The sequence below is a fragment of the Ceratotherium simum genome, chromosome 19 (assembly GCF_057802395.1).
Source record: "Ceratotherium simum simum isolate JZ-2026a chromosome 19, ASM5780239v1, whole genome shotgun sequence".
In the NCBI taxonomy this organism is placed as follows: domain Eukaryota; kingdom Metazoa; phylum Chordata; class Mammalia; order Perissodactyla; family Rhinocerotidae; genus Ceratotherium; species Ceratotherium simum.
Window position 1 is genome coordinate 56,698,396 of NC_141918.1, and position 226,590 is coordinate 56,924,985.

A 226,590-nucleotide genomic window follows, 5' to 3' on the forward strand; every position below is an offset into this window, starting at 1 on the left:
TAAGCTCGGATTTGCCAAATTCAATGGATGTCATTGGCCTCTTGGTTGCATTAGACTCTTCGATGTCTCCCTCCATGAAACTCTCTACTCTCGGCTCCTACAAAGCCCGGAGACCACCAGGAACACACCTCTAGTCAGATAAAGTCAGATTTATTAACTCGCTGTAGCGAGGGAGCCACAGGGACCATGGGGGTGTAAGGGGTGTTAGCAGGGCCTAGAGATAAGGTTTAGGCTTATGTTAGTGATTCTGGAGAGGAAGGAAGTGGGCGTTTTGTTCTGAGTTACATTATGTCAGGAAAGGCCATATCTTGTGGTCGTGTGGAGTTTTGTTTTCTCTGTGTTCAGATATGATTATCGCATGGTCTTGGTTTTGTCTTGTTCTGTCACGATTGCACGGTGGCGTTGTCCGATGTTAATTTTCTGTGAAAGCCCCTGTGCTCAGCATCGGATCCTCGTGGCCCAATGACTGGTTGCCAGGCCAACCACCAGCCTTCTGGGATTTTTTTTCTTTCTCACAGGTTCTCCTTGAATCTCTCCACCATCCCTCCCTTTCTCCTTAAGGAGCTAGTTTTCTTCTGCCCCCTCACCCAGTGTTGGAGTCTCTGGGGTTCTTTCCATGAACGATTTTTCTGTTCATTCTGTATCTTTTCTTTCTGTTACATCATCCTCTGTCATGATTTCAGCCCAGACTATACACTCGTGACTTGTGAATATATACCTCTAGCCCACACTTTTCCACTGTGCTTCAGAACGTTATCTCCAACTTCCAGCAAGTGGCAGTGGATTCTCCCTCAGACGCTTTAACCTCAACCACTACAGAACTCTGCTCCTGAATGATTGTCTTCTTCTGTGGCCTCTGTCACACCTCCACCATCTTGGTCACCAAAATTAAATCTCCAAGATCGTCCTTGACTCCTTCATATCCAGTTTAAACCCAGTAGTTGAAAGCTTTGCCACCTACTTTACCTCCCAAATATTTCAGCAACGCAGACTCTGCCCCAGCCCTGCTGCTCCTGCCTGGTTCGTGGCCTCTGCTGCCACAGCCGCCTCCTGACTGCTCTGCGGTCTCCAGTTCTGGACACTTCACCCTGCAAATCCATCCTCCAGAGATGCTGAAAGGATCCAGCCACACGGGACCTGACCCCGGCACTCCCATTCGTGCCCTTCACTGACCCTCACCACCTCTACCATCAAGGAGGAGACCCCTAAAGCAACACACAGGTCACTCTGCGCTCTGCCCATTAGCCTCTCCAGCCCCATCTGCCACCTCTGCCTGCCTCACGCTGTCCAGTCGTTTCTCACCTCTCGCGAATGCGATACTGACATTATTTCTGGATCACCTTTCCTCCCCTTCCCGCCCTAGTCACCCAGTTACTCCCTATTGATCTTTTACCATCGCTTCAGACCCCACGTCCCCCAGGAAAACACCCCTGGACCTCAGCCGGTTCCCTGCGTTCCGGCCTCTAGTCTGTGCCTCCTTCCCTGAGCGCCCAGGTCACCTGGGCATGTGCTGATCACAGTCTCATAAGGAGCTGTCCACGTCCCAGCAGACACGAGATCCTTGAGGAAGGTGACCACGTCCTACCGTCTTTGCGTCCCCAGCACCTTTCCTAGCGCAGGTGTGGAGTGCCTGTCTGTGACCGTGTGAGGGAGTGAACGGCCGTGTCCTAGCCGCCTGTGGACCCGGCCTCGCTGGGCTTCAGCGTATTCATCTGCTTGTTGAGGTGGTTGAAAAATTAACTGTAAGGAAACTTGTAGCTCTAAAATGCTCCGAAAATATAGATAAATGAAAACATTCCAAGAACCACAATTGAGAAAATATGTATTTGTTGGGAACAGTAGATGGCAGTAGAACATTGTTTTTCAGCATAGCGTTTGCACAACTTAAACTTGACCAAATACCCATAGAAAAGCTAATAGTCACAGAGCGAGATTTTTTAATGCCTCTGCACTTAAGTTACAACACTGTGTCCACTCACTCGGTACTCAGGGCTTGGGGACAACATCACTACCAATTGATGCTGCTGCCACTGCAGTGCACCCCGGGCCGCAGGAGCGGAGAGGAGGGCATGCCCCTCACCCTGGAGCCATCAGCACAGTTATTCAGTGGGAGACAGCCCGTTTGCTCTCTGGACCTAATTCTAAAATCCCAGCTCTAAGACCTCCTGGGACCAGTGTGGCAACATTCCAGAAGGGACTCTTGGAGCCTCTCAGTGGGCGGGAGTGATGAACATTTGTCTATAATTGCCGTTCCAAGAACTCAGCTAAGCTACATGACAAATCGTGTCTTTCTAAATTCTGACACCTGAGAGTTAGACACTGTTATGCCCATCTTACAGACATAAAAACCTGAAACTGAGTGATTAAGGAAATCATCTTAGTAAGTAAGGAGCTTCCAACTTCAATCTCCTTGCCGCAGTGTCCATGCTCTGTCCACTCTGTCACACTGACACCGTGACCCCTGAGTTGAGGTAAAGGTTGTTTCTTAGGCAGGCACAGCATTGGAACAAACAAGTGATGGAGTTGATGAGGGTCAGTGTAGACCTGCACTACACCTAGATCATAGCTGAATCTCCACGTCAGTTCCAAGTCACTAGGTCAACGGAGGATAAAGTCCTGAGCTCAGATAACGTCACCTGGAACGCAGAAGTGAGTTAGAAACAATAAAGGCCAGCGTTCACTGAGCATGTCAAGGTACAAGGCGCTGTTGTTAGCTCACAACATGCAGTACTGTCTTTATTCTCAGATCAACCCTCTGGGGCTGGTGCAGTTACTCTGTCTACTTGCAGATGGGGACACTGAGACACAGGCTTCAAGGTCACTCGAGGTTGGTGTTAGAGCTAGAATTAAAGCCCAGACCCAGCTTCCTGGTCTGAGGCCTCAGCGCCCGACCACTGTACAAACAATAATAACAATAGCCATTACCCTCACATAGCCCCTGCTCTGAGCCAGTCCCTGTCTGAAGCGCACATTAATTCCTGCTGTCCTCATGGTATCATGGGCAATGTGCGGCTATGGCTTCTGCTTTCAGATGAGGAAACTGAGGCACGGAGAAGCTAAATGCCTTTCCCAGACAACACAGGTAGTAAGCGGCAGAGGGGGCCTCAAACCACACATTTTGGCTGCAGGGTCTGCACATTAACTCCAAAAACTCAATGTTAGTGTGCATATCTTAAATGTATTGGAGTACATTTGAAATTTGTAGAGCATATCCAGTTGATGTATATTTTAAGACTGCTTATCTCTCCAAACCAGTTCCAGAATGTTCTCTCTCTCTCCCTCTCTAGCACAAAGATGATTATTGTGCTCCTGGGATGAGCACTGAAATGCAGGTTTTATATTCTAGGCTTATTTCAGCCTGGAAGCTTTCCAATAAATATTCAGTTAACACTTAAATGTGTAATACATACCCTTAAAATACATTTTTTAAAAATACACTCGCAAGATAGGGAAAGGGATGGGGAAGCCCAGGCCCAGGCTGAGCAGAGTTGTGTTAAGAATTACACAGGCTTGAGCCGGCCCTGATGGCCTAGTGGGTAAAGTTCGGCTCACAGCTTCGGTGGCCTCTCCTGGTCGCAGAACCACACCACCCATCTGTCAGTAGCCATGCTGAGGCAGTGGCTCACGTAGAAGAACTAGAAGGACTTACACCTAGGATATACAACCATGCACTGGGGCTTTGGGGAGGAAAAAACATTTTTTAAAAAATTACACGGACATGTTTCTTTGATGAACTGAAGGAACCATCCATGTTTGTGACTTTTTGCATGTAAAATTCACACATTTCAGTCTGTTTCTGACATAGACATTTTGTTTAACTTGGAGCTTTCTGTGAGTTCTTCTCTGTTCTCTCTGAGCCCAGCCCATAATGAGATCTCAGCCACCACTTGGCCTCGTCCCCTGCCCCACACAGTCTCCCCATTCAAACATCCCCCGGGGCATCCACGTAATCTGCCCGCCCCGTATCTCTTGATTTCAGGAAGTATAACTGCCAAACGATAAATTGGATTGCCATATGGATAGAGATGAGAAGAGTGCTCTCGAATGTGTAAATGTTTTGTAATATTTAGCGCCTCCACTGAGGGAAAAACAGTGGTTCCCAGGCTCAGGGAACCTGCACTGAGCCGGCGTCACCGTCGTGCGGAGGACAGTGTGGAGCAGCTGGGCGGAGGCTTCATCATGCTCCGTCAGAGAGCACGGAGACGACCGCCGGCTCTGAGAACGCACGCAGAATGTCCGTGCCACACGAGGACGTCTTCACATTGCCCTGACAAACTTCAGATTCCTTCTTCTGGAGGTGCGCTTGGCAGAATGGGGCATTTCTTGTCCATGAGGGTCTCCTCATCGCTGTTTCCATTCATCAGACTCAAATGAAGATTCCTTGTACCTAAGTGAAGCAAAATCTCCATGTCTTTTTCTCCTTCTAGTGTCCTGTGCACACACATATGCACACACATTATATGAAATAAGTATGCTTTGCTTTAGTAAACCAGTGATAAACTTCTGGTTTGGGAAATTTAATAAATTTGTGAATACATCATTATTAAATTTATAGAAATATTTATCTTTATGATCTTGGGATATAGCTAGAGAATACTAGTGGGCTTAAGAAAAATAAAAATCATTGAAATCTCAAATGGTAAAACACAAGTTAATTATGAGTTTTTTCTGGATTTTTTTTGGTCTTTACAAACCACTTTATGAGTTACAAAATACTTTGTAATTGATGCAGTGATTTGCAGTTTAATTATGGTTATTTTATTTCAAGAGGACCACTTTTTTACTTTTTGAAAGATGTAAAGCCGTGTTTCTTTTAAAATAGCTTGAGTTAATCTGCACTCCATCTGTTGGGTTTGTGGCTGCACGGAAGGATTAGAGCCCCCACCTCCGTCTCCTTTGCATTGACAATTTAATGTGGGGGACAGCTCACACTGAACATGCATGAAAACAAGTGGCATTAAAAGGTATTTATGACTAAGTGCTCAGTGGAAATGTCTGAGTGGATGCTCAGAGGAGAGCTGGAAGGAGAATTATGTGGCAGGCAGATGTGTTGGTTTTCTGTTGCTATATTATCACTTATCACAAACTTAGCAACTTAAAGCAGCACCTCAGTGTTAGCTTATGGACCTGTCACTCTGAGCTCCAGGCAGGCTCAGGCTCCTGTTCAGACTATTCTCTACCCAGGGTCTCCAAGTTGAAATCAGGGTGTCAGCCTGGTCAGCATGGAGCTCCGGGAAGAGTCCGCTTCCAAAATGACTCAGGTGGTCAGCGAAATCCAGTTCTTCATGACCGTACATCTGAGGTTCCCACTTCCTTGCTGGCTGTCAGCGGCCCTCGCTGCTCCCTAGCCTCTTCCGTCTTCAAAGCCAGCAGCACCTTCTCGCACTGCATCACTCTGACCTCCTCTTCTGCAGCCAGCTACAGAAAACTCTGATTTAATGGGCTGTGCGAAGAGATTGTGCCCACCCAGAGAATCTCCCCTTTGCCGTATAACAACGTAACACGGTCACAGGAGTGATAGCTCCTTATACTCCCGGGTCCCACCCACACTCAAAGGGGGATTATCCAAGGGTGAGGCTATTGGGGCCACTCATAGAATTCAGGGGCAGTTCATGAAGAAGGAGGGACCAGAGTGTATCTTAAAGGAAGGATGGGTTCTGGATAAATATATGTACTAAAAAATTTACTCCAGAGAGAGGAACAGATTTTTTTCATTCAATAGGTATTTACGTGATATATTGATATCTGATCATTGGGATTAAAGTGAGGCGCCACGGAGGTGTGCATCCTGGCCTGGTGGAGCTCACAGAAGAGAGTGCCCACAGACAGAACTGCCGGAACTGTGCTCAGGGACGGTGAGTCGTCCACAGTTCTGGGGACAGAAACGACTCCTCTAAAGAGACGAAACATGGTAGAGTGTAGAGTCACATGGTGTGTTTGTAAGACAAAGCTCAGATATGTGACACTTGACAGTTTTAGGAGGATGCAGGGATTTTGCAGCCAGTGGCCTCTGGAAGGAAGGTGTAGAGACGCCTAACCCTTCCTCTAGAGACCAGAAGTTGTTAACACCTGCCCAGGCCAGCTGGGCGCCCCGGCCTAGGGAATATCAACAAAACCCTGAATTTTAAAACACGGAAGACATAAGAGATGGCCCAGTGGGCTGGTCCCCACGGTGAATTGTGTGGTCAGAGGAGGGACAGTGGCTCTCGGCACAGGTGGTGGTGGCTCCTGGGTCACAGCCCACCCAGCCCCCTGGCTGGCACACAGGCCCGATAGGATGAGCTGGTGGGAGCTGGGCTTTTGGAGCCTGGGCTGGACTTGGTGTGGAGCATGTGGGAGTGAGCTTAGAACCGAGGGGGGACTGGTCCTCGACGAGCCTCTGTGGCGAGGATGGAGCCTGCAGAAGCGGGCACAGAGGGTCTGGGGCAGGAGCTTTCCTCCAGGCGGAGAGCGCACTGTGACCGTCAAGGTCCAGCAGCTTGTTCTGGCAGATAATGAAAACTACTGTGAGCCGCTTCATGAAAAGGACTTCACATGCGTCAAGTTTACGAATGCAGGGACAGAGCAATAGGGGCAGAACTGGGTGTGACCTCGCCAGGCAAGGCTCATTTGCTTTACAGCCATGCGTCGCTGAGGCATGGGGACACGTTCTGAGAAACGCCTGGTTAGGTGATGTCACCTTGTACGAACATCACAGAGTGCACTTACACACACCCAGATGGTACAGCTTACTGCACCCTAGGCTCTATGGTACCCAACTTATGGGACCACTGTCATGACTGACAAGTTGCTATGTAGTGTGTGACCATAATGAAATCCTAACTCCTTTCTGAGCCCTGAAAGCCCGTCATCATCCGTCCCTGGCTAATCTTGCCAACCCCATCTGGTGCCACGTGCCTCTCCCCACGGGCTCCTCCTGGCCTCCTCACTGTCCCTCCAACACCCATGCCCTTCATTGTCCCGAAGATTTTGCAGTGACTGCTCCCTCTGCCTGGAACACACCTCCCTAAGCTCTTCTCATGCCCAACTGTTATGAGAGGTTTGGGGATTCGATCGGAGATATAAAAGAAACTTTCCACTCCAAACAAATGGACTGAAGGTATATTTTATTATATGGAGGATAGTAAAGGCAATAGTCCACAAACAGGTCCGAATAGGTCAAATATTAAGAGGGAAAAACATCAGCTTGACTGGAAAGGGAAAACATCCACATCAACTGAAGGGAAATGACACAAATCAACCGGAAAGAGAAACACCAGATGGACCAAAAAGAGAACACCTCAGATTGGTTACTCACAGCATCCACGCCCCACTGCTGGGGAGAGTCCCTTCAATTGACACGGCTGGGCGGGAATCAGATCATCAGAGGTCCTGGGCCCAGCGTCCCCTCCACAGGTGAGACTCTCACCAGGCTTCGGTTTCCAGCAGTTTATATGAGCAGTTACGGTTTACAGAGCAAGCATTCAGTGTTCCCATGCATAGATGGTTATCAGTGGCATATGTGCACTGAGCCTCCTGGCTATTGTCCCAGCCCGGCAGTTGTGTACGTGCATTGTTTTCCCTGGTTATCATCCCAGCCCAGCACAGATGGTCAGTCTGTCCCAGGCCATCATGCCCAAAGGATCTTGAAATTCTTACAAATTGCAACTATCTCCGTGGAAGAAGGGCCAGTTCCCGGGGAAAAAGGCCTGTTTCCACCACACAGAAAGCAGCTTTATATTTCTTTGTGTGCTGGTGGCTGTAGGTCAATGGAGCAGCCAAACATGGCTGTACTCATGTCAAGACACCAACAGTCTTCTCCCTCTGGCTCCAATTCATTCTCCTTCTTAACGAGGCCAAGGGTGATCAGGAGGGGTCAGGGGGCATCAGGGGATCAGGATGGGTCAGGGGTCAAGGGGACCCCGGGGGGTCAGGGGTACCCCCCACTCAGTTACTCTAGCACATCGCCTGTTTATTTCACTTAACGTCATCTGTGTGTCCAGGGTCCCCAAGACCACACTCAGACTCAGTGATCCACTAGAGAGAATCACAGGGCTCAAGCAGTTATCTTCACAGTTGTGGTTTACTGCAGGGAACGGATACAGATCAACACCAGTGAAGGGGAGAGGTGTGTGGGTGACATCGAGGAGAAACCAGGGGCCCCTCCCAGGAGTCACAGGGAGACACCCTCAATACCCCAACAACCACGTGAAGATGCCAACCAGGCCTGTGCACTGAGCCTGGGGGTCCAGACGTTTTATTGCGGATCAATCCCAGGGCTTGCAGAGCCCATGTCACTGACCTGACTACTCCATTTACAGCCCCCCACTCGTGTCCCCCAGAGTTCAGACTGACCCAGCACGGCCCAGGGCCTCAGGTGTCTGAAACACCCTCATCAGGCAGGACAGTCCAAGGCTCGGAGGATGTCTCCCAGGAGTTGGTCCAGGGCCAGCCTCCTGAAGACGGGCCTTCCTCTGGAAGGCGCGGGGTCTGAACAACCTGGGCCTTTGAAGACAGCCCTCTACCACACAGTCTGAAACGTCTTGTTTGCTGTTCAATGCTTATTGACTGAGGGTCTCCCTCCTGAGAAGACGGTTCCGTGGAGGCAGAAGGACCTTGTCTGTGTCCTCCAGTGCTGCATGCCCGGAAATCAGCCCAGGTCCTGGCACAGACAGACACTCAGTAGGTTTCTGCTGAAGGAGCAAATGAACATTTGAAGAAGAATTTACAGTAAGTGCCTCTTGTCTCAGCTTCTTGCAGGAATTTTGTCACGCTTACTCACCTTAAGTGCTTGGAAGAAAGTTATAAAACACAACACTTTCACAGAGAAAACAATCTCTAAAGTTAAGTCCTTATTAGCATAAAATTCCAAGCATTCCTGCAAGCAATGTTTTCATTTCATGATTATTCGACTTAGCATGAAAATCCTATCTAAACATGTCAGAAGTTTGAAAAATAATTTTGGCTTTGTAGTGAATCTTACTTCATCACAGAGCCTGCCTTTCTCAAATTACAGTAATAATCCTGCTCTAACGTTTTCTGAAACATTTATGAATTCCTTTCACTTACGTGTCAGTAGCGTTTTAATCTTCTGAACTCCCTGATGGAAATATCTTTTTATCTAATGTCATAATTTCTTGTAATATATTCCAGTGGAGTAAAAAATCCTTCTATAATGAAATGTTTCCAATATAGACATTTCTGCTTTTGAGGGGGTGGGGTTATGATTATGTCACCCGATGCTCGGCTGTGCCATCAGCTCTGCCCACTGATCATAAATTCAGGAGGATGACTCACAAACACATAGCAGATAAAAATGACTTCAAGTCTCTGTTTCTGATTCTTTCATTAAAAACTGCTGCTAAGAAGATATGATTATTCATGATTCAGGCACAGATTATAAAGTGAACTGGTCACACATGGCTGTTTGTTTCCTGGGCTAGGGGTTTCCTAAAGCTAATATGACCAACACGACACTGGGGCAGGACTGCACTGGAAAGTTCGTAGTGTCTTCAGCAATAAGGCACAGCAAAAAGTGAGTTGTTTAAGGGATGATGGCAGGACCGATGACACAGAGACACTTAGTGTCCCCTGCATTCACTTTGTGGGAATCTGTGTTTTGAGATGAAAGGAATTGTTAGAAAAAAAGAGATTGCGAGTGAGGATGTGTACAAGCTCTGCAGATCTGCATAATCAGGATAATACTAAACCCTGCTGTGGACAATGAACTGAAGCCACAGTCTCATGATGCTCACACTGTTCTTGTTTAGGGAGGTGTGGGTCCCTTGCTTTTGGAAGCATCATTGCTCTGCCCTGAGAAGTCAAACACTGACATAGTCTGCTCAGTGCTAACCCTGGACTCTGGTCATAGTAAGAATCACCTGGGTGCTTACTAAGGTCACACCTTTCTAGGCTCCAGGCCTACAGAGGATGTTTCTGTAAGGGAGGGTATGAAGAATCCCTCTTCCAGGTGGTATTCAGGGCCAGTGGGAAAGGTCCTAGACAAACCAGGCCATACGGTCATCAACAGTGTGGCTGGGTGTACGTGTATTTACAAGAAGCCCAAGTGACTCTGTGAGGAGGGATAGGAATCCTCCTGAGGGAACTGTCCCCTCTGTTCCTCGGAGCCTACACCACTTGTAGGAATAGCCTCTGCCTGGAGGGAGCCATATGCTGCGACAAGGAAGGGCCTCAGATGTCACATTTTGCCTGGGACTGAAAGGATCCCCAGCACAGGGGACTCTCAGTGCTAAACCACGTCCTGGGCAAACGGGACGAGTTGGTCACCCTGTCGGGGGAACCAGGCACAGTTGCTTTTCCAGAGACTTAGGAATGGGAGAAGTCAATGGAGGGAAAGTCAGAAAGCGCTGAGAACTCTTGTAGGAGTGGAATATTATTTCCACCCAAAGGCACAAGCCCATGAGAACCCCTTCCCATCTAAGTGTATGCATTCTTTGCCTGGGGCTGCCATAACAACGTACCACAAACTGGGTCCTTAAAAGAACAGAAATTTATTCTCTCACAGTTCTGGAGGTTGAAAGTCTGAATCAAGGTGCTGGCAGGGCCATCTGGAGGCTCCAGGGAGGAGTTCTTTGCCTCTTCCTGGCTCCTGGTGGCTCCCAGCGATCCTTGGCCTTCCTCGGCTTGTAGCCGCATCACTCTGATCTCTGCACCCACGTCCGCTGACCTTCCCCCTGTGGGGGGGCGGGGGGTGGTGTCCAAAACCCCTCTCCTTTCTCTTGTAAAGACACCAGTCGTCGGATCTAGGGCCCATGCAAATCCAGTGTGACCTCATCTTAACTAATCATATCTGCAATGATCTTGTTTCCGAGTAACTCGCATTCTGAGGTTCCCAGGGGATGTGAATTTGGGAGGAGGGCACTATTTAAACCAGCACAGCATATAAGCTGTATTAATGGAAAAAGAACTATTTTAAAAGATGGTTTCCACATCCCCCTCTGTCTGGAGATCCCGCTACCTGGCACTCCTACTCAAAGATACTCATCTGCCCAGTCATCCATGTTTAGCATCCCCACCTCACAAGCGCAAAGCCCTGAAAAGCCCAACATCACTCCCCACACACAAGGGTGGCGCCCCTGGGTGACAGTGTCACCATCTGCCATGTGGAATCACGTTTCTCAGCAACACTGGGCCTCACAGGTCCTCAGACAAGAAGTGTGTGCTGAACAAGAAGCATCTGGGCCTTGTCACTTATGATTTTGGAGTTTGAGAGGGAAAAATAGAACAGAATAACATTTATTAAGCATTCACCTCTGCCAAGTCCTTCCCATGTGTTATTTCATTTCCTCTTCACAATAGCTGTGAGGACAGGCAGCATCAGGGCCAGCTTCCCACTGGCCTCTCCTCTCAACGGTGCTTTACCAGAAGAGGGGCCTCAGTTCCCATGAACTTGCTTGTTCCCAAGACCTCCTCAGAGCTCAGCAGGGATTGGGTACCATCTGCCGGGAGGCTTTATCTCACTTAGAAGGGCAAACTTTAGTAAAACATAAGAATTAAGGTATTTGGGCTTGTTTCCCTAAGCAGTAACAGCTGTCTTCTATTCGCTATTCACAACACTTGGCTCTTTCTGCAAGCCTCAGCGAGGGTCCATTCTTCTCTCAAGCAGGTCAGCAGGGGCTGTGAACGAGCCCCGTACCACCCTCTGACACCTGCTCTCCCTTCCTCTGCCCCCGAGGGAGTTGACTGTACCTGTGCCCTAAGACCTCGCCTATGCAGCTGGACCCCAAAGCCCTCACTGCACAATACAGAGCTGCCGAGACGGAAGCTGAGGTGTGAGGAGTCTGAGTCTGGGGAGACAGGAACCCTCTCTAACACGGGTCCCTAGGGGACAAGGTGCGCTGGAGGCACATCCAGACCACCAATGGGGACCTGGAGAGAAGGCCCAGGCACCTAGTCTGCGACTCCGCCCAGGTCCTCCAGGAGCCCCGCTCAGATGCTCTAAGAGCCCCGCTCAGATCCTCTAAGAGCCCCGCACAGGTCGCCTAAGAGCCCCGCCCAGGTTCTCCAGGAGCCCCGCCCAGGTCCCCTAAGAGCCCCGCCCAGGTCCTTTAAGAGCTCGTTGGCTCTGTCAGGCTCCAGTGACGTGGCCGGCTCTGGGACGCTCCAGATTGCAGAGTAGGGACTTCCACGCCTGCCCAGTTCCCGGTGGCCAGCACAGCAGCGGTCACCATCTGAAGTAGCCGTTAGTTATCCACAGCATTCTGTCTTTGCAGAACGTTGCACTTGGCAAAGCTTACTGAATGACGTGGCGTATGCATTCTTTTAACCTTTCAAACAGTTTGTATTTTATCCAGGATTGCAAAAGATACTTTCTTTAATGCATGGAATGAAAACGTTCATTAAATCACAGTTGATGTAACTGCTTATAAGGACATCACAGTAGCTCGTTCTGACATACTTGTATGTGGCTCACAGGAGAAATAGATCAAGTTTGAGGAAATTCTAATCGTTTTTTCTATATATAAACTGTCATGTTTTCAGAATTGAATTTATAAAAGGCTGTGTTAAGATAGTTTCAAACATACCTAAGAAATAGACATGTAATTTCAAAGGCCTTTTCTGTTTTTGATATGTGGCAATATCTTTCCTGTCCAAAATGTTTGAAGGAACGACAGCAGCACACGGGTGAATTTATATAAACTTTGGGTCCCAAGTATATTAAATATTTGAGAAACGATAACAATAGAGCTGCCCAAGGTAAGAGCATTGGGTCAAAAAGTCAGGATTCTTGGGTTCTCAAACTCTCTAGTAACCAACCATGTAGACTAACACTTCTCAACATCTTCACGCCTTAGAAGTCTTGTCTGTAAAATAAACATAGTCAACGAAGTTAGTCATTCTCAAAGTGTGCCTCCTTGCCCCCAAACCCCAGAACTTTCATTCTGACTTTTCTCACTCATTCTCACTGGAAATTGCAAGAGGCTAATAAACAACCCTACTTTCATCTCTTGCTGAGTTTGGAAATAAGTGAGTGATCAATGCTGGAAACAGAAAGATGGAGACCAAAACACAGGTTTGATTACTGACAAAAGTGTCAACAGCTCTGAGAGTGGAGGTGATGGCCTATTGGGGGATGAGAGGGAGAGATGGAAGAGAGGAGGGGCAGAAGAGAGGGAGAGAGAAGGACCCATGTGTCTTGACATGAGTACAGCCATGTTTGGCCGCTCCATTGACCTACAGCCACCAGCACAAAAAGAAATACAAAGCTGCTTTCTGTGTGGTGGGAACTGGCCTTTCTCCCACCGAGAGAGTTGCAATTTGTAACATTTCAAGGCTCTTGGAGCGTCGTAGCCCGGAATGGACTGGCCATCTGTGCCGGGCTGAGACGATAACCAAAGAGAACAATGCACGTACACAACTACTGGGCTGGGACGTTAGCCAGGGGGCTCAGTGCACGTACGCCACTGATAACCATTTGTGCATGGAAACACTAAATGCCTGCTCTGCAAACTCTGTAATTGCTTACTCTGAAAATTACTGATGGTATAAAAACTGTTGGAAACTGAGCCCCGGTGAGAGTTCCACCTGTGGAAGGGACTCCTTGCCCAGGACGTGTGATCCTTGCCCAGCTGCGTTGATTGACAGGGCTCTCCCGGCAGTGGGGCGTGGATGTTGTGAATAACTGATTTGATGTGAAGTAATTGATTTGATATGAAGTAATTGATTTGATGTGTTCTCTTTTCGGTCATCCTGGTGTTTCTCTTTCCGGTTGATTTGTGTCATTTCTCTTCAGCCGATGTGGGTGTTTTCGCTTTCCAGTCGGGCTGATGCTTTTCCCTCTTAATACTTGACCTATTTGGATCTGTTTGCAGACTGTCGCCTTTACTATCCTCTATATAATAAAATATACCTTCGGTCCATTTGTTTGGAGTGGAAAGTGTCTTTTACGTCTCCAATCGAATCCCCGAACCTCTCTTAACACCATGAGAAAAGAGAGCTGGGATTGAGTGTGAGGTCCCTCTAACGAGAACCGGTAAAAAAGACAATTAGAAAAATGGAGAGGAGACAAGGCAAATGTGGTGTCACAGACTCCAGTAAAGGAGCGTGTTTCAAGGAAAGGGTGGTCGATGATGTCAAATGTGATGATACATTTTCACGTATTGAGGAATACGAGGTGGCTATTCTGGTTTAAACCTGACTCAGCCTGAACTAAAGGAGCCTGACTTACAGTCTATCAAACATACACTGTACATCTGCTTTAACCATTAAAGTAAAGAATGCATTAAACATCATCTCAAAGCCAAAGGATCCGTCCTTCCTTTCCTACCAGCCAGCATCAGTGCTCCCAGAGATAAGTTTCCCTTTCTGGACATCAAGGTCATATTGACCTGTTGATCTGTAACTAAATATCTCTCTGCAACTCAGATGAATATGTATCCTGGGCATGTTTGATGTATGTTCTTTGTTCTAAAAATGTATAAAATGGAACTGAAAACCATGCTTCTCCCAAACACTTTCTTCCTTCATGGAGATTACCTTCCTGGGCTGCAGTCCTCAGCTTGGTTCAAGTAAAACTCATCTTATTTCTCTTATCTATAGAATGGTTATCAGTTATTTGCATCGACAAATGCTACTAAGAGATACAATAAAATGAGGGCTTGTCTAAGGTATTTAAAGAAAAGAGACCAGGCAGGAGGGGCAGGGAGAAGGCAGTAAAACAAACCACAGGGCAGGGGAGGCATTGGGAAAGTGTCAGTAAGGAGCCTGGAACCCTCACCCACCCTTCGTCCCCTGGTTCTCTTCTCCCGTCTCAGGTCAAGGCTGAGACACGCAGCTTGTGTGAAGGCTCTCAGCCCCGAGTCTTGGTTAGGCGCCCCTCTACATGCTCCTGGAAGAAGCTTACTTCCCCTCAGGGGAAGGACATGTTTCTTTCTTGATAGTAAACAGCAGCAACCAACTCTGATAAACTTCAGCAGAAAGACAACTTTTTGGAAGGGTGTCTGGTAGCTCACAGAATTAATGGAAAGGCTGAAGGACTAGGCCTAGAAAAGAGGCCAAACCCAAAGGAGACCACAGATGAGGGACACAGGTTCAGGGTCAAGTCTCTGGGGGGTGGGGGTCAACCAGCGGCCACACAGGTTCCTTCACTGCAGAGTGAATCCAGGCTGTCCCCGTGCCTTCACTTTATTCAGTTGTGGGGGAAATCCTACATATGAAACAGGGGATGTGATGTTTATGTGCAGCGTAAAGAGTATTGACGTGAACGTCTCTGCAGCAGCTGCTGGGCCTAGGTTCTGAAACCCTGAGTGCTCTGCTGATGACCCTCCCTCCCCTCATCTCGGAGGTGGCCGATGTCCTGGATTTGGTTTTATAGTTTATAGTTTTATCACCCGTTTGTGTCCCCAAACTCTATGCAGCATTGTGGGCTCTGCCTGTTTTTGTACTTTATATAAGTGAAATCACACTGATACATTCCTCTGTGACGTGGTGTGATACTGTGATTTATAGCAAGAAATATGTATTTGGTCTTCCTCCCATTCCTGGCACAGAGCTCCTAAAACCCTTGGAATTTCCTAAGTGATAGAGCCATAAAGGTGACTTTCATTATGTTAATGAAGGGACTTTTGGAAAGTGCCTAAGGATGGGGCCTGGTTGCCAGAAGAACCGACCGAGTGATTAGAGGGTTGCAACTTTCAGTCCCACCCCCGACCTCTGGGGAGACATGAGGGCCTGGAAGTTGAATCAATCACGAATGGCCAATGATTTATGCAGTCATGACTATGTAATGAAGCCTCCATTAAAGCCCAAAAGGACAGGGTTGAGAGAGTTTCCTCGTTGGTGAACTCATGGAGATGGGGGAGAGTGGCACTCTGGAGAGGGCTGGAAGCTCCGTGCCCTTTCCCCATGGCTTGCCCCATGCATCTCTTCCATCTGGCTCTTCCTGAGTTCTCTCCTTTTACAATAAACTGGTGATCTAGGAAGTAACATGTTGCTCTGAGTTCAGTGAGTTGCTCTAGCAAATTAATTGAACCTGAGGAGGGGGTGGTGGAACCAGTTGGTCAGAAGCACAGGCCACAACTCAGACTTGCGACTGGTGTCTGAAGTGGGGGGGTAGGGTGCGGTCTTGTAAGACTGAGCCCTTTACCTTCGGGGTCTGATGCCCTCTCCAGGCAGGTAGGGTCAGAATTGAGCTGAATTTTCGGACATGCTGCTGGCATGCAAGACCTGCATGTTGTAGGTGTGGGGACCCCCCTCCACCTTGAAATTGAGGCTCAGGACACTAGAAGATGTGGTTTTGCTCACTACATGTTTCTGTGATTTGTCTGTGTTGGTATGAGTACCTATAATTCATTCGCTCTCACCACTTTATTGTTTTAATATACAAGAACTAATTTATCTTTCCTTCTGTTAATGGAAGCATAGTTGCTTCCCTAGGCAACAGTGCTGCTAATTATACATCCATGCCGCCCGGCACACATATTTAAGAATTCACTCAGGGTCTGTATCAAAAGTAGAATTTCTAGGTAACAGGGAATGTGTATATTTAACTTCACTAGGTAACGGCAAACTGTTTTCCAAAATGGTTTTGACAGTTTGTATTCCCCCCAGCAGTGATGAGCTTTCGCATTGCTGCACGTCTCCATCAATGCTGAGCGTATCCAGCCTTATCATCCTTCTCAAGCTGGTAGGTCAAGAGAGTAGCTCAGTCTTACTCTGGCCTGAAACTAAGTTTCCCCAGTTACTGCTAAGTCTGGTAGCTTCTCATATGTGTATAGGCCTGCATACTTGCTCTTCTGCAAGACTTCTGTTCATGTTTTTCATCCATTTTTCGTAATCAATTCGTAGGAGTTCTTCATATATATTGAATGTGAGTCCCTTGTCAGTTTGTGGATTCCAAAAATGCTCTTTGATTTCTTAGTGGTGTTTTTTGATGAACAGAATGTCTTAATTTTAATGTAGTAAATTTCCTTTATGTTGTTTAAATTTTTGCATCTTGTTTAAGAAATCTTTCCCTCCTCTGAGATCGCAGAGATATTTTCTTCTATTTTCATTTAAAGGTTTGACGTTTCTGTCTTTTCCAAGGTCTTCATATATCTGAGTTTTGTTTTGTTGTCTTTTAAGCGTGAGGTAGGGATCCATTTTTATCTTTTCTATATGCATATCCGGTTTTCTTGGCATCATTGATTAAAAGATGAACTGTCACCTTTTCCCACTGGTCCGCAATGCCAGCTCTGTCCTATACTAAATTTCCTGTTATGTGAAGGTCTGTTTAGGGTTTGGCTTCTGTCCGCCGGTCTGTCAGCCCATCCTGTGCCAGCCCCACATGGTTTTAGTCACTGTGGATAGGAGTCATTGATGGAAGTCTTGACTTCTGGAAGGGCACGACCCTTGCTGACAGTTTCTTTCTCAAGAATGGTTTAGCTCCTCCTGACCTTTGCTTTTTCAAATGAACTTTATTTTTTATTTCATTATTTTTTATGCATAACTATTTTTTTCAAAGAAATACTTGTAAAAATGCCTGATACCTAGGAAGTGCTTGATAAATTTTTATTCTTTCTTCTCTCATCTTCCATAAAAGTCAAGTTGTGATTCTTGAACAAACAACTTAGAGCCTCGGAAAATAATATAATTTAAGTTTTGCTGTGAGGTCGGAATAATTTTCCAGTGGAAGACTTAAAGTCTCTGTCCCCCACACATTTACCAAAGCTCCCTTTAACGCCAGGAGTCTTTTCCTGCCTTCATCACAAGTAACAATGGAATTAAGGTGAGAGAATGTCACATGTTTTCACACAAATGGTAGCAACATAAAGGGAAATGAGAACTATCACAAGTTGTCGGTTTAAGACCGATTTCTTTTTGATTTTGGTTTTTATGGCAATATGCATAGCTAATTACATTTGAGAAAATATTTCCCTTCAATTTGATCACAGGATCTCACAAATTCCCTTTACTTCTTTTTTAAATTTATTTATTTTTTCGCCTATTTCTCCCACCCTCCCACCTCCTACCACCTCTCGCATCCACCAATCTGTTCTCTGAATCTATGAGCTTAGTTTTTTGTTGTTGTTTTTAAATTCCACATATAAGAGAGATCATATGGTACTTGTCTTTCTCTATCTGACTTATTTCACGTAGCATAATGCCCTCAAGGTCCATCCATGCTGTTGCAAGTGGCAAGATTTCATTCTTTTTTTTATGGCTGAGTAATCTTCCATTGTGTATATATATTATATATATATACCACATCTTCTTTATCCAGTCATCCATCAACGGACACCTAGGTTGTTTCCATGTCTTGGCTATTGAAAATAATGCTGCAATGAACATGGGGGTGCAGATATCTTTTTGAATTAGTGTTTTCATTTTCTTCAGATAAATACCCAGAAGTGGAATTGCTGGATCGTGTGGTAGTTCTATTTTTAATTTTTTTAGTAACCTCAATACTGTTTTCCATAGTGGCTGCACACATTTACAATCCCACTAACAGTGCACAAGAGTTCCCTTTTCTCTACATCCTCTTCAACACTTGTTATCTCTTGTCTTTTCGATAACAGCCATTCTAACAGATCTGAGGTGATATCTCATTGTGGTTTCGATTTGCGTTTCCCCGATGATTAATGATGTTGAGCATCTTTTATGTACTTGTTGGCCATCTGAATGTCTTCTTTGGAAAAATGTCTATTCAGATCTGCCCATTTTTTAATTGGATCGTTCGGGGGTTTTTTGCTACTGAATTGTATGAGTTCTTTATAAATTTTGGATATTAGCCCCTTATCAGATATATAATTAGCAAATATTTTCTCCCGTTCAATAGGTTGCCTTTTCATCTTGTTGATGGTTTCCTTTACTGTGCAGAAGCTTTTTAATTTGATGTAGTCCCACTTGTTTATTTTTGCTTTTGTTGCTTTTGCTTTTGGTGTCAAATTCAAAAAATCATCACCAAGACTGATGTCAAGAAGATTACCACCTATGTTTTCTTCTAGGAGTTTTATGGTTTCAGGTCTTACATTCAAGTCTTTAATCCATTTTTTTTTTGTGAGGAAGACCATCCCTGAGCTAACATCTGGTGCTAATCCTTCTCTTTTTTGCTGGAGGAAGGCTGGCCCTGGGCTAACATCCGTGCCCATCTTCCTCTACTTAATATGGGATGCCACCACAGCATGGCCTAATGAGTGGTGCTTCGGTGCACGCCCAGGATCTGAACCGGCGAACCCGGGGCCACCACAGCGGAGCGCACGCACCTAACCACTTGCGCCACCGGGCCGGCCCCCTTTTTAATCCATTTTGAGTTAATTTTTGTGTGTGGTGTAAGATAGTGGTCGAGTTTCATTCTTTTGCATGTGGCTTTCCAGTTTTCCCAACATCATTTATTGAAGAGACTGTCCTATCCCCATTGAATATTCTTAGCTGTACTACATTGGCTGTACTATAATGCTATAGCAATTAAAACAGTATGGTATCAGCATAAAAATAGACATATAGATCAATGGAACAGAATGAGAGCCCAGAAAGAAACACACGCATTATGGTCAATTAATTTACAACAAAGAAACCAAACAAATTTTAAATTCAGCCTTTTGTGCTCCATGACAAGACCTGTTGGGAATTTCATTAGAATTGCTCGTTATCCAATATTTTGTCTTCTTTACACAAGTGAGATATGTCTCTCCATTTACTTGGATCTCCTTAATATTCTTCAATAAATACTTGGAGTAGTCTGTACAAAAGACCGGTACCTGTTTTCTATATTTATTCCTAGATGTTATATATTATTTTATGCTACTAAACATTTTTTTTTTTTTTTTGCTGGTGAATAGAAATGCAATTGTCTTTTTGTGTTGATACTACATCTAGATATCTTGCTAAACTCTTATTAATTCTGAGAATTTATCTGTAGATTCTTTTGAATTTTCCAAGTAGATAATCATATCATCTATAAATAAGGACTGTTTCATGGATTCCATTTCTAATTCTTGTACTTTTTCTGTCATGTCATTGTGCTGCCCAGGATCTTCGCCAGTACACTGTTGACTATCGGTAGTGCTAGGAGCATCCTTGTCTTGGACCCATGTCCCTTCCTTCTTTTTGGTGCTGCCTTCAGAATCGGAATCTCAAATGGACACATTGATGAGGGAAAATATATGCCACACTTTAGCTTCCACAATATGATGTAGGACTCTTTCTCTAAACTTCTGAGGAATTCCTCCCAAATTGGAAGCATATTCAGATGCCGGACAATAGAAGTAACTTGTAATTGTCTGTATACTTGTCTTTATCCACAGCAAGAGTCTCCTGACCATCCTAATCACCATGTATAATAATGTGCCTATAGGAGAATTTATTCTTCATTTCAAATTGAAATTCTAAGAGCACATCTCCCTTCGATGCACACATATTATCAGAATGCAGAATTCTCCCCCTTCTAAATCACTGATGGAAGCTCCTATGGCCTGTTGCAGGGTCTTTGAGAAGCTAAGGCTTAGGGAATGGCTGAGGATGCAGAATGGAGCATTCTAAAGGACTAGAATTTCTTGATAGTGTAAGACCCCAGAGGTGACTTTTCAAGTCATACCTTCAGTAATTCCCTTCCTTTTCTCCCGAGGGTGTTTCTACTTCTGTTTCCACAGTATCAGCTAGAGCAGCACCATGTTTCCTTCAGCCTGGGTTGCTAATGAAAGAAGGTTTTGTCCTTTTACAGTTTTCTAGAGGATTACTGCTAGCAGCAATCAGAGAGAGCCTTGGTAAAGAGGATCCCGCCATTACATTCACACACACATGCGGTAACAGAATTAAAAATTTCTATGTAGTCAACCACAAACAAAGTTAAAAAACAAATTACTAACTTAAAAAAATATTTGCAATCTATGTGACATAATTACTATCCCTAATATAAAAACAGCTCTTACAAACTGATAAAAAGAGATGATAATCCTAATTTTTTAAATGCGCAAAGGAGGCAGAGATGAAACAATAAAAATAAGATGTTCAACTTCATCTTTTAGGTTTAGTTATAAACTAGAACAGAAACTAAATACAATTTTTCCACCTAATAAGCTGGTAAAGGGGAAAAGATTTCCAGTACGTTGTGACGCTGAAGAGTAGAAATAAAAGTTCTCTTGTGTGCTGTCGGTGGAGGCAAACATCCGTGTTCCTTGAGCAAGTCTGGCAACATGTTAACCCTTTAGCTGTGTATGCTTTTTGACTCAGCACCTCCACTTCCAGGAGTTTACTCAAGGGAGATATTCTAATAGCAAAGTAACATAACAACTACAGAAGTGTTCACTGAAGTCTCTATAACAGTAACAGCTGGAACCAACAATATTGATCACAGTTTGTTAGAGTCATCCACAGAGTAACAAGCAGCCATTAAAAAGGAAAACTTGACTGTGACAAGCTAGTGACGGGAAAGACGCAGAATGTATGAGAGCACGTATAATGTTTCCTACATAAAAGTATTCTGACCTGTGGGCACGCACAGGCACATCTGCACACATGGATCCCTCAAGATCCACAAGAAAGGCTGTTCATTACACTTTGTTAATGAGCAGGTGTCAAGCCTGTGGCTGTTTACTTTATCGTTTATAATGTTATGTATAATTTCACGTAGACTGGACTCTGCCTGATTCCCTTTTCCCTGGCACCTTTGTTCCTTGAGTTCTAAATGCCTTCACAACTCTGAACACTGATGTTTCTCTTCCCAGACCCTGAGCAGTCTGACACCGCTGGGCCACCATTTCGATGTGGCCTCTATGCACTAGGACGTGAGCCACCAGGGGCTCAGGGAGAAAGGAGGCAGAGACCAGCTGGCTCGCTTCCCAGCAGGCCCTTCTCTCCAGGATCTCAGCCCGTCGAGTCCTGACTGCTCCTGTTGTTGTCGATGCCTTCAAACAACTGCTTTTAATTTTTTAAATCCAGTTTTATAATTGCTTTCAACCGTCAGGTTGTTCTGTGCAAGCTGCTGTATCATAGCCAGAAGCAAAAGTCCAATGTATCACATTTAACTCCATGTTAATTATTACTAAAATAGAAAACTGTTTTGCAAATAAAGGCATCATTTTTCAATGTTAATATCTATTTTGGGGGTATTTAAATTTTTTCCTTAAATAACGGTACACGATATTTTACACAAATTACTTAAAATCTATTAAAAATAATCATTTACTTTTTTAAATGCTCAAGATCACAAACGATTTTATAAACCATCTTCAAATTAAATGCTATTTTCCTAGGCTGAATTTAGCACAAAATTGGATTTAATCCAAAAATATACTTATTGTACTTTCAGATTATACTGGTGTATATTTGGGTTAAACAATATTGCAGATAAGTTTCTTTAATATGTTGTGAATTAGGCATCAGAGTAAGTGAAAGGACCAATATTTGAATATCAGGTAAAATAAGCTTGAAAGGGAGATTTGAGCTGGAAATATGGATCTAGCATCATCAACCCAGGTGGTCAGCATCTGAAGCAACAGCAAATTCACTAGATTTTACCAGACTTGGAAATTTTGCTGGATTAGGACTGCTTCCTAAATGTCCATGAACAGGGAGCTGTGAGGGCTCTCGACCCTTCAAGGAAGTCTTCTACGCATCCCTGGTCACCTCTCTTTCCCATTCCCAGACTTCTGATGCTCTATCTATTCACTTCTCCTCAACAAATGTCTTCCTGTGTCACAAGCAAACAAAAGCCATGAGGGGTGGATCCCACAAATTCCTGTCCCCACATCAACAAACTACACACCATCAGATCCCAGTCTCCCGTCTTCCCCTCCTTGTCTGTAGGTTGGCCTTCATCCCGTAACTGGGCCAGTGACTCTGTCTGTATTCTAAACACCGTCTTTCCCATCTCCATAGGATGCTTGTTTCACCTGTTCTGCTGGCTGTCACCTACCTCTTTAACTTCTGCCTTTATGTCTCTTTTCTTTTACTATATAAACCTGCTTCCCACCAACAGACTCTTCGTCTCAAATCTCCCGCTGGTCTAGTGTTTTTCAAATTTCAGGTCTCTACCCATTAGTGGATTGTGAAAGCAGTTAGTCTATTTCACCAGAATATATTCTTTTTAAAAATGAAGTAGTGTGGAACCTTCAATATCGGAAGGCAATATATACATTCTCAGTCACACTGTTCACGTTGCAGTAAATACTGGGGACAACTGAGGTGAGTGACAGCTGGTGGAGGGGCTGTAATGACCGTATGCCTTGGCTGGGAGCAGCTGGCTATTCACTCTTCTGTCCACTGGTGTCTCATATGGTTTTCTGGATTTGATCATAAATGCATCAGGAGACTTAATATTTTATAGTTTAATTTATGTCAATGTAATTTACAGTTAATTATGAAGTAAAGTTTAGAAGAATTTATCCATTGTTGGCAAGGGCAGCAAGACTTCTCATCAAGTTTTAGTTATGAGTTAATAATTTTTGATGTGTTTTTTGGATTAGGCATAATTGTTAGGCAATTTTTGACTTTGCAATAGTTGTACATTTTAATCAAACTTGTATAAATTATTCTCAAAATAGGTTATTTTATTATTAGAAGAAATAAGAATGATGATGTGAAAAATGCAGAAGCATGTTCTGGTTGCACTGCCAGATCTGGACCTATAAATGGCGACAACATTGGGAAAAATGTTTCTTCTAATCAATAAATTTTTTAATTTGAGCTTAATCCAAAAAGAAAAAACATGCAAGCTTTTTAAATAAAGATTAAGTATAGCTTGTTAAATGCTCAGAACCATTGAAAATGTATTATTTGCAATGATTTTCTTGCAAATGAAAGCTTAAAATCTTAGGGAAAAAAACAACTTGGAAATACAGCAAGCCAAACTTGTTGATAAGACTTTCAAATATTTTCAAAGAGAGAAAAAAAGACATAAATTTTTTAACACTATTTCACGTTGGCTAATGAGAAAGTGTTACTGTCATATTTCATTGCATATATGTGGCAAAAGAGAAAAATTACATAGTTGCTGAAAAAATTATTCTCAGCATACATGGTCATGGTGAATCTAATTCTTGATGAGAAATCAGCAGAGAAATTTAAAATTATACTTCTAAGTGATAACACATTCCTTTAACAAATTTGTAGTTCTACAGCACATACAGAATAGAATTAATACTTATTAGGCAGATGTAAGCAGACACAGATTGTGTGATTCTGCTTAATGAGAAACTAATATTTCACGTTACTACACTTTCAGTTTATGCCAAATATATATCACAAGACAATTTTTATAAAGGATTTATTGTGTTTTTTAAATTTAACCTAACACATAACTGGTTTAAGTCACTTCATAGAATTGGAAAAATACGTTACTTGAAAAACATAAATTGGTAAATTGTAATAGAATTGCAAGTGATTCAGAAGCAAATATGACCAGGAAACATAGCAGAGTGATTTAAAATATTAGAAATTACCATCTACATTACTATTTGGAATCACCGTTTCATATACTGTAAGGATTTGGCATCCTAAGAATTCTACTGAATCTCTTGAAAACAGAAGTAGTGATAGTGGTTTAATTTCTTTAAGAGAATCTTTACTTTCTGATATGTTTGTTCAGAAATTGCAGCTATGGCTGAGATTGGTGGTCACCCACCAAATCCTCTTCCTGCTGCCACAGGAACAGAGCTGTGGCAGGGCCTGGGGACCCAGATTGACTATATTGACCCAGGTGTGTCTCTGCAACTCTCTTCACCAATGGAATAGAGTAGAAGGGATCTGTGTGACCACTGCATCTGAGGCCTGGGCTCATCAATCTCTCTTCCTCTCCCTATCAGCTAGAACACAACCTGCCGAGGACCCATCTCTGGTCACAGAGATGAGAACAACTCCCTCTGGGATGGTGGAGTGTAAGATGCAAGATACGAGGTCCTTGATCTCCTGGAACTGCCGTACCACCTGCACCTCTGACGCAGGACTTAATTTAAGAGAGAAATAAAGGTGGGTTCTGTAAACCACTGTATTGTTGGGTCTTCATTCAAGCAGCTTCGCCTTTCCATTAACTGATATATGTGTACGTTATATGATGCTGGAGTTATTGTTATGAGGAAAATACTAATCAAGTTATATGAACTCAAGAATGAGATTCACATTTTTCTGTTTAAAAGCAATCTCATTTGGCTAACATTTTTGGAGATGATATTTCAGCAACAAAATTGGCACAAAAACTCATATTTTTTGACATTTTTAATTAACTGAATTTGGATCTACAGGGAAAAAGTAACATTATATTTCAAGATGTTAAATATATCCAACAGTTACAAAATATATTTTAAGTAATCACCATGGTTACTATATGTCCTCAATGCTTTGCAACACAGGAAGAGAACATTATTAATGATGATACTTTGAATGGAATAGAATTAAAGATATTAATGATATTGCAAGTCTCTGTTTCAAACTTCAAACATTTCCAAAAAAGAAATTTGAAATAGCAAGGAAAAGTATATGGATAAAAGATCCATTTGTTTTTCAAAATCCTGAATCCATATTTGAGTTAAAGTTGATGCCCAAAGAAGAAAGCCAATTGCTAATGCTTTGTTATTCAAACACATTAAATCATGATTATAAGTTTGTCACCAATTCAGATTAAGATTAAAGAAGAATTTGCTGAAATTTGCAATTTCAGTTGCTAAGTAGAGTATATTGTTATTAATAGCATTCACAGCAACTTCGTTGTGTGAACTAGAATTTTTAACCAACATAACTAAGAACAGCAGGATGAAATGGACATCAAACCAAAAAGCACCTGGGGTGTGCATGCAGCCTGTCCACGTGTCTCCAGCCTGGAATGAATTTAAGAACAGGCCAGCGTGTCTGCAACAGTGAACAAAATTATATTTAATAGTAACTGTTATATTTAACAGTAAGTATTTTTTTATAAACAAAGCTTTTGTTTCAGTTTTTTAACCTATCTATACATGTATCTATGTGTATACTGGGTGGTGATGCAAAGGGTATTTCCTACTGTGAGTTAACATTAAAAAAAAAAAAAAGGGGTCTTTCAGATGTTAGCTCAGGGCTAATCTTCCTCAAGCAAAAAAACGAGGCAGATGGGCGACAGATGTTAGCTCAGAGCTAGTATTCCTCACCAAAAAAAACGGTATTTTAACTATTCTACTCACTTTCCTTCACAGCCAACATCTCAAGTGGGTTGTTTACATATGTGTTTCTACATGCTCTAACTCCACTGCAACCAGGCTCCGCCCTCATTGCTCTTCTAGGGCAGGCTTCCTAACTAAGCTCTCATATCCATCTGATCCTTTTCTGTGTTTATGTTTGTCCTCTCTGTGGCCATTGACCTTGTTGCCTGGATATAACTTTATTTCATTTTCCCATCACCTTAAAATATAACACTGTGCGATTATAAAAGTGTTTAAGGAAAAAATAAACTCACCTATAACGCCATCAGTTAATATTTTATGTTTATTTTCCAGTTATATATATGCATGTACTTTTATGTACAGCCACATCAAATATTTAAATAATAAAATTGGGATAATTTAGTGCACAGAAGTACATAGCATTTTACAATCTTCTTCTTTCGTTTAACTGTATAGTAGAAACCACTTTCCATGTCATTCAATATTCCTCTCCCACATTATTCTTAAAGGCTATATAGCATACTGCTTTATGGATACATACATCATGGATTATTTATCCATTTCTCTATTGTTGAACATTTAGATAGTTGTCAGTTTTTTAAAATAATTGAATGACACATTGAAATCTTTGTAGAAAAATCTTTATTCACTTCCATAATCACTTGCTTAGGATGAACTCCTAGAAGTGGGATTGCTGAGTCAGCCATATCTATGCTGTATGCACATCCAGAATCCCTCCGGGAATATAGTACCAAGTTACCCTTCCACCAGCACCCATGACATGAGAGGACCAATTGGCCAGCTCCTTACTAACACTAGGCAATACCATTTAAAATCTCTTAGCCAATTTGGTTGACTAAAAAATCACATTTTATTTAAAAGTTTGTGCTCTTTTGATGAGGAGCATCATTTTTCATAGGTTATAAGTTATTTGTATTTCTTCCTCTGTGAACTGAATTCATATTCATTGCCTGTTTTTTTAGAGTGTGCATCTGTTTTTAATACTTCATAAAAGCTTTTTAACAAAGCTATCCAAACTTTATATCTCTGAACTGATTTTTTTCTAGTTTGTAGTTTAAGTACATTTTTTTAAATTATAAAGATAATAAATACTCTTAAAAAGAGTAAAAAATATAAATGTACATAAAATTAAAAGATGAGTTACTCTCTTTCCTCCTTCAATCCACCCCTCAGAGGGGCATTTGTTTTTTAAATTTGAATGGAACTTTTGATGTAAAGGGGCTACATATTGAAATAGTCAAATCTATTTACCTTTCCTTTTGTTCAGTTTCTGTCTTGGTTTGTTAGAAATAATCTTAATGCATTAAGATAAGTACATTCACTTAAATTTTTTCCTAAACTTTTTATGGTTCAATTATTAAATTTTACTCTTAAACACATTTGTAATTTATTTTCCTATGTGGTATAAAGTTGTGATCTCTCTATATATTTTCCAAATAGTTAACAATGTGGTCTGACATAATTACATTGCCTACTACAATGTTTTTGAATTCTTTTTAAGCACTGGAAACCTTTCTTCAGTGATGGCTCCGTGGGTGTGTGGATGGTGAGTAGAAGGGTCCTTCGGGGCTAGGACTTTGCTCGGTACCAAGATGGTTCAAGGAGCAGTCTGGACACCCCTGTCTCTTAGAAGCCCCCCTGGCTGCCCTCCCACATTTCGGGTTTCCGACTGCTCCTCTCGCTTCCTCCGTGGGCACTGGCTCCTCTGCCCATCACTGAGGGAAAGGGGTCCCCGACTGTCCCCCCTGGCTTCCTGCTCTGCCCATTCCATCCAACCTCCGCCAAACCCTAGGCATCCGCAGTTCTCGGTATTGATGGCCTCAAATCCCGGTTTCTGTCTCAGAGCCCTGTCCTGAGCTCCCGGCCGAAAGTCAAACGCCCTCTGGGCGTCTCACCATCTCAGCCTGAGCGTGTCCACACCTGAACTCACGCTCCCCGCTGGCAAACCCTTCTCCTCCTCTCTTCTTTAACGGGGAGGACGGAGCCACCACCCTCCCATTTTCCCAAACAAGAGACCTGAAGTCACCCCATTTGCTACCACGCCAACCGGTGAGTGAATCCCACTCTTCTGCTCCCTGAATACCTCCGGCTGCGTTTCCTCTGTTCCCGTCCACCTGCCGCCGGGCGGGGCCGGGGGCGGGGCGGGGCGGTGGGCGGGGCTCATGGAGGGGGCGGGGCGGTGGCGGGGCGGGGCGGGGCCTCGGCGGGGACGCGCACGGTCGGGAGCGGGCGTGAGTCGCCGCCGGCCGGAGCGACGAGCGCAGCGTCCGCCTGGGCGCAGGCCGGGCCTCACGCGCTGCCCTCGCTGTGGACGGCCGGGCCCGCGGAGCTCAGGATGGAAGAGATCCTGCGGAGGCTGCAGAAGGAGGCGACCGGGAGCAAGTCGAAAGGCATCAGGGAGAGCTGCGCCTGGGCCCTGGGTAAGCGCGCGGGCGCCTGCGGGCCGGGCCGGGCCGGGCGGCCCTCCGGGGGCGCTGCGCAGCGGCATCGCACCCGGTGCGTTTCGCGCAGCTGCTCGGGGAACTGACTGGGGGCGTCGTGGTCCAGGCGGTGCCGTCACCGCCTCCCGGCGCCCCTTCTCCAGACCCCAGGGGGGCGGTCCCTCCTCCCTCAGGCACGACGAGCCCCCCAGACACGACCCCCCCAGACACGATCACCTCCTCAGACACGACCCCCCCTCAGACACGACCCCCCCTCAGACACGACGCCCCCAGACACCACCACTCCCCCAGGCACGACCCCCCCCAGCACGACCCCCCTCAGACACCACCACCCCAGACACCACCACTCCCCCAGGCACGACTCCCCAGGCACGACCCCCAGACACGACCCCCTCAGACACGACCACCCCTCAGACACGACGCCCCCAGACACTATCACCCCTCAGACACGACCCCCAGGCACGATCCCCTCAGACACGACCCCCTCAGACACGACGCCCCCAGACACCACCACTCCCCAGGCACGACCCCCCAGCACGACCCCCTCAGACACCACCACCCCAGACACCACCACTCCCCAGGCACGACTCCCCAGGCACGACCCCCAGACACGACCCCCTCAGACACGACCACCCCCTCAGACACGACCCCCAGGCACGATCCTCAGACACGACCCCCTCAGACACGACGCCCCCAGACACCACCACTCCCCCAGGCACGACCCCCAGCACGACCCCCTCAGACACCACCACCCCAGACACCACCACTCCCCAGGCACGACTCCCCAGGCACGACCCCCAGGCACGACCCCCAGACACGACCACCCCTCAGGCACGACCCCCAGGCACGACCCCCAGACACGACCCCCTCAGACACGACCACACCCTCAGACACGACCCCAGGCACGACCCCCAGGCACGACCACCCCACAGGCACGATCCCCTCAGACCCGACCCCCGCCCAGACACGACCACCCCTCAGACACGACCCGCCCAGACACGATCACGTCCTCAGACAGGATCACGTCCTCAGACACGACCCCCTCAGACACGATCCCCTCAGACACGATCCCCTCAGACACGATGCCCCTCAGACACGACCCCCAGACACGACCCCCAGACACGACCCCCTCAGACACGATCCCCCTCAGACACGACGCCCCCAGACACGACCCCCAGACACGACCCCCATCAGACACGACCCCCTCAGACACGATCCCCTCAGGCACGACCCCCTCAGACACGACGCCCCCAGACACGACCCCTCAGACACGACCCCCAGACACGACCCCCTCAGACACGACCCCCCCAGACACGACCCCCCCCTCAGAACAAACCCCCCAGACCCACCGGGGGCTGGCGGACACGGGTCCTGATGAGGGAAGGGGAAGCATCGACCGGATCCGGCCGGTGCGTGGGCGGGTGGCACCGGGAAGGAGCGGCTCCTTGGTGTGACGCTCCTGGTGGGGGCCCGCGTGTGAAGCGTCGGCGTTCGTGGCTGTTGCTCGGGGGGAAGAACGTAGGGTGCGACGGCGTTCCTCGGCCTCAGACGGCGGGCTCCTGGGGTGCGAGCTGTGGGAGCGCTGAAGTGAGCTCGGCCGGGCAGAGGGGTGTCAACACCCCTCTGACTCGGGGGCCGAGCTCAGCGGGGAGAAGACCGACCGCCATTCCAGCACGGCGGGAATCCGGGCCGCCAGCGGGGCGCGCCTGGGGGAGCAGGGGCGACGTGGCGCTCTGCACAGCGAGGCCCGGGAGAAGGCGGGCGCGCCCGGGCCCCGGCCGTGCCCAGGCCGCGGGTGCTTCCTCAGTTGCCGCTCCGTGAAAAGACAAAACTGAATCCCTCTCTCTCTCCGCCAAAACAGTCGGTGCTTGTCGGGACCCCGAGCTGTGGCTCAGCCTGAGGAGAGCGCAGAGCCGTTAGCGGGCTTTCCGCCAAGGGCAGAGTTCCGCTGGTGTTTTCAGGGGACTGTCCCCGTTTAGGTCTGAATTCTCGTGTGTCTGAGTGTGTGTGTACAGGCAATCACAGCAACATCCTTTTTTTAAATTTTTACCTGTGCGTATCATCACAGAGTTGTCTAGCATATTTTCTAGGAAGTTTGTCTTGTAGGCAGAAGCAGGACTTGACCATTTTAGTTTACTGTTAAAGAAAAACAGATACGTAAGTGAGCAGCTAGGCTCTTAAGGCCACAGAACTGTTTTTGCATTGCCATTGTCATCCAGCGGAGAGATTCAGAGCCGGATTCCCGAGTGCTTCTAATGAAGGGTCACAGGTGGCTGTGAGCCCGACCTCACTCCAAACGTGCTTTCCTTGGAGTCATTATTGCTGTCAGTTAAGCAGATTTAGATAATAGGGAGAAGAGTAATCTAGTATTTTTAACGTTTGAATTCTGATACTCAGCATCTTGTTAAATCAAACTGCAACGTTGCTGAGTTTCCATCCTTGAAGCTACCTGGGAGGCTCAGAGCTGAGACGGGTAGATTATCTGGTGGAGCCTGGAGTCCAGCCTGACTCTAAGAAGTAGGTGGGATTCCTTTCCCAGTGGTGGTTCTCTAGTTAGCAAGAGGAGACGTAAGTGCATGAAATAGTTAAATAACAATATGGGGCATTCATTGTGTGGTTGGAATGAGTAAACGAGGAAAACAGATCCAAGAAGAGGGGATGAATGTGGCGTCAGGGGTGTGGGGGGGAAATTGGTGTGAGCTGGTGGGGCTTTTGGAGTAGATTTGACTTGAAGAATGGGTAGGCTGTGGGTTCCTTCTTTTCTTTGCTTTTTTATTAGCATACATTTATTAAGACCTCCCCTGTGCTGAGCAGTGGAGATATAAGGATGAGTAAGATACTTCCTCCCTGTAGGATTTTGTTAGAAAGGCATGTTGGAGGGAGAATGCAGCATAAACAAAGGCATGGAGACATGGTATCCTGTTCTCTTTCCCACTTCAGTCCATTTTCCACTGTTCCGTCAATTTTTTTTACTATAAAACACTTTTCACTCCTGAACCCCTGTAAGTTCTTTACAGATTAAAGTGCGAATTCCTTAGAATGCTCTTCGGAATCAAGCCCCAGCCTTCTTTCTTATCGCCCCCCAACCAGGGGCTCGACAGTCTAGTGGCAGTCGGCCGTAGCCCTTTCCTGAGCATGTTGTGCACTGCACACTTCTCTGCCTTTGCTCATGCTAGTCCTTCTGCCAAGAATTCCCTTTCCAGACTCCTCAAGGGCCGACTCACATAGGAAGCACCCCTGAGCTCCTCAGTCAAATCATTTGCTCCTCTGGGTTCAGAGCCCTGCTCTCACAGCTCTCTCAGAGCATCTGCTGCTCTGCATGATAGATGGTTGTGTGCACAGCTACTCTTCTAGGGGCAGGATAACTGAGAAATATGTTGGCTTGACAAGACCAAAGCTAATTCAAGCTGACTTAAGCAAAACAGAATTTGTTCACTCTATTAACTAAATATCCCTTGGAAGGCTAGCTGTGGGTTGAGTTTGGTTCAGGAATTATACACTGTTTCAAGGACCTTGCTCTGCCGTTTGTGGGCTGACTGACATGCTCTGCATGTGCCTCCACAGCTTTGGCCTTGTGACTCACCACATTTAGACCATCTCCTGAGAAAGAGGCATCAGCACACTTAGACCATCTCAGGAGAGAAGGATCATCTCCTACTCGGACCACTGTAGGCGAGAGGGGTCACTGTGACATTTAGACCGTCATAGGAGAGAGGAGTCGTCTCCTTCTAAAACCGTTGTAGGGTAGAGGGGTCATCTCCACTTAGGCCATCTCCTTAGGCCATTACAGGAGACAGGGGTCTTCTCCCAGTTGGACCATCATGGGAGAGAGGAGTCACCAAGACATTAGACCATCTCAGGAGAGTGGGACTCTTCCAGTCACTCCTATATTGTCCTTGGTTTTGCTTGTTCTCGCTTGACCTGATGGGTCATGTGTGTATACTTGAACCAGTTCTCTGACCAAGGAATGGAATGGGCTAACTGGCTTAGGCCTAGGCCACAAATCCTGGGGTCAGGGAAGGATGATTTCCTCTGAACAGAATTTGGGTGCTGCTTCAGAAGGCAGGGGAATGGATGCCAGTCAACCAAAACAACAAATGCCGACAGCGTGGACTTGAGCTCCTTGGGCATGGGGGCTGCAGCTTATACTTCCTTGTGGCTTCTGTACCTACAATATGAGAGGCAGATGTTCAATAAATAAATCAACACTTGAATGACTTGTTTGGGTATTTAGTGATATTCATCTTTTTTTCTAATTATAAAGGGTATATATGCTCATTTTAGAATATTAAAAAATATTAGAATAGTATAAAGAAAAAATTAAAATCACTTGTAATCTGACCACCCGGATATAACACTGTTCAAATTTTAGAGTGTTGCCCTTCTGCAAAGGGTCATACCGTAAATGGTAGAGTGTCATTTGTTTTTTAACTTTTGCATTTTCTTCTACTTTGTCATTAATACATCTCTGAAAATCAGTTTTCTCAACGGCTGCATGATAACTGGCAAGGAATATATATGTATCTTGCCCCTATTTTGGGCCACCTAGCTTGGTGGATAGTTTTCTTATCAGTGAGGGAATGATCTGACAAGGGGGTAGAAAGAATAAGGGAGCGTCAGCTTGTGGAGAGCCGGAAAGAGTGCATTCTCCTTCAGTAACTAGCAGTCCCGGGGGCTTGTGGGCTATGAATGGCAAGATGGAGTGGAACGGCAGAACGTTACAAATGGAAGGGACCACGGCCTCATTTAGAAACTCTTAGTATTTCAGATAGATCAGGAGACTCATGTAGAATGGATTTGGAAAACAAAGGAGAGGGGAAAGAAAATTAGAGGCTGGAACGCCAGGTGGAAAAGAAGGATAGTCTGTCCGACGACTACCCTTCTTTCTATCTTCCCACCGCTTCTCCTTCCAGCTGCAATTGCTGTGACCTTCACAGCCCGACTTCCTAGAAACTTCTGAGAAAGTGTCTGTACTGATTAGGGCATTGACCCGCATCCGGAGTTGAATATAAACCCCTCTGTCTGGTGAGGAAAACTGCCATGATTTGGTTGCTTGGTGTCAGAACCTCCCCAGGAGGAGTGGCAGCAACTTGTCCTGGACACCGGCCCTGCCGTGCTGACCCGCAAGGCCTGTGAGCTGCTCCCTGCACCTGGATCTCAAGGCTTCATCTTTTTGTTATGCTGTCTCATCTTAAGGACTGGCCTCAGTCCTTCCACTTCCTCCCTTGGCCTTGTGGCCACACCACCACTGACCCTACTGATCCCATCTTTCTGTTTTGTGGGTTACCGGGCTTACACCCACTGTTCGCCCCATTGGCTACACAGGCCCGGATCCTGTCATCATGTTTTGGCCTGTTCTTCCTCCTGAATCTCAGGGACACAGCTGGTGTCTATTGTTCCCTCTGATCTCTAGGCAGGGTGGGGAGAGATTTTTCTCCTTCCCCAGTGAAAATGGTTCAGATTGACAGGGCTTGTTAGCTCTAAGCAGTGAAGAGAGGCATCAATACAGTTTGAAATGAAAAACTGGAGACAAGTTGGAGCTATTGAAATAGAACAGTTTTTTTTTTGGAAGAGAGTAGGGAGATTTTCATTATCTCTACAATTGGAGGCAGTAATAGTGTGAATAATCCGCTGCAATGGGCAAGTATTGAACATCCAGGTTGAATTAATGAGATTTAAAGGTGAGCCTCCCAATCAGTACCCTTAACTATAGTGTGATTAAAAAGAAGTTCAAGCTTCCCTCTCATAAATGTGTGCGAGAATAGTGAGATGTGGCCTAAAGTGCTTTGTGAACTTGAAAGTCTCTCACAAATGTAAGTTTTTATTTAAGGGTATTGAAACTGTATTGTCAAGGAAACAGCTTTCCTTTCTCTATTTTGTTGCAAGAATATAGAACGTTAGCCAGTTATAACTGGATTGGATGGGCATTCTGGTTCAGGTTAGGAATTTAACTATTAATTCTGTGTGTCTATAGGGAAATACATCCTAATTTTTAACCTTCCCCAGGGAAGTCTCTGGGGCTGTCAAGGGAGAAGGGTTTTTAAGTATGGATGATTTGCATGCAGAGAATTGAGAATTGATTAATGTATAATTATAGGAATTTCTGGGGAAAAAAGAAACTAACAGTGAAATTATGTACAGATCCTCATTCTTTTCGTATTTATTTTTAACTTTGTAATTTTCCTTTTGCAGAAACCCTGGGTGGTGTGGATACCGTTGTTAAGATCCCCCCACACTTGCTGAGGTAAGGAGACAAGTTGTTTAATACAGTGGAAGTGAAAATTGCCGGCTGTGTTTTCCTGAAAGCCTGGATGACCTCGTTGGTTTATAGCATTTTACTGTGAAGGACGGCTTTTTTGCATCCATGAACTGGGGTATTTCATGAGGTTAGCATGATGGGAACCTGATTTCCACCTGTTTTTGGAGAGAGTGAAGTCAGTGATCCAAAGGAAACAGCTGTAGGAGTCAGGGGTGAAAGGATAAAATTAGTCAAGTTGACAAATGACCATAACCTAAGTGAAGATGTGGCCAGTGGACAAGATCTTCCACTGCAGATTGGGAAATGGCACCCCCGCTAGGGGGATGCAGCCCTACGCCATGTGGGCTGGACGTAAGCTCTTACTGGCCCCTTGGCAGGACACCATCTCACAGCTCTGCAGCCACATGCAGCAGCCCTGAGACAGTGAACCAGTTTCCCCACCTTCCTCACCTGTCCCCATCCTTCTCTTCCCCCTCATCCTGAGAGAAATACATGCCCTTTGTGGAAAATTTGGAAGGAACAAATAAGAAAGTATTCCATAATGACACCACCTAGGGATAACCACTGAAAACAGTTTAATAGATTTTCTTAACAGATTTTTTCCACACACATATGTATTTACAAATTAATATGAAATTTTATTTACAAGTTTGTTTTCTGCTTTTGTTTTAGTCAACACCATATGAAGAACATATTCCAATGTCAATATATGTTCTTCAAATTAAAATATTGCATAGTCTTCTGTTATACAGCTGCTATAATATAATTTAGTAGTTTTCTTATTATTATCTGGATTATCTCTAGATTTTTCTTTGAGATAATTAAAAATTTTGAACTTACAGTCTTTTGTTGAATATAGTGTCTATACTGTCAGGACACTATGATTTATTAGGTATTTTTTCTCTTTTCAAGTAGATTGGACAAGAATTGTGTTTCTGTCTTTTTAAAAAATTTATTCTGGAGCCGGCCCAGTGGCCTAGAGGTTAAGTTCGTGCGCTCTGCTTCGGTGGCCCAGGGCTCGCAGGTTTGGCTCCCAGGTGCCCACCAACACACCGCTTGTCAAGCCATGCTGTGACAGCATCCCATATAAAATAGAGGAAGATGGGCACAGATGTTAGCCCAGGACCAATCTTCCTCAGCAAAAAGAGGAGGATTGGCAACGAATCTTAGCTCAGGGCTAATCTTCCTCACACACACAAAAAAGAAAAATAAAAAATTTATTCCTTTTCGTGTAGTATCTGCTACAGGCTGATATATTGAGGGGAATTCATGTATTAATCAAACCAAGTGTACTTTTGTATGTGTAATGCTCCTAAATGGACAGAATGTCTGGCAGCAGCGTTGTTGCCTAGAGGAGGGGAGTTCAGCAGGGGAGATGGGAAGACTCCAAGAGGTATGAAGGCATGGGTGGATCAAGGGAGACCATTTCCTGGTCCCTGACTTCCTGGTGCCCTTCCTAAGACTGGTTTGCTTCAAAACTAGTTTGCTATGTCTGCTTTTCCATCTCACCTTTTACAGTCAAAGGAAGAGCACGGCTGTTGCCCGTCCCATCCTGAATCTGACTGTGGTGTGTGGTCCTAGGTGCAAAAATCTCTTCCCACCAACAAAAGCCTGTGAAAATGTTAGTGTCTGGGTTGGTAAAGGGAGTGAATATAATGACCAGGGCACACATCTTTCTGCAGGTTAGTTTTTACTTCTTGGCTTTCAGCAAAATTGAAGGAGGACTTAATCTGGTTATAAGATAATAGACAAAAATGTTTTTGATAAGTCTTTATTCTTTTCTTATTTATGTAAAAGTTTCTTACTGCTTATATCTATGAAAATGAAAAAAAAAAAGGGTATGGAATTGATGTTAAACCCCACCTTGTCATAGCAATAGGGAATACTCATCCATAGGTGTATGAACTAATTGAGAAAAATAAATAAGCCCTATCCATTTCTTTAGAAATGCATTTCTAGTAAAATTATACTTTCCATGTTAACTATATTAACATTCTTATAAGTAATTATTAATGTTGTTTGGATCACTTGTGTGCATTAGTAATGATAGCTCAAACCAGAAGAAAATGGAACACATTTAAGCCTTATGGCCACAGGAAATTAAAAAAAAAAAAAACTTTATACACATTTTTGTTACAGAGAAATATACTAGGGAGATTAATAAAAGCCTCTCAAGTGTTAAAACATATTATATTGAGGGAAAATTCTCTGGGGGAAGTGGAATGGAAATATGAGTTCAAGGAGAAAAGAGAACAATGCAGCCTTTTTTACTGTTAAAGGGGAATTTGTTCATGTATTTTTTGATGGCATTTATTCATATATTTTTCAAATTGGTGTAATATTTAATTTCTTTAGATACATTTAAATGAGTGATATGTTTTAATTAAAAATTTTAATAATTCCAATATGCCAGAATTATAGCCTTGGCAATTAATTAAAATTACGGTGAAGAGATTTAAATGTCAACTTAAAATGTGTGAGACAATTTTAAAAATTTCTTAGTGGCTATATGAACAAAAATGTTTGATGACACTGCTCTAAAGGTTGTTTCTCAATCCAAAGGGTTGTTGAACCTACATTGAGACTTTTTGTGGTTTTGGGTCTGTGACAAAAGGTCTGCCTTCAGTGTTAGGGGCCAGAAGGTGACGATGATACCAGAAGAGATTCCTGGTGCACTGGTTGGGAATATTCGTCAAAAAACAGATGGCATTTTCCAACTCTTGGTGTGTGTGGCCAGAAGAGTTGGAGAAAATACAGTGTTAATGGGCCTAAGGACATAGGTTTGGTTTCTCCTTTAGCCATTTAGCTTTATTTTCTCCACGATCTGGAGATTTACCCCAGAGCCAACTAGCCATCTTGTACAAGCCATGGGAGGTAGTCACAGAATTGGTGGGAAGGATGCAAGATGAGGAGCTGTGTGTGGATATGTGTAGGTGTCTTTACATATCTTCACCATTATTAGAAATATAATTCAGAATGTTCATCCTAATGGTGAAGAGCAGAGGATGTCATCTTTGTGTACAAAGGAATATGCATTATTGTATTCCAGGGGTGCCATGAGGTCTGTCAGGCATTCTGTGCAGAGGACTCAGCCAAGTGGACGAGACATAGCAGATGGAGCTGTGCACTCAGAGGTTTTACTCTGGGGGAGAAGAATGAAGACATATATAGCTGGAAAACACTGTTATGTGGTAGCAAGTGTACATTTATTGTAGAATTTTATACATATAAGGAGGTTTCAGTTTGTGATTTGCGATAGTGGGGAGCCTTTGAAAGCCTCTTTTAGGGGATAGGAATAAGCCATAATTAGAACAAAAAAGAGTTACTGAATCAATATAGTCTGGCTTACTCTTTCCCTCTGTTGTCACGGAGGGATATAATGAGGAGACGTACCGTATGGGCTTCCCCCTTGTTGTGGATCAGCCTTCCTTTATTCCTTGATTCAGGAACCAGAGAGTACTTCCTCTGTCCAGTCCTTATGTTTAACGTGGCATCTTCCACGTTGTTTGAGCACCTGCTCAAAAGAACCTAGTCCCTGTGTTTGTCTGCTTACAAGAAAGAATTTGGGTATGTTAATTATTTTTCTTCAATTATACTTATATTTTAATTATTTTTTCTTCAATTATACTTATATTTAGTATATGGGAAAGAAACCAGGTTCATAAACTATTTCTTGCATTCTCCTGCTTTTGTATTCAGATTCAGTTCCATTTCTGTTACATAATCACCTGGAAGTGGCTATTTGCAGATTTTTTGTTATTGCAGGTTTTGGAAAGGGCTCTAGGGAAAAATTCAAATGTCAAATACTTTTGCTGTGCTATATTTCTTATTTTTTCTTTTGCCATTGATTGACTGCTTTTCATGTTAAATATATTAACATTCTGATAAATAATTACTAATATTGTTTTCATCAGTGTATACATTGGTAATGATAGCTCAAATCAGAAGAAAATTGAAACCTTGAGAGACCTATAGTTGTATTATCTTTTTTTTTTTTCTTTGCCGTTGGTTGCTCTGAGGACTTCTTGTACAAACTAAAGTCCAGATGTCACATGAGTGATTTCAGTGACTCTAGTGACTGCATTCAGTCATGCATAGGGCATTCTGGGGAGAAACCCAGGATAAAACACTTCAGATGGAATTAAGGAGTGGTCAGAGGCATTGCTTATCTCTGCCCGGGCTCTTTCATGGAGCAGATGCCCACTCTTATTGTTGATACGGTGAGCAGCTTTAGCAACAGGGACAGGAATTCATGCGGAATGCCCAGTGAGACTCTGTGTCAGGGGTGGAGGAAGGCCCACGGAGCCGTCCTGGGCAATGGTTCCTGAACTGGTTAGTAGACAGTTGGGTGAACATCTTTCCACCTGCCTGCCCTGTGTCTTGTTTTGGTCTTGGGAGTGAGTTTTAACCGTCCTTATCTTGCTCCAGGAGGAGCCTGTACCCCCACTGTCTTTGCTCCTCTTTTCCTTCTTAAACTTCAGGCCTCACACACGTCTTCACAGGGTTGAATACAACCTCTGAATTAGTGAGGCCATAACGGTGTCCCTCACTCAGGAGGCCGTCGGTAGCTCAGGCTCTGCCTTAGATGGGGGCTACCATCTCCATGTCCTCCTTGTTTTACAAGCAAAAGGCAACTCAGGATGTTCCCTAATAGTGACAGATTTGGTAAAATATCTCCACCAAGACAAGCTGCCACTCACAGTCACTGACTCCATCGTTCGCACTGGTTCTTCAACCAAGTGATAAATGAGACCTGGAAGTTACTGATAAGAACTATTAGTAGTAATAACATGAAGTGTTTTCCATTCTCTGACATCCTTCTATTTACCCTCTCACCTGTGGTTTGGGAATCAAGTGATGTAACCAAAATAACCTAGTCATTTATGGGCTTTTCGGAGCTGATGTGTGTGTTTTGTGAGGCTGTCACCAGGCTTCCCTGGCAGGGAGCCCTGGGCTGAAGCCCACCTGGAGGTACCACAGCTTCTGTAATGTTTAGCTTCTTGCCAGTTGGCACCTCAGCTGTCCTCCCCGAAGCCCCTGTCCTTGTGGTGGCGTGGTTCTGATGGTGCCCAGTTCTGTCTGATCATTTTTCTCTCTGAAATGATGAAGAGCCTGTATTTTATCCAACCCTATTTGTTAAAAGGAAGAGGGCCTGTGCCTCTTCTGTGGACCTCTCAGTACCTTCTCAGTTGTTTGCAGTCCCTGGCTCGTCCAGATCGCTCTTGACCTCCTGGCGTGTTCCCAGGGAATCTTCTGCTTCTGAGTCTCGGTTGGAGTGGTCAATCCCTCCACTGGCATCTGGGCCAGAACGCCGTGCCCATTCTCCTCTCCAGTGGATTTGGAACTCCAGATTCTGGCTGTGGGTCTGGACGCCCTCACAGCTGCACATAAATCTGCAGGGAGGGTGCTTTCCAGCCCGTGTCAAAGCCCAGAGACCCTCGGCCTCCACCTCTTTGGATGTCCTGGCCGAGCTGCCGCCTCTCTGACTCACTACTCCATCATCCCTGTCAGGTTTCCAGTGGTTCCCTCCCCCAGGACCAGAACCAGGGTGAGGCACGTGAGGCCACATCGTGCAAGGACAGGGCCAGATCCTGTCTTCGTGTGAGATTTTGATATTTTGTTCATCGTGGAATTTTTACATTAATTTCGAGTGTGGCATTAGAATATCATTTATCTCGATGGCTGAGTTTTTTAGTGCTCCGTTAAATTTTGTGCCCAAGACCAGTGCCTCCCTCCCTCACCTGAGCTCCGGCCCTGCACTCCCATCTTGGCAGAAAGTTCTCACAGCCTCCGAGGTGCCCACTCAGGGCAGGCTTCATTCCACCTCCTCCAGACCCACAGATTGCTGTGCACTAGGACCTTGGCTTCTGTCCTGCTCTGAGCAGAACCTCAGTGGCGTATGCCATCAGGGAGCAGCTCTTTCCCACAACTAGGGCCACATTTGGTAAGTCCCACTCCCAGACCCTCGCCCACAGGCACCAGGGTTCTACTGGAGGTACCACCCACCCTCCCAGCCTCCTCCTGGCCCAGCTCACAAGTCGACATAAGAGCACACTTGTTATGAGGCCTCTTCCTTCTGCATGCCGAAGCTTGGACCAGAGTTGCAGATCTGGAGGTGTTTGGTTAGCAGTCCAGTGCTCCCCATTAGGTGGGGCACTGAAATACTAGGGGGACATTTTCTGAGCTCTCTTCGTCAAGAGTTTCTGCCGTGTGTCTCACGACAGGCAGCCTTTCTCACTTGCTCATCCTGCTTATCCTTGAAGACTGAACTGAGTTTGAAGAAGTGACCTTCTCTCTTCTGTGTCCTCACTGTAGCTTTACTTAATCCTGCCAAGGCTCTTCTCCATGAGGATGGCAGTTGTTTAAGGGTTCTGTTCTTAGGCGCCATCCTCAAGGGGTTCATACATATAAATTATTTGTCTTCGCATCCCCGGGTTCAGTGCCCTGTCCATGTTTGTAGGGCAAAACTGCTTCTCCAAACTCTGCATCACACGTCCCGGGGAACCTATGCCTTCCTCTCCTAGATTCTTGGAAAATGTAGTATTTGGAAGAGTCCATGGCAAATGGAATCTCAACTTTTGCAAGAGAACTTCTAATATCTCACTGACTGAAAGGGTAGATCCCAAGAGTAGACCCAGAAGCCCTGTACCCACTCCATTGACCTCAGCTAGTATAGCCTTAAATCCCTCACCTTCTACTCAACCAGAGCCCTGACGAGCCTGATGTGTATTGGATCAGGGGTGGGAGTTGGTGGTAGTTATTGAGACCCTGATTAATGTTCTGTGTCAAAGGACATTGAATATACAGGGGTTTCAGCTTCACTAGGTTCCCATGCTGAGTCCATGGCCCACCTGGAAGACATGCCCTGCCCTGCTCGACCCCTAACGTGAACTTGCCTGGTGTATCTCTGTTCTAAAGGACGAAGAACCTCCACCCCGTGCTGCTGCAGTCCTGGATTTTCCTTCTCTTAGCCCAGGTTACTTACGACAGGACTGGTCCAGATGAGATAAAACTGTCAAGGGAATCCTCGAGATGCCTTATTAATAAGGCAGCCGTTGGCAGCAAAGCTCTGGCTGGCATTCCTCAGTGCCCCTATTGGGAAGAGCCCAGCCGTCACTCTAGCCATGGCCCAACTGCCATTTTGCTTACCTTCTCTGTGGTTCTTCAGAGCCACCTGTAGCCTCATTACCCATTGCTCTTCTGCCAGTTGTAGTTCCTGAAAGTGTCTGACAGCCCTTCTTCCCATTTGTCCTTGTATGTGTCCCTCTCCCCTCTCCTGTCCCTCCCGGCTGAGCCTCTGCCCAGCCCTCTGCTTCCTTTTGCCTGCCTGGTCCAGACACTTCTTTCAGCCCAGACGCTGACGTGTTCCCCCTTGTCTTGATTTGGAGACCTGCTGATTTCTCACCAGGGTGGGAGCACATTCATCAGCACTTATGCTTGCAGAAAACCATCCATAATAGCATCCCATTCTTTATACGGTTTTATTTTAGTTGCTTTTCTGCTGCTTTTATCTATTTTAGTGCTTTAATTCTGTGCTTTAAACCCTGGAGCAGCTTCTACAGGATGTGCAAATTTTTTGTTTGTTCTTTAGTTGACTAAACATGTCCACGTTAACTGGGAAGGACTATGTGTGACTTAAAATGGATGAGGGCAGCAGATACCTCAGTAGCGGTTTCTGGCATCAGTTTCGATCGCATTGTTATTTCTGCCTTCCCTGGAGAAGTGTCCTGGAGAAGTGCTGAGCTTCCTTTGGTGCCTCCTGCTGTCAAGAGGAGGAAATGGAGGAGGCCAGTGGAGAGCCCCCAGCTTGTGCTAACTGAGTGGAGGTGTCAGCGTATGTGTAGACGGGCACTTCTGATGAGGCTCCTGTGTTGTTCCAGGGGAGCTGCAGGCATCTCGCTTCTCCTGCACTTAAACTCATCCTGAGGTCTCATCTCGTGCTGGTTTCTGCCTTTCCTCCCTGCTATAGCCGACTTCCTTTGCAGAAGCACACAAATGTAAGTTTTGGCTCCGTTGATCTTTTGCTGGTTCTGCACCAAGAAAAAAAAAAAGAATAGGAGATGTAAGACACTTTGGTGGGCCTAAGCCTGGCTCATTTTCGGTCTTAGAGAATTCTTTATCTCAGGGAGCCGTGAAAGGAAATATGGAGGGAGACATTGTCAGCCTTGTGGGGTCAGTGGGGACCATTTAAGTGAACAAGGACTTGCCCTGGACTGTTCCAGTTTCCTGAGATCAGGCTTGCCCTAAACAGGTGAGCAGAACGATGTTTCCGTCTTGGCCACAAAAACCCGTCTTCAAGGACAAAGGGGCCTGTGGAGAAGCCTGAGCCGTGCAGATGCTGAAATCCACGTTAAGCATCAAGGTGCCCTGGAGGTCTCGGTTCTCTGTTTCCTTTCCCTGCTGCTGTGGAAGATAAAGAGTGTTCCTGTCACCTTTTAACATAGCATAAGTAACAATACCAGACCATTTCCTAACTTACAAACAGCTTCTTCTGTGTGTTATCTGCCAGCCCGTAAGCCAATCCTGATGGTTTTCATGTTCGATTCCCTTTGATGAGGAAGACCTACAATTAGCTCTCAATTATAAGGCTTCTCCTTGTTAATAGCCCCTGACCTAAAAGCATTCTAAGTGATGCAGTCAATTGGAGAAGTGCATAGCCCACCCCAGCTAGGATGTAGGGTGTTCGGCTTGAGAGATGCTTTGGGATGTGAGCAAGACATTCATGTTCAAAACCCATCCGTGGCCATTCATCCTTCCTTTGTGACAAGTAGTTGATGTCTTTATTTTATAGCACTTGGCTCTAAATGGACGTGTTAGAGGGAAACATAACCCCATTTTGAAAAGGTATAACAGTCCAGTCATGAATTTTCTTTCTTAGGCCTCTTTTTTCTTTTTGAATGGAATAAAGGTAGGGTTTTTGCTGCGTGTGTTATTCTATGCATGGCTTTCATAAATAAACTGTGCTTTACAGGCAATTTAGGTCCAAATTTCCTGTTTTAATTTCAAAGTTATTTATTATTTATATTGATGGGTTATAAAAATGGATTCCAGGAGGTGGGTAGGGACCTGAGCTCATTGATTCAGTGACGTAAACGGTCCAGGCAGGTGTTCATATCTCCTTTTTCACCCTCTAGGACTTGTCTACTGGGGAAGGCGTGGTGCAAACTCTAGAATCATATTTAATTTCTTTGGACATCTTTTTTTATTAAATATTCTATATTTTTGTTGTATTTTTACTTTACTGCACATTTACGTGCAGTTGAACTGTTTATAAATCGGTGGGGTTATGTAACTGCACAATGACCAGATGTATCTTTTTCAAGTTAAGTCCAGTAAATTTGACACAGGAGACAGCCCTTACCCTGTTTAATGTCCAGTACTCTGTTATAGTTCGATGCTTCTTAGCATGCTTAACAGCCTGATGATTCACATTTTCCCAACTAAATTTGGGACACATTATGATGTAAGTTAACATTTTTAAACATTTACCGTGTGGCAGGGACTCTCTTAGGTGCTATACATGCTGGTCCCTGCAGCCCTTCCGAGTGGCAGGGGAAACTGAGGCTTGGAGAGCCTCCTGAGGCGGCCCGAGGAGTTGGTCCTGTCGGACACAGAGTCCACCTTCTTACCCATCAGGGAGTGGTACCTTTCCCATTATTAATTTAACACAGAAGCTTATTTTTTCTTATTTGTAATTTATGTGAAAAGCTGAGATCTGTGAAGTTAATTTCATGCAGTAAGTTATTTGATGACGCGCCATTATTGAAAAGAACTCTTGGGAAATCTGCTCTGTTTGGCCCCCACTCATTCACGAGTGCAGCTTACTCATGTAGGGGCAGGATCACCTGGTATTGAAACAGCTTTAAATGCAATTTCCAAGGAGCCAGAGCTGTGAAAAGGGAGATTTCCTATATTCAGACTGAGGGGGAGCCATGAATTATTAGAGCTCTCCAGATTGGTGCCTGTACGTGACTTTCCCAGGAAGTGACCGCAATTGACTTTGCCTCTCTGTAAGGCGGAAGGAGACCTTAAGATAAGACCCTAGTCTGGAATTGACGTGAATACCCACTGGGGAAGCCTGAAGAATTATGTCATTAACTAACTAACCCTCACCTCTCCGGACTGCTGCTCACTTGGCTGAAGGAAAAGGTGGTTTCTTGAGGGGTTCAGATGAGCAAACCTGCAAGAGTTACCTAGAGAAGACTTAGTGTAGGGCTTGTTTTAGGCCTAAACTGAAGGAATGCGTCCAGAACAGATCACTTTCCGAGTGGGAGCAGACCTGGGCTAATTTTTAATTTAATGAAGTCTTGAGAGAACTGTTGTATTTCAAAGATTTTTCTTCCCCCTGAAACTGTAACTTCTCCATTGCTTGCTTTATTTTGTAAGCCCCATTTTGTTTTTCTATATTTACCAGCTGGGAGAAAAACTCTTCAAAGACAAAAGGGGTTTTGTATCTTATTTCAGAGACTGTTGGAAGCGCATCAGCCAGGAACTGTGTCCCACTGAGTGTGGGTTGTGGGGAAAGGGCAGAGGGAGGGGCTGGACACAGGCTGCCCAGGTGGAGCTGGGGAGGGCTGCTGTATTCACCTGCAGGCTTTTAGCTCCTCCTTGGGAGTAAAGCTGGATGTGGCAGACAAGGCTAGTACCATGACATTTGCTGAAAGGGGGGAGGGGAGCACTGTGTGTTTCAGAGAGAGTAAAAATATAGATGTCATTCAAAGTCAATAGGATGTTTGATTAAGAAAGAAAACTATTGTTAGTTTAAGGTGTGTGCGCCCAAGCCTGCAGTACAGTGGACGCCTTTATAAATATTTGTTCGCTGTGACTGCCTTGCAGCTCTCAGTCTTGAATGCCAACACCTCTGTCGGAGGCGTCGGGAGCTGTGATCGGTGGTCGGGAGACAGTGTTAGGTGGATCTGGGCTCTGGTGGAGGAGCCAGTGGCAGGGGGCAGGTGTCAGAGCCAAGCAGGCACTGTTCTGCATGCTGGGAACACCGTGGGGACAAGACACAAACTCTGCCCTCCAAGAGCCCAGCACTTGCTGAGGGGAAAGTACACAGATAATCGTAAGGCACTAGGTCCTGGTTGTCCCACATGTGACCATCGGGACCCTGTGAGCTTCTGTAAATGGAGATGGACACTAAAGGTCATGGGGTGCCTCAGTTTCCCCAGTGTGAGCATTGACCAACCAGTAGTAGAGGCAGGAGAGACAGATCTGGAGACCCTATTGCAGGCCCCAGAGGGCGACGTGGTCTTCCCCAAGGGCTCAGCATGCCTGCATGCTGCCCTCTGTCCAGGAGAAGAGCCTCCATTTTACCTCCTCTGTCCTTCGTGTCTCCTCAGCGTCCTAGCAGGAGAGCAGCGTCCAGCCCACAGGGCTTACCTCAAGTCCCTCCATGGTACTGACACATTTTTTTTTCAACTTTATAGAGATATAATTGACATATAACATTGTGTAGGTTTAAGATGTACAACAAGGTGATTTGATATGTGTATATGTTGTGAAAGGATTAACACAGTAAGGTTAGTTAACGTGTCCATCCCCTCAAGTAGTTATCATTTTGTGTGTGCGTGTGTGTGTGCAGTGAGAACTTTTAAGTAAGATCATACAGTATTTGTCTTTCTCTGACTTATTTCACTTAGCATAGTGCCGTCAAGGCCCATCCATGTGGTCATTAATGGCAGGATTTCCTTCTTTTTTATGGCTGAATAATATTCTGGTGTGTGTATGTGTATACCACATTTTCTTTATCTATTCTTCCATCACATTAATGCAGCAGTTCTTAGGCTTTTTGGTCTCAAGACTCTTTAGACTTTTAAAAATTATTGAAGATCCCAAAGAGCTTTTTAAAAAAATTTTGGGTTATATCTATCAATATTTACCATATTATAAATTAAAATAGGAATTTAAAAAATATTTATTAATTTGGGGCTGGCCCAATGGCGTAGTGGTTAAGTTCGCACGCTCCGCTTCAGCAGCCTGGGGTTCACAGGTTCAGATCCCGGGCACGTACCTATACACCACTCATCAGCCATGCTGTGGCAGCATCCCACATACAAAATAGAGGAAGGGCACAGATTTTTAGCTCAGGGACAATCTTCCTCAATAAAAGAATTTATATATATTTATTAATTCATTAAAAATAAACACATTACGTTATTATAAAAGACATTTTTTATGAAAAGTAACTACTTTCAAAACAAAACAGAGAAGAATTTTACATTTTTTGCAAATCTCTTTACTATCTGGCTTGATAGAAAACAGCTGAATTCTCAGCTCTGCTTCTCTATTCAGTCAGTCACAATCTGTTGCTTTGGTTGAAGTAGATAGAGAAAATCCAGCCTCTACAGATAAGTGGTTTAAAATGGGAGGGGAATTTTAATTGTGACCCTTTTCAGATAATTGTGGATGTTCTTTTTTTTTTTTTAAATAGGAGTTGACTCTTTCAATTTCTTATTTATTTATTTATTTATTTGTTTATTTATTTAGTGAGGAAGATCAGCCCTGAGCTAACATCCATTGCCAATCCTCCTCTTTTTGCTGAGGAAGACCAGCCCTGAGCTAACATCCATTGCCAATCCTCCTTTTTTTCTCTTTTTCTCCCCAAAGCCCCAGTAGATAGTTGTATGTCATAGTTGCACATCCTTCTAGTTGCTGTATGTGGGATGCCGCCTCAGCATGGCCAGACTAGCGGTGCGTCAGTGTGTGCCCGGGATCCAAACCCGGGCTGCCAGGAGCAGAGCGCACACACTTAACTGCTAAGCCATGGGGCCGGCCCCAGTGGATGTTCTTTTTTGATAAACTCCACTGTATACTCCTGAGAGATTGAGAATGAAAATGATTTTGACCTTGTGGACCCTGTGGGGGCAGAAGAAATTTCCTCTACCCTTATAGGTTCTTATGGCTTCTCTAAGAATTAAATTCACATGAGACAGATTAACAGGAGAAAATCAAATTTAATTTTGTGTGTATGGGAACCCCACATACATGAGAGTCAGAGACAGAAAGGTAAAGTGAGGTATATGTGCCATCCTGAGCCAAGGAAGGGATGGGGCCTAAGGCTTCAGAGGGGAGGGGGCAATTCACAGGATGATAAGAAGAGCAGATGTCAGTCGTTAGAGGCTTGCCCTGCCGTACAGATAGGTCATAAAAATTTACTTCTGGTAATAACTCTTATTATGGGCAAGGCCCCCAATTTAAATTCTTTTAGGGAGAGGTAAAAGTTTCTCTTGAACCTGCAGGGTTTTGGTTGCCTTTAGCTCAAAATATTCCACATGCCAGAGTGGTGCATCCTGGGGATGCCTGTTCTGAACCCCTTCCACCCTCTGAAAGGTCTCAGGCGTCTAGGCTACACTGTGAGAACCATTTCTTCCCCATTTTAGATGCCAGAGTCTTGAATCATTCATTCCTAAGAGTCACCACCTCTTCTCTTAGCTGAGAACAGGAGCTGCTCTCAGCCCTGCCTCCTCCGTGCCTTGCCCTGGGCTCCTGAAGCTTCAGGCCGCACGGTAGTTGTGTGGTTGTGCTTTGGAGGAGGGGCTCTCTGTTCTGCCTCACAGGCCTGTGCAGCTGCCACCTGGGTCACGCTGTTTACCTCTCCCATCCCCCGTTGCTGTGACGTCCCCCTGTGACAATCCTGTGAACAAGGTACTGTGTTTTTAGGAAGATTACATAAGACACCAAATGAGACAGTACCTTGCAGAACGTACAACATCGTAAGTGAAATATCACCTGATAAAACAGGCTCACAGTGTTTTGCCAATTTGCAGCGTGATTAAGGTTTTTTTCCCCTTCTGTGCTGAGTTTCAAAGTGTGATTTTAGATAGGAGAACAAGGTCTGGGAGCAGATAAGAATCTGGATCTAAGCAGTGTTATTTCCGATTCCTGAGAATACGAAGAGGCCTAATTGGTCCTTGGGAATTATAAACAAATCAGCCTGAGCAGGCAAGATCTGGGAAACTTCACTGTGGCGGTTGTAAATGTTCTTTAGAAGAGATCCTGGCATCTGAAATAAGGGAACTGGAACCTAGTGCCACTCTATCAGCATGTTCCTCTTCCATTTTTACGAGACGTTTCTTTGAGCTGGCCTCTTCCGTGGCAGCCCACGGTGCAGGTGACTGTGGATGGGGTGTCGGGGTGGGGGGAGACACTGAGTTTCCAGTGGTGCTGTGGATGGGGTGTCGGGGTGGGGGGAGACACTGAGTTTCCAGTGGTGCTGCAACACGCACCTACCTGACGGTGATGGGCTTGTGCTGTTTTTAACGAGAAGACATGCAGGGGTATCCTCAGCTTAAGAGGTAATTGTTGGCGTTTGTAAATTCTCTGGTCCTTCCGTCCTTTTTCTCTGGAACAGAAACCTTTGGTTGCCTACCCTACATCCAGCTACCCTCTACCCCCACAGGACCTGCCTGGTATCAGGAACTGCCTTCCCTATCAGCCCCATGCCTCAGAGTTGCTGTCCCATGGGAGGCTCGACTGTCTGGTCTGGCCGCAGGCTTGCCTGCATCAGATGTATCAATGGTGTGAGAGGAATCTGCCTCATCTTGTGAGGGTGAAGCTCCTTCTTCCTCTGAAACTTATCACATTCAGATGATGCTTATAGCAGCTACAGCTATTTGCAGCTGTGAGGGGAGCCAGCAGCAGATAAAGCCGACATGTCGAGGGTGGGTCATGCGTAGAAGGATGGATAGAACCTGGGTCCTGGCTCTGTCGTGGGAGCCTGAATTTCCTACACTGGGGGCCAGCGTGCCTCCTTGTTGAAGCCACTGGGGGCTGGGTTTCCTGTCACGTGCAGCTGAAAGCCCCCTCACAGACACACCCTCCCTAAAGGAATCCACGTGACTCTCAGGGACCAGGGGTAGGAGGACAGCCCTGATGAGCATGGCAGCCGCAGCACACCTGAAGACCTCTTGGTGGATCCTCGGCCTCTTGTGTGGCTGCCATTTGGCCGTTTTGATGTTCTTTTGATTTCTTCTGTAGGCTGAGGGTTGAAATCCTGGAGGAAGCATTTGGTAGCTGGTGAAGTAGCGAGAGAGGAGAGCTGAGACGTCTGGGCGTTGACAAGCTGTGGGGCTCTGAGACGGCCGTGGCGTCCTCTCCCACACCTTGGGCACACAGGTGTATATTATAGCCTTGTCCTGCTGCCAGAAGTAACTGGTTCATTTGTGACCCCCCTGCTAGACCCTAAACTCCATCGTGCTTGCACCCAGGGCCCCTGGTGTCATGTGCCTGCCCCACAGTATCGAAAGCTACCAATTATGGAGCACTGGTCTGTGCCAGGGGTTGTGCTAATGACTGTATGCATGTCTTATTAACTTTTACAATGAGTACAGTAGGTACTCTTATTATCTGTGTGTTAATAGGAAAATAGGCTGGTGTGATAAAATCATGTGCTTGAAGTCACACAGTCTGTGGTAGACAGAGGTTCAAATACAGGTCTGACCTGAAAACTGTTCTTTTTTCTAGTATGTTCTATGTCTTCAATGTGTTTGCTGAATATGTGTGATTTAGATGTGTAAGAATAGGAGTTATTGTCCCTGTTCCTGCATTCGGGAAGTGTACTGGGACAGAGGGCACATATGCGATGTTTGAGTACTGGCTCCTCTCTAGGAACAGGCTTTACCAGAGTATGTGAGTTATGAGTGCATTCAGCTGTAAGTAATGGAAAGCCTAACGAACAGGGCTTTAAATGAGATAGGGCTTGTTCTGCTCATACAGTAGGCAGTCTGGAAGTAGGCTGTCAGCACTGGTGTGTCCAGGACTCTGCTGGCCTTCCATTGTGTTTGGCTCTTCATACCATAAAATGGCTGTTGCAGCTCCAGTCATCACATCCCCATTCAAGACAGAAGACAAAAAGACGAAAGGCAGAAGGGCAGTGCCAGCTAAACAGGTCTGGTTCTTTTTATCAGGAAAGCAAAAGTTTTCCCAGAGCCACAGGGAGGCTGGAAAATAGGTAACAGGATTATCGGGAAAGGCTTAGACCAATCTTGATCTACCAGTTGGGGCTGACCCCGCTGTCAGCAAAAACAGAGTTGGAACCTAGTTGCTAAGGCGAAGGCTGCTGACACGGCAGCCACACATTTCACAGAGGCAGAGGCTGTTGGAGCTTAGAGAGGTGATTGAGACATGCCCACCTTTCGGATTAGACAGCCGAGACGTTGAAGAACACCAGCGTCTGAGCCAGGGCTGGAGAAGACGGCTTGTCTCCTTGGACCCTGCTGTCTTCTCGCTGTGCCTCCCTGACGTTTCCAGGAAGTGTCTGCTCTCAGAGCCCATCCATATCTCCTGCTCAGTTCACCCTGCCCTCCTCTTGAAGGAGGCCGGCCCCCTCCTCGTGTCTGGTGACGAGCACTGCGTTCCCGAGAGAGCTTCGTGTCTGCCGTTGAGGGGCCTTTCTCCACACTAGGTTGAAAGTGAGTGGGCCCTTTTTACCTCGTAGAAGGAGAGAGACCGTTCTTTAGCTCAGAGAGCCTGTGTGGTGGGGTTTTACCAATACACATACTAATTGTAGCAGAATAATAATTATAGCGTTTAAAATACATGCATACTTGATAAGTTTATTGACACATTTCCCTTCCTTCCATGCAAACGTCTGTATCGGCCTTCAGGGTCTTAGCTTGTTCTCGCTGATGTTGTGGGCACATGTGTGTGCACTTCTGCAGACTCACTAAGTCTCCTTGGATTTGGGGCATTTACAGCCACGCCTGTTGCAAGTGGCTGTGGTGCCTTTGCTCCTTGTGGTCTCTGTGGGTGTGAATGCCAAGAATAACTCCCGCAGACGGATGTTACCACCCGTGAGGGGTCTGGACTGCCTTCCTGGTCTAGCCAAGCTCGTTCCTTGCCCTCCCGTTTTCATGCCTGGACTGGGATTGGGCAGGCAGCTTTTACTGTCTTAGTTTTACTGTCTTTTGGTCTTTAAAAATTTCACTAAGAGAACAGTCTGATACTGTTTTTTCTCTTCAGTGCATAAAAAAATACGTGCATATTTATTTTTCTTCCAGTACATGTGCCTTTAGAAAGGTCATGCAGTTACATAATAGCTTTGATATTACCCGGAGGGGAGTAAAGCTGAGGTATTGTAAACGAAACTGCCTGCTGGGTGGTGGGTTTACAGCAGTTTAAAACAGGCTGAGGGGTAACCCTAGTGCCCAATTACAAACCCAACCTTTAAAACTGAGTGTATCCCGAGAAGCAGTCTGGTCCTCACATCAGGCTCTTGAGTGGCAGAGGCACGTCGATCTTCAGCCGACTCTGCAGGCCGGGAGGGAAGTGCAGCGTCTGTAACGTGTGTAGAGCAGGCAGCTCGTAAGGAACCAAACCAACCTTTGTGGCTTGCATTCAAAGCCTGTTTTTATTTTTTTATTTGTTTATTTTTTTTTGTGAGGAGATCAGCCCTGAGCTAACATCTGCCAATCCTCCTCTTTTTTGCTGAGGAAGACTGGCCCTGGGCTAACATCCATGCCCATCTTCCTCCACTTTATATGGGATGCCACCACAGCATGGCTGGACAAGTGGTGCGTCGGTGCGTACCCGGGATCCGAACCAGCGAACCCCGGGCCCCTGCAGCGGAGTGCACGCACTTAACCACTTGCACCACCGGGCTGGCCCTGAGTTTGACTTTTTTAGTCCACATTTAAGTGAGGTTATGCAGTATATGTCTTTCTGCCTCTGGCTTATTTCACTTAGCATAACATCCTCTAGATTTATCCATGTTTCACAAATGGCAGGGTTTCCTTTTTTATGGCTGAATAATATTCCACTGTGTATGTATGTCCCTATGTAGATATCACATCTTCTTTATCAATTCATTCATCAGTGGACACTTAGGTTGTTTCCATATCTTGGCTGTTGTGATGAATGCTGCAATGAACAAGAGACTGCAGATATTTCTTCGAGATATTGATTTCATTTCGTTTGGATATATATACCCAAAAGTGGGGTTGCTGGATCACGTGGTAGTTCTATTTTTAATATTTTTGAGGAACCTCCATACTGTTTTCCATAGTGGCTGCACCAATTTACATTCCCCCCAACAGTGCACAAGGGTTCCCTTTCCTCCACATCCTCACCAACACTTGTTATTTCTTGTCTGTCAAGTGTGTGGTGATAGCTCATTGTGGTTTTGATTTGCATTTCCATGATGATTAGTGATGTCGAGAACCTTTTCAAGAACCTGTTGGACATTCGTGTGTCTTCTTTGCTCATTTTTAATCAGATCTTCTGTATTTTTGCTATTGAGTTATATGATACCTTATATAATGTAGATACAAACCCCTTATCAGATGTAAGATTTGCAAATATTTTCTGCCATTCTGTAGATTATCTTTTCATTTTGTTGATGGTTTCCTTTGCTGCAGAAGCTTTTTAGTTTAATATGATCCCAATTGTTTATTTTTGCTTTCGTGCTTTTGGTGTCTACCCAAAAAATCATTGCCAGTCCAGGAGCTTTGCTCTGTGTTTTCTTTCAGGAGTTTTGCAGTCGCAAGTCTTACATTTAAGTTTTTATTCCATTTTGAGTTAATTTTTGTGAATGGTGTGAGATAAGGGTCCAAAAGGTAAAATTTTGGCCTATGCTATGTACACTTGTTTTAAATTATTTAGAAAGTAAGAGAATACACAAATAATACACTTGTGGAAAACAAAGTAATATTTTTAGGTTGTAAAAAGAGTGTGTTCTTCCTATAGAAAATTCAGAAGCCTAGAAAATATAATTATTGGCACACATGTCACGTTATGTGAACTATGTGGTAGGTTTCATGACATTCCTACTTTCTAGATGAAGAAACTGAGGCCCAGAGAGGGTGAGACTTGCCCAGTGCTGCCTGGGAATAACTGTGAAGTCTGAACTCTTGACAGTTGGATGCAAAAGTCAGATCACCCAGAGATGATAAATCTTGATATTTGGTTCATTTTCTTCTGAGTGCATATAGTGAAAATTAGGTCACGTGGTATATAATATTTTGTAAGTTACTACTTTCACTTAGTATTATATCAAAAAAATCTCCAACGCCATTAAGAGTTCTTTAAAAACATTTTAAGGGCCCTTAAAATTCCATCAAATTGATATACTATAGGGAAAAAAGTCATGTTGCTATTTCCCTTGTCACAGTTTTGATTCTACCTGTCGGTCAGAAATCGGCATACAGTCCTGGAGCGCTCCTCCTCTGTGGAGGTGTGGTCTTGGTTTAAAGTTAGCGTGCCGCTGTCGTACCGGGAAGGCAGCTCACCTGCTCGGCAGAGGACTTCGCGAGGACGCTTGTGACCAGTTGATCGTGAGCCAAGCAGGGTTAATACACACCCCTCCAGGTATTTCTCAACATTCCTAACCACCTGCGTCCGGCCACTGTGTCCTGTGTCGTGGGGGTGGAGGAGGCCCTGACCCTGCTGGGAGGGCTCTAGGAATGCTGGTGGGTCAAGCAGAGCCTGAAGGAGGGTGGCATTTGTGAAGATGGGTGGATGCATCAACAGAAGAGAATGAGTCTCAAGGCGCTTCGCGTGTGTGATGAACGATTGCTAGCCTCGGACGGTGCAGCCTCTTGGTGCTGAGGATGAGTTTGGAGGACTGTCCTTGGCCCTTTCCTGTATTCAGACTAGCCTGATGCCTAGCTTTTACATCTTGGCTAAATTTGACAATTTAACACTGAAAGTTTTATTGCTGTAGGCAAAAATTAATAAAAGAGTGAAGGATACAGATTTTTCTATTTTCTGGGACGTGTAGGCCTGCACATTTTATATCTGAGTGTGCAGTTCAGACAGAAACAGCTCTCGATTGTACTGAGAAAAGCTGGGACTATTGCGCTGGCTTTCGTGTGCTGGGTTGTTTTGGGGGAGAACGTAAGACAGCTGGAAGATGAACATTTTTTATGACTTTGGTTAATTTCCAGGGATGGCTGTGTGTGTTTCCCTTCCCTTCCTAGCTTCTGTTCCCTCGTGATGGGGAGGTAACATGTTGCTATGGAAAGAGTGTAGGTTTTTGTGTCATGTAGTCCTTACATTTGGGTGTGAACCCATCCATTTACCGGCTCTGTCCATGGTACACGACTCTGGGAGCCTCCTGAACGGTGCACTGGACGTGATAGTACCCACTGCCCCAGTTCTTGAGAGGAGTAAATGAGATGACGTAATGAGAAAGTTCCTAGCCCACAGCCTCCTCCGAGGGATGGGCTCGTCACTTCTCTTCCTTTCCATATCTCCTCCTCTAGAGCAGTGACCAGAGTGTTCCTAGTTTTTCCTAAGTGTTAAGAGTAGGGTTAAGCTTCTAACAGGACCTAATGCTCTATAGTAGTTAGGTGGCGTGGGACAAATTACTTATTGTCCCTGAGCCTGTTAGCTATTGATGGCATGAAAATGGTTACCTGTTACATAGTGTTAAGTTCTGAATGAGATGAGATCACGTACGGATGCCAAGTCACGGTGCCTGGCAGAGAGTGGGCACACACTGTCTGGAGGCTGTGGTGCGGAGGGGACGGATCTCTGGAGGGCAGCCTTCCTCCTGCTGTCTCCCTGAGCGTCGCTGCTCCTCCTGATTTCTCCTTTGCTGGCATCCTTTCTTCTCTCTGCTCACTGGCTGGAGGCATTTTTCTGAGCTCTGTCCATCTGTTTTGCACCTTGTACTTTTCCGTGGAAGTTTCATCCACTTCCAAGGCTTCAGCTACCACTTTTGGATGGATAATGTCTAAATTTTCCTGAGCTACAGACCAGTACATCCAGTTTTCTACCTGTTAGTACTTGGATGGCCAAAGGAACCTTGAACTCAAAAAGTACAAAAGTATAGTTATGTTCCTTCCCGCTTTGCCTTTCCAGTAGGTCCTCTCTCCTCCACTTCTGTGCTGTCTCTGGGTTCTGTCTCCTTGTCTCCATTCCCGAATACAGGCCTAACTTCATTGTCCTTTCATCACTGGGCCCTTACCGCAGAGTGTAGTCCCTTCTTCCAGGCTTTCCTGCACCAGTAAACAATGACGACAATGACAAAACTGTAATAACAAGACACTGGCGACAGTAAGAAAAAGTACAGTGACAGCAGCCATTTGTTGAGTGTGTGCAGCATGCTAGGCACTGTCTTACTAAGCCCTGGGCCCACATTGGAGAGGCCCCATTCTTGTCCCCCCCAGGGCCAAGGGGACGTTCCCACTTGCTCCCTCATGCTCTGGGTACTTGAGACCTCAGAATTCCCTACTTAGACCATGCTGGGCCTCCTTCCAGAAGCAGCATGTGGACCTTTTCCCCAGCTTGTCTTTCAGAAGGCAGATGGTGCCACGGAGGTGTGCATCTCTAGGCTGAGGGCTGGCCACAGGGCTGCTATTTGCATGGATTGTGGTCTGAGAGTGGCCTGCAGGCTGAGGTGTCCATACCTGTGCCCGTGAAACCCCTTGTGGGGCAGGACAGAGCCAAGGGTGGGAAGGGAAGGGGGTGGGGCCAGGGGCCTTCAGGAGTCTGTAAATGTTAGGATGGCCCTGGGCAACTAGGAATCTTCCTAATGGAGCCTTCTTATGTAACTGTACTATTTCTCCAGGTAGGTTATATCGGTTACATATTTTCAGATGGAGGAAGTGAGAGTTGAAGAGGTTAAATAGTGTACAGGTGGTAATGGGCAGAGCCTGAATTTGACCCAGATTAGTTTGACTGCAAAATTTTTTCTCTTGATATTCTACTTTGTATCCATTTTCTGCATTGTAGCTGGAGTTCCACTTTGTAGAAAATGTCCATCACACTCATCCCTTGATTAAAACCTTTCATTAGGTTCTCGTTTTCAGCTGGCTGAAGGCCAGTCTTTCTGGCCTTCAAACCCCTTCAAAGCCTGGCTCAAATCTGCCTTGTCACACTCGTTTGTCACCAGCCCTCCCACCGTGACTCACAGGTCACAGTGGTACTTGGTTGTTCCATGAACCCACTCTGTACTTTGCACTTGCAGCCTCAGCTGCGTGTCCTTTCCCTCTTCCTCACCTGGCTGACCAAGTCCTGTCCTGTCCCCTCCATTTCAAGGTCAAGTGATATCACCTTGTCCACGGAGACACTTGCATTTCCCCCACCCCTACTGCACTTTCATAGTTGGTCGTGGGCACCTTAACAGCCTCTGTCATAGGCTGTATGCACCTTAATAGATTTCTGTAGTCAGTCCTGTGCGCCTCAGTAGACTTCCATCATCGGGCGTGTACGCCTTAATGGGCTTCTTTCGTTGGTCGTGTGCAACTTAGCACAAGTACTTAGTGCCTTGTACTTGTGTTGCCTGTTATTCCTTGTCTGTTGCCTCCCTTAGGCTGCGTTCCGTGTCTATGGGGACCATGTGTCTCACTCACCGTTACGTGCCTACATGTTCTACAGAGCTTGGTCAGAGAGTCAGCTAGAGCAATGTTTATTAAAAAATAGATCTTTTTATTACTAAAAATCTTATGTTCTTCTCACAAATGGATTATTAGCCATTTAGGAATATTAATTTTAGTTCTGACAGTTTGTTGATCTGCTAATGGACTAGTTTTATAAGGTGTTCTGACATCATAACTGGAAATTTCTGTTTCACAGAAAAATGTTACTTTACAGTTAGTCCTACCATTTCGCTGTTGTGGCATTTAACTGGTGAGAAGTCATTATAGGAAATGTATATCTGTATTGTTTGTGAGCTTTAAAGGCCAGTGAGTTCTGAATAGAACATAAAGAAATCACAGTTTTGTTTCAAAGTAATTGGACTGTTTTGTTTTTTAAGTTACCTGTCTTTGGTTATATAGATTTTATGAAAGACATTTATGCCAGAGAGTTTCTATTTTTCAAGAGGTAGCTACACATTTGCATAAAATTATCAGCACGTAAAAAAGATTGTTATAATATTGTCCAGCTAATTTTCTGTTCTTCTCTGAGATCTGAGTATTTGACTTAGAAATATTTTTTGTTGTGGTGGTTTATTTCTACTTGTCTCTCCATGGCGGAGATTCAGGGCAGAGTCCTACCTCTAGACTGCCAGTGGGAGCATTTTCATCATGGAAAACATCATTAAGTAACAAAAAACACGTGGTTCTATGTTTATGGGGCAGGGCAGAACAATTCCCATAGGCACGTTTCATGCTGTTGGTGTATTCACACTCTCTGCCTAGAAGCTTGATTGTAGGAAAACATGTCAGAAAGAAGCAAAATTAAATTACACATACTGATTTTAGATTATTTATATGATTAAGGTAATTATATTTTAGGGTCACAGGCAAGCCTATTTTCAGTCAAAAAGGCTTTAGGGAGAAGAAAGAATTCAGTAAGTGTTTGAAAGATAGTAAGGAAATGTTTAGAGGAAAGGAAAAGGGAACCTGTTCCAGGAATACGGCCCAGTTTTCATAAAGTCGGATGGGTGGTGACTTGATAGCAGAGATGAAGTTAGTACAGAGGGAGTTTAGGAAGGATTAGATCAAAGCCGTTATCGGAAACACAGCCATTCAGGGTTCCGGGCCAAAAGCTTTGAAAGAAAGGAAGGGTGTGTTTATGCATGTGACAGACAGAGCTAACTTCACTTTTCTCTATTTCTAAAGGTAATGTATTTTATTCTTGGAAATTTTTTAAATGTAGAAACATATAAATAATAAAACCAAATTCGTCTGTGTTCCCAAAAGGCAGAGATACATTCTGGAGGTGTTTTGAGGAATTTCTTTCCAGTCTCTCTCCCTCCTCCACCCACTCTGTACATGTATGTAATTTTTTGTTCAAGAGTGGGACCATGGTCTGGTATGTATTCTACATTGCATTCTCATTGCTTAATCTTTTGGCATAATATTTCAAAGCATTTTCCGGTGTTAATGAAAACTTTCCAGAATACTTGTAATTATTGTGTATTATTCTATTCTAGAGATGTACCATGATTTATTCAACATTATTTAAATTATAAATAAAACTACCGAAAAATCTTTGCAGCTAGAACTTTGCTACATCTATGATGATTTCTTTAGAAAAAATTCATAGAATAGAAAATCCTAGGTCAAAGCATATTGATGTTTTTAAGCTCTTGATATCTATTGACAAATTGTTTTTTATGCAAGTCTTAAAGAGCAAAAACTTTCCATGGTGCCACAGGAAGCAGTTATTTGAGGAAGTGTGAAGTGTGTTGATGAAGGTGGGGCGGCCTACGGTGTTTGGCACTGGAAAAGTGTAAAAGTAACATGTAAATGCTGGACATGGGAGATACGTGAGGAAATGTAAGGATGGGTTGACAGTGGACGGAGGAAAGGAGTCTCTGTGAAGGGTCCTTCACAGGCTGGCCGGGTGTGAAATGCTTCACCCACTTCTTGGGAGGCAGTTCGAGCGTGGCAGATGTAACCATCGAGGCCCCCTGCTGCTGAGGAGCTCAGGGTCCAGGAGGGGTGAGTTCCCTCTTCCCCTCACTTCCCTCATCGGTAAGTACCCACAACGTTCTTCCTCCTCGTTGGGTCGGTGTGAGGCGTACGTGAGTGCATGTGCCTCCCCTTAGCCTGGTGCCTGGCACCCTGAAGACTTGAAGGAATGGCACTTCTCTGACTTCCAGAGACTCTTTTATCAGTTTTAGAATCCTTCGGGTGAAAGTGACAGAACACTGGATCCAATGAAAGAAGCCCATGTGTTGTGTCCACACGAAGTGAGAAGGCTGCTTGCTCTGGTCTTTTTACTGGACTTGCTCATCTTTCTAGGCTTGGCCAGCCTTCAGCTGGCCTTGATGTTAACACTTCTCAGGCATTTTCCTTTTTTTTGATTAAGAGAAGATGAAATCACACGTGTTCCTATCTTGGACAGGAATGACGTCTGTTTTCCTCTGCTCTGTACGCAGTGCCAGTGCAGTGTCCGAACATCATAGATGCCAGTAGTTGTAGAAAGAGGAATTCCAGAACAGCCTCCTTTATGATTCATATGGGCTTCATGTCTGTTTTTTCTCTAGAAATAAAAAAACTTTAGTGTTTTAGTTACATAGAATTTATATGATTACATAGAATTTATATCTTATGGCAGAAGTATTAATATTGATAATCCTAGATTATAAGTGAAAATACCAAGCCATAATCCATCTTTAATTTTTTTTCAAAGATAAATAAATTCTGGGGTTATAATGTACAGCATGGTGACTGTAGTTAGCAATACTTATTGTGCATTGAAAGTTGCTAGGAGAGTCGATCTTAAAAGTCCTCATCACAAGAAAACAAATTGTAACTGTGTGAGGTGATATTAACTGAACTTATTGTGGTGATCATTCAGCAATATATACATGTATCAAATCGTTCTGTTTTACATCCTAAACTTATACAATGTTGTATGTCAATTATATCTCAGTAAAACTAGAAAAAATTTTTTTCAAAATGAATAAAAATTTACTCTCCTCTATAAAATTGTCTTCTTGACCGATAGTGTTTTGTATTTTTTAAACATTGCAAGAAGATTAGGTGAAAACATTAAAATGAAAAAGATAAGCCTGTTGTCCTATCACGATACTGCAACAAAACGTTTTTGTATTTACATTGCTTTCTATTCTTTTGCTGCTTATTTTTTAAATTAGGCATATCAGATGGCCGAGATGAAATCTAGATGGTATTTAGAATTTCTCCAGTGGTTGAGAAGCCTACTTAATTGACTGCCATTGTCCTTTCATTGCAAAAACGAATCTGTTAGCATAGTGAGGCCCATGATGTCAATGAAGGTTTTCTATTGCACAAGAACAGCGGGCATAATTGCTAAAAAGAATACGTGGATTGTTGATGTCAGTACCAGAAAGAAATGGAAGAAAGTGAGTTCCATATTTAATATTTTGTCTGAATACAATCAAATTCACTCACTTTTTTGAGCTAAACAGGACAAGGAAACACAACGATGGTTATTTTTGTGAGGAGCTAATGGCTTTGTAGCTTTAAAAAATATTTTCTTCAGATTATGCAAGTATATTCTAGAGCTATTATATAAAAATTGATACAAATAGGAAGTATAAACAAAGAAAAGCTCCCCCATGCCACTCTCTGGACATCCCCATCGTCAGCGTTCATCTGGCTCTTTCTGAGACAGCACGCTGATTGGTTTTCATCACTGTGTATCTCTTTGTGCTGTTTGGATTTTTTAATATACATATGTGCCTTGTATAATAAAATGGCAGAGAATAAGTTTATATCTTGAGGGAAAATATTAGCATAACCATATTATTTAGGATTCTTTTTCATAGATTGAATCATATAAAATTGCTGATATGCAACGCTTTCCGACCTACAAAGATGACAGTTTCATACACTCAACTTAATAACTGCAATAGGCTGGCTAAGAAGTCTTGAAGGCTGCAGGAGAAAAGGGGTTTTGCGTTGTTCACAGCTGTATCCCTCAGGCCTAAAACAGTTCCTGAAGAATGAATCCACTCTTTGTTATGAAGTATAAAAGGATTGATACTGATAAAAATAATTTCATTGAATTAGAAATGAAAATAGAAATAAAATGGAAACATTTTAACTGCACTGCAGAGAAAATCAATTAAGGAACCAACTCAGTTCCGATGGCTCCGTGGAATTGACTCTGGCGACGCTTAGTCAATGAAAATCTGTCAGTGTTGACACAAACTGTTTAAAGCATCAGTATTGATAAACATGCATAATAACATCCTGAGTGTCACAACAAGTGGGTGACAACCTGTGTACTCGAATTAGGAAAGGTCGTGACTGCTAGGACAGGTGGTGGCTGTAGCTTGACCCCAGCAGCTGGCTTTAAAGCCACATTTTTTCCACTCGTTCGTACTGCCTATAGGTTCTCGTAACTACACACTGGCTGTGCAGATATAATGCATTGCTTCATGAACAACCACTCAAAATAAGATAATCTACATTGCTTGTTTGGTGTCTGCTCCTCTCTTTTACTTGGCAGACATTTGATTGCTGGTTTTAAGCAGTGTGCCACACACCGTAGTCGTGGAGGCTGTCTGTGGGCAGGCGTCAAGGTAGAGCCTGAGGATGCGGCCTGGAAGACGGAGGGTCTGAGTTTAATCACAGCTCCGTCAGTTACAAACAGGGCCTTGGACAGGTAATCTGATCTTTCTTAGTTGGTTTTGTTGACAATTAAATCCCTACTTTCAAAAGTTATAGTTGAATAAAATAGTAAATATAAATGTGTGTGATGTGGTGCTTTGCACATACAAGCCACTAATTTCTAGCCAGAGCCGTGGTTCTTATGTGGAGGAGTCCAGACAGATGTTGAATAAAGAGCTTGGATCGTAGACTCCTAGAGCTGCCCTGGGTAAACAGACCTTAGAAGTCTCAGGTATCTTTGTGCCCTTCCCATGTGGAGCATTGAGGAGGAATGAGCCTAACATTCAGGAATATATTTGGTTTTACCTGAGCTCGTATTGACAGGTAGTTTTTAGTAAATCCTAACTCTTCCCCTATTCACCTATTTTAATTTCCCTTTGTCCACTGTTATCTGCCAGTCCAATAAAGCTGGTCTGTGAACCGTGACAGTGCAGTTGAGGACAACAGGCGCAGTCTCCCTGATGTGAGCAGATGGACGTCTTCCTCATGCACCTTCGGCTCTGCTAATTCTTCTTCGAGAAATGATGGCATGTCGGGACGTAAAACTTGGGGCCACTGCCTTCATTTAATTAGGCAAGATTGAATTTGCACATGCCTGTGCACAACAGATAATCGCTTCATGTAATTGAATGTTGGTTCTTGGTATGCCCTTTTCCCAATGAGGCAGCGTCTTGAAAGATCAAAAGATGATTTATTCCAGTACAGTATGTGCACAGGGGACTGAGTGTGTGCCATGTTGCATCTTCATTATAAATGTCACTCTGAGACCCAATTAACAGCCTGTTATTCTCTTTTATTAAAATCACTTTTAAAAAACTTAAGGCAGCAGGGTTTTTATGATATCACAGAGCAAGCAATGAAATCGGTTGTGTCCATGAGCCTCCTTCATTTCCCACATGTTCATTTCCTGTCAAAGTCAGGATCTGAGACTTAGTGATCCCCCACCTACCCTGCCACAGGAAGCTACCTCTCTGCCTTCAGAGCCCACCCTAGTGGAACCCTAAGCCCAGCCAGGGCACATGGCCCTCTTCTCTGCCGCAGACACCGAAGTTTCCACCATGTTGGGCAGGATCCTTTCCCTTGATGGCTGGGCTCTTAACTTGGGATCCATGTGGAGTTGGGGTTTGGGGGCCTGTGATTCCTATGAAATGATTTGTACACTACCCTAGGAAGAAGATCTTTTACCAGATATTTTTGTGTTCATGATCCAAAAAAGGTTAAGAAACAGATCTATTCTAGCTTTGCTCTGATCTTTTGAGACCAAAGAGTGTTGGAAGGAATTTGATCCTGGGAGTCAGGTGGATTTGGGTTTGAATTGTCTCCAATAAATTTTAGCTGTGTGGCCTTGGGCAGGCTATGAAACCTCTCTGAACCCCCATTTTCTCAAATGTAAAACAAGGGTAAGAATGCTAATTTAAGGTTGAAGTGACAGACTAGAGAAATAATAAGTGCTAATTTTCTTTTTTTCTCTTTCATCCCATGAATAAAATGAGACAAGTGTCTGTTCTGTCTTGTTCCTTGCTAGATCTTCCTGAGCACCCATCGTGGTGCCTTGCACACCATAGGCACTCAGATGTCGGCTGAATGGGTGGTCGGGTGGAGAGAGTGCCTTGTCTGGGGCCAGATGAAAGCTCTCAGTCTACACCTCAAAGCACTTATTTTCTAAGAGAGATCTTGGTGCTACAGTTGGTTTTGCTAAGACCCTCCCAGGACAGTTAGCCCGTGTCCTGTGCACAGTCTCTCTGGATGCTGTGACAAGATTAGATCTGCTTATCCTGTGCTGAAAATCGTGATCTGTGCTGGGCCTTTGTCTGTATCGGAGCTGGGCAAACCACAGCCTGTAGGCCAATTCTGGCCTGTTGCTTGTTTTTGTAAATAAAGTTTTATTGGAACATAGCCATGCTCATTGATTTACATATTATCTATGACTGCTTTTGTGCTATGGCAGACTTTAGTAGTTAGGACGGAGACCATATGGATTGCAAAGCCTAAAATATTTATTATCTGCCTCTTTATGGAAAAAGTTTGCCAACCCTGATATATGTTGCCTGTGCTCCTTACTATAACCCTGCAGGATTGGTCTTAAGATGCCTTTTTTATGGATTGGAAAGCTAAGACTCAACAGAGCTAAGTATCTTGGTTGCGATTGTACAACTTACAAATGCTTAGGGTTTGAGTCCGGGTCTGTGTGATGCCACAGCCTGTCTTCTTTCCACCCAGCACTGATACCTTTCATCTCAGCCAAAACCTAGCTGAACCGATGACATCTTCCAGTCCTGCCTGGTGACTGTGACCAGCTTAGGGAGCTGTTCATGATGTCCCCTGGGATTGTGGTGCAACCTGGTGGTCCTGGCATTTGTCCATGACCTGGCTCAGGTCTGTAGGATAAATCTGTGGATACGTCAGTAGGGGAGAGGGTGGAATGAGGATTTCGAGGACTACCACTGTGGATGGCAGGGCATGTGGGTGTGCCGCTGTTCCTGTGCAGACGTGATGCTGCTCCCCAGCGTCAGCAGGGTCAGCGTTTCCAGGAGCGTCCTTGTTTCTGCTGAGCATGGCACCACCCTCGCTTGCTGCCCTTGGAGGTGATGGGTAATACTTGTGTCTTTTCAGCACATTAGCCCCTCAACAGAGACTTTCCCTGCTCCAGGCTGTGAGACCACGAGAGTTTTGGACCTCCACATAGGCTCACTGGTACTGTGCCCTCGTTGGCAGGTCTGACTCCAAATTCTGGAGGGAAGTTCTTTCACAGTGAATTAATGCTGATGGAGCTTTGATTGTTTCAACGGTTTACAGATGAAGTTCTGATTCTTCTGTTAATATTCCATATGCCCATTATTCCTACTTCTCACTGGACTTTCACCCTTCCAGTTAGTTTTTCCAAACTTGTGAACTGGTTATGATTAAACAAAATTGGGAAAACCAGCTATTTCTGCTTTAATTGACTGCATAGCAGTGTTTGCCTTGTTACTGTGACAAGCTGACAATAATGATACAGTGACAAAACCATAGCCAAGTAACACAGTTGGGTAATTTATCCATCTGTCAAAGGATGTCTGGCTATAGTGTTTATCAGTTGTCATATAAAAGTGGGTATTGTAACTTTAGATAGTGAGGGGAGCGGTGAGAAGGACGAGGAAGGCGGATGTTCTTTCTGGTAGAGTCCGTTTTGTTGTGTCTTTGTAGCCAGCAGTGGGGAGTGTCTGTGACTCACTTCATCTGTCGTGAAGCTGCTGGTGGAGGAGTCCATGGAGGAGCTGCAGAGCTGCAGGGTGGACAGGCAAGAATCGACCTGTAATTAACTTTGTGTTTCACTGTTTAACAGTGACCCTTATTTCTCCAAAGACGAAATCCTGTAGTCTTACCCTGTGGCTTGCATACTCTCTGAAGTCAATGACTCTTCCAGTTCATGCTGAAAATATAAAACAGGTGAAAATGGGGCCGCTCTGGTTTAAGTGAGGGTGGAGGAACCTGCTAAAATTAAGCAACATTTCATTTGTTGTGCCAGTGGAACTCCATAGCGAAATAATGGGTTGATTAAAATTCTTGGTCTGTTGTTTAATTATTTAGAGTAAATGTTTCTAACAGAAAGAGATGTTTTTCTTTGTAGCCCTTTTGGTTTATCCCTAACATGTATTAATGCTCAATAGCTCTCCATGGATTTTTTTCTCTCCCATGACACCAGGTCCTTCTCATTGGTCAAAGCTACTGAAGGTTCATTTGTATTTCTATCTTGGAAACGTGTTTATTAAGAACCCATCACAAAATCCAGATATACCTCTTACTGGACACTAAAGAACAAGTTTAAAAATTGTAGGTGATTACTGAACACTTTGAGTTGGGAAGAAATTGACAAGTTAATAGAATTTCAGTCTATGTGTTGAGGCAGCATCGTGGTGGTGACACGGTCACTTCCTAGGAGAGGGAGAGGTGTGAGCAAGGCATAGATATCCGTACACATGGTGCTTCCTGGAGTCCTTCGCCCCATGTGTCCTGGGGACCAGCAGTTCTATTAATTTGGGAAAGAGTGAGGCATATTCATGGACTGGGGAGGGTCCCACTGTGTGATAATTAGTGCGCAATTATTTGAGAGACTTGTGTTTGCTCTTCTTGTAGCCATACTAAGAAGGCAAGCGGCTGGCATGCTATCATTTCTGTACAGCGTTTTTGCTGTTTTTTTTTTTAAGTCCCTATGCATTTTCATGATTGTTTATAGCTTGCGTGTGTGTGTTTGGCAGAATTTGGGGGTGGGTGTACATAAGGCTTGTGTCACTTGACTGCTAGCTCTGCTGAGCTCACACCGTCTCCTTGTTTATGTATTTGCCAGGGAGAAGTGCCTGCTGCCTCTCCAGTTGGCTTTGGAATCCAAGAACGTGAAGCTGGCCCAACATGCCTTGGCAGGGATACAGGTATGGCTCTCACTGCGTGCCTGGGGCGGCAGAAACTGACAGGCCACAGGCATTGGACATGCTGGACAAAGGGATGATTCACATCCGGAGCGGGAGGGCGTGAGATTTCATCACACTGTTCAGAACGGTGTACGATCTAAAACTCATGAATTGTTTATTTATGGAATTTTCCATTTAATATCTTCGGACCACAGTTGACTGCAGGCAACTGAAACCTCGGAAAGTGAAACCACAGATAAGGGGGAACTACTGTACCTTTTAAGAGGTATTAAATATGAAAGAGTGAGAAAATTACAACTCTTTTTTCTCCAGTGGATTGGAATTAGATAATATGTGTGTTAATATGCAATAGCATCAGAAACTTTTAAACATTGTCAATAATATTATTAAAAACTTGGGGCCAGCCCGGTGGCGCAAGCGGTTAAGTGCACGCGCTCCGCTGCGGTGGCCCGGGGTTCGCCAGTTCGGATCCCGGGCGCGCACCGACGCACTGCTTGTCAAGCCATGCTGTGGTGGCATCCCATATAAAGTAGAGGAAGATGGGCACGGGTGTTAGCCCAGGGCCACTCTTCCTCAGCAAAAAGAGGAGGATTGGCAGATGTTAGCTCAGGGCCGATCTTCCTCACACACACACAAAAAAATTATTAAAAACTCTTTGCCTTTCTCCAAGGTAATTGGGCCAAACATAAAAATGCATGGGAGTTGGCTTTGAGCTGCCACTGTGTTCCCTGTTCTCTAGTATTGCACAGATTTTCCATTAGTTACTTTTTTAAAACCTCAAACACTCTAAGTTACAGTACCCTGTTTTCAAGGGCTTACTTGATCCTGTTAACGTCAATGACTGGTGGGCAGGGCGTCTTCCTCTTACCATCCCCCCATTGACTTCAGGCGCTCTTTTAGGGTTTCTGAGTCTTTATCACTTTCAGTACAGCAGGTTTGTGTATAAACTTTAACTCCGGGGTGCCCTGCAAGCACTATAGGATAGTGAAAAACCTCTCTGGGGAGAATATAGACGCAGCGTCAAGGAGGGTTTGAAATACTTGTTTTCCGTATCTGCAGTGGCATTCAGCTAAAGGAGGGATGAATCAGAATTCCAAAAGCTCTTCGTGTCTGCAACTCTATGCTGAATTGGACAAGGACAAATCTAACAGGGATAAATATAAAATCCTGCGCTGGGGTCTCAAAAACCAACTGTCCCAGGGCAGATGGGGAGGACAGCTTAACTGCAGCCCTTGTGAATGAGAGTTAGGGGTTTCAGGGGAAGTCAGAATACAGGGTGCTGTGACTTACAACTAAGCTCATTTGATCTGAGAATGTGGTTAAAGTTATGCATGACTGTTTTTTTGTTTTTAGGCAATAAACACATTTAGTTATCTTACATAACTGGAATTCTAGAGGTGGGCAATTCCAGGTTAACAGCAGCTCAGAGGTGCCGCCAAAGACCCCATTTCTTTCCCCTCTGCCATCTTTTTATTTTTTATTATTTTTTAAAGACTTTATCATTTTAGAGCAGCTTTAGGTTTACAATAAAATTGAGAGGAAGGTGTAGAGATTTCCCATATGTCCCCTACCCCAATACATGCAGAGCCTCCCCATCATCAACATCACTCACCAGAATGGTACTTTTTTTTTTTTTTACCAAGGATGAGCCTACATCGACACGTTATAATTGCCCACAGTCACCTCAGGGTACACTCTTGGTTGCTTGAGTCTTTGATATCAGACCACCTTGAAGTGTTACGTTCACTCTGGAGGCCACATGTTCAGCAGGAGAGCATCTGAAACCACGTCATGCCGAGAATATTTGAAGGCACCTGAGGAGGTTTAGTGTGGAGAAGGAAGGACGTAGGTGGACTTCAGATATTTTAGAAGCTTAATCCATGTGGCTCCAGGGAAGGATGAGGGAGGTGAAGTTGTAGGCAGGTGGGTTTTGGTATAGTCTAAGAAGGAATTTTATGAAAAATAAGAGTTGTCCTGAAATAGCAAAAGGCTGTGCTGGGAGGTGTAATGACCCCTGGGAACCTCAAGAAAGTGCGTGTCTTCTTATTTAGGTTTCTGTGGGATTTACTTTCTGATGACAGTACATTAAGATTTCTGGATTCATGAATAATATCTAGGTAAATGACAGCTCACAGTAGGAAGTAAAAAGGTAAATATCTGAAAAATGAACTTGTTGTCTACAAGACCTTCTCCTTTCCTGTGACAAAGCTGTGTTCAGAAAGGGTCTGTGTGAGTGTGACTGTTGGGGCCAGATCCCTGTGCCACATTCATCCTCTGTCCCCACCAACCAGATAGCCTATATGGCTGCCACATCAGAATCTCACTTGATGAAATTCAGAATGAATTGTCTAATAGCAGGAAAAAGTCTTTGCCAAAAACCATTTTCCAAAGGTTTGATGTGTTTTTCTTTTTAATGGCGCAGAGCGTGAGTTCTTTCCTAATGGCCTCAGCTACGTGTCTCCTAAGTAAGGAAAATTACCCTCAGTACATACTAAGAAACAGTGGAATAAGGCAGCCAGGGAAACCTGTCTCTGATCGCTGCCCTGTGCCTCCTACAGAAGCTCCTGTCAGAGGAGAGGTTCGTGTCCATGGAAACGGACTCCGATGAGAAGCAGCTGCTCAATCAGATCCTGAACGCTGTGAAGGTGACGCCTGCGCTCCACGAAGACCTGCAGGTGGAAGTCATGAAGGTCAGTTGACGTGGCTGCAGTTTGCGTCACTGGGACAGGAGCAGACTCTGACCCCCAGCCCTCACTGTTATCTCGAAAATGCCTCTGCATTGTGATTGTGCTAGCATACCCGTCATTTGGAATATATGGTTATTATCCTGGCATATGATCCCCCAAAATTACCTTGATTGTTGAACAGAAAAGACAACTAAGTAAAAAGGTATAATTTCAATACATCTGTAAGATTTAGGGCCTGATCCTGCATATCAAATGTTGCTAGGAAATGTTTTTATCACTTTTTGAGAGAATGTATGTGAGTAGTTCCAGCTTGGGGTAGATTTGATCATTCTGGGTATTCTGCCTGCCTGTATATGTCAAAACAAAGCAAAGACCTAATGATGTTTTGACAAATACTAAGGTTTTAGAATAGTCAGTTTAGGGAAAGGAAGACCATCCTTGGGAGCCCTATCAGAATCACATCTTTTTTTCATCTGCAAATTACGTGAACCTTATCTCCCGCATTCCAATTACCATCTCCCTTTTGGGGCGGTGTCTCTCCCTCCCCTTTCCCCTTTCCCACCTTAGAGAATCCCCATGATCAGGAACCTCTTGTGCTGACACTGGAGTGTGTTGTATCCCGTGAGTGAACAGTGAGCTGGGCAGAAAAGGATGGAAATCTTTGCCCCCAAACAGCACCTTGGTCAGAATAACACAGCTGGAACCAACAAGCTGGCTTTTAATAATGCCGCCTGTCCATTTCCTCCCTGGAGGAACATGTGTAGAGAAACGTTTAAGAATAGTTGGTGTCATATAATGGTTGATTCCTTCCTGGAAATGCACTGAAGGATTTTTGTCCTGGGTAAGAGACTTCACTTCTCTGGGTTGCATTTTCTCCATTCATGAGAGGAAAGGTCGACCTCAGTCGTGACACTTCTTCAAGCCCTGGGCCTCCCCCGTTCCCGGTTGGCGGGTGATTCAGCGTCGTGATTCAGAGCTCAGACCTGAAGCCAGCGTGTCTGGGTGTGAATACTTGCTCTCTTCCTGGTTGGATGTCCTTGGACAGATTCCTTGGCCACTCTGTGTCTTGGTCTCCTCGTCTCTAAAATGGGGGAAATAGTAGCACCTGCCCAGTAGGATTGTTGTGAGGAAGAGATAAGGTGATGTTTGTCAAGAACTTAGCACAGTGCCTGGCACAAAGCAAGTGCTATAGAAGTGTTATATGTTACTCCTCCTCCTCCTCCTGCTTCTGCCAGTACCACCTGCCGCTACTGAGCCATCATCTCAGGGGGTGGGTCTAGGAATATTCTCAGACACAGTAAACATCAAGAATCCCTGAGGTGGCTGCTCGTTAAGATCTCATTCGTCTTTAACTCTCCTTGATTCTGGATGTACGGTTTGCCTGATCCTTTGACATACATTTGGCAGCTGTGCTTTCATAGGAACCGAAGAGTAACCGTCTAGACTTGTTTACTTCCCCACCACCTCTGTGTCGCCGTTGAGGAGGAGACAAGGCCACCTGCCATGTTCATCGCTTTTCTGACTCCCAAGTCTAGTCTGTGAGTCCTTCTTCTCCTAGTAGGTCTCCACATGCTGGAGAGGGAGCTCTGGTGTCCCACTAAGAGACACACCTCACAGATTTCATATTATTGTGGAAATTCTCCCAGGAATACAGCTTTTTGTGGAATACAGGAATTTGCATTAAAAATTAAAATGAGAAAGTATCTATTCTTCTAGGAGCTATGGAAAGAAGGATGTTTAATGGTTATATCAACAATAACACCTGTTCTGAAAACTTACACTTGCTTTCTAATTCTGCGCGGCAGTGCCTTCTGCTCGCCTTGCTCAGGACAGGAGTTGGCACATGTTTGCTCTGCTGGAGATGCTGGAAGGCCTGTCTTAATGGACTTCCTGCTGACGCCACAGTGGACCATGGTCTTTGTAGTTAATGTCTGGGAGGAAATCAGACCTTGTCAGAAAGAGAAAAACAACAATCTGGGCTGCCATTCTTTACAGTTAGATTTCCAAAATGCTTAAAAAGATAAGGGCCTTTGCTACATGCTATCATTGTTAACTAAGCATTGGAATTGGGAACAAGCATTTCAATTCACAACAAACCTAGCCTAAGCTAATTTTTTTGTAGTATACTTTTAGTTTAGATGAACGTTTTTAGCCAAGCAGCTAGAAAATTAATGATGCAATCACTACTTTAGCATGATATTATTATTAGCATCAATTCAACTTCAGAGACGGTGGTCTGACTGTGATGGCACGAGTGAGGGCTCCGGGCTCATTTCCGATTTCTGAGGTTTAAGTTACTTCTTTGGTATAAAGTTAGCCAAATTATAGCATTTGTGGTTTAGAAATAATAAGTGTTACACCCTTTCTCTATGCGTGAGGAATTTCTGTACCAACTTCAGTCATCTTCAGAAGCCTGTTCAATTTTATCTGGTAATTCTGAAATACTGAAAATGACCCGGGCATAAATTCTTAGATATCTAAGTCCTTGTTTTGCTAATGTCATTACCACATTAAAATGCTTTTACCACTTGTTCTCCCAAAAATTATATGAAAAAAAAAGAGAGAGGGGGCCCACCCCAGGGGCATAGTGGTTAAGTTCTTGCTCTCTTCTTCGGCAGCCCAGAGTTCGTGGGTTCAGATCCCAGGCGCAGACCTACACACCGCTTATCAAGCCATACTGTGGCAGGTGTCCCACATATAAAATAGAGGAAGATGGGCACAGATGTTAGCTCAGGGCCAATCTTCCTCAGCAAAAAAAAGAAGAGAGAGAGAAAGAGAATTGGATGAGTCCTCAGGGGAAAGACTGGATTCCATTACATGTGAAGGTATATTAATTTATTCTTGGTGCTTCTCCATAACTCATTCTGATAATAAATTATCTAAGCCAGATATTTGCTGTAAAAATCCTCCAGTCATTTTATATAAATATTTTATTGGTACAGAAAATCTTTTAAAATGAGATATGGTAGGCATTTTCAAATACCAGTCTGAGTATACTATTCAGGAGAGATAAAGCCACACCATGCAGTTTTTATGTCTTTCCAACCGTAGCATAGTACATTTTTATAACAAATCCTAGGTGCTATTTTTAAAAAAGCTCTATCATGCATTTTACTTACATATTGCTATCTACTAGTGTTTATAAACACAAGAAATTGAACCATGTCACTCACACTCTTAAGATGTCTAGCGATTGTATTAAATTCCTGGAGAGAAAATAATATGCTTTCCTCGCTTAGAATTTCCTTAAGATTAAACAGGAGCTAACTAATAATGAAACCCAAGAGTCTAATGGTACTGTTCTCATTTAGAAAGAAGGCTCTAGACTTTCAATTGGAGGGTTAAAAAAAAAATCAGTGATACTTGCTTCTGACAGATTAGAGAGGAATGAAGTTGGATCACTTAGTTTAGAAACTGCTTTACATCTGTTTCACTATCTAACAGGAGGGGAGAAAAAGTAGGCTTGATTTATTGAAATGGCCATGGAGTCCAAATAAAAATTTTATAGCTTGAGCAAATAAAGTGTCAGATTGAAGAGAATCAGAAAGAAGGATTCTCTGAAGATACATTACCTTTGAAATGGATTAGCAGACGGCAGGGAGCTACTCAATATTTAGGTTAAATACCTGTCCGCTTGGTAACGTTGTCCCGTGCTGTGAGCCGTGCAGACTTAACAGGAGCCAGGTACATGACTAATGACATCTCTGACTAGAGCAATTAGGACTCTTTTTCCCCCTCCGTCTGGTGGATAACCTCTAGTGAAGTTATGAACCGGTATAGCTGGCTGAGTCTTCAAAGAGTGAAGGGGATTACTGGCCTTCTGCCTCTGTAAGTGTGTCAGAGATGAGAGCATTCTATCTGGGGAGGGCAGGCCGGCTTTGATGGGGAATGATATGATACCGGATGCTGAGAAAGCATCTGATGAGTATTCTCTTATCGGATGCCTTATTTTATGTGCATCTTTAGGTAGCAGATGTGAATATGAGTGGAGTACTTTACATTTTCAAGGGAGAAGTGACAAAGGCTAATTATTTAACCTGTATTATGCATCAGACACTCTGGTGAGTACTTTCCAATTGTACTCAGATCACACACCCAGTGAAGTGGCAGGCCCAGTGTTTGAACTGTGATTCAGCCTGGGGCCAAACCTGTGCTCTGAAGCAGAATGTCCTAAAAGACATGTAGGTGGTCGCCATTACTGTCCCCATTTTATAGATGGTTGAACAGAAGTCACAGGCTAGGAAGGGGCAAAGCTAGGAGGGGCTCAGAGTACGTATTCCTTCTCTGGTCCGTGAGCTAGATTCACATGTGAAGAAAGAATTCAGGTCTCTTCCCCACCAAATTACTAATGGCTCTGTGGTGTGTGTGTGTGTGTGTGTGTGTGTGTGTGTGTGTGTGTGTCAGATGGGTTGGGGGAAAGGAAAGAGAATATCATTTACTGTTGAGGTGTTTTTATGTTTTATAACAAAAGCCAAGCAAATGTTGTCAGAAAATACAAAGCTGAGTGACTCATGGAAGAAGAGTCTCCTCTCTGTGGGCTGGTGGACCTGAGCTTCGGGGAGCCCATCAGAACTCGGATCTTACGATGAGAAGGAGAGGGTGCTTTTGAATTCTGTGCCAGCGTGCAGTCAGCGCCTGGGTTGGGGAAAAAGAACAGGCCAAGTGGAAGGACTATTTTCAAATCCCCTCTCACTCATGCTTTAATGGCAGAGTCTCATTTGGGGCCATTTATCTAGATGGTTAGTTTTGATGTTCATAACTGTGCACTTGTCTTTCTGGAGTGGCTTCTGAAAGGAATGATCATTAGTGAAGTTTGAGGGGAAATGGATAAAAAGCCTTGCCTTCTCATAACAAGGTGAAATCCCTTCTTAGCCTTAAGCGCTGAGACACTTTAGACGATTTGCAGCAATCTCTAGCATTAAGGAAAAATCCAGTGTTCAATGAAAAATGTTTAATTTCTGAACCTACTTGTGGGAGGTTGATCTGATGTGCTTACAAGCATGTGATTTCTGCGATTAATGCAGGGAAGTGTCTGAAATACGTGCTTCTGCTAAGTAAACGGTTCTCAGACAGCCCTCCCTCTTCGTGCTGCTGAGATCCACTGATGATGGTCTTCTTCTACTTTGTACACACATTGATAAGGTTCTTACTGTGTTTTTCTGCCATGCTTCTACTTTGGTATGACTGTATTAGACAGACATTAAAAGTATATGAAAAAGTAAGGAGCTGACATTGAAAACTTAGAATTGTGACTTTCATTTTTAAATAGTTTATGCACTATTTTTTGAGATGAAGAGATTCTCGTATTATCTATTAATTTCTTTTTTTGAGCACCACCATTTCCAAGTGCCATGCCATTTGAATACGTTTGAGAACAACTCTGCTATGTGTTTTAAACCTTTTCCCCATTATTGTCATTAAGCAAGTACAAATGTTTTTAGAACATCCTCAGTATTTACTGTGGATGTTATAGAGTTCCTAGTAGAGTGGGGACAGCCTGCAATTTTTCAATCATTGATTCAGCAAATACTTGACTGCTTCTTGTGTGCCAGGCACTGTGCTGGGTACAGAAGATCCGTGGTGAAGAAAACGAAATCAAAACCAAACAAAAACAGAATCTTCATCTGTTTGGAGGCTAGTGATGGAGATAGAAATCAATGAAATACAAAAATACACGTAAACTGTGATAAATGCAATGAAATAAAAATCCAGGAAGCTAAAAGAATATTTATAATCAAGCATGATGGAGGGTAGACAAAGAGGAGGACAGAGGAGGCTAGTCTCAAGAAGCAACATTTAAAGTGAGTAAGATTTAAAGCATAGGAATCAGACAGGCAAGGAAGAAAAGATTGCTGTATTAGGATTCGTTTCAGCTAAAATAAGGTAGACGTTTATTTTTATTTTGCATGAACTTGAGTCAGTATTGGCTGAACCACATTCTCAGAGACCCTTGGTTCATGGATTTGTTTCTCCACCTTGTGGTCCACAATGGCGCCCCATCCCCAGCCCACACGTCTGCATTTCAGCCAACTGGCAGGAGAAGGGTAAAGGACACTTCTGCTTACATCCCGTTGGCCAGAACTCAGTCATATGGCAACACTCAGTTGTAAGGAAGGCTGGGAAGTGTAGTCTTTATTTTGGGCAACCATGTGCCCAGAGTTCTGCTCTTGAAAAGGGAAGGAATTGTGTTGAGAGATCTGGCAGTCTGCCACAGTCACTTATCACATGAGAATCACAGTCTGGCTTGTTTTCCCCCAGCCAGAGGCAGCTGGCACATCATCCCTTCTGCCACCTCCTGCTCTTTTTTTACTGCACTTTTCTCTGAGGGAAGGGATGACAATGCATAGGTGAGGTTAGCTAGGGTCCAATGGACTGCCTGCAGTGGCCTATTGTAATCTCTCCAATTGATCAATCCTAAACTCTTGACTTAGGCATGACTGGAAAATTTCACTAGTTAGTAAGTGAAAACTAATTACATATTAGTATTGTTTTTATCCCTTTGGTTGCCTGGCAGAGCATCTGGCACATGGCTTACAAATTGCTTGTTAATTTGGTTATTGACTAATGGCGAGGAGAAGGAAACACATGTGGTAGTTTTCAGTGGCCCAACAGGATAAATGACAAACAGAAGAAACGAAAGTGGTGATTATAGATAGTAATCTGTGTGAGTTCGAGATGAGAAAGATCGACACAGATTCGCACCTTGGAATTGACGTGCACTCACACATCGTCAGGTCCTTCTTTCTAAAGGTAGATTGAAGTTGGAGTGGCTCAGATGCTTAGCTGGGCTCACACAGTTGTTGGTAGCAGAACTGCTTTTTCAGCCTGTTATACTTTTCTGGAAGGGCTCTGTAGCATGGCTAGGAGTTGGTCTGGTCTTGGGTGTGTGGTTTTGGATAGGTGGAGAGGAAGACTTTCCATACCTGTGTTTGAGTTTACTGCAAGGTCAGTGTGCGTAATATGGCTTCTGAAAAATAGGAAAACGTAACGAGGGACGAGGAATCACTTACAGTAGATAGGCCTTCACTGGGCAACCTGCAGTGGCCAGTGTGTCTGTGAGAGGGGCAGAATGGCCTGATGTACCTGTCCTGTGGAACAGTCAGTGGACTCTTGTTTGTAAACTTCTCATTCCTTTTGTTCTTTCATAGTATCTGGTAGCACAGCTTCTGGTCCTAGAATGCCTGGTGATCTTGGGAAAGTTACTTCATTTATCTGTGCCTCAATTTTCTGATCTGTAAAATGTGAATAATAATGACACATAGCTCCTAGGGTTGTAGTGAGTCTTAAATGAGTTAATATAAAAGAAGTGCTTAGAATAATGCATGGCACAGGGTCAGTGTTAGCTTTCATTTTTGTTACAGGTATTAGAAAAAAAATATGTGTAGCATAGTAATAAAATGAACACCTCTGAACTCACTTAAATTATGAACCAGAACATTAGAAATACCGGGGCCAGCCCAGTGGTGCAGCAGTTAATTTCGCACGTTCTGCTTTGATGGCCCAGGGTTCTTCGGTCCGGATCCTGGGCGCGGACCTAGTCACTGCTCATCAAGCCACGCTGAGGCAGCGTCCCATATAGAAGAGCTACAACTCTACAACTATGATACACAACTATGTACTGGGGCTTTGGGGAGAAAAAAGAAAAAGAGGAAGATGGGCAAGAGATGTTAGCGCAGAGCCAATCTTCCTCAAAAAAAAAAAAACAACTACCACTGTTTTATGAGTTTCTTCTTATCTCTTTTTCTTCCTCTGTAGCCCCATCCATTCAGCCTGTAACAGGGTAATTTTCTTTTATAGTAATGGAAAAGAAGAGTGTGTGTTTCCTCATATATATTTCTGATTCCTGAAAAAGGACCTCATCAGATTTACTACTGTTGAATTGTAGCTCTCTTGCTTAAAAGAGGAATTTTGTAAATTATATCAGTTATCCACCTCGATATATTTAGGGTCCTAGCCATTAGCCATGATTCCACGGTCTGCAGAAAACACCCCACTATTTATCTGTGCCAATCAGTATCTCTTCCATCCTACTGGGCAGAGTTCATGTGATTTGGGTATTCTAGAAGAGCCTTGTAATTATTAAATGTTTAACATGGAGAATCAAGTTGGCGTTGGCCCTTTATAAGCTCTGTCCTGCGGGGCCTGATGGGTCACGTCTGTAAGCATTGGCTGTGAATTGTCAGAAGCCTCATGTGTATGTGGACAGACTGTCGAGATCAGGCACCCATTCCAGGGAGACTCTGAGAGGGGAAGAGAGAAGAGGAGTAAGGGTGTTATCTGGAACATTCTGATGAAATGTACTTCTTAAAAATCTAGCTGTGCGATTAGGTCAAAATAAATTAGTTACCGGTTAAACGAGAAAAGATAATTCATTGATTTTTAAATTTGTTTTCTTTTAGACTTTATTTCATTGGTTGTGGATATATTTTTATTACCAACAATATATAAAACATTGTGGGATTAAAAGCAAAACATTCAAAGACAGGGTTTATAATCTAATAGGAAAGAGATACAGATGGACACAGTTACCATAATTCAAGGTAGTTGCGTGTGTTGTAGCAGAAGGAAAGTTCGGTGGGAAAAGTCAGAAAGAGAAACCACGTTCAGCTGGGCAGATCAGCATTTCAAGGAGGGGATGCTGTTTGAGTGGGACTTAGAGAGGTGTTTGGAGTTCAGATCATTATATTGGGAGGGAGGGCCTTCTGGGTGGAGAAGAGAAGGCCTGGAGACGGAGAAGCACAGGTGTAAACTGGGCTTAGTGAGGGGTAGTCGACAAGCAGCCTGGAGGGGAGGCTGAAGCAGATTCTAAGGGGCCTGGTCGGAGGAAGCATTTGGGACTCAGTGGAGGTCGGGTGCCCTCAGAGGAGGCAGGAGAGTGACGTGTTCAGAGCTGGGGGTTGGGTGTTGAAGGGGGTGGGGGGCAGGGTTTTGCAGGAAGCTCTGGGAATTAGCAGAACCAAGGCAGAAGCACTGGTGAAATGGCTTATTGTGAGAGCCCAAGCAAGAGGTCCCAAGGACTTAAGCCAGGTTGGTGGCAGTAGGAGGGGTCCCCTGCAGCTGAGTGCACTGAGCTGATGCGCAGAGAGAGGACTGGGAGTAGCTGGTGACTGGTACTGGCTTAGGCGGTAAGCAGGTGAGGAGGGAAAGTCTAGGGTGATTACAGGGCTGGAGCCACAGCTTCTGGCTGAATGATGGGTTATCAGGGGCTAACTTAGGAGAGAGAGAGTTCATATTGTCAGAGATCAAAGAATTATAATCTTTTAAGAGAATAATTTAAAGAAATATAAGTTGTTTAACATTACAGACTTTCCGAAATAGAAAAAGTTAATTGTAAACCCCTTCACCATGACTGGTTTTTGTATATTCATTTCTAATCATGTCTATGTGCTTACAGTTATAGTCATCGTGCATATGGGATTTTATTTGTTGCTTTTCACTTAACTTTAGATTATAAGCATTTCCCACATGGCTGTATTTGTTCCCTTAAGGATAATTATAATGGTTGCACAACTAAGAATTTTAGAGCAGGAAGAAATTGTTAGCTGTTTACCATAGTAGAGACTTAGTGTGGTTGACATGATTTTCATGAAATTGCATATATTCATTTGTGATGTTTATAAGCTGAAAGTTGGGAGAAATGTTGACTCTAGAAATAGATTCGTGAGGCCTCTGGTTACAGGTAAGAGTTACAAGAGTTTGCTGAGGGAGAGAGTTTTGAGGGAGGAGAAAATAAGAACGATTCACTTATTTGTTCAAGGGAATTACCTCAGTACATTATAATTTAATGTTGATATGTTTTTTTCTACAGATATCACTGGTACAGTATTTACTAGAATTAGGTGCTAAGGGCACATCTGATGAATATCAGTGTATTTCACATTTATTGCTGATGGCAACAAATAAAGCCAGAAAAAAACCTGAGACATGACCTGATAAGTGATTTGAAACAGTTTCCAAACTGGGGATTCAGAGGTCTAGAAAAATCTTCTGTTGACTAAAAAAATCTCTCAGAATAGCTATTTGCCAGAATTTGGGCAGGTTGAGCCCATTTGGCACTGTCTAGGGACATTTTTGGTAGTCACAACTGGATGAGGGAGTGCCACTACCCTCTAGAGGGTAGAGGCCAGGGATGCTGCTAAACATCTATAGTGCACAGGACAGCCCCCCAAAAAGAATTATTAGGCCCAAAATGTCAATAGTGCTGAGGTTGAGAAACTTGCATCAAAATAAGAAAAAAATGCTTATCTTTGGCACCCACGTTTTAAGTTTAGATGATAAGAAGATGTCTGAAATTCTGTGTTTACTTTGTGAACCCACCCCCTCACCCTAAAGATACACCTTCTGCTGTCTTCAGAAGACCGAGCCTGCCTTGTTGTCTGCACAACAGACAGTTCAACAGAGCTAGACCAGGAGGGAAGGAGTCTGTCTGCATCTCCCGGCCGAGGTGCGCTTTCAGCGGTTCACGTTCCACCAGGCTGCACTCGCAGGCGCTGGGCAAGCCCTGCACCCGTGGAAAGGCGTTTGGTGTCTCCATATTCCCCTCCTCATCACTGAATTTTCTGTCCTCGTTTTTGCTGAATTTGAGAGAGTGAAAAAAGAACTTGGAGGCTTCTAAAGAGAGAAAGTATGCAATTACTTTTAATTTTATGAAGTTTCAAGCCAATATACATGAGAGGCCAGAAGGAAATGTGCGTTAAGTAACAAAGCTAAATTTTCAGACAGAACTAGAGCTGAGGTGTGAAATGCACCTGGCATTAAGGATTTGGGGGGAGTCTGCCCCTCTCCATGCACCAGGGGACAAGGCCTTCTGTGGCTGTTCTCACATTTTAGTTACTTTTTTGAGCTAGAATAGATTATTTCGTTTGGTTCGATTTATAAATAACATCTGGTCTTTGGAAAAATCAAACTACAATCACTTCAAGAAGCACTCGTGTAAATTAAGATAATTTTAGTAGTTTAAGAAAGAGGAGAAGAAGAATTCCCTGTTCATTCAATACGCCCCCATGTCCTTGGTGTGCCTGAGGGCAGGTTGACTCCCTAGATCAGCTCACCTCTTGATGGTACATTGTCTTCTTCCATGGGTTTAATTTATTGATTGTGTGTGTGATAACACATGAAGTTTAGAGATTCATGAAAAGATGAAGATGGCATTACAGTGGGTGTACTGTGTGTAGACACTGATATGCTTTCCCGAGCACAGTGCATTTTCCCAGTCACAGTTCTCATCACAGCTTATTGTAACCCCTTATTTTATGACTTCTTCAAAACCAGATGTCAGCTCTGCAAGATCAGAGATCAGGATGTCTTTTTGTTCAATGCTGCCCACCCAGCACCTAGCACTGTTACTGAATACATACCCAGGTTCCTTACCCGCCACACAAGAGGGGCCAAATAAAACTGGAACGCCAGGCTTATGGCAAGGAAAGAGTTTTTATTTCCGGTGACGTCAGCCGGGAGATGAGAGCTCTCAAATTCATCCCGTCTCCCCGAAAGATGGGAGGCAAGGGGTTTAAAAGGTTGAGAGGAATGTGGCTGCTGGTAGGGAGGGGGTGCTGTGGCCTTGCTTGTCTGCGCTTTCCAGTCAGCCTGTATTTGGCCTTGTGAGGCTGCTTGGAGGGAGGAGGAGGGCGAGATAAGGGAATCGCAGGTGGGTGTCCTTCAACCGTCTCCATGGTGGATGGTGGATTCTGGCGCCAGGAAGCCAAGGAGTTGAGGTCTGAGAAGCTTTAGCTTCTTGATATTTTCTGGATATCAGTTTCCCTGTAACAAACCTCAAGAACTAGTAATTAGCCAAAACTTCAGTGTCAGCCCAGCTTGAGGCTACCTGGGCTTTTAACAATTTGTAACTTCTATCTGCCTTGTGAAGTTCAGGGATACAAAGGTTTAAAAAACTGATATTTATGTATGAATGTAACTTAGAGAAGCACGGAAAGAGGATGGGTGCTTTTGGTTTTAACCACATATGTGCTGGATTTAATGTAGGGGAGCTGACGTCAGGGCCGGCATCAGCACTGCGTCTGACCCCTGGCGACACTGCAGTGAGTACTTGTTGAGTGCATGGATGAAGGCCTGAGAAATGTGACACACAGCTGAGGTGTAACATGGACATGCAGTTGCTACCCCGTAGGTTCAAGAATCACTTCCTCACTCCCACGTTCCCTGGAAGTGGTCCTGTAGAGGACTCATCTGGAGCCTTGGCGGAAACCAGCTCTTTGACTCATGAATCTTGAGCAAGGTACCATTTACTCTGTTGAGTGCAAAAGACAGGTTCTCAGCAGAGCATAGCAGGAGATGTCAGGCAGGGGAGTGTTCCTGAGTCTCATGGGAGGTGCCCTCTGGTTAGCAGAGTTGACTTTCTCCCTGTCCCAGGTGAGGTTCTGCCAGAGAGCTGGACATCCTGAATGGGGGATCACTCAATTCTGATTGCCCTAACCAGCTCTTCTAGCTCCAGTATTATTACCTATGTGGTTGCAAAAACTGCCTCCAGTCAGTCACAACACCTGGATCTGGCATTCAGATTCCCAGGACAGTTTTCATCTGTACCACCAGGCTGTCTTACCACTGTCTACACATTTTACAGTAATGACTAGGCACATAGATGCACAGTCCCACTGAAACTGTGAGGTTGGTTACTCATGTGGACAGTACCAAGAGGGACTGAGCATGGGACACAACCCACCACACCTCCTGGGGCCCAGCAAGTTGATGTAAACATGGTGGGCATCAAAAAGGCACACCTTACTACTAAGAAGCTTATAAATCTCATGGGGGGTGGAGAGGGCACACAGATTTAAGTGGTATATCTAAACTGCTCCAGGGCCGGCCCTGTGGCTTGGTGGTTAAGTGCGCGCACTCCGATGCTGGTGGCCCGGGTTCGGATCCCGGGTACACATCGAGGCACCACTTCTCCGTCCATCCTGAGGCCGAGTCCCACATACAGCAACTAGAAGGATGTGCAGCTATGACATACAACTATCTACTGGGCCTTTGGGGGGAAAAAATAAAATAAATAAAAAAAATCTTTAAACTGCTCCAAATAAACAGTATAGAATAAGCCTTTTGTATTTTCTGACCATTTTGTAATTGTCACATCTGTAGAGTAATATATTATGCATTTTGAACAAGGTATATCTTTGTTACCCAAAACATATTACTTTATTAATATCTAATACAAGCTTTGTGAATTATGTGGGAATGGGGGTATATGAGAGATTCCAGCCAGATTGACTAGAACAGCAGGGAGGAGGTGGAGGAAAAGTGGTAGGACGACACCCAGGTTTCACATATGGTGACCGACCACTGCCTTCTCTTCTGGAGATTCCCTGCCTCCCTTCACCAAATGCACCCCAGTCAGCGCATTGGCACTGGAGTGACGAGGATCTCTCTGACTTTGTCTGCATCTCATTGTCTGCTCCATCACTCTGATTTCCAATTGTCTCCGTACATCTGGTTTCAGTTGTGATGTGTTGCTCTGACCAGTCCTGAAATAACATGTGCAAGACACCTAAGACAGGGCGTTTCAGTTGACTTGCAGTAAGTCCCAGCCTACCTTTGTAGCATCTTCTCTAGCCTCTACCTTCATGCTTCCGGGCCTTTACTGGTGACGTTTCCTTGGCTTGGTACACCTTTCCCTCCCTTATCCCTCCTGGATCAGTGCTTTGCTGTCATCTCGTCTGTGAAGTCTCTGTTCTCCAGAGTGCTGCTGTCTTCCAGCCTGCAGAGCTGTGACATTCCTCACAGTTGCAACAGCACTTACTGCCGTCAGCATGAGGACAGTTGTGCAGGCAGTGGTGTCTCCAAAAGATGGTGAGGTTTCGGATGTCAAAGATTGCACTTGCTTTGTGTTTGTGACCCCAGCAAGGAGAACCTTGGTGAACAACGACTTGAACTGATTTGGCGCCTGAAGGGAGAACATGAAGGAGAGAGAGGGTGGAGCTGGGTCAGAATGGTGAGATCTTGGGGCAGTAGAAACTGGGGGCAGTGATGTAGAGTAGAATGCAGACTTCAGAGATTTATGCTTTTGAATGTGCATACTCTGAATTTTTTTTTTTGACTTAAAATGTGCCTAATTGTTTACATTGGAATGGCTGCCATGAGTTACATCAGATGGAGACTTGTTTCATCTCTATGAGAAGACAGCCTCGAGATATGCACTGTGTGCACTGTTTTTTTAAACATTTAGTTAATTTGTTCCTCTAAATATCTTTGTGAGGTGGGATGGGGATTTTAAAGATAAGGGGATAGAGGACATAGGCATAGTCACACAGCAGTTAAGCACCGAGTCACATGCACCACAATCACGTACTAAACACTTGGGTTTAGCCCTGACATCGCAGCCCCTGCTCGTCACGATTGCCATCGCAGGGCCGGGTGTTCCCGAGGGAGGAGCCCCGGGAGAGGACTAACCCAGGGTGATCCTGACCCAAGGAACACCTGTGACGTGGCCCTTGTCATCATTACCTCCACATCTGCCCCCTGTTCCTGACGTGACTGCGCTGTCCAGACTCTCATCACTTGTGCCCAAGTCCTGCAGTAAATCAGCTTCCCTTGCTGCTTTCCAGTCTAATCTTTTTTTTCCAGGGTTTCTATACACATTTTAAATTGAGGGGTTCCTCTTGTACATGGTGGCTATTCCGTTGTTGTGTTTTGATGATTAGGGTTTTTATTAGCCCTGTAATGATCTCTCCCTTCCCATGGAAGGCTTTGCACCTATCTTCCTGTTCTCTTAGCTCATCTATGGAGGCCGTGCCAGCAAGCTCAATTGCAAGATGCCTGTCACTCAGGTTCCTGCTGTTCAGTGATGATGCAGTTAGTATGCTTTAATGACCCTGTGAGGGATGTATTTTTAATGGAATTGCCTTCAGTATTTACGTCCTTCTGTTTTCCTTGAGACCAACGTGCTCAGAATGTGAATCTAAACCCTTTGCCCTCTCATTATGCAGTGGGAGTCAGACACATTAAATTAATTGACTGTGGCCCTAAGTTTCCTACACCCAGTCTGTGTTTTAATCCAGTGACTTAATGCTTGCTAGGCATTGGGCACGTGAACCGTTAATCCATTTATCATTTTTGGTAAGTTACTTCTGTCTGCTGCATCATCCTCAGTAGACACTGTGCCCTTTATATATCGTGTGAGTCATGGGGCTGTGGGCACTGTCAGCCCTGTGATTAAAACCTGCTGTGCTTCCAACACAATAAACTGCGCATGAGCTTCAGGAGCCAGTTTTCTTAATGTGCTTCACTTCCGTTGTTTTTTGTTTTTAGTTTTTGCATATAGCTCAGTGAGTCTTCGGATAGTAATGGCCAGACATTAGGTATGGAGAGCCTTGTTTCAAAGATCTTTTGAACAGGATCAGCGTTGGCTGGGCGCAGGGATCCTCAGTTTCCTTCAGACTGTTGCTGGGAGGCCTCGCTCTGCATTTGCGGGCTTCCCTGTGGCAGAAGGAGTTGAGCCTCCTCTGTTCCCCTCAGAGTCTTGGTTACCAAATATTACCAACTCGACACCCTTCATAAAGACTTCACCATAGGCACTTCTCCCACTTCCTCCAGCCACTGCTGCCAAAAAGCAGCTCTTGCTCACAGAAAACTGGGTTGGCTTTTGAAAACTTCTTTCTAAACCTACTCTTGCACACCTCGTATGAATACCCAGAACGATGGAAGGCAGAACGTTGATCGGCAGTCCTATAAGTAACGTTAATTAACCAGTTCAGACAAATATTTGTCATTGATATTTTCATATTGTAATGTGTTGCCGGTTGTTATTGTAAATACTCAAAAAACCGAGTGCCCAGATGGACTGACTCACCTCCCCACCTCCGCAGACTACCACCTCCACCAGCCGTTCTCTCGTACCCTCCCACCCGCCTGCCATGAAACATGGTGTAAAACAATAACTCAAGAAAGGGAGGCTGCACCAGGTAGCGAAAAATCAAAGACAGCGTCATCTGATAAAGCCTTGAGGGCCTTTCAGATGCCCAATGGATGTTATAGTCTAATGGGAAGATTCTAAGTAAGAAAATAAACGAACCAGTGGTTTAGGAGGCTGGTGTGTGTTCTGAAGTAAATGAAACAAGGCAATGGGATAGAGGCCGTTTTAGAGAGGGCCGTCAGAGAAGGCCACGTGCCTCTCTGAGGGGGTGACGTTGGAGTCGAGAGCTGAAAGAAGCCCACCCAAAACATGAGCAGCATGAGGAGCAAGCGCAGGAGGAGCCAAGGACAGGAGGGTGTCAGGCAGAGGCACCCCCAGGACAGAGGGACAGGAAGAGGTGGCCTCTCCCAGCCCGACTGGGTCCTAGTGACACTGCTCCCCTCGGCTTTCATCCCTTCTTGCGTGCCAAACCCTGACCCCCAAAGAGAGCCATTAAACAAAGCCTTTTCCCGTGAGGCCAGGGGCAGTTGCTCCCACAGTCCCTCTCTTCCAGCCAGCATAGCTCTGGGACGATTTTCTCTCCTGGATGTCAGGCACTTCAGGATCCAAAGACAGAGGAGCAGACCCACAATTAACTTATCTAACCTTGTGACTAACATGGGCAAAAATCCGTTTTTCCTTCTTTAATTACATACATGTTTGCTTTCCCCGAAAAACCACTGCTCCTAGGGCTGGCCTGGCTGGTAGCTAAGACTGAGAGACTGGAGGGATTCCTGCCCCACCTGACCGTTGCACTTCTTGGTGTGCTGATTAGGTGTACATCCTCTGCTGGGTAAACGTGCTAGGCTTCAGTGCTCTTTCATGAACTGAGCAGAACCAGATGAGAAATACGTCAGAAGGCTGCCACTGACAGGCCAAGTTTCAGGCAGGATGTGGCTGCTTTATGTCTCGGACTACCAGCGAGAAAAGTTGCAGCTCAGAAGCCAAACGGACAGGCGAGAGCCTAGCCTCTTATCTACAAAATTAGAAGCCATTCTTAAAATACCCCAGGCTTTTATTGATCTATTTCCTAATAGCGCTCTAAGTAGGAAGTGAAATTTTTAATGGTCCTTAAAGATCTTGCAAATGTCATCAACTCATTGTGTACAGATCTTGGAGGATAAGGGGAACCTGGGACTACTAAGTAAGGCCCGGGCAGCGTTCTGGGAGAAATTAGAGGAGAGAAGAGGAAAGAGTGCCTGTGAAAGAATTTCTAATCCCATGTGGATTTGGGAATGGGACAGACACAGGAAAATACAGTGAAGCTTGGGTCTAGCAGGAGGTAGAGATGGTACTGCCGGTGGTTCAGGGCATGGAATCAGATTACTTGAGTTCAAATCTCAGTTCCACAACTTGTTTCCTATGTGACCTTGGGAGGCTTATTTAATTGTTCTGAGCTTCAGTTTCCTTATCAGTAAAATGAGGACAATCATAATGACACTTATTAAAAATATCAGTCTAGATAATTCACATAGAGAGCCTAGCACCAAACCCGGCCATGTGGTTTTCTTTACTGTTGGACAGTCCTCCTGGAGTTGCTGTGGAATGGTTTCTGGCCAGTCTTGCAGTGGTCCTTCCCTTAGGGAGGGGTTAGCAACCTTTGCTTTTTAAATATTAGTTTCTATTTTATTGGGCAATGTGTGATCACCAATTAGCAGTGGGTGGGACAGAAAGAAGCAGATAGAGCCAAGAGCAAAGGAGTCGTAAAAACAGGACCGCACAAATGGCATGTGAAATGGAAACTCATTTCTAAATTTTTGACTGCTCTCTGTTCTTCCTTCCCTCACTTCCTGGCTGTTAAAGGTTTTACTCTGCATAACCTACACCCCGACCTTTGACCTGAATGGGAGCGCGGTGCTGAAGATTGCAGAGGTGAGTGCCCACTTCTCCCCTAGACTGCCATGCTGCTCGTGTTTGTGTCGCCTGCTCACAGCCGCTCTTCTCCATCTGGGATAAGTGTTGGGGTGGAGCGGGGCCCTAGCAGTGGGGTGAGCCTTCTCTGATCATTGCTGTGGGAAGCAGGCCGTGTGGTCCAGCATCTGTGGTCGTGATGCTCTGCATGCTGTGGTTGCTGTGAGGCTTTAACCATGGAAATAACAGTACTGGTTCTCCCTGCTCTGCTACCTCGACCTATTATTGTTCCTACTGTTGCTTTCTTGGTCTGTTTTTCCTAAGATTAATTGAAAAGCACTTGATTTTAAAAATAGTTTTTAAGAAACCAAGTATGAGATTTAGAGAGATGTTTATTGATTAACTTCCATCCCATCTCCTAAACCCTGCTGAATGCATTTTGTGACTATCATTGGAAAGCCTTCTCTTTCTGTCTGTATTACAGCCTAGGGTGGTATGTACCTTCCAGCACTCCCGAGAGTATGTCCAACAGGAAATTTGGCTTTGGGCTGCTGGCATGTGCCTTCAGCTTTTGGAAACATCGTCGTTCCAAAGCTGTACCTTAATATGCTTAGAATAATTTTCCTTCCATTTCTTGATAAGAATATCTTCAGGATTCGTATGTTATGACAAGAGTACACATTCAGACCTCAAAGAGGCAATGGTTTTCTGAATTCTGAAATTATGGGGAAAGAGAAAGCATGTTAGTGCTCATAAGAGTTTTTTTGTTTTGTTTTGTTTTATGGTAATGATTACCATTTATTGAGTATACCAGGTAGATGCTAAGCACTTTAGGCATATTTTCTTTTTTCTTCTTTTTCTCATCATTAATGAGGTATAATTGACAAATACAAGTTGAATATATTTAAGATGTACAACTCTATGTTTTCAGAAACATACATTGTGAAATAATCACCACAGTCAAGCTAACATATCTGTCCCCTCACATAGTTAACATTATCATGGGTAGTATTTTAGTACTTAGATTGGCCAATACATGTGCTTTTATGGTATTGTATGACATTAAAGAGTGCAAATTAAGAGAAAGCTATTTTTGAACACAGAAAACATTTTTATGTCTCTATCAAAAGAAAAAGCAGAAGTTAGCTGACCCGTCAGTACAATATAAATCACTTCTCAAATGCCTGTTGTGTAGGTAGAATGTTTTTCTATAACACATTTATATGTTTTACTCTATGTAACTAAAGAACTAGAATAGCTACCAGTATTTTTAAATTGAATTTTAAGGGACACCTGTGAGTGCTCTTATTGTTTGCAGGTTCACTTTTTTTTTTATTGTGGTAAGAACACTTAACCTGAGATCTACCCTCATAAATTTTTAAGTGTACAATCCAGTAATGTTAACAGTGTTGTGCAGCAGATCTCGAGGACTTATTCATCTTGCGTGGTTGAAACTTCATACCTGTGGAATAGTGACTCCCTGTCCCCCACCCCAGCCCCCGGCCACCACCATTCTAGGCTCTGTGTCTGGGAGTTTGTTTTAGAGACCTCATGCCAGTTTGCTTTTAAAATGACAAATGTAGTTTCTGATCATAGCAAGAGACAGGACTGGTGTGTAGGAGGCCTGTTGGCCCTTTGCCATGTGAAGGACAAGAAAGGAAATGCACATGTCACCGCCCAGCCACTGCCCCGCCGGTCCCCCTGCTGCTGGAGCTGGTGCAGGGGGACAGGGTGTTGCAGAACCCTCAGGAGGGGAGGGCTGCCAGGGATTCCCAGACGCCCCTTGAGAGGAGGAGTGGGTTGCCTTTATCATCCTCCCAGGAACCAGGTTTTGAATGAGAATCTGGAAGCTTCAAGATGTAATACCTGAACAGCAGACACGCACGGCCAGGGACACCAAGTCAAGGGTGTTCCCTGAGGGCGTCTGGAAGCCAGAGGAAGGACTCAGCAGGCCTGTCCAGACAGGGTGAAACGTCGAGCACGGAGGTCTCTACCAACACCAGTACAGAAAAACACACTTGTGTTCTGAGGAGGACCTCAGCCCCCGAGCCGTGTAAAGATGCAGGCCTCCGAGCGGTAGGGTGAGAGCAGGGCTCCGCAGCCACCCTGTTTGGGTGTAATTCCGGCTCTGCCACCTCCCCGTGGTGTTGCTGTGGATACCTCCCTGTCTTCCTGTTTGTTCCCTGGAAAGGTAGTGCTCATGGTACCTGTCTCGTAGTGTGGCTGTGCAATTAGACAGGAAAACAGAATCCACATGAGGAGCTTGTAGTGCAGATCCAGCTGCGTAGTGGGTGCTCGGTCCATGTTAGCTGCCTTTGTGCTGGAGCTGCAGGTTGCTGATGATGTCCAGCTCCCACTACATAGTGTCGATCTGGCCAGGACCCTGAAAGGATGGGTCATGGATCGGACAAGCTTGCTCCCGCTTCTCATCCCGCCTGCAGCCCTCTGAGGTCCCCTAGCTGGAAAAGAGCTCCCAGCAGAACATCAGTGCAAAGGTAATGAAGCAAGGCCAGCTTTGGCTTGTCCATCATGCCAAAGGCTTGGGACTGTATTCCTCTGAAGGAAGGACGTGGTGAAGATCTTGAAAACAGACTTTTCATCCTGTATTTGATAGTGGAGGTCCTCCCTTTACAGTGTGCAGGCTCCCAGAAGATGTTGTTAGTTCCTGCCTCTCCTGCAGACCCACAAGCAGATCCTTCACCTCCTGTCCAAGGCAGGACTTATGTCTTGGCTGCCAGTTCTCCCATGCCTCGCTAGATCCTCCACTCTGCTCGGGTGACTGGACACGCTGGAGGATCCACCAGCATAGCAGGGTAGGGAGGCTGCTTCGTAGCAACACCAGAGACACCATTTCAAAATGATTTTGATAAATGGCAGAGTGCAGACTAGCTCATCTGTGCCAGTGTGGTACCTGGCATAACCACCAGCTTCAGGAGAGTAAGACCCCGAATCTTCTGTCTGGCCAGTCCGTGGGTAAGGACATTTACAAGCTAATCTGCTAAGAGGGGCTGAGTGATCCGTGAGCACGACGAGCACACAGGTGCCAAGGTGGGGGGTTCACTCTGTCCCACTGCGCTGATCAAGAAGCCGCCCACAGAAACACCCTGGAGAGCTCCCCCTGCTGAGGAGAGTGGACCTTTATCCGTCAGGCATGGCTGCAGCTCAGCATGTGTCTGCTGGTTTCTCTGCGGCCGTTCCCTCTCAGACTCAGTCCTTCTGAGGAGGCATGAAGACATACAGTGTCACTCATGGCAAGACAAGTATTTAAACTCAGAGACAGTGTTATCCAGCTCTACCTAATATTTATTTAGCACTTTCTCTGTGCCAGGCACTTTTCTGAGATCTTTACCTATATTAAATCATGTAATCTGCACAACAATACTGTGAAGCAGGGAATATTATTATCCCTATTTTTCAGATAAGGAAACTGACACAGAGAGGTGTACCAACTTTCAAAAGTCACACAACTAGAAAGTAGTAGAACGGGGATGCAAGACTGGCCCATAAACTGAGCTTGTGGTCTTTACTCTGTGCAACACGTGCTGTCATCAGCTTGGTTGTGGGAGGCCCACTCCTGGGGGCCCTTTGCTTGCCCCTGTGTAAAGGGTGGTCATCCTAAAGGGGCTACCTCTCCCCTCGTCCCAAACCATGCTCAGGCACAAATACCCTGCAGACACAATGTTGACGTTAAACTAATCTTGCCTTTGTCTTTAAAATATATCTTTTTATTAAGAGAATTGTATGCATCAATTCACTGCTAACAGTGCTTAAAGATCACAACAGGAGACAGGCTTACGAAAGGTTCCCATGTAAGGTTGACTATTTTCAGTAGTTACTTGGTTGAACTTAGACTTTTCTTCTTTCCCCTCCTGAAGCTAACTCTCTCACATATGGGATACTGACAGGTGCAAAGCTTTGGAGGCCTTACTTTTAAGTTGGTGATTCTCGTTGAAGGCTGCACATGAGACTCACGTGGGAAGTGTTAGCAAAAATAAGATGCCTAGGGTTGCCCCAGAAATTCTGAGTGTTTTGGTCTTGGAAAGGCCTGGGCATACACATTTTGAAAAAGCTCCCCAGTGATTCTACTGTAGTCAAGTTGAGAATAACTGCTGTGATGGCTACCTTTCCCTCCAACCAGCCTTTGCTGTAAAACCGTGTTGAAGTGAGCTGTCATGTGGGCCTCCAACCAGGTGCTGTTGTCAGGGCCTGGGAGCTCGTTAGAAATGCAGAACCTCAGGCCCCATCCAGACCTACAAATCAGAATCTGCTCTACAACAAGATCCCCATGTGATTCATATGCATATTAAAGTTTGAGAAGCGCTGCCACAAGGGAATGTTGGTATAATCTCATTTTAGATGATGTTCTGCCAGATGTATGGACTTAAAACCCAGGTGAGAGCTGCCTTGCATCTCTGCCATGGCTGATCAACCCCCAAGAGTATGGAGCCCCACACAGCAGCAGCATCCTCTCAATGGCAACTCCTCAATAAGTACAAGCTCTTCTCCTAATCCCTGGCATCTTCTCTTTCATCATCTCCTCCTGCCAAATCACCTCCACATTTCCCCCTCCCATTTGTCAGTGCTTGATATTTCTCAACCTTATTTCTTAAATGTTTTAACAATTTAATCTGCTACAAATGTGTTTTCACCAATAATGCCCGTTGTCAGCCTTTAAAAAAGGAGGATCATGCCACCCACCCCATTCCGTGTTTATATAGTCTGGCATAAAATGAGCACAGAGTAGATCTATTTATATGAAAAGCATAACAACAACTTACATTATAAATAGAAGCATAGGGATCAGTAGTTACAAATATTAGATTATTAGATGAATAATGTATAGGTAATTTAGGGTAATAGTAGACTCATCTGAAATCATTGTTTACCTCAGATACACAAAATAGGAATAAACATTTATAGGCCTTCATTTTATCTTTCCTCAAATTTGCAAAATAGCTTAGAGCCTTTTGGTTTTCACCATAGAAATCACTTAAGAAATGCTTTTTCATCAACAAAAAGAATTAACTACATAAGAGAGTTATACTGCCACAAAAAATCATAGTATTCTTGTAGACTTACTGAAACCCAATGATTTGCACACTTTGAAGGGCTTTTCATCTGCTAATTTAGCCTTTGAAAATTTGTATCTCTGTTTTTAAAGCAGGACATTTCAGCCTAAAACTAGCGCTTAGCTCCTGGAAACTTTCTTGATTGTATGTGAACTTTTGATAAAAATAAGTCTTTTCACTTAAAGAAAAAAAGTCTTTTCTCTCATTGTCACCTTTAGCTAGGGAGACAATTTATAAAAACACCGTAAAATAAACCATTTAAAACTCCTGTGGAAATGTTGGGAAAGAATCCAGACGTGTCTCTGGTATCCATTGACTGTACTCAAGGACAGAGCTTATGCTGAAACCTGCTGATCAGGAAGTAGGGTGTGCGCTGAAGTACGGAAAGCCCCACGGCACTGCTGAAACTGTAAAAGGATCAATAAGTGCTTAAAACGCAAATAAGAGGCACTCCTTGTGTGTGTATCTATCTTTAACTTACTTCATTAAACTGCAGTAATGACGATTTTTCAGAACAGGGTCTTTTATGATGCAGGAGGAATAAGAAATATCACCAGATTTAGGAATGGACAATTATGAAATATCCAACATGTGTTTTCTGTTCAACTTCGTGAATCAAATAAAACTCCATATGGATACATAATCCTTCTCTTCATTGGTTGAAAGCTAGACCCAAGATTTCTCTTAGTATAATGCCCAAATTAGCAGATATGTTGAGTTTTCCAAGGATAGTTACCTTAATATAGGAAAAAGCTGTGGGAATAAAAATTGCCATGGTCTTGTGGTTAAAGAAGAGGTGGCATCATAGCCAGAAGCTCTGTGACGCTAATTTGAAGATGGTTAATGACCTTGTTCCATTGGAAAGGTTTGGGACATATTCTCATGTCTGCTGAAGGCTCCTCTATGGGATTTCTCAAAGTAAGAAAACCTAGTTCATAAATGTATATTTGCTGATTTGATCTTATTGACTCACTGGGAAACTTCGGTCTTTGATTCTGTCACATGCTGTCGGGTTTAGGCAGAGTCTGTCTCAAAGACCGTTGTTTTTTTCTTTAAGATTCTTACTTTCAGGGACCTCCCTCTTTCACTCCATCTACCCATCCATCCCTCAATTCCAAAACACTGATTAATAATAGTAGCTACTAGTGGTTGAGTCCCTAGGGCGTCTCAATGGTAGCATTTTACGTATGTTCTCTTTTAATCGCTACCACAACCAAGCTAGATAAAGAATCCCAGGGAAAGTGAGGTTAATTTACTTGCCCAAGTTTCCACAGCTCGACATTCAAATCTAGAAATTTTATATTTTAAATATATGGTGTTAACCATGCTGTATTGCTTCCTGGCTACCCTCAGTCTTAGAAAAGTTGGTAGAATCTTGACGTAATGATATTGACAACTGACTGAAATACTTAGGCATCTTCTCCCCTTGGACCTTTACCAAGGCATTTAGTTAGATAATGGCTGTATGGTGTTTTTACATGTGAAGCAGAAGTATTGATGCATTTCACTTTTTTTGTGACCATAGATTCGAGTGACCACTAGGCATATGCCACTTTCTTGGGTATCTTTACGTACTGATACTCAGTTTATCTTTTCTGACCATTATATTACCGTTAGAAGATCTAGAGTTTAGTTCTACTTGTTACCCTAGGGAGCTTAAAAAACACTGAGGCTCAAGACCTGCTGCCAAAGATTCCGATTTAATAATTCTAGTTGTCACTAATCGGGCTGACTTATAACTCTTGAAATGTTCAGAGATACTTTTTGTTTTTAGTCTAATGTGGTAACAGTATTTCTGAGACATACCTCCAATAAAATATTCTACAATTAAGGGGCAGATAGTGTCCAGACATAACCCAGAAGACAAGAGCACAGATGACCTGACCCATTTATCTTGGAAGCCTCTCATTTGTTATGTTCCCTCTAAGACTGGGAGGAGTAACCCCACCTCCTGGCAAGGGATCCTGGACTATTGTCTCAAACCAGTGCGTAAGGAACCGCTGGAGTAAGGAAATCCCGTTCTAAGAAGCTTCTCCACTTGTCCTTCTGGAAACTCTTTTGTTCCTTCTGGAAACCGTTTCTTTTCTACCTCGTGGGCCCGTCTCTTTACTCACTCTGGTTTGACTCCTCTGAGGTGTCTTTTCTTTGGCTACTTACTGCTGGATGGGCTTTGAGCAAATGAGTCCTTTTGCAAGGAATTTCCACGCTTCCCTTTAACCTCTGACTTGCATGGCTCTTGAAGAACTGATTTGGAGTTAGAAGATACATAGAGAAATGCAGAGATCCTCTCTACTTCATTTTGGGCTGGTGCATGGGCAGAGGCTAGAGTTCAGTAGACGCTCTGTAGACCAAGCAAAAGGCTCTGCCTGGGAAGGTGCAAGAGTTTAAGCCATTTTAATAGGCCAGCTTAAGCAAGAAGAACTTGGAGGAGGAAGAGGGAGGTCACAGTCAGATTTGTCCATGTGTGCCTGGGCACTTTAAGAATTTCCTTTTAAGTTGAGATCCAAAAGGAAAACCAGCAAATTTCCCTACCCAAACATGGTGATCAGACTTACTTATACACATATTTCTTGGAAATAATAAAACAACTTCAGTTCACTCTGTGTGTGTATGCATCAGCAGGACCCATTTGATGAGGTGCCTCCTGTCACATACCCACCTGTTACAGCTGGTCACCTGCAAATGGCCTGGCCATGGAGTTGTCGTCTTGATTCAGGGTAGACTTTAGACTTGTAGTGATAATCAAAATTTTCTTTGGTTCTAGTGTGATCAACAAGCTTTCATAGTCTTCCCTGTGTGGAAGACATTCCTTTGCTTTCTTGTAGCTTAATCTCTGATCCTCTCAATTTTTTATCACCATAAATTATTTTTGAATAATTTATTATTCAAATTATTGAATAATATTATTGAATATCCACCACATTCCACCACACTGCTTCATATTTAATAATAGTGATTTCACCCTGGGTTTAACCTAGTACTGTTATTTATCAGTTTACTTACTTGATATAAAACTTTTATTGCTTATGGCCAGCTTGCAGACTTGTGTTTTCTTGTTCTTTGTCCTTCGGCTTTTGTGGTTTATGTTGCTTCATTAACGATTTGTGTTTTTGCTCACAGTTGTGTTTAGCATGCCGTAAAGCTGGATGTCCACAAATGCATGAAATGATCAAAATGTCCATCACGAAACTCCTCACTGCCCTGTGTCTCCGTGTGTTCCCTGGCGATCAGGGGCCTGTGGCTTTTCACAAGGTACTTGACTCGGCCCATTGAGCCTCTGGCTGATGTGCAGGATTGAGGCTTTTTAAGTGTCAGTTCTGCACTACGACAGCAAAGGGCATGGGAGGTAGAAGTGATATTGGAGATATGAAAAGAAGAAATTGATGAGCCCTTTCCAGAAACTCAGCCTGCCTTTGGACTCGGTATTCTCTTGGCATCTCTGATTCAACGTGTATATTTTACCCTGCCTCAGCGTAGAGGAAGAAAAACATTCGCTAAGTGAAAACGCACTGACCTTGAATACGGTGGTCATAATGGAAACCCTAGTCCTGTGAACCTTACTGATTTACCAGTCTATTAGTAGTATAGCAAGTTTAAGAAATATTTCCTTAGAAGATGTCAGGATAGCTGATAAGGCATTTCTTTCTGGGGACCTAAGGGTAGTGATATTATCAGATACATGGTCATTTTTATATTTAAAAGGATAGCCTTTTGTCATATTAAGTATTTATACTCCCGACTTAGTAGAATGAGCTTCTTAGATCAATACTTTGTTTTTAGCAAAGTAAACATGCCTGTGTTTTCCTGTAATAAGACCCTCCTGCAGGAAGTCACCGGCAGTGTTGCACTCTGGGGTCAGCAGTGCACACGGAAGCAGTGGGGACCTTAACACTCAAAGACGTGCACTTGGGGAGTTCTTGTCTGTTTACAGCACTGTCTGTGTTACTTAAAACCCGGTTCCTGCTGTGTGCCTTCTTTCAGGACTCTGCAGTGACTGATAGAGTTTTTAAGGGAGGTTGTTTAGTGGGTATGGCTCTCAGTATTCGGGAGAATTGTGTTTATGTTGCATGTAGTTCAGTTCTCAAATTAGTTACTCTTTCATCTTGAATGCTGCTAAGGTTTAAAATTCCCCCTTAAATTTATAATGTCAGAGCTTAGAGATCTTATAAAGATCAACAGTTACAAAGACTCCTTGGGAGAATGTAAGATTTAAAGAGAACTGTTCAATTCTGAGGTACAAATGGTCCTAGTGTACCTCCTTACACTGTGGAGAATTTGGTTTCATCAAAGTGAACACCACCCTCACTTAGATGTATTTTCAAGGTTTTTAAACCGTTTCATCCCATTCAAAAGTAAAAAGCTTTTCAGGATTAAAACACATACTTTTTTCTGAGTATTTATAAATTGTACCTTCAAGTACATTATAATGCATGATCATTTGAGAAAATAAATTTAAAATTGACATGCCCTAAATAGTGTTTTGAAACATAGATATTTTGGAACTTGCTCTTTAACTTACAATGAGTTAATCTAAACCAACTTCCAAATATACTTTTGAATTTTAAATGCTCATTTAGAATATTAAACATTCTAGAAGAGATAAATTAAACTGTTAGAAAAATTTACTTTTACCTAGTTAATGTCACCAAAAAGATTATTAGCGTGAGGCCGGGCAGAAAGCTCTAGCTTAAGCAGTAGCAACAGCAAAAGTCAACATTTAGTCTCTCGCCCATCTCAGTTATCCATCATCAAATTAAATTTGCCATTTAGGTGAGAATCCTGTATTCTCATTGTGGATAATGTTGGAGTTATTCCGAGAAAAATAATTCAGGGACATTAAATCCCTTTGTTTTCTTTTTGTGGGACTAAATATGCTTGGTAAAACGGAAAGGATAACACACTTTAGAGAGAAAAACATGGGCAGGTTTAAAGCATCCATGTATTCTTATGCCCATCCCTGTAGCTTCTAGAAGAATTAGAAGTAATAAAATATGAAAAGTCATGATATTTAACATCAATATCATCAAATAAGGGATTTTTTTTTCAAACTGGGATTTCATCATGCTACAGCCATCAGGAAGTCTTCTCAGGTTCAACTAGACGTTCAGACTCGCAAGACCCAAATAGGCCACAGCCGGAGTCTTGTTTACTCAGCAGGTGTTGGACAGGGAGCCGCAGGAGGTGGGGGACCAGGAGCCACGGCAGGAGCCACAACAGGTGTGGGACGGGGAGCCGAAGCAGTTGTGGGACAGGGAGTGCAGCAGGGCAGGGCAGGCATGTATGGCTCATGGGAGTCCAGAGGCTGGTGCCGGGCTCTCAGACATCACCTGAGGAGCAGGACGCTGAGAGCCACCTCAGTGGGTGCACAGCCACCTTGGCTTAGGAGCCCGTGTTTCAACTCTGTGGGAACCAGTATTTCTGTAACAACGCCATGAGCAGAGCTTGCAGAGTTCCCTCGGAGGGCGTGACCAAGGACAAGAGTCACCCAGGGAAGCCCAAGCCTGTGAATTCCTACCAGGTTTTCATATTTCATTCACAGTTTTCCCAGTTCAGATGCAGCTTAGTTATCAGAAAGCAGTTTACTGTAAGCCATGCTGCCTGGTGACACCGCTGACGTCCACGTTTATCAGATTTCTAGGAGAACACCACAGCTAGAGGGTTAATCCAGGGTCAGATTGTTTATAGAGCAGGAAAAGGAGTTTCACTAACCCTTTCCTCACACTTCATAACTCAGCAGTTAATAAATTCTGTCCCTCTGTTGCCATGGAGGGAGTTTTTCCTGATTAATTTCCAGCCACCTGAGTTTGTTCTAGATAGGATTATTTGGCATTTCTAACAGTCACGAATTTCCATTGTCCTGTGATACTCAGAAGAATAAGCTTGTAAAAGGATAATCCTTAGGGAAATATTACTTTTCCTATATGCTTAAAAGCAAATTCCTAGGGATTTTAAATATTTATAGGACTTATTGATAACTAGTCCTAAATCAGGCTGACTTTCTGTTTAAAAGAGATTTAATATCCCCTCCAGCATGTTGGTAATTGAACTGGTACCTACCGAGCGTGTGTGTTGCTGTCTTATTTTTCTACCAGGTGTGCATTGAGACATACATGTGTAGCTGTCACCAGCGCAGTATAAACACTGCTGTGCGGGCAACTCTCAGTCAAATGCTGAGTGACTTGACTTTACAGTTACGACAGAGGCAGGAGAACACGGTGAGCCTCGCGGTGTCCGCACCTTCATCACGGTCTTGCCAGCCTTTGTGTCCAACTGCATGCTGTGTGTTCCATGTTCCACATGGCCCCCACTAGGGCTGCTTCCTGCCAAAACAGGAGAGAGGGCTGGCTTGGTTTAGAAGAACATTTATTTATATAAATTAAGTTCTTTAAATATATCTCTGCCTGTTTTACTCTAAAGCTTTGAGAGTTGTTTTTCCATACAGTTTCTATCATTTTTTAGACATTATTTTAAAATTCACTTTTCTTTTTTAATCATTTTTTTAAAACTCATATTGAAAATTTTTATAAAAACTACTGTGATATATTAACAAATAGAAGTAAATTTGAAATTAAGAAAAAAATCATTGCAGTTAATTACCTACTTTGAGGTTTGGTGTGTGTGTTTCTCTGTTAACTAAAGGTTGTGGCCGGGGTCTCCTTCACCTGCTGGTGCCATCAGCTTTAGGAAAGCTGAGTTTGCCTTCTCTCTGCATCAGAGCCCACCAGAGCTTTTTGCTCTATGCTTGAACATTGTCGAAAATGAGTGGTCCCAGAAGAAATGTAAATGTAATTGGCTTCTTGTATATATTATCTTCTGGGGATGTTAATGAGGCAATGATTCCTCTTCAAAATTGGTGTTTTTAAAAAAACTGCCTCTGTAAAAATTCAGATTAAAATTCTTTTAGAATCTGCAAGAAGTGTTCAGAAATGAACACTTTATTAGTTATTTTTTAGAATAGGAAATCTCAGTGGCTGTCTGAAACATCTCAAATTAATTTTATGAAAATTAAGATTTCATGTTTAACTTCAAAAATTTCTAATTTTTAACTTCAAATAGTTTCTAATTTTTTGAAAATCATAGAGTTGAGTGGAACCTTAGGGATGATCTAGTCAGATTCTTTTATTCCTCGCAAAGCAGATGAGGAAGACGCAGCTCAGAGAGATGAAACAGAAATCTGAAATTGGTGCTCTTATCAGTGGAAGAGCCGGAAGGAACCTGCCTCCCAACTGACTCCCAGTCCAGGTTGTTAACGTGCCAGCCTGGCCGCCAGTGTTGAGAGAAGCAGCGCTCATCTGAAAAAACAAATACTGATTTTTTTTTTTTTGTATTTGCCACATCTAAAGCCCAAGTTTCTATTAAAGAATTGTTTTCTTTAGATATTTTTATTACATTAGCTTATTCTTTGTTAAAAAGTATTTCATTCATACTAGCATTTTGAATATGGTGGTGTGGGAATATTAGTTTAAAAGAAGTTTGTCTATAAACAGAAAACATATTAAGAGAAAAAAGTATTTTTACCGGAAACAATCCATGATGTTGAGAATTCTTGTATTAATATACGATCATATTCCATCCTTGCTAAATGCCAACATGATGAAATACTATAACAGTAATGATATTTTGATGTTTTAAGATGAAACATAAATGGGACTTTGTAGTTTCAAAGTGACATCAGTTGTGTTAGTTCATTTAATCTTATCTGTTCAGTTCTAAGCAGGAGAGCGTTAGGGTTCAGGTGAGATGACCGAGCCTTTTAGCTCCTGGTGCTCTTCTGTAAGAACCATCGCAGGTGCAGCTGCAGAGGCCTGGATGAAACTGGAGAGTTGTCTGCCTCTGTGCCCTGTATTAGAAGAGCACTTATTTGTGGCTAACCAGCTGTCTGGTCCTGCTCATCACTGACCATCTGCACTCACCCCAGCCAGAGACAAGATCCCAAATTAGGTGGAAAATTAGTGCTTCCTGTTGTTTCGTTTCTATTACTCTTGTGGTCCCTGGAGATGTTTCCATGTCCCAGAAAAAGACAGTTCTCAGGATGCTAATATTTGAAGATTTGTGATGTCTACTAGAGGGAGACACGTGTTTTGCCACCTAAGAATGTTTATTTTTAAAAAGCTGTTAAGGAGAGTGGTCTGTAGGAATGGTGAGTTTCTCTCATGGACGCTGAGCATTACCTAGGGAAGGTGTGTGTAGTGTGTAGCATCACTGAAAAGCCCTCATGGGCCATCTCAGAATTAGGAAGACTTAACTGCAAGGAAATAAATCTAGAATGCCAAAGCATTAACATGAAATGTATCTTTGACCTAATGTCTATCCCCCCTGCCCCCCAGGTCAGGACAGATAACCCGATTTGATTTTGGATCCTCAGAAACCCTGAGTTATTGTCAGCCTTTATTGTTGGATTATTTAGAAGATAAAAGCCATTGTTAAATTGTAAGTTACTGATTTCAAAAAGCAAAAATGCCACATGTAAATATTTGAGGGGTAGATGGTGGTGTTTCTCCTGTCCTTAAAAATGATTCAGGTATATTACCTCCAGAAAATGTTGTTCTAGCTGTGTGCTGAGCTGTGGACACGGGCACAGCATTTCCAAAGAATGATGTGGAAGCAGCTGAGTTTGCAAATTAATGAACAGAGAATGGTAGAAATATAACGAGTTTGAAAAAAGAAAAACAGTGCCATGGGATGGTGATATGTCTAGTTCATTAGCGTGAAGAGGCCCTGTTCTCATCTCCTAGTGCTAAGAGGGAGGGAGATTGAAGAGCCTCCTTCCAGCTCTCCACTCAGTGGTCACTGAATCATCCCTTACTATTAGGAAATGTCCTTCTCTTCCTGTTCTCCCTCCCCCGGAGGTTCTGTCTCTGCCCTGATAGTTCTGGATCTACCTGTGCAGCCTGGAGTGCTTGTCTGCAGTCCCGTCAGATGGGAAGCTGGTGCTCTGACCAGCAGCCCTCTTTGGACCTGCACCCTGAGGTCCAGGAGCCTGATCCTTCTTGTGACTAAGAGTCTGTATTCGTTAGGTGCCAACTGGAGTATAGTCTGTGACCTTGGGACAAATTGTTTTCTGTGTGAAGGTAACTCACTGTTTAGGCAGGTATTGCCCCAAGTCATAGCTCAACACCCAGAATCATGAAGTGCACCATTGGGCTTAAACTTTGGGAAGTTTGTGGCCTCTGGAATGAGTTATTTTGAAACTAATAAGCTCAATTCCAGACATCATAGCCTTTTCATAAATACCACGAGTACTGAAATGCTGTCAAGACTTGGAAAGTGCACATAGGTAAGTTAGCTGAGCCCAGAGCACTCAGAATGACGCTTTGTTTCCTAGAATTTTCCATTGTCTTAAGAGTCAGGAGTTTTCTTGCCTGAATCTCCTAATTGTCCTGTGTGTGTCTCCCTTACTAGATAATTGAAAATCCGGATGTCCCACAGGAATTCAGGAGTCAAGGTATTGGATTTGATTTTTGCTGGTTCAGTTTAAAAAGCTTGTATGACAATGCCTACTGTGTGCTTGCTGTTGGGGACGTGAAGATGAGGAGGCTCTCGGATCACTCACCATTTTCCTCAGAGCTTCTGCTGAGCTCTGCCTTCCCTGGTGTTGAATCAGATGCGTCATCTTCTGTCCCACTCCTGTTCCACCTCTGTGAGGAGAGTCACCCTCACATACCTTCCTGTTGGAGCCTGGCTGTTTAGTTCCTTTGTTCTTCATGAAGTCAGGTTTATTTTTTTTTTTTTAAAGATTTTATTTATTTAATTTTTTCCCCCCAAAGCCCCAGTAGATAGTTGTATGTCATAGCTGCACATCCTTCTAGTTGCTGTATGTGGGACTCGGCCTCAGGATGGACGGAGAAGTGGTGCCTCGATGCGCACCCGGGATCCGAACCCGGGCCACCAGCATTGCAGCGCGCGCCCTTAACCACCAAGCCACAGGGCCGGCCCGAAGTCAGGTTTATTAATTGTTAAATGAGAGTTGGATAGATGGTTGTAGAAACCTGACTGACATGAAGTGCTATTGTACCCCCAGTATGTTTGTGAAATACCGATTTTTTGATATGAAGAATGAGTCATCTCACAGGGAATCTTGCAGAAGGACAGACAGCCCAGTTTAAGTAGCAGATGAAATCAAGGTGAGGAACTTTCATCTGACCCACAGGAAAAGAGAAAATAGAGATCCACATGTAACTGACAAGCAGTTTGATTTTTTTAAAAATTGTTTGGTAGAATTGCTTTCTGAAAGAGATATGAAAAATTCAAATTATTTGATTAAAAAATTGAAATATGTTTTATTTCAGATTTTATTCAGTAATGTAAAAAGTACTGGAAAAATCTGCTTTTCTTTGATATTTTTCCAGTTAGTAATAGGGAGAAGGAGTGGAGTAGAGAGAAGCTGGAAAAGGGAGGGAGTAGAGGGAGGGAGAGAAGCAGATAAACAGCACCAATTAGGAGAAAAAGACCAAAGGAAGGAAATGAGAAGGAGGAATACGTTGTTGTTTTCTAGAGTGTTGCTTGAGTACATTGTTGTAGTCGGGTCCTCTGTGCTCTCAGGCTGTGGGCCGGACGTGCTACAGCATCTTCTCACCTCTGGGAGCTGCCACCCATGTGTGCCAACATTTCCACCTGCCTTTCTCTCCTTTGTCGATCGCAGTTCCCATAAAATCTCCATGTTAGTTTGGGATGATTTTACAAACCAAAACGGAAGTTCAAGTCCTCTTAGTCAAAGACGTATCTTTAAAAAATATATTAGTAAACAATTGATGGACTCATTTGAAATTTAACTAAAGTTGAGTTTAAGGACTACTTATGAGTTTTATTTATTTTAAGCTGTGTTTTATCACTGTACCTTATCATTTCTCAATTTTTTTCCTGCATTTAAGATCGTAAATTCTGAGGATCAGCCACTTCTCTTTCCCTTGCCCTCCTCCAACTTTACTTTTATTTTCTCTCTTGCACGCTTGTCATTTTTTCTCCGTCTTCCTTGGCCTCATGGTCATTATTCATTTATACATTCATCAAATACTTAGCCACATTTGTGTAGATCTTAACTGGTTTTTATTATAAAAGAACATGTGCTTCTACTTGGTACTTCACCTGGCCCAAAAATTCTGTGAAATTGGGATTATTTATCCCATTTTGCCAAAGGGAAAACTGAAGCTGACCCAAGCTCATGCAATCAGCAAGTTGTGGGCCAGTACTTAAACATATTCCAAATTTCAGCCTTTTTCAGTAGACTCCAGTGCTCCTGTAGGAGTTTTGTTGCTAGTTTCTGGACATGAACATGTTTGCAGGGAGAATTATTTTTTCTAACATTAGCAGTTGCTCTGTTAACAACAAAGACCATGTCTGAAGATGGTGACTGAATTATTTTGCCCTCTTTCCCTTGTTTCTTAGTTTGAGTTTGAAAAGCTCATCTTTTTTCCATGCTGCCACGTTTTCTCTCTCTGGGATACAAGACCCAGAAATTCAAGAGGTCAAAATAAAGGATACATGTACAGTCATGCATTGCATTACGATGTTTCCATCAGTGATGGACTGCATATGTGGTGGTGGTCCTGTAAGATTAGTAGCATAGAGCCTAGGTGTGTAGTAGGCTGTAACATCTAGGTTTTGAGTAAGTACGCTCTGTGATGTTCACACAACGATGAAATCGCCTAATGACATTTCTCAGAACATATCCTGTTGTTAAGCGACACATAACTGTGTAGTCTACTGGCCTAAGTATTGAGAAAATTGTTGTCAATTTTGTTGTTTCCTAAATTAATGAAATCTCCTTTTGTTAAGTGTAAATGAATTTTATTTATAATAGAAACAATCTGTTTTCTTTCTAGACTATCTTTTGAGTGTTTTACTTTAGAAATGAATAATTATATTTAATTCTTTTCTGTGATCGTTTTGGTGGCCAAAGGAAGGCTCAGCATCTGAAAATCATCTTTTCAGTCCTTAAAACATCAAAAGCGGAGAATGGGAAGGACTGTTGAGGAAGCTTCTAGTGCCCCTGCCAGTGTCTAACGCCTGTCACCTCCTCTGTTTGAAGGGTCGACGGTTGAGTCCCTCTGTGACGACCTTGTCTCTGTGCTCACTGTTCTGTGTGAGAAGCTACAGGCCGCCATCAAGTAAGTGCCTTCAGTGTTGGTGCTCTCATTCACCGATGGTCTATTTCTGAAGTAACTTGTCTACAGTATCACTTAAAATTGCATGTTATAGGGACAGAGTTAGCCCCCATTGGAATTGCCCTGTCATTCCTGAGAAATGTATTCAGTGACCTTGGGCAAGCCCACGTTACCAAACACTGTCACTGAAGGAGAGAATTTTCTGATGGGAAAATGATACCACGGAAAGGAGTTAGACCCTCAAGCATGGAGCTGAGTGGAAAGAACGTTGGACAGGGGCTGGTGGGCATGAGGGCAGGGCCTAACCCGGGCACGTTCCAGCTGTGACCCTCAACAAGTCTCGGCAGACCCTGCTGCTCCATCCTCCGCTGTTGAAGGGCAAGGTTGGGCGGCATGACTCTCTGTGTTTCTTCTAACATTGCCTGAGCCTGGGAGCTCACATGCGTATCTTTAAAAAGAACACAGTACTCCGACTTTTTTTTTTTTAGTGTTGAATGATCTTCAATTCATTTTTTTCTTTTGAAATGCTTATAAGTAACTTTTTTTTCTTTTTTAAATTTCATTGTGGTCACATTGGTTTATAACATTGTATAAATTTCAGGTGTACATCATTATACTTCTATTTCTGCATAGATTACATCATGTTCACCACCCAAATACTAACTACAACCCATCACCACACACATGTGCCGAATTATCCCTTCCCCCCTCCTCCCTCCCCCCTTCCCCTCTGGTAACCACCAATCCAATCTCTGTCTCTATGTGTTTGTTTATTGTTGTCATTGTCTACTACTTAATGAAGGAAATCATACGGTATTTGACCTTCTCCCTCTGACTTATTTCACTTTGCATTATACCCTCAATGTCCATCCATGTTGTCACAAATGGCTGGATTTCATCATTTCTTATGGCTGAGTAGTATTCCATTGTGTATATATACCACATCTTCTTTCTCCATTCATCCCTTGATGGGCACTTAGGTTGCTTCCAAGTCTTGGCTATTGTGAATAACGCTGCAGTGAATACTGGGGTGCGTGTATCTTTACGCATTCATGTTTTCATGTTCTTTGGATAAATACCCAGCAGTGGAATAGCTGGATCATATAGTAGTTCTATTCTTAATTTTTTGAGGAATCTCCATACTGTTTTCCATAGTGGCTTCACCAGTTTGCACTCCCACCAGCAGTGTGTGAGAGTTCCCTTCTCTCCACATCTTCTCCAACACTTGTTGTTTCCTGTCTTGTTAGTTGTAGCCATTCTGACGGGCATGAGGTGATATCTCATTGTGGTTTTGATTTGCGTTTCCCTGATAGTTAATGATGTTGAACATCTTTTCATGTGCCTCTTGGCCATCTGTATATCTTCTTTGGAGAAATGTCTGTTCAGATCTTTTGCCCATTTTTTAATTGGGTTGTTAGTTTTTTTGTTGTTGGGATGTATGAGTTCTTTACTTTTCGTTTTTTTGCATCCAGTGTAATCAGCAGTCACACAGTGGTTGCACAGGTGGCTTCTGCTGCTTCAGCTCCCCGTGTAGTAGGTTAGTAAGATGACCTGTGCGTCCACAGTAAAGCCAAATCACAAAAGACCAGACTTTCCAGGATGAGGTGGAAAGTCCCTACCAGCTGCATACACAGTCAACTGCAGAATTCCACAGCACAGTACGGTTCTGAAGAGTCCATTGAGTTGTGAAAGACACATTAAACTGTTGTTCACTGGTAACTAGAATATTTAATAATTCAGCAAACTTTTGCTTGTCGAATTTTACTTACAGTAATGAGCTGAAAGAAGCAGTCCAGTTGCAAACATGAACGAGGTCTCACTTTGCTGGAAGAATTGCAGAAACTTGTTTGTTGTTTGTTTTGTTTTTGTTTTTTTATAAACTCAGAATTATTTTTAAGTTAAGCTTAGAATTATTTTTAAAAGTTGTTGCCAAATGGTTTCTACGTCAATGTGCCCATCGTTTATCTCTAGGTCACCTGCCTATTTTGACCAAATGAAGCTCTCTTCATATCAGGCACTTAAAAAATGAAGAGACCTATTTAATATATAGGACGTATAAACCAGAGAGAAACACCGCTTGACTTCCTCCACAGCCGCTCATCAAGTTTCTCCCACCCCCAGACCCGAGGCAGGGCATTCTTTTCCCTAAGAAGGGTTGTGTCTAAAACAGATGGGATGCAAATGGCTCCACCTGTACCCTGCTCAGGTCCCCACCTTCCTAACCATGGAGCTCGGGAGCAGATTATCATCCAAACCCGAGGGCTCCACGCCAACTGCAGTGACCCCACCTGTAGGGTCCCCTGGGACAGGCTCAGGTTTTGTCGTCACCCTCCTTCACTCTCTGGTGTCCTTGCTGGGAGAGGCTCTATATTCCCTCTACCTGGCCATGACCAGGGTTCGGATCTCTGTGGTGCTGACTCCACCCCTGCCCTGTCCTCTGGAGTAGCAGAGCCAGCTGTGATACCAGAGTGGGACATGTTTCTCATTGGCTTGTTTTCTCCTAAGATACAATTGTGTGCGGTGTTTAATCACTGTTGGCTCAACTGTTTTATCTTTGTTGGATTAGCTGGGTAAACTCCGGTTCTGCCACTTACTAGCTCTGGATTTTGGGCAAAGATCTCAACTACCCCAAGTTTATGTATCCTATAAAATAATTAATGTATTATTTTAATTATAATATAATGTATTGCTTATTATTTTAATTATAATGTTTTATGTAATATATTATAATATTATATAATAATATATATAATAATTGTGTTAGTTTTATGTAATGTAATATTATATTCTAATATATTTTATGTTATAGTAATATAAAATATATTAGAATTTTTGTAAGGACCAAATGAGAAAATTCACTTAAAAAACAGTTGATGCCCAACAGCCAGAGATCACCAGGAGGGCCTGAGGGTAACAGAATTTGGTTTGTTACTTTGTCATAGTGGGGAGCCTGCACTCTATGGGAAGCCAGGGCATCCAGTAAAAGGGTGTTGGAAGGGTTGTTATAGGACTGAAACCTGAATCAGGTGACTTGGGGTGGGTTAAAGGCATTGAAGGTCTGTTCAAGGATTGGGTGCTGTCAGGAAGTGGGGGCAATTCTAGCATTGGTCATCTTAGCTTTTATCTAGCCGATGAGAGGAACAGATGGGAGCTGGAGTTGTCAGTGGAGAAGAAGCGGGAGTCACTCACAGGGAGAACAATATTTGGTCATTTCTGTGGTTGCACAGAATGTTTTTAATCCCTGTGCAGGTGTGACTGTAGACTGGCTCTCATCTTGTTCCATCACCTTCCTGGAGCGTTCTCACCGCCGTTGGCCTTCTGTGAAATTGTTAGTGTTGACCAGAGGACACCACAGCTGGCTGGTAGCAGCAGTGCCAGCTGTCGCGGATGCTTCTCCTCCATGCCGCACTCGGGTCTTAGCAATTGTCAGGGAACAGAACAAAGACCACCAAAACTTTGAAAATATACAGGCTTTGTCCATTACTTTGTAGGCAAGGGAAAACAAATGAGCTAAATGTTTTTTGTCTGAGTGTTTGTTAAGGGAAGGCTCTAAAGTTTTTAGGTGCTAGAACAGTGAGGAGGCTCATGGTAGTTAGGCCATTAATAATAAAAATCTAGCCCTGAGGGTTAGTCAGAACGAGTCTGTAGGTCGATGACAAGTTTACTATGTACCATTGTTCCTTGGTAGGGAAAGTCTTCAGCTCAGTCCAGTAAGGGCTTCATGTTTCCGGTTCTTTAGAACCTGGATGGCTCTAACATCAGCTGCAGAGACCCCCATCTGCAGAGGGACCATGCATCCTGGTTTACCTGGGACAGTCCAAGCTTATGCCTGTTGTAATTGTTATAGACATTCAGTATTGCTGTCTTCTAGGAAGGACTGATATAAGTGGAATTTTTTAACTGCATAGTGCCTAGTATGTAATAAATATTTGATATCTATTAGCTCTAGAATGGTTTGTTTTCAGAAAGGTTGGTGCTAATTCTAGTTTATGATGCAGTTAGGAACACTGAGCATCTTACATCAGAAATTTGACTGTCAATTATTAGGAAAATACATTCCACAAACTTACATTGCAAATGCGTACACACACATTAGAAACTAAAGGTCAGAGATTTCTATCAGTCACCAAGAAAAATGAACACGTTTCTGAACCATGTGACTTGATGATAGGCATTATATGGGGAAATAGTTCACGTGATGTGTGTGTTTTTCTAGAGTTTCTCGTTGGACCTTGGATTAAAGATGGCTATAGGCATATTGTTATTAGCTTAAAGTGTTTATAGGAGTCTCATGGTCTTGCTTGGTTTTTCAGTGCAATTCCTCAGTCATAATTCTGCCTCTAGAGCCTGTTCGCTTCGTTTGATTTAGTCTCTTCCATCACGACTCCCCTACCCTAGGACGGGGGTTCGTTGCTGACGAAGCTGGGAGTGCAGCACGCTTGTGTGGCTTTGTTGGGAGACCTTTGAGTCAAGCAGGTTGGAGAGCACCCCACTGTCAGCTGCTCTTGCTCTGGTGATGCGACACCGTGTTTTGACACCGATACACCTTTTGTTTCTGTGAGCTAAACTTGGCAGCTCTCCTACCTTCTAAATATGGTCTTTCTCTGAAATCACACTGTGGTCAGTACTTCCCCTCAGCACCATTTCCAAAGTCAGTGTCCAGATCCCTCCTACGGCTTTGGCTCTGTCGGATGTGTAGTCATGATATGTCCAGTCTCTCAGGAGAATTCAGAAAATGCATTCAGCTGTGCAGAAGAACTTGCATGCCTTGGAGATGCAATATTGATAGAGTCCTGTATTAGACAAGGTGAGTTACGTGATGCTGTTTAAATCCAAGAGATTTTGGAAGGATATCTGGGCTTAGAAAGACATGTATTCATTCTCTGCCTGTGGTCTCCCTCCACCCCTCCCCTCTCCTCCTGGTACAGACTGTCAGGGAAGAATCTGCCAAAGCAGCCTTGGCATCAGTGAGGCAGGGCCATGTCCATCTGTGGCTTCCAATCCTGTTCCACTGCTTGCACAGTCACTTCACTCCCCTCTCCTTTCTCTAACTAAGTTTGAATCTGTGTCTAAAGGAGGCGAAGACAAAATGGTTCCAATAAAACAAAATCCTCAGATCTTCGAGGATCCAGCAGTGCCGCCGCGTTGCCCTTGCAGTAACCTTGCCGGGACAAGCGGCTGCTCAGCTCCACGGCCCACAGTACACTCACAAGAGTTGTTCTCCCCAAATCGTGGGCCTGGGAAGAAATCCAGAGATGAGCAGAGACAGAGACCAGCAGATACTCAACCTGCCAGCCATGAAATGCTCAAACAAAAGACTGGGCAAAGTGACTCCCAACCCTCCTAGGTGGGCAGAGTTTCCCTCATGTGATTTCAAAGAGTTGGCTGGTTTCTAGGCTCCTTGCTGCCCTATGCGTTTCACATATTTGTGTGTCTACAGAAGCGCGCAAAAACTGTGCACATGCACATGTGCGTCCAGCAAGGGGGCGTGTGGAAGGGAGGGGCTTGTATTTCACACAGCTCCTTTAACATGACTCATGCGAGGCCCTGAGCACCCATCTTTCCAGACTGCTGCGGCCCACGGAAAAGCTGCCACATCTGTCTCCAAGGAGATGCCTGGCCAGTTACCTTGGCAATGCATTCTCTATGTCATTGAGTCTCATGCCTTAGGGTTCAGGTATTGCCGTGACACACTTTGTAGGTACTCGTAGGAACCTTGACTGCTCATAGATTTTTTATGGGTTTATTTCCAGTGATTTCAGAAATTGAGAGTCTTTATTGTCTATAATTATTTTAGCTTTATGATGCTAAACTGACAGCTTGAGAGATAGACATTTTTGAATTGGAGAATTTAATAATTATTTTTTTTCTTAATAATGAGTCAAGTGATTGGTCAGAAAGATTAGCCTGAGACTATAGCAAAGGTAGTCTTTTCAGGACTGATTTTTTTTTAAATGTGGCTTTTAATTGATGTTGTAGGGCCTCCTATTTTGCCCTCTCCAGTTCATTCTACAGCATCCAGAATGATCATTCTAAAATACAAATCTGGTCCTGCCACACTTCTTCCTGCAGAATGAAATCCAGCGTCTTAGCATGGCCCACAAGACCCTTCCTGATCTGCTCACTGCCCACCTCTCCAGCCCCACCTCTTGCTGATGACATCTTCACCTCTGCTCCAGCCACACACCCTCTCCCCAGCACCTCCACACGACAGACTTCTTTCTGGGTCTGTCCAAGGAGGGTTAGATGCCACTCCTGTATGCTCTCATGGAACCTTGTGCTAAATTACTCATTTGTAGCACTTCCTACTCAGCGCTTTATCTGCTTCTTACTTGTCTCTCTCGTCCCACAGGAATGAAGGCTGTGCCATTTCTTGTCAGAAACTACGTCTTGTTCAAAGCTGTAGGGGAGCTGTGGGTGGAGGAGTGTGAGGATGTAAAGTCCTTACCTGGCCCAAGAAGGGCTAGTTATGTCTTTCCTCTCTTACTCTTCCTCCGGCCATCACCTTCCTCTTGGCAAATAGTAATTGTTTTTGTGGAGACTCAGCCTTTACCTTTACTCGTCTTCCACCCTCAGCAGGTGTGGTCAAGTGCATCCAAATTGAAATGGAATTCCCTTTTTCAGAATAATGGCGTTATTTTAATCATTATAGTTCTCTTTGGAGAAGGGAGATCGTTTTAGAGCATGGGTCGGCAGACTTTCTGTAAAGGGACACACACTGCCTCTGTTTCCTGTTCATTTTTCGTTTTTTCGTTTTACAGCCCTTTAAGAAAATGAAGACCTTTTTTGATTCACAGGCCATGGGCAAGATTTTGCCCTCAAGCTGTAGTTTTCCAATAGGTTTTAGAACATAATGTTAACTTTACAGAGACTATACTGTCAGGGTATTTAACATAGCACCTAAATGAGGGAACCCTGCCCCATCTCAAGATCCTTGTCTTGCAACTACACAACCTTCCTCAGTTTGGCAGATGTGTGGACTTACTTTCTGGCCTTTGGGGCAGTCTGGTGTCAAGTTTTCTTTCTTCCTTCCTTTCTTCTTAAACCTGTAGTCTGCCTCTCACTGCTCTTGTCTTTCTCTTTCACCCCCTTCTCCTGGGAGTTATTTGAACTTTAAGTACACTAAGCTACCTTTTGGCATTTATTTACTTTAAATTAGTAGAAAGGTGACTCAACCAAAAATTATTGTTAGGGGCTGGCCTGGTGGCATAGTGGTTAAGTTCAGCGTGCTCCTCTTCGGTGGCCCAGGGTTTGTGGGTTTGGATCCCAGGCATGGACCTACACTACTCATTGGCGGCCATGCTGTGGCGGTGACCCACATACAAAATAGAGGAAGATTGGCACAAATGTTAGCTCAGGGACAATCTTCCTCACCAAAAAAATATATATATATATATTTTTAAAAGCAAGTTTTCCCTTTTTCTGAATATGCCATTCCACACAGGATTCCTGAATGAATTCTTGTCAAAGTATTTATTATATGCTTGTAGTAAATATCTTCTTGAAAATTAAATTCTTCCTTACCCCTACTTGTGATTCTTGCCAGCCGCCTGAGTGGTAATACTTTCTGGTGGGCTTCACAGAAAACTTACCCTGGGTATGAGAATGGGCATTCCATGAAGTTGCCTATTTCCTTCCTTGTCTCTGTTTATGAATCCCGTGATAATTTTAGGGAAAAATAATTCCTTCATTGAAAAACCATGTTGCATTCAATAAATAAAGAAGAAAAGTAAATTCAAGTTAATAAAGTGTTGACCAATTAAAAGATAATGTGGTAAGTGGTCTCTTGAAAGGTTTAGACAATTAAACATATTAAGAATTAACATTTCTGGAATAAAGTGTGGAATTATGTAATAATAAAATATCAATATTTATTCGCTAATGGTAGCAAATGTACCATTCTGAGGTAAGATGTTAGTAACAGGATAAACTTGTACAGGAGTGGGTGAGATATGTTCACTCTCGGACCACGCTCAGTTTTTCTGTAAATCTAAAACTGTTCTGAAAAGTAAAGTCTGTTACTAAAAAAATCATCCTAACTGTATTAGTTTGCTAGGGCTGCCACAACAAAGTACCACAACCTGGGTGGTTTAAACAACAGAGATTTACTGTCTCAGTTCTGGAGGCCAGAGGTCCCAGATTAAAGTATGGGCAGGGTTTGTTCTTTCTGAGGGCTGAGGAAGGATCTGTTCCAGGCCTCTCTCCTTGGTTTGCAGACGGCCATCTTCTCCCTGTGTCTCTTCACATCACCTTCCCTCTATATGTATTTTCCCCATTTTATAAGGACACAGCCACGTTGGGTTAGGACCAGCTCTGATGACAGAGGGTGCTTTAACTTTATTGCCTGTGTGAAGACCCCGTCTCCAAATAAGGGCACCTTCTGAGGTGCTGCGGGTTAGGATTTTAACATATGTATTTGGGGAGGACACAATTCAACCCAGAACTCTAACACCCCCCGAGCCACCCAAAAATGAACACTTCGGTAATGCCTGACATTTTTCCAAGTGTTTCCCACACGCGACCTCTTTAATCTAGCCTTTGTTGTGTATGCGTTTGTGTTGGTTTTGCTCTTCTGCAGTGACAGTCAGCAGCTGCAGCTTCTGTACCTGGAGTGCATTCTGTCCGTGCTCAGTGGCTCCTCCTCCTCCATGCACCTGCACAGAGGCTTCACAGACCTGATCTGGTGAGCGCCCGTCCCCACACCCCCACCAAGTCTGTGGGTCTCTTCCCACAGCATCCGTGACCTACCCATCACTTCACCTGTGTGTAAATATTTTAGAGGGAAAGGAGGGAAATTGCTTCGCTTAGATGCACCAGTCCAAAGTACAGAGAGAGACTGATGATTACTGTAGCAGAGTATGCCTCCACGGCCCTCGTGCATTTGTTTACATCATAGGATCGTGAGACTCAGGAACAAGGAGATTATCTCCTAGGTTATTAGTTTGTTCTAAGAGCTTAGAAAGGCACCAGAAAGTTGCACAGGGGCACAAGAGCTAAAGACCCTTATTCTTAGCCCTGGTGCCTTCTCCATCTCAACCTCATAGTCACTCATAGTCAGAGATCCACACAGGGACCCACAGGCAGCCAGCTAGTGGCTCTGGGTTTCTGGGCTTGTTGACAGGGAAGACGTTGAATGATATGTCAGAATTTTAAATTAACTTCTTAAATGAGAAGTACAAATAATTTTGTTATTTATATTAAAATGAACCTTTATAACTAAGCCATTTAGCATTTTGTGTCTATTTCCTCACATAAGATGGTTTCTTAATACTTCTCTTGATATTTTATTTAGTTAACCCTAGGTTGAGTTATAAGGAATTCTGTTGACATACCCAGAAGTGATGGAGAGACATGGGCAACTGGGGCAGAAGGTAGCCAGAAGAAGAAGCAACAAAGAACTTGACTCTTATTAGTCATTTTTGTGGCGTCTGGTATTTACTCTCAGGACGGTATTCACATGTTATCATTTGGCTTGTAGTGAAACTAATTTTTCCTCCCGTCTCTTCCCAGGAAAAACCTTTGCCCTGCTCTCATCGTGATCCTGGGGAATCCAGTTCATGACAAGACCATCACGTCTGCTCACAGCGGCAGCACGAGTGCCAGCATCGAGTCAGACTCCGCATCTCCTGGAGTTTCCGACCATGGCCGGGGCTCGGGCTGTTCCTCCACCGCGCCAGCCCTGAGCGGGCCCGTGGCTCGGACTATCTACTACATTGCAGCTGAGCTGGTCCGGCTGGTGGGGGCGGTGGACTCCATGAAGCCTGTGCTCCAGTCCCTCTATCACCGCGTGCTACTTTATCCCCCACCCCAGCACCGGGTGGAAGCCATCAAAATCATGAAAGAGGTAGGGAGGCACTGAAGAAGGCCCCGGTTTTGTCAGGCAGGTCTGAGCACAGTGTCCTGCACACGTGAAGCACTCAGAACATGTTTGCCAACCACTTGCTGGAGCTTCTGTGAAAGAGAAACTTGCTGGGACTTTATTGCTACCACAGGGTGCCCAGTGACAGGCAGCATCTGTATGAGCTGTGTGCATGTGCTGGAGCAGGGTGAGGAGGGTGATGAGTGCTCACTGAAGCAAAGCTGTCTGATCAGTCCAGCGGCGTGCGTCTGCCTAGGCCCGGGCTGGGATTCCTTCTGCTCCCTTAGGTACTGTTTGCACAGATACAGATGCTCATTCACCTTCATGGAAATTGGATTTCAGAGTGATTTTATACTTAGGTTATGTGTTATCCAGAAAAGAGCTTCACCATCTCTGATTGCTGCAAGTAATCCTTCTTATGCCTCATCTCTCCTGGTGTCGTGACCCCAGAGAGAACATAAAGGTTGTCCAGCTTAGAATAGCCAGTCCAGTGTGCCACTTCTTGGTTTTGAGGAGGAATTAGGGTTATTTTGAAGGTACTTCAAACAAGGATTCTTCTGCTTTTTCTCAGCCGAAAAGAAAAGTGGTTCACATTTTTGTATTTGTGAATTTGTTCTTGAAGGTCAAATTGCATTTGCTTTTGTAACCGTCACCAAAAAAATCAGAGTACCAAAATGCCCTTATTGATGATTCATTTATTTTAAGCAATATTTGCTACTCGGGCCGGCCCCGTGGCTTAGCGGTTAAGTGCGCGCGCTCCGCTGCTGGCGGCCCGGGTTCGGATCCCGGGCGCGCACCAACGCACCACTTCTCCTGCCATGCTGAGGCCGCGTCCCACATACAGCAACTAGAAGGATGTGCAGCTATGACATACAACTATCTACTGGGGCTTTGGGGGGGGGGAATAAATAAATAAAATCTTTAAAAAAAAAAATATTTGCTACTCACCAATTTCTAAAAAGCTTAATTTGGATTGCTTCTTGGTGTTGTTTTCATGAGAATTGACTGTAACGAATAATGGAAAGTTCTGACCCACCGTTTCTAGAAATAAAGAAGGGATTCAGATTTAATTGCTGATTAAGAAAATCTATGAACACACAATAATAATTACCATTTTTTTTGTTACCAACTATATGCCAGGCACTTCACATATATTATCTTTAATATTCATAATAACTTTGTGAGATTGTATATCAACTTTTACCAAAGAAGAATGTTACCTCTTTTCCCCATCAGAGCTCCAGGCCATGGAGATCAAAGGGTCAGCTTTCCTAACTGATCACCCCTAGGTTGGTGAACACAGTACAGCTTTGGGGACAAGCTAGACTAGACTACTCCGGCACCACCCAGACAGCAGTGGCCCTCCTCTGGGGACCTGCCCAGCCCTGTTAAGCTTGAACCCTGGAGGGGCAGGAGTGAGCTTTTCCTGAGTAGGTGGGTCTCCAGGAAGAGGAGAGTGGAAGGGGCTGGCCGCACATGCTCAGCTCCGTCTCCTAAATTTACCAGTCAGCTTAGACCTCCCCCTCCACTGGAAAGAAGTGAGAGAAAGGGAGAGGGGCCCAGGGTGTTCCTCCCCACAGAAACATGATCCCAGGGAAAAGCAGTTTTCCTTCCCATAAAGAAACTAAGGCTTCAAGGGGTCAAATGATTTGCCCAGGGTCATGAAGAAAGAGAAAGGGTGCGCACCCCCGTCTGAGCCGAAGCCCATAGTCTTCTCCTGCACCACACTTATGTTCATATGTAACGCAGAGGATTCCAGCAGCTCCTTTCCCTTTCGGGAGCCTGAGTTTAAGAGTCAAGGTTTGAATCCTCTCTCTGCCACTCATCAGCTGGGTTATGGTAGCTAAATCATGTCACTCTGAGCTTACAATTTTCTCATCCGTACATAGTAACAAGATTCCAAAGGTTGCAAGTTCAAAATGCTATGAAGTTTGTATAAGTGCTATGTAAGCGTGAAGTGATAAATATTTGGTGCACTTATTGCTACCCTAAGGAAGAGAAAAACTAGCCAAATGAGAACAGCTGGTCCTTATTAGCTCCTGCCTGGAGAAGTGCACCATCTCCTTGTCTCCTGCCTGTGTGTTTTGTTCCTCTTGTTTTCCTGGGCTTATATTCATAAGTCACCACTGTTAACAATTTCTCCACTCTCTAATGGCTCCTTGTTGCCTCTCCCATCAAGTCTGAAGCACTCTGCCCGGTTTGCAGACCCTTCTATCCTCATTCCCATTTCCTATCATCTCCCAGGATCACCCTAATTCTCTCTGACCAACCTGCGTTGTTCAGTTCTCACCTTCCTGCCTCCATTCCGACTCTCTGTCCCTATTCTCATGGCCAGTGGGCCAGACACTGCTGACACTTCACACAGCTGTTTGCAGGCTCCCTTGGGAAGATGACAACATGCCCATTTTCCAGATGGGGAGCCGAGGCTCCATGAGGAGAAGTTCCTTGTCCAAAGTTCTTGTGAGCAGTGAGGCTAAAACGTGAGCCCAGGTGTTCTGAGTAGAGCTGCCTCTTTGCTGTCAAATCCTCCTCCACAGCTCTGCTTCCTCAGACCACGAATTTTGCTCTTCTTTAAACCCTGTCCCACCATTTAGCCGTTGATGACGTGTCCCATCACACTGACTGTTTCACAGAACAACGGGGAGCAAGCTTCTCGTCTCCCCAGGTGTAGCTGTGGGTACGTGGCTTTTGTGAGCCCCCCTCGTGTCTGCACCAGTGCTTGACTCAGAGTAAGTGTGCAGTCAGTTCTGACTGAGTGACCTGACTGCAGACAGGGGTCTGCACAGAGGCTGTTCCTCAGCAGCAGCCTTTCTCCCTCAGAGCTGACGGGCACTTGAGGTGCTGCCCGCCTAAAGCCCGGATCTCTGAGTGCTAAGGACATACTTTGTATCCGGAGTACCCCAGCCACTGCTCCACATCCCTCATTCCCACTGGAGGAAACTGAGATTAAACAGGCCTTGCCTTTCTTTAAGTATTTGTTGAGGGTTCTCCAGAAGCCTAATCACTCAGTCCCCTTTTCTCCAGATTCTGAAGCAGCTGAGACATAAACACTAAAAGATTAGTGTGGGAACTAACATGTATCATCTGATTTCTCATCTAAAGTCAGGTGAGAGAGAGTAATGGGATCCCAAGGGAGAGCGAGATTCCCCACTCCTACCCCTGAAATGCACATACCCTTCCAGTGAGAGGTGGGACGGCGGGAGGCCCAGAGGCCCCTTGGTTCCCTGGGATGTAGCCGGGCAGAGAGAGAGGGCTTTGCCTCCGTCACTCCGCTTTTGATGTGAAAGAGGTAAAATGCGGAGAGAAAAGTGGAAAATTCATTTCTGTGCCTCCAACACAGCAGAAGTTCCTAATTCTGGGGTAAGAAAGAAATATGGAAAGAGGGAGAGAAGCATGCCCTTACGACATGACTTTTTCTACTTAATATCCTGTTTTCTGTGAGTATAAATTGCTTTGAAAATAATGGACATAGCACTAGGATGTCTACACCAATACACTTAGTTAACCAGGCTGCCCTGGAGTTAATTTAGCCTTGGATTGAAAGTTTCTGTAAAGACTTCTACCATATAGAAATAAAAATTACTTAGAACTGAACAATTATGAAAATTCTATACATGAAAACTTGTGGGATGCAGCCAAAGCAAGTACACAGAAGGATATTTATAGCTTCAATTGCTTATATTGAAAAATAGAAAGCCTAAAATTAATGTTCTAATTCTCCCACTTAGGTAGTTAGAAAAAGGAGAGCAGATTAAATTCAAGTAGAAAGGAGGAAAAATAAAGATAAAAGCAGAAAGTAATGTGATAAAAAGCAAATATAATATAGTGGATCCATAAAGTGAAAAATACCAGGACTCTGAAAAGACTAAGAAAATTGGAAATCTTCTGGCAAAAACAATTGAAAAATTCCAGAAAAGGAGCAAATCAACAGAGATAAGGCTGGGAACACACGAACCAGGCTGTCACAAACAGTGAAGAGACGAGGAGGAGATTAAAGCAATGACAGGCAGTAAATCTGAAACTCAGATAAAATGGGTAAATCCCTGGGAAATCACACAACCTTTGAAAAGTTGGCTAAAGAGGAAGTTGAGGACCTAAATAGTCCTATAATCTTTTAAAAGAAATTGAATCAGTAGTTAAAATCTTTCAATTAAAAAAAAATTACTGGCCCCATGTAGCTTTAGAAACAGTTATACCAACGTTCGAGGAACAGGTAATTCTGATGACACATGAACTTTTCAGAGAATGGAAGGAGGGAGTGCTTCTCAGTCAAGTTTTTATGTTTTTTAAGTAAAGCTAACTTAAAAAACTTGATAGCAAAATAAGACACAGAGTCAGTCTCACTACAGAACATAGATGCTCCCAACTGTGTGCTGTACGGTTTTTCAGAACAGCCCTCAGAGGATTTTCTTTGTCTGAGCCAGTCCTGACCTGGGGAGCTGGGAGTCCAGTGTGCATTCTGTGTCACAAGGCAGCCACATCAGTTTTATTAAGATCTGTGGTTCTGAATAGTGGTGTTTCTCCTTAGACTATATTACTCAGTAAAGAAAGTACATGTTTATTTGATCTCACCATTTTAAAACCTTGCGATTTTTTATGATATTCACTTTTCGGCTATTTTTTTGTTTTCCTTTTTCTTAAAGCTACTTGGGAGCCCACAGCGTCTCTGTGATTTGGCAGGACCCAGCTCCACTGAACCAGAATCCAGAAAAAGATCAATTTCAAAAAGAAAGTCTCATCTGGATCTTCTCAAACTGTATGATACCTCCCCCTTTTTTATGTTGCCTGGCAAAGACAGCTTCTCTGAACACTCTAAACCTTGACTCCAAATTCCTGATTTTTTATGAACCTATGCTATATGGAATGTGACTGTTTCACAACAAACCCACAAGCCATCTGAGAAGGCTTATCTCAATTTATCATCGTCATAGAACTTTCCATGTTTTCATGTTGACTTAAACCCAATATACAAAATGAAATGTACAAAAATTATTCATTGGGGTTATTTTAGGGAACAACTTTTTGAATTACAATACTGTAGCTATAGGATTCCTGTACATGTTGCCCCCTTTTACATGTAGAAAACTGAATATCATCTGATTTGCAGTACTTGTATTCACATGCATCTGTTCCGGAATATGTTTATTTTATAGAAGAGGTCCACGTTATCATATAGCCATAACTATTTTCTTATGAAAACTGAACATAAGGGCCGGCCCCATGGCTTAGCGGTTAAGTGCACGCGCTCCGCTGCTGGCGGCCCGGGTTCGGATCCGAGGCGTGCACCGACGCACCGCTTCTGCGGCCATGCTGAGGCCGCATCCCACATACAGCAACTAGAAGGATGTGCAGCTATGACATACAACTATCTACTGGGGCTTTAGGGGGAGAATAAATAAATAAATCTTTAAAAAAAAAAAAAAACTGAACATAATACAAAAGTGAGATTATTCATTGCCTGTCCTTGTGAGGATTGTAAATTCCCGTCTAAAACTTTTGTTTGTTCCCAAGTAAACCAGCCCACCAAGAGGCAGTGTGATTCGAGGTGGGACACTTTACCTAAAGGTTTTCCTCTGCCACATTGAGCATGTTTGTTTCAGTTGTTGTTCATTTTATTTTTGGCCCAGACCATTTAATTTCGTGTGGTTTAGAGTACCCGTTTTGAGTACTGCGCTGTTCACTAGTCTAACAGTTCTTGTTCGTCGTGGAGCTTGTGTTGATGCCATTTTCTCCTTTGCACACTTCAGCATCATGGATGGCGTGACGGAAGCGTGCATCAAGGGTGGCGTGGAAGCATGCTACGCTGCTGTGTCCTGTGTCTGCACCTTGCTCGGGGCCTTGGACGAGCTCAGCCGGGGCAAGGGCTTGAGCGAAGGGCAGGTGCAGCTGCTGCTCCTGCGTCTTGAGGAGCTGAAGGATGGGTCTGAGTCCAGCCGAGACTCCGTGGAGATCAACGAGGCTGACTTCCGCTGGCAGCGGCGAGTCCTGTCCTCAGAGCACACGCCCTGGGAGGCGGGGAATGAGAGGAGCCCTGACATCAGCATTAGTGTAACCACCGACACGGGCCAGACCACTCTGGAGGGAGAGTTGGGTCAGACTACACCCGAGGACCACCCTGAACACCACAAGAACGGGCTCAAGTCGCCAGCTGTCCAGAAGAGCAAGGAGGCCCTGACTAAGGCGTCAGAACCGGAAGCAGTGGACCAGCCTGATGTGGTGCAGGGAAGCCACACAGTTGCGTACCCCGACATCACCAACTTCCTGTCGGTGGACTGCAGGATGAGGTCCTGCGGGTCTCGGTACAGCGAGAGCAACTTCAGCGTCGAGGACCAAGACCTTTCCAGGACAGAGTTTGACTCCTGTGACCAGTACTCGATGGCAGCAGAAAAGGACTCAGGGCGGTCTGACGTGTCAGACATTGGGTCAGACAACTGTTCACTGGCTGACGAAGAGCAGACCCCGAGAGACTGCCTGGGCCACAGGTCCCTGCGAACCGCTGCTCTGTCTCTCAAACTGCTGAAGAACCAGGAAGCTGACCAGCAGAGCGCTAGGCTGTTTGTGCAGTCCCTGGAGAGCCTCCTGCCTCACCTGCTGGCTCTGCCCAGTGTGCGGGAGGTGGACTCCGCCCTCCAGAACTTCGCCTCCACTTTCTGCTCAGGTTTGTAAATATTTTTTTGCTATATTGTCAACAAGAATATTCAGAGCATTTTGCCTTAATGGGCAGTTACCAGTGTGCCTGTGGTTTCAAGTGCTCACAGCATCTTAAGGAATCTTTGGGTGTCTTCTGTGTAAGAAGAACAGAGGAGTGTAAGACTTACTGTTAGCCGTCTGTTGAATGGTGCAGCCGTGGACGGCTGGAGTGTACTGTGAGGTTGATAAAGGCACGTGGTGCAGAGTAAAGTGTAAGAGGTAGCTACCTTCTAGAAAGCTGCTGCTCACAGAAACGAGACACCCTGTGCTTCTCAAAACACTGAATTCTTGCTGCGCTTCTGTGCCTTGGTGTCTAAAAATCGTAGAGCAATGCACTTCTAGTATACACTACGCAAACTGTTTTGAATGAGGTTTTGGATCGATTCAGGCTGTCCTCCTGATATATTCTGAATTCCTCTGAACTTCCAGTGTGTGAGATTCTGCTGTGTTTTGGTAACGTCATGTTCTCCAATCAGACCGTTCCTATCTGTCGAACGGCAGCACTATGGCCTAGACCATGTGACCTAGGCAGGAGTGCTGTCGAGGATGCTGGCCACTGCACCAGACAGTCATGCTGGTTTTATGGACGGGCAGAAGATGATCCCCTAGAATTTTGGGGGAGAAAGGAGACTGATACGGGGAAGTAGCATTTCACACCATGAGCAATGAATCAAAAGATAGTTTTCTTGAGAGGTAATTCAGAAAGAAAGCAGTTGATGGGTACGTGAAATTTATGGCAGAAATAAGTGATTCCCTGACCCCAGGGTGGTCAGCTATACTTCCCCTGGCATTCAGGGGTCTCTTGATCACAGGACACTGAGGGGGCACCTCCCTGGGCCTGTGTGCAGATAGAAAGGACAAACCTGAGGACCAACCCAGAGCCGAAGAGGCGCCGGTCACCACCCGCTCTTCCACAGGGGGCCTTGAGCGTGTGTGTGCCATCACACTTACCGCAGGCGTTGTCCGCCCTCCCACTCGCTCTCAGCTCTCGAGAATACAAGTCAGGCCACTATGTCTAATTCATATGTGATCTTCCAATAAGTAACACGTCATGCACACACAGAATATTCTAGCCCAGGTACTGGAACTTGGTAGAAGCTGACTGCTGTGTTGTTAAGAGGTCGCTTAGTAAGTATCTGTAAGAAGCTGACCAGACTGGCGTCTGTCAAAGGACAAGAGAAAGACACTCCAGTCCCGGTATGTGTAAGGAAGGACATTTTTAAATATGAGAAAGATCCAGAGTTGTAGCTAGCACCAGAGGAGGTGCAGAACCTCCACTCCTGGACTTCTCAAAGGGCTCTCTGGCCGATCTAGAGGATGTAAAGAGATTCATGTAATTTCTCAGCTTCCCTAACTGCACTGTGATTCTTTTCAAGGCATGAAAATACCAATTTTTTAGGCTACTCAACATTTTTTTCTCAATATTTTTCCTTTTGTAATTAAGTTTAAAAGTGAACTTCAGATATTTTATTTGTGTGACGGAACACACACACATACACACACATGATTCATGTGTTTCATTAAAAGACTAGGAAATGTAAAATTACATTTCTCCCTAATATCTTTTATACTACCATCATTAAATTTGACATTCTTTTATTGAACATTCCTAATGTATGTGTTTTGTGTGTCTCATCCTCCCCTCTCTGTGTCTGTCTCTTTTTCACACACACACACACACACACACACACACACACATCCTTCTTCCATCAACATTTATAGAGAAGCTTCGCTGTGCTATGTGCTGAGGGTCCCACGATATGCATGGCTTATTCTCAGTAAGTATTTATTGACTATATATTAATGAAGTTGCTCTTTGGTCTCTGAAGACATGAAATCGTTCATGGGCTGACGGGGTCGTAGGTAAGCCTGAGTTGGGAGGAAAGTTCCCTGCCCTTGGGGAAGGGGTTTGGTGGGGCCTCCGAGCCTGTGCCTCTTCCCAGCTAGAAATACTCATGGGGAGGGGGGCTCAGCAGCCTTCCCTGACCACCCTGCTGTCCCTGGCGCCAGGGCAGAGGGGCCGGCACACCTGGGTAGTCCCCAAGCACAGCTGCGTATCAGATCACGGAGCTGCCACTGGTTGCAGTGATGATGGCCTTGAGTCATCAAGAAACGGTAAAATTATATCTGGGGTCTTCTGCATGCCCCAGTAATTCCAGATAAATGACTTGTCACAGTGGGAAAGACTGACTTCCAAGGGCCCTGCCTCATTTCCTATGGGCATTAGGAAACATTAGCGAGGTCTTTTGTAAAATTTGAGGCCAAAGCAAATTTTTACATTTGTGTTTTCAAATCAATATTTATAGGACATGCAAAATAGGGCTTGAGTGAATATTTTATGGGGCCCCATGAATGTGTAAACTGCTCAAATTTTAGAGGTCTGTGTCTCATAAGACCCAATATGTTGTGTGACATTGATTTTTTCGTGTAGAAATCAACCCATTGAGAAGGGACTTCAGACTGTGTTTTGGCTGTTTCCAAGTACAGCTTTTGTGATGGACTGTGATTCAGTTGGTCATTTATCTTTTTAACTCCAGTGACCTCCAGAGTGCATTTACCAACTAGGAGCCGGTCTGTATTTCTGATTACAGACTATCACTCTGTGGTCCTGCTACCAATATGCTAATTCTCTTCCATCACAGCTGTGGTTTAACGGGTCGTGTTGAATATTGCTGTGGTCAGCTACTGGCCGCTGGCCTGGGGCCTGGGCTGAGACAGTGCTCTCCCTGCCTTCAGGTGTCGCCTCCAAGATGAAAGATTCATAAAAAAGCAGTTCTGTGTCCCCCGGTGACAGGGGCCTTGGCTGATCTCTTTTGTTCTCCAAGAAGAAGTTATGAAAGTGAAAACAGGAGACAGGAGAAGAGAATAGTCTCCCTGAGTCGTAAACCAGATTATTTAGTTTGATGTCAAAAGCTTCAAACCTTATTTGCCAGACCCTCCCATCAAGCATCTGTCACTGACTGGTTATCAGGGTCTGCACACCTGGCTGAAGTCAGACTCAACCGGCCTTTCCAGGGACCGCTGTCCTGAGACAGCTAGTGTAGACTTGAATGAGCCCCCTTCATCCCACATGAGTCAAGGGAGCCTTTCCTTTGAGGACAGTTCAAGTTTCTTATGGTGGGGGAGTTTGAAAACATTCAGACAAACATGGTTTTTATAAAGGTGGTGCTGAATGTAAGCTGTGATTGCTGCACATACGCTGCCCTGATCCTGTGTAGAACAAAGTGGCCTCTGTGGAACGTGACTCCTCGGGGACAAAAAAGAAAGAGTCAACTTGCACTACAATTGATAGAGAGTCATGGGCACCTGGCTTTGGGATTGCTGGTCCTTAGACTGGTATTCAGTTATGATCTTGAGACTTACTGTGACCAAAGTTGAGGCTTACTGCAAGGACTTTGATATTTATAAAGTACCAAATTCTATAAAAGATAGTATAGCAAGTAGGAATCTCAGTTGTCCAAGAAATATCTTTTTCTTGAAATTAAAACATATTTGACTCCAGACCCCTAGTCTGCCTAGCTGGCAGGACACTTGATCTCTTCCATCCCTCAGGTCCCCACACCAGAGTCAAACCAGAGCTGGAGCTTATGTGGCATCTTCACAGGCTCCCCTGTGACTGTGCTACTTCCCTGCTTGCCGGGGTCCTGGGATGCTCTGGCAAGGCCAGGAGCCCCTGTGTGCCATCATATGTCCTCCTCTGTGGTCCTGCCAAACTTCCAGGTACTGCCAGGCAGCAGAGAGCAACAGACCCCCAACCTTTGCCCAGCCAGGGGGTCTCCCTTCTCTGCCGTGCTGCTCACTCCCTCCTCTGATTGCCTTCCAGGAATGGGCCACAGTCTTGGGAAGGAGCTCTGGCTTTGTGATACAAAACCAGGAGGGCAAGTATATTGTTGCCGGCTTCAATTTTTGGCCCTGTGATTTATAAAAAATCTTGTGTATGAGATAGTCCTTTATCTGATGGCCTCTTATTTCCTTATGCTAAGTCAATTGGATCTCTTTCCTCTTCCCCTTCTAAGTTATTCTTGTCACAACTTATTCTATCTTGTGTTGTGGGTGTGTGTTTAAAGTGATGAGGTTATATTTATTTTTGGTGTTTTCCTTTCTTTGATCTTTGATTTTGGTATTTAAGTGGTTGCTAACCTATTCCGGTAAAGATCTACTATTTTTCTGATTTTGTCTACCTATTTTTCTCCTTGATCCAAGCTGTGTATTCTCTTTCTCTTCTTTTTTTCAGGCCTGAGGGCCTTCTTGAGCATTTCTTGTAGTGGGGGTCTTCTGGCCATGAACTCCCTTAGCTTTTGTTTATCTGGGAAAGTTATTATTTCTCCATCATATTTGAAGGATATTTTCACTGGATAGAGTATTCTTGGCTGAAAGTTTTTGTCTTTCAGTATTTTGAGCATATCATTCCAGTCTCTCCTAGCCTGTAAAGTTTCTGTTGAGAAATCCGCTGAGAGCCTGATGGGAGTTCCTTTGTACATTATTTTTTGGTTTTGTCTAGCTGCCCTTAATGTTGTTTCTTTGTCATTGACTTTAGCCAGCCTTACCACTATATGCTGTGGAGTAGGCTTTTGCCTGTTGACATATTTAGGCGACCTATTGGCTTTACTTACTGGTATTTCCTGCTCCTTCCCCAGATTTGGTAAGTTCTTAGCTATTATTTCTGTGAATAGGCTCTCTGTTCCTCTTTCCCTCTCTTCTCCCTCAGGAGTACCTATAATTCTTATGTTACATTTCCTAATAGAGTCAGATATTTCTCGGAGACTTTCTTCATTTCTTTTTAGTCTTAGTTCTCTCTCCTCTTCCATTTGGAGCATATCTGTATTCCTATCCTCTATAATGCTAATTCTTTCCTCCATATTGTCAGCTCTGTTCTTTAAAGATTCCAGATTCTCCTTTATCTCTTCCATTGTGTTCTTCATGTCTGTCAATACTAATTGGTTTTTCTTTATGATTTCAATCTCTTTTGTGAAGAAACTCCTTATCTCATTGAATTGTTTATCTGTGTTTTCTTGTAATTCGTTGAGCTTTTTTATGATAGCTATTTTGAATTCTCTGTCATTTAGGTTATGAATTTCTATAACTTCAGGATTGATTTTTGGGTGCCTGTCATTTTCCTTCTGGTCTGGTGATTTAATGTACTTTTGCATCATGCTTGCTGTATTCGCTTTGTTTTTCCTCATGCTGGAAATATCTGGTTGCAGTTTCCACCTGCTGCCACCGTGTGGGGGTTAAGGTCTGTGTAATCTGAGCCCCCTGCGCTCCTCGGTGGCCACTTGCGCTCCACAGTGGCTGCTCTGACTGGCGGGCTGAGCTGCAGTGTCGGGCATGTGGGGTGGGGGGGTGCTCTGTCTTTTGCCTGCTGGGTCCCTGCGGGGAGAGCTTCTCACTCGCTCCTTGTTATCTGCTTTCCTGGGGTGCTCAAACATTGATAGTACCCCTGCAGCAGTTCTGAGTCCTCTGTGTGGGAGTTTCCCACTGGCTGAGAGAGCCCGAAGAGCTACGGTTTCCCCGCAGAGGGTCTCCCCTCCCCCCTCTCTGGGAACTGCACCAACCCAAATCGCCGATCTCATGGGGAGGGAGAGGATTTCTCCTTACCTCTCACCATTTCCTCCAGAGACCCCAGCACGTCCACTCTCAGATATGCGACAGTGTGGGTCTTTCCGAGGTCCCTTTGTGCTGTGCGAGAGTCCCTTATTGGTGAATGTCCCTTTTGTTGTATCTTAGTGGGGGAAGAGTTTACAGGAAAGCTCACTCTGCCATGATGCTGACATAACTCCCCTGGTGTTTTTGGGGCCTGTGATTTAAACACCCCAAAATATGGTAATATCAATATACCTCAATATCTTTGTGGAATACAGAAGGTGAAACACAGGAAGAAAACCTCGCCTCTCTCAGTTAGGATTGGGTTTGTTTGCAGATAGCAGAAAACTCAAGTGATTACTTAAGAAAGAAAGAGATTCATTTTATTTCCCCTCAATTAAGTCTGAGGTGGGCCATCCAGCACTCTGTGATGATCAGGGACCCAGGCTCCTCCTGTCTTTCTGCCCTACCCCTGTTAACATGTGCCTTTCATCCTAGGGTTTCCTCCTTTACCAAGATGGCTGCTGCTAGTGGAGCTGCAGCCTTCACATCACGGTCCAAGCAGGAAGGAAGGGGAAAGAGTGGCAAAAGGCCCACCTTAGAGTTAAATAAGGCTGCCTTAAGGAGCTCTCTAGAAGTTCCACATAACAACCTCGACTTCATTGGCCTTCCCCGGTTACAAGGAAGACAGGGTACATTGCAACCCCAAATAAAATCATAATTCTGTTACTAAGAAGGAAGAGAATGGTTTTGAGTAGCAACTGGCAGTTTCTAATACAGCACCATATTCTGTTTTAAAAACTGAGTGTAGATTCAGAATTATCCTTATAATAACATCATTAGTCAGTTCCATTCTCAAGTGTTTTTTCAAGCAGAAAGAGAATTAAAGGTAGTTTGCCAGGAGTTTTGCATATGTGTGTATACATATATATATATAGAGAGAGAGAGAGGACACTTGAGGCCACAGTGTTGTCAGGAGCGCGGGCTCTGAAGTCATGACCACCTTTCAGATTCCCACTCTACCACTTAACAGCTCTGTGACCATGGGCAAGTACTTGCCCTCTCTCTGCTCTGCGTCCCTATCTGTGATTTAAGGATAATAGTAATACTTTCCTTATGCATTCTGAAGATTAAATGCAATAGCACATGAGGGAGAAAGATGAGGATTCAATCAAAGTCTGGGGTAGTGGGAGTGGCTGGACAAGCAAACAGGAAGATCTGGGTGGAGAGCAGGCCATCTGCATGAGTGACATTGGAGGTAGGACATTGGCGTGGGGTGACTTGATTCAGGGTCTGACTGTGGGAGATAGTGGGTAGAGGAGGGACAGAGAGAATGATGGATGGCACGGCTGTCAAGGATCTAAGAGGACCTGTCATCAGATGAGCTGTCCATCAAAAGGCTGAAGTTGTGCAGGATACTGGCAGGTGTCAGGGTGGAGGGAGAGCAAAGGCATCAGTGAATATGGACGTTCCTGGCATGTCACATGTGAGAAGGAGGAGTGGAAGGTATGGGCTAATGGCATGAACCTCAAAGGACGAAGGCTGGCTGATTGGTTGGTTTGTTGGTTGGTTTGCTTTAATGAAGGGAGGAAGAGAAGTATTCTGGAAGCAGCGTTAGGGAGTAAGTAGTCTAACAAAATCCTCCTCCAATACCCTGATATTTGTGGAATATGAAATTTGGAGAATATAATAATATAAAGACAAAAAATAAACAATAATCACCATCCAGAGATTCTCTCTGAAGTATCTGGGTGTCCTTTCTTGGAGTCATTTCTCAGCATATAAATGTGCTCATTCATATGTATCTACAAGAATAATAATAGCTAACACTAACATGGCACTTCCCATACGTCCTGCATTGTCTAAGGGTTTTACATATATTAATTAACTTAATACAACAACCCCACAGGGTAGGTAGTATTACCCTCATTTTACAGATGAGGAAACTGAGGCACAGGGAGGTTAGGTAGTGAGTCATCCAGGGTACCCAGCTACAAAGTGGTGCTGCCGGATAGGAACCTCAGCAGTCTGGCTCCAGACGCCGTGCTCTCAGTTGTCACGCCAGACCAGGGTGGGTGAATGGGTAGATCGGAGATGTCCTGGTGGAAAATCAACCACAGCAAATGTGTGACAATCTTCCAAGTCCTGACAGACAGATATCCATGGAAACCTGGCATCTCATTGGCTCCTGGGGATCTATACTAAGGGAACAGAAACCCAAGCAGAGATTCATATATCGAAATGCATATGAGAGCGTTATTTTACAGCAAAAATATTGGAAGTAACCTAAATGCCCAAAAGTAAAGGAAGAGTTAAATGAGTTATAGTACATCCATTTATGACATTATGTAGCCATTTAAAATGATGTTTTTGAATAATATTTAATGATAGGGATAATGGTCATAATTAATTTTTAAAAGAAGGATTCAAAATTAACATCAAAATGTTAATAATACTTAGAATGGTATGATTACAGATTATTTTCATTTTCTTCTTTTTCCAAATAGCTAAAAAATTTTTCTTATAACTTCTGTCTTCATAAAATAAAACAGTAGTGTCATATAAAACCTAGAACCATACACTTAAAGAAATCTGTTACTAAGCAGTGTCATATAATCTATTACAAAGATTTAGAAAGTGGACAGTGCCCATCACTTTGAGCAGGTGTAAGGGTGTTCTTGTGCACCATTGGTAGAAGGAAAAATTGGCATAACACTGTTTGGAAGATATTTTGGCCGTATCTATCAAACTTATATATATATTTATGTTTTTGGGAATTTATCCCACAGATACACTTGCAAAAGTGCTAAAAGTTATTTCATCATTTCACTTTTTTCATCACTGAAAATACATAAATATCCACCAATAGAGCATTAATTAAATAAATCACAATACAACCATGCAGTAGTATAGGCACAGTCATTAAAAAAGTATGAGGCAGATCGACAAGTGCCAATATCAAGAGATGTCTGAGATATATTGTTTACAGGCACCAATTTGCAGTGCATTGTATGTAGTACAACCTCATTCTAATTACCGTCAGCCCTCCGTATCCACGGGTTCTGTATCCAAAGGTTCCACATCCCTGGATTCAGCCAACCGTGGATGAAAAGGCCTGTGATGGTTGTGTCTGTACTGAACATGTACAGACTTTTTTCCTTGTCATTATTCCCTAAACAATACAGTATAACAACTATGTATATAGCATTTACTTTGTATTAGGTATTATAAGTAAGCTAGAGATAATTGAAAGTACATGGGAGGATGGGCGCCGGTTATATGCAAATACTACGCCACGTTATATAAGGAACTCGAGCATCCGTGGATTTGGGTATCTGCAGGGGTCCTAGAACCAATTCCCCGTGGATACTGAGGGACGACTGTATATTTCTACACAATAAGTGTGTACCAGGAAGGAAGTCTTTCTGGGACGGGCATTATTGGGGGTTGGGAGAAGCAGGGACTATTGTTCTTATTTTTTATACTCTTCAGTACTGGTAAATGTTTTATATCAAGTATTTAATGTTTATTTTTTAAAGGTCAAGTTATCTTGGACATGGAAGAGACTTTTCAAGGTCATTTATGCTAATCTTGTTTTCAGTCTTTCTCTGGTAACCAGTCAAGCAAGTCCTCGTGCCCCTGACAGTGAAGCACATTTTAATTATACAGGGAGAGAATGGACTGTAGTTACAGAACACTGGAAAAAACAAATAGCCAGAAAACGTTAAAGATCGTGGTTCCTGTAGTTTGTCACCCCAAATGTGGTAGCACTGCAGTGAGACCAGTCAGAAGGATGAGCGGAAAGCAGGTTGTCTATTACAAAGGGACGTGGCAGAGCAGCTTCTTTCCACAGCATCAGAGGCAAGTACAGCACAGCACAGTGCAAGACACCTGCAGTGTGTGCCCAAAAGACCTTTGCCAAGTCTAGCTGTACAATCGTGTACTGCATGGGGATGTTGTGGTCAACAATAGACTGCAGATGTGACAGTGGTCCCAGAAGATCAGGACCATGGAGCCTGGGTGTGTAGTAGGCTATACCATCCAGATTTGTGTAAGGACACTCTATGATGTTCACACGATGATGAAATCGCCTAACCACGCATTTCTTACAGCGTGTCCCCATCATTAAACAATGCGTGACTATCTGACTTTGGGTAAATTACATAACATCTCCAAAACACCTTCCTTACTGGTAAAATTAAGTGAGTCATTTGGTATATAGCTCATATTTCAAATGAAATAATATAGGAAAAGAGATTGCTTCTAGAAAATAGAAAGCACTGAATAAATTATAGCTATTATGTTATTTCCATTATTAATATCACCACTGAACTATATCTGGTATAGCAAGAAAATGATTCTCTTCCTTAAGTTGATAGATTATACCTCCTTATGTTTGATTATCAAATTTGCCAGCTCTTTGTAATGTAAGAAATTAATCCAGGGGCTGCCCCAGTGGCGTAGTGGTTAAGTTCACGCACTCGGCTTCGGCGGCCCGGGGTTCACCAGTTCAGATCCTGGGCGTGGACCTACGCACCATTCATCAAGCCATGCTGAGGCGGCTTCCCACATAGAGCAACTAGAAGGATGTACAGCTATGACATACAACTATCTACTGGGGCTTTGGGGAGAAAAAAGGAAAAAAGGGAGGAAGATTGGCAACAGATGTTAGCTCAGGGCCAATCTTCCTAAAAAAAAAAAGAAAGAAAAAAAAGAAAAGAAATTAATCTGCACAGAGATATAGGCCAGTACCAACAGACTGCTCCTAATGAATCTGATAAGTTATTTCAGAACTCGGCATGTCCACCAGCAGTGCCTTCCGGGGCTTGGTCACATCTCTGTGAATGATTCAAGTCTCTGTGTCAGCAGACACATTAGCTGCCTTTTCACTTTCAGGATCTGAGCATATTCCAAGGTAAATAGTAGTTGGTTTCAAAATTCTAAAAGAAATTACTGCTGCTGTCTAAGATCAAAGCCGCTTGCAGATACTTTGTTTTCCTGGTGCAAAGACTCCAATGTTCATGTGTAATCCAGGGGTTAAATGCCCAACAACGCTGAATGCTGCTTTCTGTTCCCCATGGAAGGAGACTGGTCTTGTGCCTTTATCTCCTCCAGAGAACTGGAACCAGCCCCACCAGGACCTTAAGCATGTGGAGTGTTCCTGTGGACCATCAGGGCCGAGACACACTGCTCATATTCCTGACCAAGGGTGTCATTTTAAAAACCCACTCTCAAAACTGCCCTTCCTTTTAAAATGCATCTCTGCCCCATGACTGCAGTGCTCTCAGCAAAACGTCTCTTCAGGCAGCTGCAGAGGTCTTACAGGACTCTATGAGGCAAGGCAAAGGCCGTGCCTAACCTTTGACTGCCCACGGCAGTTTTACTGGAATAATATGCACTTACTCCCACCAAGACATGTTTATGCTGTTCTCAAATATAGCAAAGTTCTTGATGTTTTTTCAACTTCAAAAGCTTTTTCTGGTCCATGTCGTCTTACTAGCATATTCATTAAGAAATTCACAGGTATAGAAGTAAACATTCCACTTACAAATTTGTATTTCCCACTTATTCGATAATTCTTGAAATTTTTTACTTTTCATGTAGGAGGCAATTTTTGATTAAAGGATAATTGTAGACATGCTCTAAGAGTGTATGCATGTGTGTCATTTGCATGCACATATTTAGGATGGGCTGTGCCACCTACAGCCCTAAATCCTGCCTCAGAGTGTTTGCAGGTGCAGCCATGGGGCTGACACCACACTGTGAGGGAAGCTGACCGGCTTTGGAAGTTGAACAAAGCACAGACCCTCCCTGGCTAAATGAGCCTGTCTCTAGAGCATGAGATAGAATTGTTGCGGGTTTGTTTTTGGTTTTCAGTTAATTTGTAGAAAGCACAAAGAGCCCTTCAAAATGAAAACACTGTAAGTATAAAATAATGTTTCAAAAAATAATGGGGGGAAACCAACAGCTATTAGTTTATATATATTTTGAAACTCTCTGCTCATCGATGAACAGCTTTATTGAGATGTAATTCATGTACCATACAGTACACACATTTAAAGTGCACAATTCAATGGTTTTTGATATATTATTGTTTTAATTGTGATAAAATACATATACCATAAAATTTTCCATTTTAACCATTTTTAAGTGTGCAGCTGAGTGGCACTAATTACATTCTCAATGTTGTGCAACCATCACTACTATTTCCAGAACTTTTTCATCATCCCAAATAGCAATCCCCCCCACCCCCAGCCCCTGGCCCCTCTAATCTACTTTCAGGCTCCATGAATTTGCCTATTCTGGGTACTTCACATAAGTGCATCACAAAATGTTTGTCATTCTGCATGTGGCTTGTTCACTTAGGAGAATGTTGTCAAGGCTTCTCCGTTTGCAGCACGTGTGAGAACGCCATCGTATGGATGGACCACGCTTTGTCTATCCATTGATCTGCTGATGGACATTTTGGTTTTGTCCACCTTTTGGCTATTGTGAATAATGCTGTGTTGAACATTGGCGTGCAAGTATCTGTTCATATCCCTACTTTCAGTTCATTTGCCTATATCCTAAGAGTACAATTGCTGAGTCATATGGTAAGTCTATATCTAGCTTTTGAGGAACGTTGTTACTTTTAGAAAAGTTTGTACCTATGAGTTACTGCAGCAAGCATCTTATGTGTGTTATTGCATCTAGTTCTCATAGCAGACTTGTTCACTCATTCTTATTCATTTATTCAGCAAATATTTTTTAAGGGCCCATTGTGGGCCAGGCACTGTTCTAGGCACTGAAGATTCTGTGGGGAACAAAACTGACAAAGTCCCACCCTCTCATAGATCTTACATAATAGTAGTGATGGCAGACAGTAAACAGATATATATTAATATAATGCTGGTAGAGGGCCGGCCCCATGGCTTAGCGGTTAAGTGCGCACGCTCCACTACTGGCGGCCCGGGTTCGGATCCCAGGTGCACACCGACGCACCGCTTCTCCAGCCATGCTGAGGCCACGTCCCACATACAGCAACTAGAAGGATGTGCAACTATGACGTACAACTATGTACTGGGGCTTCGAGGAAAAAAAACAGGGAGGAGGATTGGCAATAGATGTTAGCTCAGAGCCGGTCTTCCTCAGCAAAATGAGGAGGATTAGCATAGATGTTAGCTCAGGGCTGATCTTCCTCACAAAAAAAACATATATATATATATAATGCTGGTAGAATAAATGCCATTGAGGCAAGGGGAAGGAATCCAGGGTGAGGAGGAAGAATATTGCAGGGGGTGGCGTGAGGGGGATGCTGTTTCAGATGGAATAGAAAGTGAAGGTCTCTGAAAAGCTAACACTTGAGCAGAGACCTGGAAGAATCGAGGGAGCAAGTCATCCGGGGATCTTGGGAGACCATTCTGGGGAGGGGCTAAAACAAGTACAGAAGCCCTGAGGCAGGCCCAGGCGTGGTGTGGTCAGGAACAGCAGACAGCTCAGGTGGCTGCAGAGAGTGCGAAGGAGGGAGAAGGCGAATGAGGGTTTATTATATTGCAATGGGAAGTCACTGGAGAGTCTGAGCAGGAGATAGACACAATCGGTTGTTCTGCCCATTTATAGGTAGAGAAGCTGAGACTTGGAGGATTTAGGTGATTTTGCCAAAGTAGCTGGTGAGTGAGAGATCCGGAATTGCCCAGCTAGATTCACTGCAGAATCCGTGCTCTTCCCTGCAGCCTCAGGCGCATATCTGACCTAACGATACTCCTTGCTGGCTGTCGCTACTTTATAGAATGTTCCTCTCACCGGATTAGTTCGCGGCTCTCGCAGCTGGTCTTGCTGAGCACGTTGTTCGTGGCCCCAAAGGTCTCCTGATTCTCTCCCTTAGGCTTGATGCACTCTCCCAGACTGGATGGGAGCAGCAGCCTTGGCCTGCAGATGCTGATGAATGCGGACAGCCTGTACACGGCCGCGCACTGTGCTCTGCTCCTCAACCTGAAGCTCTCCAACGGCGACTACTACCGAAAGCGGCCCTCCCTGGCACCAGGCATGATGGTGAGTGTGACAGGCAGGGGCCTCTGGGCTGGAAGGCCAAGCATCCTTGCCCTGAGCGGGACGGCATGGTGTGCTCTGTTCCATGCTGCTCTGGGATGGGCATGGCCGTGGGTCTGTGGAGGGTGGACAGAGACGCAGTGCAAAGGAACAGGTGTGCAGTTTGCACAGCACCATGAGCTGCAAAGCTACCCATCTTGCTCCAGAGAGTAGAGAACCCTCGGTGCCGGGAAGTGGCTGCCTGTCAGTGGCCCAGTAATTTCATCTGGTGGCATTATCCAACACACACACACATGTAAGACACGTTCAAATACACGTGATCAACATGTGAACGTAACATCAGAAGATATACAGGGAATGGTCCCCTTTCCTAAAAATGAGGGCATGCTGTTACAAAAACTCTTCATTACGTCCCAAAATGTACCCAACCTACTCGTGACCCAGAGCTAAGCTTCCAGTGTGGATAACAGAGCACCTCCAGTAAGGTGTGGAGGGAGCAGGATGTGATGCCTGGGGCGTGGCTCCCTTGCCTGAGCCAGCCGCCCCGCAGTGTGCCCTAATATCAGTCCGTGAGCCTAAATCCAGGGAGCTGCAGGAAGGGAAACAGCAGTTGCTCGTTTGCTTAATAAACTGCTGACTCCCAAGAGTGAGTGGTGGCTTCAGGAATGTGAGTCAAGTGTCTCTAGAAACATGTGCGTTCTTTCAGGGAGCGCATTCCCTCTCCGCTGCCCTTGGGACAGTGAGAAGACACCGCTCTGTTCAAGATTTCTGAGCAGTGTCTAATCCTCCCACACCTCAGAGTGAAAGTATAAAGTGTAGTTTCCCTCATCCTTCTACAGGTTCCTTAAAAAGATGTCACAAGTGAAAGGAACTCCATGGAGTTTAGAATTCTTCACTTCAGTGTCCCCTCCCCTCGCCAGCCCTATGCCCAGTCAACAAGGTTTTGTTTTCTATAAGCCTTGCCTCAGTTAGGGCATGCAGAGTGGAGAGGAAAGGAGCCCATTTGTTTGCAGGGGTGGCATTTGGTCCCTTCTCGTGTGCTGTCTCTGTAGAAAGAGTTCCTGAAGCAGTTCCAGACCAGCGGGGCACTGATGGTCTTCTCCCAGGCCTGGATTGAGGAACTCTACCAGCAGGTGCTCGACAGAAACATGCTGGGAGAAGCTGGCTACTGGGGCAGCCCTGAGGATAACAGCCTTCCCCTCATCACCATGTTGACCGGTCAGTGGCCCATTCTCGGCTCCACAGCACTCGGGGTGGGGTGCTCACGCTTCACAGCCCCTTTCAGAGAAGCAGCAGTGTGTCAGGCAGACCTTGAAACAGACCCACAAAGCTTCCCTGACCGTGGGTGACAGTTCCAGGAAGTGTCATGAAGTCCCTCATAGGACCTTTCTGTCTCTTTTCCATGTGAGACCCTGCAGGGCTCACTCTGCCCCATTAGATTAGGAGTTATTTAGCACCTGAGTCTGTTGGTGTAAAACTGTAGGCCTCTTTGGGCATATGAAGTGCTCTCTGGACGCGAAGCCCAGACTTATTCCTCGAAACTCACACGTGTCAGTAGATACCCTCTGTCGTTCAGTGCTTCTGGGAATTTGCCAGTAATGTAAAATGATTGATTTTCAACTTGGCTTCATTCCCATTCCTGTCCATCTCAGAGGGCCTCCCTTCCCTTCTCAGCTGCTCCAGAATTTAAAATAATACCAAACAGTTGCCCTGCATCTTTGTCTTCAGTGTCCAGAGTGTTTAAAATCCTATTTAACTATTAGAAGTTCACATGAAAGCATAGAGAGCAGGATGGAGTGTGGCCATGAAGCAATTTTTTTTGGCAAAACAGCCATTCATGGCTTTTTGTGGCCTAACTGTGATGTCAGATGCTCAAGACTTTGGTATGGTCATCAGTAGCCTGTCCTTGTTTGATCTGGGTTGCAGGACTGGTCTCTGATTTGAGAGATCTCCTCTCTTGGCTCAGCTGGCAGCTTCTGTAGAGCACAGCCCTCCGCCTGTCCTCTCGGTGCCTCGGCCACCACATGTCCACACACAGCTCTGCGCCAGGCACGCTGGCAGGAACAGGACTGGGCTGGAGGCTCCAGCGGGGAGGCAGAGTCTGTTATCCAGAGGGTACGTTCTGTTGCCTGGGGTTGGTCTCGGAGGCTCTTACAAAGGTGGACATTATAAAGTGCCAGGTGGAACCCGACCATGAGGCGTTCAGGGTGAGGCACTGTTTAGGAGTCAGGCAGGGAGTGAAGACATCCAGGAAGTGTGTTCACAGCAGGCAGAGTCCTGGCCATTGTTTGGCGCTCGGAGTCCTGGTTCCAGAACCAGGATGGAATTGGGAGAAGCAAGACTGGGTTCCAGGCCCTGGGGGTCAGGATCACTGAACAGGTGACCACTTTGTGTTTTATTAACCCTGTAACATTTACATCCGTTTGAAAAAGAGGAGTCCATAAATGTGTGAGACACTTAACGCAGTCTACCTGTAAGCAAGGCTTGGTTCCCATCTGTCTTCACAAACTCCCTAAGGTAGGGATCGAAGGTACTGCCCAGACCTTATAAGTGCCTTGGAATTTGGATGAGGATCCTAAATGTGCCAGCTTTAATTTTCACATACCATAGTTTGTGGCAGAATTGATCTCCATGACTCTCTTACCTGAACCTTAGTAAAAGGAGTCATTCAGTAGATGTAAAAAAGAAGAAATAAAGGCTATTCACGGTAGCCATATTCATCGGTCATCACGTTAATTGGCCCTCTCTTTTATAATGGAAGAGTAAGCGCAATTGCTGCGTCCGTAGGAAAGTCATCTAACTTGAGACTAATGATAGAAAAACATAGGCTTTTCATAAGAATTCAACAAAATAGGGTCCTATGATTCTTTGTAGCGAATTCCAGGTGTGAAGTGACGAGTGAATTTGAGCAGCAGTTAACCCAGGGCTTAGAAACTTCCATCTGATCTTTTCGTTATGTGCCTGAGAAAGCAGTGGCAGTGGTCTCCTCATCAGCACTGTGCTCACTGTGGCCATTCCTGGTGTCATGACAAGGTGTTCTGTAGAACCGTGGAATTAGCGCTCAGATTGACTTTACACTACTCGAATTCATCAGTCCTTTACCTAGCACATAGGAAACATTATAGCTTTGATAAATGGCAATTTCTGGTGAATGTCATTAGACCATTTGACCATAAGTCAAATTAATTTCCATGAAACTGGTCTGTTCCCACTTTAGTAGCCGTATAGAGTTCACCCTGCTTTTTTTCCCCAGTTTTATTGAGATATAATTGACATTTAACATTGTATTAGTCCAGGGTATACAACATAACAATGTGACATATGTATATATTGCAAAATGATCACCACAATAAGTTTAGTTAATGTCAATCACCTCACATAGTTACAATTTTGTTTGTTTGTTTGGTGAGGAAGAATAGCCCTGAGCTAACATCCATTGCCAATCCTCCTCTTTTTGCTGAAGAAGACTGGCCCTGGGCTAACATCCGTACCCCTCTTCCTCTAGTTTATGTGGGATGCTGCCACAGCCTGGCTTGACAAGTGGTGCCTCAGTCCGTGCCTAGGATCCGAACCTTCGAACCCTGGGCTGCCAATGTGGAGCACGAGAACTTAACTGCTATACCACCTGGCCAGACCCTGTTACAATTTTTTTTCTTGTGATGAGAACTTTTAAGATCTGCTCTCTTGGCAACTTTCAAAGAGATAGGTTGCTGGAAGTCTCTAGGCTTCTTGGAGTTACTGTAAGAATCAAAGATATAATGAAATAATTTTCAAACACGTGCAACCAAGTCTCACCCTGTGGGGATGAGGGTGAAGTTCTGGGGTCGAGGAGTAGACTCATGCTGCTCTCTTTTCACGTTCCCTCCCTGTGTTGCATTCAAGTACATCTGCCTCGACTCCATGGCCCCTTCTCCAGTGGTTATTTCCTTTATACTGAGGAATTCAGGGCCCAGAGCATGGAGTGCTTGGCCCAGGGCTACAAGGCTACGTAATTCAGAGCCAAGGCTGAAGCCCAGGCTTCTCAACCCCGGGCGAGTCTCTTCTTGCCAGCGTGGTAAGGAGCAGTTCACTGAGCTAATTCCATAGATGAGGGTTTGTTTTAACAAAAATTTAAACAAGGTAAATTAGGATCAGGTATTGAGCTAGAGTATGGTGTCAGGCAAGGTGCCTGGATGGGAGTTAGAAGACATGAATACTAAGCCTGATTCCTTCTTTTAGCAGCCTCATGGCCTTGGGCAACTTACCTACTTTGAATATTTGTTTCCTCCTCTGTGAAACAGGAAAAATAATGCCTACCCTGCCCACCTACTTGGAGTTGTTGGGAAGATCTAATGAAAAAAATGTTATGTGAAAACACTTTGAAAATTGTAAGGTATTATTATTAAGGTATTATTATTGTACAGTAATCCCCCGTTATCCGCAGGAAATACTTTCCAAAACCCCCAGTGGATGCCTGAAACCACAGCTAGTACCAAACCCTAAATATATTGTGTTTTCTCCTATGCCTACACACCTATGATAAAGTTTAATTTATAAATTAGGCACAGTAAGAGATTAACAACAGTAACTTCTCGTTGGCATATCCGAATCGCCAGCATCACTGCTCTTGTGCTTTGGGGCCATTATTAAGTAAAATAAGGGTGACTTAACATAAGCACTGCCATGCCTGACAGTCGATATGATAACGAGATCCTACTAAGTGACTATATATAGTAGCATGTACAGTGTGGATCCTCTGGACAAAGGGATGATTCACCTATCGGGTGGGACGGAACAGGAATGTGCAAGATTTCATCACGCAACTCAGAATGGCGCACAATTTAAAATTTATAAATTGTTTATTTCTGGAATTTTGCATTTAATATTTTTGGACCACAACTGACCATGGGTAACTGAAACCACTGATAAAGGGGGACTACTGTACTTTGGAATCAGATTATACAATTATCTGACCAAAGAGGCTTATCCTCTTCTTACTTCTTATGAGGAAAATCTGAAAGAGAAATCCATGTTAGGGCAATCCTAGGGTAACATATAAAATCTCGGAATAATGCATGGTTTTGAATAAAAGGGAGTAGAGTCATGCATCGCTTAACGATGGGGACACATTCTGAGAAATGCGTCATTAGGTGATTTTGTCTTTGTGCGAACATCACAGAGTGTACTTACACAAACCTAAATGGTACAGCCTACTACACACCTAGGCTCTATGGTACTAATCTTATGGGACCACCGTCATATCTGTGGTCCATCATTGACCGAAACATCAATTTGTGGTGCATGACTGTATTCAAAGATCAAAATATTCTAAATCAATAGATTTTCTAACAACAGAGATAGCAGAGTTTATCTTTATTTTTTCAAATAAAAAATATACAACAACCTAATAGAAAAATGCTCTAGCAATGAAAGAAAACTATACTGAATGAATAAAACAAAATTTTTAATATTCTGATAAAAGGTTGCTACCTACTTGGTACATAATAAGATCCAATGGATATTTGCTGGAGAAAAATGAATATTGTGGTGGCCGTTTTTTTTGACTGGAGTGTTCTAATCAAGGAAAACGCTGCTCTTTTTCCTCGACAGATATTGATGGCTTAGAGAGCAGTGCGATTGGGGGCCAGCTGATGGCCTCGGCTTCTGCAGAGTCTCCTTTCACCCAGGCGCGGAGAATCGATGACCCCACCGTGGCAGGTAGTGGACACGCAGATGTCGCCTGTGTTACCAGCAACTGAATTCCTCTGTGGTGCTTTCTGTGCTGACATAAACGAATCAAGGTTTTGTCTTGGCAGAAGAAGTGCCCAATGGAGTTATTTAACATCATGTTGCTGGTGATACAACATTCGTTATTTATAAGCACAAAGTGAAACACAGTCCAGTATAATCCATTAAATTATACTTCCTGTAGTGGCATTGTGTACAAATCGGTACTGCTGATCTGACGGTCACTAACCCATGTTCATTGCCAGGCTGTTTGGTCTCCAGAAAGTGACCCACGCCCCTTCCTGTTCTAGGTGTGGCGTTTGCTCGCTATATTCTGGTCGGCTGCTGGAAGAACCTGATCGATACTTTGTCAACCCCCCTGACTGGCCGAATGGCAGGGAGCTCCAAAGGCCTGGCCTTCATCCTGGGAGCGGAAGGCATCAAAGAGCAGAACCACAAAGAGCGCGACGCGATCTGCATGAGCCTTGACGGGCTGCGGAAAGCCTCACGGCTGAGCTGTGCGCTAGGTGGGGCCAGAGCAGTGTCCCTGACTGGGGCCTGAGGGGTGTCCCGAGGAGCACGTGCGAGTGGCCCTCTTGGGAAACAGGCCCTGTAGAAGGGGCTCTATTCGGGGAACGATCAGAGAACAGACTCGGCTAAGGGCAGCCGTTTGTCCTCTCCACAGGAGTTGCAGCTAACTGTGCCTCAGCCCTTGCCCAGATGGCAGCGGCCTCCTGTGTCCAGGAGGAGAAGGAGGAAAAGGAAGCCCAGGAACCCAGTGACGCCATAGCACAAGGTAGCAGCTGAGGGGCCCGTGTGCACACATCTGCACGTGCAGGCAGACACTCATCCCATTCCGGGGGTGAGACACAGCGTATGTTTACCGCTGATCACGAGATCTGCTGGGGCATAGGCTTGGGTCTCTTCTACATGGCCGACCCTGCAGAGTGCTTACAGGAGATCCCTCTGGCCACAGGAAGTATACTGGCCGCTGGCCGCCAGGAAAGGGCTCTCGGCTGCTAACAGGAGTCCTGTAGGACACCAGAGGCCCACCTGGCCGAGCTCGTCCCTCTCGGTCATCATCTGGCCACTGGCTTTGGCACTTCACAGAGGGCACATTTGAGGACCCTCAGGTTATGGTTGCGCACGCAGAATGGCCAGTTTTCTGAGTGGGGAAATGAAACAGATGGAGGGAGTCCCTGAGAGGAAGCTCAGGAACACTGTGCTCTTGTCAGGGAAAAGCCTGAGCTTTGTGAACTCAGGAAAGAAAGGATTTTTAACTTGTTAAAATCAGTCAGTCAATGAAGCGGATGATTATCTAGACGTAAGGAAAGAGAATCGCCTTCCTAATAGCAATGGAGGTAAGTGGCAGGCAGTGAACAAAAGGAGAAATGGGAGGCCTGGTCCAGTTCGTACTACCTCTGTGTATCAAGTAAGCCAGGTGCAGAAACAGCTGGCGCATTGTTAGCTGAGAAAAACGGGGTAAGTCAGTGTTCCTCAAACTTGAGTAGTATATAGAGATTCGTGTGAAAGCAGCTCTCAGATCCCCAGTGTTAACTGAAAAAAGGGCATCACAGTTTTACTTAATATATACAACCACAAATTACATAAAAATTCCTACATTTAAAGTTCTTAAAAAGTTATAAAACCATAATATTTAAATTACGTACAAATTTTTAAAAAATCAATATCACATCCATGAGACAAATGATGCTTTGCTAAAAATCAGTTTGCCCCTAAACAAGAATATGGTTCAGCTTCCTCAGTAGGGAGCATACTGTCGTTCTGGGTTCTGGACCATCTCTCAGTTATCCCACCAGACTCATCCTCCAGTGACTTGAAACCTTACTCATGGGGGATGTTGTCATTTGGCCTTGCCTTGGCAGTGTGCGTAGTTGACATCTTAAGTCACCTTCTGCATCCTTTCTCATTAGTCATCACAATGAAAAGGTGTTATTTGAAGATCACAAATATAAATGTAAACTCGCAGTAAAATGGTGTGGTGATTTTCAGTTACAGAGCAGTCATCGTGGCACTCGGTGTACATGCACAGGTTTAGATGGTCATCATCATGAACACATAACACTACATAAACCTCAGAGAGAACTTGCAGGCTGCCGGGAATTCTTTCTTATCATCCATTTGAGTGCACCGGCAGGGGGGCTGTGGGCACAGGTGGCTGTAGCTGGGGTCAGCAGGTGAAGCCCATCCTCGCTGCTGTGAGTGACCCAGAACCCATGGGTGGGCCTGGAGGAACCATGCCTGCCAGCTCAGGATCCATCCGACTTCAGAAGCCGCAGAGCCGGGGTCACCAGTGTCTGTGGGCCTGGGGGCTGGTAGTTTGCATGATGAACCATGGGGACCTACATTGAGGAACTTGCTGCCAGTGGCACCCAGTGACACCTGCTCACCTTCTGCCCGCACCACAGCACGTTCTTTCCTTTTCATCCTCTCTCCCTCTCTGTCTCCTTCTTGGCTGTTATGTTAATGGTGTCTTTCTGGCACAGTGAAACTCAAAGTGGAGCAGAAGCTGGAGCAGATCGGGAAGCTGCAGGGGGTATGGCTGCACACAGCCCACGTCTTGTGCATGGACGCCATCCTCAGTGTGGGCCTGGAGATGGGAAGCCACAACCCCGACTGCTGGCCGCACGTGTTCAGGTGCCCGACGGGACCCCGCCCCAGTCTGCTGCACAGTGCACAGCCTCGTAAGATGAGAACACAGCGATAGCTCCACAGTCCTCCCACGACTGAGACGAACAGCTCATCTCTCCAGGCATTGGCATTGAGGCGGGCCTGGGACGGAGGAACTGCCCACGGCGCGGGCACAGGGCGGTGCCGGGCTGTTTCTTAAACTCCCCCTTGGCACACGCCTGATGCCTCAGTCCCGTCAGAGCAGCGGTGGGGCAGTGGGGAGCAGGGTCATGGCCCATGGCAGGGCTTGGGCGTCCGGATCTTGCCCAGGGCACCAGCCGGATCTGGGTTCAGTTTAACCTCCTCAAAGCAAATACAGCTGTGAGTGTTTGTCCAGTTTCAAAGAGAAAAGTGTGCAGATCATTCATGGGTTGAAAAACCCGCCTTGAGAGGGACACATGAAAAAGCCGGGATGAATCAGCCGGGAGCAGAATGGGTTTAATGTGGAGGCTCTGCGTTGCTCTCACAGGCAAAATGGGGAAAAGAAAATGACTTAAATTGTATCCAGACAATTTACCTGGAATCGGAAACTTGATGCTAGACTATCAGAGTGGAGTTTCCAGGCTGGTCTTTAGGGGAACTGGGCGTTTTCCGGCCGAGCCGTCTTCATCCCAGCTTGTTGGAAGCTGGCGGCTGTTCTGTGTGTTGTGACCCTTCCCTGTGTTTGCCACGGTCAGGAGACCACCCCACCCCCTCCCAGCATTGCTTACGTGGAGCTGTCGGGACCGGGCAGGACGTGGCTGGGCAAAGCCTGGAGTGGGGCCCACTGTGGCCGGAGGGCCTATCAGCCAAGTGCACACTCATTCTGGGGTCTCAGAGTAAGGAAACGCTCCCCAAGTCCTAATCAGAGCTCCAGAGAGAGGAGAGAGGGCCCCTTGGGAAAACTGCTCAAACAGCCAAAGTCCAGATGAGCTGTAAGCTGTCCAGGGCGGAACTGGATGGACAGGGCTTCATTACCCACCTTTCTCCCAGCTCGTGGCAAGTGAATCGAGGATCCTTGCCCAATTCCAGCCTGTCTGGTCCAACTCAAAAAATATGTATAGTGAGGGGAGAGAGGGTGAGAGAGGGAGATGTGGCTGTGACAGGAGGAAGGAGGAAGATGGGGGGGACTGCAGAGCTGGCTGAATGTGCTTTGTGTCTCCCTGGGTTGCAGAGCTGGCCTGGCAGGGCTGCAGCTCTTAATGGCTGCTTGTCTGTGGCTCTCTCTAGGGTCTGTGAGTACGTGGGCATGCTGGAGCACACCCACTTCAGCGACGGCACCTCTCAGCCCCCCCTGACCATCAGCCAGCCCCAGAAGGCACCTGGGGGCTCTGAGCTCCTTGGGGCCCCGCAATGTGAGGGCGCCTCCCTGGAGCAGAGCCTGGAGCAGGAGAGCTCGCTGAGCACGACCCCAGTCATCCAGCCTCTGTCCATCCAAGAGCTCATCAGGGAAGGCAGCCGGGGCCGGGCCTCTGACTTCCGCGGCGGAAGCCTCATGACCGGGAGCAGTGCCGCCAAGGTCGTGCTCACGCTGTCCACCCAGGCCGACAGGTGCGCACCGTTCTCCCCTCACCTCCTGGCGGCACCACATCCAGCTCCTCTGGTCTCAGATCACGCCCAGCACAACTTGATGTGTCAGCCAGTCATTTAAACCTCTTGATTTTTTTTCAAACGTGCTCTGTCTCTCACCACACCCCACACTTAGAGTGAGCTATTGTCTGATGACGGGACAGTAGGCTCTGGAGGCATTTGCCCGGGGTTAAAGCTATGCACTTACTCCCTGACGTCAGGCACCTCCACCTCCCTGGGCCCTGATTTCTTCATCGTGAAATAGGGTCATGGGGCCGGCCTGGTGGTGTAGTCATTAAGTTCGAGCGCTCCACTTTGGTGGACCGGGGTTCGCAGGTTTGGATCCCAGGTGCGGACCGACACACCACTGTCCAGCCATGCTGTGGCGACGTCCCATATAAAGTAGAGGCAGATGGGCACGGATGTTAGCCCAGGGCCAGTCTTCCTCAGCAAAAAGAGGAGGATTGGCAACGGATGTTAGCTCAGCACTAATCGTCCTCACAAAAAAGAAAAAAAAATAGGGTCATAACGTGACTCTCTCACAGGGTAGCCGAGAAGTTAAATTAGTTAGTACACTGGAAGCACTTAAGACAGAACTTGGCAAATAGTAAAAATCCAGTGTGTTTTGATAATTAATATTTTAAAATCCAAGAGTATGATATGTTATGAAATGATGCCCAGCAACCATATTAAGGTTGAGAGGGAAAAATCGACAGTACCGCAGCTGTTTGATGACACTTCTTGGTGTTGAGAGTGCTTTTAGTCTCCAGTCACACATGGTGCCACCTCACGTCACTCTCCACACGTGGTGGTCGTCCCCCGGGCCCCCAGCACAGGTTCCCGAGGGCTCACCCCGGGGGACAGCAGGCGGTGGGGATGTGGGAGGAGCAGTCGCTGGCTGGGGCCCGGAAGACCTCAGTACACGTCTGTACATCGCTGCCCCGAGACTCAGCTCTCAGTCTGCTTACGCGGCACGTGCAGGCTGACTGCGGTAATCCCTTCCCTGCTCACCCAGCGAGGTGGTATGAAGGCCTTTCGGAATCTGGCCAGTGGTGTCAGGGAGATGTGGTAGCCACACTGTCTTCCTCCTGGGAAAGAGGGAGAAGAAACAGGCAGTGGGACCCAGAGACCAAATGGAGTTAAATTGGAATTATAAAACAGCAAGAAAAATGTTTTTGTTTCAGTAATTTGAGAATGATTAATCCACCGATTCCCGTCTTGTTCAGTCTCTATTAGACACTCTCCCTTGCCCAGTGTGTGGCACCCCACAGGGCTGCTTGCCCCTGTGGTGTCACCACAGATTTGGGAGGCAGCAGCGGGTGACCCACGAGCAGCGGAAGGCTGCTCGCCTCACTCCTCATGAGGCCACATGAAGTGGTCCTTGGTCTCAACACTCGGGTTCCGGGGAGCCTCGGGTCCCCCTCTAAGTCCTCCTCCTGAACTCTGGAAATTTGTGCGCCCAGCCTAGTGGGAAACAAAAAGAACCCACAAGGCCCATGATGTTAGGAGTGGACACCTGAGCTTCCACACGTCAGGGCTCCAGGTGCCTGAGTCAGAGGGGCTGCCCTCGGGGGGCTTACAGGATCTCTTTGCTGGGCTTGTGTATCCTCCTCAGAGCCAAGCCCAGCATTATTCTCATCAGTTGTAGCCCAACAAAAGCCTTGATTAACTTGCTGGGTTTTTCTTTAATATAGCTTATGAAACTGAAGCTAATTCTAAGGATTCCAGTCTCAGTTATTCAGGTTCTGGGAGCAATTCTTTGCCATCTTTCAACTTCTTTCCAAACATTTTGTGAGTGCCTACCATGGGTGAGCTGGGCCATGAGGATACAAAGATTTTTTTTTAAACGTGGTCTGTGCCCTGCAGATTAAAATCTCGTAGTTAGAGCAGATTTATACCTAGTAATTATAGACAAAATAATACCGTGCATTTCTTTACAGTGTTTACACATTCTCATTAATCACTACTAACAAAATTACCATAATCATTCTGCCACAAGGACTTTGCTGAATTGTTTCCAAGTAACAAATCTTTTTGTTTCATCCAGGCTCTTTGAAGACGCTACGGATAAGTTAAACCTAATGGCTTTGGGAGGTTTTCTTTACCAGCTGAAGAAAGCATCACAGGCACAGCTTTTCCATTCTGTCACAGATACAGTTGATTACTCTCTGGCAATGCCAGGTAATTCTTTCCCTGAGAAACTGTGCCACAAGGTTAGGAGGAAACAGCCCAGACCCTGACACCAGCAGCCTGAAGACTGAATCCACGTTCCCTTCGCATACGGCCACTGAGCTGAGTTCAAGGGCAGATTTGTCATCCTTTTAGAGCGTGATGGGTGGGGGCGGTGTTATTCTTGTGGATGGAAGTGTTGCTGCTGCCCCTGCTGCCGCTGTTACACTGCAGCTGCACTGGGTGGTTCTACGCAGTTTAGTGCTTGTCATGTAGAAACTGGCCACTCAGGGTGCAGACAGCTTCACATGAGGGTGGGAGCCCTTCTTCATATCACAAACCACCCCACTCACCTCTGTCCAGCCAGCTTACAGAATCGGCTATTGATTCCAAAAGGGACAGGTGGGAGAGAAAAATGCAAGGATCAACAGAAGCCTCATGCCACTCTTAGGAGAACTGCTGTCGGGGCATATCCCTTTAATGATGGGTCAGTATCACTGTCTTCGCTGACGAGGCAGGGGAAGAGGAAAGGCCCTCTGGAAGGCCAGCCTGTGGGAGAGGGAGCAGAGCTGTACTGAGTTGCCCGGGGTCCCAGATGGGTGGCACGGAGCCACATGCTGGGCTCAAGTGCAGCTGTCCCTCAACAGCCAGGGTTGTGCTGAAGCAGTGAGCACCTATCCCTGTGAGTTCAGGCAGAGGCACAGAGCCACATGCTTGGGACCCACCAGGGTGGCAGGTTGGATTGTACAACTTCTCTGAGGTCCCCTCCGTGGTTAGGAACCTGAAGTTCTAAGTGTAATATATTTGGCCTTTTGATCCTTACTGCAGATTCTGATTTGAGAAACACAGTCCTTACCCCACTAGTTTTTAGTAGACTTTAAAACCTTAGCTATATAATGTCATCCTCCTTGACCCAGCACACTTCCAGAGCATCTCTGAGCCCCAGGGTCAACCTTCAAAGGCTTTCGCATGGGAGAAATCAGCAGGCCCTGAGCTCACAAAAAGCAACGAGCAGGGTCAGGAAGAGGCAGCAGACCTAGGAGGAGGAAGCATTGGCTTTGGAATAAGTCAGATATGAGTTAAAATGCTGTGTTCACCACTTACCAGCTGCGTCATCTTAGGTCATTTCACCTTTCTGGCATTCAATTTTCTAATCTGTCAAATGACAATAATTACATTTACTTCTTCAAGTTTGCTTTAAAAATTAAAGTGGTTAAAGATGCGAAGAACCAGCACGATGTCTGATGCAGAGTAAACATTCAGTAAATGTCAACCGTTATTATTACTGTCATTTTGAAGTTTATTTGATATGGCAGGACTCATTAGAGAGGCACATTCTGGTTGGAAGAGCCTGATAACGATCAGCATTTTATAGGCAGTGTAGGAGAAGCCACAGGACACGAGGAAGAAGGGAGTGGAGAAGGCTAAAGTGACAGAGGCAAAGAAGTGCAAGAGGTCAGAGTAGGCAAGGACTCTGCGGAAGCGGGGCAGGGCAGGTGACTGAGCAGCAAAGGGCCTGCCCTGCTTCGCAGGGGCTTCAGCGGTGGTACTGAAGATTGACGGAGTGGATGACGACAGTGAAAGATGGCGATGACAACAGTAATGACAGGAGCTATGAGTGTGGGTCGGTTAGTATGGGCCAGGCTCTGTGTAAGCACTTTAGGAGTATCATCACATTTAATCCTTAGAGGAACTTTAAGAAGGAGGTACTATTGTCCCCACTTTCACGGGGAGAAACTGCAGATTTGGAGAGGTAAACCTCTGGCCCAGCGTAACCCGGCCTCTGAATGGTGGAGCCAGGATCAGCCCAGCAGTCTGACTTTGCAGCCCTCCTCCCTAACCACTGGATCGTTCCTCCTTATCAGCAGGCATTGTTCACACTTGTCACGGCAACATTGGGGGCACTGGTGGACAGGAGAGGTGGACCCTGGTCTTGCTGAGTTAACCACCTGGTCTTCCTCTCCTGTCTTGCAGGAGAAATTAAATCCACCCAAGACCAAAAAAGTGCCCTCCACCTGTTCCGCCTCGGGGATGCCATGCTGAGGATTGTGCGGAGCAAATTGCGGCCCCTGCTCCACGTGATGCGCTGCTGGGGCCTTGTGGCCCCGCACCTGGTGGAGGTGAGCGCCTGGACGTGGGAAGCGCAGGGACTCCAGCAGCAGAGCCAGCACAGGGGTCTCCAGTCAGGTGGGGCCACAGTAAGGAGAAGGTCTCCGCCACCTGGTCACAAACATCATAGTCCTCTGATTATACATCATGGCATCTGAAGGATCGCCCCAAAGGGCAGCACTGCCCTGGCTTCTCTCTGACCCTCTTTCTCTGCAGTTATGTGACGTGGCTCGGTGCCCTACAGACAGTTTTTCGTTCTTTATGCTCTGGTATCAACCTGCATCTGGAGCTTCATTTCTGTACATGAATGTAACCAGGCTTCTGTTCCTGCTAGTGTCTCTTTTCTAATAGCTAAATACTCTGGGCAGTGCCTTCTAGGTAGGGGAACCATACGTCTTGGTTTTCCCAACAAAATTAATCCCAGGACCCCTTTCACTCTCCAAGGGAAGGCAGTTCCTATGATAAATTATAGGGTTACACTTTGTCCCAGCATCTCAGTACATGATGACTGGCTACATCTGAGTTGAAGGGAAAATTGTTGCCCTGATTTGCAGTGATAACTATTCTTAATGGTCCTTTAGTGCTTCTCTGGTAGCCATATGTCATAAAACAAAGTATTTTTTGGGAACTTAGTTTGCTAACCTGAGAACATTCTAGTAAGGACGAGGGTAGAAAACAACTTAGTTACAGAGAAACAGTGTATCAATTATCTATTACACTATGATAAACCACCCCTAAAATCCTAGTGACTTAAAACAGCAACCATTTATTTAGCTCCAGATTCTCTGGGGCAGAAATTTAGGCTGGGCTTGGCTGGGCAGTTCTTCTGGTCTGGGCCAGGCTCAGCTGGCCTTACTTGTGTACCTGTGGTCAGCTGGTGCATGAGAGCCTAGACTGGGGAGGCTGGACCAACGGGCCTCTCTGCGTGGTCTCTCACCGGCCAGCTGACTAGCCACGCTCGTTCACGTGGCATTCTTAGGATTCCAAGGAAAGAAGAGACCAGGTCCCAAGTCAGAACTACCTTTTAATTCTCTCCTTGTATGGTATTTGCTGTCGTTCCATTGTCCAAAGCAGGTGACGCGTCCAAGCCCAGGGTCAGCGTGAGGGGACTGCTGAGGGCGTGGGCACAAGGAGCCCTGAGCCGGTCAGAGCTTTGCCTTGCAGTTGCCCCACCTTCCAAGGGACAGGTGACTAGTCTGACCTTCGCATGTTTGGGCACGGCTGAGAAGGAGACCATGGGCAGTTCCCAGATGAGGTTCTGGTGTCCTTATAGGCAGCATGTTCTGTGCCACCCCAGAAAACTGTCATGTTACAGGAAAAAACAATTACTAGAAACTCTGATTTTTCCAGCAACATTAAAGTGACATTGGAGTTGTGTCTGATCAGTTGGTTAAATTATTAAAAATTCAATTCAGTGTGCTGTTCATCGATACTAATCTCCTGGAATTTTTTTGCTACAACAGAATTGCTGCCTCCACCTCCCTACAGTGAGGAGGGTTAGGAAAACCCCTGATGGTGTTGCACTCTGGTGAATTTTGCAGGCTGCCTGCCATAAGGAAAGACATGTGTCTCAGAAGGCTGTTTCCTTCATCCATGATATACTGACAGAGGTTCTCACTGACTGGAATGAGCCACCTCATTTTCACTTTAATGAAGCACTCTTCCGACCTTTTGAGCGTATTATGCAGCTGGAGCTGTGTGATGAGGATGTCCAAGACCAGGTCAGTGTGTTGTGGTGGTCAGCGTTGGTGTCATCACAGCAGGCTCTCACTGAGTGCGCTGGCAGGCACTGTTGTGTGAGCTTTGCATATTTAATCTTCCTCGTAATTCTCTGTGGAATCTGTGACAAAAAGAGGTTAAGCAGTTTAGCTAAGGATACATGATTACTGATTGACCGAACTGGGATTTGAACCAGGCACATGGCTATACTGGCCTATTCTCTTAACCACTGTCATATCCTCTGCTGGGAGACAGATGGTAAAGAGACTAAATGGAGACTTCATACCAAGCATTACGGTGGGCTAGGAACACAAACAGATCCTCTGTCTCTGAAATCTACTAAAAATGTTAAATAAGGGTTAAAAAACTCCTTTTGAGGGGCTGGCCCTGTGCCATAGCGGTTAAGTTGGCGTGTTCTGCTTTGGCAGCCCAGGGTTCACTGGTTCGGATCCTGGGCATGGATCTACTCACCGCTCATCAAGCCATGCTGAGGTGGCGTCCCACATAGAAGAGCTACAACTCTGATATACAACTATGTACTGGGGCTTCAGGGAGAAAAAAGAAAAAAGAGGAAGATTGGCAACAGATGTTAGTGCAGGGCCAGTCTTCCTCAAAAAAAAAAAATTCCTTTTGAATACACTGACACACTGGCAAGAAAGTAGGGAATACTAAGATGTCCAAAACTAAGTAAGAATGGGAAGCCAGAGAAGTAAGCAGAGCTCTAGGATTGGATTTGCCAGGAGGGAATTTGCGATTAGGTGAAGCTGAGTGTCTGCACTCAATCAAAAACAATCGGCTCATTAGGAAAAAACGTGTCATTGAATACAAAAAGAAAAACAATAAAAATAGACATACACACACCCTCCCCCATCTCCCCTTTGGGGTTCCAGATGTTGGAGTTATCAGAGACAAACTTTAAAATAACTGTGCTTAAATGTGTTCAGAAAGATTTAGGATAGCAGGGACTTCGGCTGTGGTTCATGAAGAAGTCAGTGAATCTTCTCCATAAAAATCAAATACACAACAAGAAAAAATTGTCAAAAGCGACCACTTTAGGGATCTGGAAATTGACGAAGGGTAGACAACAAATTGAGTAGTATTTATGTTTAAAAATGGCTCTTGCCAGAACTTTGGTTAAGAACAGGGGGACTGTGTGACCCTCTTGCTGAAGACTGCACTCATCACTCCTGCTCCCAGGCTGTTGGCAAGAATAGAAGTTTGACCAGCGTGGGGCTGACTGGGAAAGTCATCAGTTTTTCTGCTTAAAGGACAGACTTGGTTTGGAGAAGAGGAAAAAAGACCCTTGGTTTGTCAACTAAAAGTTCATTTCATTAGGAAATGAACAAGAGAATCCTACAACTTTGCTAGCCTAAAGTTGCAAGAGTGACCCAGTCAGAAATGTCACATGAGGACACGGGAAACCAGAGATTCTTAGAAGGACTAGATAAGTTCTTCACACATCTCTGGCTGACTAAAACATGGGCATATACAGGACAGACCATAGAGATCCCATCAGAAAGTGAAGACCAGAGAGACTTAAGAACTGGCTGAACTTTGAGGGCTGGCCCGGTGGCGTAACGGTTAAGTTTGCACTCCGCTTAGGCAGCCCGGGGTTCGCAGGTTTGGATCCCGGGCATGGACCTATGCACCGCTTACCAAGCCATGCTGTGGCAGCGTCCCACGCATAAAGTAGAGGAAGATGGGCACAGATGTTAGCCCAGGGCTAATCTTCCTCAGCAAAAAGAGGAGGATTGAGGGGCCGGCCCAGTGGCACAAGCAGTTGAGTGCACGCACTCTGCTGCAGCGGCCCAGAGTTCACCGGTCCAGATCCTGGGCATGCACCGACACACCGCTTGGCAAGCCATGTTGTGGTGGCATCCCATATAAAGTGGAGGAAGATGGGCACGGATGTTAGCCCAGGGCCAGTCTTCCTCAGCAAAAAAAAGAGGAGGATTGGCAGATGTTAGCTCAGGGCTGATCTTCCTCACAAAATAAAAAAAAGGAGGATTGAGAACAGATGTTAGCTCAGGACTAATATTCCTCACTAAAAAAAAAAACTCACTCAATTTTGAATATTCTCCCCAGCCTACACTCACAGATTGGTTGGCAGAGGATGGAAGCTTTAAAGGTTCAAGGTATTTATTTGAGCACAATCTCTGCCCTCTTCATCAGCTGACCACTAACCTATGCAGACATGGGGCCAACCCTAGGAAGTCAGGCTAAAAATAAATTGAGCAGAGACATTGGTGCCTCATGCCACAGGAAGAGACAGATTCCACAGTATGAGGCCAAGCAACTTAGTTTAAAAGAAAACTGAGGAAAATAAATCAGAATCCAGCATTGCTACAAGATGTTATCTAAAATGTCCAGTTTTCAGCAAAAAAATTATGAGACATGCAAAGAAGAAAGAGTGACACATACTTGGAGGGAAGAACAAAAAGTAGAAACTGACTTAGAGTGAACTCAGATATTAGATTAAGGGACAGAGACTTTAAAGCAGATATTATAAATATATTCAAAGAATTAAAGGAAAATGTGGTGATAATGACTCAAAAATTGGGAATCTGAGTACAGCTACAGTAGAAATTTTGAAAAAATGCAAATTCTAGAGTTGAAAAGAGTGATAAATGAAAAATCCACTAAATGTGCTTACCAGCAAGATTTGAGATGGCAGAAGAAAGAATCAGTGATCTTGAAAATAGATTAATAGAAAGTACACATTCTGAAGATCAGAGAGAATTCAGTTTGACCAAAGATAAAGCCTTAGAGACCTGTGAGACAATGTCAGGCATACGTGTAAGGGGGGTCCCAGGTGAAGAAGAGAAAGACAAAGGGGTGGGAAAATGTATTTAGAGATGTAATGGAACCCCAAGTAGGATCAACACATCAAAGATACCTACAATAGATACATTGTCATCAAAATGCTCAAAGACAAAACAAAACCTTGAGAGCAGCAAGAGAAAACAGTCAGTACTGCAGGGCACAACAGTAGACTAATTGCTGACTTTTCCAGGAAGAACAGGCTGGAAGACCATGTAATAACACATTGAAAGTGCTGAAAGAAAAAAAAAGATCAGTGAATAATTCTAGAGACGTTACTTTTCAAAAATGAAGTAAAAACATTCTCAGATTAACAAAAGTTGAAAGAATTCCTTGCCAGCAGACCTGTCCTACAAGAAATACTAAAAGAATTCCTTCAGACTGAAAGGAAATAACACAAGATGGTAAATCAGTTTCACAAGAAGTAATGGTACCTATGTAGGTAAATATAAAAGATTATGTATATATTTCCTCTTTTTCTTAATTTATTTTAAAAATGTAATATTTAAAGCAATAACTGCAACACTATTTTCTGATTTATTAAATATAAAAATGTAATATAAATAACAGCAGAAAGAAGGGGGAGAAAAATGCAACTGTGTAGAAGTAAAGTTGCTACATTTTGCCAGAATTAAGCCAGTATTAACCTGAAGTGTATTGTGATAAATTGAAGATGCATGTTATAATCCCTAGGGCACCAACCAAGAGAGTCAAACAAAAGATAGATTAATAATAAACAGAGGAATTAAAATAGTACACTAAAAATATGTTTAACACAAAGGAAGGTGGTAAAGCAGGAGCAGGAACAAAAAACACTGATATATATGGAAAACAAATAGCAAAGTGACAGATGTAAATAGAGCCGTGTCAATGATAGCCTTAAATATGCATTGGTGAAAAGATGCTCAGCATCATTAGTCATTAGGGAAATGCACAATGAGATATCACTTCAAACCCCACTAGGATGACTTCAATTAAAAAAGACAGGTGATAAGTTTTGGTGAGGACGTGGATTAGTGGGAACCCTCATACTCTACTGGTGGGAGGGTAATATGTGTCGCCGCCATGGAAAACAGTCTGGCAGTTCCTCAAAAGGTCTATACCCAAGAGAAATGAAAACATACATCCTTACAAATCTTGTACACAAACATTCATAGCAACATTATTCATAATAGCCAAAAAGTTGGAACCAGCCCAAAATCCATCAGCTTATAAATGGATAAATAAAATGTGATATATCTACGCAATGAAATATTATTCAACAATAAAAAATATAAAGTACTGATTTGTGCTACAGCATGGATGAACTTTGAAAACATTACATTAAATGAAAACCAGTCACAAAAGACCACATTTTATATGATTGCATTTATATGAAATGTCCACAGTAGGCAAATCTATAGAGACAGAAAGTAGATTAGTGGTTGCCTAGGGCAGAGGACAGGGTGGTGGGGTGGGGAATGACTGCCAACAGGTACTGGGTTTTAGGGGGGCTCAATGAAAATGCTCTAAAATTAGATTGTGGTGATGGTTACACAACTCTGTGAATATGGTTAAAAACATTGAATTGTACATTATAAATGGGTAAATTTTATCCTATATGATTTGTATTTTAATAAAGATGTTTTAAAAACAGGAATTGACCAAACTATCAAAAGGCAGAGATTGTAAGACTGGATAAAACAACAAGATACTACAATATGCGGTCTACAAGAAACAGATTTTCGGTTCAAAGACAAATAGATTGAAAGTAAAAGGATTGAAAATGATATGTGTGCAAACAGTAATCTTGAAAGAGCTGGGGTGACTATATTAATGTCAGGCAAAATAGACATTAATATGAGAAATATTACTAGAAGTAGAGACATTTAATAATTATGAAGGGGTCAATATATTAGGAAGATATATCAATTATAAATGTATATATACCTAACAATAAAACCTTAAATAGACAGGAAGCAAAAACAGAATTGAAAGGAGAAATAGACAATGTAAGAATTATAGTAGGAGGGAAAGGGGAGTTACTGTTTAATGGGGACAGAGTTTCAGTTTGGCAAAAGGAACATGTTCTGGAGAGGGATGGTAGTGATAGTTGCACAATGTGAATGCACTTAATGCCCTTGAACTGTATACTTAAAATGGTTAAAATTTTATGTTAGGTATAATTTTACCACAATAAAAAAAAAAGAATTATAGTGGGACTTCGCAGCGCTCCTCTCTCAGTAGTTGATAGAACAACTAGACGGTGAATCAGTGAGGATGGAGAAGAGAGACAGCAGCAGCAACCAGCCTGCCCTGACTGACGTCTGCAGCACTCCACCCAACAGACGAACACACATTCTTTTCCAGGGCACATGGAACGTTCTCTGTGATAGATGATACGCTAGACTCAGTAAATGTAATAGAATTGAAATCATACAAAGTATCTTTTCCAGCCACAGTGAAATTAAATTCAGAGTCAACAACAGAAGGAAATATGGAAACCAAACAACTCAATTCTGAGTAGCCCATGGGTCAAAGAAGAAATTACCAAGGAGACTAGAAAATATCTTGAATAAATGAAAATGGAAACACAACATATCAGAATTTGTGGGATACAGCTAAAGCAGTACTTAGAGGGAAATTATGACTGCAGATGCTCGTAGTAGTAAGGAAGAAAGACCCAAAATCAATAATCTAAACTTTCACCTCAAGACACTACAAGAAGAGTTCATCCAAGGAAGGTAAAAGGAGGACAAAATAAGCCAGAGCAGAAACCAGTGAGATTGGGGAAATCACTGAAACCTCAAATTACCAAAATCAAATGAAAGTGGGACATCACTGAAAACCCTACAGAAACCAAAAAAATTATAAGAGAACATTATGAGAAAATTTATGCCAATGAAATAGACAACTTAGACAAAATGGAAAAATTCTTAGAAAGACACAACCAAAACTTTTTCAATAATAAATAGAAAATCCAAATACATAGACCTATATCAAGTAAAGAAATTGAATTACTAATTTAAAATCTTCCCACAAAGAAAACTCAAGCCCTGTTGGTTTCATTGTGAATCTGTAAACTATTTAAGGAAGAAATAATAGCCCTACACAAACTCTATCAGAAAATAGAAGAGGAAGGAACACTTGTAAACTCATTTTATGAGGCCGGTTTTACTCTGATACCAAAACCATAAGGAAAGAAAACTACAGACTAATATTCTTCATGAATGTAGACCCAAAAATCTTTTAAAGATTTTTAGCAAACTAAATCTAGTAACATATAAAGAAGATTAAACACTGTGACATACAGAATTTATTCCAGAAGTGTAAGGTTGGCTTAATAGCTCAAATTCAATTAATAGAGGATTGAAACCACATGGTCATCTAATTAGATATAGAAAAAACACTTGATAAAATCCAACACCCATCTTCAATAAAAACTTTTAAGAAATGAGGACTAGAAGGAATTTTCTCAATTGGATAAAGGGCATCTTTGAGAATCTTAGATCTCACATCACACTTCATGGTGAGAGACTGAATGCTTTTTCCCTATGATCAGGAACAAGTCAGGATTTCCATCTTTACTGTTTCTATTCAATATTATAACGTTTACTCATTGTATAAAAAATTAAAGGCATCCACATTTGAAAAGCAACGTAAAACTGTCTTAGTTCACAGATAACGCGGTCTTGTATGTAGAAAATCCTAAGGGGTTTACAAAAAATTACTAGAATTAATAGTGAGTTTAGCAAGATCACTGGGTATAAGAGCAACATATTAAAATCAATTGAATTTTTTTATTGGTGTCATAATAGTTTACAACATTGTGAAATTTCAGTTGTACACTATTATCTGTCAGTCACTATACATATGTACCCCTTTACCCCTTGTGCCCACCCACCAACCCCTACCCCTCTGGTAACCACTAATCTGTTCTCTTTCTCCATGTATTTGTTTATCTTCCACATATGAGTGAAAACATATGATGTTTGTCTTTCTCAGTCTGGCTTATCACTTAACATAATACCCTCAAGTTCCATCCATGTTGTTGCAAATGGGACGATTTTGTCTTTCTTTATGGCTGAGTAGTATTCCATTGTATATATAGCACATCTTCTTTATCCAGTCATCAGTCGATGGGCACTTGGGTTGCTTCCACATCTTGACTATTGTAAATAATGCTGCCGTGAACATAGGGGTTCATGAGTCTCTTTGAATTGCTGACTTCAAGTTCTTTGGATAAATACCCAGTAGTGGTATAGCTGGATCAGATGGTATTTCTATTTTTAATTTCTTGAGAAATCTCCATACTGTTTTCCATAGCAGCTGCATCAGTTTGCATTCCCACCAACAGTGTATGAGGGTTCGTTTTTCTCCACAACCTTTCCAACGTTTGTTGTTTTTTGTCTTGGTAATTATGGGAATTCTAATAGGTGTAAGGTGATATCTCATTGTAGTTTTGATTTGCATTTACCTGATGATTAGTGATGTTGAACATCTTTTCATGTGCCTTTTGGCCATCTGTATATCCTCTTTGGAAAAATGTCTGTTCATATCCTCTGCCCATTTTTTGATCAGGTTGTTTGTTTTCTTGTTTTTGACTTGTATGAGTTCTTTATATATTTTGGAAATTAACCCCTTGCCAGATATATGATTTGCAAATATTTTCTCCCAGTTGGTGGGTTGTCTTTTCGTTTTGTTCATAGTTTCTTTTGCCTTGCAGAAGCTCTTTAGTCTCATGAAGTCCTGTTTGTTTTTCCTTTGTTTCCCTTGCCCAAGTAGATATGGCATTCAAAAAGATCCTTCTAAGACCGATGTCGAAGAGTGTACTGCCTATATTTTCTCCTAGAAGTTTTATGGTTTCACATCTTACCTTCAAGTCTTGAATCCATTTTGAGTTAATTTTTGTGTATGGTGTAAGATAATGGTCTACTTTCATTCTTTTGCATGTGGCTGTCCAGTTTTCCCAACACCATTTATTAAAGAGACTCTCCTTTCTCCATTGTATGTTCTTAGCTTCTTTGTTGCAGACTAGCTGTCCATAGATGTGTGGTTTTATTTCTGGACTTTCAATTCTGTTCTGTTGATCTGTGTGTCTGTTTTTGTACCAGTACCATGCTGTTTTGATTACTATAGCTTTGTAGTATATTTTAAAGTCAAGAATTGTGATGCCTCCAGCTTTGTTCTTTTTTCTCAGGATTGCTTTAGCTATTCGGTGTCTTTTGTTGCCCCATGTGAATTTTAGGATTCTTTGTTCTATTTCCATGAAGAATGTCATTGGAATTCTGATTGGGATTGCATTGAATCTGTAGATTGCTTTAGGTAGTATGGACATTTTAACTATGTTTATTCTTCCAATCCATGTGCATGGAATATTTTTCCATTCCTTTATGTCATCATCAATTTCTTTTAATAGTGTCTTATAGTTTTCATTGAACAGGTCTTTCACCTCGTTGGTTAAATTTATTCCTAGATATTTTATTCTTTTTGTTGTGATTGTAAATGGGATTGTCTTCTTGAGTTCTCTTTCTGTTAGTTTGTTATTCGAGTATAGAAATGCAACAGATTTTTGTAAGTTGATTTTGTACCCTGCTACTTTGCTGTAACTGTTGATTATTTCTAATAGTTTTCAGATGAATTCTTTAGGGTTTTCTGTATATAAAATCATATCATCTGCAAACAGCAAGAGTTTCACTTCCTCCTTGCCTATTTGGATACTTTTTATTTCTTTTTCTTGCCTAATTGCTCTGGCCAAAACCTCCAGTACTATGTTGAATAAGAGTGGCGAAAGTGGGCACCCTTGTCTTGTTCCTATTCTCAGAGGGATGGCTTTCAGTTTTTCCCCATTGAGTATGGTGTTGGCTGTGAGTTTGTCATATATGGCCTTTATGTTGAGGTGCTTTCCTTCTATACCCATTTTATTGAGAGTTTTTATCATAAATAGGTGTTGGATCTTGTCAAATGCTTTCTCAGCATCTATTGAGATGATCCTGTGGTTTTTATTCCTCATTTTGTTAATGTGGTGTGTCACATTGATTGTCAATTGAATTTTATATCTGAGAAATAACTTATCAAAAATTGAAATTAAGAGAACAATTTCATTCACAAGAGCATCAAAAATAATAAAAGATTTAGGGCCGGCCCGGTGGCACAAGTGGTTAAGTGCGCGCACTCCGCTGCAGCGACCCAGGGTTCGCCGGGGTCAGATCCCGGGCGTACACTGACGCACCGCTTGTCAAGCCATGCTGTGGCAGCGTCCCATGTAAAGTGGAGGAAGATGGGCACGGATGTTAGCCCAGGGCCAGTCTTCCTCAAGCAAAAAGAGGAGGATTGGCAGATGTTAGCTCAGAGCTGATCTTCCTCACAAAAATAATAATAATAATAATAATAATAATAATAATAAAAGATTTAGAAATAAATTTAGCAAAAGTTCAAGACCTGTGCACTGAAAACTACAAAACATTGCTGAGAAAAAGTAAAGAATATTCAAATAAATTATGATATACTGTGTTCATGGATTGAAAGACAATATTTTTTAAATGGCAAATTTCCCCAAGTTGATGTGTACATTCAGTGCAATTTTGAAGAAATCAGCAAGATGATTCTCAGATTTATATGCAAGTTCAAAGGATCTAGAATAGAGAAAACAAATTTGAAAAAGAAGAACCATTTTGGAGAATTTACACTACTTGATTTCAGAACTTTGGTCATCAACACAGTGTGGTATTGGTGTAAGGATAGACCTATAAATCAGTGCAACCGAATAGAGAATACAGAAATAAATTCTTACGTTTAATTAATTAATTTTTGACAAAGATGCCATTGCAATTCAGTGGAAGGAGAGGATATTATTTTCAGCAAATGGTGCTTGAACACGTGCAGTAAAAATGAACTCACACCCTTACTTCTCACCATACACAAAAAAGCAATTCAACACAGATCACGTAAGAGCAAAAACTAAATGTTTCTACAAAAAGACACAGGAGACAATCTTTGAGACCTTGAGTTAGGCAAAGGCTTCTTAGAAATGACACCAACATGATCCATAAAAACAAAAACTGATGAATTGGATTTCATCAAAATTAAAAACTTTGCTCTTCAAAAGACACTATTTAAAAATAATAAAAAGACAAGTCCAAAGCTGTGAAAAAAATATTTGCAAATCATGTATATCAGGAAGAACTTGAATCTAGAATGTATAAAAACTCAGTAAAAAGACACTAATGAGAAAAGAAAAACCTAATTTAAAGAACAGCAAAATATTTACAAATGTCTGATAAGCATGTGAAAAGTTGCTCAGCAACATTAGTCATTAGTGAAATGCAAATTAATACAATATGGATGCTTATTTAGAAGATTTTTGAGTGAGTTTGTCTGGTTTCTGATTTTTCTCTTTCACTAAAATTAACCCAGAAATGGGGAGCAGAGAAGTACATCACCCTTCCCAGAAATTCCCCTGCTTCTTTTAAGGGAAGGGTTTTAAGTGCCACCTCCTTTCCTCTGCCAGGTCGTCACGTCCATCGGTGAGCTGGTTGAAGTGTGTTCCACCCAAATCCAGTCGGGGTGGAGGCCCTTGTTCAGTGCCCTGGAAACAGTGCACAGCGGGGACAAGTCTGAGGTGAAGGAGTACCTGGTTGGTGACTACTCCATGGGTAAGAGTGTTTATTGATTTTGTATCCTGAAACTTCACTGAATTCGTTTATTTTAATTTTTTCGGTGGAGTCTTTAAGATTTTCTATATGTAAGATCATGTCATCTGCAAACAGAGACAATTTTACTTCTTCCCTCCAAAATTGAATGTGTTTTATTTCTGTTTCTTGCCTAATTGCTCTGGCTAGGCCTTGCAGAGGAGTGAGTGTGGAAGGAACGTGTGAGTGATTTTTGCTGTAGAGCAATAGTTCTCTTGCAAGCTTCATGCTATCCAAAGAAAGTGAACAAGAAGGAAGACTGGCATTCAGCTGTTGTACCAGCAGGAAATAAGCTGGTGCAGCAGGTACACAGGTGCTGAGCTCTGCCTGAGCTTCGTCAGGCCCTGCCCTTACCGGCGGGTTGGACAAAAGGCCGAGAGACTTCCCTTGTTTCGCTTATACATATCTGCGTTGAGTGAATTTGTAAAGCCAAAAAGAAAAACGTCATCTGCTTGCTAGTAAGAAGCAGAGCAGTATCATAACACTGGGGGACCTGAATTAGGGAGATCAGATCTGGCTGGAAATAGATGGGCACCCATAAGGCAGGCCCAACAGCCAGGGGCGTTGTGTCAGGGTCCCCAAGACCACCCCTATGTGCAGAGACCCACCAGAAGGACTCAGGGCTCAGCATGTAGTTATGCTAAGATTTATCATATGCTCAGATTTATTACAGGGCTCACAGCTAAGATTTATTATTTATTATTTATTATTATTATTTATTATTATAGCAGCATAGTATGGACAAGCCAGATCTTAAGGGAAACAGAATCTGGGGAATCCCTGTGCAGGCTTCCTAGTGTTCTCACCCTCCCTCAAAGGGTCTCATGGAGCACACTCTTCCCCAGAAGTGAAAAGGCAGCAACATGAGTGTGATGTTTCTGCCCGGGGAAGCCCAGCTGAGGGCTGGTCATGTAGGTACCCTCTGCTTAGCAAGCACCGAAATCTAGACTCCCCGAAGGCAAGTGGGTGTTCAGAATAAACCATATTGTTTGCACAAACAGTCTAGGCACAGTGAACCACCCTTATCAGTTACCTGTTGCCTGGGAATATTCTGAGACCCAAGTTCCCGGATGCCAGCCGAGGGCCAGCCTTGCAAGCAGACCTTTCTAAGGACGGCAGCCCCATGCCTGCTATGTTGACTCTTTTCTGCATGTGCATGAGTAATTAGCATGTGCCATGGGGGGCTTGTCTAAACCTTCCCTCCCTAGAATTATGTGCACAGAACTCCAGAGGCCCGCCTGTTTCACTGCCCTCTGACCCACACATTGCCTCAGCCTTGCGTTCAACCAGCTCTGCCCTCCTTTCTGCTGAGCTCCCCTGCAGGCACAGCTGAGAAGGACGACATGGGAGCCAAGCCAGTTGTCCAGTCAGAAGGCCCAGGCTTCCCTACAGTACATCTTTTCCCAGGCCCCATGGAATGTGCTGGGAGTACAGGCAACCTGAAGGGAAGAGACTTCGCTGTCTTAAAACTCTACAATCTTCCTCCCTCAGGAAAAGGCCAGGCTCCAGTGTTTGATGTATTTGAAGCTTTTCTCAGCACCGACAACATCCAGGTCTTTGCGAATGCAGCTACTAGTTACATCATGTGCCTTATGAAGTTTGTCAAAGGACTGGGTAAGCAGAGTCCTCCTCTCGTGCCTCATGACAGCAGGGGGCCTTTTCGGGGATGGCTTTGTCTGGACCTCCCGGGAGCAAGCAAGCTTCTGGGATATAGGCAGATGGCGGTGCATTGTATACTCAGAAGCAGAAAGCTTATTGTCAAAGCAGCTTGGATTTTGTCCAGGGTTATTTTTCATTGTATTCTTGGGATAATCTTGTAATGATGCGTGTTTTCAATCCATACGTTATTTTACTCCAGCTTCTTTTTGAATCTTAAAATAGTCAGTATTTACTCAACAGTTGTCCTTACGCAGGAAACTGCTGTCCTCGATGTCACGTAGTCAGCAGCCCGAGTTTGAGTTCCCAGCTCCTAAACAAAAAATAAGAAAGCCTCCCCCCAGGCCTTATTAATCGTAAAATGTATTTTGGAAGTATAAAGATCGCCCTTCTTTGAGGCCTCATGTATTTCAAGAACTACCTAGCTGGTTTTGTGCTTAATTTAGGAATACTTTAACACAGTAGAGGCATGCTGTACAACATTACCTGCTGTAACATCTGGGGTGCAATGGAAGGTGGTGGTGGTTAGTTAAACCAAAAGTTTAGAAGGAACTTAAGTCTTAAAGTTTTGAGGGTTTCACCCTGGAGTGCTCTTAGACCTAGAACCTGAGGGTCTTTTATGTAAGGAAAATATAAGGTTCACAATATTCTTTTCTGTTCTTGCTAAATAACTGACAATTCCTTTGTAAAAGAAAACTGGACACAAAGAAGCTAGGTGACTTCACTCATGTTCCCCTATGTTGGAGCAGGAACAAAATGTAAGTTTCAGGATAGAGGCTGGAGGCCCCAGGTCTGATCTATGGGCCTTGGGATAAGTGCAAGACCCTCATTCTCTTCTCTGCACTCTGGGAAGTAGAGGGCTGAGCCGAGGCAAGCCTGGCAGCCCCTCGCTTATTGACTCTATGTACAGGGCTTCACAGGAAGATTTCTTTGAAATGACAGAGTAAGAGGTTATTTTTTTTTTAAACTCTGCTCTATATTAAATGGAAGCCAAATAATTTAGTGTCTTAATCATAAGATCACCTTAAAGTATGAATCTTTGCATTAGATAGTAGAAAATTCAGGTAAAACTCACTCCTCCTTTACTCACATGACTGCCACACTCCCACTTCTGACACCAGATGTGTGGGTTTTTTTCCACACCAAGCAATTTTCTGTGACACCAGCTAGATGTCCTACAATTCAGTTCAATTCTGACACTAACCAGAGTTCGCACAGACCCCACAGGTTAAGGGCTCAGTCCTAGGAGACTGCCCCCCATCTCAAATGCCAATTGCAAGTAGTAGGTCCCCAGGTTACCCACAACTTCAGTCCACTTGTCTACAAATCAGAGGTTCTTATGACCCCCACCCCTTGGATTTAGTTTGTTAGAACAGCTCACAGAACTCAGGGAAATGCTTACGTTTACCAGTTTATTCTATAATAGAGGATGTGATAAAGGATACAGATGAACAGCCAGATAAAGAGATACACAGAATGGGGTCCAGAAAGGTCCCAAGCGCAGGAGCGTCTGTCCCCGTGGAGTTGGGGTGCACCCACCTCCTGGTGTGGATGTGTTCATCAACCCAGAAGCTCTCCAAACCCCATATTTTTTATGGAGGCTTCATCATGTAGGCATGATCAATCGTTAACTCAATTTCCAGCCCCTCTCCCCTTCCTGGAGCATAGAGAGTGGGGCTGAAAATTCCAAGCTTCTAATAGTGTGGTCCTTCTGGTGACCAGCTCCCAACCAGGAGTCCACCAAGCATTGCCTTATTAGAACAAAAGACTCTCCTATCACCCAGGAGATTCCAAGGGACTTAGGAACTCTGCATCAGGAACCAGAGTCAAAGCCCAAATATTAGAACGAAAGATGCTCCTAGCATTCTTATCACTTAGGAAATTACAAGGTTTTAGGAGCTCTGTGCCAGGAACTGGGGGCAGAGACCAATGTATATATTTTCTATTATTTCACAGTCCTGTATTTCATTTAAGAACCATGATTATTGGTATTCTATTGTTCAGTGAACTGTTGAGTTCCTGCTACGTGGGTGTGGTGGTCTGGACGTGCTATGGGGATACAAAAATGACTAAAACATGCTTCCTGCCTGTGAGAGACTCACAGACACATAAATCAATAATTACCGTTCAGGAAGTTGAATACATTTATAGAGGCTAGTAAAAAAAAAGCCATTTATGCTGAAATGAACAAGCAGCTGAAACGGGTGTGTGGTAGTGGGGTCCATGCAGGCTTCAGGAAGGGAGTGACATTTGAAGTTTGTGGAGGGAGCTGTCTGTTTAGTTTTCTAAAGATATGGGTACACTGGGGGTGCCCACATTGGAGGGATAATGGGTGAGGAGTTGGAAAGAAGGAAGAGGCCAGGCTGTGAGGCTCTGCAGGCTACCTCAGGGAATCTGGGATATGTGGGGAAGGTTTTTAAGCTAAAGAGTGGGGCTATCACATCAATATCAGAGACTAAACTCTGGCAAGCACATGTCTCTGTATGTGGGGACAAGAGGCTGCAGTGGGAAAACCAGTGCTGCGGTGGTTTGGGAGAGCATAGAGAGGATGGAATTCAGGATATTGGAGAGGTGGGATCTACAGGATGGGACTGCTCGGATGTGGGGCCTGGAGAGGAGGAACTGAGGATGACTCCCCACTCCCCAAGTTTCTTGCAAAGACTGATGTTACCCAGAATTTGTATGTCCAAAAGGAGAGCAGATTAGGTGTGGAGGAGAAGAAACTGTAGTGAATTCTATCTTTGGACATTTGGACATGTTGAGTTTCTGTGAAATATTCAGGTGGAGATGCCTAGCAGCATGTTAGAAATTTGAGATTTTATCTTAGGGAGGGAGATGGGACCTGAAAATAGAGATGCAGAATTATCGATGTGCACGTGAGTATATTTAAAACAGACAGGTTCTGTTTTTTCTATGAATTATAAGGTGAGTTATTTGTGTGAGGCTTGGGGTCCGTGGGACGTCTGAGCCCCCAGTATAGCCATGCTGGCTTGTACTGCCCGGCTCCGGGGAGCGCCATCTGCACAGACTTTGATGAGCAGCACAACAGCTTCAGTAGAAACTTTGGAACACTCACTGTCATCAGCAGGATAGGAAAGGAATTTATTTTTAATTCCCATGTGGTTATTTCAGCATGAATTTGACCTGGTCTGTGTTCTTACATTGTAAGGTGTGCTACTCTAAACTGGGGTTGACAGACTGTGGCCCACAGGCCAAATCTGACCCACTCATAGTTTTTTGTGTGTGTGTGTGCCAATCTTCCTCTTTTTGCTGAGGAAGACTGGCCCTGGGCTAACATCCATGCCCATCTTCCTCTACTTTATATGGGACGCTGCCACATCATGGCTCTATAGGCGGTGCACCGGTGCACGCCCGGGATCCGAACCCGTGAACCCTGGGTCGCCGCAGCGGAGCTCGTGCACTTAACCGCTTGCGCCACCGGGCCGGCCCCCACTCATAGTTTTTATAAACCAAGTTTTATTGGAGCACAGCCATGGTCATTTGTCTATGGCTGTTTTTGTGCTACATTGTAGAGTCGAGAAGTTGCAGCAAAGACAGTATGGCCTGCAGAGCCTAGAGTTTTTACTGTCTGGCCCTGTGCAAAAACGTCTGCCAATCCCTGATCTAAAACATAGGAAAGGTTTATCTTTTCTTTTTTTTTAAGAAGAAACATGCCTCTTTATCTGCTTCTAAATTTTAACTAATACCTAGTAATTATGTCTGTTTACCCACAGCTGCTTGCTATGATTGTAGACAGTTAGAAGTAATTACAGTACTGTGGAATGATTTTATTAAAAAGATAGAAATAGATTCATAACATGAAAAGAAAAATGATAATTCTCAACTGCTATTTACCTATGGAATATCTAGATGCCCTCGACAGATCTGTTAAGTCTCTAGACATGTACAAAAACAGTAGAAATCATTTCAGTTCCATTAAGTGGTCTCTATCCCCAGACCCCAGATGTCTGGAATCTTCCCCGAGCCTTCATTTATCATCACTACTGTGCGCTGAGCGCTGAGCACTGGCAGCAAACAAGGCCCTCCTCAAGTAGGGAGGGCTCAGCGCTTCCTTCCAGCCAGCGCGGGGCTTGTCTCCGGGATCGTCCTCTGTCATCAAAGCTTCAGCAGTCACACCATCAGCAGCAGGGGCCCAGGTATCAAAGAGCACCGTCCAGGAACTGAAAGTACTGGCGTAGAATGTGGAAACGTGTTTGTTGTTGAGTCAAAAGGGATGTTACGAAACAAAATAATCCCAACAGAATAAGATGGACAGTGTGTCCTAACTGTATTTAACATGTACACATGCGGGGGAAGTGACCAAAAGGATTTTTCTCAGGGTTGTACAATTTGGACTAGTTTTTCCTTTCTTCTTTTTTTATCTATTTTAGTAGACGTTTGGTGAACTAATGCTATATGACTAAATCAGTCTTCTGCTGTGATGGGATAAACAAGGGTAACTTGGTTTGTCTCTGTCCCCCTTGCTGCCTCTAGGGGAGGTGGACTGTAAGGAGATTGGAGACTGTGTCCCAGGACCAGGAGCCACGTCCCCAGACCTGTGCCTCCCTGCCCTGGATTACCTCAGGCGCTGTTCTCAGGTACGGGCATGCTCGTGCTGAGCCCCAGCCCTGAAACTGGCCTCAGAAGATGCTTGCAAAACATGTGTGGATGTCTTGCTGAAGTCCAAGAGAAACACTTTCTGCTCAATGAGGAGATGGGGGTTAGATTTGGTGTATAAATTTTTGTCCCCACCCCTTCCGTGAAGGAGAGAAAGAAAGTGATAAAGATACACTGGGACACACAGCTGGATCCTGAGACCTTTGAAGTGTCTCATTTATGCTCCGATGCATGAACTACCAAAATCTCTGTATTTGTGTCCGGCTGTAGAGAAGGAGTCATGAGGTCGTGGGAAGTCTTCCTGATAGTACCACAGCCTGGATGGTGGGGGTGCAAACAGTGAAAAGAGACATAAAAAGAATGAGAGAGATGTATTTGATGAAGATCTAGTAAAGAAATCCAGTAATGTGAACAGTGACCTTGGTTGTGCTAAATCCAATAATTCTCTGTCCTTATCCGTGTCAAATGCTGCTAGAACAAGACTATACTCCTCTCTGAAAGCCCTTTCCGCCCAGGCTTCAGTGACACCCTTTCTCAGTAGCTTTTCTCCTGTCTGAGGATGTTTCTGCAGGCCTCTCCTCTTCTGTCTGTATCCTCTCCCTCAGTGACAGCATTAAGCCCCGTGGCTTCAGAAAGGACACACGGCCCTGGCTTCTTCCTCCAGCTGCCTGCACAGGCCCCACGTGACATGACCCCCACTCCCTCCCCACCCTCAGACCCTCCTCACTCACTGTGCTCCAACCACACTCATTTCCTGCCCCTCAAATACCCCCCTGGTTACTGCTCAGGGCCATTGCTGTCCCTCTGCCTGGAATTTTTTCCTCAGATCTCTGTGTGACACTCCTATCTCCAGATCTCATCTGAAACGTCACCCCCTCTGAGGGACCAGGGTTTGAGTATCTACAAGCTCCCCCAACCTTCCCCACACAACCCGTCACTCTTTCTAGGCCCACTGGTCTAATTTTTCCCACAACATTTGTGTCAGAAATTTTATTTATTTGTGAAGGATTATTGTCTGGAAGACCCACAGGACAGAAATTTTGTCTGTCTCGCTCACAGCTGTTTCCCTGGTCTCTAGAGCAGGCACAGTTGTGATTCGGGAAGATAGAAGGACCCCTGGGAGTTTGCCTGGGGCCTGGGCTCTAGCAGCCAGAAGGGAACACAGAGCCCGGGCGGTCTCTTAGCTCTGCTCTCATACCTTCGTCTCTCCACCTTGCCCTCAGGTGCCTCCGTCTCCCCATTGGCCCCGTTTTCTTGACGTTGAGTCAGGGAAGGGGAAATCAGATCTGGGGTCCCATTTGCCTACAGACTCTCTTCTCAGTGATCCCATAGAGCACTTTCTCCCTTAGGCAAAAACTCTTGATGTGTTTCATGGCTCCCTCGTAGGTTTATAAAAGTCTGTAAAACTCATATGCAGTTGAGATGCTGAAGAGGTGTGCAGAGTCTTCTTCCTCTGCCTCTCTGTTGCACCTGCTTGAGCTGCCTCAGAACCCAAATCACAGACAACTTCAAAACATGCATGCGCTGGGGGCTTCTCTGCTTCTCTCTCTTCCTTCCATTACTGTTCTATAATTTTATTGTTTTTTAACACCCAGAGTGCAATTTATAATTGCAATTTGGTATTTTTTTATTTAGTTATTGGCCAAAATCTACAAAATGCCCATAAAGCCAATATTCCTTAGTGGGCGACTTGCTAGCTTGCCTCGAAGACTTCAGGAGCAGTCAGCCAGCAGTGAGGATGGAATTGAGTCAATCTTGTCTGATTTTGATGACGACACTGGTAAGTTAATTGATTGGACTAAGCCAGCTGATTTGCTTTGTTCATCTTCCCAGAAGTTTAAACCATGAATGAAGTAGCTTGTAGGTCATGAATGACTATCCATTTTTGTTGTTATTGTTTGTAATTCTAACAGAAAAAGTCTACCTGAAGTTTCCATGGACTCTCCAAAAACATTTTACAGCTGACGCCTCCAAACCCATCCTTTTAGGTGGATCCCTCCATCTAAAACCAGTGCAGATTTGCAGATTCCACTAAATACGGTTTCTAACTCCGAATTCTCCTGAATTTAGCAAATTGGAATGTGGTTGCATCTGGTGCATTGGTACTTAAATTGGCTGGTAATTGTCCTTAATACCTTCTAGGAAACACAATCATTATATAGTTACTTCCTGCAGGGCTATGTGGTTAGAGACTGAGGAAGCTGAACCACTACTGAAGAGAGGACCTGTTGGTGACTGGTGAAGCTGCAGGCTCATGAAGAGAATAATTTTAAAGAATGTGTTTTACATTGGTTCCCATGTAATTTCCTGTGAATTAGAGTTCAGTCTAGGAGCTTTGGATAATTTTCAGATGAGTTAATTCATGCTCACACTTGCTGTCTTCTGATTCAGACGACCCTGTCCTATTTCTAGATCTAGAAATGGAAATGATACCCTTAACAGGGTCTAATATCGGGGCATAGGTTGTTCAAATCCTTGCAAAAGGACTTTGGGGGCAGGTTTTTTAATTTGCTTTTTTTGTTTGTTTTTAATTTTTCTTCTGTTTAATTTTTCTGTTATAAATTCATTTATGAGGGTGCCTAGAAGTATTACAGTCTTCCATAGGGATTATCAACAGTAAAACCTCTCTAGTTCAGACTAGTTGTGAGGAAGAACTATAGAAAAGAATAAATATCTAATGTACAGAACAATTAAAATATTGGAAATTGTCTATTAGAGGTTTCACTGTAATGATTAGATAAGAATAACTTTTACTTAGCATCTGAAACCTTCAACCCAGACAGTGACAAGCTAGTGCTGCTTATCCACAACACAGTCTGTAGAGCAGTCGTAAACAGTTTGTGACGGTGAGCATTCCTGTCCCATTTGTGCAAATCATTAATCCATTTTTTTTTCTAGGAAGCCCATCTTCTGATGAATAAAGCTCAGCCAAGCACCTATCTAAAGTTTCCCACAGTATAAATCCATCCAGGGCTTTAAAGTTATAATTATATATGAAGCAGCTAGATCAGAGAAAAGAATAAAAGAGCTTTCAGTTAGTATTAAAAATTAATTCTCAGGGCCGGCCCAGTGGTGCAGTGGTTAAGTACGTGTGCTCCGCTTTGGCGGCCCAGGGTTCACGGGTTCGGATCCCAGGTGCGCACCGGCGCACCGCTTGTCAGGCCATGATGTGGCGGCGTCCCATATAAAGTGGAGGAAGATGGGCACAGATGTTAGCCCCGGGCCAGTCTTCCTCAGCAAAAAGAGGAGGATTGGCAATGGATGTTAGCTCAGGGCTGATCTTCCTCACCAAAAAAAAAAAAAAAATTAATTCTCACCATTGATATATTCTTAGATATTATTCCTCTGGTTTCCAAAGGCAAATAGTTACTTTTTTTCTGTGGAAATTTCAAACCTATATAAAATGAGACAGATTGGTATAATGAACCTTCATGTACCCATCACTCAGCTTCATCTATAGTTAACTTATAGCCAGTCTTGTATTATGTGTGTCTTCACGCATGTGCAGCACACTCTCCTGTGTCCCTCCCTCCACTTCCTCCTTTCCAAGTTATTTTAAAGCAAATCCCAGACGTTGTAGCGTTTCGTCTGTAAATGTTTAGTATGTGTTCTTTAAAGATAACCAACATAACCATAATGTTATTATCACACCTAAAAATTAGCAATAATTCTTTAATGACATAAAATTTTCCAGTTTTCTTATAAATGTCAGTTACTTTTCAAGATTCACATAAGAACCACACTATGTGTTTGGCTGTGATGTGTCTCTTACATCCTTTTCAATCTATAGCTTTTCCTCTCCAACTCTTTTTTACCCCTTTGCAATTTATTTGTTGAAGAAGTGAGGTACCTTGTCCTGGAGTTTCCCATTTGGATTTTATTGTTTGCCCCCGCAGTGATGTGTGACACGGTGACATGTCCTTCTGTCCTCTGCATTTCCTGTAAATTAGCTTGTCCACACCTGCTCATATTTTGAGGTTCATGAGAACTTCTTGTCACAGAGTTTTATATTTGTTGTCCATGACTTTGATTTTGCCTCCTGTTAATGGGGATATTCAAAACTGGAGAAGTCGTTTTCTAATGGGAATATTTAAAAAATACTATGTTCTGATACAGTTTTCTTTTGGAGGAAAATTAGAAGTAAAGTATTAAAATCAAAATGTAGAGTGGGCTATTTTTTTATATTCTACTCTAGGTCCTTTTGTATAAAGCTAGAGAAACTGAGTCCTTTTCTGCCTCAGCTGTCTGAGCGTGAGTTCACATGTTTCCGAAGGCAATGATGCGGAGGAATGTTGGCTTATGCAGTGCTTGTGTAAAGGCAAAACTAAAACTGTTTGGACCTAATAAAAAGAATCTCATGCTTTTTCCCTCACTGAGTAGGGAGGAGTAATGAGAATTACCTCTTCCTGAAGGGAAGTAAGGAAGAAATTTGAGAGGGTTTTTCCTTTGCCTGTGTCAGAACCTGTAAATCATAATCTGTGGGTGCTCACAGGCCCCGAGGGCTGCCCCGCTGGGGTGCCTCACACCCGTGCAGCACCTGGCAGCTCACAGGACTGTTACGTGTAGCATGTACTTCGACCTTGTGGTGACTTTGTGTTATGTTTGACTGGATTTCATGGAGGCCTGGTGTTGGTTCCCAGGTCTAATAGAAGTCTGGATCATCCTGCTGGAGCAGCTAACGGCAGCCGTGTCCAACTGTCCACGTCAGCACCAACCGCCAACCCTGGACTTACTCTTTGAGCTGTTGAGAGATGTTACCAAAACACCTGGTAAATGTTTCCATGTCTGTCTTTCTGGGAAGTTGTTATATACACTACTTTCTTCAGGGCAGTATTTCTGTGAGCGGCATCTGTTTCACTGCTGTAAACCTAGACAGCATAATAGATGCTCAGTGGTATTTGTTGAGTGGCTGTGATGCAGTGACGTTTAAGAGATGGCCTGTTATTGTTTGCGGGTCTTTCCCCCAGTCCATTCACAAATGAAGTGTGGTGGCCAGTTGGTTGAGTGTGTTGGGGCCCCGCAGTAATCAGGCCAAGGCTGTGGTATGGATGTCTCCATGAGCAGTTGGCTTTCTCACTGCTGTGGTTACAGCCTTCCTCTGTGGCTGGATCTCACATGGCCCAGGGCTGTCGGGGCCCTGGGTCTACCGCCAACACAAACAAACCACTCAGATGTGTGTGCAGTATTAAGACAGCAGCATCTGGACCGTATAAAGGTCATGGGGAGTTAGATTTGGAAAAAGAGATCACCTCATACCTGATAGTTCAGAAAAAGAATGGCCTTTAGGAATTTATGTCTTGTTCTGAATTATTCGAGGTTTGCATTCACACTTACTCATCCACATTTTCCCAAGATCAAAGAAACTTTTGTAGAAGTTTTAGTTTTCACCAACAGAACCACAAATGAAACCACTAGTTAATTCCACAGTAATAAGAGGAGTTTTGTATTCAGCCTAAACTGATGAAAACTTGATAACTGATACTCTCTTAAGATCCATAGTAAAGTTTATATAAGAATTTTTCCCAGGAAAACTATCATAGCTACTCCCACATGTTATAAAGTTAGAAGTCTTCCATCCAAGAATAAGCAGGTATTTGATAGAATTAGTTATATGCTACTATTTCTAAACCTGTTTCGCAGGTCAGGACCGTCTTCTGCTTTCACATTGATTGACACTAAGTGAGTGTGAGGAGCATTTAACCCAATAATTCTACTCCTAGAACTGTCAAAGCAAATTAACAGTAATGAAGACAAAAATGTGTATATATAATGATGTTTGCTGAAACATCTTGAATACCAAAAAAATTATGAATGCCCTAAATGGGTTAACTAAATTGTGGTAAAAGTGTTTAAATATTCTACAGGCATTAAAATGAATATTTGTGAATAATATTTAATGACATAAATAATTGTTTACAAGGCATTATGTTAAAATACGTATAGTATGGAGTACAATCTCAACTTGATGAAATTTTATGCATTTATAATTACCTGAACACAGATACATTCAAAAGTACTAGAAGGAAATACATCAAAATGTAATTTTTTTCTTCTTTGTATTCTCATGTGTTTTTGTATTTATTATAAAAAGGCTGCCTTGCTTTTGTAATCAGAATTTTAAAAATCCATCAGCATTTTCACAAAGATTTTTATTATGGCATTGTCTATAAAGCAAAAAATTAGAAACACCTTCAGTGTCCATCAGGAAGGGAATGGATAAGTGTTACATGTTCACACAGTGGAATAGCGTGTGGCACTAAAATGAGAAATATCTGAAACACGTATCGTTAAGGGCAAAAAATCAACATGCAGACCAAGGTTTACATTATCCCATTTATATAAAAGTAATGAAAAACAGAACTCTGTATTTCTCTATGTTTCATGTAAATAGATGTACTTACATCTTAAAGGGTGTCTTAATGATATGCGTATATGTATCTGTGTGCTTGCATCTGGGGACTAAGGAGTTGATCAAGGGATATTTAGCTTTATCAGTATTCTTTGAGTTTTTATGAGTGCATCCGTGTGCATAACTAAATCATGCAGAAACAAAGAGAAAAGCACCCCTAAAGACCGTGAGGTCCCCCATCAGTGCTGGATTCTTTCCCTGGAGGCTTCTCAGAGACCAGCAGTGCTGCATGACGGCAAGGAGCTTCCCTTTCATCACAGGAGGGCTGCCGAGATCACAGTTCTGATGCTGGCTTTCCTTTCTCAGGACCAGGGTTCGGTATCTATGCAGTTGTTCATCTTCTCCTCCCTGTGATGTCCCTCTGGCTCCGTCGTAGCCATAAAGACCATTCGTACTGGGATGCAGCCTCTGCTAACTTCAAGCATGCCATTGGTCTGTCCTGTGAGCTGGTGGTGGAGCACATTCAAAGCTTTATACACTCAGGTATCTATGGTACCAGAGCAGTTCATGATGAGTGTGTCTTTAGGAGGCAGCATCATTGTCTAAAAGTGCCTAGTAAATACTTAATGCAAATACCAGTGCATGATTTTTGTCCTGGAATTATTAAAATAGAATGACATGGTCAGTGCCAGCCTTCAAATAGATTATCAAAAAGAAAATTGACCCATGTGTCCTCTACAAAATTATCAAACAGAATACTTAAAATACATGTGTGACTAAAAATGAAATACCTAATAAGGTCTAGGATATCTGTGCATTAGCAGAGGGGAGGCAAGTTCAAGTATTTAACAAATTAAGAAAGAAGAAATATCCCTGTAGCCTGGGGGTGTGTCCTGTTCTCCTGCTTCATCTGGGGACGCTAAATGGAGGAGGCAGGGTTTTAGAAAAGGCTTAAATTATGGGCAAGAATTTGCTTAACATGTTACAGGTGAAGCGAAAGTTCTTAATATCTGTGGCATTCTGAGAAAGACTTGGAGGTGTGGGGTGGACGTAGGCTGAGGCCAGCAGGTGGAGGGGCTCGAGGCAGGGAGTGCGTCGGCAGCAGCACCAGGAGCAGCGCTGGGGAGACAGAGATTCTTGCCGTGGGAGGATCTGGGAGTTTGAGAGCAGAAGAGACACCACGCTGGCCCTAGAGGTTCTAAAGAAAAGGGAAGGGCATACGGAAGCATAAAGGAAGAGGTAAGAGGCTCCCTTGTTGGAGAGGTTGGAGACACACCCAGGGAGAGTCCAAAAGTGAAGATATCTCTCTACAGAGTTTAGTAAGGACCGTTTGCCCTGCCAACAGGACGAACTGAGAAAGAGAGCAGTGGGTGTTTCCACGAGGAGGTAATACTGTGTCCACAGGGGCAGGTGTTCTTGACCAGGTCGCTGCTCTCCACAGCCTGGGACCCTCGAGGATCCTGCTGAAAACTGGTTCTGTGGCCTCACAGGGACTCTGAGGAAAAGAATACAGATGTAGTCCTTGAATTGAGCACATAGAATGTGATTTGGGGAGTCCTATTTTCTGTAGTCTGTGGATAGTGTGCAAACTGAAGCCAGACTGAAAAGGTCCAAGAAGAGGTAGGACGAGAGACATTTTTGTTTTCTAAGAGCATTTAATTCAGTTTAATTTGACTGTCAGCAGTAAGGAAAATGTTTTATTTTTCCCCTTTTTCAAAGAATTTAGATGAATTATGTACTTAACTTTTAAAAATGTACATCAACACATAAAAGTGAACCACATATTTCATCTTGATATGTCTATAAATGGTTGAAACTAGCTAAAGTTGGGTAAAATCCAAGAACATTGTTGTTTGAATGGGTTTTTTTGTTATTAGGGCCATTTTTCTCTCTGTTCTGTTTCCCAGATATTGATATATCTTATCACTCAGACTTCCCTCTTTCGTGATAGATGCCATTTCAGCCATTCCTTTACTGTAAGCTGAGTGGAACCTTGCCTTGCCTCTTCCTGCAGACATCAGGTACGAGGCCGTGATCAACACTATGCTGAAGGACCTCTTTGAGTTGCTGGTGGCGTGCGTGGCCAAGCCCACGGAAACCATCTCCAGGGTGGGCTGCTCCTGTATCCGGTGAGACAGGGTCCCTGGCTCTCCACAAAACTGGAGTTTTTATTATGAAATCCAAGGGAATTAAATTGTTTTGTGATAGCAATCCACTTTTTGGTTTGCTTTTAATAAGTGAAAATGATGTTGTATAAATAAAAATGACTATGTGCTAATAATTCATTTTAGAGTTCAGTCAGCAAATATTTATTGTATGAGTCATTATACCGAGTACTCTGCTGTGTAGAAAGTGATGTAAGCCAAGGTCCCTACCCTGGAGGAGCTCATAGCCTCTCCTAGAGGACATGCTAGAGAGAGGCGCGTGAAACGTGGTAACAGTGAGAGGCTCTGTGGACGCCCTGGAAGTACAGGAGGGCGGGTAGGGCAGCCAGCAAGGGCTCTTTGTCATGGTGACACTTGGTGGGATCTTCCAAGGGGGCGAGCTTGTGATAGGTTCTCGCCGTTCTCTTTGCCAGCAGGAGAACAGCAAGAACAAATACATGGGATAAGAATTATAAGGGACAAGAGGGATTTCATTGTTTTGTTTGATCATTTTATCATTTGTTTTGATTGTAGAGGAGTAGTGGAAAATGGGGCTAGAATGGAAAAATTAGCACAGAATATATACAGTCCTCCATGCAAGCCTAAGCTTAAACACCAGCCTACTTGTAATGGGGATCCGCTGATATTTTTATATTAAAATGGTTTAGGAAATAGTATTATGATGATGGAACACGGGCGGACTGAAGGCAGAGTGATAAGAAGACAGCAGGACATGTAAGGAAACTGTGGCATGAGTCTACTCGCGCCTCTGTGTGTGCGGATTCAGGACTTCTTTCCTTGTTTCTTCCGGCAGGTACGTCCTTGTGACGGCGGGCCCCGTGCTCACGGAGGAGATGTGGAGGCTTGCCTGCTGTGCGCTGCAGGATGCCTTCTCCGCCACGCTCAAGCCAGTGAAGGTAAAGCACTCACAGGTTCCGGTCTTCCTTAGCTCCCTGGTGCCTCGTCAAGTTAGGCACCTGGATTCTGCCTCCTCCTCAGAGCAGGCAGTCTCACTTGAAGTCTTGCAGAGGGTGAGGAAGAAGTGGCTGGATCAGTGCTTTGGTCCCAGACACAGGGACTGGACCCATGAACCCAGACGCACCCAGGGAACGTCTACTGTGTTTCTCCCTAGGATCTGCTGGGCTGCTTCCACAGCGGCACCGAGAGTTTCAGTGGGGAAGGCTGCCAGGTGAGAGTGGCAGCCCCCTCCACCTCCCCCAGTGCCGAGGCCGAGTACTGGCGCATCCGAGCCATGGCTCAGCAGGTAAGGGCTGCGGCTTTTGATCCCAGGGGCTCTAGAAGCTCCTTCCTGAGGGTCTTGCATCACCAAACGACCTGCCATTCCCTTTGGGGTATACACCTCCTGGCCTGACCTCTTGCTAGTGCTATTCCTTACCAGGAATGGCCTTAACCCAGTCAGTGGCGTATGGCCCCCTCTACCATCTCTTACGTGTTGCGTCCTCCAGCACCTTTTTCTACCTGGCCACTGCACTTCATACATAACTCGACTGGCTTGTTCTGCTTACACTAGAAGTATTACTATTACCGCTAGACTATGAGTGCCTAAGAGTTTAATTATTTTTTTCCTTATATCTATCTCTCATACAGAGCACAGAGCTTAACATTTACTAGTTGCTTAATAAATTTGAGTTGAATGTAACTGATTAGTAAAATTAAAATGTACTTGCCCATGACTTTTTCTTCTGACACATGTCATAAGTCACAGAAGTTGGTTGTGAGCTCCTGAGGAGCAGAGAACATATTCTGTATGTTTGCCTTGGGATTCCTGGAGCAAGCACGTAGAAAGTGCTGAGTGACTGCTGCGTCAATGAATTGCTGAATCACAGAAGGCCTTGCAGCATAAGCACAAGATGTGTGCCCAAATGCTTGAGTGCCATGTCAGTCTGCCTCTAAGAAACCCTGCCTGGGGCTTTCATCAGCAGTCCAGTCAAGCACAGTCCCTACACTCACATCTTTTCATAACAGCACTATTCATAATAGTGAACATGGGCTAAATTCCCAACAACCATTGGTTTGCTAAACGTCTGTCATGTAATAGCAACATACTTATTTGAATTATGTCTTCACATGCAGAAGATAATTTGCATATACATATGTGTGTGTAGTGTGTGTTTAAAATATTAAGCAATTTTTATAAATGTATATGCACTGTCAAATTGAATTAAATTTGAAAAAATGAAGTGAGTTGAGGGTTATATTCAAAGGCTCCCTTTCTCTGCAAGGTCTGTTTAAATTCTTAGTGAAATTTCCCCTTAGCACATTGTTCATCCAGGATGCCCTGATTATCAACATAAAGAACTCAGTCACTTCACATTGCCAGGTGAGAAGTTGCCCGGCCAGTTCTGACTTCTGAAGGGCTTTCGCCAGCTCTCCTCAGGTAGTAGGACAAGAACCTTCCCCCTTCAGCTTCTCACATCCTCTGTGCACATTCGTAACATCCCGGGACATGATGGTTCTGCTGTTCTGAAGGGAGAGAGCATCCAAGGCCGGTCCACAGAGGTTGGGACAGAAGAAATGTCAAAAGGCTACAATGAAGAGCCACTTCCAACAGCCTGGCCATTGTGGATGGCTGCAGCAATAAGTCTGGCTAGGAACCATGACAGAGAAGCCCGAGGGTGGTTCTCCAAAGGGAGAGCTTCTCTAAACAGGAAGCGATCACACCTGGCTGATAAAGAGCTCCCGTGTGTGTACAGTGGTCTCTTCCACCACATCCCACCGCACAGCGAGAATATGAAAATGTCAGTGGAGTCCTGTTCTGAAACAGCTCATTACTGGAGAAGGACAGCAGAGACCATTTAGTGAATCTTTCACTTCTTAATATTTCTCTCTCTCTTCCTCAGTCCCAAACCTTCCTCCTGTATTCACTCTTCAGATAACCCAGTATTCAATAATCTCACAATTCTTACAAGATTTGGAAAGAAAAAGCTCCTTAAAAATACTCATGTTTCCAAAGGGACATGATGACTCTTTTCATGGTCACTTTTCCCGTTGTCTAGTAGGGGGCTTGGCCGCATCAGTAGTCGTGACAGGAGAAGTCCTAGTTAAGTTCTTATTCCTGCGTTGGGTGGAGTATGGTACCAAGCAGACATCAAAATCAGAGAAGATCTTGACAGACACGGCCCCTCTGTTCGCTCTTAATATGAGCCATCAACACTCGCTCTGCGCTCTGCGGAGGGGTAGAGTGAACTGTCGTATGGTGGAAGTCGCAGTGTTGTCAATGTCAGCAGCTCGCTTTACTGAATATTTGCTCTTCCAGAGCTTTCATGTGCAACACACACGTTAACTCATTTAATCCTCTCCACAAACGTACCAGGTAGGAACCCGTTGTCCACCTCACTTGATGGGTGATAAAATGAGTAGAAGGAGTAAGCAGCTTGCCTGGGGCCCTCCAGCTAATCCCTGGTGGAGTCAGGTCAAGGCGGGTGGAGCTTGACCTCACCTCTGTACACCCCGCAGGTCTTTATGTTGGACACGCAGTGCTCACCAAAGACTCCCAACAACTTGGATCATGCCCAGTCCTGTCAGCTCATTATCGAGCTGCCTCCTGACGAGAAGCCAAGCGGACACACCAAGAAGAGGTAAGCAGCGAAGCTTAAACACTAGTGTGCTGATAAGTAGCAAAGTTCATGTATTCCAGTTCTGGCTCATCATAAACCAGGCTATGGCCCAGAATACTGAAAACATTTTGGAGTCATTTAGCAATGGTTTTCATAGGAAATTGTTAGCCTTTTAACCAGATTTCCCACATGTCACATGTATCAGTTTGCTAGGGCTGCCAGAACAAAATACCGCAGACTGGGGGCTTCAAAACAGAAATGTGTTTCCTCCCAGTTCTGGAGCCTGGAAATCCAAGATCAAGATGTCAGCAGGATTGGTTTCTTCTGAGGCCTCTCTCCTTGGCTTCTAGATGGATGTCTTCTCCCTGTGTACCCACCTGTGTCCTTATCTCCTCTTCTTGTAAGGACACTGGTCGTATTGGATTACAGCCCAGCCGTATGACTGCGTTTTAACTTAATCACCCCTTTAACAGCCCCATCTCCACATACAGTCACATTCTGAAGTGCTGGGGGTTAGGGCTTCAGCATACGCATTTTGAGGGGACACGACTCAGTGTGTTTATAACATTATACATATTATAATCTTTTTTTAAAAAATAATTGTAATTTGAGGCATGAGTCACATTGTTTCAGTGAGAAATGCATCCACTTCTCGTGAGCAATCCAGTGGTCGGGAGACAAAAGGGTCTGTGCCCACCACAGGACACTTTCCCTTCTGAAATACCATCATCTGCCTAAAGACTGTTGTCCCAGAGTTGAAGATGGAGGCCGTGACTGAAATCTCCCCCTTCAGACCTGGGGCGCACCGTAGTCACGATGAGAAGTATTTGAGGATAGACGTTTCCACTCCCGTTTCACCCACGAGGAGACGGTCAGAGAGGCTGGGTCACTTGTGAAGGACACATTCCTGCGAATGGCGGAGCCGGACTCAAAACCGTCTGGCTGAGATAATGCCTGTGTCCTTCACTGCTGCCTTTTTAGGGAGAGAGAGTGATTTTTCCAAAAGTTAGCCAGTCAATTGGAGCAGTTCGAGTAATAGAATCATTTGGGTGAAATTTCCAGGTACTAATTTTTTTTAGCCAAGTGTGTGGAAGATACAGAAGGAAAAGTTACGAAGCGTGAATAAAAGCTGGAACAGCTGTGAGCCTGCCACTGAAGTTCAGAAACGGGACTTCACCAGTGTCCCGAGTGCTCCCCCAGATCTGGGCTCCGCCTCCCCACTGAAGGCCTCCTTTTCATGGTGGTCCTTTGATCGATGCGTACCGGAGGCCGTGTGCTCCTTCTCACATCTTTGACCGTTGACTGTTTCAGAATTTCAGTTCTTTCCCTACCTGCTTCCTTTCTTATGTTTCTAGTTTCCTTTCAGCCAGCTTTTCTTGCTGGAATATTCTTTGAAGTAAAAGTGGGAAGAGCAGGCTGAGCTCACAGTGTAAATGAAACGGACCAGGATCGCCCCGGCGCCAAGGCTGTTGGTTTAAAGGTTCTAAAGGGTTACGACTTAACATTCATCAGCATGGTTCATCAGTTTGCTTAGTCCTACTTAAACACCTACCCCCTCAATGAAGTTCAGTAAGAGAGGAAAAGCATATTGAATTCCATAGCAGAGCCCACTGGCTACTGAGCCAAAAAATATTCCCTAGCATTCTTTACGAGCTCTACACAAACTGTATTTTGCATTCTTGGATTTGACTCATTACAGGGGCAATGCTTAATTTAGCACAGGATGTGGTGGGAGGTGAGTTAGACCTAAGAAAAGTTTGCGTATATGCCTGTCAGGTGCATCCTCAAAGGTCCACGTTGAAATCACCCATGGAAAACAAGACCTAAATGAAAACCAGATTACAGCATTTAGACAAACGGCTTTAACACTGGGAGCGCCAAGCTTTACACAGGCCACATAACCTTACTTAGAGCTTTAAGATGTACTTTAAACGGTGAATCTGTTTGTCTCTGCTGCTGCTGACCTTAGCCTGTCTTAAGTCAGCCACTCATCGTGCAGTTAACTCGCCAGCATCCCCTCCGGAGGCTTGCTTCCCTTTGCAGTCGGCACCCGAAGCAGGAGGCGTAGGTCTCACCACTTCACAGTCCCCTGTGCTGAGAGAAAGGTCGGAACACAGAGGTTCAACGCGTTGAAAACGTGTTTGTTGACGGTGTTTGTTCCCGATCTTGCTGTCTCCTGCCAGCACCGAGGACTGAGTTGCGCCTCTGTAAACAGTGATTTCACTTTGTCGGTATCTTTCTGGAATTTTCATCTCTGCAGTATTGCTGCTGCTTCTCTTCTTTGTTTTCTTATTGCTGCGTCACTTGTAGCTTGAACCTGAAGTCAAGGGGATTTTCTGTCCTTTTCTACACACGCAGCTGGCAATGTTATATCCTAAAGCATCAAAGGGAATGTCTTGTTGACAAAGACAATTCAGACATGGCCTTGCACCAGCCCTTTCCTTAGGTGTTTGCTAGAGAAGGGCTGTCTGTTTCTCAGGGAAGGTAACAGAAACACCTTTGAGGGCGAGGCTGTTACACTCCAGGGCTGATCACACCCCCTCTGGCTATGCTTCCTGCTCCACTACAGGAGCCCAGGCTGCCAGGCGTCGGGCCGACCTGTGGGAGCCACTTCTCAGCGAGAGCTCTCTCCCGGGGCAGGGCTCTGTGCAGGCCCCAGCACTCAGAGCCCGTCTGGGTTTGTTGTTGGGTTTGTCTTGGAGATTCACTGAGTGCTGCTCTCACCAGATGTTTTCCCAGACCATGGAGACAAGAAGATGAGTCAGTCACTACCCTGTCCTTGGAGGACCTTGTGGTGTGGGGGAGACAGACAAGGGAATGGGCTTGCACCTCAGTGACGGGATTTCCCTGCTGAGTTAGGGTCCTGGAGTTGTGGACATGAAGCACTAGAACAGGTCAGTGGCTTTTAGAGCCCTCTTCTTCAGAAGAATGCATATCCACGTCTCTTAACACTTTAAGTAACTAGTCAGAAGTTACTGAAGTAGGAGCTGAGGGGAGGGCCAATGGGGAGTTATTATTTAATGGGCACAGTTTCAGATTGGGATGATGAGAAAGTTCTAAAGATAGATAGTGGTGAAGGTTACATAACACTGTGCATGTACTTAATGCCGCTGAATTGTACTTTTAAAAATGGTTAAAACAGTAACTTTGTTAAGTAACTTTTTTTGTGGTAAAGTACACTGAAGTGATTTCTTAGGAAAGGCTACTGTTTGAATGGTAGTCCTTTGCTCCTCGTCCCATTGCTGAGGTTTCCCTCCGTGCACCGCTGCGCAAGGGGCAAGATCAGCCTTTAAATATACATGGGAGGATTTTTGTTCTTTTCTGCTAGTTATACAATAATTTTTAAATTCAAGGTTATAGCTAGACATATGAGAATCGAGAAAAAAATTATTAACATAACAGTTGGACCTTCGAAATCAATATTGTTAACGAGAGTTGTCATAATTTTGTAATTACCAGTTATGGGAATTCTAACTATTTTCATGAAATTCTAAGAGCAGTGAAAAGAGCATGAAACTTTAAGCCCAAAACCACATGGTGAATTAAAATGTCCGGTAAGCACAGTACCTGGAATTGAAGTTGTTTTCTTAGTACAGGAATCCAACAAACAAAGGGGCTGAACCATGAGTATTTGAGCCCTCCCTTCTCACACTGCCTTCTCGGGCTGCACCCTGGTCAGGAAGAACATGAGGTTGTCGTGACCTGGCCAGATGTCTGGGGGACGCGCCCTCTCCCACCTCCCCATCCCACGAAGCTGACCTGAGAGGCATCTCGGTGGATCCAAATGAGCACTAGAGGCCCTGTTGGCAGGAGAGGATGCAGAGGGAGTTAGCGTGTGGTGAGCGAAGGCCGCCCTCTCTCCGAGGTTTGTTCTAGAAGGCTGTGAATTAGATGACCAGTTTCTTTCCTTGAAAATGTTAGCCTCATAATACCGCCAATGTTAAAACTTTTCAGTATTGGCTTTCCTCTATCTCACGTGCTGGAACCACTGAGGTTTTTACATACATGCACCTAAAGCATTAACATTTAATTCTGGAAAACTGGTTTGGTTCCTGCAAAGCCAGACTTCAATAAGATTATAAAAACTTTGGGCATAAGAAAACATGGCAAAGGATAGGGAAAGGGCCAATTAAAATTAATATAACTCAGCCGAAATTGTTGCTTTCTTGATTTGCTATGTTTTATTACTCACAGTTGTGAGAGAAAATAAGATGTGTCACATCCCATAATTTTGCTACAGTAATCCCCCTTATCCGCAGGGGACACGTTCCAAGACCCCCAGTGGATGCCTGCAACACCGGGTAGTGCTGAACCCTACACGTAATATGTTTTCTCCTGTACATACATACCTGTGATAAAATTTAATTTATAAATTAGGCACAGTAAGAGATTAACAACAATAACTTCTCTTTGGCGTATCCGAATTGCCAGCATCGCTACCCTTGTGCTGTGGAGCCAATATTAAGTAAAATAAGAGTTTCTTAAACACCAGCACTGTGATACCAGGACAGTTGATCTGATGATAACCACAACGGCTACTGTATATAGTAGCATGTACAGCATGGATATGCTGGACAGAGGGAGGATTCACATCCCAGGTGGGAGGGCACAGATTTCCTCACGCTCCTCAGAATGGCATGCAATTTAAAACTTATGAATTATTGCTGGAATTTTCCATTTAATATTTCTGGATCTCAGTTGATAGTGGGTAATTGAAACTGCAGAAAGCAAAACCATGGATAAGGGAGGACAACTGTACATTAAAAATTTTTTATAAAACTGTTCTTTTTGTTTTCTGAGGCTTGTTGATAATTGTTAATTCTGTCATAACTTATATAAATCTATAAAGTATCTGGAATTCCATTAATCATGATTAAGATGGTTATCGTGTAATGGCCCAAGAAGTTTTCCCTTTTTTAAGCAAGACATTAAAATACTGGTAGTTTACTTTGTTGTTTTGCGTGTGTCGTTCTCAAGTGTGTACCATCGGAATCGCTGTAAAGTGATTCACATGAGGCGGCAGGCTACTGACCAGTCCCTGTCTTTGCATTTGCAGTGTTTCCTTCAGGGAGATCGTGGTGAGCTTGCTGTCTCACCAAGTGTTACTGCAGAACTTGTACGACATCTTGTTAGAAGAGTTTGTCACACGCCCCTCTCCTGGGGAGGAGAAGACGATCCAGGTGCCGGAAGCCAGGCTGGCCGGCTTCCTCAGATACATCTCCATGCAGAACCTGGCGGTCATATTTGACCTGCTGCTGGACTCGTACCGGACGGCCAGGGAGTTCGACACCAGCCCTGGGCTGAAATGCCTGCTGAAGAAAGTGTCCGGCATCGGGGGTGCCGCCAACCTGTACCGCCAGTCTGCAATGAGCTTTAACATTTACTTCCACGCTCTGGTCTGCGCTGTCCTCACCAATCAAGAAGCCATCACTGCCGAGCAAGTGAAGAAGGTTCTTTTTGAAGATGATGAGAGAAGCACAGACTCGTCCCAGCAGTGTTCATCAGAAGATGAAGACATCTTTGAGGAGACTGCCCAGGTGAGCCCCCCAAGAGGCAAGGAGAAGAGGCAGTGGAGGGCTCGAATGCCCTCTTTGAGTGTCCAGCCCATCAGCAATGCAGACTGGGTGTGGCTGGTCAAGAGGCTGCATAAGCTGTGCATGGAACTCTGCAATAACTATATCCAGATGCACTTAGACCTGGAGAACAGCATGGAGGATGTTCCCACCTTCAAGAGCGACCCCTTCTTTACCCTGCCCTCTTTCCAGTCCGAGTCATCCACTCCATCAACCGGGGGGTTCTCGGGGAAAGATACGCCTTCTGAGGATGACCGAAGTCAGATACGGGATCACACAGGTGGGTCTCTGAGCCTGAGGGGGGCCAGTGGGGAGCTGCCGCCACTGCCCCCCCCCAAAGGGGAGAAGAAGGATCACAGCCGGAAGAAAGAGTGGTGGGAGAATGCGGGCAACAGGATCTACACCATGGCGGCCGACAAAACCATTTCAAAATTGATGACTGAATACAAAAGGAGGAAACAGCAGCATAACCTGCCCCCCTTCCCCAAAGAGGGCAAGGTGGAGAAGAAGGGAGAGGCCCTGGGTCCGCGGGGCCCAGACTCCCCACTGCTGCAGCGTCCCCAGCACCTGACAGACCAAGGGCAGGTGCGACATTCCCTCAGTGCCGGCCCCGAGCTGCTGCGACAGAAGAGGCCGCGCTCGGGCTCCACTGGGAGCTCCCTGAGTGTCTCTGCCAGGGACGCGGAAGCCCAGATCCAGGTGGGTTCCTGCCGGCCAGAGAGCACAGGGCGGCGCGCTGGCAGTGCGGAGGGAGGCTGGGTTTCCAGTGACAGACATGTCCCCTTCAGGAGCACTCGAACCCCAGCAGGAGATATAAGCCAGTTTACCTCCCAAGTCAGCACGCCTGCGCCTGAGAGGAGGATCCATCTGTGTCAGGGTATCAGTGCGTAACGGATATTTTATTCTCAGATAGTTTCAGGAATTGTTTTTATAGGTTATAACGTATTATTGAGAATCAGGAACCCATCTGTATAAATAAGGTGAAGCTAAAGCTTTTGAAATGGATGGACTTTAGCAGTTGTTGAGTCCTGAGTATACCATTTGAAGCGAGCACTGAAGAAATTCTCTAGTTATGAAAAATTATTAAAGGAAAAGGCAAGCTGCATATTATTATGTGGTTATACCAATGACTTCTTTTCATCTCAAGTTTTCTAATCCATCCTAAGCACATAAAAATCCTCATTCTTCACGGGGCTTTGAGTATTCCTATTCCTTCATATAGTTAATATTTGTAATTCTATGGTACATCAAAAAATGAGTTTGAGAAGAAAACAGTGTTGGTACTGTTTTGTTCAACTTGAGAAGAGATTAGATGGGCAAAGAGAGAAATGGAGGGATCTAGAGTCATGAAGAGCCCTTTAAAAATAGTCTGGATGTTTATCTTAAATTGTAGACCCCTGTTGCAGGCATAATAAGTTAGGAGATCTTGGGCCCTAGGATTCTATGAACCTACACAGGAGTATATGCTTAGAATGAACATAAATTTGAAATTAGTATGAATTTTGGAAGATACCTTATTTTCCTCTGAAGTGTCTTGAACATAGAACTAAACTTCATAATTCAGAATCTGCAGAAGTCATCTTAGACTAGATTTGCAAAGGTAGTCAGACTGAGATTCGCGGTTCTTCTTGAACACTGACCTTCTTGACAAATAACATGCCTTAATTGCCTTCTCACCTCTTGGAGAGGTGCTTGTGATTTTAAAAGTTATCCTAAATTAAGGTAGACCTATTCCAAGTTTTCTAGGCATTATAGGGACTGCTGATTAAAAGTGTCCCATGGCCTATGGAAATCTCATTATGAGAAGGCAAGAGTCTTTAAAAATCTGAGGAATAAATAAGATTTTTGTAGTTTGTGAAAGCTAAAAATAAGGTATTCCTAATGTTAGATGAGTCTCTGCTATTCCTTATATATATGAACTTAAAATGAAAATTTATTATAGACACATTAAATTAATAAAGACTAATTTATTGCAGCGTAAAGCCTGAGAAAACTCATTTGCAAGTGGAGAGGGCTTAGCGCCACCCGAGAGTTCAGAGGAAACCACAGGAGAAAGCTGCTAATTCTCTTAAATCTTTCTCTTAGGCATGGACCAACATGGTGCTAACAGTTCTCAACCAGATTCAGATCCTTCCAGACCAGACCTTCACAGCCCTCCAGCCAGCAGTGTTCCCGTGCATCAGCCAGCTGACCTGCCACGTGACTGACATCCGAGTCCGCCAGGCTGTGAGAGAGTGGCTTGGCAGAGTGGGCCGAGTCTATGACATCATTGTGTAGAAGACTCACGTCCGTTCCCAAGGAGATACAGGAGCGAGGGTTAGAGTATAGAGCATGCCTGCCAGTCCAACTGATCACGTTTTCCCCACGGAAACCAGTGTCTCAGAGAACAGTTAGCTGCTCCCTAACTCGTCAGCACTGGGGCCGTTTGGATACTAAGGCTGTATCTAGATGACACAACCATACTCTGATTTTGCACATTATTTCAGAAGAGTCTACATTCCTTGACACATTTCTAAATCCTGAAGTTTATTTCCCAGCAATGTTATCGCCAAATGGGTCACTTTCAAGGACCACTCCTTTGAAAACACTACATTGATCCATCATTTTTTTTAAAAAAATAATTGCATTATTTTTTAAAAAAAATATCTGCTGGTAAGTCAAGCTGATGTATACTCAGACATCCAGTACCAGACATTATTAATTGGAGGAAGATTTGTATTATGATTATGGTTTGGCAGGGAGAGCAACAGCTGGAAAAATATATTCTTGGGTGTCATAATCAAGAAAGGGATGACTTTCTCTGTGAAATATTCCGGAACATTCTAAATTGTTCCTAAGTTGTCAAGATCTTCTGGTTGGTATTCGCCAACCTCCTCGGTAAGGTACTGTTGTGCCTTATTTCCCTGTTTCTGGAGGAAGAAAATTCTTTCCTGGCAGGGTGTAAGTCTGTGGCATGGCAGGCTTTGACACACAGTACCCAGTGGTGACGTTCCACGAGACCTAAGAGGGACTGGCCGCCAGGCCGCCTTGGCTGTCCCGTGAGTCTTTGCTTTTGCTCCCAAGACAAAAAAGGAAAGAGAAAGAAAGAAAGGTGCCTTAGCTCTTTGTTGCACAGACATTTCTATGCTCCACAGTGATCTGAACATAGGGTACATTTGGTTTTTAAGAAAACAAAACATTAAAATGCAACTCATTTTATATCGACACCCATGGAGGAAAGGAACTCAGTTCTTCACCCAGTGAGCAGGCTTCTCAGGGAGGGGGTGGGGAAGGAGATTATGAGGAAATCGCTTTAAACCTTAAAATTTATACAACAGTCAGGTGACCTCATGGTGTCAGCCACATAAGCCCTAGTCTCAGAAGAAAAGAAAACTGAAGCAGAAGGGCACAGCATGAAGTTTAGGAAAGTACATGTTCAATTTAAAGTAGTTCTCCCTGGCAAGTAAATTACCCTGTGTTTGAGGTCTTTTTATTCAGGCCAATATTTTAAGCGGATATTTCTTTTCCTAAATATTACTAGAAAATTAATTTGGAAGCTTTGTCTTATGATTTACAGTATACTTAGCATTTCTTAAATTATAATAATGATTGAAACTCCTCAATCAAGCCCACTCATATACATTATAGAGAGTAGAGTTAGTTGCTAAGACATAATTTTCCCAGCCCCTAAAAATTATTTGTAATCAAATGTCATCCTTTAAAAATAAAACATCAACTCTTCAGAATGGAAGTAAGGATTTAAAACTGAGAACTGTATTCAGTTCTGGTATTTTTAACTTTGTCTTCCTTGAGAAACATAACACGATCTGCAAGGTAAGAGGAAGACAGGGCTCCCTGACTTATTTAGGCCATCTAGAGTAACCTCGTCATTCATGTGCCAACTAGAGAGCACCCCAGGACTCAGAAGACGGTTTTCCAGTTCCACAAAACACTGTTTGCCTTCAGAGTTTACTCATTAGACAATAATTCAAGTGTAGAAACAGGTCAACTATTTGATCTTAACAAGCAGTGAATTGTTGGGAGAGCAATGAGCCATGTTCCATACTTTTGAATTTTTATATTTTGTAAGTAGAATTGAAAGTTGAGTAGATACTTTTTTTTTTTTTTAACAAAAGCAGTACACCGTGGTTGTTTTCTTTTTCTTTTTGTAGCTTATCTGAGGTTCGGTTCTCCTTTGTGAGCCCTGAATACTACAGAATTTACTGGGGAAAGAAAAAAAGCTTCAGTAAAGCAGAGTAATTACAAAATGTTTATATTAGCAACTTTTTATAAAGTATAAAAATTCAAAGGAAGCCAGTCTCGATTTGTGGGTATCACGTCCCAGAGTCTGTTACTTGTTCAGCAGGCAGAATTCATTCTCGGGCAGAGTCTCTATTATGGGATCCGAGGCTGGTTTATGAAAATAGATCTACCCCATCCTGTGTCCCCACTCAGCTCTAGTACTGGCCTGACCGAGTCCCAAGAGTAAAACCCTGAGAGCCTGTACAGAGCTCTTGACCCACAACTCGGTCAGGGATTTGGTCCCTCACTTCATCTTCTCCATCACCCACCCCAGGGCCAGACTGGTCTTCATCCCACCTCCAGATTCTGGCCAGATTCCAGTCAGAAAATTAGCTAAGTCACAGCAGTGCTTCTCACAGGTATTTGCAGTTTTCAAAAAGGACATTGTTTGATGCAAATTACCTCTAAGGAACAGGACTTAAGGTCACAGTGAAGTCAGTCAAATCTTCCCAGGGGTGACAAAGAAAGGGAGACCATTAAAAACCCCTGGTAGATGAGTAGTCCCTTCGCAAACTGCCCCGCCCGCCCTCTGTCCTGGTGTCTCAGTTTCCCCATCTCTTCCTTCACTGTCTCCCACAGCCTTTATAGTCACAACAGTTATTACCATATATTCACGGATCTGAGCAGACAAGGCTTTGCACATTGCTTTTAGTTGCCTGTATTTACTGCCAAAAGTGTGTTACCCTGAGGTTGAGATTTACTCTCTAATGTTTTGGTAAAGTGTCCATCATGTAAAAAGCACCTGGAAACAAAGCGTAAAGGGATTCCTGAGAGCAGCTCAGCCAGGAGCACCACACCCTGCAGCAGGGCTCTCCGCCAGGAGGCCGTCCTCGTGCTCGGCTCCCCCGGCTCTGGCGCCTCCCAACCAGCCTTTACACCCTCCTGTCCTCTCTCCCGTGTGGTTATTGTCTAGCTTCCTCCATCTGTGCAAAGCTAGGGCACCTTTTACCGTTTTTAGGCTATTCAAGACTGACCCGTTAAAATATTAGCTCAGATTAAAATATTTTCAATCAAACATGACAAAATGCAACATAAGTCAAAAGTACCTTTAAATGGAAACTTCTTGGTACAACAGCATTAGGCTCTTTGTTGTTTTAAGGAGAGGCTTATGCAGGGTCAGCAGAGAGTCAGTGGCCTGAACTGTGAGAAGGTAATGCAGTTATGTAATAGAGACCCCCCTCTTCCCCCAAATACGTCGCAATACTGCTCATATAGCTCAGTGTCAGTGCCATCAAACCACACAGAACACAGACCCTGCTGGGGGCTGGTGACAGCAGCAGGAGGCTCCAGGGGCAGGGGAGTTACCGTTGTTGAGTGCCACCGTGAATGTGGGTCTTTACCCACCTCGTCACGTCTGAGTCTCACAGTAGCCTTGTGAGACGGGTACTGTCTTCCCCATTTCGTCAGATGAGGACACAGACCCAGAGAGTTTAAGAAACTTGCTGGAGATAACCAGTAAATGGCAAAGTTGGTTGCAGAAGAGGTGTTCCTGAGCTCAGGCCATGCTCTCTTCCCACCTTCATGCCCCTAGTGTACAAACACTTCAGTGTTCTAGGGAACTAAACGGTTAAAATAAGTGGAAATGACTTGATGTCCCAGATCCATAGTGTTATGAGTATTTTTAAAATAGGGTTAAAAAAAGAATAAGAAAAAGATAGTGTTTATACACGGAAAGATCATATATAACAATTTTTTTTGGCTGTTTGAAAATAAAGGAAACAAAATCTAAATTTTAATCTTAAAGCAGAGCCTCAGTGGTAATTTAGAAAACTCACTAAATTAGGTGGAAATGAGGGAATAATATTGTCCTTGGCCGGCTGTTATGCAGAAGAACCAGTCTGTGTCTAGAATGATGTGCACGATTTGGAAACCTCTTTCAATTCCCACTTAATCACTCAGAATAAAGTGCCCTGTAGCCAACAGTGCCTCTCTACTTGCCTCCCAGGAAGTAGATAATACTAAATTTGTAGGTAATCAAGGTTCAGGAATATGCAAAGTAAAGGATAACCATTCTTCAAAATGCACCTTCTCTGAAAAGGAAGCGGCTGGTCGGACAAGATTGTTTAGAGACCCCGGTACTGAGGGCATCAGGTCAATATCCATAGCATCCTCATGCTGTGATGCCTCCCCAGATTTCTGCTTGCTTTGCAGAGGAGGAAGCAGGCAGAGGTCAGTCCACACGTTGCACCATGCGGATGACAGAACTTACACGTGCTTGGGGACTACTTAGCTGAGCCTAGTCAGACTTAGTGTGGCCTTCAAAACTTAAGCACTTTTTATTGGAATTATGAGCTTATTATTGGCAAGATTTATGAAATTAGTAAAAAAAAAAAAAAACCTCATAATTATGCCTCATTAAAAAAAATGTGTTCTCATTCATTAGTGGACCAATCTAGAAAACTGTCTTTTTGTGAGATCCTCTTCCTCTGCTTGCATTGTAATGTTTGTATTTGATGTGGAAGTAACTAATAACTTAAAGTTTTGGACTAGAACACCATTTAGATTTCCAAAACACAATTATTACTTCAGGGAAGATAGGCCAAAAGAAAATCATCCTCTGGAATAGTCTAGGAAAAACTCAGTTGAAAACAGTGGTCGCCGTCCTCATAAACAGTGGCACCGCTTAGTGAAGAAAACACACTAGCACCCCGCGAAACCTTTCCCCTCTATCTCTGTGTAGTAATTCAGGGGGTTCCAGGGAGGAGAGGCTGGTGGTCATCTTAGTGACAAAACTGCAGTCAACTGCTGGTGAATCCCATTCGGTTATGGTTCTTCCGGCCTTTCAACCACCGAGATTGTTTGTACTGTTACTTCCTATCCTGGAGGTTTGAGTAGGGGTTGTCTAGTATCTTTTCACTTTAGAACAGTGGTTCTTAAACTTTCGCAAACATCAAAACCACCTGGAGGGCTCACTTATGCCCAGGGTTTCTGAATCAGTAGGTCTGGAAATTTGCATCTCTAACAAGTTCCCAGGGGAGGCCAGTGCTGCTGGTCTGGGGACACAGATGGAGAACCACTGCCTCAAAAAAAATCTCCAATGACCACCTTTAAGATCAGCCTGACTTATCAAGCACTAGAGGAAAACTGGACTTAACCTTGGGCAGACAAGCTGGGATTGGATTCCTACAGCATACCCGCTCAATCTTCCCCGGTTTCTTCTACCAATGACTGGTTTTTACAAGCCAGAAGACAATGAATGTGTAAGTTCTGTGGAAGAGTGAGGTCAGTGTGAGCTTCTGGTCTTTGTATCTGGAAACATTGATGCTATGGATGGTCATCTGTATCATGCTGACCCTTTGACTTGTACTGAGGTGATTTTAGATTTAAGTATGTGGTGTTTGAGTTTCATCTGTCCGTACACCTGTGATGAGATGTTTCCATGTTGACTCCATTACAGCCTTGGCTCCTGGCTTCCAGAGGTTTTTGCATAGTGGCTCAGTTGCCAGTAGTTTTGCATCCCTCATCAGTCGTCAGAATCTCAGCACATCAAGACGGTATTACTGCTCAGTGCACCTTCGTCTGTCACTTAACTGTCTGGTGTAAATTAATATTTTAATTTCCTGTTTATCTGTAAGGAGTCTACCAAGTGGCTTCATGGAAATTTGCAAACTGAACCAGCCCTCTTTTGAGCAGTACATGTGCCTGTTTTAAGAGCTTTTCGGTTAAATATGTTTTGCTTGTGCACGCGTCTGCACAATGGAGACCATGTTCATGATCTCATCTTCCGAATGGTGGGAAAGATGTGAAAGTACATGCGCTCTCTGGAGCACAGTGAACTCACATTAACGCAAACATGGACAGGCCTTAGTTCATCTCTTAACTCTATTCAACTAATTAGCTTCAGGAATTTTTTCCATTAAAAAAATAAGAATCATTGAGGGAATAATTCAAGAGAAAAATGTTAAGTACCTTCAAATCATCACCATATAAACACACAATTCTTACTGATTTAATAAAGTTTCTCTAAAGACTTCTGCTTAAATACCCTGGCATTATTTAAATTGCTTTAGATTGCTATATGAGTAGAAAGTAATGACTATATTTACCAGAATTAGTGAGATCAGAAAGCACATCAAAGTATTAATGGGATCAAGGATTCAAGTCCTTGCCCCCGTAGATGGAAATAATTGAAGCTTTTTTGTTTCACTTTTGTTTCCCAGAATCATTTTTGGAAATTATGTTTGCATTTAGTTCTTTTGATAATAACTGATTTTAAACTAAATTTAAAAAGTTAATCTCTAGGAATAGTTTATTTTGAATTTGTTTTACCAACTGGTGCCAGAAAGGGGAGGGGGACTCTAAAAGTCAGTCTTGTGAACTAACATGTAGGATATTATGCTTGCTCTTTAGGTGAGGGCAGCCCAAGCCCCTGACCCTCCCAGCCACCGGTGGTATCCACGCTAACTCGTGATTACATGCAAGCTACTTTGTGTTCCTCCCTCTGCACTTCTTCCATCTGATTCTTGTTGGAAGTGGTCCCTAATAAAAATCGGTTTCCCACTAAGTAGGCAAAACTGGACAAAGATTGACGCTTTTAATATTTTTGGTTTCACTTCAGTTTGAACCATGTGGTGGAATATTGGTGTGGCAGGATGGGAGCAAGAGGGGGCTCCTGGAGGGAAGGAAAGGCTGGGTTGCTTTTGTTTGTGTTGGGAGGTGGGTGGGGGGAGGGAGCTAAGAATAAGAAGTTTATGGCCCTAAAGAAGCCAAAAGACTGTTATTCAAGATGATTTTCCTGCCGTTCTAAGAGGAATAAACTTAAATAAATATTATGAACAGGTCCCCTACCACCGTCTCCCACTCTGCATAAAGCCAGTGGTGGTAAGGGTCCTTTATCCTGTCTTGTTTATGCCAAAGAATCAACCTGTTTTCATTGAAAATTATAAATAAATGAAGCTTGGTATAGCCGTAAAGATTTGAGTCAGTGTGCCATTTTATCTATAGAATGCAGAATTCATCCTTGCTACCCGTTCACCGGGAGCCTTGAAGCATTTCCTTTACTAAGGACTTGTCAAGGAAGTACAACTTTTGTTTTGCCTTATTTTCTCAGTTTGGTCACATTTATTAAAAAAGAAAAAAAACCTGAAAACCACCTTTCTTTATATGTTGATATAACTGATTTGATATGATCTGTCTGTCTGTTGTTAACAGGTCCCTGTAAGCAAACTTGCAAGTGTATTTTGTGTACATTTTATCTGAGGTGAAAATGAAAATTCTAAAGAGAAAATATTTTAAAAGACATTGTATTTATGTTGCTTGTGTTGTAGAATAAAGATTCAAATGCATTAAACAATCTGACATGTGAAACAATTTTCTTTACCAAACAAATATATCAAAATAATTTATGTACATATCCTGTTTACAGAATTCTGCCAAAAGAACTAGCTTCCTTTCCATGGCATTTTGTTACTCGAGGTGGTCACTGTTGACAATTTGGTGCATGCCTAGAAAATACATTTGAAGAAATATACACACACCCCATTGTTTCCTTTTTTAAAAAAGGCTTATTTTTCAACATTGTTTTGATTTTTTTCTTCATAAGAATGGATATCAGATTCCTATCAATAGATATTTATTCTCTTGATGTAATTTATTCATTTAAAAAACTAACTTACCCTTTGTTCATAAACAACTAAATCCCTCAATTAATAGGAATGTTATTATTAAATGTAATATTGAAAATACAGCCACTTTTAACTTCATGATCTTGTTGGATTGAAGTTTTAAAATTGACTGTTTCAAAGGCTATTAATAATAGGAGCCTAGGAATCATCATGCCCAAATCGTGGAAAACGCCTCTTTGGCGGGTAGAGGGAATCTGTGTTTATGACCCTAAATCACGGCCCTGTCATTCTCTCGTACACTCCTGTCGTCTCCCAGCTGCACTGTTAAGACTCAGTCACTTCCATCCTACGGACGAAATAAAACTAGGACAGACACCCACTTTGCAGAAGGACATCACAAACATAAGTGAGCAACCGTGTTCATGGGTGGGGCAGCTGGTGCAGAGCAGAGAAGGCCTGGGCCTTAGCCAGAGAAGTGGCGTTCACATCCCAAGCTTTGCCCTCCTGGCAGCAGGAAAACCAGACGACACCTGAGTGCAGAGCTCATGGATTCTGCTTTATGAAATGAATATCAACTCTGACCTCAGAGTGTTGTTTCATAATCACACGAAAGCCCCAGGGTTGCAGTGCTTTGTAAATAATAGTGCCTAATAGATGCTCACTACTACGTGTTGGAGGATAACCCATTTCAGAAGTAGTCCCAGTATTTTGCAGGATGATTTATACTTGAAATCTAATGTGACCTCTCCTTGACGTTCGTACCCATCAGTGCACCACAGCACAGAAAGCCTAGCATTTTGTGCCAACCTTATATGAGGATGTCAGCAGCCCACATGCAGGTCACTTTAATCAAACATTCTGGAAATAAATGCTAGGTCAATAGACAATTCTTCCATTATTAATATCCAGTGATGAATACAATATGTGCATAAATCTATGTGTAGTTCTTAGTAAAGACCTGATACGCTTCAACTATTTGGCTTATGATCAAAACTTGTATTATAATTTAGCTTTGATGAATATTTCATATCACTCATCAGAAAATTCACTTTCCCATCTGGCTTAAAGGTAGGTTCAATCAGCAAGTGAAAGTAAAATTGAAGCCTAATGCAATATTGTAGCTTTCGCATACTGACCAACATTCCTGTCAGCTCGAGCCTTTGAAGGAGCTCTGTGGCAGCCTTCTCTCTCTTCCTTGTTTGTATTTACAGATTCCTAGCTACAGCATCAAGTCGTTGGTGCCCTGAGTCTGCCCTGCTAACTTAATCTGGTTGCACGAAATGTTCTGTTGTCAGAGAAACAAACCAACCAGTTTAATGATCTCATCCAAACTCAGAGATGGCAACAGCATAATTAAATCCCAGAGAAACTTATAAACAATTTCTAAATCATAAAAAAGTACTATTTCAACATGAAGGGATCAAATTCACAACACTTTAGAGCTGAGGACTCAACTGTTGAACTTCAGTTGAGTTTGATATGGTTTCCTGGCCGTCCTTATATCAATCTATCTGTTATTTGCTATATTAGCTATTGTTGTAACCGGTACAAATGACATGAGGAAGTAAAACAACATTCTTGGCCAGGGTCTCTGGCAAATAACCTTCAAGAAAATAATGTTGTGATGCAGACGGCTCCAGCTCAACTTGAAAAAATGAGTATTGAAGTTAATTTACCAGTTATAAAGAAAGCTGTGTTGGCTATATTATAATTAAAAGTTCAATATTCCAAGGTTTGCTTTGATTGGCTCCTGGGATGGCCAACAAATCAGTAAATACCTGATGGATTTTCTTAATGTGACAATGGGTTATGAAAATAACATTCTCCTAGAAGCCTAGAATAGATTTATTTTTCAAATGGGAGGAATATATGTTATTACAGACCTCTCAAGTCACAGCCATTTAGAAATGGGCTTCTTGGAAAACTGAGCATATTTGACACCTGTTCTAGGCCCCACCAACTGAAGGCACAAGCAGTGTTTACATGAGCACAGGTTTAGACAGTTAAATTTTACATTGTTAAATTAGTAAGTTTTTTTTCTTTTTTTCTTCCCCAAAGCCCCAGCACATAGTTGTATATTCTAGTTGTAAGTCCCTCTAGTTCTATGTGAGCCGCCGCCACAGCATGGCTACTGACAGATGGGTGGTGTGGTTCCATGACCGGCAACCGGGCCCCTGGCCCTGGCCCAGGGCACTGCAGCAGAGTGCACCGAACTGGAACTGCTAGACCATCAGGTCTGGCTCTTAAACTGGTAAGTTTAATTTAACTAGCTCTTATTCCTATGGGGAAAAAAGTTTGTAAAACCTTTAGGGACTAGAGCATGGCATGGGGTTAAAAATAACGTCTCCTCCTTGCCAGGTCTCTGTCAGCCCCCCGCTGTGTTTGGGGGGCAGCAGCCCGGCCCTCTGGACACTCTCAGCTGAGCCCACATGTTCATTGCTGCTTCCCTGCTCAGGCTACTCCAAGGAATCGAATGGAAAGAAGTTAACACAATCGTAGGGTTGTTTCAAAGGCTGCCACTGAAAGGATGCACAGGATTCAGTAATTATCAGAATAACTGGGACTGTGTCTTTCATGAAACCATGTAGCAGCCAATATTCAGAAAGGGGCACAGGTATGGACTTAAAGGACCAGATTGTAGATGAATGTTACCAGACCACCTTTCTTCAATACAAGTCTTTCCTCAAAAGCATTAAGTAGAATCCTATGGCTGAAAAGTATATTTGAGATATTAATCTATGTTCTTTTTTCCCCCCAGTATTTTCCCCATTCCTTTCTTCCTATTCAAGTAGATAGTTGGCTCAAGGGTTCACTGTTTCATGGGAGGGGTATGGTGAGACAGAATAACAAAAAAATTACTTGTGAGATTCTCTGGCTCTTATACTCTAAAAGCCTAAGCCATATACATATACACATGCACACATGTAAAAAACTTTTTGGGTTTTTTTAAATGTGGTTTTGAGGGAAGGGTGCCATGGAAAGGGAGAGTGTAGACAAACTCTCTAGGGTAGAAACGTGAGGGGAAAGAATTCCTTCCTCTTTGACTAGAACTGAATTCCCAGGGCTGGAAGGAAGGAGAAGTTGTTCCACAGCAGAAAGGCTGCAGGTCGGGGAGGACCCCTGTGCTGGCAGGGCTGCAAGAGCCCAGAGAAGGCAGGCCTTTGTAAGTGTTCCTTGGCTGCAGACTGGCCAGACAGGCTGGAGAAGAGTCCCAGTCCCTGGGCGTGGAACAGGGTAGCAGAAGGATCACACCTCAATTTGTGGTGTAGAAGCCACAGAGTGAGCAGCCTGGAGGCAGAATGGAGGTTCAGAACACGTCTCTGCTGAGCTGGAGAAAAATAAAGAAAATTAAAGTTTGATATATGAAGTTGTGGCAGAGATGAATAATCTAAAAATCACCACATGTCTGATTGTGTAAGGCATTGGAATGGGGGTGGGAGGGGGAGACAACTGCCCCTACAAATGCAGAGTTATTTCCGAAGAAGTGCCCAGAGTTGGCAATTGAGGAGCCCTCCCAAGTCCAGTGTCAGTGGCCCTCAATGTCAAAAGGTGTCTGCCCCCTTCGGGAGCAAGGCTGCCTCATGGAGTTGTCTCCCCTCGGGGTCCCCAACTCCCTCCCCTTGGAGGTGTGAGCTGTTTGGCGAAGTGGAATTTGGTTGCTCCCACTGGGCAGGGCTGCTGCAGGTAAACCCGATGGGTCCCCCACCTGGCTCCACAGCCTCCTTCTACTTTATTCTGGTGAACTCAGGCCCTCACCGCCCTCTGCCAGTAGCTGCAATAGTTCCACATCGTGTTTTAGCTAACCAGCAAAGACACCGCCCGCTCCATGTGGATTATAGCCAAATGCAGGCTCAGAACCGTAAATAGCTTCTTTATGTAATCTTCATAAGGAACACAACAGGACAGCAGCTTGCTGAGGACTCGACCTCTATCAAAAACACGCATCCCCTCACCCACAAGCCTCCTCCCTCCCCAGCTCCCTTGGGCACCTGACCCGGCCCAGCCACCGGAGACAGTCTCAGATCGTAAAGTCTGCAAGAACCATTTGATTGACTGTTGGACTTGCAGGTATCCAGGCCTTGTAAGAGTGGCGCAGGGCTCAGGGGTCCGTGTCTGGACCTGCCTTCAGAAGGCTTCTGATGAGAGAGCCTATGGATCACGCTTTGAAGCTTACTCTAAGAAGCTTAGTCTTATTCCAAGAATCTGATGTGTAATCTGACCGCAAATAAAAGGCTATCAGTTTGGTCCCTAAACAGAAGAGTGACGTGGAGGCCCAGAACCAGGTAGTGTTCAGGCCCCGGGGCAGCTTCACTGTAGCCTGTAATTTGTGGTACACGAAGAATTGGGGTCCACGGACAAGGAAGGGAAAATTTACAGCCTTACTTTCACTGACTCTTTAACATGACTGACATTTACGTGGTCTTCGGTGTTGAATGTAGGCAACGCACTGCCGTGAGGAGGCCGCCCCTCAGTCTCCCGGGAGGGCCTGGAGCTGACCTGGTTCTCTACTGTGCTGTGGGGAACAACGCGTCCATGCTACTGTTTCCAAAGGCACGTGTTTTGATAACTACATTGGCTTCCTTTGTAATTAAATGTATTTTACTGCATGCATTCAAAGTTATTCAAAATTATGCTGAAAAGGGAATCATAGACCTCCAAACTGCAAAGGAGTCCATGGCACAGTTAGTTACGGAGTCCTGTCCTGGTATTATCCTAAGGAAGGATGGCTGTAAATCTGGGGTAAAGTCACCAAATCACGTTTTGGACAAGTACATTTTCTCTCTAGTGTGACCTTATATTCTGTGGCCACCTGGGCGTCAGGAGCCCCAACTCCGAGCCCTGGATCAACACAGGGTGTTTGCAAACACATCGCTCCAGGCCTCCGAGCCTCATTCCCCTGTCTGCTGTGTTTCGGGGCTGGTGAAGGGATTGCCAGGACCCCTTAAAACATAAACAATTCAATTTCCCGGACCAGAGCTCTGACACAAGGTGGCTCCTGTACATTCTCACTAGGGGTCCTGCTGTGGAGGCATTCAAATGAGGGACCGCGCACAGAATTTTTCCTGCTAGGAAGTGTCTCCCTGCTATAAAGTAAAGCTTACTAAAAATACAATTATGAATGTATTCAAGAACTTCATATACTTTTTAAAATTCCAATTGGTTTGGTCTTAAAACATTGTAAGGAAAAATAGAATGGCCTAAAATTTCCTTCCACTCTCATTTTTTTTCTTTTTGTGAGGAGGACCAGCCCTGAGCTAACATCCAATGCCAATCCTCCCCTTTTTTGCTGAGGAAGACTGGCCCTGGGCTAACATCCGTGCCCATCTTCCTCTACTTTTTATATGGGACGCCACCACAGCATGGCATAACAAGTGGTGCATCAGTGAGCACCCGGGATCTGAACCGGCGAACCCTGGGCCGCCGCAGCAGAGTGAGCGCGCCCAACCAGGCCGGCCCCCACTCTCATTTTTAAAAATGAAAAAATTCAATGTTTTTATGTCAGGATTGGCCTTTTAAATTAAAAAAAAAAAAATTTTGTCATGTAAATTTTTTAGATTGCTTTGAATTTGGTATATTTCAAAAATAAAAATAGAGCTAACAAAGTTTAAAGATGAAAAGGGTGAAGGATAAATCAAAAAATTGATTTTAAATTCTTGTCCAGATTTACCTCCCTACTAATGAATATACCATCCCTTTAGATGCCTGGAACCAATTTGACTGCTAATTCCTAAGCTAACATTTATTCTAAAACATTCAATAACTAATATTGGCAATAATTTTACTAAGGAAACCTGATGGATAAAAGATCAAACCCATTAATTATCACGATCTCACACTATTAGCCAACAGACTAGGGAATTAATGTAGGGGAATTTTACCTATAACACCATCAATAGGACAACCAGTGACTATTTAATCGTTTCTTCTTCATCCATTGTCTTCATTTTTAACTGAATTTATGGACCACTGAAGTTAACATTTTCTTAAGAAAGATGACTGAGGGGACAGAACTTTCCAAAGGACGGGGGTCTCTGGGGCTCCACGTTCACCTGTCGTAGAAAGAACATGTCCTGTCTGAGTGGGGCATCAGATTGTAGAGAAGAAACAAGCCCCCACATCCACATGCCCTAGCCTCCACACCCAGACCTCACAGACAGTTCACGTACAACACGTCTCTCGTCCTCACCAGCCTCTGTGGAGTGAGTTTCTCAGGCCACACGTCACAGACGGAGAAATGCAGGCTCTGGGGAGTAAAAGAGACGTATGTAGCTGAAGGTCACGTGGCCAGAATTCAAACCCAGTTCGTTCTGACCACAAAGCCAGCTGTCGCCATGATAACATGACACCTTGATGTAAAAATTAAAGTGAAGCTAATGGTCTGATGACACCTTGCCAGTGCAGCGTCTCCAACCTCAATCAGTTGAAATCACCCACAAACTGAAATTCATACCTTCTTTAATCTGCACTCTCAAAACACTGGTGTTACACTCGTCCTCATGATGAGACAGTCTGGTGTCATGACCACGGGAAATCCAGAATCAATCCGTCCACTGTAGGAATAAGCAGCTCAAAATCCAACTGAGGGTCTTCTTCAACCCAACAACCCGGCATTTGCCAAAGGATAACCTGAGAGAGCTCCTATTTAGGACAAACTTGAAAGTCGTTGTAAATATCCACAAGTTTTAGAATTTCTAACTTTATTCCTGCATTAGGTTACGCTGAGAAGCAATGTCTTCAGACCACATTATCTCAGCTTCCTTTAGAAATGCCTTCACTGAACTAAGATCTAATGTTATGCCCTCAGCTTCTAAAGAGAGTCGATGTGAGAAATTGCCAGATTTGTCTTCCACAAATCCATGTTAATATTAGGTGCCCCTTACGTTACTCATTTGTTTCCTTATGTAAGGAACCAGGAGGGCAGTGTTTCTACAACTCAGGGCCACGGTTTTTGATGACCATTATGTGATCTTGTATGAAATATCGACTTTTTTAAAGTGGGTGGTTATTTGTTTCTGTTTCTGCCTTAGCTTCCAGGAAGCTCAGCTTCTTGACACGCCTTGTTCCCTCCTCACAGCCACTCGATGGGCTCCAGTCCACGTCGTCTGGACTGGGCACAGCGAGTGCCCACCTGGGAACAGTCGGGAGTGGAGCCCAGTCCCTCTCTTCCTCCCGGGGAAAGAACGGTTTCTCCCTCACTCCCGGGAGCACCCACCCCCGCTCCTTCGCTTTGTGTTGTTTTTATTTACGAACAACCTTAAAGCCTTTTCGTAAGCGAGTAATACATAAATCACACGTAAATAAAATATTCCCTCAAGAAGTATGTGACCCAGCTAAGTCTGTGACGTAACTAGCTCGTTACCTACAGATCCTCCTGACCACACAGGGTCATCCCAGACCCCCGGGGTTTCAGGTCCATCCTAGCCACTGTTCAGTAGTGTAACCACAGAGTGAAGCAGGGCTGCCGCAGTCCCTCGGGGGTCCCTCAGCACCCATGGGGAGAGGAAAGGACAACAGGGTTTCCAGTCTCTTTAGAACTCGTTCTTGTCTAAGAACTCTTGTCTTTAGAACTCTTTTCAAAATCCAACAATTCCTTCGAGCCTGCCAGCCTACCAGCACCTCTCTAGCTTCATCTCATGTACTGTGCATTCTCACAGCATTTTTAAAAATCAGTCTTATAGAAGTCTAGGTTACATATAATAAAATATACCAATTTTAAATGTGAAATTTGATAGGTGACGCAAATATAAATCGGCGTAGCCAACACCTCAATCAAGACATAAAACACTTGCACCACCCAAACCATTTCATCAAGCCCCGTAGCCGCCAATCACCTCCTCTCCCCGGCCCTTGGCAACCACCGATGGGTTATCTGTCTCTACCATTTTCTTTTTCAGGAGTTTCATATAACTAGCATCATACAGTGTAATCTTTTGTATCTGCTTCTTATCCCAAATGCAATGCTTCAGAGATTCATCCACGTTGTTGCACGTGTGTGTATTGCATTCCTTGACATCACTGAGTATCCATTGGGGGGATATACTGTGAGTTTGCCGCTCATCAGTCGATGCACAACATCTTGTTTCCAGTTAGGGACTCTTGTGAATAAGACTGCTGTGAACAATCATATATGTCTTTGTGCAAACACATATTTTCATATCTCTTGGGTAAATTCCTTGCAGTGCATTGCTGGATCTTAGGGTAAATGTAGGTTTTATTTTTTTAAGAAACTGAAACTTTTTCCAAAGTAGCGATACTATTTTGCATGCCCACCAGCTAGTGTGAGAGCTGTGGTTGCTCCACATCCCTGCCAACATCTGTATTGTCAGGAGGATTAAAATATTTTTAATCTTATCCATTCTAGGGAGGTATGTGGTGACATCTCATTATAGTTTTAATTTGTGTTTCCCTAATGACTAATAATGTTGAGGACTTTTCACATGTTTATTCTTCATTTCTATGTCTTCTTTTGTGAAATATTTGTTCAAATCTTTTACTCATTTTTTAAATCAAGTTGTCTTATTGTGTTGTAAGAGTTATTTTTATATTATGGATACAGTCCTTTATCAGATATAGGTTTTGCAAATATTATCTCATAGCCTGTGCCTTGTCTTTTCATTTTCTTAACAGCAAATTTTGAAAAGCAAAAGTTTAATTTTGATGAAATCAACTTTATCACTTTTAATCTTTGAGGGGTCATGATATTTGTATCTTATCTAAGAAATGTTTGCATAACTAAGGTCACTAAAAATTTGCCCTGTGTTTTCTTCTAGTTTTCCCACTATCACTCTTAGTTTAAACCAATGATCTATTTTCAGTTAATTTTTCTGTATAGATTGAAGTAGAATCTGAGTTTGTTTCATTCACATGGATGTCAAGGTGTTCCAGCACCATTTGTTGGAAAGATTATCGCCTCCCTGTGGATTCACCTTGGTACCTTTTCAAAACATCAGTAGAGCGTGTCCTGTGCATTTATTTCTGGACTCCATTCTCATCACATGATCCACATGCTTATCCTTACACTGAACCACACCAACATGGCTACCATACCTCTAGAGTGAGTCTCAACAGCACGTGTGTGAGTCACCCAACTTTGTTTTTTCTGAAATTGTTTTGGCTATTCCAAGTCTTGTTCATTTCCATATAAGTATTTTTTTAAGTTTATCAATTTCCCCCAAAAAATCTGCTGGAATTTAGGTTGGGATTGCCTTGGATTTGTACATCTATTTGGGGATACCTGACATCTCAACAACATTAACTCTTCTGATCCTTGAATATAGTCTCTCTCTCCATTTTTAAAAGTCTTCTTGAGTTTTTCTCAGTAATGTTTTGTAGTTTGTGTATTATTCTTGCATATATTTTGTTAAATTTATTCCTAAGTATTTTGTTTTTATGCTATTATAATCTGTATTGTTTTTGCTAGTATGTAGAAATACAATTGGTTTTTCTAGATTGACTTGATATCCTGTGACCTTGCTGAAGTCACTTCTTATTTCTAGTAGCTTTTTTGTAAATTCTATCAGATATTCTACATAGACAATCTTGTCACCTGAGAATTAACATAATTTTATTCCTCTTTCCCAATCTATATGTCTTTCATTCCTTTTACTGGCCTTACTGCACTGAATTTAGCTTCCAGTAAGATGTTGAGTAAGAATGGTGAGAAAGAGCATCTTCACCTCATTTTTGACCTCAGCAGGAAACATATCAGTCTTTCACCACTAAGTGTAATGTTAGCAGTTCTTTATCAGGTTGACAAAGCTCTCTTCTACTCCTAGTTTGCTGAAACTTTTTTTCTCGTGAGTGATTGTTGAAGACTGTCAAGTGTTTTTTATGCATCTGTTGAGGTTATCATATGATTTTTCCTTTTTTTAGTCAGTTAATATGGTGAAAAACAAGCATAATTTTCTAATGTTAATCCAACCTTACATTCCTAGGATAAATCCATTTGGTCATTGTATTGGTCTCCTGTGCCACCATAACAATACCATGGACTGGGTGGATTAAACAACCTTTTGGAGGCTGGAGGTCCAGATCAAGGTGCCAGCAGTGTTGGTTTCTGGTGAGACCTCTCTTCTTGGCCTTTCAGCCAAAAACCTGCTGAGTCCGAACACGTCCTTTCCTCTGTGTAGAGAGAGAGAGAACTCTGGTGTCTCTTCCTCTTCTTATAAGGACACCAGTCCTATAGGGTTAGGGCCCCACCTATATGACCTCATTAAACCTTAATTACCTCTTTAAAGGCCCCATCTCCAACTATAATTACATTGGGGGTTAGGGCTTCAACATGTGAATTTTCGGGGGATATGATTCAGTCCATAAAGGTAATGATGTGTTATCCTTATCATATATTGCTGGATTCAATTTGCTAAAATCTTATTAAGGATTTTTGTACCTATCTTCATGAGCAAGATTGGTCTGTAGTTTTCTTTTCTTGTAATTTCTTTCATTTTCATATCAAGGTGACACTGGCCTCATAGAACGAATTGCGAAGTGTTTCTTCCTCTTCTACTTTCTGGAAGAGTTTTTGTAGAACTGATATTGTTTTTTCCTTAAATGTTTAGTAGGATTCACCAATGAATACATCCGGGACTGGAGTTTTCTTTGGGGGAAGGTTTTAAACTATGAATTTAATTTCTTTAATTGATATGGGCTATTCAGGTTATCCATTTCTTCCTTTTTTAATATAACAGCTGTGTTAAGCTATAATTCACATACCATATTATTCACCCATTTAAAGTGTACAATTCAGTGGATTTTTTAGATTCAAAGGGTTGTTCAACCATCACCACAGTAAATTTTAGAACATTTTCACCACCTCAAAAAGAAACGTTATGCTCTTAGCTATCACTCCTTTCCCTCGGCCCCAAGCAACCACTAATCTACATTCTTTCTCTCTAGAAATGCCTATTCTGGGCATTTCTTACAAATGGAGTCATATAATCTGTAGTGTTTTGTAACTGGTTTTTTTCACATACTGTTCTCAAGATTCATCCATGTTATGGCATGTATCAGTACTTCATTCTTTTTTATGACTGGATAACATTCCACTGTATGGACAGACCACACTTTCCTGATCATAATTTGATACACATTTGGGCTGTTTCCACCTTGTGGTTAATATAAACATTTGTGCACAAGTTTTCGTTCCTCTCACGTAGATACCTAGGAGTGTAATTGCTACATCACATGGATGTCTAGTTCTTGAGTGAGCTTTGGTAGGAATTTACTAATTTTATTTACGTTGCCAGATTTATTAGCCTGAAGTTGTTCATAATATTTCCTTATTTTTTTAATATCTGTGGTAACGCTCCTTTGTCATCCCTGAAGTTAGCAATTTTGCCTTCTCTCTTTTTTGTTTTTTTTTGTGAGGAAGATCAGCCCTGAGCTAACATCCATGCAAATCCTCCTCTTTTTGCTGAGGAAGACCGGCTCTGAGCTAACATCTATTGCCAATCATCCTCCTTTTTTTTTTTTCCTCCAAAGCCCCAGTAGATAGTTGTATGTCATAGTTGCACATCCTGCTAGCTGCTGTATGCGGGATGCGGTCTCAGCATGGGCAGACAAGCGGTGCGTCGGTGCCTGCCCGGGATCCGAACCTGGGATGCCAGGAGCAGAGCAAGTGCACTTAACCGCTAAGCCATGGGGCCGGCCCCTCAAGTTTCTTAAGGTGGCATTCAGTTCAAATAAGTTTTCAATTTTCCTTGTGGCTTCTTTAATCCTTGTGTTATTGAATAATATGCTGTTTAATTTCCAAACATTTGGAGATTTTCCAGATAACTTTCTATTGATTTCCAATTTAAATTCCAAGGAACATGGTTTCAACCCTAGTCAATTTAGTAAGAATTTTCATGGCCCATAATATGGTCTGTCTTGTTAAGTGTTCCATGGACACTTGAAAAGAATTTATATTCTACTCTTCTTGGGTGGAGTGTTCCATAAACATTAACAGGGTCAGTTATACTGAGAGGGAATGTTAAAATCTCCAACTATAACTGTGGGTTTGTCTAATTCTTCTTTTAATCTCTTCTATTTTTGCTTCATATACTGAAGCTCTGTTGTTAGCTATATATATTTAGGATTTTTATGTCATCTTAACAAATCGACCCTTTTATTATTGTGAAATGTCTTTTTAAATCCCTGTTAATATTCCTTGGGCTGATATCAGTTTATTTGATATGAATCATTTGGTTACTGATTGCACGGTATACTTTTTCTATTCTTTTCCATTTAACCTATTGGGATCTTTATATTTAAAGTTAATTTTTGGAGAAAGTTTACTATTGGGTCCAATCAGTTGGGCAAAAACAGAAGCCCAACATTACGTTGGCTCAAGACTGAGAAACCACCACCTGTGAGACTGGAGGAGAACAGAGTCAGGTGTCACAAAGTCAAGGAAATGAGCAGTCCAGGAGAGAGATTTCAGGAGGAACATCAGTAAGGTGAGGACTGGAAACAGTCCAAGGTCAATTTGAAGGACGGGATGACTTTCTTCAGACCACTTCAGGGCCAGGGTGAGGGCAGAAGCCATACTGTAGAGAAAACAATTGGGAGACGGGAAGGCAGGAGCAAAGACCGTTTTTACCTTGTGGAGGTGAGGAGGGCAAGGAGCTCAGAGGAAGGAGAGCCAAGGAAAAGGATTCAAGTTCTTGTCTGTGGATCTCAAGATGGGACACAGTCTGACGCTTATGGACTGAGAGGAATCCTTTGAAAGAGAGAGGCTAGACAGTCACTGTCCACGAGGGATGGGGCGGATGTGGCACCTATGGTGGCGAGAAGGGGAAGGATGGGGGGGGGGTGTCTGTGTCTGTGTGTGCCTGTGTGGTGGATGAGGAAATTTGACAAAAGTGAGAGTAGGACAGAGTTCTTGCTGCTTAATAGTTATTTCAGAGAGAAAAACTGAGCCTAAGAGAAGAAAGGGGGATTGGCAAATGATTTAAAGAGCGTGGTGAATGTCAGAAAGCGAGGAGACTGTGCCTCCCTCCGACTTGCTGTGGAGGCCCCCGTGGCTCCAGTTCCTCTCTGAGCACACAGCGCCCACCTGCCTCACTCTGACCCCTGCTATCCATGTGCTCATCTGTCCCACACACTTACAGGCTTCTCTGGGCAGGGACTGTGTTTATGTACACATCACAGAGCCTAGAACTTAACAGATACCCAGTAGAAAAGCTGCTCCTAAATGACGTGAACATATTGCTGAGCAGTGAAGGCTCTGTCGACTTGTGGTTAACTCAGAGCCCACTACCTATGAATTCTCCAGACTCCCACATTCACTGAGTGAGGGATAAAGAGTTCCAAATTTCAGTTCAATATTAACTGCTCCCTATATTATAACAATGATAGCAAATATCTATTTGCAGAGAGAACTACCAGCAGAGTCTTAAAACCATGTGTCAAATATAAGCAAAATATATAAAGGCAAGAAATTGAAATATAGGCTTCAGCAAAACTTCAAATTATAAATACTGTTTTTAAAGAATGTGGCTTAAATTGGGAATGCAGATTAAAGTTGGCATTTCAAATCCAATGTCCCCAAATTAAATCACCAGTATCCCAATTGTATGTCAATGAATAGGACTGTTAAATAATGCCCACTTCAATTCAAAGGCTTTCATCTGGATAAATGGGCCATGAACTCACCATTAATGCCAGCCCTCTGTGTTTCAACAGCAGTGCCCTGGAGGGTACACACATCTTTCTAAACCATCAGCCTGGCTGTTGGGAGACCACAGCATATACCCCTAACCAAGAACAGTATCTGTACCTTTTAACGTTGATAACACCCATCCACTGCTCCCTTCCCCCTAAAATCTAAGATTTTCCTTATATATTTTAACAAATATGTGCCCCAAATATAAGCCTGTCCCAGGATACTCAGTTCTCAGGAACATGTCTAAGAGTGAGGGACACCACGTACGGGAACAGTTTCACCTGGAAAGCAATGGACATTCCATGTACAGAACTTTCCAGAGTTAGACAGCACACTGGATTCATAACGTGCAGGATTTTGCCCTGGCTGTGACACCAACACATTGTGAAACACTGGACTAGTCACACAGCTTCAGTGTCCTTGCCTGTAAAATGGAGGAGTGAACCAGGACAGCATTGCTCAAGGAATGTTTCTTGGAAAATTAGACTGAAAATGAGTCCAAAAAAAGCTCCATGACCAAATAAGAGTCAGAAATGCTCTATCCTACAGCAATGACAGCAGGGCCCTCAAGAGTCTGACGGGCAGGGGAGGCAAAGCTGGGACAGAGCAGAGAGCAGCAAGGTCGTGTTTCCTCTGTCATCAGGTACTGAACTCTGAGCCTCAGGCTCCCACAAGGTCGACGGGCTGAACCCGCAGCTCCACCTTCAGCCCTGACTCCTCAGATGTGGCCGGGTGACCCCAGGTTGGCGCTGGCCCCATCAGTACTGAATGTGAATCATCTCTACAGAAAGCATCTTCAATTTAGTATCTCAGGATCCCCATGGAGCAGGTTCAACAAAACATGAACTCTCAGTTTTAAAAGTTACCAAACACACAGGGAAAAATCCCACTCGCACTCTCCTAAGAGAAATTCAGCAAAAATAAACAGACTTTGACTCTAAAGGACTCAGATATCTAAATGATCAAATAAAGAAATAAAGTTATAAGAAATATTTAAAGAAACGAATAATAGATTCCAAAAAATAAAGGATTCTAGGAATAACAGACCATAAAAAATTGTCCACCACTTTCGAGGGGAAAAAAAACTTGAAAACATCTGGAAATGAAAAATGTCATTAAAATTTAAAACTCAAGGATGGATGTGTTTCACAGCTGATTAGACTCAGCCGAGTGGAGAATTACTGACCAGTCCATAAACGCAGAATGCAGCACAGACTCAAAGTCACAGAACACGGAAGAGAAGTTAAGTGACGTGGAGGAGAGAGGGAAAGGTCTAAAATGCAGGTCATGAGTCTCAAAGAGGATGAAGGAAGGCGATGAACAGTGATTCCAAATTCTCCAAAAGCTAATGAAAGACATGAACCCACAGAGGCATCAAACACAACTTATAATAATAATGATGTGGGGCCACTGAGTCAAGAGTCAAAAAAGCATTTTCAGACACAAGCCACTCAATCCTTCGTGCACCCTTATTTTGTGTTCAGCATGGGGACAAGACCCATGGGCAGTAAAGAGCTGCAGTGCAGGTGTCTGTGTGGGGCCATTCTATACAATTTTAACTATTTTTACTATTCTAAAGAAATGTCAAAGGAACAAGTATTAGGTGGTCTGGTTAGTCTCAAAGATTAGGGCGTGGGGGTGGATGAATGAGATGTGTCCTTGCATTCCAAGGTAAAGTGTGCCTCAAGGAACACGTAGGCAAGAGAATAAGCCATTGATCACCCCCTGAGGTAAATTACTTTGCTCCTAGCCAGAGGTGACTGAGTAATGCAAGACTGAATGAGGTCTCACGGAAAGAATTGCAACCCAAGAAGAGCCTCTGGTGGGGTGGTCTTCCTGCCGCTTTCAAAAGAGTAACACAGATGACACAAAAAATGAGACTCCAGTATTTCTCTCTCCCCAAAGCTTTCAGTGCCTACTGTATGTCAGGCCCTGACTGGGCTTTTGAGAACTGTAATTTAAAAGCAATTCTTCGTCTTCTATTAGTGAGATAAAGAAAGACTTTCAGACACTTTCAACACGGAATGTAACATGAACTAACGCAAGCGTGTGCGTGACACAGAAGCAGAGCAGGGGAGGTGCTGTTGACCGTGTTGGGTCCAGTGCTGATGGAGGTAAATCAGGGGCGGTACCGAAAAACAAACGATGTTAACGAAAAAACGGGAGTCTAGGCAAGGAATTTTTCCTACGAGGCTTCACATTTAGTCGTCGACATTCGCCGTCCGAGTTTTTCACCGAGCAGGAAGGCTGCTACTCCTGTTCTAAGGCGAGCAGCCGTCTTTGTTGTCTAAATGTCCCTGCTTCCCAGTGGGGCACTGTTACCGTTCCAGAGCTGCTCCTGGAATCCCATAATCTTGGGAAACCTTGGAAATTTTTCCCCCAAGATTGTTTAATGCCAACCTTAACCTCCTAATCTACAAAAATAGGAATAATTCTTATAACTTGGAATTCTTGTAAAAAAATAGATAATATGATATATGACAATTTAGGTATTAAATAAATAATGGTGTTCCTCCACCCCGTCTAACCCACTCTCTGTAATATATTTGAATAAAGAAAACATGCATAGACAAATTACACAAGGATTTTTAATCTAAATGTATCTACCTACTAGTTCCTGTTTTAAATTCAAGAATATCAATTTGACTTCCAAACTTACGTGGTCATTATTCTGCTTTAAATATGCCTAGATTTCCAATCCAAGTACAGAATACTAGGAGCCAATGTCTGAAAACACCCGAGTTCATAACCAGCGAACACCTTAAGCTTATAAATTCATATGCTGCACCCCGATTTTTCTGAAGAATTGAGATTTTAAAAAATATTTTTCCTTTGTAGATAGAAATAAAAAAAATAGTACTCTGAGGGAGTAGGTGAAATGACCAGAAAAAGGCACAGCGGAAATTGCTGGGGCGATGGAAATGTTTTCTGTCTTGTAGGCAGAGATCACAGGAGTGAACAACACTGTAAAAATCATGGAACTGAACGCATAAGATCTTTGCACTCTGTTTTATGTTAATTGTTCCTTCATAAAATTTTTTTGAACCTTCGGTTCAAGCCTCCATTTCCATAACAGCTCAGATTTTTCCAAAGTAAACTTCCCATCAATAATTTTTCTTTTTTTACTGTCGTGCTTGCTTGGTTTAAGAAAACCACTCCGGAGTATCTTCCTCTCTCAGTCTCTGTTGCTGGTGGATTGAGTCAAACCGTGTACGTCTCTCTTCTTCCAGATTATCAGGGCCAAAGTCTAACAAAAGCAAGGCCAGATCAGCTGCCCCCCAGGTGACCCTGGGCTCCTGGACTGGATTCAGGCGGTGATGCGCCACAGCGCTGCCTCAGCCCGCTGATGAGATCTCAGTCATCCTAATCAAATATACGCTTATTTAATTCTCATAATAGCACCTTGAGAAAGTACACTGACCAGTTTGCTAAAACTCAAATGTATTTACTAGTTTAGAAATTAAATATGAAAAAAGCCCTCCATTTCACCCACGTCTTTAGTTTATTTGGATCCCCGACCATCCGTTTTCAGGGACTGTTTCTCCATCAGTGATGAGAAGACGAAACACATAACAGCAAAACCAACCCCTGTGTCCAACGACTCACAAACAAAGAGAACCAGAAAACCTCGAAGTCCTGTGAGTCTTGAAAATATCACAGCAAATTAACAATGTTGAGTTCAAGGGGATTAAGAAAAAACAGAATGGTCAGATGGGTGAAGACAAACCGATTTAAAAAGAAAGAGAAGTAAGAGAATCCAGTAGAACGTGGGAAGACCCTCCTCCCCTCAGTTCTGAAATACTCAGGAGCTTGGAGGTAGTAATCCAACTTGCAGACTGATGCGGGCAGTGTCTGCAGCAACACCAAGCCACCGAGTCCTGAGCAGAAGACTCTTAGCTGAGAAGCCACGGGAATAACGGGACGTGCGCTGCCCGTTAGTGTGGGGAGAAATAACGGCAACAAGCACACTCTGCGGGGGTCTGAAGAGAGACTCTAAGGGTTCAAGTCCCACAGGTGTAACTTCCTAGAGTCAGAATGACAGCAGTTCCCGAAAGTTCAGTCCCCTGGCTCCACGGCCGAGCACGTCCCGGTCAGTTAGGAGTCACACAGGCCATTTCGTGCAGGTCCAGTGGGTCTTCTCCCAGTTAGCTAGCAATCCCCTAACTTGTTTTGAAACAGTATAAAGCTGACTCGAGTAAGTGCCATAACATTGGAATAACAAATTTGCTGTGGGAATTCAGAGGAGACTGTGATTCATTTCCAATTTGAGTGGAGGGCAGGAAATTGCAGAATATTACAATAGGTGACTTTTATGTGGGCCTTGAAAGACGGACAAATCTTGGAAACTATTATGTCTTGTTTATCTAACACATATTCATAAAAAAATTACAAATGCTGATGACCAAAAGGAGAATCACAGTCCCGTAAAAACAACTCATAATCCCGCCACTTAGAGAAAATGCCATTGTTAACACTGAGTTTTTTCTACGTACAGAGGAATGCAAATTTATAGCAAACATGCAGTTATCTGACAAGTTCCTCTTAATATGTGGTGAACATGTCTACATCTTTCTGGTATTTATTCTCGGGTTATAATATCTCTATGCATATATCTTAACTTATTAACCAATAATCATTTTGTGGACTTTTTTATTTCCAGTTGTTTGTTATCATAGACATTTAAGATGTGTTAAAACGTCTTTCAAAAATACATCTCTTTGAGCAGTCATCCAATTATGTCTTTGGGATGAATTCCTAGAAGTGGAATTGCTGAGGGCTGACCTCTCCTGACGTTCCCTTTTCTCTATAATCTATGACTTGCTCCGTTTTTGTGTGTAACTCTCTTGACTCTGCTTCTCTCTCAGCTGCTGCATCGTTTCTTGGATCACTTTCAAGCAAACAGCTCGGGAGTCGTTTCCCTTCACCAGTCGTTTCTCTCTTAAAACCGCCCCCATCAGGCTTGTCCCCAGACACTGCACAGACCTGCTCTTGCCCAGACAATCAGTGACACCGCCCACCCCCGCCCGTCTCGTTAAATCCAGCAGTCACCGTCATTCATCTTACTTGACTATACGGGAGCTCCTTCTAGAAACATCTTCTTCCCTTGGATCCCAGGACCCCCCGTACCCCTGGCCTCTCTTCTACCCCACTGGCCACTGACTGTCTCCCCACCCCATCGATACTCATCTTCTTGGTGATCTCATTAAGTCATGGGTTTAAATACCATCTCCCTGCCAACAAGTTCCACCTATTGTCTGTGGTCTGGTCCTCACTCCTAAATATCCCAAACACAACATCCAAACTCACACACGTTGAAACTCACCGTGTCCAAAACTCCACTCCTGTCTTTACTCCTGCTTAAAAACCAAAACAACCTGCCCTGTCTCAGCCTTTCCTCATCTTTGCAAATGACAACAGTCAGCCTTCCAGCTGCTCAGGCCTGAAACAGAATCCTTCTTGATCTTTTTTTTTCATCTGACACCACCTTCAGTTCTTCAGGAAATCTTGTTGGCTTATCCCTAAAACAGATCTAGAATCTCACCACCCCCACCACTACTACTCTACTGCTTCCTCTCTCCCTGAATTATTAACAGAGTCCCTAACTGGTCGCCCAGCTTTTGCCCTTAGTTCCTATGTCTGTCTCCAACACAGAGGCCTGAATGATCCTTACAAAATAGAAGTCCTTATAAATTGTCACTCCTCTGCTCAAAACTCTGCATGGCGCCTCCATTTTGCTTAGAGTAAAAGCCAAAATTCCTACAAAGCGCTGTGAGCCCTGCACTCTGTGCTGCCCCACCGCATCCCACATATCCTCTCTGACCCTACCTCCTCCAGCCACCCTGACCTACCCGCCATCCTGAGACCTTCCCAGGCATGTGACTCAGGGGCTGTGCACTGGCTGTTCCCTTGGGCTGCAATGCTCTTCCTGCTGATATCTTCACGGCTCAGTCCCCTGCATCCTTCAGCTTTTTGTGCAATGATCACTTTCCTTATGCGGTCCTAACTTACTTTCCCCTTTGACAGTGCCCCTCCTTCAGCACGCGTTCCTCCTCCGCTTTTTCTCCATAACGTTTGTCGCCTTCTGATATATTATATATTTTGTGTAATTTGTTTTCTTAGTCCCCCAAAACATCCATAAAAGCAGGAATTTTTGTCTGATTTATTCCCTGCTGGAGGAGGGTCAATGCTATAGATGAATATTTAATGTTTTTGATCCAGAATTCCAGTTTGCTTCTCAAGAAATGAAGGTATTTAAATGGGCAGACAGGTAGAGAAGGATGGTCCGTGCCGAGGACATACAATTGGCAAAGCCACTGACACGCAAGAAAGAGAAATAGAGCCCTGGTGGCCAGGTGTTCCTCATGTGCTGGTGTGGGGACACAGGATTGATTTAAAACAGGAGCGCATGGACGGAACAAGACAACATTGTAACTAAAGCACAAAATCAGCTCACTCCACAATGAGAAATAAAAGGCTGAAATTGCACGAGTTCCACACTGAGGCCTGGGAAACAGTGAAAACTTTACCAGAAATAAGAAGCTTGACCAAGTGCCAGATTCTATTGGGGAGAGTAGCTATCTTTGAAAAGGTGATGAAAATTATGGATCCTGCCAAGAAAATTGGACATGTCTACAAAGTTTAGAGAGTGCATCAACCCCTGAATCCTATCCACAGACCACCCCAGGCCAGTGATGGAGCATCCTAAGTAAGGAAAAAAAAACCCAGTTAAATATTATTTCAGCATCATGAGGTTCACTTGAATGAAATGATGCTTAATAAGGATAAGTTGCAATATTGAGTTGTAACATTGTGAGTAAATATTTGAAGCTGAAATTTACTCCTCTGAAAGAAAGAACCTAACTGCCATGTCTTAAATGTCTTAAATGTTAAATTCTCAATAAATATGCAGAATTAGACGTCCTAAAGTTACCTCAGTGAACATTCAAATTGAAAGTTTCTCATTTTACGCTTGATACAAATAATTTTATAAAGTTCATAAGATAATCAGAAGAAAGACTATTTAGGTATTGGTAATTTGATTTCTTTTTTAAATTGAAACCAGCAAACTACCATCCATACGATCTGAGCCATTGTCTGTCTGGCTTCCGTACAACTTTATCATTAGCATCTTTCTTCCAAATAATTCACTAAAGTGTTTATTAATGGATCTTCCTTCTCTACCAAATACCCCTTCTCTCTGTACCTTAGAATCCAGAAACAACCAAAGGAAATTCAGGTTGGGTAGCTTTTCTTGCTCTGCTCTGTCTCTGGAGAGGGAGATGGGAAGGGAAGGGGGAGGGCCTTCTTTACATCTAGATATAAACAGCTCTCTATTCCCTGAGACCATCCATTGCACTATAATAATGCAAATGCAGAGAACCCTTCTGTCTGAGATCTGCTCCATATCTGATATCTGATACCAATCCCTATGGTGATAAAGACCACAGCAACAAATCCAGTGACAGTGAATTTGAATACAGTCTGTCCTGTGAGGTCTCTGGTTGGTTTCTTTCCCTGTTGCCTCTCATCAGAGAAGGAGTTTACCAACAGCCACCAGCCAAGCACGTCCAAGCTGGAGCCAGGCCAAGGACAAGCAGCACTGCCAAAACCTGGGCAGCGAGTGGACAGCGGGGGCGCCTCGGTGGGTGGAAACATGCGGGGACTGCTGGGCAGCAGCTGGAGGAAGTTTGGGCACGGCGGCCGGGGGACATACGAGTGGTTAACCAGTGAACCGAGCCTACCTCTCCCGGAAACCCAGCTGCAGGTCTGTACTTTACTCCTTTTCTTCTCAACGCCTTTTCTTCCCCAAAGTAGCTTTGTCAGTTTTCAAACCAACAATGCCTGTATTTTTAGGATCTTAAAGCTTAGTGGCAACACTTTGCATTATGGGGTGACAAAAATATGGATTCACTGATAAGGCATCGCCTAAGGAAGTAACCTGAAAGTTGTATTCTTTTGACAATGATAAAATTCAAGCAAAACTTGCCACAAATATATTCTAAGGCCACCTGATATATCAAATATATCAAAGAACATCTGAAGCTAGGAGTCAACAAATTTTTATGCTTGGTTTTACAACTTTGTTCTTTGCTCAGGAAGCAACGTCCACATATTCAAAATCAAGACCCTCCCGGGGGGCTCAGCTGTGCAGCGATCACCATGTCTGAGTCAGCAGAACAAGATTCACATCAGGGAGGGTAGCAGGGGATTAAGGAGGGTTGTCTCTCACTGAGAAACGCAGCGGTCACCTGGCTTTGTCAGGGAATCACCAAAGAAGCCCCAATCTGAGGCAGCATTAAGGGAAAATATTTGTAGAGACCTAAGAACTCAGAATTAATTTTAGGATCACAAGGGAAGTGAGAGATACTGCTGTCCCACAAGAAAGAGTGGAGCAAAGCTATTTTCTTGTTGTCTGGAAAAGTCAGCTGGTGAGACTGGTTTTGAAGTTCTTCAAAACCACCTTTTACAGAAAATAATTATATACATATATATAGTGATATGTCCTTCAGCAGTTACACTTTTGCTGGATATTTCTTTAAAATGTTCTCTGAAAAACAAACCCTTGAGTCAATATACACATCAGAGAAACACTAAACGTTAAGAAACAACTTTGAGGAAAATGAACAAATTAGAACATTTGTCTAAAAAAGTAAAGACACCCTTCCTACATTTAAAAAATCCAGAACAATTTGAACCAATATACCGTGAATCATGAAATAAGCAAATTAAGGAACTCCATCACAAATCTGTCCCATAGCCTGGTATATCTCTTAACTGCAAAACAGGAAGCACTCTTTATCTCCAGAAATTGCCTCAATCTGCTGTGTTAGCTGTCTTCTAGTGCCACTCGACATTTGGACAAATTTAACCCAACCAATGGCTGTGCCCATCACAGGAGGGGCTGTGGCATTTCTCCCTTCACAAATTTCTGCAACCAATACTGAAAACACCAGAAGTGGCAAAATTGTAAACAAAAGAGTGTATTACATAAAACCTCTTGAATGGAACATTAAGTATCTTTATATTCCATGCATATTGAATTTACAGGGCGTAATAGCATATTTAAAATTTGATGCCCACAACTGTTCAGAAAATATATTCATCCATATTATTAATGGGGAAAAATAAGTTGTGCAAAATGCTCCATGTTTATCAAGCTTGGAGAGTGGTTGTTTTAAGTACTAAAAAGACATAATAGCTTTAACAGTTTTAGTGATTCATCTAGAGGTAGAAAATAAACATGTCAAACTGCTTTTTGACTCCCATTTGATTTCTTAATAATTGTACATTTATTTATGAGCTAATTTATCCTTATAGCTTTTGTAATCAAAGTCCCTTATTACAACACAACAGATTTTAAGTCAATAGTTCTGATAATAAACTAGATTATGTGTGAGAAAACAGAATCCACGGTTTGGAAATATAACAATCACACACATAAAATATATTAATGTTGCTAAAATATTTTTCTGAAAATATATATTTATTAAAATATAAACTTAGTAATGCCAGATTTTGTTACTGTATTTTCCAGCCTTATCAGTAAATTTCTAGACTACTTCTGGCTATCTTTAGCATTTTATTTTCTAGTAAGTGTGATCATTTGTGTCCCTGAGATATAAATATATAAATACCTATTATTCACCAAGAGCTTTACACACATTAATTCACTAAATTCTCATGCCAATCCTCCAAAAAAGATGTTATTATTTCCACTTCACAGAGAGAAAGCCTAGGCCCTGAGGGGCAAGAGAATGGTCCAAGGTCACAAGGGAATTAGAAGGTCATTCTGTGATTCAAAGCCAGAGCTTCAAACCCAAAGATGCCGCCCTGCTCCTCAAGAAAACCTTTAATTTTAATGCATTTTAAGCTAATATCTTAACTCATAGCTTACTAAGGACTAAATTTCTGGCTGTATGATTATTAAATAAACCATCTAATTTTGAGTCAAAATAACACACATAGTTGTAAATTCTTTAGGAAGTAAAAGAGATTATACAAACAATGCTGGATAAGCCAGTCCCTTAAGAGGTCATGACCAGCAAAACATTTGTTCTTTCCATCAAAATCGAGGAGAGAACCCCAGTTCTCATAGTTTTATTATTATAAGTTTATTTTAAATCAGCAGATAAAGAGCTTAATATTTTGTTTGTTTTAAATACAATTATAGGCTTTACATTTTTTTCTTTTCCTCTCTAGTGGACACTACCATTTACATTTGTTGCTGTATGCTTTATATAATAGAGAAGCTTTTTAATACTTCATTATTTCTTAGTAGCTTTATTTAAAGCAATGTCTGTGCAATTTGGAACAGGATTTATTTTTTCATACTGCTTTTCTACCTTGCTGTTGAAGCATCATTTCATGCCTATTATATTATTTACTCCATCAGGAACCATCATTACTTTGTGAGCTAATAGTGTAAAATCAATACCTTTGAGATTGCTTAAGAATTTACCTACAATTCTTTTTCTTTAAAGAGTTCAAAATATTCCATATTGATCCTACAAATTGCAAAAAAAATTGAAGAAATTTTAAGATCTCATTCATTGTAAGCATCAGCTATCAATTCAGATTTCATATTTTATGTGTTGTATGAACACATACCAATGACAGCTTTTGCTCCACAATTAAAGAACTTAAGTTCCATACGATCCTTTTGTGGCAATAAACCATTGTTGGTCTAATTCTAAATAAAATAAGTACATAAATCGTGAGTTCTCATTCAAATGAGTGGCGGACCTACCACCTAAAACTTATTGTACTATTTTTACCTGAGTGGAAATATTGTAGGATAGTGTCAGCGTGCTCTTCTGCTGTGCTGAACTTGACTCTCTTCATTCCACGTGGGCTCAAGCTCACTGGCATAAATGAACAATTACAGTGATTTTTAGGTGAGTAATGATGATAAGAAGAATAAAAATGAGGATGAGGACGGGCCTTAGAAATGCAGGCGTCTCCTAACGCAGTGCCGTCCCCACCTCCAGGGCGCCCAGAAGATAAGTCCCAGCAGAGAAGACGCGGAGCCCTTCCTGTGCATCCTCCTTCCTGCCACCGTCCTGCTCTTCCTGGCCTTCCTGCTGCTTCTCCTGGTCCGACACTGCAAGGACCCCCGGCCCCAGGCGCAGGTTTTCAGCATCGACCCCCCAGAGCACCCACCGGCCGCAGAGGGGACTGACCTCCTGCCTGGCTTACCCTGGAGCAGTGAGCAGGACTTCCCGTACTCTCCCCTGCCCCAGTGGGGGGCCCCCCACTCTGCATGTTTACCGCCCTCCTATGAGGAGGCCACCAGGCATGCCCCTGGGGAGGATGCCCGGGATGGGGTCCTCCAGGAGGAAGAGGGCTCACCTGGACTGGAGGAACTAATATAAATGCTCTCAGAAACCACTGAAGACACAGCTCTCAACCCTTAACAGACCCCATCTGAGGAGGGGCGAAGGTCATCGGGGCTGAGGAAGCTGCTGTTCCCTGCAGACCCTTGGCTGAAGGGACAGTCTGGGCTGGGAAAGCCTGACAAACGTCCATCCAGTCAACCCGTCTCAAGTTCCTGAGGGAAAACCCTCCCCAGGTTGTTCTAAAAGTGACTGGGCTCTTCTAAAATGCACACATCCCTGGGGAAAATGGGATAGAGCTATGTGAGTCGAGAAAAAAATTAGAATTACTAATGAACATAGGAACTAGCTCTGAAGAGAAGGAAAATAGGAAAATGCGGATATGCCAAAGGTTACTGCTTCTGCCACCAAGTAAAACTTCTCTTCCTACACAGGTTTTTCAGGGTCTTCTGGGTTCATGTCTGCGAGGGCTTTAGGATAGTAGAGAGTTCCAGAGGGAAGAAAACACACCTCTGGGGCTGCGGGGGTCGATTGTCGTGTTGTAGATGATGGTGAAATGTGTTTCAATGTTAACAGTCAAAGTACAGACACTTGCGATCATTTTAGTTAAAAAATAATAAAGCTCTCCCAAATGGCCTCCTCACAGTGTCACTCTTGCTCACTGTCTTCTGATTTGCTTCCTGGAGCAGAGGACTCGGCTTGGCTTCCCGGGAACGTCTCACACTAGAGCCTCGGGGCGTCCCACGGTCCAGTGGCAGAGTTGCTGCTGTGACACATGTCAGGGGACACGACAACAGAATGGGTGGCTGTCGCCCAGCAGAGTAGAAGTCAGTCTAACCCTGGAAGGTAAAGGTCAAAATTTTGGATCAAGGGGTAAAGAGAAACACAGGGACCTTGTGAACCTCACAGTTCAAACTCTGGCTTCACAGAACCAGAGCTCAGGGAGGTGACATCCCTCGTCCAAGGCTAGACCCCTCCTGAGGGCTGAGCTGGGGCCAGAGCGCAGGCCTCTCTGATCTGAGTGCGAGCACCTGCCACTGCACCCAGGGCTCCCCGAGAACACCACACAGGTGGGAGTCAGGGGAGCAGCTGGATGAGCTCAGCGAGTCTGGAAAGGACGCAGACATCCCTCTGGTTTTCAAAAGGGAGGTGGAGGGGGTCGTGGACACTTGGGAGCCACCAGACGACCCCTGGAGGTAGGGGGCCAGGAGGGTGACGTGGATGGTTCTTAACTCTTATTCAATGCTATAATTTCAGGGGGAAAACTGTTTTTATTTGTTTCCTGGGACAGTATCCTCACCACGTGCTGATGCAGAAGCACTGGCCGCAGCAGACGTGCTGTTTGTGCTTTTGTTGGGGTCTTTTTTAAAGGGAAATATTTTCTAAATTCAAAAGATACTTCCACTGGAGAAAAAAATGGAATTATAGTATGAGCTATTGTCCCTTTTTACTGAGAATAATACAAAATATCACATTTTCATAAAGATAGTTTATTCCCTCAACCAAGATCCTCCATCAACATTTGGCAATTCAGGCCAGCCCTGTGGCTTAACGGTTAAGTGCCCAAGCTCCGATGCTGGCGGCCCGGGCACTAGAAGGATGTGCAGCTATGACGTACTGGGGCTTTGGGGGTAAAAATAAATGAATAAAATTATAAAAAAAACATTTGGCAATTTATCTGACACCTCGGTATATGAATCTGTTATCGCCTGGTACATATTTTTACAGATTTTAGACATATGTATAAGGTAACTGGGCAAGTATTTCTTTCCCTTTTGATAAGCAATCTGGGAAAATACCAGAACACAAGAAGCATGCTTTGTTTACTATGTATTCTACTTCTCCATACTTAAAAATATATTTTTTTTTAAACAAGGGAAATAGTACATAAATTTTGCAGTGTGGCTTATAATTTCTTAAAATGAAATACAGTGTACATGGAAGTCAAAATTAGCATATGAATGTTGATATTGAATCACATATCAGTTGATTTCTACAGTTATTCACTGTTGCTGTATGTGGGACGCGGCCTCAGCATGGCAGGAGAAGCGGTGCGTCGGTGCAAGCCTGGGATCGAACCCGGGCCACCAGCTGCAGAGCGCGCACACTTAACCACTAAGCCACGGGGCCGGCCCTGTAACATTCTACTTTTTAAAGATAAACTTATCAGAATCATACATTGCTATTTAAAATTAATTTCCTCTCTATAATTGATAGTTTATGATTTTAAGTACTTCCTAGTTTCAATGATAGTGATAAAAGGTTCAAATTGAGTATTTTCTAAAACTATGTGTTATTGTTATTTAAGAAAATGCATTGAATTCAAGTGTCAGTATATTTTCGTTTCTGCAGCATCAATCAGTCTTTCTAAAATTGCTGAAAGTATTTATGTGTTTGTATATTTTTGACATACTTTGTTTGAACAAAAAGACAGGCAAAGCTAGAATAAAGTGCAATATTCAATGTTTGTATAGCATTATAATTTATGTGGTAATGGTCTGTTCAGGAAATTTACCTGCACTGAACAAGACTCTCTGGGCTTATGCATTGCAAGTACTTTTTTTTTTTTTTAAAACAATGGCTTCTTTGTTGTTGTTGTTGTTGCTCAGTAATGCACAGTATTTATTTTTTTTTCTTTTTACCTTTTGACTCCCTTCACACATTTTGCCCACCTCCTACCCCCCACCTCGGGCAACCACCAATCTGTTCTCTGTACCTCTGACCCTGCTTTTTTTTTTTTTTGGATTCCACATATGAGAGACAACATACAGTGTTTACCTTTCTCTGTCTGACTTATTTCACTTAGCATAATGCCCTTGAGGTCCATCCATGTTGTTGCAAATGGCAAGATTTCATTCTTTTTTATGGCTGGATAATATTCCAGTGCATATGTGTATGTGTGTGTGTACATATACATATATATCACATCTTCTTTATCCATTCATCCATTGATGGACACTTAGGTTGTTTCCATGTCTTGGCTATTGTAAATAATGCTGCAATGAACATGGGGATGCAGATACCTTTGAGTTAGTGTTTTTGTTTTCTTCAGATAAATATCCCAAAATGGGATTGCTGGATTACATGGTAGTTCTATTTTAATTTTTTGAAGAACCCCCATACTGTTTTCCAGAGTGGCTGTACCAATTTACATCCCCACCAGCAGTACACAAGGGTACCCTTTTTTCCACATTCTCACCAACACTTGTTATTTCTTGTCTTTTTGGTCATAGCCATTCTGACAGCCATGAGGTGATATCTCATTGTGGTTTTGATTTGTGTTTCCCTGATGATGAGTGATGTTGAGCATCTTTTCATGTACCTGTTGGCCATCTGTATATCTTCTTTGGGAAAATATCTATTCAGATCTGCCCATTTTTAAATTGGATTGGTTGTTTTTTTGCTATTGAGTTGCATGAGTTCTTTATATATTTTGGATGTTAGCCCCTTGTCAGATATATGACTTGCTATTTTTATTGTTTTCACAATACAAAATGCAAAACTAGACAACCCTTCGATCGTTCAAAAGGAACAAAAAATGGTGGCTTTAACCTTTTTGACACGAACATTTTTATGCTAGATATACAATGTGGTACAGTTTTGGGAAAATAACAAAGTAAGCCAAAAGAGAACACATTTCTTTTTATATGTAATCTGATAGAAATAATAGTATCTTTGAGAACCGAAGCAAAATATAACCTATTTGAGTGAAAATTAATAAAATTTCTCTGGGAAAATTGTACTGAACAATTCCCTAAAGATCTTTAAGGAAAGTGGACAAACAAATGGAAATGAAATCTTGGCAGACAGCCTTCTTCAGATAATTTTATCCTAAGAATCTAGTCCTGCCCGAGACTCTGGCGATTCTCTCCCAGCTGCCTTTCCTCCCTCTTCCTTGCTCACAGAACTCTGATGTGGTTCTGGGATCCTGAGGCCACCGGCATAAGGCAGACCAGATCCCTCCCAATGCCAGGGGAAGAGATAGTTAATCATGGTGACTTCAGTTCCTTCACCAGGGACTGATTTAGTCTTCAGGACCTAAGGGGAGATCTACACAAGAGGAGAGTCTTGTTCTACAAAAGGTTGCCTCATATTAAAAATAAGTGCTTGGGGGGCCGGCCCCATCATGCAGTAGTTAAGTCCGGGGGGGCTCCACTTCAGCAGCCCAGGTTCTCAGGTTCAGTTCCCTGGTGCAGACCTACACCACTCATCAGCCATGCTGTGGTGGTGACCCCACATACAAAATAGAGGAAGACTGGCACAGATGTTAGCTCAGGGCCAATCTTCCTCACCGAAAAAATAGTACATGGAAGAAAATATCAAATACCTGCATCTTTGCTGGATGTTATGTGTCTGCATGTGATGCCTGGGGCTGCCTCAGCCATCTTGCAACCATGAGGCAAGACATCAGCCAGGACTAATATTGAGGATAACAGAGCAGAAAGATGAAAGACACCTGGGTTGACGACATTGCAGAGCAGCTGAATTAATCCTGCAACCGTTTATATTTTAATGAGAGAATACCTTTCCTACTGTTTTAAGCCATTTAAGCAAGGCTTGTTGCTTGTAGACAAAAGCATCTCAACTGCTACGATTTCTAAGGCTGTTAAGGAAATGTTTAAATATGCGCTGACAAGACTCATTTAAATGCTAGGACTCATTTAAGATGTTACCAGTGATCCAAGGAAGGAGACATTTTCTCTTATGGAACCAAACTAAAGCAGCGACGCAGACAAACTACTAACCAGGGGTCGTCAAACCATACAGCCCACAGGCCAATCCCACTCACCACTTGTTATTGTGCATCCTGCCAGACAAGAATGGTTTTTACATTTTTAAATAGTTGAAAAAAAACATCAAAAGAAGACTATCTCATGACATGAAAATTATACAAATTCAAATTTCTGTGTCTAGAGATAAAGTTGCTGGGACACAGCCACGCCCACTTGCCGACAGCCGCTAAGTCAGCTGAGTCTTTGCAACAGAGACTATATGACCTCCAAAGCCTAAAATAGTTACTATCCAGTTCTTCAAAGAAAAAGTTTGCTGCCTTTGCTATAGACCCATGGGTTTCAACCCTGGTTGCAGGTAGAATTACTCGAGGAGCTTTTAGAAATACTGGCCCACCCAGACCAATTGAATAGAAATAGAGCCAGTGATTCAAACATGAGGCGAGGCTGGAGGCCGTCACTCTAGGTAGTGTGAGTGGCCACAAAACACCGTGAGCTTCAGTGCAGACAGACATAAGGTGCCGGGCTCAGAGCAAACTAGACCGGTGCCTGTAGCTCTGCCCTGTCCTTTACGACCCAACATCCTCTGCAGACTCTTTCCTGAAGCCGTCAGCCACACTCCAGTTCCATCCACAAAGCAGGATGTGCAAGCAGAGTGTTAGGAGCAGCCCTGTGAACAGTAACCCTTGTTTAAATGTTGACACAACGGGCAAACACGGTAGTTAGCAGCCTGAGAAGACAGAGTGGAACAGACAAAACCCACGAATGAAAGGACTAGATTGTTAACAGCCAAGATGTACTTGGGGAAGAAATAGTTGTAGCCAGAGAGATGAAGACTGGGAGGGAGTGTAATAGAACAAGTGACTAGAAGGTGGACATTTTCACTGAATTCTACACTGGACCAGAAAATCTCATGAGTGCATCATTTCATAAAAGGAAAAGGGGTGCAGTGTCTGGTCTGGCAGGGAAGGAGCTTGGAAGTCATCTCTCCGTCCTAACACCAAGAAAAAGCTGAACAAACCGAAAACCAACAACTCTTCCTAGACCCATTAGAGAACTGAGGTCACAGGGCAAACAACTGCCCCCACATTAGAGACAGACGGACAGACAGCCCATACAGAGAGCACCCAAGTATGAGAGCAGAAGCCTCCTCAGGAACCTGAGGGTAGGGAACCTGAGGGGTAACCCACGGATGGCTGGAGGCTCATTCTGTTCTTAACAAGGCCTGCCCTCAGGAGAAACTCGTTAACCAGAGACTAACCTGCCCAGGTTTTATCAGAGCCTAACTGACCTGGGGGAAGGGAAACACCCAACTCCAGCCCATTCTACGCATCCTGAACCATCAAAGAGGGGAGAAGGTGGGTGGGACTGAGAAGCACTCGTGAAGTTCAGAGTCCAGAGGCACAGGTCCACTAAAAGGCTGAGACGTAACCATCAGGCTCTAGAACACCTCCCCTCCCCCACACCTCACCACATCACTAAAGGCCTATTCACAGTAGTTCATTAAGCCAGTAAGAACATAGTTGAATTCAACTCCACCATCAATCAACTGGATATAATGGACTTCTACGGACCACTCATCCGACAACAGAGGAATACACATTCTTCTCAAGCTCACATGGAATATTCACCAAGATAGACCACATTCTTGGCCATAAAACACTCTGTAACAAATTTAAAAGAGTAGATATCATACAATGTCTGCTCTCAGACCACAATGGAATTAAACCAAAAATCAGTACAGAAAATAGCTGGAAAATCCCAAAATACTTGGAACCTAAACAGCACACTTCTAAATAACCTGTGAGTCAGAGAAGAAATCTCAAGAGAAATTTAAAAATATTTTGAACTAAATTAAAAGAAAAATACAACTTATTGAAAGTTGTAGGATTCAACAAAAGTAGTGTTTAGAGGGAAATTTATAGTGTTGAATGAATGTATTAGAAAAGAAGAAAGATCTAAAATCAATAATCTAAGCTTCCAGCTTCCAAAACTAGAAAAAGAAAAGAAAATTAAATCAAAAGTAAGCAGAAGAAAAGAAATAATAAAAATTAGAGAAGAAATCAATGAAAATGAAAACAGCAGATCAATAGAGTAAAATTAAGGTACCACAAAAGCTGCTTCTTTGAAAAGAACAATAAATTGATAAGCCCATAGCCAGACTGACCAAGAAAAACAGAGAGAGCCCGCCACAGTCATAATGTGGCCCTGGGAGGGAGAGTCCCCCAAATCAGGGAAGTCAGCTTCAGGCGAGGAAATGAGAAATCTGAATTTTTTCAGGGGAAATAAGAACGGATTTCTCTCCCTCCTCCCTACACACGCCCAGAGGTTCTAGCCACATCTCCTCTCACTTTGTTAATGTCATCATAACAAAAAGTTATGAAACTATCTTAATAAGTTTTCCCCTATAGGCAGAATGTACAAGAACACACGTTCATATGTGTTGAGTGGGCAAGAGACCAGGTGAGTTCAAAGAACAGATTTCAGTTCTGAATGAAATGGTCCAGAGTTCTTATTCACAAAGACCGTACTAATAACTACCATCTATCAGGATACGACATGCAGAGCATTGGGCTAATAGATAACTGGGCGTTACTTTAGGAATCCTCAAAATCACATGAGGTGTATACCATCCATTTGTACAATGAAGAAACAGATTCAGGAAGGCTGAATCTCATACCCAAGGTTGCACAACCAGAAAGTAGCAGAACTGAGCTGGAAAGCCAGACTCTTAAACACAGG

The 226,590-nt window shown here is 43.8% G+C and overlaps 2 protein-coding genes across 5 annotated transcripts; both read left to right on the forward strand.

Annotated features, from left to right (window-relative positions):
• The first annotated feature begins 28,284 nt into the window (after positions 1 to 28,284).
• On the forward strand, positions 28,285 to 193,865 carry ARFGEF3 (ARFGEF family member 3). 4 transcript variants are annotated; one of them, XM_087444176.1, is made up of 35 exons: positions 28,285 to 28,486; positions 34,700 to 34,751; positions 66,087 to 66,168; positions 68,727 to 68,858; positions 86,566 to 86,634; positions 94,803 to 94,934; positions 97,775 to 97,897; positions 101,085 to 101,127; positions 103,711 to 103,789; positions 112,365 to 112,469; positions 113,297 to 113,630; positions 118,289 to 118,401; positions 119,393 to 120,303; positions 133,783 to 133,949; positions 134,999 to 135,164; positions 139,536 to 139,643; positions 139,964 to 140,179; positions 140,338 to 140,448; positions 142,160 to 142,310; positions 143,553 to 143,873; positions 145,939 to 146,072; positions 148,035 to 148,180; positions 149,711 to 149,890; positions 160,198 to 160,342; positions 161,870 to 161,992; positions 166,529 to 166,632; positions 168,287 to 168,431; positions 171,292 to 171,420; positions 173,367 to 173,543; positions 175,015 to 175,129; positions 175,959 to 176,061; positions 176,277 to 176,408; positions 178,622 to 178,743; positions 183,779 to 184,994; positions 186,381 to 193,865. In XM_087444176.1, exons 1-35 carry the CDS (start codon positions 28,402 to 28,404, stop codon positions 186,570 to 186,572), a joined length of 6,663 nt encoding a protein of 2,220 aa, XP_087300302.1. In that variant the 5' UTR covers positions 28,285 to 28,401; the 3' UTR covers positions 186,573 to 193,865. The 4 variants fall into 4 exon arrangements, with proteins under 4 accessions (XP_087300302.1, XP_087300304.1, XP_087300305.1 ...); XM_087444178.1 differs by lacking the exon at positions 97,775 to 97,897; XM_087444179.1 differs by lacking the exon at positions 94,803 to 94,934.
• Positions 193,866 to 215,320: 21,455 nt separating this feature from the next.
• On the forward strand, positions 215,321 to 220,019 carry SMIM28 (small integral membrane protein 28). Its single transcript, XM_087443763.1, has 2 exons — positions 215,321 to 215,550; positions 218,774 to 220,019. Exons 1-2 carry the CDS (start codon positions 215,440 to 215,442, stop codon positions 219,155 to 219,157), a joined length of 495 nt encoding a protein of 164 aa, XP_087299889.1. The 5' UTR covers positions 215,321 to 215,439; the 3' UTR covers positions 219,158 to 220,019.
• The last annotated feature ends 6,571 nt before the right edge of the window (positions 220,020 to 226,590 follow it).

What these genes read in the sequence shown, in the direction of transcription:
- SMIM28 (XM_087443763.1), top strand. Translation starts at nt 215,440, where the DNA reads ATGCGGGGACTGCTGGGCAGCAGCTGGAGGAAGTTTGGGCACGGCGGC. An exon ending in TCCCGGAAACCCAGCTGCAG is followed by an intron (nt 215,551 to 218,773) that starts GTCTGTACTTTA and finishes CCCCACCTCCAG; the next exon opens with GGCGCCCAGAAGATAAGTCC.
- ARFGEF3 (XM_087444176.1), top strand. Translation starts at nt 28,402, where the DNA reads ATGGAAGAGATCCTGCGGAGGCTGCAGAAGGAGGCGACCGGGAGCAAG. An exon ending in AGATGTTACCAAAACACCTG is followed by an intron (nt 171,421 to 173,366) that starts GTAAATGTTTCC and finishes TTCCTTTCTCAG; the next exon opens with GACCAGGGTTCGGTATCTAT. An exon ending in TCAAAGCTTTATACACTCAG is followed by an intron (nt 173,544 to 175,014) that starts GTATCTATGGTA and finishes CTCTTCCTGCAG; the next exon opens with ACATCAGGTACGAGGCCGTG.